The sequence below is a fragment of the Paramisgurnus dabryanus genome, chromosome 13 (assembly GCF_030506205.2).
Source record: "Paramisgurnus dabryanus chromosome 13, PD_genome_1.1, whole genome shotgun sequence".
NCBI lineage: Eukaryota > Metazoa > Chordata > Actinopteri > Cypriniformes > Cobitidae > Paramisgurnus > Paramisgurnus dabryanus.
The window spans coordinates 27970487-28241575 of NC_133349.1; the positions used below are offsets into that span (position 1 = coordinate 27970487).

Genomic DNA, 271089 nt, shown 5'->3' on the forward strand with positions numbered 1-271089 from the left:
TTTTAAAAATACAGTTTTCGGACACTTTTGTATTTGCGAATGCGGGTGTCACAGGAGTGACGATCTTTTAGGCGGAACCAAAAATTGGGAAGTTTTGGTTCCGCCCGGATGTTTCCGCCCGGATGTTTCCGCCCGGACCGGTAAGAGAAAACACCGGACATCCGGTGGCGTCGCGAACGCTGTAATCAGCCAAACTACACACAGCTGGGAGCTATTAAGAGGAGCGCCGGGTGATTGGAGGAGAACAACACCCAGGGGAGTATTTAAGGACAAGTTAAACCACAGTCTTGGCTGATGTTATCCACTGTTGTGTTGGTGTGTATCGTAGCGCCGAGTTGGGCTCGCCGGATACGCTATATTTTGGATCGTTGTATTGCTCTCTCCCTCCACGTTTGGATCATAGATCGATGTAACTGAGGATATCGAAGACCTTATAGGTGAAGTGTGAGACGGACACTGACATTGGATGAGAGAAACGGAAAGAGAGGAAAAACTTACCGTTGTGAGTATACATCTGTGAAAAAGGAGTGTTGGTGGCTGGAAAGCGCCCTGTCTAGGTACCTGGAGTTACTATTGGCATGAAGACAACCTAGGACGAAGAAAGACAGAGATTGTGAGTAACCAAATCCCTTGAAGTGGGTGTTTGTATATATTTGATTGATACATTGTTTGAGTGTTCTTAAGAGAGATCGAGTGGCCCTACCCCTGTACCAGCGTGGTGGGTGAGCCGAAGGTTTCGTGTGAAAGCAGCTACAGCGACGACAACAAACAAACGCTAGGCCGTCTGCCATCTCCCTATTCTCGCCCAGAGCGAAGTGGAAGAGGACGGGTGTCTATTGTGTGCACTGAGCGTGGTGGGGTGAGTCTTTGGAAATTTTCACTTGAAGTGGTGCTGTGTAATGCCGTGTATTGCAGTGTGAGTGCTGTGTCTTGTTTGACGTAACCCCGCTTTCAGTCACTCGTCCCGGGACGACGAAGAGGAAAGAACGGCGCTAGAGAATACCTGTACAATAATGCTGTAGTGTGTTTTCAGTTTCACAGAATTACAGAGTGGCGGCGAAGAACTGTGCGAGTGGCAGTGTGTGTGAGTATTACACCTACTATTGTTACCTTACTTGTGTCCTTTTCATCAACACAGAGTAGAGGCAAAAGAGATCCGCTGGCCCGAGGTCTCGACGAAAGGGCGCCCCGGTCCAGTTTTCGATTGACCAACGGGTCTCGAGGAAAGGGCAGCGCTCGACCCGGTGTGCCGGCGTGGCTTTCTCGCCCCTCTGTTCATCAACGAGTTCGCTGAGAGGGTCTTGGCCCCCGGCGTCCCATTACAAATCATTTCTAAATCGCCGCATTGTAGACCCAGCCAGCGTAAGCTCGCCACCCTGTAAGTTTCCATATAACCTGTTATGTCTGCTGATTGACAGGAAAGTGAGTGAGTCGTGAGAGTTGTGGAGAGAAAGAGAGCCAACGTGAACACTGAGATATTGAGCTGTGGAGAGAGCCATACCTACCTAGAAGCTGTAACCAGCGCAGAGGTGAGCGAACGTCTTGAGAACGATTCACTGTGTCCCTGTATCCCAGCAGCCGTCTGTGGAGAGAAAGAGAGCCAACGTGAACACTGAGATATTGAGCTGTGGAGAGAGCCATACCTACCTAGAAGCTGTAACCAGCGCAGAGGTGAGCGAACATCTTGAGAACGATTCACTGTGTCCCTGTATCCCAGCAGCCGTCTGTGGAGAGAAAGAGAGCCAACGTGAACACTGAGATATTGAGCTGTGGAGAGAGCCATACCTACCTAGAAGCTGTAACCAGCGCAGAGGTGAGCGAACGTCTTGAGAACGATTCACTGTGTCCCTGTATCCCAGCAGCCGTCTGTGGAGAGAAAGAGAGCCAACGTGAACACTGAGATATTGAGCTGTGGAGAGAGCCATACCTACCAAGAAGCTGTAACCAGCGCAGAGGTGAGTGAACGTCTTGAGAACGATTCACTGTGTCCCTGTATCCCAGCAGCCGTCTGTGGAGAGAAAGAGAGCCAACGTGAACACTGAGATATTGAGCTGTGGAGAGAGCCATACCTACCTAGAAGCTGTAACCAGCGCAGAGGTGAGCGAACGTCTTGAGAACGATTCACTGTGTCCCTGTATCCCAGCAGCCGTCTGTGGAGAGAAAGAGAGCCAACGTGAACACTGAGATATTGAGCTGTGGAGAGAGCCATACCTATCTAGAAGCTGTAACCAGCGCAGAGGTGAGCGAACGTCTTGAAGTCGATTCACTGTGTCCTCGTGTCCCAGTTGGAATCTGTGAAGAGAGAGAGAATAAGGAAGGCGAGTGAGTCAACGAGCAAGGATCTGTGGGAAGTAGGCGGTGCACCGCCGTGCGCTAAGTCAAGGTACACTGACAGAAAAAGACCCATACCAGCACTCATTGTGTTTTATTCTGCCTCCAGGAAGGAAGAGGAGCGCGCCACGAGTAGAGGGAACCCGAGGCAGGAGGCCGTTCCCCCACGTACGACCCCCCATCCTTAGTCATTCATTGGGCCGTGGCCCCCCCTGGAGGGCGGATCCTGAATTTAGTTTTAATTTCCCCTTTCCCAAGTTCCCCTATATTTTAACTATTTAAATAAATAAAGAACATTTTATATTTACTTGTACTCGCTGTTGTCTGGTCATTGGGTTGGTTTTGGGGACCTCCTCGAGGTGGAAGTTTAGAAGGGGCGTGGCTTAATCACTAGTAGCCAGCCCCTGGCTTGTGACACGGGTAGACTACGTAAAAACTTGCAAAGGTAAGACAAGGTAAAACTTTTTTTTCATTCTCTGTTACCTTTTTAGCCAAAAACAAATCACTACCATTTTTTGAAGATATTCTGATGGTTTGTCCCACACTTGAAGCATGTCCTCCACTGCCCAGAAGGGCTTGTGGTTTGTAGTAATACTGTAATGTGTACTCTTCACAAGGTGGCTGGACAGCAGCTATTTAAAAGAAAAGTAATAAACAACAGTGTGAATTATCACATCATCTCAATCAAATATGTCTTAACTTTCTACCACAACAGCACCGTCATACCTGAAATTCTACTGCATACTCCAGCAGTCTCAGTAGATTTGGAGGATTGAGGACTCTCTGCCATGGCTGTACCTAAAACACATACTGTAAGCATTATATATTACATACACATACTTTAAACATATTTACATGCACACAGTGATAATATATTACCCGAAATTATCTTTCCATTGCAATCAAACTGTAATTCGGTGTTCTTGTCTGCAAGTTGTCTTAATGGTTTCATAACCTTATTTTTCCATGCAACATTTTTATGAAGCACAATATTTCTTGCCAGGAAACCATGGCATGATTGCTTCATCATGTTCAGGAAGTAGTTCTTTTTCTTCATATCTGAAAAGAGTTGCTCAGCTGTCTGATTATTTATTTTTTCCTGCAAGCTCCGGGACAAGGCCAATTTTCGTTAAAGGCGCAAACGAGGATGTTTTCCGCCGACTGAGAATCCAAAGACCGTTACTGACTTTTTTAAATAAGCGCATGCGTAAGAACAGCCTCCCTCCTTCACAGCTCATTTCTAGGGAACGCCTTCCAAAACTCGTGCTCGAGTATTTGAACACGAGTGTTTGTTTACCACTGGCATATGCTGTGTCGCGTGACTCGCGTCAGTGGATTCATTATGTGAAATGATATGATAATAAACACATAAGACGTAAAGTTACTACTCCCATTTCAACTAGCATGTAGCAGACTGGTCACTGCCTTACAACTACAGTACAAGAACAACGTCGATATACCTGACTAACAGTACAACAATAATTATTCCACAAAGAAAGAATAATCACTGTTACCTGTCGAGAAGAATTTTTGCGAACTGCGCGTCTGTCTTGACACCTCTCTGTTCCTTTATTGATCTCCAGTGTTGAAATGTTTCTCCAATAACGACTCTGTTTACATTACGTTCTTCTGACAATTTTCTCCTATTCCCAGCGGCTTAAAAATCTCTTTCTTTTACGTTCTACTTCGGTTTCTTCTCTTCCGTGGTGCAAATTCGAGGAGGAAAGCAGGAGCGACAATAAAAAAACCGAAACTAAAGACGGAGTTCATGCGTTATGCGCATGCGTCACTCGTGTAAAGTTACTGGAGCGTGCACGTCTCTCACAAGGAACGTAATGGCAGTGATTGACAAGCCAGAGGGCCAATCGCTCATGCGATGATTACGTCAACGAATGGCTGATGTTTTTAAGGCCCTACCTTATGCACAGATGACATATATTATTAAATGTATCACTTTCAGTGCACCTAATAAATAGTCTTTTATCATTTAGTAAAGACAGTTTCAAGTAATATTGCAAAAATGTATTAACCAAACATCCTCTTTTCCACCTTTAAGGAATCCATAAGATCCTTACTATTGTTCTGATGGAACACATCACATAAAACAATGTTCACATGAACCAGTTACAGGGTGACCATCTTGATCAGCTGGTTCTTTTTGGTGGATAAGCCATGGTAAGCTTACTTCCAGGTCATTTTCAGATGCCTTCTTGATATACTTTTCAGATGGATGCAATAATCGACCTTCAAAAGGATGAAAGAATTTCTTTGAAAACCTTGGGTAGTCGTACAAAGTAACATTTGGTACATGTTTCCATGAAGGCAGGAGGTCAGTGTAATCGTGAGGGCTCTCTGCTCTGATGGTAAATTTCACAGAGTACACAACTCCACATGGACATGTTATAACAGCCCAGCCACCTAAAGTGAAAGACATGTCAACTCAAAATCCATGAATACTCAGTATGTTTGTATCTATACATTTTTAAAACCCCACAGCTTAAAATGAACAAAATAACTTCACCCCAATTTGAAGGGCAAATGATTATGTAAACAATAACTTGTATCAATGCTTTTATGCCACCCTAATACATAACTGTACAGTTTGACTTACTGCACCCCCCACATTTCCAAAAACCTTGTTGTAGGTGAATCAATTTGACATCCTCTCTTTTAGTCAATTAGATTATTGAATCCATCTTAGATCCTTTGTGATCTATTCCATACCCCTTACAAAGGGACCTTATTTCCTCAGTCTAGCCAAAAAGAAAAATAGCAAAAGATTTATTATACATGACAGAACAAAACATCTAAATGAACATATTAGCAAAATGAAATAAACTATACACAGAGATATACAGTAGCAGCTTACCAGCAACCCTTTCTTCTGTAAGTGGTATGTCATCATTAGTTGAGTCTTGTGAAAAATGAAGCTTAGCATACTCTGTATTGAGAACCACGTTGGATTACCTAGTAAGAATACCAATCTATGGAGCCCAAAAGCTGTAGCTTGGGTGCACAATGAAGGGGTTCTTTATCCCACCTTACAATGAAAAGGAAATAAACAAAACAGCAGGAAAGAAATAAACAAGAAAAAGTCTGAATATATCTGAAAAGTGATGCTAGACATATCCTACTTGTATAAAAACCTTGGCTTATCATCTTTACGGTTACTGCCTCCCAAAACTTTTCACTATCCACATGGCTATCATAATTTAGCATAGGGGGGGCAATTTCACTCACTACAATTAATTAATAAAATAAAAATATAAAACATGGTATTTAAAAGTAGGGTACACCAGTCCGGATGAATGGGTTCCGCTCGTCGATGTCAGCCACCTGACAACACCAGAGACAGGTAGTACAGCAAAAGTTAAGAGAAGAGTGCCATTCATTCTTTAAGTCAGACAACGACATTGGGTGCATTAAACATTTGCAATTGAGCATTTCCCATAAAAATGATGAATCAGTCAATTGCACTTACATGTCTGTACCGAAGCCTCTGTATCGTGAGATGAAAGAATACTTACATGACCTCATAGCATGAGGCTGGACTGAAAAATCCGACTCCTCATACTCTTCTCCAATCGTGTGTGTAAGAAAGAAAGATGGCAGCCTCCGTTTATGTATTGATTATCGGGACCTGAACAGAAAGACTCGCCCAGATAGACAGCCAATTCAGAGAGTGCACAGCCTTGGTGGTAATTCTTTGTTTTTGACATTAGATCAGGGGAAGGCCTACCACCAGGGGTTCATATCAAAGGGACTAAACACCTAACGACCTTTTGTGACACCTATTTGAATAGGGCTGAACAACATTCAGAGCACTCTGGATCAACTAATTGGCTGTTTGCTCTAGCCCCCTGTATAAGCTTCCCCAGACTTTTCGCAACCTTTCATACTGAAAACGGACGAGTCAGCTCAAGATTTAGGTGCAGTATAATACCAGACACAAAATAAGAAACTTTGGATTCCGTAGTACCACTCGCACTCAGGCAAGCTAGAATTTCTTGCTTTGAAGTGATCACGGAAAAATTCTGTGATTACTTGTATTATGCTCCATGCTCCAAGTTTCACCATATATAGTGAAAACAACCCCCTTACATACGTCCTGTGAACTGCCAAATTGAATGCCACAGGTTGCAGGTGGGTTGCTGAATTGTCAGACTTCCACTTCACAATCAGATATTGCCCAGTGCGTGTAAATATTGATGCTGATATACTGTCCCGATTTCCCCTTGACATAGTAATGATCATGAAAAAGTGTTCTGATTGGTAGTCATTTGATGTAGTATGTGCAACTATTCAAGCTGTAGAAGCTTAAGAAGGTCCCAGAATCCCACACTGTAAGCCCGGATAAGTTGAATATACTTAAAAAAATGAAGCAAACTTGTTGCCCTAAAAACTTTAAGTAATGATTACTTAAACATATAAACTGTTCTAACAACAATTTTAAGTTGAATAGACTTCTTCCAATATTCCTGCACTCTTAACCCAGATTAGTTGACATTACTAAAAATTTGTGAGAAAACCCCTTGCATATAACTGTAGTTTTTATCACTTTATATTGCTTTTGATGTTATAAATGGTATTATAACACAGAATTGATGACTGATTTTAAGTCAGTCATTGAATAAACGTGATTCTCCACAGAAACACACACACAAAACTGTGTTTTTGACATGCATTGTCAGTAATGTGGAGAGAAATACAATAAAGGGTTCTGAACAGGGTTCATGTACGGAAACACTGATCACCTGTACGGTGACTTTATAAAATTATTATTTACAACAAAACAACATCAATAATATAAGAGCTTAAACCTATATGACATTTTATTAACAAATATTTAAGTAGTGAAAGTTCTTATCAGTTTTTATTCTGTGAAAAAGCAGAAAATAATCAAAGTATTCAGGCGCAAAGGATTATGGGTATTCCTCACAACATAAACTAATAATTTTAAGTTCATTCTACTTGAATGTTTTAGTATAATGGATTTTATAAGCTTAAAAGTTAAATCAACTAAACTTTTTTAAGCTTTGGCTTCAAAACAGAAAATATTAAGTGATGTTTATTTGATTGTTTAAGTAAAGACAATATCAGGGTTAACAGTGCATGGTCAGTCTCAACCAACTGTTTCTATTGAAGCATGTCCAGCAGTCCCAACAAAAACTCCATTGTCAGTGAATGAGATTAGAGAAACTCAAATTAATGACCAGAATATTAGTACAGTATATAAATGCAAACTGTCTGAAACCAAACCACAAGTGAAACATCTCAAAACATTCAGTCTCAAAACAAAAATGCCTGTTTCGTGAATGGGGAAAGCTTACCATGAATAAGGATGGTATCCTCTGCCGAACCACTTCCACACACACACAGTTGGTCCTCCCCAAGAAATTTAAAGAACAGTCCTGCGAGAGCTTATGGTGAAATGGGCGATCAAGGTACAGATTGCACCCTTTCACTCATCCGTGAATGTTTCTTTTGGCAATATAAGCAGGCAGACATTAAGCATTATGTCACTAAAACATGCAAATGCATGAAGCAGAAAAACCCCTGTCATGAGACAAGAGCCTAATTGACAAACATTGTTACAATTCACCCCTTTGAATTTTTCTCAATTGACTTTCTCCACTTAAGCCCAGTCCCAAATGGTACACTCCGGACTTGTGATCCCATCATCTAGTGCAGACATTAGGGACCCTTGACGCAAGTCCACAAGGGCACACCGATGTTGTATTTTGGGACACACTCGAACGTCACCCCGGAAATAGGAAGAGAAGTTGCCCATTAGTGTGAACCATCCGTAGTCTGATTGCTCTTTCACAAGGACTTCTGGGTTGGTAAAGTGCGTGAAGCTTGCAGCAACGTGGGCTTTACCGAAGACCGCATCAAGAGGTGATGCTGATGAGCACACTTCGGAGCATAAAAATTACAGATGGGACACCCAACAGACTTGTAGACTAAGCAAGCAGGCGCAATTTAAGGCCACGAGACCGAAAGTCTACATGAAGTGCGCCATTTGGGACAGGGCCTTAGACCACTGCAAAGGAGGTTTTAAGTATATACTTGTGGTAGTAGATCATTTCACCCGATTCGCCCAAGCATACGCCACTTCCAAGTCAAGTAAAACTGTACAAGTAAAAAGTTGCAGAATGTATCTTTAATGACTTGGCCTTCAATTTGTCTTCCCTTCTCACATCCATCATAATCAAGGTAGAGAGTTTGAGAATCAATTGTTTGAACAGCTCCAAGAGCACTGTGGCATCATAGGCTTCAGAACGACCCCATACCATCAGTACGAGGATGTTGTTACAAATGTAAAGATCGCTCACCGCAAGTCTTAAATCTAAATGGAAAGACTTCTTGAATAAGCTACTGTATGCTTATAATTGTAACCACTCAGAAGTTACAGGGTTTTCTCCTTTCTACCTGTTATATGGAAGGTCTCCAAGACTGTCGGTTAACATGTTGTTTGGCTTAAATTCAGAAATACCTACCTGTAATAAAAAGAATATGTGGAGATGTGGAAACACGGAATGGAAGAGGCATATAAAATTGCCAGAGAGTGCGCTCAAAAATTTGCTTACAGAAGCAAAAAGATCTTTGACAGTAAGGTAAGGAGTACCACACTGCAGCCAGGTGATCGTGTTCTGGTAAAGAACCTAACACCACAAGGGTGCCCTGGAAAACTTTGTAATTTTTGGAAAGATAATATTGATGTAGTTGTGACACAGATGGGTGGTGAGCTCTCAGTTTATGAAACCAATCTAAAAAAGGCAAAGGGACGATCCAGAGTCCTCAATCACAATTAATTAATGCCTTGTGATTACCTACCCCTTTAAAATGCTCCATCTGCAAATATCTGACCTAAATGTGTATTGGAAATGCCTTAAATCAGCCATGTAGAATCTGATGATGAGAGCGAAGATGAATGTGATGTCCATTTTGTATTATTATTATGTATTATTATTATTATTATTATTACAACCACAAGTACCTCAACCAAACCATGTTGAACCTAAAAGTCTCAACCCACTACATACTATAGAGTCTGATAAGCAGCCAAGGGGGGTCCTGGAACAAGTTCCTGCTTCGATGTTGTCCGTGGTGAGTGACCAAAGAGGATCAAGAGCCACCTGCGGGGCTCGATAGTGCTGAACAAGAATTTAACTTACCTGCTGACGCACAAGTTTCTGCTCCCATGTCATCCCCTGAAAGGGAACAAGAGGGTCAAAGAGAGGAAACCTACCAGCCACCTAGAAGGCAAAGATACTCACCAAGATTACATTCCTATGATTAACTTGGTACACAGACTTATAATGATCTTTGCAGACACCACATCAGAACTTACCATATGTGTCTGCTCATGGAATGTCGACATGGTTTCCACCTGTTTAGCAATACTCTTACCAGTTGCCTTTTGTGTATGGAGTCCAATAAATGGGAACCATGAACAGTTAAATGCAATTTGCATTATAGACTGCTACAGTCTGGCACCTTTAACTGATGGACTGTTCTGTTTAAGGACTGTAGCCTTGAACATTTTGAACTTTTAGTTTGAAAAGTATGGACTGTTTTGTCTAAGGGATTTAGCCTCTAACCGTCTTGGGATTTCGACATTTTCAGAAAGCAATGGACTGTTTGAATAATAAACCAGTCCTGGGAGGTTGTTGAACTTCGAGGAAAATATGGACTGTTGTTTCTTACATCTTTAAAGTTTTGCACTTTAAAACACTTATGAACCGTTCTTTATGATAAACGGTTACTTGCTCCAGAAAGTGAACGGGTGAATTTGGGACAATCAGTGGCCTGTTAAAACTTTGAACCGTTAAAAGAAAGATAATGTCGAGAGGGCATTTATTTTTTAGAGGAGTGTGTGGTAGATAACAATATGTATTTAGATTGAAATATGTATTTAAATTCATAAATCTGTGAAGCATTGAAAATACATATGTTGTGAATATGTTTCCAACTGTTTATAAAATCTACCTATGTAATTTGTTTGTCATTTTAGTTTGTCTATGTTCTTTTAGTTGGGGACAATTAGTTTTCCTACATTAAGGTGTGCGATCGATTGCTTTTGCCCACTTCATTTCACTACAACTCATGAGTTTCTTCATTCCAAATACAATTTGCAGTGGGGAAACTTTTTTAGAGTGCTTATGCTTTTTCATCTCCCCCTTTTCAGAGGTATAACAGCACCAGTAGATCGATAATCATTATTGTCATTAATCTGTATCATTGATAAATTAGGTTAGCTTAAAGGAATAGTCTACTCATTTTCAATATTAAACTATGTTATTACCTTAACTAAGAATTGTTGATACATCCCTCTGTCATCTGTGTGCGTGCACGTAAGCGCTGGAGCGCGCTGCGACACTTCGATAGCATTTAGCTTAGCCCCATTCAGGGGCGTAGGCAGAAATTGAATTTTGGGTGGGCAGGGGCAAAAGTGAGTGGGCCAATAGTTTATCCTAGAAAAAAATGACTTAAATAATAATTAAACCTTAGAGTAGAAAAAAAAGAATTGACAATCTGAAAAAACACTGACATCTTTACTTTGCAATTTTCGGCGAAGGCAATAATAAAACACTGTCTAAAAATGTTCAACCAACACAGAGCTCAATAAAAGCTAGACAAACCAGGCCAGGCAGTCTTATTCAGGCTAGTCAGTAGTGCAAAAACAGTTCACCTGAAATAAAGTAGGCTAAAACTAACAGGAAATTTAAATAATGAAAACTCTCAGCAGAGCACGTCTGAAATAAATAACAACACACTGCCTAATTTATATTAAATCAACCATATACAGTGCAATCACCCTGGTGGAAATTAAGCTTTTGTGCCAAAAAATAGCAACTCGTTTAAATTAAACAATGTAAGTTAACCTATAAGGCATACATCTATACACAACACACCACTTAGTTAAATCACTTTACGAGCAAAAATTAAGGAAATGAGTTAAATAACAGGCCTACCTTTGTTGTTTTCATTCTACAAGACGCAAGCCCCTGGGTTTATTGTTGAAAACAGAAATGATCTAATTATAGTCCAAAGAGTCACAGAGTTATTTTTCAAAAAACAAAAGGCACAGGTTTTTGAGGCGGGTAGTACTCATGGATTCAAATTGGGTTGTACGTTGTTCATCAATTGCTGTTAGATCGGCGGGTCAACCTGTGTCAGGCTGACCGGGAGAGCGCACTGGAACTGCCTCCAGGGAAAGAGCGGCAACCGGCGCCACCAGCGCCTGACTAGCCGCCTTGTGGGTTGATGAGTCTGAAGAACTGAGCTGGTAGGACTCGGCAGATGGAGGCAGTGGCGTATCGTCTTCCTCAACTCTTGCTTTTTTAAATAACACATTAAAGAAACTTTAGCCATTATTGTGGCAAAGCTAAAAAAGCAGTTAGCAAAGTTAGCTAGCTGGCTGGCTGCCAGAGCCCGCCGCTCCACCCACAGAGCCTACCGGTCAGAACCCCTAGCAACCAAGCAACCAATTACGTTCCGGAGGCTTCCTACAACTTGCTTTAACAATTCAATTTTATTTAGAAAGCAAATTAAACACACGCCAGTCAACAATAAATCAGGTTTATATTAATATATTTTCTTAAATACATTTGAATAATAAAAATAAAATGTATTTTGATTAAACTTGCCTGGGCGGGCCAGGGAGTTATGTGGGCGGGCCAGTGCCGCCCTGGCCCATTACTGGCTACGCCCCTGGCCCCATTCATTCAATGGTATCAAACAGAGATAAAGTAAGAAGTGACCAAACACATCAACATTTTTCCTATTTAAGATGAGTAGTTATACGAGCAAGTTTGGTGGTACAAAATAAAACGTAGCGCTTTTCTATGCGGATTTAAAAGAAGAACTATATTGTATGACGTAATAGCACTAATGGGAGTACTTCGACTCGGCGCAGTAACACCCTCCCTCTCCCATTATGAGAGGGAGAAGGGGAGCGGACTTTTCAGGCGAGTCAAAGTACTCCCAAAAGTGCTATTACGCCATACAATATAGTTCCTCTTTTAAATCCGTTTAGAAAAGCGCTACGTTTTATTTTGTACCACCAAACTTGCTCGTATAACTACTCGTCTTAAAGTGCCCATATTATAATAGCTTTTCCACAAGTTAAATAGGTGTATGAGTTCCATAAAGCATGTTTCAAAAGTTGTTTGCTCGAAATAGCTTGTAGGAAAAGACTGTTACCCATCTCTAGTAGCCTCTGTTTCAGGGCAGTTCAGATTGTGCCGTTTTGAGCTAGTCTTACATATTTATGAGCTGCTGCTCCTTTGATCACGCCCCACTACTAACGTCATGTGCGCGTGCATAGTGATATCGTGAGCAGTACAGACCGTACTGTGTTATTATTTTATATATTATTATTATTAACGGTTTATGTTGCCAACAGACAAATCAAGCAGAAAAGTATCACTAATAAGTACACTTCAGGAGAAGAAACTCATGACACACAATGATTCCAGAGTAAATTGTGATGTAGCAGTCTCAACAATAAACGCGTTTTCCCTGGACAATACTAACATATTCCAGTTATAAAACATTTTCAAACGCATTATTTTCGCAAATTACAGAAATTAAGACCCGGCGGGGGATGTATACTGCTTGTGGACCGCGTGCTAATTGCTAGAAGCTAGCGGGAGGTCCGGACCGTTACAGTTATTAGAGGCTCGGGGGTTAGCCTCATCAGAAAAGCCAGGGCGGTAAGGGCCGGTCTCGGTGTGTCAAACTCATCATGACACACAAAGATTCCAGCGTAAATTGTGATGTAGCAGTTTCAACAATAAACTCGTTTTCCCAGGACAATGCTAACATATTCCCGTTATAAAACATTTTCAAACGCATTATTATCACAAATTACAGAAATTAAGACACGGCGGGGGATGTATACTGCTTGTGGACCGCGTGCTAATTGCTAGAAGCTAGCGGGAGGTCCGGACCGTAACAGTTATTAGATGCTCAGGGGTTAGCCTCGTCAGAAAAGCCGGGGCGGTAAGGCCCGGTCTGGGTTAGTTTGGCAAAACACTTTTAGTTTGGCAAAGCACTATTACTTAGTTCTTGTAGAATTGTAAAATAAAGCCGTTAATTTTTTTTTTTTTTACTTTCGAAACCACGCTGCAAACTATCTAGCCTGCAAAAATATCTATATAGCCTAACTTAAACAATTTTAACATCACTATACATTTAAAAGGTTGTGGAATTTGCAAGAGACAACTTCTCACTTTGAGCACACGAATGCGTGTGTCATTTATTTTCAAAGGTAAACAACAGAAGGAACTCCAAAAAGCGCTCATCAGCGTCATGCGTCATCACGCATTCTAAACATTTAAAGGGAACGCGATCCCTGAACAGTTATACAGAACTACTGTTAATAACAAAGGTGAATTATGTCTTTCACATTCACTACACACGTCCCCTCAGAATTCACCATAACAGTCAACGGGGAGGTGGGCGTATCAACCGACCACAACGACTGCGCTGTTCCGGAGGTCGAGGAGACCCCAATGCAGCCGGTGTAACGTCATTACATGGAGGAGGGGCACAGAGTGTGGGAAACTTGGTTGGGACAGGAGCACGAGGCGGGGGCAGAGCCGGAGGCCGTCCACGTTGCGGGGGCTGGGCCAGGCCAATGGGCCTGTCCACATCCAAATGGGCTGGTTTAAGGCGGTCAATGGAGAGTCGCTCTGGTTTGCCACCCCTGTCCACCATAAAATGTTTGTCCCCTGTCTCCAGAACTCGGAATGGGCCCTCGTAGGGCGGGCGTAGCGGTCCCCTGTGGGCATCGTGGCGAATGAAAACATAGTCGGCTGTTTGAAGTCCTGCGGGGACGTGCGACTGAGGAAAGCCATGACGGGAAGTAGGGACAGGTGCAAAAAGCCTCGCATTATCCAGTAGATTAGACCGCTGGAGAGTAGCAGACCAGGGAACGGTGGCACTAGGGACGAAATCCCCTGGCACTCGCAGCGGCTGTCCGTAAACAAGTTCCGCCGATGAGGAATGAAGGTCCTCCTTTGGTGCAGTCCTGATGCCCAGCAGCACCCAAGGGAGCTTGTCGACCCAGTTGCCGTCTGTGAGGCTGGCACGCAGGGCAGCCTTCATTGACCTATGAAAACGTTCACAGAGCCCGTTAGCCTGCGGGTGATATGCAGTCGTGCGGTGGAGTTTCACTCCAAGGTTCTGTGCGACAGCGTCCCAAAGCTCAGACGTGAACTACGCACCTCTGTCAGAAGAAATGTCTGAAGGGGCACCGAAACGAGCAATCCAGGTGCCAATAAAGGCCCGTGTCATCTCGACGGACGCCGCTGATGTCAGCGGCACAGCCTCAGGCCAGCGGGTGGTCCTGTCCACCATGGTTAACAGATACGTGAAACCTTGAGAGGAGGGTAAAGGACCAACCAGGTCCATGTTTACGTGGTCAAAACGCCTCTCAGGCACCGGGAACAATTCTAACGGGGCTTTAGTGTTGCGGTGTACTTTGGCCCGTTGGCACTCAACACAGGTGTTAGCCCAGTCCCTAACGTCCTTCTTGAGGCCGCGCCAAACAAATTTTGCTGCAACAAGTCTCTGTGAAGCTTTCGCACCTGGGTGGGAGAGACCATGGATGGCATCGAACACTTGTCGTCTCCAGCCCGAGGGAACGATTGGCCGAGGACTACCTGTGGAGATGTCACACAGGAGCGTTGTGCCGGCATCGCCAAAAACCATGTCCACAATCTGCAACCCAGTAGCCGAGGTTTTCAGATGTTGCACGTCTGGGTCTGTGGTCTGAGTAGTGGCCATGCGGTTGTAATCCAATCCAAGATGGACTGCCCCTGCCACGGCTCATGATAGGCAGTCTGCCACGTGGTTGCTCTTACCGGCAACGTGCTGCAAGTCTGTAGTAAACTCGGAAATGTAAGACAGGTGCCGTTGCTGGCGGGCAGACCACGGCTCGGCCACCTTAGCCATGGCAAAAGTCAGCGGCTTGTGGTCCACAAAAGCAGTGAAGTGTCGGCCTTCTAGCAAGGAACGAAAGTGTCTAATGGCGAGGTAGAGACCCAACAGCTCCCGGTCGAAAGTGCTGTACTTCCGCTCACAAGGGCGCAGGTGACGGCTGAAGAAAGCCAACGGCTGCCAGGCCCCATCCACCCACTGCTCGTAGACAGCACCGACAGCATAATCTGAGGCATCCGAGGTGATAGCAATGGGGGCTGTAGGAGAGGGATGCGCCAGCATAGTGGCGTTCGCTAGTGCTGTTTTAGTGGCATCGAAAGCCTTGACTCTGCTTTCAGTCCAGTCCACAGCGTGTTTGGGTTTACCTTTCAGGGCCTCATGTAAGGGCCCCATAATCTGAGCGGCACGAGGGATGAAACGGTGATAAAAATTCACCATGCCGAGGAACTCCTGCAGGGATTTGACAGTAAGTGGGCGCGGGAACTGTACGATTGCCTCCACCATTGATGGGAGAGGAACAGCTCCGTCCTTAGTGACTCTGTGTCCGAGGAAATCAATGGTGGAGAGACCGAACTGGCACTTGGTAGGGTTGACAATTAGTGGCTAAGTCGCTCAAAAAGGGTTTGGAGGTGTACCAGGTGCTGAGACTTGGACGTGCTCGCTACTAGGATGTCATCCAAGTACACAAAAAGGAAAGGAAGGTCCCGCAAAACAGAGTCCATGAGGCGCTGGAAAGATTGGGCAGCATTTTTAAGGCCGAACGGCATGCGCAGAAATTCAAATAGTCCAAACGGCGTAATCACTGCTGTTTTGGGAATGTCCAGTGGGTGTACCGGCACCTGATGATATCCCCGGACGAGGTCCACCTTGGAAAAGATCACCTTGCCAGCCAGGTGTGCTGAAAAATCTTGTATGTTCGGGACTGGGTATCGATCAGGTGCCGTTGCCTCGTTAAGCCGTCGGTAGTCACCACACGGGCGCCAGCCGCCACCAGGTTTGGGGACGATGTGGAGGGGTGATGCCCATGGGCTGTCAGATCTGCGTATTATGCCGAGGCGTTCCATGTTTGCAAACTCAGCCTTTGCAACAGCAAGCTTGGTCGGGTCAAGGCGCCGAGCGCGGGCATAAACGGGTGGACCTGTAGTGGCGAGATGGTGCTCCACACCATGCTTCACAGTAGATGCAGAGAAAGTAGGCCGAGTGAGGCCTGGGAAACTGGCCAGTAGACGGTGGAAATCATCGGAAACTGAGAGCATGCTAGACAGTCGCATGGGGTCTGCCTCACTGAGCGTGCATGTATAAGAACAAAACGTGGCGGCATCAATCAGACGGCGGTTCTTAACATCCACCAACAGTCCATGTGCACACAAAAAATCAGCGCCGAGGAGGGGGAAAGCAACCTTTGCGGTAACAAAGTCCCAACCAAACTGCTGTTCCCCGAAACACAATTCGACATACCTCGTTCCATATGTGCGGATGGGGCTGCCATTGGCAGCTGCCATAGGGGGACCGTGGCTGTCGGTCACCATGTCCAAACGGGATGCGGGCAGAACGCTCCTTTGTGCTCCCGTGTTCACAGAAAACGGCGTCCGGAGATGCTATCGCGGATGAAAAGCAGCCTGCCTACTCGGCCGACACTCTTGGCCAGTACTGAGCGCCGGCCCTGGCATTTCCCGAAACACTAAAACTGCATGGTGGACGGCATTTGTTGGCTTGGTTCCAAACTTTGCATGATAGAAACACAATCCTGATGGCTGCTGGGTGCCAGAAAACTGCTGCCGACGAGAAGTGGACGCAGCAATGAATGTGGAGTTGTCCCGTGTCACCGAAGAGATATGCGCGGGAAAAAACGCGGACGCACAATGTCCCTGACTCGCCAGAAAAAAATTATCAGCCTCGTCAGCTAGTTTACGACAGTCAGTGATTGTGGTGTTGGCTAAAGCAGCTCTTACTTGGGAAGGCAGCTGGCGCAGGAAAAGCTGGATGAAAAGAAAATCAGGTTTGTGTTCGCCCAAAAGATCCAGCATACGGTCCATGAGCTCGGACGGTTTGCTGTCACCCAGTCCTTGAAGTGAGAAAAGCCTGCTGGCTCTCTCAGCGTCTGACAGTTCAAACGTTTTCAACAGGTGGGTTTTAAGTGCTGTATACTTCTCATTTTCGGGAGGATTTGTAAGAAGGCTCACCACCCTGGATGCTGTTGAATTTCCGAGAGCTGACACAACTTAGTAATATTTTGTTGTATCCGCGGTGATCTCATGCAGCGCGAACTGCGCTTCAGTCTGAGCGAACCATGCCGATGCTGACGATTCCCAGAATTCGGGGAGTTTGAGGGCGACAGCGTTCGTGGTCATGATCGGGTCGTGTCTCTGGATACGTCCAGAAGACTAATATCGGGGTCACCAGTGTGGAATTTGCAAGAGACAACTTCTCACTTTGAGCACACGAATGCGTGTGTCATTTATTTTCAAAGGTAAACAACAGAAGGAACTCCAAAAAGCGCTCATCAGCGTCATGCGTCATCACGCATTCTAAACATTTAAAGGGAACGCGATCCCTGAACAGTTATACAGAACTACTGTTAATAACAAAGGTGAATTATGTCTTTCACATTCACTACAAGGTATAATTTAGGCAGTGTTCTTCAACCCTGGTCCTGGAGGACCCCCTTCCAGAATGTTTTCGATGTCTCCTTAAAAAACACACCTGTTTTAACTTATCAGCTTGTTAGGGAGACATCATGCTGATGAGTTGGTTCAGGTGTTTTAAATAAGGAGACATCTAAAACTTTCTGGAAGGGGGTCCTCCAGGACCAGGGTTGAAGAACACTGATTTACGGGATTAGCATCAATGTATGATCTCTGTTTTGAGATATAGATGCTCTAATGTTGTATTTTGTGACCGAAGATGACAACATGCAAAATATAACGTGACTTCTTACCTTTTTTTGTTGATATACAACGATCGCGAATCGAATCCAGTCTGTTTCAGATGTGTGAATGATCCATGAAAGTCCAATAAAAAACATTCAATGACCATTTTTGTCCACAAATGCGTATAATCCGTGAAATATAGATATATAGTGACCGTCTGTTATAGTCTGTGATAGTCTGTTGTTTACATCACATTTCGGTGACATACTGTATATAAGATTACTCCGGGTTCCAATAACCACGCGTTAAAACTTTGCTTTTAAAAGTAGGCGGGAGTATAATACATAATATCCAGAGCCATATCCATGGCTCTGATAATATCCAAATTGCTGTTATTTCCGTGAGACATGATAACAGCATAGAGGGTGTGACTGCTCTGTGCTCTCTAGCTACCTGGTGGGTGGAGACCTGCGAGTGGGGTGGTGGGCAGGTAAATTCAAACTGAATGTGACGAAACGGTTTGTTACGTCACAACGGAGCTGAGTTTTAACTAGCGCAATCTGAGACTCAAGGCAGAGGACATTCAGAAACCTGTATCTCACTCAAAACAGCATGGATGGATTTTTTTCCAAGTTTGTATGCGTGTGGGAGCATCAGAGACACAAATGAACACCCCCAAAACCCAGAAAAAGTGAGTTTTTCATAATATTGGCACTTTAATAGGAAAAACTTTGATGTGTTTGGTCACTTCTAACTTTATCTCTGTTTGATACCATTGAATGAATGGGGCTAAGCTAAATGCTATCGAAGTGTCGCAGCGCGCTCCAGCGCTTACGTGCACGCACACAGATGATAGAGGGATGTATCAACTCTTCTTAGTTAAGGTAATAACATAGTTTAATATTGAAAATGAGTAGACTATTCCTTTAATTCAAATGGTAAAACAATATGTATTCAGCTTTTAAAAAACAACAGGCTAACAAGCTAATAAGGAGTGTGTTTTGTAGCAGCTATGAGAAGCTTGTGACTTTGGCTGTTAACTTTGCTGCCTAATTCAAGACACCACAAGTGTTTTTATCGTTAAACAAATTAAACGTAATACACACATGCAGTACTCACGTTGTCAATCTTGTCTATGCTACTCGTGCTTCCACTGTTGGTCCAATGCAAGCCAGTGCTATTAAAACTAACAGTATAATCAGTCGGAACCAGTGGACTTTGAGCCCAAAATTACCCATAGCGTTGCACTTAAAGATGCTGCTAATTTTCTTGATCGGGTGTAAAAACTTGACACCCCGGCCTGCTTTCAAAGCCAGAATCATAAACAGGGCTGATGCAGCACAAGGAGACACGAGCAGCGTGATGGCTTTTTGCTTGCAAACTGACTACGCCCCGCAAGAAAATAAAGTTGTTGTTATCAGCAAAATATTCTCTTTATTACAGCCATTAGGTATTTGGTGATAGATGTTGCCACTCACAGTTTTTGGGCTGTAATTTTTTTTATAAACAATGCAACAAAAACACACCAAGTTTTCCCCCAGCCAACTTTATACAACATAGATGAATATTCATAAGGCAAAATTTGCATAATAAGATGGCGCTGGATACAGAGCTCTCTAATGCAATTGTTATTACCATATTTTAGGGACTATAAGTTGCTCCGGAGTACAAGTCAAAAATGCGTTTTGAAGAGAAAAAAATACATCCCTAAGTCGCACTGGACTATACGTCGTGTTTATTTAGAAAATGATTTCACAAAATCCAAGCCCAAGAACATAAATTTAATCTGGAAAGACAAGTTATTCAACTAAATAATGGCACACAGAACAGCAGGCTGAATAGGTGTCCTTACATGTTAACGTAACATTAACATTTATTTAACTAACACAATAGCATACAGAACATACCTTGGAGGCTGAATAGGCTAAATTAACACGATAAGCCAAATCAAGTTCAAAAAAGTCCCGGAGTCATTCCACATCACTGAATCCATTGAATTACATAAATACAGGAGAAGCATATAGCAACTCTCGTGGCTGTAGACGGTAATGGATTCTCTTGGTTGATATGAATTGATTTTGACATAAGTCGCACCTAACTATAAGTCGCATGACCAGCCAAACTATAAAAAAAATGTGACTTATAGTACGGAAAATACGGTACCATATTTTCCGGACTATACACGTCACACCTTTTTCATAGTTTGGTGGGTTCTGGAAGTAGCCAGAAAAATTTATAATTCCATGCAATTTCCATCCAAGCCAACTGTTCTGGCACATCTCCACACTGGATCTACTCACAGTTTGGAACATTCAATGTTTGTTTCAGTCACCAATTTGATCATTTTCTGATCAGAACAACTTAAACACCAAGTATTTAAGCAACAACTCTATAAAGCTATAACAAGACCACTGTCTGTTTTTATAGCAAAGATGGAGCCATGGTAGATGATGCAGGATTTAAAAATCTCATCAAAGTGCTTGAGTTGCGGTATAATATTCCCTCCTGCAAACACTTCAGCGCAAGGTAATTCCTGAACTGTATGAAGAGACACAACACAAAGTAATTGTCAAAGAATTGTCAGAAATAGCTCATGTAGCTTTTACTTCAATTGCATGGACCTCTAGGGCCACTGAAAGTTTCCTAACTGTGGCTGCACATTACATTACAAGGGATTGGGAGATTTTTTTTGCAGACCCACCCCTTTACATGAAAGCCACACCAGTGAGCATCTCTCTAAAGCAGTGGTTCTCAAACTTTTTCTGCGTGCAGCCCTTGTGTACGGTGCATTCCTTCGCCCCCCCCCAAAGAAAATTTATGACAAAAAACTGTTCTAAAATGTAACATTTTAATTAAACAAAAAATATTAAATTATACAAAGTAGTGCTGTTGGTTAGTAGCCTTATTTTTTTTTAGGTTTAATTACACAGAAATCATGATAAATGAATTTTATAAAATGTCATAAAACTGGGCGGGGCCACCCTGGCATCATCTCGCGGCCCCCCCTGGCTGCCCTTTTATACCTTCCAGTTCCGCAGTCACTTATGACATCATCAAGCCGAACATTTATAAGGGCTTTGTATAGTTCTACAAAGAATTCACGTCAGCGCACGCTGCTGGTTTGTTCCCATAGTCTTATTTCATGAAGCAGCGTCTCATTCCCTTTATCAGGGAACCAAGGTTACATACGTAACCGATATGTTTTCATGTGAAATCATCTTTCACATCTCACATCAGCAGAAAACACAGGCCTAAGAGAATCTTCTACATATAGATAGTGTAATGTATCAAACTGTAGACATTACAGTGTGTGACAGTTTGTGACCAAGATGACAGTTTTATAGATTTTCAAGATGATGCGTATTTGGATGATGCTCAGTTTAATGATAGAGAAGATACATTTTTAATAAACCTGGCAAAAATGCTGCTACTGGCCACCACTATACAAAATGTAAAGGTCACATATTTCAAAGCTTTTTAGAGTTTAATTTTAGGTTATGATGGCCTTCAAGAATATTTATTTGCAGTTTATGTACCAAAAACAATCTCTATATATTTTTACAGCTCCGCTTTCAGGAGCTCAGCTATGAACAGGTCGTTTTGGCCTGTAATAAGTCATATTCATGATCCTCCCTTCTGATTGGCCTGTTGTTTTATTAGTAAAATACATAGTTGAAAAAACGTTACCCATGGAAGTACATTAATGTTAGGTTAGTAAACAGAGACAGAGGGACACTTAGACTGAGATTTTAACCTTACCATGTTTAACTCAACAAACAAATAGACACTAACAGGGCCGGTGTCTGTAACTTATGAAAACAAACAACATCTGATTTCCAACAAATATTCTATCAAAACCGGTAGCTACCAAAGACTTTAACATTACAAAAAAATATGTTAGCGTTGCATAACTGTTAACAACATATATTTAAGTTTCCTCTGGCTCCATAATGTAACTTAAAAGTAGGGTTGCATGATAAATCGCATGCGATTGTCTCGCGCACCTTGTCAGTAAAGCCGTTTTGAAAGCAGGTTATGGTGCTTTTTAATCAACGAGATGCACCTGACAATCGCATGCAAGTTATCATGCAGCCCTACTTAAAATGTGTTTACTTACGGGTTGTGGTTTTGAGGTCAGATCAAACAAAGTAAGGACTACAACAACTTTGATAAGTAGATTTTTGGAGAAAACGGCATTGAACTGTACCACACTGAAGCAGTTACTTATGAAATGTTTAGAACAGACAGCTAAGGTCGAACAACTTGTTGAGAAATTTTTCTGAATAAATTAACATTTTGATATAGTTTCCTGACATCCATTGATTGAACAGAATTTTCTAACATGGTGCGATATTCCTTGGAGGTTTGTTTGGCAAAAAGGGGGTGGGGCGAGGGCGGTGGACAGTGCTCGGGGTAGAGACTGAAGACGGCGACTGTGTATTCCTGACATCACGGTTTACAGTAGTACAAACTAACAGTTTCAGTTAACAGCTACTTCAAGCAAATATCAGAGAAAGCTCTAACATATTCATGTACAAAACACTGTGCAGCATGTTTACTTACAACATAAGCAGCAGAACCTGACATAATATTAGTTTGCGTCCATTTAAACCTATAATTTCTCCAGCTGGCATTTATATGACAGCAGAGGGACCCGCCCACAGTCTCCACAGACCATCCCTCAAAGTAATCAGGACAGAAGTGGTCGAAAGTGGACAAGATATGGATTTAAATACCAGATGTAAATTGTTGGCCACGCTTCAGACCAGCCTTTCGTCAAGCGTAAATTTTTTCACCCATGTGAATGTACTGTCAGAGATATAATAGAAAGTTAGGGGAGGGGCAACAACAAGGGACAGTGGCTGCGCATGCGCATTATATTAATATAAAATACTTAAATTTCGCAGTCGTGCTAGTGCGACCTTTAATCAAAAGCAGTTGCATAGGCAGGAAAAATACACGCAAAATGTTACTATTTACTCGCAGTCTGGAGCCATGTTAAAGAGGGTAAAGATACGACTAAATCAGACCCATCAGTGTCCTAAATGTTGACTCCAAACCGTAAAAAGCTTTATTAGTTGGACTGGATACAATTGGATTTCATAACTCAATCATCAAAGTGATTCAAGCATTATATGATAATCCAATAGCAAGAGTTGGTGATCAAAATGGTGAACTTTCTAAACAGTTCACTTTAGAACATGGGGCACGTCAAGGCTTCTTTTTTTCCCGGCACAACCCAAGATAAAGTATAGTCTTTCCATTCAACTGGGCAGCACAACCATTACTGCTTCCAAAACTACCAGAAACCTTGGCGTAATCTTTGATGACCAACTGTTTTTTACTGATTACATTGCAAAGACATTGCGTGATTATGTCAATTTGCATTATACAATCAGGAACATACGCCCCTTCCATACAGAGCATGCTGCACAACTCCTGATCCAGGCCCTGGTAATCTCTAGGTCGGACTACTGCAATGTTTTCTTTGCTGGCCTTCCTGCACAGAGCATCAAACCACTTCAACTGGTTCAGCCCGAATCATCTTCCAAAAACCCAAAATGGCTCATGTAATGCCGCTCTTAATCTCTCTCCACTGGCTACAGATTGAAGCGCGTGTCAGGTATAAGTCACTACAGCTCAGAGTGGAACAAAGTGTGTCAGTGGCGTTGTCAGTATCTAATAGGTGTGGGAGAAAAAATCGATTCACCAAACTATCACAATTCTTTAAAAAACGATTTTGAGATCGATTTGTTTACCTCAGAATCAATATATATATTTAATTATTTTACTTTTCCAGAGAGGTGGTGGGAAGACGTTACCGCTTTTATTCCAACAGAGGGCGAAAGTAACGTGTTGTCTGTAGATGACGTCGTATCCGTTTTAAAGGGATAGTTCGGCCAAAAACGATATTAAACCCATGATTTACTCACCCCCAAGCTGTCCGAGTTGCATATGTCCATTGTTTTTCAGACAAACACATTTTCGGATATTTTAGAAAATATTTTAGATCTTTCTGTTGATTAAATGTAATGTTACGGGGTCCAGCAATAGTCCACGACCTTCAAGTCCAAAAAAGTGCGTCCATCCTTCACAAATTAAATCCAAACGGCTCCAGGATGATAAACAAAGGTCTTCTGTGGGTAATCCGTGCGGTGTTGTTGTAGAAATATCCATATTTAAAATGTTATTAACGTTATAAACTACCTTCCGGTAGCGCCGCCATCTTAGTCTCATCCGTATTCAGGATGAGAGCTTACGCAGCGTACAGAGTTTCTCTGCTGCTGCTCTGTGCCCCCGCCCTCCGAATTTGTCATACGTCACTAAGAAAAGTGCGTACACTACGCTAATACTCTCTCCTGAGTCTAAGATGGCGGCGCTACCGGAAGGTAGTTTATAACGTTAATAACATTTTAAATATGGATATTTCTACAACAACACCGCGCGGATTACCCTCAGAAGACCTTTGTTTATCATCCTGGATCCGTTTGGATTTAATTTGTGAAGGATGGACGCACTTTTTTTGGACTTGAAGGTCGTGGACTATTGCTGGACCCCGTAACGTTACATTTAATCAACTGAAAGATATAAAATATTTTCTAAAATATCCGAAAATGTGTTTGTCTGAAAAACGATGGACATATGCAACTCGGACAGCTTGGGGGTGAGTAAATCATGGGTTTAATATCGTTTTTGGCCGAACTATCCCTTTAAGCTGGCACGAGAAAGCAAAACCATGGCAGAGTCAGGGGAGCAAACCTCTTTGAAAATAATTTCTGCACCTTCACGTTTTAAATCACAAGTGTGGAAACACTTTGGATTTTACACACTGCCAGGAAGAGCTGCGCTGGACATGACTAAAACGGTATGCAAACTCTGCCATACAGTGATAGCATATTGTGGCAATACGACCAACTTGAGTGCCCACCTTACTCGACACCATTAAGAACTGAATTTCGGGCTGAACGCCAATCAACCTGCAGCATCTCAACGAACTCTGGATGTGACATTGAGTAAATTACCATCCACTTCGGAGAAGGCAAAACGCATCACGGAGTCGATTGCTCTTTTTATCTGCAAAGACATTCGACCATATAGCGTTGTGGAAAATGCCGGTTTTCGAAATATGATCTATACTTTGGAGCCAATGTACGTTATTCCATCGAGGAAGCTTTTCGCAGAAACAGTAGTGCCTAAAATGTACGACGAGGTTGCGTCAGAAGTAAAAAACTGTTTAAGCAAAGCTCAACGAGTCGCACTTAGCTGCGATGCCTGGACATCGCGACCTACGGAGTCTTATGTCACCGTAACAGCCCATCACATAACAGATGACTGGCATTTGTCTTCTCACGTTCTCCAAACCAGCACTGAACAAGCACTGAAGCTTCTCAATGTCGCGAAGTTACTTGGACGAGTACGACGCATCACTGGATATTTTCATAGAAGTGCTGAAGGACTTCATGTTTTGCAGGAAAAACAAAAGTTACTGGAGCTCCCTGCACACAAACTTATAACAGACGTTTCAACGAGATGGAATAGTGCATACGACATGGTTGAATGTTTTCTGGAGCAACAGGCTGCAGTGGTCCCAGAAGCTGCAGCAACAATGTTGGAGCATCAGGTAAAAATGTGTCTTAGTTCATAATAGTGTGTGAGCTTGTGTGCATGTGTGTAATATTGTATATAATTTTTTGTTTTTGTTTTTCTGCTTTATGTTAAATTATGCATTGATTTGGTACAATGTACAAATATTTAGTGTCTAAGATGGAACATATTCAACATAAAAAATTAAATGCAGTACTATTTTTTACCAACATGTTTTATTTGTTGTACTTTTTAGGGAGAAGTGGCGAGGCAGGAACTGAGTGATAATTGTGCACCAGACAAGGAAGATGATGATTAATAGCTCTCCATTGGCTAAAAGAAGAGTATCCACCTGTGCGCTGGCTGATCTCCTTGGTAACACTTTTGGGGATGCCAGGCAGCCATTAGCAAAGTCAGCCTCTGAAATTGCAACAGAGGAAGTGCAAAAGTACAGAACTGCTGATTGTCTGCCACTGTCTGAATGTCCATTGGGTTGGTGGAAACATCATCAACATGAGCATCCTCTACTTGCAAAGATAGCCAAGTAATACTTATGTGTACCAGGGACAAGTGTCTCTGCAGAACGGGTATTCTCTACCGCCGGGGATATTGTGACAGCACAGAGAAGCAGCCTCACCACCGAGCATGTTGACCAGCTCTTGTTTTTGCAGAAGAATCTTAACATTCCCAAGCATTAGTTAAGTTTTTAGCACATTTTAGTTGCAGTCTAGGGTTTAAAGTTTACATAAATCTAGTTCAATTTTAAATAAATTGTTCAGGAGCTTTTTTATTTATTGTTATTTGGACATTGTGACTGCACAGAGAAGCAGCCTCACCACAGAGCATGTTGACCAGCTCTTGTTTTTGCAGAAGAATCTTAACATAACTAATACTTGGGAAAGTTTTTAACAAATTTTATTTGCAGTCTAGGGTTTGAAGTTTACATAAATACTAGTTCAATTTTAAATAAATTGTTCAGGAGCTTTTTTTATTTATTGTTATTTATTGGAAAAGTTTAAAAGCACTTTATTTTATTTCAGAGTATTGTTTTTATTTATTTTGTTGCACATTTGAATATTATATTCAAGTCTTTGGTACTTGAAAGTTTTATGGTTCAAGGTTCTTTATGCACTATGTATGTGTATGCTCCTGAAATTTTTTTTTAGAAAGATGTGATGCATTGTTTTTGTTAATATAACTCATATACAGTCTCTTTAAAGGTGTGATCAAGCATTTTCCATTGTCTAGACTTTATTAAGAAAACAAAAATCACAATTTAAACAATGAATTGCAATAGCTACAGAATCGGGATAGTATTGAATCGGCAGATTAGTGAATCGTCCCAGCCCTAGTATCTAACAGAGAGAGTTGGCTGGGAGCGGGGAGCGTGGAAGCAATCGCAGAGGATAAGAGGATAAGACTTATATAGAGAGGTTTCTAAAGTCTAATCACCGGAACGCACCAACTGCATACCTTATTTTACCCACCAGTAAATTATTAAATAAATGTATGCAGACGGGGGAAAACTCACATTATAATATAACAATGTTTAAAAAGCATATAATAAACAACTTTACAATAAACTGAAGTTGTACATACACGGAGGTTGCAATTGGAAACCCCAACAGAACATAACACAAATCAATAAATGGTAATGCAGGGGTCTCAAACTCAAACTGGCTTGGGGCCATTTCTAAGACAGACATTTCATCGGGGGGCCACAAAGCTATTTTAACGTTAAAAAAGTACAATATTTCTGTAAATGTCATGTTTATTTTCTATTATTTAATGTATAATAATACTTGAAAATATATAAGCAGTGGTTTTATCTTTTTAAAATACATTATTTTATAAAAGTAAGTAAATCTTTTCTTAACCTTATCTTAAATAACTAAGACCTATTAAAACCTTGCACTAAACTAACAAATTGAATTCCTGTAAAATTTGTAACCTGCTAATTTTCTTGTTCTTTGTGGATTGTAAGTACAGTATTTTTTAGTGTTCAGTGTGAAAATACTAACATGCCTAACTGTGCATTCACACCAGCCGCGGAAGAGGCGGCAAGCGCGGATGATTTACATGTTAAGTCAATGCAAACACGCGATTAGGCATCCTGCAGCGCGGTACACGCGGTAGCTGCAGCGCGGATGTCGCGGAACACGCGGAAGGCGCGGGGCGTTCCGCGCGTTCCGCACAAATTGAGCGTTGCCGCGGGAAACGCACGAGTTCAAAAATCTGAACTTTGGCGGAATTCCGCGCCGCGTTAACCAATCAGGAGCTTGCTGTAGTAGTGACGTGATTACAGGAAGCGAGCGGAGTGGTGTAGTCTCCGCGGAGTCGCAGAAGCCCCTCCCATGACGCGGATTTCCGCGTGAATTTCTCGAATGACTAGAATTTCACGCGCGGCGGTCACGCGCGGATTAAGCGAGTAAACTCAAAAGGTGTGTTCGACTTCATGCGGCGCTGCGCAGACCGATCGGCGGCTGACTTGAAGCAGTGCATTCCGGTTAGTATTTCTGTCCGACTTAAGCTGGCGCTGCAGGCACGTGACTGTGTCATATGGTTTTTAAGTACCGCGAGAGCGGTTCGAGATCAGCCGCCTGAGTTAGCCAGCGCAGTTCCCGAAGAGGAGCTGCACGGGCTGTAATGACGACACAGCTGTTTCAAGATTGGTCGGATTCACCACATGACAACAATCACGTGTGTTTCGTGTGTATTTTCACGCCCTCAGTTCCACAAATGCTCACAAATCTGTATTTTTTATAACAGTTAAAGCTCTTTTCATGTAGTCGCGATGTTATATTGTGTCATCTTCATCAAAATAAAATGGATACAAAAACGTAGACCCCACTACATTGGTATTTAAATAATTTATGCTTCTGTTAAACTTTATTCTTGTAAAAACAGATGCTGTAAGCCTCTTCAGTTCCACTCATGCTCATACACGGACATTCAAAACAGTATAATTCACTTTTTATGTAGTTTACATCTTACAAATCATGTTTAATGCGATTAAGCAAGCAAACGGCACGTGATCAGCCATGCCTGACGTAAATGCAGCAAACTACGGGAACCACAGCGCGTCCGACTTCACGTCTCCGTTTTCAGCTCCTCCCCGCCTGCACGCGGCTAATCTCACCGATCGGTTACATCCAGCCACAGCCGATGTCGAACACACCTAAAATGTTCAAGCGGCAAACTGGCAGGGGCGGGTCTAGACAATTTTTCATGGGGGGGCCGGACTGGGGCACAGACTTAGAGAGGGGTGGCACATTTAAATACATTTAAACAGTGAATTAGTGTAACTTGCCCTACATTGAAGGTAATAATACTGTATATTATTAACAAAACATTATTCTTGGTAAAATTGAGTAAGTAAACAAAATAAGTAACTTGAAAACCTGTTGCAGTGTTTATTAACAGTTATATTACATTATAAATATATTACATTTCATACACAGATTTACAACATTGACAAATTCAATTGAATAACTGGTGCAGCTTTTAAAAGTCTGTCATGTGTATGTTACATTATGGATAGTTCACCCACAAATGAAAATTCTATCATAATTTACTCACTCTCATGTTGTTACAAACCTATACATTTCTTTGTTTTGAAGAACACAAAGAAAGATATTTTGAGGAATGTTTGTAACCAAACCAATTTATAAACCCCATCCACTTCCATAATATTCTTTTTCCTACTATGTAAGTGAATGGGGCTCATGATCGGTTTGGTTACAAACATTCCTCAAAATATATTTCTTCGTATTCATGAGAAAAAGGAAATTCATATAGGTTTGTAACATCATAAGAGTGAGAAAACAATGACAGAATTTTCATTTTTGGGTGAGCTATCACTTTAAAGATTAACAATACTGTACGACCAAGTAAAAAAAAAAAAACAGTATTGAAAAGCACATTGTTTAGAAATTGTATGAACCAACTTTTAAGTGACAACAGTGCCAAGAACATTTGTCAGTCAATAAGACTGGAACCACAAATTTTATATCACTCAATAGCAAGGAATTATAAGAGCTGGATACGTCTGTTACGGTGGCGGAGGGCAAAGCGTCTAACAAAATCATCCATGTTTAATGACTTTGCTCTCCGTCTCCCCTCAATGCTCAGCACTCCAATATTGCTTAACCTCTCATCACCTATTGTTGTACGCAAATGATTTTTTATACGTTTAAGAGCAGAGAAACTGCGCTCACAAGAAGCACTGCTAACAGGCAAGGCTACAGCTATTCGACATAACCTGAAAAGTTGACGAAACACTTCTTTGTAAGGTTCAAGAAAAGTGGTAAATTCCACAACACTGGACATGTTTTTCCCACATTGAGCTTTTCTCCGAACAACTTTCCTTGCCTGATGCAGCTCATGTTTGAGATCATCAAGATCACATTCATACAGGCTTGCCAAACCTAAAACCATTTCCTCTGACAAAAAGCTCTTACTCTTGGGGTTCAGTGATTGTATACCCCTCATGATATCACAGTTTTTCTTGCTGAAACGCCTCTTCATCTCTGCATTAAGGTGATCCAAAATAGGGTAAAATACACCCTTCCTAAACTTATCCTTGTCCCCTTCCTTGCACCTACGTTGTCCTATAGTGGACTCTATATGAAATCCACAGAGTCTGAAGCTCCCTCTTTGCAAACGTTTCTCAACAGCCTCAACTGCAATATTACACTGCTTTGCTATGTCCACAGAGTGTTGCCAAAGCTCATCAAAAAATGATTCCTCTCTGTATCCCTCTAAAGAGTCCTGTAGGTGCGGTTTTCCTCCACCTTTTTTTTATATGCTTTGTCCAAGACATCTTGCACCGACGAATTTCTAAGAATGTTCTTCTTATGTTCACTCCAGGCAAACATTGTATTGACATGACCTTCCGATTTCTCATGCAACCTAAACCCCCCATCCTTATACAGTGCCTTCTTCCAATTGGAGTATCCTCCTTGTGATGTGAATGCCGTTTCAGGAGCATTAGGGAAGGAGAAGTGTCTGCATGCAAAACAATATGCAGAATCTCTACTTTGTGAATATTCAAGCCATTGGTGCTGCGAATACCAACTCCCTTTGAAAGCCCTCTTTCTGTCGCCCTGTGCAGTTCTAGGAAATACCTTCATTTGCGGCTGTTTTGGCCCATCTTCCAGACAAGAGATTTAGCTTTAAAAACTACCAGTGATAAATGGTGGTTAATATATATTGATGCTCATAAAAGCACAGAAATGACAGGTAAGTTCTTTTTAAATAGCTCATGCTTTTTTGCAAACATCATCATAATTTTATCTGTGCCATAGTTTGTACTTTTTGAAAGTAAACCAGACAATGTTTACTTCATTAATTAAATAAAACACTCATTAACTTTTTAAGCAGTCTTTAAACTTATTACTGGAGGTTTGTCAGTTTGTAAATACATTTACACCACAGACAGACTCCCTGTGTTGTACCATCAGTCTCTTTTGTGACCTAAAATAATCTTTTCATTGACTTTTAATATTATTTTTATATATATTTAATATTTATTGTTTAGGGTTAGGGTTAAACAGGCTCAAACATGCCTCCAGGAAAAAAATGGGATTAAATAGGTTAAAGCAAGACTAGACCTTGTGGTTGGGATGGTGTGGGGTGTGAAGAATGTGAAGCCTCTTCTGTGTCACTGCTGCTGCAATATGGAGTTAAACATGCTGGCTCCTCTTCTTCCACATCTTCATGACCTGACTGATCACAACCAGGTGCAGTATCTGATCACACAATAGAATTTTACATCATGGAATCAAAAAGTTAGACATTAGTTTTATTATTATATATTCTTATATTATATGTATAATTTTTTGTATTGTCTATTTTAGGTATGTCCCGATCGAGAAATATCTGATCAGAGCTATATAGGCATTTTTTTTTAACTGAACAGGGATTGCAATCACCCAGATCACCTTACTCTGTTCGTTTCACACATTTTACATCATTCTAAGTATTGAAGTAGTTGATTGAAGTAGCTGCACTAAGTAAAACATATTAAGCTAAAGACATTTTTTTTTTACTTGGTTTACAAAAAAACGATTTTTGATTGATCAATAACATCAGATATACCTTTACTTGCGGAACACTGAAGTGCAAATGATGGGCCCTCATCCTCTCCAGGTGTGTCACCAAGTACATTTTCTAAGAAAACACAGTCATTCAAAATGTCTTAGTGCAGGTAAATATATAAATAAAACAGATTTCAATACATATCCTAAATAAATGACCAGGTTAATACACAATAGCCATTTCCTGATACATTCAGTACATTTAAACCTCCTGATGTGTATTTGTTTTAACCTCCCTCTGTGGTCTCTGCATGTAATACACATACCTTGGTTTGCAGAAAAGTCAGTGGACTACTGCTGCGTCTTCCTCTCATCCCTCTCCTCATGCCTTTCTGCTTCTATTTCTCCTTTTTTCTTCAAAATGAAGAAATTCTCAATTTTTTGAGACCTTTTCATTGGTCCTATCGCCTGATTCTGACTGTCTGTCTGTCCCTAAAGAAATAATAATGCATTTTTCTCAGTTACTTTGTCAAGTCATAAACTAATTTATTTCCTAAAGTTGAATGTTGTCCGCATATCATCTTAATAAAGATATTACATTTGGTTGTATTAAATGGCATATAGCACAGAGCCCCAGTGAGTTAATGTATAGAAAAAAATAATGTTTCCTATGTTGTTTTCTTTTAAATATGCTTCTGAGGCTGTGGTCTGTTGCATGAAGCTATTTGAACAACAAACTCTTAATTTTCAGAATTCAGAGTAAGTTTGGAGTCGACAAATCCAGATAAATCCAAACTGGTTTAGATCAGGATCAGATGTTGGACAATGCTTGGTTTAAACTTTGTGTTTTATCCAGAGTTCGCAAAGCCTGTGCACCTGAAAGTGAATCCTGCTTCATGCAACAGAAAATGTACTTAACAAAAGGAAAACAGTTAATAGCAATGAAAGTTTAGAGGCTGAGGAAATTGTAAACGTTTATTCATAGTCGTATGACATGTTAATGTTTTGCATGCGCCAAATCAACGCAAAGCTCTCTCCGTGTGTCGACTATTGAGGGCACTTGTCGTCTTAAATAAACCCGTGCAGGCGCGCACACACAGACGGCGCAGCTTAAACAGTCACTCCACATAAAAACGTTACGTTGTTTTTCATTGATCTATTCCATACACTATGAGACACAATAGCGCAACTCTCCCTAAAGTTTACACATCAATATTTGAGGGATATATGGAGGATTACGTCTGATTAGATCGGGACCGGACACATTCAACCTTTCTTTGCATACAGCTACTCACTTAGTGCCTTATTAGTGTTAAATTGCTTAAAATCACTTGAAGGTAGACATTTGCAAGTTTTTAAAACACGTGTAAATTATATCCCTTTAATCCGCGATAATCGCATGCGGGTCGAAACGTGGGTTGTGATCCGTATGGATAAACTGCGATCTGTCACACCACTATTTATTACAAACGCAAAGGCAAACGTGACTTTATATATTCTTTTAACGTACCGACCGTTAGGTTGTCTTCAACTTTAGTAATGAGTAGGCCTGTCGCGATAAACGATAAATCAATTAATCGCACGATAAATAAAATTAGCTCGATCATTTTTTCCGCCCGCGATAATTTACATTTGCATTCTTGTTTGTTTTCCTCGTCTCTCTTTTTACCAAAGAGACTGGATGAACACTCCTGTGCAACGAGTGACGAGGAGTGAACTCTTTTCAGTCATTTGTCAGTCGCATTGTCTGTGTGGGGAGGGGGGCTCCTGGCGTAGCCTATCACAAAGTAGGCATTCGGAGCGCGAGCGCCGGAGTGTAGCAGGAGAAAACACTAGTTGAGACGAGAGTTGGAGAAAAAGATGGATTTAGTTTCAAAACCAAACGCTACAGCTGCAGTGTGGGAGTACTTCGGATTTAAACCCAATGACCGAGGTGAACCATTAAACGTGAACGAGTCGGTATGTCGCATTTGTGGTAAAACCATAGCACTGAAAAGAGGCAACACAACAAACATGCACATGCACCTAAAACACAATCATCCGGTGCAGTTTTCCCAGCTGGGAAAAACAACTGCTAAAGTTAGAGATGGACCGTCGTCTTCATCCCGACAGTGCACAATCACTGGGGCGTTTAGTCGACAAACAAAGTACAAACAAGACAGTGCAAAATGGTGTGCACTCACAGACAGTGTAGTTCGCTTCATTGCTAAAGAGATGATGCCCTTTAATATCGTCGAAAAGCCGTCATTTCGACGAATGCTGCAAACATTTGACAGCCAGTACGAACTGCCTGGGAGAACACACGTGTCACAAACGGCAATTCCACAACTGTACAATAGCGTGAAAGACGACATACTAAATGAGATCAAAGACATCCAATTTTACTCTGCCACTACGGATATGTGGTCAAGTTCAAACATGACCCCCTATATGAGCTTGACTATACATTACATAACTGCTGACTGGACCCTGCACTCCAAGTGTTTAGAGACCAGATATGTTCCAGATAATCATACAGCTGACACCCTTGGAGAAAACCTAAACTCTGCTTTAGCAGACTGGGGACTGGATGAGCACAAACTAGTCTGCATCACTACAGACAATGGTGCTAACATTGTTGCTGCAATAAGGAATCTTGGCTGGCCATGGCTCAATTGCTTTGGCCACAACCTCCATCTCGCTGTGTCCCATGGTCTGGAAAGCAACAGAGATCAGACAGCGCGTGCCATAGGACTCTGTAAAAGTTTGGTCAATACATTTAACCTAAGCTGGCTTAAGAGGAGAGACTTGAGGAAGGCACAGAGTGAGGCTAATCTCCCCCAACACAGTCTAATATTGGTGAGTGATGTTTAATTCATTGATTAGTTTAATTTGAAAGACAAAATATTTTAAAAGTTTGGTAACACTTTATTATAACCATCATTAATAGATGGTAAATTGATAGTTAATTAATTGTCATTTAACTGTTAGCAAACAGTATTTTATATAGTAAATTATAATTAATAATGTTTACTAATTATTAGTAGTGCTGTAAATTAACAGTTATATCTGTCTGTCATATAATATATTAGGTATCAGGTAATGATTAAAAATGTTTGTCTGTAAATCTTTAAGAAACCATTTTTAACATCTTTAAAAATTACATGGATAGACAGACCAGATATTCCTAACACTTTGTTTACTACCTTGTAAGTACCAAGAGCTTTTTATTTTATAGTAGCCTGTAGACCTGTAGAATAACCTGTAGGTATCTAGTCTTTAAGTATGCACTGGCATATAAACAATGTAACATACAAATTAATAATGATAAATAATGGAAATGTAAAAAATTTAGTATTTGTTTAAGAATGTTGATATAGACTAACTAACGAACAAGAACAATATTATCATTTACAGGATGTTGTTACACGATGGGGCACTAAGCAGAAGATGGTAGAGAGGGTGCTGGAGCAACTCCCCGCCATAAGACGTGTGCTGGTTGAAGACCGAAAACATGGCCACCTCAACCCCACCTGGCAGGATGTTTCTGTGTTGGAGTCCATCAACGCAGCAATGAAACCACTGGCTGACTTCACAGACATTCTCTCAGGGGAAAGATATGTCACAGTGTCCTCAGTTAAGCCTGTGCTGGAACTTATTAAAGATGACCTTCTCTCTCCAGGCCCTGATGACACTGCACTGACAGCCAGTATTAAACAAAACATGTGCAGGGTACTGACTGAAAAATACAGCTCACCGGCAATCCAACTCCTCCTGAGAAAGGCCACAATCTTGGATCCAAGGTATCGCGGCAGCATGGGGGAGGCAGATGCATTGGATGATGTCAAACATCAGCTTGTGCAAGAGCTACTGGACTTAGGACCAGAAGGAAGTGGAGATGAAGGTACCAGTGGTGAAAGCTGCAGCAAAGCCGCTGGAGAAAACGAGTATGAACCTACTCCTGCCGTACCCACTAAGAAGAAGAGGCTGAGTGACCTTCTTCAAAACAGAAGAGCTCATCTCACAAATCAGACTGTGGCGGCTGCACTTCCAAAAAGAGTTCAGGCGGATGCAGAGCTGACAAAGTTCCTACAAGAAGATGCACTTGATGCATCTTGTGATCCCTTGATGTGGTGGCATGACAATCAAAAAAGATATCCTTTGATGGCCAAGTTGGCTCAAAAATACATGTGTATTTGTGCAACAAGCACCAGCTCAGAGAGAATGTTTAGCACAGCTGGCAACATTGCTACTCCTGAGAGATCCTGCCTTAAGCCACACAAAGTCAACATGTTGGTATTTCTTGCTCGGAATCTGCCATAAAAACTCTCTCTCTTTCTCAGTATTCTTTTTGCATATGACCTGTTGAGGCATCTGCTTCATGTGTTTTGCACTTTTTGTTTACAAAGGTCTTAACGGGAAGGTTTACCAGTTAAGGAATGTATCACTCTTTATGTTTGAGCCTAGTGTTAAATATTTTTTGATCTGTTTTATTCATTGTTTTGGTTGTGTATGGACCACAGTGCGGTTTTTAATTTCCATTTTATTTTATTTTTTTAGTATTACACATTGTTTAGAAATGAAAGTTTATTGATCTTTGAAAAGGCATCTGCTTCATGTCTTCTGCACTTTTTGTTTACAAAGGTCCTAACTGACAGGTTTACCAGTTAAGAATGTATCACTCTTTATGTCTGAGCCTAATGTTAAATATTTTTGAAGTACAATTTTGTTTACATCTGTTTTATTCATTGTTTTGGTTGTGTAAGGACCACAGTGTGGTTTTTAATTTCCATTTTATTTATTGTTTTTGATTGTGTTTGGTTTCTATTCTAGTGCAGTTTTTGTTAACAGAGACTGAAAGTCCATATTATTTATTATTTTTGGTTATTTTGTTCATTTCTTGTGGATATTTAAAATGTCTTCCAGTTCCAGTATTACATATTGTATAAAAAAATAAAAGTTTAAAGATCTTTGAAAAGGTGTACCTGAATTATTATAATGGTCCCGGAACAACAATACTATCGCCTATCGCAATAAATTCTGAGACAATTTATCGCCTAGCAAAATTTGTTATCGCGACAGGCCTAGTAATGAGCATTCTCGACAGTAACAGAGAGGAGCTAGCTCTAACTTACTAATCGTAACTTTCCACATTTACGGAAACAAATCAAAATTCAGCAGACTTACCTATGACTTTGTTGTCCTTTTTCTGCATAAAACTCCTTTCTCCGTCCTCTGTGTTTTCCTTGCTTCTTCTTGGTGCCACCACGTTCGTTACTATAAGTGTGTGCCTACTAATTGACACCGATAACAACATGTCACGGTAGAGTGGTTCCTCCCCAATCCGGACTTGCAGGGGCGGGTCTAGACAATTTTTCATAGGCGGAGCCTCCACAAAAAAATATATTTTAATATTTTAAGCTAATAAAAACATAATTAAATATAAATAAATCAAAGCCCTCTAAAATATAAAGTTTTATTTTAAGAAAAGCAAAACCACTAGTACATAATTAATACTGACGAGACTGATGGAGTGGGAGGGGGGGCACTTGGGGTGGCCAATCAAATTGTGGGGGTGGCCCGTGCCCCCCCGGCCCCCCCTGGCCCCGCCCCTGCAAACTGGACGCGGTTCACGCGTTTTTGCCGCCTCTTCCGCGGCTGGTGTGAATCCACAGTAAGACTTCTGCACAGTACTGTGTATATATTAATATTTTATTTTTAGTATTAATCTTTATTTAGAGTATAAAGTTGTGACGACAATCTAGCAGGTTTGTCTAAACAAATGTTGTCTGTAGTCAGTGTTTATCTACGGTTTAATGACTTTTATAGAATAAATAAACATGTATGTTTTTGTTTCAACAGCTTCCCCTGGAAATCACTTCTAAAATCCTCAGTGAAGTTATTTTGTCAACAGGTGACTCTGCATATTTGACACTTTCTCTGATATGCAGATGGTTTATGGATGTGGTCACTCAAGAAGTTTTTCAGAAAGCAGTGCAACACTTTGCATGGCTAGACGGTAAGGTTCCACCCCCCCCCCCACAATTGATTTTTGTAGTATGAGGCAGTTAAACGTTTTATTTATCTTTCCTGTATTTTGTCTTTTCACTTTAAGGTGTTGCCATCTGGAAGAATTTCACTCCCATCTACTGGACAGAGTTTAGATTGTGTACAGCATCAGGGAATGCTTGCAGTGCAAAGCTCTTCAAGTCATACCCATCAGGGTATAGGGGAAGAGGCCGACGGGGTGAACTTCTGGGCTTTTACTGAAATGTTTGCACAGGATTTTGCTCCCAGGACTGTTTGTTTTTTTGCTGGCGGAAACACATTGGTGTGTTGACTTCATAGAAGAGAAAGCGAGAATGAACTGAGATCAACTGGTTTTGATGTATGAATTAATAATTTAAAGTTAAAATTTGCAGTGTATAGTGTTCTAATAAAAAGCTATGGCAAACACGTGCATGAAAACAGGTTTCAGTCATTTAAATTACATCAGTCTATCCTTCTTTAAGGTTTCTTATATACACAATTTGCTCAAGCAGGCATGAAGTTCATCTAATTAATGAATTCAGTTGTGACAATTCTGTGTTATTTCACTGTTATTTTACCAATGATTTGAGAAAGAAATTGTTTAAAGGGGTTATGAAATGTATTGTTTTTAAGTTGTTTTTTATATAGAAACTGGTAACAGCATTCAGGATTAATGAGGTTTTTAGTAGTGCAGTTCAGAAAACAAATACATTCTAGTTCCTTCCTTGCAAAAAGTAATTTTTATTGGTAAGATTTACCATTTTAAAAAGTACACCGTAAAAAGATTCCATAGAAATTACAGTATTACTACCAGCTGGTTGCCAGTAACTTACTGTAGATTTAAATTTGTTAATTACCTGCAACAGTTTGATCAAAGTTAAATGAAAATTAAACATTAGCAAGTATTTCTTTACAGAATAAAACTAAAATAACAGCTTCAAGCAAATTATTAATTTATTCTGGGAAACAAAATCTGAAAGAAAAAACAGAAAAAGGTTGATGAGGATTTTTGGTTCCTAGAATGCTTTGCATGAGGCTGTTATTTCATATTTTATTCTGTAAGACAAAGACTTGTTAATGTTTAATGTTCATTTAACTTTAAACAAACTCTTTTCAGTAAATAACATACATTTAAATTTGCAGTAAGTTACTCGCATCCAGCTGCCAGTATAACAGTAATTTCTACAGAATCTTTTTACAGTGCTGTCGTAAAAATCGCATATGGATTACCATGAGTTACACGAACGCATTTTACATATATAATGTGTGTGTTTGAATATATATTAATCAAGGTATATCTACATAACCATGCTTCGCATTATATTGTCGTGTCACTTACAAAAACCAGCGTGTAGTGTGCTTTGAAGAGCACAGTAGAGTGTTTCAATAGAGTGTTGTTTTGTTTGTAGACAACAAAAGCATATTTTGCTAAATTAGCATGGATGAACAAATGAGATTTAACTTGTTTCAGGGATTCGCTCAAGATTAAATAGATTTGTCAATATTGACAATTTGATAGTGGTGAATTTAGGGACCGTCTTTAAAGTTACTCACTGATTGCACTGAATGCCACAAAATGCATCATCTAAGAATTTAAATAAAATTTTGACTGTAAATGTCATATCCATAATGCTGAAAAAAGTTAATTTCTGTGTGAATACATGTATACATACTACGAATGGGGTGCTGCTCACACAAGTCTCTGTTTGTTTACTTTTGGCAAGCAGATGACCCGAGTCTGCTTTCTTGGCTCAAATCAAATTATGAACACTGCCACTTTTGTTGATAGCATATCGATATTGTTTATGTTTTTTAACTTATGTGACTGGACAATTCTCAATATTTCTCAACAAATCCATTTTCTTACTGTGAAGCTCAGTGGTTCACCAGGTCCCTCAAGAAATTCTCCCTATTGCAGCAGAAACCATGGATCCTTGGTTTCAGGGGGAAAAAGGACTTTGAATTAGGAAAGCCTTCGTTGCAGCCCGGTGACGTCATTTGCCTTTAGCCCCTGAATTAGGAGGCACCAAGCCTATCCCAAGATGCAATGCACACCCGTGACGTCTGGGTATTTTGAAATAAACATTCAAAACTGAAGTTAAATAAAAGTGTATATTTTGCAAATTAAAGGTTTTACTATTATAAATTTTAATAGTTTTAGTGATGTGAATTAATATCATTAAAATGATGCAACTCCTCTAGACTGTCTCATTTCAGTTCACTTTGTGGCCTTTTGAGGCTGCCGCCTTTAAATATTGAGCCTTGCCTTCAAAGTCCACGTCCTTAAAATGCTGCAGCCCCTGAATTGGAATGCACCCTAGATTTGGATGTGCCTTGGAATGCTGCTTCCAAACGTAGCATTTTAGAGATTTCAGACGCATCCATATTCAGAGGGGGGGACATGTTGGGTTACAGCAGTAGTTCTCATACTTTTTCAGCATGCGGCCCCCCTTGTGTACGGCATCCCTTCATTGCACCCCAAAGAAAATGTATGACCTAAAACATTCCAAAACTTTTAATTAAACAAAACATATTCAATTATAAAATGTATTGCTGTTGATTAATAGCCTTATTTTTCTGAGATATAATTACAAAGAATATATGATAAACTAATGTATTTTATAAAATATAAAACTGGGTCCCCCCGTCACCATCTCAGGGCCCCCCAGGGGGCCATGACCACCAGTTTTAGAACCACTGGGTTGTGCATTTTATTTAAAATATGACTTTTCAATGGTAAAAAATATTTAAAGCAAAGATATCTGAAGAATTTTATGCTTTATATTTAAAGGAAAAGTATAGATATAGGATAGATGAAAATTGTTTTTTTAGTGTTCTATATACACTGTAAAAAAATTCCGTAGAAATTGCAGCTGGGTTGACGGTAATTTACCGTAGATTTACATTTATGTTATTTACTGGCAAGAGTTTGTTCAAAGTTAAATGAACAATAAACATTTACAAGTCTTTGTCTTTACAGAGTAAAACAACAAAAAAAAACAGTATCAAGCAAAACATTCTGGAAAACAAAATCTGAAGCAAAAACAGAAAAAGGTTGATGATGTTTTCTGGTTCCCAGAATGCTTTGCATGAGGCTGTTATTGTATAGTTTTATTCTGTAAAGATAAAGATTTGTTAATATTTAAAATTTATTTTACTTTGAACAAACTCTTGCTAGTAAATAACATAAACGTAAATCTACGGTAAATTTCCGGCAACCCAGCTGCAAAACATTGTAATTTCTACGGATTTTTTTTACAGTGTAGTTTTAATTTAAATGTTGTTAGTTATAGGGGCGGTTTCCCGGACTAGGCCTTATTTGTATTAGGTCATTAAAGAAGTTTTCACAAACATACCTTACAAAAAATACTACAGGTGTGCATCTTGAGATAAAACAATGTCACAGATATATGTTGAAATGAGTCAGGACATGGTGCTTTTAAATTAAAGCAGCTTAAAAAGGCATTTTAGTCTTGGACTAGGTTAAGCCCTGTCCGGGAAACCGCCTCATATAGTTTAAATTTGGTGTTAGATTAACATGCAGGACACTTTGCTTAAAATGTATTTTCAAGATATTTTTTCTTGAATTTTATACATAGTATGTCCTGGGGACAGAAATGCACCAATTCAGTGGAATGGCCTTTTATTAATTTTTGGTAATATTGGGGGAAAAAATTACCTTCACCCTTTCTGTTTCCCAGTAAGAGGTTTTATTGTTGTGAATTGATCTCACTAGTGTTTTCTATGTATTTGTTTGTCATTGCATTATCTACGTTTGATTTGGAAAGAAGATAATATTTTGACTACAATATTTGGGTTTGACCTAGAAGTTTGAGGTTTGTGCAGTATATCATGAATTGTGTCTTTGCAATCAAAAACTGAACATACAAGACTGCAGTTAAACAATGTCATCTATTGGATTTGTTTTGTATTGCATCAAATATGTAATTTTTTATCAAAAGCAAACGTAATACCAATCGTTTCTAAAACAGGAGATTTTATCATTTATAAACATATAATAACAATTATATTATTTTCTTAAGGGGTGTCTGATGTGGCTGCTGCCTCTGAAGGTCACATTTCTAGGCTGCATACATCATAAATGCGTCCTCCGGAGGCCACAGATTGAGAAACGTCTGAATGTAAAGTTTATCTTCTACAAGTAAACGTAGTAGCCTAAGGGTTTTGGGTATATGGATGTGTGGATGGAAATGAAAAGTATATTTGCTAGCAAAGAAAGTCATACACAAATAGAAATAAGGGTAGCTTTGAGAAAAGCTGAATTCAAGAGGGTGATTTCATTTGAAGTAAGTAAGAATTGGCAACATTTGTGGAACAGTGGGTCTAAAGGAAGACATGTCTTTCAGATACAGAAGTATTTTGAAAATGAGAAGAAAAGATATGGAAATAAAGAAGAATGTCATTTTCTCAAGACAAAGAATTGGACATATGCCTTAAACCTATAGTCTGTTTAAAATAGGTAAACATAAATAGGGAGAATGGGAAACAGTAATGTATTTTTTTAATGAGTGTTCTGAAAGGGAGAGATTCCAGTTAATACAAGAATTAGGATGGAGTTTACAATATTTCTTTAAAAGTACTGTTAGGAAACGAGTGTAGGCAATCAAGAATTCAAGAATTATTATTTAAACACCTAAAAACACAGGAACAATAGATAGAATTTAGGTTTTAATATTCCTTTTTTCATGAATTTATTTTCTTCCAAATCTGTTCACTCCACACTCCAGATCAGTGGGTGGCGGTAATGCACCCTTCCGTTGGTTTGCCAAACCGCCATAAAAACACAAGAAGAAAAAGAAATTTGTCTTCTCGCGCTTGCCGTTCCACGTCAAGGTTAAAGTTGAAACAATCCAGCATGGCGGTGTAAAAGCAAAACAAGCTAAACATAGAGGAACAAACAGAAGAACAGCTTGCTTATTTGCCTCAAACCTTCAAGGATTTTTCAACATTTTGTAAAAATAAACATTTGACGTCCATCCGGTAAGCACGAGCGGCTGGATAGTTTAAACAAGCAGAGTTTAAGTCAAACACGTGGAGTGTCTTGCAGATGATTTTAGACACACACTTTAAAATGCATGCGTTGTTAAACGTTGCGTTCACCTCTTATTTGCCTTTAATTGTTCAGCCCCCGTGCTCATAATATGTTTGTTTGTCATTTAAGTTAAAATCTTATAGATTGCGACATGCGCTTAACATGAATTCTCCCAACATTCAAAAACCACAGTTGCTGATTTGCCTCAATCCTTCAAGGATTTGTCAACATTTTGTAAAAATAAACATTTGACATCCCTCCGGTAAGCACCAGCGGCTGGATATTTTAAACAAACGGAGTTTAAGTCAAACACGTGGAGTCTCGTGCTGATGATTTCACACACACTTTAAATGCATGCGTTGTGAAACGTTGCGTTTACCTCTTATTTGGGTTAAATTGTTCAGCCCCAGTGATCATATGATGTTTGTTTGTCTTTTAAGTTAAAATATTTTAAAAAATGGCGGCATGCGCTTAACTCCCCCAGCACTCAAAAACCGAGACAGTGAAATGACAGCTAACTATAACGTTAGACCCAATAAAACGTTATACCGTAGACCCTAAATAACCTTGAAGTTGGTTACAAGCCGTTTTTGATAAAAAAAAACTTTTACGATATTTCATCATGTATCCAAAGTCAACAGGTGTTCAGTGTGTTTGCTTTCATTTCTTTTACATGTTCTAAAAATATAAACATCCTCTATTATTGGACCTCAAATAAAGTTAGACGTCTATCAGACTTTTACTGGTAGCCCAAATTTTGCTTCGTTTTAGCCAAAATTCCCAGCTGAGGTTACTACTTGAATTGTAAACTGTCATACACAAACCATCACATCATGAATGCCTCACTGAGAGATCACTTAAAATGATATTAGTGTAAGAGGTTCTTACAGTGTTTTCTTTTTGCATGTCTTTGCAGTAGATCATGCCGTCTGCTTGTGAGTCTCTTGTTGATGATATTGAGGACATGGTCACCTCAAACGATCCCACTCCTCACGAGCGCCAGTTTGCCAGAAGGAGCATTGTACCACGTGCACGAAAACTCAAGCAACAAGCTGCAGGTGAAGAGCTACAGGCAGACAGGTGAGACATGTATTCATCATAAATGTATCATGCATATATCGTCATTTTAAGTCTGAAATAATAAACCTACAAAACATACATTTTCCATCATTGTTTTAATGTTTAGTATTAGTTTACTCTGCTATATGTATGTACACAACCCTATGGAGATTTCTTCATTGATTTAATATCTGTCTGCCTCTGATTGACAGCGTTATTCCAGGCACACAGAAGGTCTGGGTGAGGACGTGGGGCTGCTCTCACAACAACTCAGATGGAGAATACATGGCGGGACAGCTAGCTGCCAGTGGCTATAAGATAACAGGTACCTGTGTGCCTGAAATGTTTAAACGCTTACTGATTCATATCAGCAGCAGCAATCATATTATAAATGCTTGTCAGTGAACTATTGCTTTGTGTAGTAAATGCCGCTCCATCTGAAAGCAGCTGATTGCGATTTACTTGTAATCAAGAACCGGCTTTACTGACGGTAGCCTTTGTGTTGTGTAACCATCGTGTTCTTCTTCGTGAGGCGTCTTCAAATGCTACATTGTTACTTGTTTTAAAGTTGCTAATACTTTTGCCACCCATCGCAATTGCAGCATGGCATATGAGACATGTTGCCGTTTTATAAGTCTGAAATACTGACAAACAGCGGACATATGGCTAGCGTGTTTTAATTTATTTTTAGCTTCTCTAAAAAGTGATTGGTTGTAGCAACTTCTTGTGTTTGCATTCAGAGCAGCGAAGAAGAAATTAGATTTGCGATTTGCAGCATTAGCTTTAGTGTGAGATATGGCGGGCAGAACTAGGTCTTGTTTAAAAAAATTATATCAGATTGGTACATGGGTTTAAGTGCTTGAATTAACTTACTGGAAAAATAAGAGTAATCTCTTACTTTACCTTTTTTGAATGGTTTTCTATGGGCAGTGAGCGTTATGTGCACTGTTTATGAATGCGTCACGCCTCACATTTTTGCTGCCTGTCACATGTTTTTGAAAGAGTGCTCAAGGAGTGCTTAATATAGTATCTATCTATCTATCTATCTATCTATCTATCTATCTATCTATCTATCTATCTATCTATCTATCTATCTATCTATCTATCTATCTATCTATCTATAATAGGGTGGTCCTTATAATTTTTTAAATGTTCAACTCTCACCCTCTAAATGTTTTAGGATATCAATAAAAACACATTGTGCAAAAGTTTTAAATGTTCCTACAATATCTAGAGGTTGCTCAAAGCCTTATATTTATATCCGAAATCATATATTTTTGCAAAAACTGTACCATTTAAAAACGCACAACACATAAAACTTGCTTCTTGGAGGGTAACTTTGTTCCAGTTATTTCAGTCTCTCCTGATCCGAGTAGCCATATAGCGGATTTGCTTCGTGTTGCTTTAGCTTTTTTCTGAGTGTATATTGTCTTTTATGTACTTCCTTTCTTTGAAAGACATATCACAACTAAAACAGTTTTTTTATTGCATGGAGCATGGTCAAATAAGTCCATTGCTGCCATAAGTATATATATTATTAAACAATTATTACACGGCTCTCTGGAATGCTTGATTCTGATTGGTCAGTTGAGACATTTGCAGGTTCGTTCTTTTCTAATAATAACCGCTCCAAAATAATAACGCATAGCCGGTACTACTTTTACGAGTAAGATCGCTCCGCGCCAATAAAGATCAATAAAGATTACTGTTTGTTTGGCGCCATCTTGTGACAAACACTGGACAACCACGACAAGACACAGAGAGCTTACTGAGACTGAACTTGACAAAATAGAGCATGACAGCTACGAAGCCAACACACAAAAAAATACAGAATGGGCATTAAAACTTCTCAAAGACTGGCTAAAAGAGAAAAAATGGAGACAGACAAGTATGAAGCAGAGGATCTTAATAAGGTATTACGATCATTTTATGCATCTGTGCAAAGTTCGCGGAAGGATAAAAATGTTAATTTAAAACAAATATGCCAATAAAATGTTTCAAATTCATATTCATGTCCAGTTGTTTTTCTTATGTGACAAGTAGCCGTGTAATAAGCGGGATAATGTAGAGGCAGCCGGTAGTTATCGGGAAATAAGCCCCTTCAGTGTGATACAAGACCCTCCGCTTCGCGTCGGGTCCTGATCACACTGTCGGGGCTTATTTCCCAATAACTACCGGCTGCCTCTACATTATCCCTTACTTATACATGCTAGCACAAAGTATCACATAATGTGTTAAACTTCAAAGGTCTTGAGCAACCTCTTAATATTAATTAATATTGCATTTTTCTAAAATTATTTATTCAAAGATATTGGTGAGGTGAGAGCATGAACTTTTAAAAGTTGAAAAATAAGGACCACCCTAATATATATAAATATACATTCACTGCTTTTTTCTGAAGTCAGTGAAATAAAGGCAGCGCGGTTCGCCTCACGTTTGTGACCATTAAAACTCGTTCTGTCTGATCGGCCCCTAAAGTTAAAAAGAATATTATTGTTATAATCTAAATCTGATTATGACCGGATGAAGGAAGTCATATAGACCCTTACAGCCCATGTGATCAAATAGCCTGCGTGCGTATTTTGGCAACAGAAGTGGTGTTATTCCCCAGTGGTTCTGACATGTTGCAACTCAGAAAGTTTACCAAAATGGTTTCCCAGCATCAAAATGTCTGGTTGTTGCGATTGGTAGCACTAATATAATATACTAATATACGTATATTTGTATCTGGCAAATTTTTGGCCATCTGCTAACTTCTTCTATCCACTCCACTATAGGGCACGAATCTGGTAGCTGTGTTGAAAAAGTTTATAAAGTCAACTTTTTAAAATAACTTTCTCTGTCTGTGTTGCTCACTGCTGATTTGTGCCATACTTCCGTTGGCTAAACAGGGCTCCAGACTGCCCCCAAATGGTGGCATTTTGCCCCTAAAATTTGAGAGTGTGCCACTGAATTTTACATCCAGTCGCACATGTGCAACCAGAAAATTTGACCTTTTTTTCCAAAAGTGCAAAATAAAATGTGACACTGAATTTGACACATTGTACTTTCTGCATCTATCATTAAAGTATTTATTAGTAATACAGTGGAAATTAGTAGAAATGTGAATATTTGGTTAGCATGTTGATTTACGGTGTGTGCCCCTAAATTTTCTGGTTGCGCCCCTAAAATTTTCAGTTGGGGGCCACTGTGCTCCTAGTGAAAAAAGTTAGTCTGGAGCCCTGCTAAATGGACACACATACGCTGCCACGTCATCATTGTGTACAAACAGTAAAAGAGTCTATATGTGTCTTGAGGGTGAGTACAATATGGCCACCTTAGCTTTAATGTGCATGTTCATCATGTGAGTTTATTCCCTTATTTGGGCGATACGGTGGCTTAGTGGGTAGCACTGCTGCCTCACGGCAAGAAGGTCCCAGATTTGAGCCCTGGGCTTTCTGTGTAGAGTTTGCATGAGTAACACAGCCATGATTTCAAATTGTAAAACATTATGGCCTGGTTTCACAGACAAGGCTTAGCTGAAGCCAAGACTGGGCTTTTATCTAATTTCAAATGAATCATAGATTTTGAATTTGTCAGCAATATCAGAATTTGAATATTTAGGTAAGTTAATTTTAGTTTTATGAACCACCACAAGATGGCACCCAAGCCAAACTGAACTGAATCTGAGGGGGAACCATAATAAAAACAGATTCTGCTACTTATGAAATGTAAACTTTTATGTGTATCTACTTTAATATTTTCCATACCTACTTTGCATCTAATAAGTGTGTTTGTATTTACTAACGTTATCTCGTAGACATTAGATGATCAGTCAGGTGACACTTGCTGATGTTTTGAAGAGATCTGCAGGCATTTTCATACGCAGAAATCATTATGGTACTTTCTATAGCACTGAAGCCGTGTTATCAGAAGGGCCAGTCTGTATATTTTTGCCTGTTCCTGTCCTCTGATAAAGAAACAAGGACTCTCTTGTGTTGCCGAGTGCTCTCCCTGGCCGCTCAGCATGGCCATCTGGTAGTTATCATAGCATGCCTGTCTGAAATGAATCCCATCGCTGAAGAGATGTTGGAACCGTAGGGTCATTTAGTGGAGAGTTGAACATTCTGAACTTTAAGGCTGAGGATATATTTATCATACATGCTGTTCATTTCAATAACTATTTTCTTGAGTAATTGAAGTAGATTTGGCTTTATGAGAAATGGTGGAAGATATTCGTAACAAATCACATGCTTATGTATTCCAAATGAAATGCAGCAGGGTTTTCCTCACATAACTCCTGTATTGCGCTATCGGTCGAGGCTCTAGTGAGCTTTTCCAGACATCAGTAATTAACTTAAGATATTTAAAGTTGAGTAAGGCAAGAGTTCACAGCTGCCATGAATTATACAGGACCTGCACAAATGAAAGGGGCTTACAGACCACAGTCTATCTCTCTTTAGCTGTAGGAGTTTCCACATGGCATTTATTTGAAGTTCTCACATAATTGAAAGCAATTTGACCTCAGAAAGCTGTAAAATAACATATTCTTGGACGTTTAGCTCAGTAGTGTGGAAGCTCGGTGATTAAAACCTGAAGCAGGTTGAAGTCTGTTTGATCCATTTGCAAGCAGAAAATCTGCATGTGCAAGTTTTTTTTAAAAAAGCTCTCAAAGTGCTCCATTGTTTTGGATATCGTCATTAGGGGTGAGAAAAAAATATTGATTTTCTGATCAATCTTCAATGTCACTAAACAATCCCTGAATCGATTATTTATGTGCATTCTTTATTTCAAAGGTTGTGAATGTTATCTGTACTTAATTTGTTGTCTTGAAGATGGCACCATTTTTTGAGTTGCTTACTTTAAAGGTGCAATGTGTAACTTTAAGGAGGATCTATTGGCAGAAATGCTATTTAATATACATAACTACCTTACATAATGAACTGAGCCAATTTACCTACATACACGAGGGTCTCCTTACATGGAAGTTGCCATTTTCGTGCCGCCATTTTTCTACAGTAACCCTAAACGGACAATGTTCTAGACAGCGCGTTTCGTCACTACGTTGTCTTAGACGATGACATGTTTGTCCTGTGGTGGGTACCGTAGCATCTCTGTGTTTCGAAAGGCAGAGTAGAGTAGTGGACAGAGCCGTCGGTGGCAATTCTCAATCTTGCCACAAAAATCTACACGCAGCACCTTTAAACTGGCTAGGAACCACTGACAGGTCCCTCCATCATTGCCAGTATATTGTCGCTGTCCGATGAAAACCACGTATGTCCATTTTGCCGATTTGCCGATTGAATGTCCAGGTTCATTTCCATATATAATATTTTTCACATATCCAAATGGCCAATGAAAAGTTGTGAAATCATGTCATCTGATTTTCACGTAAATCCATTTGGTGTCAAAGCTGTCAATCACGCCGCGTATCTCCCGCCCTGTTGAAGCATCTCGCCGGTCTCATGAAGTTTCATCGAAGCTCAGCACTGGATAGCCGAATAAACATAGCCTGGTGAGACAATGACTTTCCTTCATCGAGGTAAACGTTTCCCCCCTGACGCCAGACGTACGTCTAGGAGTGATAAAATTACGGTAGGACTGTGCAAACAAAGTATCTGTCTAGCATTACCATGTCAGTGTATTGATTTATTGTCCCTTCATAGTTTGCAAGAGACATTTAATAAATGTATAATTAATATAAAATAAACTAAGACTTAGGCTATTTAATAAACTGAGCGTATTCATCTGTCAATATGAAATGCGACTTGGCCATTCTAATTAATAATCGGAAGAAAGCGTATCGACCATCGTTACTGTAAATATGCACGTATGTCCATTTAAACTCAATATTTGTTGAATGTGGATTATATCATTACACTGGCAAGAATATGGTTATATGTAAAGATACTGTACAAAGTATGACAACGCTACATTCAACTGCTTTTGAAATATGGTGTTTTTTTCACTTCCTGAAAAGTAACAGTTTTGGACATATGTGAGTTTCATCGTGCAGCGACGATATGTTTGTTTTATTATTTTACAAATTATGGTTTAACTTTTTTGAAGGCACTCAAAAAAGTACTTAATGCCTGATCTGGCTCTGTTTGGTTTTATTTGCAGTATTTAGTGTTTGGCACATAAGCGGGCATCACTATGCTGCCCACGATCCTCATCTTATGAATGCAGTTTAGCCGCCTTGGTGAGAGTGCTGCACTGTAATTGGCACCAGCTTGTCTTAACCGTGTATTCGACAATCGGGCACTACAAATCATGTGAAACCCCAAACCCTTCTGCTGAGAGTCCATTAAAAGCACCAGGCATCTGAAATGCTAATGGAGAAGCTTTCACCTCGCCTGAAGCCCTGATAGTGAGCGGACGGCTCCACTGACTGGCATCTGGCAGGCCAAATCGATTCCTGCCTCTGTTTTGCATGTGATTTTTTTGATGTTGGCCAGACTGTGGAGATGTGCTGCTTACTGAGAAGAAATCTGGCCAGGTGAGAGGAATGATATCCCACCAGTCCTGGTTCGTTCGCTCTGTTTTTGAGAAAACACTGTGCGTATTTTTTAAGTTGGTCCGTGGTCCTCCTCAGGCGAGTTTTTCCTCTTCAACTGCTGTGGGACATTTATCAGAAGTTTCTAAATCAATGTGAAAATTAACTGTAAACCCTTCCACCCTATGCCCAACATAGTACATAAGCTTGTTTTGCATATGCCTTCATTCACAACAAAGTATTTTTTGTTTGTAATTTTCAAATGGGAACAGATGCAAACATTGGCACCTTGTTTCACTGCCGTCTGTATCTCTGATTTCTTTATCATTTTTTTCTCGCTCTCTTTTTCTCAGCATGGTGTTTGCATGTGTTTGTTGTCACACAGGATGTGAGCTGTTTGTTGACTAATTGTGGCACTTTTGTTTGTGTCCTCTCAATTGTAAGAAAATTACTTTAATCGTACCTCGGAAATTCAGTTTGATGTAAACTTCAGATGTGGTTAGTTTTGTTATTTTGACTCTTTATTTCTATTGCACCGGGTGAAAGGTTTTGACTGGATTGAAAGGGTCTGGTTGATGTAGCCAAAAATACACTTTATTTGTTTCAAATTATGTAGTTTTGATTATTTATTTACTAGATGGAGGAATCATAATTTCAAATAATCAGCATCATGACATGGAGCAGTTTTCCAGACAGGGTTTAAATTAATCCAGGATTAGGCCTTAGTTATATTAGGACATTTAGGTAGTTATGACAAACAAACCTTTTAAAATTCAATACTGGTGTGAATCAGTGCCCTTCATAAGTATTGAAACAGAGGGAAATTTGTGTTATTTTAGCTGTTTACCAAGATTTATTCCAGTTATATAATGAATATTGGCTTGGGTTTTTTTTTATTATGGAGAGGATAATGCGATCATCCACTATTGTTATCTTATGTGGACATCCAGGATTTTTTTGTTGCTGAGCTCACCAGGGCGTTTTTTTTATCTGGCATCTACTAATATTCCTCCTGTCTGACTGATGGATTTGTTGTGTTTTTAAAACCTAAATATGGTCTGTATCACTTGCATATGGTCTGTATCACTCCGTTAACCACGTGATGTGGGTTTAGGGCCACAGCTTCCAAATGCAAATGTCACACTTAAAAACATCTCCAGACCTTTAACATCCTTTATTTATGAAGAAAATTATTTAACAAATAGGTTGTTTCTCAATATGCGTTCTGTACTTGTGTTCTTGTGGACTTCTTAAATGTCATCAGTCACGGCCCAAGTACTGTTCCAAATCAAAGTTCGCATCAAGCCAAGTTCATATAACATCCCCGGATGTGTTCTCGATCTGCCCATTTTATCAAGGATGCATCAGGATGTGACTTCTTGGCAATAAAGCTTAAGCTTGCACAATGCGTCTCAGACTTTATACGAGTTCCCAAACGAATATTGTTGGAAACCCAAACAAAAAAGCACTCGCAGTAAAAGACGGAACATAATGTAGCACTGTAAAAGATTCAAACGGAAAGCTGCATCCTCCGGAGGTCACATATGCAGGCTGCATATGTCATCAAACCTGGTTCATTTCAGTTAACTGGGCATTGCATTTGCAAGTCATAAGCATATAACAACAATTTGCCCAACTAAATATAACTAGTAAACTTTATAATTGTTAATATTCTCTCTTTATGACGTATGCAGTCTACATATGCGACCTCTGAAGGATGCAGTCTTTTATTTGAGTAACGGCCAGCATTTCAACCTCCACGAGAATTTTTGTGACAATCTCGTGATACACATTTAATCTTGCGAAATCTCGTCGCACGAGATGTCGACACACCCCAATAAAATGTCATAAAATATCAGCTAGCTCTCTGTGAAATACGGCTATGTGTAGTAAATGGGGCTCCATCTGAAAGCAGGTGATGACGTTTTACTACTAATCAAGGAACCAACATTACTGATAAAACACACATGAGAATCGCAGGTGATTATATATCATAATAACATCTAAGTCAGTGTTTAAGTTGGGTAAGCTCACCACCTTGTGGATAATAGCGAAAATATGGATTTGAGGTAAAAACTTCTCAAGGAAGCATGTTCTCTTAATTGAAAAGATAACGCAACAATATTTATTGACATTTATCTGGATATCGCCATTAATTGTGCAATTGGAGAATAATTAAAAATATAATTAAATGCTGTGGTGTTTATTTTCATAAATCGTATGCATCAGTGGCGCAGTTATATTTAAGCTATGTAATGTGGTCTAAACCGTAGGTTACCGGGGTATTTTATCACAGCTTAGAACGCGTTTCAACCAATCAGAATGAAGGACAAGAACTGGCCGTTTTATTAATATCATTATATGATTGTACTCGTAATAAATTTGGGTAAACATAACACATAAACGTAACACAAAATGTCCCTCTGTTATTGTTAATGCTTGTATGTTATGTCAGTACAAGGTGTTTTTAAATTAAGGCTGCTCAAACATGCATTTTTAGTCTGGGACTAGGATAAGCCATGTCTGAGAAACCACTCACAAAACAAGAATGACATTAAAATATTATGTTTTTGTATTTTTCACACTTTGTGTCTGTAGTGTATTTAGTGTGTGATTCAACAGATCTTTTACCAGCATGCCAGATTTCATTAACAAGAAAAAAGTTGCACCACAAAACAAGCACTAAGTAACACATTCTTTTTTCGTTCTGTCATACTAAAAATATCACGGCAGCTTGTCTTCTGAAACTTGTAAAGTTTTAAAGTTAGACACTGGCAGCAGGTTTAACCAGAGATCAGGGTGTGAAAATGGGTAGTTTGGCCGTCATGCAAGACAAACTCTAACTCCAACATTATAATTAGTGAAATAATGTTTAGCATTAGTTTTGCATAAGTGTATATGATTATCTTTCTATGGATGCCTGTTATATAACGACAGCTTATGGTTGCCAGAGATGAGGGACTCTTTTTCTTGTGCAGTGTAGTGAGCGGACGCCGCCTGACAGCTGCCGAAACCTTGTGGCTTCTGAGCCTGGCAGAAGTTTTTATCATTGGTGCTGGATATCACCTGACACCTGCACACACACCTGCTCTCATTATGTACAAGATATCAGACCTAGACCTGAAATGACTCACTTCACCCATTTGTAGTGATGTCCGAAATGATAGCGGACATTAAAGAGTTCAATCCCATAATGCACCTGAAAAATAAGTGTACAACTGAGGTACACTTAACGGCTAGCTGCTACCCTTTCACTGTGGTGTGCTTGCCAAATAAACTTCTGTTGCTTAGTGTCTGAATTTACTCACTTGTTCATATTCACTCATTCAAGTCGACTATATTTGCAAACTAATGTAAAATTGGACACAGCCCTGTTGTGTGTGTTTGGCTTTTTATATGCATCTTTTGTCCTTGAACCCTGAGTAATATACGTATTTCTTATTGTCATATTGATATACCATTGAGTTGACATCACTTTAGGGTATTTTAAAGAATAACATTGTATTACAAAATAGAATCTAAATCCCATACAGTTGTATGCTTGCTTTAGCATAGTAATGCTATGGTACTCTTTGGTAACGCTATAGACATTTTTTGTCCCGGACACAACTGTCCAATAAGCTGCGACATTGTGGCATCTGTGCCATCCCTCATGTCCGCACTCACTCTAACATCTTAGACATCACAGGACCGCAGGAAACCACAAGACATGTTGTGGCTCCAGATTTCCCCCCGTGATGGACACTCTTATTGAAGCGACTCTATAGATTGGCCACAAGCAGGAGGCCGTCATGGCCGAATAACTGGAATTTTCTGGAACTGGATTTTTTGTGTACGGCACACTGCTGATATGAGCTTTCAGTCTGCACATTTCTCAAGCCAGGAATTCTGCGAAAACCTTTATAATAGGCGCCCAGAACCCAGCAGGTATGTCGGCGAGCGTTGTTGAAGTTTGGGTTGTGTATTCACAGACTTGTCAGAAGCTCCAGCTGGGTGTCTTCATGTGATTTCTTTTTTTTAACTTGCACACAGAATATTACGCTTCATTCCACACAGTGAGTTTTTGGAAAGGAAGCTTTATGGAGTACTTCTGATGGCCTGTAGGTGTCAGTATTCACCCACAGAACTGAGACACAACTGTTTTTTTGTAAAAAAAAAGAACTTAGATTGAATTTAGAGCTCACAGAAAGCATGATGTCAGGCTTTGGCTTGTGAAAGCACATGTTGTTAAACTGAACGTAATTTTTTTAAAATTTATGTAGATCATCTTTAATGCATTTGTTCTGTATGTTTAAACACTGAACATATGAACGTCTGTGGATGGCGTTGTACAGAACAAAGCAACTGTTGTGTTGTCACAAGGTCAGTGCATACAAGCACTGCGACAGATTGTTTTGAGTAGTGTTGTCACGATACCAAAATTTTTGGTTCGATACCGATACTATGTCAATGGTTTCGATTCCGATACTTTTCGATACTTTTTCTGAAAAGGGAGAAACACTCTCAAATCTCATTGCTGTGCTTTATATTAAAAACGGGACAACATTCTAATCATATAACACACTAATAAATGAACATATGAACAGCAGATATATTTAAACATTTAAGCAAAATATAAAATATATCAAAATTTAAAAAATAAATTAGAGCAATGGCATTCAAGGTAAAAAAAGAAGAATTTTAGCAGCATTATCTAAGTTTTTCTCTAGTGAGCATTAGCATAGTAAAAAAAGATAAACAAGTACTTAAACAAGTGCATTGCTTTTTGTTTATATGATAAACAGATTATAGTGTAAATGTGAAAATATACCTCACTGAACGACATGAGGGTTAATAAATGACGTGTTTTTGTGAACTTAAAGCACAACAGTATCTGGGTTCATTTACTTTTAGCCACAGTAAAAGTATTTTCTTGTCAGCTGTCTAATTTCCTAAGTCTGATAACTGTGAGGCGATTGTATTAACTTGGATCATAACCGCCAAAACGTGACAACACGCATATCAACAACAATTTGGTAAGTCTAGAATTAATACTTTGGGATGATTATCAATCTCTCGTCCGCGTGTCGGTCCTTCAGTGCTTTGCTAGCGCCGTTAGCACGCGGCTCTGTAGCAACGCATATTTGGCTTACTTCACTTGTGTCCTTCGGGTTCGCATGTTTATTTGACTCGCATCCGAAAAAACCTCCACACAGCAATGCTGCTTGGCTTTCTTGTACTGTTAAACCAGAGCGAACGAGATGAGGAGAGGAGGCGGAGCACTGCATTCACGTGCACAGTGTGTGCGGCGCAGTTTAAAAGAAAAAGAGAGAGAGCAAGAATGCGCAACTGGTGTTTGCAGAGATAAATAAAAAACAACTCGCAGCTCGTCTCGGAGTATCGATTCCGCGGGACACGAGTATTGGAATCGTTTTAAAATTTCAGTATCGATATGTATCGAAATATCGATAATTTTGACAACACTAGTTTTGAGCGCTCTGTAAAAGCACGTTTGAGACGTGATTGTCAAAATGCTGATGTAGCAGAAAATTGTGACCGAAGTAATGTTTGTTTTGGAAATAAGGCACATGAGGTTAGTTAAACGGATAGTTTACCCAAAAATTTCATCATTTACTGGGCCTGAAGTAATTTTTTTTTGTTCTGCTGAACACAAATGAAGATATTTTGAGCGATGTTTGTACTCAAACAGTTTTGAAGCGCCATTGACCTCCATAGTATTTTTTTTCCTTCTGAAAGTCAATGGTGCTTTAGTTTCCTGCTTCATTACAAATATCTACTTATGTTTTCAGCAGAACAGAAATGTATACATGTTTGTAACAAATTGATGTTGAGCCATTTTTGCATGACCTATCTCTATAAAGTGCAATAATGTTACTATTTAGTCTTTAATCCTCAAATGTCTTTTTTTACTAAATTGTTTAACCTGTAAACATATATATATATTTTGTGTTTTGATAAACACAAAGAAAGATGTTTTCAGAAATGTTTGTAACCAAACCGATCTGAAGCCCCATTGACTTCCATAGTAGGAAAAAGAAACCATGGAAGTCAATGGGGCTTCTGATTAGTTTGGTTACAAACATTCCTCAAAATGTCTTGCTTTGCGTTCATCAGTACAAATACATTTCAGGGCTCAACATAAAGGACTGCCTGGTTGCCCGGGGCAAGCCTGAGAGATGTTCGGGCCAGTAGAAAGTATTGTCACTTGCCCGATCGGGCCAGTGTTTCACCCCCAGTAACTAAAATATATTTTCATCAATGCATATTATTTAACATCTTGGAAGCAGACGTTTACTTGGGTAAAACACGACGAAAGAAACGATGCAATATTTTAGACAAGTTGCTGTCAGTTTACAGTTTACATGTCTGTTGTATATGTATACAATTATATTTGACTTTGAATTATTATTTTTAAATATGTGACACTGACATTTTTTTATTGGGGCCAGTAAAATTTTGGCAGGGCAAGTGAAGACATGAACTTCGGGCCAGTATAAAAAATTTTTTGCGTTGAGCCCTGCATTTTTAACTGGTTTGTAAAAACTCGAGAGTGAGTAAATGTTTGACAGACTTTCCATTTTTGGGTGAGCTGTCCCTTTAAATCAATGTTTGCCTGTAGGTGGTGCTGTTGACCAAAGATGCGAGCTACAACGTACTCCCTTAATTTCCATCTTTTGCTGTTTAGACATTGGCTTCACAGACAGTCAACAGGATACCTCAGTGATTTCCATAAAAACAGACAATGCTGGCAGTAAACATTAACCGTGGACATTAAATATTACAGCTTCCTTGTTCCACAGGATTGTCAAACTTTATTTTGCTTAAAGCTGAAGCTTATTCAAATATCTTCTCCCCCACAGAAACCTTTCATTAAAGTGCAGTGGAAAAATAAAACTTGCATTTTTGGTGTAGTTAGGTAAAATATTGTGTAAAATGTATGGTATTTAATAAGTGTTTGGATTTACATTATCTTTGCACTTAGTGTTTTTAATGCACACTCCTTACGCCTGTCACTGTTCATTCATAAAGTACCCTCACTCGTGTCACCGTGATTGGCTGTACGGGATCTACGCAGTGTTGCGTGTCTCTCAGAGTCGGCCAATGAGAGCGCTCTGTTGTTTCTGATGTTCCTGCCTCCTTCGCTCGCCGGGTACAGAGCAGCTCGGTGCTTGTATGTGCAGCTACCACCGTTTCTCCAACTCTTCAACACTGGAGCAGTTTACTGTAGTACGACGAGGCTTCTCTCCTACCCCCACCACTATATCTAAATCTATGGAGAGGTGGATGCGGAGAGCTCTGAAACTGGCGAATGGAGGTGCCGGTAACATCCGAAGCAGCTCTCGATCAGACGCGAGCTGTGCTGCTTCACTCACTGCTAACAAATCTGCAAACCCAAGCCCAGGATTTACTGGAGGAAGAGATGGAAAGATTTTTAGCCCTTATATTGGACTGTTGCTTTAGAGAACGTTAGGAGACCGCTTTTGGTTCGTCTGCTTTTTAGGAAAATTTAGGAGTTGTTTGAATCGTGTAATAGTCACACTTATTGTTTATTCGTGAAGGACTCGTGATTTTCATCCGGTAGGGTTTTCTGCCGCGAGATGGAAGATGAAGCACTAAGAAACCTCAAAACTGTACTTGTAGTTCACTTTTGCTTTATTATTTAGCAAAATATTTATTATTAAACTTCCAAAATGGCTCATCTACAGGAGTTGTAGTGCACCCTGACCCAATGTCCCCCCTCACATAGATTCTGTTATGCTTACATTTGCTTATTGTTTGCTTTTCTACTATGAATTTAGATGTCATGAGTGATGCAAATATACCATGTTTACACTGACATGTTTACACAGGGATCGCAATCACTGGATCCTAGTATCAAATCGCTTTTTTCTTGATCTGTGTAAACTGAGGATGCTTGTGATTGACATGACATGCAGGACTGGAGCCTTTGCCAGTTCAACCATCTGTCCTGTAATGTGAAGACTCGAATGGTTTCCTGCTTTGTCCAGTATTTAAATATTTACTGAGTTGTTCAAAAATGTAATTACACCCACTAGACTTTCTTTAATCACCTATGAAATTCTTTTATAAAAAATGTTTCATTGACAAATTATACTATAAAAATATATAAAGTAAAATGATCAAGCATGATGTCATCACTTATCTCTGAGCCTCGTGCTTCATAGTGAGACCTCCATGATTTAGAGTAGGCACTGTTCACAAGACATAAATACTTGGACTAGATTTGACTCTACAGCTAGACTTGCTCGATGACACGAGTCTCGGGACGCACTCGTATCATACCTAACCCACCCGAAACGTGCCTGAGTGCGATTCCCCCCTCCCTACTCCCCCCAAAACATTAGGATGTGATTTGTTTTAAGAGAAAACAGGAAGTAAAGCTCTCTCTTAACACTGAATCGATCGTAATGTTAATTTTTTATTTAGTTGTTTGGGGCGCAATGTCACACAGCCCTCTTACATCACATTGCGTAGTTGATCTGTTTCGTGTGCAGCTCAGACATTCACGTAACCCTGCTGCGTGCATTATACGTTTTTTATGAAGGCAGATGAAGGTGAGTGGTTGTACAATTGACTTCTCTTATTGGACTGAGTTGCGATCACACCCAAGTGAACCATGCCCGAGCAGGCCATGATCAACCAAACCTCGTCTGGGCACGGCACAGAGCGATCACACTATTCAAATGAATTTTGGGGGTCAAACGCTCTCGGGTGTGGTTTGGTTGGGATAATGTAAGCACACCCTCAGATTTCAGGTTTGGTGTGGCTGTTCACATTTATATCCCTTGTAGTGATCTTCCAATCTAGGACTTAGGACTTTTATTTTTCAGGACAGTGGGTTTCTAGGACCACCTTTGGAAACTACACCAGTAAAACATCAACTATGCTAAATAGACCGCAGTCTAATCCTGTGGGTTCCTTAATGGTCTATTCTGATCCCTGTATTAAATAATTGTCTTGAGTTCAGGTCATGTTTTTATTTATAAATACTGTATTTTCCGGACTATAAGTCGCATCAATCAAAAATGCGTCATGAAGACGGAAAAACATATATAAGCCGCAGTGGACTATACGTCGCGTTTATTTAGAAAATGAATTCACATCACTGAATTCATTGAATTACATAAATACAGGAGCTGTATATGGTGGACTCTCTCGGCTGTAGACGGTAATGTTGTCTCTTGGTTCATATAAGTCAAAATGAATTCATACTGACTTACAAGTCCCACCTGACTATAAGTCGCAGGACCAGCCAAACTATGAAAAAAGTGCGACTTAACGTCCGGAAAATACGGAATTGAATCTGGTTTCATTTCAGTATGTTCTTGTTTATTGCTGTGCTTATATGCCCCATAAATTGCTCTTTTAGCAATTTTTTTCTTATAATTTTTTAGTGATCGTTTTAAACCGCTGTTAAAGTGTGAAAGTAGAGTTTGACTTGCATCAAACATCTGCAGTGGCGATTTCTCTTTGGAATTCAGTCTCGGGCCTCTTATGTCAAATGCACAGCCGTTCGAAAGACTTTCAACTCATGCGCAAAACGCATACTACAAAACACAAAACATATCCTGGGCCACATACTACCTTTCCCCTTACATATATGCATGATTTACACGTACAAATTACGTGCGGTTACAAAAATCCAGGGGTCCTTGTACAGTATGCGGACCCTCGCACTGTACACGGACACACTCACTTTACACAGAAACGCGCATTTAACGCGGACACTCGCATGTGTGTTAAAAATGTAACTATACTTCTATTTTTTATATGATTGTGGATCAAACCCACCAAAAAATCTTACCTGATCTGGCCTGGTGTCCTTACATATTCAAGGTTGTGTTTGGGGGGTTATAAGGGGCGTTTATTTTCATCACTTGAGCTCTGGCGTCTCTAGCGATTACTTATGCGAGGTTCTGACCGCGACACTCTGAAGTAGCTGTCGGTCAGATGGATTTCTATTGCCTCAATCTACAACTCTCAGTCTTCTGGGCATTGTGTCATTGTGACCCAATGATGTTTTCATCCGTCGAGCTCCATTCCTCTTTCCCCTCCACCCAGAATCCCTTAAACACAGCCCAGGCCGAGCTCATATCAGAGTCCTCCCCCACCACCATCAGTCACAGCGGGATGAAATTATCTCTGCGCCTCTTACATCAAGAGAAATAGAAAATTCTAGATTGATACAAAATGGTAGATGGTGGTACCGGTTGCTGGTAGCAATCAGCTCATGGCCGTGTTCAGCCAATTGCAAACTTGCAGGGCATGCGGCTGTTTGGCAGTCGGACCTTTCACCTCCACGTAATAACTCCCGGATCCCCGGTTTGGAGCGGGGGCCAGTGGCTCGGATCAATTTATTTCCACATGTTATGTGTGAGTGAGGTTATGGGGGAGTGAGGACCTGCCCAAGTTTACCATTACCTGCATTGATGTATGAGAAGATACAGTAGGGTTTTATCCATTTTTCCCTTTCCTTGGGTCGGTCATTGTCATGTATACCGAACATTTCATGTCACGAATACACAATACGGTTATACTGGCCTTCCGCTTGTCATGCATCTGTGAAGGTTTGTCATTGGAACATTCAAAAAGGCACCTTTTGTCTTTTTTTCCTCAAAGACCTTGATAAAACTATAATTGTGAATGAGAACCTTGCTTATTAAACTTCTTTAGGAAGAAGGGAAGCAGTCAGGGACTGTCACGACATTGTTGTTGCAGGCCAGCGCTACTTGCTGTCAGAGCTTCACATAGGTGTCCTTCAGAACAAATCAACAGCAAAATGTTTTCTCCCATGTGAATGGATATGAAGAGAAAAAAAATCCTTAACTCCATCAACAGAAGCATAAGTAATTAAAATGACAGTTGCGTGAGGCAGAAAGCGATGGCGAGCTTGTTTCGAATTGCATTCGAGAATGACAGCCAAGAATGAGGGTTTTCAAAGCTACTTAGTCTGCCATATTTTTCTCTTTTATGCTTCTTTTATTCACCAGTAACGTAACCCACTTTATGGTTTTTTTCTTGGCCATCAATTTTAATGAATGCATTACCCTGACCACCTGCTGAAGGAGAGCTGACCTGAGAGGACAGGAGTTGTTATGGATTAATTCTGCATGTCTGGATCCTCTGCTTTCCGTTGCAGCCACGCCGGATAAATACAAATGAAAGAGCAAAATGTTTTTAAAGCCTCCAGTGACTCACAGACGCAATAGCAATTTGCCTACAGCGTAGACTGTTTGATGCGGCAAAGCGAAAGGTCCAACTCGAAGCAAATGAGAAGGCACTGACCTTCCCGTGTTGTCGAAATGGTGAATAATTGCTTGAACATGAGCTGCATAGGCAAATCGGGAGAAATCGGTCTTAAATGCAGATTGCTCGAGTTTGGAAAGTAGATATCCTGAAGTTAATTTTCTTTTTATTCCTCATAAATAAGACGTTTTCCCCTTTCCCCCAATTTAGGAACAATAATGTTGATGTGCCATATGGATTTCTGTACTCTGGAAAAGTTAATTAAGTAAATTATCGTATTTTGATTTTGAGGAAATCCATAGTCCTGCATTGATTGAGCATTAACCGCCTTGGCATGTTTTCGATCCCGAGCGGTTGTTTTCCAGAGTGTCCTTGAGGGTGGGACTATTTATAACGGTTCCCAGTGACTGCATTAATATCCCATGCAGTTTATATCGGTGGGATCTGGGTTTACCGCATGACAGTAGGCCAATCCCTTGTCAATGATGCTCTGGGATAGAGGGCCATCGCCTGTCTCGCTCTGATAAACTGTCAGGGCCAATCGACGGGAAACGCATTCCTCCTCGCGCTCTCCGGCTACCGTGCAACCGATTGTCTTTTCTGTGTCGTGTCCAAATGAGGCCCAGACCTCGGAAGCACCCAGAGGAACGTCTGGTCAATTTAGTTAATTGGAGGTTGATTGGATGTGTCTGTAAACTGGATGTTGTCTTGGCTTAATTGTTTCGATGAATTTCTCCTTGTGTGTGTGAGCACACAGAGGGCCACTGGGAAAGTAAATATGCTGACGGTCGCCAGCACATCCATCACCGTCAGAATCATCCCAGCAGCGTGGCCGTCCGAGTGACAGTTGCGGCATCCCGGCCGTTTCTGCACCGTCACTCCACATTCCTCACGCTTCTCATCCGAGGCACGAGTTAATAATAGTACACAAGAAATTTGGGGGAAAAGTAGCGGATCCATCTCTGAAATGCTTTTCTGCTCACTTTCTTTGTAAAGCACCCCCACTGATCGTGTTACACCGGACTATCACGCTCCATCAAACGCAGCATTTTTCCTAAATCTGCTTTTTTGTTATATTTGGTATGAGCAACTTCACACAAGAGTGAGGTTTACAATCAACTCTAAGGCTGCTCAATTATGAGAAAAAAAATTATTATTACGCAATTACTCAATGACTTTAACCTTTTTTAGATAGTTATTAAATGTGGAATTTTAAAGGGGACATTTCAAAAGGCACATATATGCATTAGTTTATTAGCATTAGTCATATATTTAATTGAGAGAGAGAGAAAAAGAGATGTTCCGCTGATGATGTGCTGGATTTATAACACAATACGAAACGACAGAAATTGAATGCGGTACAAGAATTGCCTTACCTCGATTATCTTGTTTTTTTGTAATAGTTTCAATCAAAAATCGAAGATAAAAAACAATTACTGTAATTGCACAACCCTACAGAATACTTGAATGACCCTAACCTCTGAGGTTTTGTTGTGTTTACAGCTGTGCCAGTATGAGTTTATTTTAAAGGTTTATATTGATTGAAGTTTTTTTTTGATGATATTTGTGACAATAAAATCTTGGCTATGGTTTATAGAGACAGGCAAACACATTTTCCTTCATTGCTTTTGTACACAGACCAATTCATTCAGCTTTCTTTCCAGAATGGTTTTTCAGTTCAATCAAGTATTACTATCTAAAGGCATGGAGAAATGTCCTATTTTTTGAGTGTGGTATCAAAATATTTATCCTTGGTCGGTGAGCAAATATTGGTGGCTTGTGAGTACCACAATCATGTGGCCTTTTGAACCCAATTTTTAACTTCTGAAAGAGTGGATGTGTTGATCTGTTTGATAAATGGTAAACACTCAGTAACCATGTTATTAACTGGAGTACGACAGCTCAGTAAATTGTGTGGTTTCTTATTTAGTCCCAAAAAGTTTTCACCTATTCTGGAGGTCTCGGTCCGCTTGTTTGGTCCGCTTTTGGTGCGCACCAGAGTTTGATTGCTGCATTCTCACCTGCCCAAACGAATCGCACCAAGTGAGCAATCGAACTCTGGTACGATTCAACTGAACTAAATGAGGCAGGTGTGAAAGCACCCTTATTTTACACCTCATGTGCAATGTCACAATCATCTTTTTTAAAACATGGCTATCCTATCCGTTGGCCAACATGCAAATTGCTTGGAAAACTTAGATTCTTTATGAAAAGATGATTTAATGCAAACAATCACATACGCACACACACACTATACATATATATATTTTATTATCCATATATATTTTATAGCCCAAGCTTTAACTTCTTTCTAAACATGAATACAATATCATGTGAAAGTACAGATTGCCTTGAGAGGGAGAAACAACATAAATTTTTAATAATGAGCTCTATTCATTTGAATTAATGATGAGCAGTTTTTTAAATAGGATAAATTGCTGGTCTGTGTCGCTGTGGCATACATTTTACAACTCCTTGTCAGCAGAATACCCAAGACTTTCTCTGCGCAGCTATGTGTGAAATTCATCCACAATGTGATTATGAAGCTAAATGTGTTTTTCCTGTCCTGCCATGTGTGGGGAGCCCAGAGTCAGGACCACTGACCTCATAGTATTTGGCCGTCTGTCATGCGATGTAATCGCAGCTGTCCCCACTAACCTGAGGTAACCCCACCTTCAAGTGTCAGCACTGCGTTGGTCTCGCAAGTTTTCGGCCAGACCCTTTCAGCCGAATGTGCAAAGGCTTTCTTCTTTCTGTGGGTGAGAGTGATGTCACTCCTTTGCCATCTGTTATAGAGAAGGAACTGTGAGGGTGATGGGTGAAGTACAAGAAGTGATGGAAATTATAGGATGAGGTCACTGATAGCCGTCTGTTGGCTCATGTGTGTTATGGGGTGAGTGTGCAGTAAGTCTGTGATCAGGTTGGAGTGTCATCACCAGGAATTGAGGGCACAAAGACATCCTGCTAGGTATCGCTGGTCAATCTGCTTTTGGGCCTGCAACAATCAAGATTTCCATTACCAAACTGGCACGACACAAGATGTGAAGACATTTGCATTGCCAGCACTGTAAAAAATTTGCTGGAACATAACAGTAAATTACTGGGAGCTAAGTTCTACTGTTAAAAAACAGTTCCACTATATTTAACGGTATGTTACCGTATTAATACCCTGGCACCTAACTCATTTAATTTGGGAAACCATTTGCCTTGAACTTCTTACATTTAGGGTGCAAGAATGTACATTTCTACAATATTTTACTGTTTTGTTAAAAACAGCATTTTCCTGTAGAATCTGGCCGTTTTTTACAGCTTTTTTTTACCCTAAACATTGAAATCTGATTTAAATGTTCGTTTACATGTACATTGAATAGAATCTGAACCGAACGTCTGCGCAAGCGTTCAGCCAGGGTGGCCAGATTCGTTTTGAGTACCATCCAAAATGGAAATTCAAAACTAGCCAAAAAGCATCCAATTGACTATTCACAGCCCAAATACCAATAACTAAGCAACAAAATCCTTTTATATTTAACACACAGAAAAAAACAACTGGTTAAAACAGTTCAAACAGTAGCCTAAATCTAATCTCGAAAAAAGGCAGAGGACTTGGCAACGCTATGCTGCAGACACCATCTCTCGTGGAGTTTTTACGCTTTATCTCTGGATTAAAGTCAAACCTGGGTTGGAGAAAAGTTGTTCTTAAAGGAACAGTATTTAAGAAATGTATATCAATGAATCATAAAATGGCCCTGATATGTCACTGGACATTAAGAAATCATTTTCATTTCAAATACTTATATCACTGACAACAGTGGTCCGGACAGGATATTGTCATTTAAAAAGTGGAGTTGCAGCCCTCAACTGATGTTTATGTTGTCATTTTGTGTATTGTCCACCAGTTGTGTGATTGCAGTACCAGTTTTAGCCACAAGTTTTGTGATTGCAATATCAGTTTTGGCCACAATCCTACATACTGTTCCTTTAAGGAGTTTTCAGATATAGGTAATGGAAACACAATTTTCAAAAGGCCCAACACTAATTATTACTTAAAGTAGCTTAAAGCTCCACTGTGTAAGATCTACTCCCATCTAGTGGTGAAATTCTATATGACAACCAACTGAATATTACTTTCTAGCCCCCCCCCATTCGGAACGCGTTTTAACTCGTACGGTGGCCGTGTCATGCCAAGGTTAACATGGCTTCCAGTAGCCACAAAGCAAAAGCAATGAAGAAAATGAAAAATTTGCAATGTCATTTTCCTGTGATCCATCAAAGCACACAGATTTATGTTAAAAATGGAAAAAGTCTGATTGTCATGATATGTCCGCTTAAAATCACATACAAAAAGCAACCATAAACGTAGCTTAGACACTCCTTTTTCATCGACGCGAGGAAAAATATCCCAGGGGCTTTTTACACTTGGTATTAAGATGTGTTTTCGTCGATCGGATCACAAGTGGACGAGAGAGACCCATTACGTTTACACTTCGTGTTTAAATCCGTCTCTTTTTGTCCATTTTCGACCGCTTCTCTCCAGATTACTGAAGGGATGGACCCCGCCCCTTTGATTGCCCCACCCCCAGTTAATCGAGTACTTGTTTTTCAGACCTATAGATTAATCAAAATAAAAAATGACATGCATGCACATCCCTAGCATGTATGTATTCATCAATTTCATAAACATTTTGATGAAAATACTGATTTTGTGTAAACGCTTTAAAAATATGATATTCTTTATTTGTGTGTAAGAATGCATGCTGTACAGTTAAATTTTACTTAAATTTACAGATGCCAGCGTATCAAATGGATAAACACGAGCAATACAAACACCTCTTTTATACCTTAACCTCTGTTTGTCGGACTATTTTCTCTGTGATTTTGATTTTGCTGGAATTAGTACACACAGCAGGAGATTGTGGACCGGCCATCTGAGCGTCTGAAGTGTATCGATCATTGGTGGATTTCACATTACGCTCCCCCTTAATCTGCCCTCCAGACCATTCGTACATTTTATTATGCAGTTAACCCAGTAGATTTAGTTACAAACAAACCAGACAAACAGCTTTTAAATAGCAAGACGTTAATACATTTTCGGATGTCGGTCTATTTTTATTTGGAACGCAGTGTTCTATAAATGACCATTAGGAACTTCCTCACTTGATTAGATTTATATTGTACACAAATGTACACATAACAAATAGTGGTGAACATATAACTCCTATGTTTGGTCTTCTTTAACAGCCGTACCATGAAAGCGGCTTTGGCTAACATTAGGGCTCTCCTGGGTTTGGCATTTGAAGAGCAAATCTCAGGTGCCCTCATCGTCTGGGCAGATGAGGATATTAGGGATGCTTGTCTCTGATGCTGCTTATCATGATATAGAGTTGTTTTATCAGGCTGTTTTCTGCCTCTCTTCAGCACAATCTTCAGTTTGTTGCTCTAATAAGAAGTGATTGCCCTGACACAATTTAGATTTTCATTTTTGATATTTGGTGTGAAAACACTGATGCACTATTTGCATATAAAGAGGCAGCCTGAGGTTCCAGAGAGCATCGGCTGTTGTGTAAACATGTAGCAGATATACTGTCAATAAAGAGGTTTGTGTGTTTGATTATATTTACCACATGAAAGCTTGATGACTCCAGTGACTATGAAGACTATGGTTTTCTTAGCAGTGTACTTCATCGTAAATTATATTTGCTGTAAATTAAATGTCCTCAATTTCCTTTGTGGGCTCAATAAATAGTCTGTCTGTCTGTCTATCTATCTAGTGACATTCCAACCTGTCGGAGATGCCAAGTTGTCCTTACCCAACTTAACCAGTTCTCACCATGAATATAGCCATAGATGCTGGAATGGCATTGAGAAATAAATTTGTCATAATGAACTTTAAATACTGCCCCACATACCAGTCATACTTAATTTTAATATTCATTTATTCCTTACCTTTTCTCTTACGGCTCTACTTTATCTTAAGAGGGGGAATAAATGACTAAAGCTTAGTAAGCGTTTTGATATGCACTTCAGAAATGCCATTTGCTACCTTTGAAGTGTCTTTCATTTCTTTGATAGCAGACAGACAGGAAACTGATGCCAGAGACGCATCACTCTCAGGTCTGAAACGCTCAGATTGAGACCGCTCGCATGCACAAGACTTGACCGGGATCTTAAGAGCATTAGCGTTTGTTTCTCATATAGGTGTTAAAGCGCACCGGGATTATCAGTCTGTTTGGGAAGCATGTAATGTGGAGAGGCAGACTAGCTGTGTAAGGTGGGCCGTATGCCTGTCAGGAGTTCAGAGGAATTGGATGTGTGCTTCAGGTTAATATTCAGACTTTATTTCTATCAGCTATATTTTATTTATATCTTAGAAGTTCATATCCAAACTTTGTATAAAAATAAACAGCGTGATTGAACGTAGAACCATATAAACAATATCTTGTAGTATATAGGGGGCTCATATTAAAGGGCCGCCAACCTAGGTGTTTTCAGCTATATAAAAATAGTCTCTGGTATCCCCAGAATTTGTCTGTAAAGTTTCAGCTTAAAATACACAACTGTTCTTAAATTATATGATGTTAAACATGGCCATTTGTGGCTGCAATGAAAAATGCGCTGTTTTTGTGTGTGTCTCTTTAAATGCATATGGGGAGGAGATCAGAAGCGTTCTTTGGTTGCACTAGGCACTTATAAGGCGGAGTATGCGATCAGTTATGGCTGGGGCGTAATCAATGTGACATCACATTGATAGGGAATCCCCAACAGCCTGTTTTGTGTGAGTGTTTTGGTTTAAAGGAGATTACACAAAGAAGAAAAGATGGATTTGTAAAATAACAGGATGTTTCTGCACACACACTGGTGACTCATTTTCTGCTAGAAACACATTTTAAAGTGCAATTTCTAGGTTAGGGGAGCTTTAAAGATCGTTATTACAATGTTGTCACTGCAATGTAACTAAAATTTTCATACAAATTTTTTAATTTGTTGTTCATTTGAATATTCACAAATGCAAAATTGAGGCAGTGATTAAATGAAATAGGATGCTTTGAGAATTAGTTTGCTTAACAACTTGTGACCTCAGTAAACCTACTTTGTTTAGCATTTGCATAAGTTTATTACGTAAGGAATAATTGACGACGGGCCAATAAATTATATGAAAATAATGCCCACCCAAGGTGACGACGCAAAGCGGAGTGCCGTTACACGCGGGTGTGCATTATTTTCAAATAATTTAAAGGAGCGGAGTCAATTATTCATCTTATACCACAGTTACCACAAATATTGCTCTGGTGCCTATTTTTAAGACATTTGAGAAGTTAGGTTTGCGGTTATCAGATATATTTATGCATACCCACAGAATATTTCTCAGCCAGTCAGAAAACAGCATTCAACAGACCCGTGGTATAATAAATGTTAAATGTCAACCAATAAATTCTTCTCAAGGCAATTGCATTACAAACGGCACTTTATATTGCGTACTGGAAAATCGAGTGTCACCATGTAGTACTGCAGAAGTCCTTTTAAATTAGTAATTCACATAAGATCCCTTTAAAGATATAATTCACAGCTTTAAAGGGCTCTAGTCTAAACTATCCGAACTGAGGCATAAGGGTTTTATCTAGCGAAACGATTGTCATTTTCGCCAAAAGAAAAGGCCACCTTATGTATTACATAATCATGTGTTCATTTTGGGACCTACTATGTACACAAAGTGATATTTTGATTTATATAGAAGTAAAAATGTATACAAATGGAATAACATGAATGCAAATTTACATTTTTTAGAGAACTCTCTATAAATTAGACCAAGGGCAAAATAAGCACCACGGGATACGTTGCTTGTAAGCAACATGTGGGGTGTAGTCAGAGCTGATTTAAATGGGAGTGAAAGCAATTAGCAGACCAAAATCTTCAGGGAAAGGAATATGCAATGGGGGAGAAACATGGGAACAGAAGGATGGGCAGATTCTGTCTTAAAACTTGGATATGCCTCATACTACTGACCCACTTATAGTCAAATCACTACTAATTTTTAATTCAGAAATTTAATATCACCATGAAATTGCTGATCGAAATTAAACTTTGATGCTCAAAATCTCATAATTAGATTGAGACTTTTGCCTTTTAATTTCACACGCAAAGCCACATATTTGCACACTGGCCTCATTTGGATTAATGATGCATATATATGCATCTTATGAGCTTTCACATTTTGAGTCCTATAAACTATATTCTGTGTTAAGTGACATCTGTTTACTTTCAGTCAGTGTAGGTTTTGCAGTGTCTCTTTATGGTTCAGATGTGAAGTGCTGAAACCACAAGCCTGCCCTGGCAGGTTTTAAACGTTACTGTGTCTCGGTTAAAACCTAGTTATCTGAAGTACACACTTTCCATGGGTAAAAACTGTCTTATATAAGGCACCAACACCTTGCATTGCTAAAGAAACAGGATGTTTGATACTAACAGTTATCTGTAATTGCTGAGAGATTATTGTGAAAGTTCGCATCTGTCCTAGACTTGTGGATTGTTGCAATATCCATTTTGCATGTTGTAGATAGTAGTCTATGTATTAAAGTGGAGTCTTAAGATGTAAAATAAGTCTTCAGTGTCTCTAGAGTGTGTATGTGAAGTTTTAGCTCAATATATCCCAAAGATAATTTACTATAGCATGTTAAAATTGCAAAAAGGTCTCTTTAAATGCAGATGAGCCTATGATAGGCAAACGTTGATGGGCATTAGTAATGGTAGTTTGTTGAAATTGAAACTCAGTTGTGCTGTTAATTAATTTCTCTCTCTTTCTCTGCACTAAATGGCAGTGTCGTGGTTGGATAGTGCAGATTAACTCTTTCCCCGCCATTGACGAGATATCTCGTCAATTAAGAGAAAACGCTTCCCCGCCAATGACGAGATTTTCCGTCTTTCCGCAAAACCGCAACTTTTTAAAACCGGAAGTATTGCCCTATGGCAAGCTGCTGCATGTCCGTGTCTGTTTTAAAGATCGCTCTGAATGGGATCTCTATGAAAAGTCTGTCACAAATATGGAATTATTTTTGCTCAAAATATGGTGTTTTTGCAAAAACCTACCCATATTCAAAAGCTGATTGCAAAAGAACTACTACAGGTAGGATGAAACGTTTTTTTTTTTTTGAAAGCAGAGGGTCTGTTCTTTCATTTGGTATATTGTATGTTTATTTATTTAAAGAAGAACATTGTCTGGAAGGCATTAAACTTTGGTGAAAATCATGAAAAACGCTGGCGCTGGCTGGCAACTTTTTTTAAAAACGCTGGCGGTGAAAGAGTTAAGGGGTGGTATTGTTAGAATAAGATCCCCTTCTGACATCACAAGGGGAGCCATATTTCAATGACCTATTTTTTTCACATGCTTGCAAATAATGGTTTACCAAAACTAAGTTACTGGGTTGATATTTTTCACATTTTCTAGGTTGATAGAAGCACTGGAGACCCATTTATAGCACTTAAACATGGAACGAGTCTGATTTTCACGATATGTCCCCTTTAAGAAAAGCAAGTGTGTAACTTCAATGGCTGTTTCTCAATGTCAAGGAAGGATCCTCGGAAGCCAGATTTTCGAGGATGCTATGTCATCGACATCCGTCGGAGGACTGTTCCAATGTCGAGGATCCTCGAAATTGCAACCAAGGACTGAGTCCTTCGTTCGAAAAATATCCCATATATACAGGAAAGGATGCATATGTGTATCCTTCGCGCTCTCAAATCACCCACAATTCTATTCGCGCAGCACCAAAAGCACAGCTTTTTACTGGCGTAATGACGCAATGACGTGGACCTGCTAGCCTGTTCCATTTACGAGTTCTCCGAATGCTACAGAGGAGCCTCGCCTAGCCTCTGAAGGAAATGACTTGTAAGGACTAGTCCTGCCAAGGAAGTATATCCTTGACATTGAGAAACGGCCAATGTGTGTAATTCAGAGAGAAAATGGAAGCTGTTTTACAAAGATGGATGGCGTTTTGAAAATTGCCAATAGTAATTTGGGTTGTGAAAACAATTTGAAATAAGTACGTCCCTTATGGACCTAGTTACTATTTTGAAAAATTAAACGTGGCACCTAACCTAAGGTCCATATATGGGGAGCATCCATCTTTAACATTACTGTAGTCCCCTAGATCTCCTGTTTACTCTGCTGTTGGCTCTCTTATGCTTTTAATTGTAGGTTGATATGAAAGGAACATCCTGTGCTGCAGATTGTGTTTTGGCCTGAAGCTTGCTAGAAAAGTCCATATATTATTTGTTGTAATGTGATTCATGTGATCTTTCCAGTTCAGACGAGCCATCACACCAGACACCGTGTTTGAAATGCAGGTCTGCTAGAAAATCAGCCAAGACCTTAAACAGTCAGACAGAGGACATATATATGTTTCTTATTTAGCTTTTCCTGTCTAAATCCAAGGTGTGTCTTGCTATTACACACTTTTGTTCAACCCCCCGCCCTTTGGTTTTTAGGTTTTATTTTAGCAGGACTAAAGGACATCTGCTTGCCAAAAGGTCTGCTAGAAGTCAAACTTAAGTTTCGACTGTAGACAATGTAATTGTTTAGAGCCTGTAATCCGACCCCAATTTACCTTTTAAAATGACTTGCGTCTGCTTTTCTTTTCTCATTTCTTTATCTTTTGTTCATCAACTGTATAGCTTTATCCTTTCATAACATTGCTTTTCTTCTTACAGTTCTATAGAAATAGCACTCATATTCATGTTAGCATTGGTTTTCTTTTCGTCTTCGGGGTTCCCTTTATCTAGAAATAAATGCAGTGCTTGTATTTGCATACGATTTGCATAAAGCCCCTGCAGGCTGTTTGGAATGCCAAGAGGCTAAATTCGGTATTTATTACCCAGACCATAACTAGTTTTTAGTTATTTGCCATTTGCATCTCATTTGCATGGGCTCGGCTTAACTGGGAATTGGGGGTTAGATGACCTAATTTGTTTTAATTCTCGAAAACTGGAAAAGCAACCTCTGGATTATTAATTGAATTAGGCCACTTTAACGCAGCCGTAAATATACTTAAGGATTTGGAATGAACAGATGGGTTCACTATGAAAACTAGTTTGTATTTTGTGTGTTTTTTCTATAGTCTAGTTTAAGTTTAAGGCCGCATTGTGATGATAGAGGTTATTAATCTCCCATAAGTGCTGTGGTTCGAAACTGTCACGTCTGTGAGAAAGATTAACCTTCTTTACATGCGATTTATTTGATTTATTGGGCGTTCCATTATCCCTTGTTTAAGTCGTGAAATATGAATATGGATCTGATGGGTCGTAGCCAAAACTGCCAAAAAGCCCTCTGGACACTACAGAGTTTCAATCCCATGCCAAAGAATGCACTTGGCACAACTATAACAGTGTGCACTAGAACAATAGGACTATAAAAATCCTCTATGACTTGCCAGACTCGCATTGACAGCGGCACAGGGGCTGGTTAAGGACCTTTGGCCCGTTCTGCCAAGAAGCTTTGTCTGGTGGTATCTTTGTTTTTTTAGTGCACACAGACACCATAGCTGAACCTCCACACTTTTGTCTCTATGTGGCTAAAAGACGCTGTCAATAAAACTGGCAACACTTCAGAAGAGTGTTTTTTTGCCAGCATGCCCCCGTGCTCACCCCCGTATAAGATGGGACACTCTACGGTTGTATCCAAGAGTGATTCGCTCTTGACAGTCTAGGAGCGTGCCTTTCCTTCTGTTTTTCTTTTCATACCATCTCTCATTCTCGTCCTTTAGAGAATTCCATCTTTCATACTGGTGGGCGACTTCAAAGAAGGTCCGCCCATCCCGTCTTTTGTACCTGCTGCAGGTGAGTGCACCGAGCAGGTGGTTGGAGAAAGGGTCGGCTAAAGGTCTTCACTGTGGGAGTGGTGTAAGTTTAAACCACAGTCGCTGCTAAAAGACCGCCTTGATGTCACACACGACGGGTGAGACAGAGCAGAGTCCCCGTCACCTGCCACAGCCCAGGGGGACGTGAGGAGAAAGACGACTCAAATATTTACCTTTCATCGGCAGCAGCCAGGCTTCACCCTGTGCGGTTTGAGGATGAAAGGTTGCTCTCAAAGAAGATGCCTTCTAGCACATGAACTCTGAAGTCTACACCCTTTATGTGCTGCTTTTTGTTGATGTTATGATGCACACGTTTCCAACCCCTTGACAACCGACAAGAACGGTCTTGAAAGGCTTATCTGTCAAAGCATGACAGTGGTACGGCAGAAAATAACACAGTTGTGTTATCCACAGTCATTTATTTCCAAATTTTTCGTTTGTGAGAGCAGTGTAAAAAAAAATAAAAGTTTACCTTAACCCACTTTTTGAAAAAGTGCACCATAGGCACCTGTCTGGCTACAACCGTATTCCTCCTAACCTGCTGTATAATGCAACACTTGCTATCAGATGAGCAGTTTGTCCTCACATTACGAAAGATGAACCCATCTAGCACCTGTTGGTAATATTATTACCCACAGCCTACAATGTCCCTTCTACTTTGGCAAAATCTGAGGTGGACATCAGAGAACATGCTGAGAACAGACTTGTTTTGGGGAGGATCTTCTCGGTTGGATCTAATGCTGAGAGCAGATAACATAAGTCATCTTTCCATCTGTGCTATGCTGCCCCTTCTCTCCAATGAACGATGTCAGAGAAGCACAACTTTTCTCCAAAGCCATCTACAATCTGCCAATCAATCCCATGCAACAATAGATCCTCATTTAGCGAAGCAGGATGAAATTATTGGGGCAGTTACCGAACCAAAAGATGAATGGGTTTCCCGTTTATGTTCATACACAAGTATGGACCGTATCCAAAATTGAAAGGTTAACTCTAATAATTGAAGTCATTTGAACAAATGACTTTGATGGCACTATTGAGAAGAAAAGTCAATGGGGATGGTGTGCAAATCCGGTGAGTCCTGACATATGCTAATGGACCTGTGCTGTCCTACCTCTGGCAGTCCGGGCGTCGGTTAAATTGGACAACAGCTGGCGTCTTTATTTAATGCTCGCTCTGTTTACCCAGCAAACTGACAGGTGTACTTTTTATTCAAATCTCTCCCTGTGTCTGAATACAAGCTGTCAGCGCTTCGCAAACGAAAACATAATCATATACGTAATGGCTTTGAAATTGCATGTAAATATTTGCCGTGCCTGTTATTGTTGCCTGCCTTCAACGGCAGTCTTGCCACAATATCAAAGTCATGACAGAGCTCTTGCAGTCACTTCGAGATAAACTGAAGTGTTGCATGAGTGCTTTTGATCATTGCACAAAATCATAAATAACAGCGTGTTGTCCTATGGCAAAAATACTACATGCTTATATATTTTTTGCATACAAGTACATGTAATATTACTTTGTATGGGTGAATAATAATAATAATAATATGGACTATAATTAATAAAATAATAGGATAAATGCCATCAGATGCTTCTCGGCCTGTAGTTCCCCTCTCTCCATTATTCTCGAACCATCGTCTTCATCACTTATGAGATTAAGTTTGGGACGCACTGTCCATGGCCCAGTGGGCTCTGTAATAGCTATTCAGGGGATGGGCATAATGATGGCATGCTATCACAGAGTCATTATTCATTTTCAAGTTAAACTGACAGTATTTATGGTATTTTTTTATTACACATTACACTATTCAGGCATTTAGGGCAAATAACGTACCCATTTATTTATTATATGATATAAACACAGCATACAAAACAGTCACAACTTTTTAAAAATGTACTTAAAATATACCAAGTGTACCGAGGTCAAACGATCAATATATTTGAAGATCACGTGTTCAAAAACTGCCGCGATGCTACGTCATCTATGATTGTGAAAATGCATTGGCTCTCGTGTGTCTCGTGACCGATCGCATCATTAAAGGATTAGTTTATTTTCTTAAAAGAAAAATCCAGATAATTTACTCACCACCATGTCATCCAAAATGTTGATGTCTTTCTTTGTTCAGTCGAGAAGAAATTGTTTTTTGAGGAAAACATTGCAGGATTTTTCCCATTTTAAAGCTCCACTGTGTAAGATCTACTCCCATCTAGCGGTGAAAGTCTATATGACAAGCAACTGAATAATACTTTCTAGCCCCCCCCATTCGGAACGCGTTTTAACTCGTACGGTGGCCCGGCCGTGTCATGCCAAGGTTAACATGGCTTCCAGTAGCTACAAAGCAAAAGCAATGAGAAAAAATGTCCCTTGCCTGTGATCCATCAAAGCACACCGATTTATGTTTAACATGAAAAAAGTCTGATTGTCATGATATGTCCGCTTAAAATCACATACAAAAAGCAACCATGACGGGTTTAAATGGACGCGAATTAATATTATGTCAAAGTACAATGCTTATGTTTTAAGTAAACGTTACATATCCGTGTATATGTAAGAGCTTTCTCTCATATTGGTGAAAAAAGATCACGCAACTTTCACACGCTTGTAAAATGAAACGAAAGACGCGCAGATCAGACGCTTTTATCAGAGTATTATGTCAGACATTATGTCAGAGTACAATGCTTATGTTTTAAGTAAACGTTACATGTCCGTGTATATGTAAGAGCTTTCTCTCATATTGGTGAAAAAAGATCGCGCAACTTTCACACGCTTGTAAAATGAAACGAAAGACGCGCAGATCAGACGCTTTTATCAATGAAAGGCTAAAAATAGCGCTGTCACCGTGTGTTTGTGCTAGAGGTCAGAAAAGATGAAAAACATTGATCTCAGTACCTCAGATTACATAAATGGGCGGAGAGACGGCGTGTGTCTGTTTGAACACATTAAACCACATGCATGTTTACACTAACAAGTGTTATGCATAATCATGCTAAAGTTAGCCAAGGAACTATAAAACTTCAAGTTTACAACATGGACTGTATAGATGTAAACGAATATGCTGAATTACCTGTGGAGAATATAGAAAGTGCAACTTCAGTGTCCCTTGAGCCCCCTCTTGGAAAACTAACTCCAATAGTGACTTTGGTCTTGATGTTTTTCCTGTCGCGTTGTCGTTTAAATCCCCGTTTCGCTTCCTTGGCGATTTGTTTTAATGTCCTCGAGAATATGTCTTCAACAGGCTTTCAAATCAAAGCATTAGATCGCAGGTTCATCACAGTGTGCGGTTGTTGTAAAATCCGAAGGATTCAGCTACGCAGGTCACAGGCTGGATACGATACGTCATCAAGCCTGGTTTATTTAAATTAACTGAGCATTACATTCGCAAGTCATACGCATATTACATCAATTTACAATTAACTAAAAATAATTGTCAGCCTTATTATTGTTAATATTCTGAAATAAGACTGTCTTGATGACGTATACCGCCTACACATGCAACCTCCGGAGGGTTCAGCTATCGGCCAGCATGAGTGTAGAGTGAAAGCGCGAAAGGCGGAGCTTGAATTTCAGGAATGTCCCTTGTCGGCGAATGTATTTCAAAGATGGAGGCACAACATGGATTCAGCCAGAGAGCGCTTCGACGGTATGCATTTTAAATAGCAGATTCTACACTTACGAGAATACTTTCATTAGTGGGTGGGAAGTAATTACACATGAATGAGCACATACTTTTGAAAGAAAACATGGGTTTTTGTTAAGAATTAACTCAATAAAGTACACAGTAGAGCTTTAATGGACTTTAATAGAGCCCAACATTTAATACTTAACTCAACACTTAACGTTTTTTTCAACGGAGTTTCAAAGGACTCTAAACGATCCTAAACGAGGCATAAGGGTCTTATCTAGCAAAACGATTGTCATTTTTGACAATAAAAATAACAAATATACACTTTTAAACCACAACTTCTCGTCATCTATATCCGGTCGTGATGCGCCAGCTGACCCCACGCAATACGTCATGACGTCAAGAGGTCACAGAGGACGAACGCGAAACTCCGCCCCAGGACCGTCACTACGCATTTACGTTAGGTCACGCTGGACCGGACCTAGACGAAAAGTTGTGGTTTAAAAGAGCATATTTTTTATTTTTCTTGTCAAAATTGACAATCGTATTGGTAGATAAGACCCTTATGCCTCGTTTGAGATCGTTTATAGACCTTTGAAACTCCGTTGAAAAAAACTGTTAAGTGTTAAGTATTAAATGTTGGGCTCTATTAAAGTCCATTAAAATGAGAAAAATCCTGCAATGTTTTCCTCAAAAAACATAATTTCTGCACAAAGAAAGACATCAACATTTTGGATGACATAGTGGTGAGTAAATTATCTGGATTTTTCTTTTAAGAAAATGGAATATTCCTTTATGTCAGCTAAGAATGTGAAGCGCTATTGAATCTTGTGACCGACTACGTGATGCTGGTTTATGTTTGAATGAGATCTGACTGTGCGTTCTTCATATAAAGTAATAGTATGGTTTCAGTTCGCAAGGTTTGCAACGCGAAATGGTTTGTAATGCTTTTATACTGTTTTATGCAATAAATACCGGACTGCATTTTTATTGCGTGTTTATATGGTTGAGAAGTGGTTGGGTTTAGGGTGAGGGTGGGGTTAGATGCTCCAAAATATCTTTAAAACCATAAATGTTTATGAAACCGTTTCTACATTTACAAATTCATAAAATGAAATGTCTAATCTGATCTGTAAGGCAAAAAACTTAAAATGTAACAACAGGTTGTATTTATAAGCTTCTGCTGCTAGAGGTCACTAATCCCTTAATACGTCACTTTACATCGTAATAAGGTGCTTGCCCAAATTACTTATGAGGTCGTTATTTTTTGGAGGACAATCTCTTAAAATCTGCATAATATATTAGCCGTTTAGGGTGTGGGAATGTTCAGTACTATACTGTGTGCAATATCATGCTAAATTTTAGGTCCTGACATAACAAATATCACACCCCTTTAAAAAAATAAGCTCCTGTGGATTTGATTGTGAGTCTTGCTGACCTGTGTATTTTGTTCCTCCTGTTTCTTTATTATACTCATCAGTCTCGTGCTGTTTGTGACTTGGTCTAACGTGCAAAAGTGCTGCACGTGAGCCACACCCACATATTTACATACCACGGTATTCACTGAATAGACAAATCTGTTGCGGGCTACGTTTTATTTAATCTCTACTCTATATACTGCATCTTTACCTGTTGGGTGTTTGCTTTGACAGCTACTACAGATTTTATTAACATGGTACGAAGTTATTTTTAATTCTATAGTGATTCTAATTTTTACCCTCATTTTTGTAATGTTGTCCTAAAACCCCTATGCTTTTATTTTATTCACCAAAAAGAGCATAGTACACTCAGCATATTTAAGCAGTTTACCATGTTTATTGCATTTAATCCATTTTGCTGAATCAGGGAGCATTTTCTGACAATATTTGTGCATGCTTCTGTCTGGCCCGAAAGCACTTTGCAAACCACACTGATCCTCTGGAGTTGTTTTCTTTGATTTAACTTTGGTTCAGGCCTGTGCAACATCAGTGTCACATGGCTCTGTTCAGTTCAGCATCTGGTGCCTGGCAATGCTTCTGCTTCTTTTACTTTTACAATTATGATAGTTGCCATTGAAACCACTGTTAGTCTCTCAGGGCAGAGTCAAGTTCAAAAAACCGTTTTAGTCGTGCCAGATTTATCACAGGGCTCTTTGTAAAGCCTTAACGTCTTTATCTGCAATTGCTTGAGCATTGGTAAATTTAGATGTATGCCTTTAATAGATAGTTGTAGAGCAACTACTACTTTTTTATTTAGTCTACTCAAAACTTTTTTGTTTACTTGATTTTATTTTACTTATTGGTATGTTTCATAAACTGTAAAAAAGATGGACGATGCCCGTTCGCTTTCTTCCATTGGTGAAAAGTGAAGCCGCCAGTGTCCTGATACGGCGCTGACATTTTGGATCTTGAGTCTGCGCAGTAGCGATTTCGGGACCAGTCCTGCACAGTAGTGAGCAGGAAGTTAAGCTGCGAAATCAAGGCCCCGCCCTCGCTGTCGCAGAATGCGCATATCACAGCTGTCAATCATGACGTGACACCACCATTTTTATATAATTAAATAACTAACTAAAAACAAACTTATTTTAAAAACAAACACTTGAATTTACATCAGCGTAATGAAAACTACAGTAAATGACAGAAACCAGCTTCGGGAAAAAGATAATTGAAGTGTAATTAAATTGTTTAGTTGGTCTCAAGTCCCATTGGATAACATGGGGAGGCGGGGTTTATGACCTATACTGGGACCAGTCACTGGGGGGCGATCGAGTTGTTTTGGCTTCACTTTTCAGGGCTTGTGCGGCACCCTTGGTATGTTTTGTCATTGTTAAATATTAAAATTGGGGCTATTAATAGAGTGTGCTTTGGCGGGCACAGTTTTAGGGACCACTGTTGTACAGACCATAATTGAGGTAATAAATCTGGATAGTAAAGTCTCACAAATTTTACTTTGACTTACTTCAATCAAAATAATAATAATAATAATAATAAAGAGCACAAAAATTATTTTAAAATTCACACGTATGGTATGTCTTTTCCCGGGATCGAACCTAAAACCTTTTGCACAGCTAACAATGCTTTACTACTACTACGTCTACTGCTACTACTACTACTACTACTACTACTACTAAAAAAATATATAATAATAATAATAGTGTTTTTTTATTGTAAGTTATACTATGTTATCAAGTGGCAGTTTTATTTGTACCATGCATTTCAGTCCTTGGTTACATCATTTAATGGTACAGGGTGAAAAGGGATTACATTAGACAATTTTTACATTTTATCAGAACTTCTTTTCCCCTTAAAATAACATCTCATGCAAAAAATAGTTCCAGGGACATTGACATTTCATGTTTAAATATTTATAATAGTTTGTGTGGCTATGTGAAGGTGATTTATCCCTCACACCTTATAGTTGGCACACATGTGTGCTATAGCAGCCCCATGGTGACTGACAGCTGTTGCTGTGGTGTGGGCAGATGTTAGGAGGGGTGATGGCTGGATGTTAATGGGGTGGATGGAGGTTTAGTTATGGTGCGTTTCAGTGAGGCGTGAAGCTATCAGAGGTGAGCTCGTCTCCTGCTACATCAGTGGCCCGGTCTAGCCCCGTGAGCTCAGGCCTGCAGCTGTCACTGCCTGTTCCTGTAAGTGGGTCAACAGTTCAGCCAGGGGTACAAATACAATCAAGAGTCATTAGAGAGATCTGTGTACCTTACTTTCACTGTCAGCAGACACAGCTTTACAACTCACTATTTACATATTCATTATACGTTCTTAAAGTTTGTATTATATGAGTAAATTCTGAGATGAACATGAACATGCAGTAAAAGTATTGTTTATTGTTAGTTCCTGTTATCTAATGCAATAACTAATTTTTAACAAATACAACCTTATTGTAAAGTGTTACCAAAGCAAAGATATCAGTGTCATGTGTAATGTATTATGCGGCGTCAAGTATAACTTGCAATGATGATGTAACCATAGGGTCCTATGATTTCTGCAATGCAGAAAACACAGACGGAATCACGAAATTTTGTTTAAAATATATTTTTTTAAATCTATCATACCTTATTTACAAATTCATTAATTTATTCTGAACATAGAAAACCATGGCGAATAGACCATCTGAGAGCATAAAGTCTTGAAAAAAAATAGACATTCAACTTTACAGTAAATGCCAAGTTTAAAGCAGATCAGTATCCAAATGACTTTTAGGAATCAGGACAGCAACTGTTTTGTCGTTTTTGTCAGATGAGGAAAAGATTGAATGTAGGATTTTACTATAAAATTCTGCAAGCATTACCCAAATATTAAAGTACTACAAAAATTTAAGTTTGAATAAAACCATTAATAAACTGTTGTTTTAAATTGAATAATACGTTTCATGATTACTTTCGTTTAATTTATTAATTTACAGAATCCAGAAAAATGAAAACGAAAGAACAATTCAGAAAAATTTTATGGAAAAAATGAATTTGAGAAAAAATTAAGCAAACTTTGGGAAAAAATGAAAATTGAAATTGAGAATAAATAAAAAAAAATTGGTAAAAAATTAAACCGATTTCAGAGGACCCTACATAAGTTATATACTAAAGTGGGTTAGCCATTTTATTTGTATTATATTTTATTATATTTTTTTTATTATTTTTTAATCTTTTTTAATCTTTTTATGCACTAATATTTCCTTCAGATAATCATATCTTTTAAAGCGTAACTAAACCCCTGGTCAGAGCCTGACTCCACCCACTGGCAATATTTAAAAAAATGCAAGAAAAGTGGGCAGATCCCAACGGAGATAGAGGGGACGAACTAAGCTCGTATCAAGTGTGTGGTGAGATCCTAACAAGGGCGTGGTGATCTTGAACCTGCTTACATCATAAGTCATTTTTTGGACCCACCATCCAATAGGAAAATTCAACTGCAGTAGCCACCGTTCAACCGCAAGAGGGCAGCAATCAGACGTTTTTACACCATATATTATAGTATTGAAACACTTTATATCCAAATTTCTAAAAACTTACTAAAATCAATGAACAGCACTAATAAAGCCCCATTCTTACAGATCATTAACTAAAAAAAAGTTGGTTTAGGGTTTAGTTACTCTTTAAAGGCACCATGGAATTTTTTGGCCACTAGGGGTGCTAGACATGTATTTTTCACGTCTAGCGCCCCTAGAGGCCACAAGTGCCGCAGCACTGTCGCAAAGGAAAAGAAGACAACTCTTTAGGTCACAAAGTGTGCCTTCCAGCATGTCATGTGTCATATAATATAATTTCATGGGTTTTATTTTCAACAAACGCCAAAAGATTGTGTAGCTCACGTTTACAAGCCATTTGTGTAATGGTGGTCACCTGGTTAAAGTTTAGATAAAAAAAATATTGCCTTAAAGGGGAATCGAACTCGGCTCGCCCGTGTCCTAGGTCCATGACGCCACCACGGCGCCACAATGTCACGTGTTATAAGTCTCTCTCTTAACTCTCCAAGTAGTCTCTAGTAAAATTTAGGTAAAGAAAAATAGTGTTCGGGCGCCAGACAGGACTTATATATGCAAGCAATATAACATTACTTACTAGTACAAAATCATGAGAGCCAAGTCAGCATCGGTCAGAAACCCCTCCTCCTCCTCCCTTAGTTCACGCCACCGAGCGAACGCTGGCCCAATATAATCGATCCTCGTCCTTCTTTTTATTCTGTCACTCTCCCCTTTTCTCTTTCTGGTCTCCTCAGTTAAAACCTTGGGTTTCTTTTTCTTAGTTGCTGCTTCGGCCATGACAAAAACATCAGGAAAATTGTTCCGCTCTCACGTCCCAATTTGAGGAAGTGGAGAAGGGACGTATGCCGTAAAGCAGATTTTTGTAGTTTTTTGTTTTGTGCTCGGGTTACTACCCGAAACCCCAAGTTTGAAAGTATAGGTAAAAGTGATACAGACTCCATCAGGCTATGGTAGACATGTCATTCAACCTATTTTAAGTCGATGTACCATCACAAGGGTCTTGAAAAAATATATTATGAAGGTTGAAAAACTACAGTGTGTCACAAGTGCGTTATTCTTTTTAAACTAACTTAAAAAGAAGTTAAAGCAAGATTGCAAGCACCCACTGGCTGTTAGAGACATGAAACAGTCATGATTAATAATTGCATATGAACTGTGTGTGAAAGCAGTGCAGTGTTGCACATTTAGTAATATTAAAAGAAGTCCATGTGTAAATTGTAAGAGACTTAATTAACAGATAGCAAGATCAGAGTACCAGACTGAATAATTGCACAGCTCGTAGCTATGAGAAGTGTACGATAAAATACCATAAATGGAGTATCAAGGCATTGGACGAATGGAAGGAGATACTGTCAAGAGTCAACATTTATTGGTTTAATGACTTAAAACTCTTTAATGATCTAGTTTTAGGCATCATTGAGCTGTTTAAAAATGGTAATTACAGCTTATTACTGTTTATGGGCTGGAGCTCTTCTGACTATCTGACCCAGCGGTTTTTCGGCACTTAATCCCATATGCCCTGGCATGGGGCTTAAATAAAGAAAAAAGCCTGATTAGTTTTAATGCGCTGGAAGTATCAAGCGTTATGGGCCGGGACATCCTCGAGCTCTTTCTAGATGGTGGAGTAAGTGCAGTGGAGTGTGTCGAAAACACACACCACTCCCCCCTTCCCCTCCTCTGCCTTTCCCAAGGTCATGGATGATTCGGGAAACTAGATGAGAGATGATGTGGGAAGAACAGGGAGCTGGGGCAGGGGAAAAGTGGGTCATGAACTCTCTGATGTATTCGAGACCTGCAGAAGCAACCTGACCCTTATCTCTGCTGAATGTTTGGACAGCAACACTTTGTTCAGGCCGGTTGAAAAATGAAGACGTGGCAGAAGTAGAGTTTGGGGACAGTGCATCTCCAAAAGGGACCTGAAGGTGGGCCACTGCCTTTTCACAGGTGGTACTTAGTGACCCTTTCATATGGTGGATCTCTTTACTTAGCTGTCTATATTTAGCCTACAGTAGTGCAATAAAAAGTATGGGCACAACATAAAGAAGGTCTGTATTGACCCAAGCTAAGTTTATGTACACTAAGTGTTTAGGTTCACTTATTTAAGAAGAAGAATAAACGCATTAAATTCAACTATGGAACTATGGAAATAGCCACAATTGTCTCATCAGGTGGCATCCCCATCGTTGCGCCAAGTGCTACAATGATGTCAGGAGACGGGGGAATCCCAAGCTTGCCAGCATAAATCGGGCACGCCGTGTAACGGGAGGTGGATCTGCCTCAGGACCTGACGCCAGCAGAGGACATCGCTGCGTCCACCCTCACCACTGAAAGGGTTTGGGGGCTTTGAAATTGGACCCAAGAAACGCAAGCAAGGTCCAACCCCAAAGTACTCTTACAAATCAAGTTCATATACATTAAGGTATCTTATGAAAACATTTTAATTATTATTTACATAAAATAAACGTAATACAGCCACACAACAAACTTATGAAAATATTTTAATCGTTATTTGCATGAATTTTTAACGCAGCCACACAATAAATAAAAACTATCACCACAATGCTCACCACTATGATTCCCCTTATCTCGTGTATTAATATTTTTAAGTGTAACAATTTATGATTTGCAAAAATAACTCTTGCATCTGTGTAGATTAGATGCAAAGTGTGTGCGCGTTGTGCACGCTATACATTATAGTCAAGCATGCGCCCTTAAAATAGCATAATGAACCACGCGCAACGCGCCACTGACTTTAGACTAGTTTTTTTTGGTCAGTGGCGCAATTGTTGTTTGAAACTGCAAAATAGAATCAGGGATGGTTTGCGCTGGAACACGCCTCTTTTTTTGCGCTGAACCGCCCAGGGAGCGCAAGTTCATTCCCTAGTTTGCCGACGTGCGTCTGTGGAGGGAAAAACCCGCTGTGCGCCGGTGCAAAATACGTATGATACATGCGTCACTGACAAAGTCAATTGCGCTGGGTGCAAGATAGGGCCCTGTGTCTTATGTAACTATGGGAATTATTTTGTGTTAAAAATAAATCATAAAATGCATTTTATTCAGTTGTCCCTAAATCTTTGAATTGTAGCGTGACGTGATAAGCAGCAGTCAAGTAACTTGCAGGGACCATCAAAGAAATATGTATGAAAGGTTTAAGTGTTGCAGAAATAACACATCATCTGCACTGCCTTCATAACAAGGAATGTCGACAGCATTAAGGAACGGAAATTGTTTTTCACCTCGCCATATCTGAGACTTCCTTGTAAACTGTTCTTTAATTAAAACATTTACAGGCTTTCCACTGATGCTTCTTGATCTTTGAAGCGGTGATGTGTAATTGCAACTTGTTTTGTGAATGATTGAGGAAGTGTTGAATCCTGGAGACAGTTTGTATGTAAGGGTGTTATCCAAAGTGGCAGTGGTTTATGCCACTTCAGAGGGATTTGTAATGCTTATCACGATATCACAGACTGGTTTACAGTCCAAATATTGTTTCTAGGTAGTTACTGCACATCTTTCATCCTTTTGTTTTATCGTCGACTTAGATTGTTGGCTCTGAATTCAGCGTGCATGCATGTTACTAAATTTTCCCTTAGCAATAGATATTAATACAATTTCCTTAAAATCCTTCCCCAGATCTGTCATCCATAGTTATTTATTTATTTATTTTTTTCTTAATGTTGCAAGTGGTTTTCATCTACATGGCGGATAACTCTGGCCGAAACACCTTTTAGGTTGGCTACGGTGTCACTGCTCACTATACTATAAAAATGGCTGGGTTATTTTCAACCTACAATGGGTAAATATTGGACAGAACACATGTGTTGGTTTACAAATTAACCCATGCTGGCCCAATGTTGGGTTGTTGTTATGCAACCATAGGTTATCATACCCATATTTTAACCCAGTGGTGTGTTCTGTCTAGGGCTGCACAATGATTAACCCTCATATTATGTTCCGGGTCAAATTGACCCGTTTTGATTTTTAAACCAGTTAACCTGTGATTTTATTCTTGAAATTTGTGACTTTCTCATTTATGGCCATGAACATGCATGCAAAGTTTGGACATGCTGATATGTTTTGAAGTGTACCAAAATAATTTTTTAACGATTTTGAGGTTTTGTTCCAAAGCAACTGTATAGACCTAAATTAAATATTTATTTTTAGTGTTTGTTGATATATTGGTGTTATACTATCTTGAAATGGGGGTAAAAATGCTTCTCCTGACTCTTTTGAGTACTGAAAAAGACTTTTACAGACACAGATGGTAAAAGTGAGCTATCATTTCTATTTACCGTGTATATGAAATACTACTTAAGTTTCAGTTTTCTTCCAGACATTTTGTGACTTTTTCTCATTTAGGGCCATGAACATGCATGCAAAGTTAGGATACACTGATGTGTTACCACAAATAATGATTTTTGTTACGACTTTGATGTTCGCGGGTCAATTTGACCCATATTTGTTTGTTCCAAGGCAACTGTACAGACACAAATTAAATAAATTCATTGCATGTTGGTGTTTTACTACCCTGGAAAGGGAAAAGTGAGCTTTTCCTCACTATTTTCAGTACTGATAAAGACTTCCTCACTATTTTCAGTACTGATAAAGACTTCCTCAGACACAGAAAAGTAAACGTGAACTATCATTTCTATTTTCAGTGTATATGAAATACCATGTAAAGCAGATTAATTCAGACCCACAGAAAATTCAGAGGTGAATACAGGTGATGCCAGTTGTGCCCCGCAAAACATGACACCAAAATAAGCACCATTTGTGTAAAATGCAAGAAGTCAGAAAGCACATGCTCGATGTGTGCACATCATCTAAACAGTGATTTCTTGAATTTGTACAATGAGCCTCAAGATCAAAAGATGAGCCTGTTTAGAAAAACTTGTACAACGCCAGAGTAAAGAAACGGGCAGGTTACATCATCACAGACCCCACTCACCCCGGACATAACCTTTTTGCACTACTGCCCTCAGGCATACGTTATAGATCTTTTTGCACTAAAACATGTAGGCATAAGAACAATTTTTTCCCCAACGCTATCTCCAGCTTAAACTGTTAAACATAGCAATTACCCCTGTTTAGTGTTCACTTTTACTGCTGAGAGTAAATTCTGTGTGTGTGTATATGTGTATATATATATATATATATATATATATAATCTATTCATCCTGTTGTGTAAACAATACAAATCTCTGTCTTCTGATCCAAATGTATACCACATTGGTATTATTATTTATTTTATTTTACTTACTTATTTGTTATTACTTACTTTCTTAGTTTTACTTTTAAAATGTTCCTTCTGTTCTCACTTGATATGTATGTATGAATGTACCAAGAGCTCCTGAAAACCACAACAAATGCCTTGTGTGCTTGTGCACACCTGGCAAATAAAACTCATTCTGATTCTGAAAAAGAAAAGCTTCATTTCATTTCACAGCAATATTAAATTTGTTTATTTAGGATATTTTAAAATATGTTAAAAAAAACATGTTGAATTAAAATTTTAAATGTTAAATGTTGCAACAGTTTTTCTGCAACATTTGTTAAAACAAACATGTTAAAAATGATGGTAAAATTGATTTTTTAAAATCATACTTTTTAATTTTAAGTGTTTGTAATGTGTAACGAATACTGATACTAAAATGGTCCCGTTCATACCTAATTCCTTCTTGTTTTTCATAATATGATATTAAAGGAATTGCATTGAATCCAATGCGGGTCAATTCGACCAGCTCCATCAAAATCGTCACAAAATCGAACATAATACAAGGCTTAATCACGACTAATCGTTTGCAGAATAAAGGATTTTGTGTATATCATATATGTGTAATGTTTCTTATTGTGTGTGTGTGTGTATATATAAATACACACGCATGTATATATTTAAGAAATCATATGTTTGTATACATTTTTATATTTATATATAATCTATATTATACATAAGTATAAATGGTTAATAAATATATATTTTTAATAAACTTATGCATGTGTGTGTATTTATATATACACAATTATTATACACAGTACACACACATAAATGATCTAAACAAAACTTTTATTTGGCAAACGATTAATCGTGATTAATCATTATGCAGCCCTAGTTCTATCCAATATTTACCCAACATGGCTTAAAATAACCCAGCCATTTTACTGTAGGTGGGCCTCAGGATATTTTAACATTACCCAGGTGTCAAATACAGAGTTTGCTACAGGCTTGTTAACCAGCCCTGGGAAAAAGTGCTTCTAAATATCTTGTATTTCTGGACTTAACCCTTGCCATCAGAATATCTTAAGATATATCATGTCAGTGAGGTCATGTTCCTGTATGGAAAACACTGCTATATGAGGGTGTATTGTGTTATTAGTTATCACTTTAGTAGTGTTATACAGCTCAGATAGTTCTGTGGTTTATACGTTGCATTGTTGATTTATGATGCAATAGATAAAACAACATGCTTGTGACCATGCTATTTGGTTCAAATATTAAGATTGATTTTACACAAAAAACAGCCATCAACTTTCTGTTCAGAGTGTTGAATTATTCTGCCAAGTTGAGCCAGAAAGCTCTGTGCATAGCAAATTCAGCAGAAGGTAATATCATGGTCGAGATGAAATTTTCCCCAGCCAATCCTTTTCATCAGGCTTTCGCCTGTCCACCTTCGCTCAATATATTAAGAAGAGCAGAGATATAGGTTTATAGGCAAAGCCATCTGGGATCAACACCTTATATGTATACATCCCACCCTACTTGACTGATTTACGCAAGAGGTCTTTCAGGACACACACACAGTGGTATATCACATAAACAAATTGAAATTGTGTACCAATTGAGTCAAGCCCAGGCATGGCAAAGAGACACCAGGGGAGCAATAGCGACGGAGGACTTGCAAATCAAACGGGGGACAAAGAGCATTCATAAAGTAGAACTTTAATCCGTTTTTATGATTTGCTGTAAATTTATGGCCGATGGCTGCCGTTGCCCACTTCTGGAATTCATGAATTTTAAAAAGGTAGACTGGTGTCATTTTTGCAGAGACACGCTCTTATCCTGGCTTTGTTTCTCCCCTGGGTGACCTCAGGATTCTGAAGTGTCTGGGTAGCACGAAAAGACTTTATTTTTCATGGCCACCTATGCTTCTTTCTTCCCGAAAGGATTTTTTAGAGCTCCCTTGGAGTTACCGTTTATACAGACCACACTTTCCCTTGGATGATCTGAAATTGCATAGATTTTGGTTATTTTCTTGCATGCTCTCTAGCACCTGCACAGTCAGATTTCTGTGCTGTTTGCCATACCTGCTTACTGCCGAATAGTCTCAGCATTTCTCCCAGGCCGTAATGGTCCATGTCCGAGTTCTTGAAGGGCACCTATTGTGTTCCTTCAATGAGGCATTAAACATTACCATGTGTTTCTGCACCTGTAGCAATAACATGCTGGGAGCTGTTCTTGTTCAGCTTGGAAAACTCTAAACTTTTGCATTTGACTCTAGTTAAATGTAGTGCTTGGCGGATTGTGGAGACGAGGGCACGGGAGGTCACTTGAGTCCACACTGTTACGGTGTCAACCACAGCAGTACCGCTCACTTTTCAACAACGATACGTTTCAGCTTCGTTTCACAATTTATGGTCTTTGGCTGCTGCATATTGCGCCTACATCCTCATGTCTTTCGCCTGCTGTTATTTTTTTGCCCTGTTACTTGTTGCTTGGCATTGTAGACAGTCAGGGTTGTGGGTAAGAGGTGCAGCTGTTGCATAGTTTTCAAGTCAAGCGTGAGCTTTCCCTTTGTGTCTATGTAAATTTTTTTAACATGGAATCGCATCTGGTGCTAGTGCCACATTTCTTGTGTTAAATTAGTACCTCATGTTTAATCGTAGTTGACTAAATAACACATTTCACACAGATTCTAAATGTTGTTCACCCTGGTGCGATCCTTTCTCGTTCAGAAGGGGGTATACGTGCACAAATGTGGACTTCGTTTTTACATTGTAAGGTGCATAAACAATTCTGGGAATCTAGTAACATCTGTATTCAATAATGCTGCTGTAGGCCATCTTGTTTACAGGCCTGGCCCCATTTTCATTTTTTGCAGAATAGTGTGATTGTAAACCCCTTTCGCCTGGGGCTGCTGGGTTCTACATTGCTTTATCTGCTTAAAACATTCCCTGACTCAAAGCAGGTCTAACACTAGATGGCACACCGGGGGTTAAGCTCTTCCCAAGGCTCTTTTTGCGTTTGCCTCCTTAACAAGTACCATCCATAAAGTCATTTGCACAGGGAAACCAGGGGCCAGTGCACCAAATTAAGGCAGCTCCTCTTTCACATGGCTAACACTGCGCTCGGTCCCAGTTGGCCAGTGTTTATCTCCATGTGCCCACATGTAGCAGCTGCTTCTGTTACTGTGTAACCGTGTTCAGCATGCATATGTGGGAGATAGACTGTCATAGTTACTTACGGATGGGGGTGATTTAAACGGCATCCATCTTTTTCAGCGTCCCTGGGCGCTGAAGTTAGGGGTAGAGTAAGCCCATCAAAGTCTGATATGCGCATATACACCTGTGCACAGGCTTATGCGTGCTTAATGAATAGACACACTGCTCACACACCAATAAAATATGCATTGGAGTATCAGTCCTACTTACGTCAGTCTTCCTCTTGTCTTAGGATATGGCACCGTGGTTTCCTTACACTTGCACCTTTTAGATCCACAAAAAGAAAACAAGTTAATTATCAGGCAAAGAGCTATGCTCTCTGTAAAGACCGTGGTGCTCTTCTGAAAAGGTTTGGGTCATATGAAAGCCATGGGTTCTCTCCAGAGACATTAGACAAAGGAATTCAGTGATTTGGTATGCGGCTCACTGCCCATAATTAACCTTCCTGAATATGAGTGTGCCTGGTTTATGTCTTTCCTTGGAGTGTGTAATGGTACAAGCCCTCGCTCAGCCTCCTGACTCTCACTTTAAGCTGTGGCAGAATGCCGCCACGGGATTCCTAGAAGCAGAATGGGCCATAAAAGCAAACCGTGTCTTTCCACCACCGGCCCACGGTCCTCTCAATGGGTGGGGAAGGATTTTTATTAATATCCATGGCACATTCACTGTCTCTTTCATTCGTTCTGGATAGGGGTGATGTTCTGTCTTTCTAACCTTGTTTTGTTCTCCCTCTCGCAATCTCCTGCTTTTCTATGTCTCTGCTTGGGATATACGGATAACTCCATTACAGGTCTAGTTTGTCCTTGTGAAAGTCACAATCTTCCATCGGGCTGCCTTACGGGAGTGATTGATGGGTATGACCTCTGAAAGAAAGCTTGGCCTCAGGATCTTACTTCATGAGAAACGGTTACCGCTCCTCTTAGGAGCTTCAAAATAAGGTCTGGTGCGATCAGTGGTTCTCTTAGGGTTCAATGCACTTGTGACCTGTTTCAGGTAGGCTCTTGGATAGACTCAGGCCTTGGTGTAATGAGGTGAAATGTAATTCTCCAAATATACAGATCTGCCCAACTTGGGCGTCCAAAGTTCTTCCGGTTGAGTTTCTCTCCAAACGGAAGTGATTGGATGTACAAAGAATTGCCGCAGGCGAGGTTCCCCTTTACCCCTGTGTTTGATTGTCTGAATGCTTATTTTACAGTGAAGTGAGCCGAGAGATAAAAATGCATGCTCCGTCCTCTCGGCTGCCCACAGACAAGCTCCTCATCCCCCGGCAGATGAATTTAAATGGGTACAATTACCTCAGTCTCCGCTGTCTAGAGCCAGGTCCATTTGAACACTGTAGGAGATGAGAGCGACATCCAGCAGGAGGGCACCATCGGTGTGTGACCCGTGGCCGATTGTATTTTCACTCATAGATTTCTTCTCCTCGGGCTATGGTGGTAATTAGGCTTTGGGTTCAGTAGTAGTGTCTTGGCAGTGAGCCCTGGCACTGCTGAGGGCATACAGGGGCGCTAATGGAACTGCTCGTACTGAAGTGTAAAATTCCTCTGTGCCCATATGCCAATAATGGTCAGGTAAAGGGTAATGACGGAATTGAGTATGGGATGCTTCTCCCTCTGCCATCGAAGCTGGCATGCTCTCATCATTTCCACTGACAGGTGCCTGGTCTCAACCTGAATATTTTTGTCACTTCTTCATGCTTTTTCAATCACAAATCTGAAGGAGACGATTCACAGATATTTAAGAATTAATATCTGTCTTGTTCGCAACACTTTATCTTTTGATTTTGTCTAAAAGCCTAAAGGTGTTGCATTGCTAAAGATGTCCATTTTTATCCATTCTTGTCTATAGGATGGGTAAACTGGCGATGTCTCACAAACTTGTGAATTGGGAAACTCATCAAAATTCATTTGCATGCTTTATGTCGATAGTGCTTTCATTAAAAGCCTTGAAATAAAATGTAAAAGCTCATCTGCGGTTTTTGTGCGCTAATAGTTTTAAAGCGAAAATAAGGGCCTTGAAACGTGTAATGTGCCTTTTTAAGTGGCTTTAGCAGCAATGTGTGATTATTTTATTTTCTACTCCACATTTTTACCAGTGACGGGAAATGAAAAACATGGGAAATAATCATATTGTTTGCGCAAAGCTTCCATTACACAGATAAGCTCTCCACCGAACGTGCATTTACTCATTAAGGTCTATTAGGATTTTTTGCAAATAGTGCCTCTGCACGCTTTGCTGTTTCAGCCACAATTGCTCGAGATTTTCCATTCTGGCGGTAATAACAATAGCTGTCATTGCTTATAAGACCACTTCATTTAGATGACCTTGATGGTTTAATGTCTGCTCAAAGGCAAGGGGAGCAAACATATTGCATCGGTTAAGGAACACAGTTGTGTATTCTATGAAAGACATCAAAGAAGGCCTCTGCATGCTTTGTTCTGGTCTATACACTGTTTGACTTGGAGTGTTTTATTTTTGCTGTTCAGTCTTGGGAATGTACCATTAAAATATTTTTGCCTTAAACAGCATCTGAAAAGGTCCTTGAAAAAAGGTTTTAAATGGTACAAATATGCTTTTTAGGTGGCTTTTAGTCCACTGCTGTTATGAGATGGTTCTGTGTCGTCCTTCAATTTGTAGAACAATTTTTCTTCTTATAGTCGCTGTCATGTGCTTGTTATTAGCGTTACATGCTGCAGCTGTGACAACAGACTTACTGTTTTATCCATCAGTCATGCCCTCTCATACTGTACATGACCCTTATTTTGTCTCGTATTTTGAATGCGTAGCATTATAATATGTTGACAGCGTAAACAGATATCATCACATGATCGTGGCTTTCTAAAGACGTTCATTGATCGCTCGACTCTGTTGGCAGTTCTCTGCCCATTAAAATCCACTTGTTGCATTGCATTTACGTAATCGTCACACTTTTGCTGTGATATTTAAGGCCTAATCTTAAACACAACCCTCTTTTGTCCATGCATGTGAAAGGAAAAGAAAGAGCCGTGTGTTTTTTAGTCCAAGAACCTCCTGAGGGAGTAGTGTGCTCTGACAGCTGATATGATATGTTTAGGGTCAACGCAGCCAGACGGTACGGGGAGCGCATACTTGCCCCCAGGCCAAACGGCCCTGAATTAGCACTAATTCAGCTGTCTGTGCTAAAAAACCGCCATGTGCGCCGCCTGCTCCATCCAGGCATCCGCTGCATGGGCGGGCTTGTGCGCTCAGCCGTACTGCTGGGCCAGCCTGGTGAACTTGGCCCCTACTGCTCTCCAATCCTGAACTGGATTTTCTCCTAGAGCTTTCACAGTGCTGAAAAGTGCATGCGATTGGCTAGAGACCAAAGCGGAGGAGAAAACAGCAAATGCACTCCCCAACCCTGAGAAAACACACACCGTGATTTTGCTTGCAAAAGTGTTTCTTTCTGTTGGTGGTGTATCAGTCAGTAAAGCCGAATTTTTTTTCAAGAATTTTGAGCCAACAAATGCTGGGAAGTTGGGACTGTTCACCCAAAAATCATCACTTGCTCACCCTTATTCTGTTGAACGCAAAAGAAGATATTTTGATAAATGATGGTAACCAACCATTTCATATTCCATAGTAGAAAAACAAAAACTATGGAAGTCAATGGGTACTGTCAACTGTGGGCTTAGTATTATTTATCGAAAAATCTTCTTTTGGTTTGACGTAATAAAGAAACTCGTACAGGTTAAGAACAACATGAGGGTGGTTGGTTAAACTTAGCCAAAATATACATTTGCCACTTTACATTTGAAGAGCTTGGATGCAAAACCCTCTAAGTGCATCTGACTTGCACAGACAGGAACGTTGAAACGTTTTACATATGCAGCACTGCTAATAATGGCAGTAAGCAGTATGACCATTTAAAGATAAAAAAACCTTTGCTATTAGTGGGCCACAGAAAACAGTACAAAATAATACGTTATTGACCCCTTTAAAGGGCATGCCTAAAAGCTACTACTAGGGCCCAATAATTTCCGCGATCACGGAATCGCGGAATTGGCTAATTAACACGGAATCTAGTGTTAACACGGAATTTCGCGGAATTTTTACATATTTTGAATAAAATTCTGTTTTTGTGTGGGAGTAGAACGTATGTCTGGGGGAAATGCAGACCGGGGGAAGTAAATCTGGCCGACACACCCCCTCCCGTTGTTTCAGACGCCCTCCAAAACACTGAAACCATGGCGAAGCGGCCCTCCACGACTCTGCTTTCGTCAGCGAAAAAAATAAGAAATTCGACACTTAGCACTTAGTTCAGAGCAGTTCCCACATGACTTTTATGTGACCGGAGTGGACTGTTATTTTGTAAGTTTTGTCAAAATTCCGTTCACTATGAGCGCAAAGATACATGAACTCTCTCATCCATGTCTGTCTTACTGCACCTCTCTCATGTGCACGTACTCTCGCATCTGTACGAAGTCCGAACACAAATCCTCATGTATTTGTTCAGTTTTATGCGTTTCAGGCGAGCTGATGCAAACTAACTATCCCTAGCATTTAAAATATAATCATCTGCATCATGGCGCCGCTCTCTGTCTCTCTTTCGCTCGGACGTGAAAAGAGCTGCGCGCTAATGCTGTCCGAAGTCAGATCAATAATCCTGTGAATGTTTGTAAAGTTATAAGCATTTCAAGCGATTGTGTTTAAAACTTGCATCGCGTTCCGCTGGACTGATGTGTTTAAGGCACTTCTGAAGGCACCACTGCTTTTACACGTGCAGCCTTCTGCAATAACACTATGCATTGAAAAATGTATGCATTGAATTGAAGTGTGTGTTTGCGTGTGTGTGTTTGCACGTGTGCGTGTGTAAATGCATGTTTTACAGTCATTAAGTAATTGTGTTATCCCGTTTTTCCCCAAATCATTTACATCTTAATCATTAACATTAAAGGCACACTCTTTTTATGACTAAAATAACAGTAAAGGGTAAAAAAAATAATTGCCAAAAATTAAAACGGATTAAAAGGAATTTGGGAAAAAAATAATCTGATTTTGGGAAAAAATAAAACGGATTTTAAAGGGCCCTATACTACTTGTTTAGGTAGCCTGGTTTTCAATATATACTCATACTCATTTTATATACCTACTTATTTTGCCTTGCATGTTTAACTAGATATAACGCCTTTTCTTTCTTTTTATAATGCACATTCACACAGTGAATTAGGCTCTTTAAGTATTCAGTTCTCTTTATAGGCTGTGAAATAATGTCAGGTGCTTGTAGTTGGCATTATCAAAAAGTAAAATCACACTGGAGCCATTTTTTTCTCTCTTTTATTTAAATGCATTTGTCTTTTAGCTTAAAGAAAAAGCAATTATAAATATGTGGCCTTCACAAACAAGCATTTGCTTCCAATTCAGGTCGTCTGTCGCTTCTTGTCACAAATAATAGCAGGCGATGCCATCACCACTGACCCGATTTCAGCCCAGATCTGTTCGCAGAGAGGCTGTGTTTTAAGCCTTATGCTCTATGTAATCCGCCATCTCTCTGATAAACATCCTATCGTGTCACCATAGTCAACAAAGCGCCTCACCCAAATAGGTCAACATAGCTTAGGAGCTATGACAACTCTGGCCCAGTATGTCTTTATGAATCTTTTATTGTTCTGACTGTAATGAATCTACAGTTGAGAGTCGCTGCAAATTTAGTCATGGCCGTTGTTTTGAGTTTTCCCTTCAGTGGAGGTCATGTGATTTGTCAGGGGATGTGTCGTGCTATTGCCATTGGCTGTTTTGAAGAAATCAACTGGACCAGAAAGCAATCATTTAGAGTCGGATGGCACCTTGTTTGCTCCGCATAGGGGCGTCCACAGGTGCGACACGGCTTCAGCTTAATGCACAGAATCACACTTTGGTAGATAGCCAGAGGGCAGCTCCAGGGACACCTGGCCGCAGATAAAATGGCTTTAGCTAATCTCTGAGGCTTTATGTTGTTGTTCGCCAACTTATTTGTATCTGTGTGTTTATGTTTGTCTCATGCGAGTCTCTTATTTTCAGGCCGCTGGCTCTCGTGTCAAACAGCCTGTTTCTGAACAAATCATTCGTGACACCATCACGCTCTCCAACGTAATTTTGAACGACGTTTGGGAAAGTTCCTTATTTTGGTAGATGAATTATTGACGACAGTCTGGTTTTGGAGGTCCCAGTGGATATTTACTGATTTAGTGACGGACATGCTGAAGTTTTTCCCTATGATTGGAATTATGATTGGAATTAGACTCTCATTGCTGGGGTTTTGTTTTTTACTTACATTTGATCCAGTTTTCTTGTCTATGTAATAATAATGTACAGCGATATTAATATTAGTTTATCACGACTTTGAGGTTGGATTGGGGTTAGAGATGGGGTCAATTGTAACTACAAACATGTACTTAATGGGAACCTCCACTTTTTTGAAAACAGGCTCATTTTTCAGCTCTTTAAAGTTAAACATTTGATTTCTACCGTTTTGGAATTCATTCGGCTTATCTGCATGTCTGGCGGTAGCACTTTTAGCATACAGTAGCTTAGCATAATCCATTGAATTTGATTAGACCATTAGCATTGTGCTCAAAAATAACCAAAGAGTTATAGCGCAGCATCCAAAAATAGTCCCCTTGGTTACTTTCAATAGCAGGGGACTATTTTCGGGCACTGCGTAATATCATTGCGCCTGCTGCAGCCATGGTACGGCAGCAGAGTCCTTGATTATTACGCCAGAATGAGAGTATAGTTCCTAGCCATATCTGCCTAGAAAATCACAACTTAAAATTTTACATCAGTCTTAGTACACAATGTAATCACAGAGTTATTAGTCAAGTTTTAAATATGAAAAATGTTGAAACTCTTTGGTCCTTTTTTAGCGCAAAGCTAAGGGTCTAATCAGATTCAATGGATTATGCTAAGCTATGCTAAAAGTGGTAGCGCCAGACCCAGAGATTGGCTGAATGGATTCCAAAACTGTAAAAATCAAATGTTTAACTCTAGGGGAGCTGGAAAATGAGTATTTAAAAAAAGTGAAGTGTCCCTTTAAAGGGAGTGTTCACGCCAAAATTAAAACGCTGTTATCATTTGCTCACCCTTATGTTGTTTAAAACTTGTATAAGACACAAAAGAAGATATTTTGATGAATGATGGTAGGCACCCACACAGTTGACAGTACACATTAGTAGGAGAAGCAAATACTATGGAAGTCAATGGGTATCATCAACTGTGTGCTTAACAATATTTATCAAAATAAATTATTTTCTGTCTCATAAACATTTTAAACAACAAAAGGGTGAGCAAATTTAAATTTTGGGGTGAACTATCCATTTAAAATGTAAGTGCAATGTAACACATGCATGTTTTTTTCTCATGTAAGCATGTGAGTAGTTAAAGACACCTAATATATGGTTGTTTATATGTGTATAAAGCTGACACAGCGTTCTGTTTGGTGAGGGTGTTTTGGCCGTTGGTGGTGGAACATCTTTTGTGAATCTGATAAGGACGGTTGCAATGAGGTTTTACTCAAAACAGTCTTTGCAATTGTCTGAACTCTGCCCCACAGTCAAATTCATGCAAATGACTTCTCTGGATTTACCAATGAACAGCTGTTTGTGTCTTCGTGATTGTGCCTGTGTTGAAAACTGACTGATCCTACCTTAGGCACACACACTATTTCACGGCAAACCCATTACAGGCCCGAAAATTATGCAATGCTTGGTGTGTCAGGTATGCGAGCATTTGCTGCTGGGAAATTACTTTGAACCGTGTCACTTTTTAAACCTGGTTAATCATGAATCTTCCAAACACTTTAAGTTTTACTATGCAAATATCTTTTAGGAGACCGTTGAGGCTAGATCTGCCCCCTTTTAGATTATGTAACGAAATCATTTCGTTTTCTGAGAAAACAGGCCTGCGTTTCTCTGTGTTTATAAAGCACTGATTTATCCCTGAGGTCAAGCTGTTAAAATAACTTTGAGAATAAAGACAGATGACAGGAACACCAAGAAACAGCCCTCTAGGTCTTATTTACCTTTTTCTGCTTAGTGGAAGGATTTTTATGCCGCCTTGCCAGGGATTTAGAGAGGGTTGTTCATCTTTCTGAAATATTGTGCTTTTAAGCATGGCCTTACTGTTGGCAGTGCTTTATAATACCTTTTTGGAAAGCCTTAAGCCGAGAGGTTTGTTCTGTTTCTCCTCAGCTTCACTGGACATCCTGTTTATCCAGAGGTTGCTGAAGTTATCCTTAGCTTGGGCAGGATTGTTTTGAGCCTATGTGTAATTCTGTCCCAGGTCTTTTAGATGCCTTTTTCAAAGCCCTGGGCTGCCTTTTTATGTCTGGTATTTATTTTTTGCATGTTCTTTGTTCTTTATTTGTCCGTCTTTTGGGCCAGGCTCCATTTCCTTCATTCAACAATCAGGGAACCTGTAGATTAAACTGCATGTGTTTATGTTGTGTTTAACTTGACGGATTCATCTGAAATCTTGATTTACGGGAATAGTTCACTCCAAAAATCTTTTATGTTTGGTTACAATCCTTTGGATCTTCTTCTTTTTCCAAAAAGCTTGCGTTCACTGCAGCGAATGAGTCAAATATGTTATCAATGAAATGTGGCATTTGTGAAATTTAGGCATTTCAATTACTAACTAATAATCTTTTCATTGCCATTAAAGTGAAATTACTTTGCTTGACATCTTATTTATTTTGGCGCAAGCAAGATGTGCTTGTGTTTGCTACATCAGTACAGCGGATGCTTTCGCCGATAAGTCAGGGGCTGTTTACACTTGGTATTAAGATGTGTTTTCATCGATCAGATCACAAGTGGACGAGAGAGACACATTCGTTTACACCTGGTATTTAAATCCGTCTCTTTTGTCCACTTTCGACCACTTCTGTCCTGAATACTGTGAGGGGGTGGTCTGTGAGACGGTGGGCGAGTCTCTCTGCTGTCATTCAAACGCGAGCGGGAGTAATGATGAGTTTATATGGACGCAAACTTATATTATGTTCGGATGCACAGTGTTTTTTACGTGTGTATGTAAGAGCTTGCTCTGAATTTTCAGCGCAATTGATGAAATAGGATCGCGCAACTTTCACACGCTTTCAAAATGAAACTACGGAGATCAGCCACTTTAGTTTTATCAATGGAAGGCTAAAAATAGCACTGTTCACCGTATGTTCACGCCAGAAGTCAAAAAAAGACATAAAACTTGTGTTTAATATCTCAGATTAGATAAATGGGCGGAGAGAAGGCGGTCGCGTGTGGCTATTCGAACACATTCAACCACATGTGCGTTCCGCAGCTCCAAAGCGATTCGATTGAAAGTGGTTTCGACTACCTCTGGATGTGGTTGAAAGTGGTCGAAAGTGGACGAGCTCAAAACGTTTTGAACGCTGTTTACACCTGGCATTAACGTCGTCCACTTGTGATCCGATCGACGAAAACGCATGTTAATGCCAAGTGTAAACAGCCTCTAAGACAGAATCTTATCCTTGCAAAAGTGTTTTTAGTGGGGAAACATTGGCTCAAGTGTTCTAGTGGGCGTCAAGATTAAGCAGGCATGTAGATTTCTTTACCCGATGGAGGTTCACACCGCCGGCGAGAGCGTCAAAAAACGCTCTGGCTGCCCTGCCAACTACGCTATAGACAAAGTGTAGTGGACGCTTTGACGCTCATGCATTCTCTGGAATCCTCTCAAGCAGGGAAAATCGTTCAGCTTTATCCCTGTGGTGTAGTGTCATTTAAATAAACAAATATTTAAATATTTGTTTTTTTTTTTATGAGCTCAAATGTTTTCAAATATTAGTGAACAATTATTATAGAGCATTAATCTAATAAAATATCCTTAAATAGATTTTTTGATGCAGTCTAAAACTCATTTAAACATCTTGGTAAAAGTGATGGTGTAATTTAGACCAGACCTCTATTACAAGTCTCTCATTGCCTGGTCTCAGTTCAGTCTTAAGCCAGAGACCAAGTTCACCTCTCTGAACCGTGTGGTGATTACTCAAGGTACATCTGAGCCTTGTGGGATTACTTTGGAAGATAAACCAGCACAGCAAACCGTTGCAATCCAGGAGCTGGACTCCTCATGTTTTTACAAGCAGAAAACTGCCTCTACCCCAACCCTTGTGGTTATCAGTCGGCCCGAGAGAGGAGTCATCCAGATTTTTTCGCTCTCCCTCTTATTTTTCTTCTCGAAAAAGTGTTAATGGCAACTTCAGTGCTGGGAAAAGAAACGTGATCACGTGTAACATGATGGTAACAGCGGTGCCTTGGTCGAATTTCATGTTTATTGGCTGTTTTCATTTACTGGTAGTGGATAATGTGTCGAGACATGTGGTGTAACCACTAACCACAAACGGATCTGGCACCTCTTAACAAGGTTCCCACAATCATTGATGTGCATAAACAATCAATCTCCTTACCTTGCCATGATTCACAACAATAAGTTTATAATAACGATTTTTAAGCTGATCTGTCGGTCGGAAGCTTTTTAAGTTGAATACATAAATTATCCTGTAATTTTGTGCTTCAAACAGAGGTGGCGATAGAGAGGCAAAGGTTACGAATTGCAGTTTTAAATGATGAAGTCATATAAATGTATTCATTTGTGTTTTGAGGAACTGTTTTTCCATGCTGTAATGTCTTTAACCAAAATCATAGCACTTATCCACCAGGGATAAGATGGTGAAATGAGTTTTGGGATATGAATTTAACAAGGCTAATTTGAATTTAATACTTTTGACTTACCCATAATGCATCAGAATTTAAAGACGAAAGGCCCGTCATTCATCTCAATGTTTATGTTTTAAGTTTTTAACCACATTTTTTTTGTCATATAGTTTGATTGCAGGAAAGAGTTAATATATCTATGATTCTAGAGACTCTGGATGACATATCGAGCAGTTAAAGAGGAAAATTAAAGCACTGAATTTGGTTTGACTTGGGCTCGGCGTCGAGGTCTCCAGCAACCACAGAGGAACACACTGTGTTCCCTTTAATTATCAGCTGGAGACGCTCAAATGCTGACTAACGGCAATAAGCAAAACCATTTCAGACACAAATGAAATGTGGCGCTGATGCATGAAGTGGGCAGCTGGAGAGGTCATTTAGTGGAAATGCATGCTTGTGCCATGAAGGGAGGAGAAGAGTTTTATGTGTCCTATTTGGGTTGTTTTGTCTCTTTTGCAATATTCATTCCCCCTGCTGTTCTTCATAATGACTCAGAGAATCTGACTTTGCTTTATTAGAATCACTTGCTTATTTTGCCTAAATGTGTGTTTATGAGCCTGCTAAGGGATTACGTGCTCTTCCGGTTTCTGGACTCTTCCCCCTTTTTGTTAACTGATTCCGGCTTGTTGCTGTTTTGATTCAATATCCCCAGGCCATCATTATGGGGTAATATATTATATTGCATTTGGCAAAAACAGGAGTGTGTAAAAGAGGCATAATAATAGTGAGTCCTGATTAATTTATTACTGTAATATATAATAGGGCTTTTTCCCTTGGTGTTTACCAAAGCAAGCATTACTGTCACTGTTGCTCATACCTTGGTATTTTTCCAGAAATCCTTAACCCTAAGTATTACATTTTTGGGGTGTAACTCCTGCACCGTTTATGCTATGTCCATCTGGTTTAGACTGTTCTTTGAAGTTGTCTAAAACTTGGTTGTTGTTAATTGCTTTACAAGCAAGAGTTGAGTTCCCGGACAGGGATTATCTTAAAACAGGAACTAGGCCTTAGTTTAATTAGGAAATATGACTAGTTTAACAAACATGCCTTATTAAAACATTACTTGTGTGCATTTTGAGGCTAAAAAAGGGCACTGGTGTATTTTAAGTTATGGCCTTGCAAGTTGTTTTTACTTTTTATAGCTCTTACATTTATCTTAGTCTAGGACTAGTCTAATCCCTAACTAGTCTAAACTAGTCTGGGAAAATATCTCAAAGTTTAGTTGAAGTATGTCAACCTCATTTTATAAATTGTAGCAAATCATCTCTAGTCAAGTAAAAAAATAGTAAGTTGAAATGACTTGTAAATCTAAGTTGATTAAGCAAAATATTTTTTTACAGTGTAGGATTTATGGGTTTATTTTTTTACTTGTACCAGACTACCAGTAAGCATGCATCTACATTACACTAGCATCCATCTAGAAATGCCCCAGCAATCATTTAGCATTCTTTCATCAGAAAATAATGTTTTAAAGAGCACCTATCCTCCGATTTACAATTGAACTTTTCCTTTGGTGTGTGTGTATTAGTTAGGGCTGGGTATCGATTCAGATGTTCCAGATCGATTCGATTTCGATTCACAAGCTGTCGGTTCGATTTTTATTCTTGGGCCAGTTTTCGATTACGATTATCGACTTGTTTTTTATACTCGATTCTCGATTCAACTCAATGAATTTAGATTATATAGAAGGTGAGTTAAGGGCCGGTGTAGCAGCCGATCTTGTTCCCCTCAGAATGTCTGTTCCCCCTCCAGTTGATAAAGTGTTTCTGCTGACAGCACATGGATCGTAGATAAGCTGGGCGTTTTTATTTCTTTATTTATTTTCTCGCCTCTCGCTCCTTGGTAACATCGCACAAGACAAAAAAAGGTTGACATCTAGTGGAGAAGATTAGTAATTAGATTAACATTAATCTTACGTTCAATGTTTGCGGAAATAAAATTGTAAAAATCAATTTGTGGCCTGTGAGAATCGATTTTGAATCAACCGCGAAAAAAAAAAAAACGATTAATCGAAAAATCGATGCCCAGCCCTAGTATTAGTACATGTTAACAACATGCAAAAGGTACAAATTCCAAAGTAAGGGATGACGCAAATTATCGTTTCCAACTCCAATCTCTTTTCTTGGACTGCAATAAACACAAGCACGGTTGAAGTTGACACGACGGTCATTATCATAATCCCGCCCTCTTCTGAGTAGTACTAGTAGTAGAATTTACTACTGACTAAATAATGATTCAAATGCAAGTTTTGAGCAGTGCAGAGGTATTCAGGCCAATCACATCCTACTTGTAAGCTGGCCAATCGGAGGACACTGCGCTATTTATTATTATTTAGAATTAATATTTTCTTAATGAATATTTACTACTGTAATACTTCTGGTATTTTTTAATGGTATATAAAACACATCTGTCTATTTAGCATGAGATCTCAGTTTTCTGAAATAATGTAGTCTTGTGTGATGGTCACATAACATGCAGATTAAAGAAATAAAAGGAATTTTTGAAGAGTTTGGTTCCAAAACGCAATAAACGCCATTTTTGAAAAAAATGAGTTACTGCCAAAATCAGTATTATATCAGGTCAGTATTTAAAAGTAAATTCTTAATTTTACGCAAAATCCAATATCCGCCGTGTTATTCTGTCATCTTTTCTCCCTTTTTTCCCAAAACGCAATAAACCCACTCCTCCTTTTTTACAGCATGCAATAAATCCGCTCCAAAACATTAAAGCGCACCATTCCACGCAATGTAAACAAACAATGGTGGCGCGCTGAGTACACAGAGTCCTAGTTTTCCTCATCTACTTTGTACTTCGTGATCAACAAACAAACAAAAACAAAATATTACTTTAATAGCATTGATAAACCTGTGGTTTTCTGTGACGGGAAAGAAACGTAAGCCATCAACATCTAATAATTTACGCGAGAGGCACTCGGGAGACGATCGCTTGTTCTCGCAACAGCATCTAGCTTCTCTCGTGCTAACATATTGACCCAAGGGTATCTTAAGAAAAACTTTTTCATAATTTTACTCAGTCAACGAGAATCACAGCTGATCGCTGTGAAAAACTTTAAGCGACGACGTCAAGTATAATCGCGCAGCAATGACAGTGTTCAAAGTAAGTGTTTTGATTAATGCCATTAATGTTTATTTTTTTAATCAGTGTGTACAACTGTTCAACTAAATGAACATAAAATGGCAAAAATGAATGCACATCTTTACATTGATTGAATAGATTCATAGAATTTTGAAAAAAAAAAACTTGTCATGGATTTATTGCATTTTGTGGAAAAAATCATTCGTTTTTATAATAAATCTTTGAAAATCAAGTTATGGATTTGATTTTTTTATATTTATATAACATAAAGATGCTATGTGAAAGTTTGTAACAGAAAATAGTGGTTTTCATCTGGTCACATTCTTGGTATAGAAAACACGTTTTTAACAAAATTTGTCAAAATGGATTTATTGGGTTTTGGAACCAAACTCTTCATTTATAGTTAGTATTTTAGATTTTTGTGTTTAGATTTTATTGGAAAAAAACACTTTCACTTTATGATGTAATTGTTTGATTGTTTTTCATCACATCACAAACCCCCTGCAATTCCCCCACCATCCACCAGTGGTTTATGAGCCCCATTTTGGGAATCCCTTAAAGTACAGTGTAAAATAAAAGGGTATATTTTTAAGTATGTCTCTAATCCCGCAGTACTTGTTTGCCTCATATCTTTGGGCTTACGGCCTCTCACTGCCTAAGCATCACTTATAGCTCATATGTGTGGAAGAGGGTCTCTATTGAGTTTCTACAGGTCTCTGAAAGTTTGACTGAAGCTGTGCTACTAAGTGAAAAGTATCAACTGTAGCTCCACTCTCTTGAAAAGAATAGACATCTACTTCATGATCAGTGTGTAGCCTGTGCAGCCCTTACTAAATATATAAACTCAACTCTGCTCTAAGATGCTGTGCATTCAACAGCATCAGACTGAGCTTCCCCGGACCGCTCGTATCTCAATTTAGGGTGTTAAACCTTCAGGGCAATCAAGTTGTTGCTATTACCTTAACACAGCATTGCTTGTTGTGCGGTTAGTTTGAAAGATCATAGTAGTAGAAGTACTAGTAGATATAGGTTTCTCACCATCTCTTTTTCTGCAGAGAATCCATCTGATGCCGATCTGTGGTTGCTGAACAGTTGCACAGTAAAGAACCCTGCAGAAGATCACTTCAGGAACTCCATCAAGTAAGTTAATCTGAGGCCTGCATCATACTGAAATATATTTCAGTAACATAACATTTGTGTAAATAGCCATTTAGCAGCTTTTATCCAGAGTGACTAGTGGCTGCCCTTATCATAGGGTCAGTCCACTTAAAGCAACACACTTGGCACTAAATGCTTCACAAAACGCTTCCACTACGCAAGAAAAGCTGTAGTGGCACAGCGATCTTGCTGCGTACCATGTGAAACAGCCATTATTCATGTTAGTTCATGGTGCATTAATTAATGTTATGACATTTGATTTAATAAATGCATTAGTAAATGCTGAAATTAACATGAGCTAAGATTAATAAATGTTGTAGAAGTATGACGGGGAAATGGGTTCACAAAACGCACTCTCAAAGTTTTATTTCTTTGTTTAATGTCATTTGAGTTTGTCGTTGGACTGGTTCCAAAAACGTTTTAACCCGCTGTCGTCGCTCCCTAAGCAACAAGTATGTCGTCTTTGTTTTTTTGCCTCTTTGCTGGCTTACTTGCGGGTGGCGTGCTTATGTTTGGGAGGAGTTAAAGCGCTGACATATGTGGTTCATCAACCAGGTGTATTTACACTTGTCCAGTTTCCTCTGAAATGGATTTAAATTTAAATTTGGAATTAAACTTGTGTCTTGAAAACGTTTTGGAGGGCATTAACATCTGGTATTTTTACGATCGGATAGCAATCCGATCAGAAAAAAAACGCATGACTTGACCAGGTGTGAACGACCCTCACACATGTATGAGAGATGTACTACAAAATATCATATTTTCAAGGTCCTTAAAAAAATAAGTCCTAAAAAAGTTTAACGTTTATTCTACTTTTATAAAACAGTTAGCGCCAGTCCTTCATTTTGATTCTGGTCAATAGCTTTGTTTTTTATCAATATATGGCACAAAAGGTTACTACTCAATACACAAAAGTTATTAATGCAACTATCTTTTTGCTGGGAATCGTCGTCCGATTGACCAAATGTGAGCAGCAACATTTCATATAAAAAAACACAGCCATCAGTTACAAAGACTGGAACTTACCATTTAATAAAAACAGAGAACATTACAAAGCTTAAGTTTACAAAGTGTTAATAGCCAGACAAAAGAAGAAGAGTGGTTTTTGTGTTTTATATTCTCTGGTTTATATCATAGTGTTGTCAGTCTATGTTAAAATAATATTACACACAGCTTAACATAAAGCAGTACTGCATCCTACAGAAACTCTTGTGAACATCCCGGTCTTGCCAGTGTGATCTTACATTACCCAGAGCCCGAAGTGTTAACATCAACATTAGCCTGTTTGTCATTAGGACAAGGAGCTCTGTGCTTGCCTCTCTGTCTCTTTACTGAGTTCTTTATGGGCTGCCGTAATGTGCCGTTTGGCATGTTGAACTTATTGTTTAGACAGACGATAAGGGAGCCGGGGACAGGGAGACGGCACGACGGGGGTCAATATAAATTGCGACAGCAGACATCTCGTGCACAATCACACGCAGTCTGGCAGCACTTTTGTTTAAAGAAAGTATCAGTGGTTGTTAATTTATCATTCATTATTGCAGGGAACATTTGCCCTTGCGAATGTCCCGTAAATGTAATTACTCCTCATGACGCGCTGGTGGTCTGCAGGCCTATAGTTTATTCTGCTTTAAGACAGAGGAAGTGCTGGGTAGTCACGTACTGTAGCTGTTTATAAATTAGCTTTACCTCTGAGAAAATAAGGATCTTACAGGCATAAACACCTTATAACAGGTTTTTAATGAAGGTTGTTAAAGAAGAGAGTATGTGTTTTTGAGATGAGGAAGTTGAGGGAATTGTAGTCTTGTCTGAGATGAATTTGTAGAAGGATTTTATTGATATTTGTGAGATATAATAGGAATAAATGAAAGTAACTCCAGGACTTTTCTTTATTTTTGTAACAACGCATGCATATCATCTCTCTTATTGTTTTGTTAATAATGAATAATGTTAATACTCATCAAGGTCTAAAGTTGAAGATCAAAATGAGTTCATTAATCCATGGCAAAATTTCCTCACCAGCATTTCCATAAACATTTACAAGAAGTCAAAATGTTTTGTTTAGTAAAAAATCGAATTGAATAGATGTTTAGCTTTTTATCCAATTAGTCGATTAATCGAAAAGTAATCGTCTGATTAATCGATTATAAATTAAATAGTTGCTGCCCTAATGTAAATGTACACTAAACTTACTGTGAATAGCACTGTTTTGTATCTATGCAGGGCTAACACTTCGAATCTAACACTTTATTGGTTAGGATACATTAAAGGCTACAGTAGCTATCTGTGTAAGCTGTAGACTCTGAGACAGCTCACTGGGTTTTAAAGCAGACCTTTAGTATCTGTGATGAGAAAGATGTGTGTGCATGTGTGAGATAAAGTCCTTGACTTCATCAGTTCAACACGGACACACATGAAGCCGCGTCTCCGCACGTCCACGTCCGATGACAGCTGTCTTCAATCTCCATCACATCTTTAATACACACCAGGGTTATTTGATTAAACTTCTTTCGTCTCACCTCTCTGCACTCCACCGTTTCCTGTTTAAATTCAGGAGAAAGTGTTTGGTTGGCAGCGCCTGCCCCTGAGAGACGCAGACCTTTTGAACGTCTGTTAATTTACATAAAAACTGTCAGATTATAGCAGAGTGATGTACGCATTCTGATGAGTTTCCGCCCCGTGGGTATTCATTGGTTTAAGGGCAATTGAGCAAAGGGCGGGAGAGCCAATGATGATGGTGCGGTAGGGAGTTCTGGGATTGAGGAGTGGACTGCTAATCCCGCTGTGCTTCTAACAAGATCTTTAACCTCATGTTAGAGTCTACACCAGTGGTTCCCAACCTTTTTCACTTTAAGGCCCCCTAGTTGCCCACAACAATTTTGAATGCCCCCCACTCACTCAATTTTTTCCACATAAAATTAAAAAGAACTTTGAGTGACTACAGATGTATATTTGCTACTAAAACGGCAAAAAAAAAAAAGAAACATCTTGATTATTGCTTGTTTTGCTTATTTTAATGCTTATTTTGTTCAGTCATCTTGAGGCCCCGTTGGAAATCTGCTGAGGCCCCCTGGTTGGGAAACACTGGTCTACACCATTTACCTTACATTGTACTAGAAGTCTCACAAAGTCATTCAGCAACACGTGATCGTATTTTTGCCCAAACTCTTCTTAAGTTTGAAATGTGAGCAGGGCATGCTTTTGTGAGATTTAACATTTATCCTAAATCATTTCTTTAGTTTCCTTTCTAAATGGTGAGGTTGGTGTCATGTTAGGTTGTGGATTGAGCTTGTCAGAATGTGGTACTATTTATTTCTTGGCTAACCAAAATTGTCTGCACGGACTTCATCATGCGATATTTGTATTGTTACAGCTGTTAGCCGCTTCGATCCAAACCAGCAGAAGCGGATAAGCCACATGAAACCAAATCTGCTGGCATCATTGTGCTGGTGTCTCTGTCACGGTTTTATACAGCTTCCAGTTTTCCTCTGTGATCCCCATCTGATATTTTGTCACGTCACATAATGTCTGATTGATTCATTGAATCTGATGAATCTGACGTTGATTTTTTTCTAACCTTTACTATTCAAATGTATAAAACCGACTGCAAGTGTCCACATGGTCTCCTGGGATGCAGCTGAAAGCCCTTCAAAATAAAAAGACAAAATTTTGCCCATTATAGAGGAGAGATAATCAGGAAGCAGCTATCAGAATCCGAAACTAAACATTTTCTCATTTGCGGGGTTCATTTTTGGGGAAGGCGCAGCAGTTATCGTCATTTTCACGTAATTTCATTCATTGTCTGTGCCGTCTCTCGAGTAATACAAATTAACTTAAAAACCGAAGCCTTGCAGTCGTCTTAATCGTAATGAATATGCAAATATTATTGAAATTAGCCTGAGAATAATGAGGTCTTTTCAAAATCGCGCAGTTCTGTAGCAAGAATCGGAAAGAGGATTTCCACGAGAGAGAGAGAGAGATTTAAAGAGCCATTGCTGTAATGCAAATGCAATTACAGCTCCATTCAGTTGCACGGCTGACTGCGGCGCTGGGCTTCCTTGCGTCTGCTATTGTGGCTCCGAGCGCAGCAGTTGCTGGGTTGTTACATTTGATTTACATATTGAATTAGTGCAGCGCCTCGCCAGTACACAAGCTTCACACACGCGCACGCTTGCAGTTCATCGCAGCATCTGCGGGCTCGGAGGCAAATGCGGGCGTAATCTGCAGGGCAAACATGAATCGTTTACAGAGACCAAACAAGAAAAACCCCAGCGAATGCTCTGAAAGAAATGGACCGACCCATCACATGTAAACATGCACACAAAATAACAGACGTGCATGTATGCGCATGTATTCTTTCATACCCACCCACGCATGCATTGAATTGGTTAATAAATGCATTATATGGCACTATTGTCAGCAAAGACACACATCACTTTTATGCTTAGGTTGATTATGCAGGGTGGGTGAGGAAGTTAAACAAATTCAGTACCTTAAGTACACCGGCAGAAAAATGGTCCCTGGGTGTCACTAGGCGGGCGGTACTCTTTAAAAAGGTCTTAAATATGTACCATTCAGGTGCAGATGTGTATACATATGTGTACCTCCTGATGTACTAAAGTGAACTCTTTAGGTGCAAAGGTGTACTTTTTGGAAGGGTAACGCCTGGGTGACAGCTTGGGGCCCACTTTTTGAAAAAAATATATAATAAATAAAAAATAATTAAAATAAAAAATTATATAAAAATATATATATATAATTTTTTTTTTAATTATTATATTATAATTGATTATATATTTTTTTAAAGTGGTGTGTTTTTGTGTGTGTATATATATATATATATATATATAGGACTTCCTTTTACTGTATCTACCAAAATTTAAATCTATAATAGTGTTTTAGACAGTCAGGTTGAATGCATAAATACTCACGGCTTACGTGTCACGTGACTGTGGTTGGTGGGTGGCGGCATCACGTTGGTGTGACAGCCCTCACAAAGGTTTCCTGGAGGACGCACCGCCTGGCACACGGCTGGTGCACACCCAGCGACCCCTCCTCGTGCTGGGTCACACGCTAGCTGCGTGCCCCCTTAACTCCTGGTACAGCTCAGCAGAGCCCTACCATTGTGTGCACGAGCCAAAGAGAGAAACAAAGAGGTTAAAAGATGAGGGACAGAGATGAAAAGACATCAAGGCAGCTGTTGAGGTGAAAGAGAGATGGAGGCTTTAAGAGAGGCACAAAAGAGGGTTTGTTCAGACCCAGAGCACCTTTACAGCTCATTAGATTTATAACCATGATCGGCATATGCTCACTTTACTGGAAAAGAAAAAGATTTGTTGTGATTATATTTAATTTAACCCATTTGTATTAGTTTATGACTAATAAACTTTTACTTTTAATGAAATGCCTGTTTGCTTCAAAGTAGAGGTGTCCCCCCACTCCCCACATAGGAGGGGCATGAAACATATACAACACCAGCATGAATGCCATCTTAAATCACTTAGCTTTATTATTTTTATTGTGTGTTATACTTTTCATAGCAATCAGACTGATTTTCTTTTGGCAATGAGACTTTCGTTTAAAGGGGGACCTGAGAAGAGTAGTTGCCCAAAGTGATGCCCGAGGGCATATTTGTACAATATTTGCTTTTACATTTATGCATTTGGCAGACACTTTAAATATGTGCTTTTTAATATACAAAAAGCATTGAAAAACAAAAAAAATCCGATGAGACGTTGTGTTTTTTAACATCTATTAAATAACGTAATAAAAAAAAAAAACATAGACCCCCTGTTGAAACAGTGCCATGAGGCTTTATTTGCTGTATTAGCGTGTTGCCAGATAATTATAAGGCTGTGTCTGCTCATTGTCATGGGCCCAACAGCATGACATGACTTTAAAATACTGATTTAAGAGCCACTTTCCCCATAAAAACCATTCCCAGATAAACAGACTTATTAACACAAACCCGATGCACCGGATTAAGAGGCAAAATATCATGAAGAGTTGTTTTCGCTGACTCGTAAGGTTTAATAAAAGTGTAACTTCCTTTAACCTGTGGTTGTGTTTTGCGTCAGTGGTTTTAATTAGCAGTTTTTGGGAAATTAAATCAAAGCAGCTCCTGTGCCTCATAACATCCTGAGCAGTGTAAAAGAGTCTATGTGCTGATCTGGCCTTTAGGGGGCAGTGTCCTCTCATTGACAGTCCTTTACGTCTCATTGGATAATAAACCTCTTCTGAGTTCAGTGTGTCAGACAGCTGATAAACATCACGAATACAGCTTTACACAGCAGCTCTCTTCACAATCCTAATTAAAACTTATTATTAACCAATTAAATGTCAGCATTCAGATTTGAATGTTTCAGCCACGGGCTGGGAAAATATGAGGGGATTATAAGCCGTTGATTATAGATATTAGATATTGAGTTAATTGAGAGGTGTGTGTGGGGGGGGGGGGAGTTAGGGGGGCCGATAAACTCTTAAACACTCATCATCACTCTTTTGAGAAATTAACAAATTAAATAAACTAGTGATAACGCTGTGCACTTTATATACATGCATTACTAATCTTGCATTAACAATGATGTTGGTATTGATGATTTTCTCAGACCAATCAGTGTTCTGCAGTGTTTTCATGTCACGTTTTAGTACCCGCTAAGCCAGTGAAAAAGCCCCCAAAAGGAAGCTGACTCGACCCAACCCCTGGGGTACTATGCAATGTAAAAGGGCCATAAAAAACAAAAGCGAACCGAACTCAGACCTTTGCTTTTGGCTTCTTTTGTGGTTTGTTTTCTTTTTGACATGTGAAAGCAATGAGGACCCGCTCCACTTCGCGGGAACACGCGTGCATCCGATGAAACGTCAACTGTTTTTGTCTCAAAAGTGCATATTGGTACCTCAAAGGTACGCCAAAATGGTACATATAAGGTCAGCTTTTGAACCTTTATACTGAAATATACCATTGAAATCTTACATTTTAAAGGTGCAGTGTGTAATTTTCAGAGAGATCTCTTGACAGAAATGCAAAATAATATACCAAATTATTCTATCAGGGGTGTATAATGACCTTTTATTATGCATTGTTATGTGTTTATTACCTTAGAATGAGACGTTTTTATCTACATAAACCAAGGGTCCCCTTACATTGAAGTTGTCATTTTGGGCGGCCATGTTTCCACAGAAGCCCTTAATGGACAAACTTTTTTTACTAAGATGTCTCCGACAATGACATGCTTGTCTGGTGGCGGCTACCATAGCTTCTCTATGCGTTTCAAAAGTGAGGGGTGAGCAGTGGACTGAGCAGTTGGTTGCAATTCACAACCTCACCACTAGATGCTGCTAAAATTTACACACTGCACCTTCAACTGAGATAGATTTAAATCATTTTGATATCAAACTTTAATGCTCTTAATCTCATCATTAGATTGAGACTAGCCTGGATTGCACAGACAGGGACACAAATACTTTCATGCTTTTTTTATTAAAACAGAAAAAGGTGTTCATGTGTATGTCCTTACTTTAGAAGTAGCATCGCTGAAGCATTTTCATCTCTGTGTGAGGAGGAGATTTCATTTGAATGTTAATATTGACTCAACTTTTGTAACCTGGAGGCCATCAAATATGTACACAAAATGTCTTCTTCAGGCATCAGTCAGTATTTTGTGTGACCTCTCTTGACACTAAACACATGTTGAGCTTTTTTGAGTAGACTGAAGTCATTCGATTAGAATTAGAAATTAAGATTTAATTTCCTTTAGGTTTAAGAGATCGTGCAGTTGCCTGCTATTGCTTAAGTGGAAGGGGAGTTTACCCTAAAAACTTGACACTTCAGCTTATACTTTTATACTGTTTTTAATACTACATACACATTTCCTATATTTTATAGTTGTATTCTAATAAAGAATAAATCTTATTATGGCATGGTGGCCAAAGACTTTTGCACAGTACTGTGTATTAGGGTTTCTCTTCTCATACTTTCACAGATGAGTTCTGCTTTTCCTGTTAAGGTTTTTACCTGTGGTTGATATCGGTTTAAACGGTTTTGGCTGCTCTTAGTATATGAGGTAAGAAATATTTGTCTCCATGTGTCTGAGTGTGAAATAAAGTTAAGAATCACACAACCACATGTCAATACTTTATATTATGTGTCAGACTGGAGTGTTTGGCCCATTGTGTTGCAGTGGGACTCTAAGATAGCAATAACCTGGCTCACAGTTGACCATCGCCACAAAATAAATGAGTTCAGGGGTTTTAAAAAGTACAGTGGGGTTTATGTGTTTTTATCACCGGTGTTTAAAAAAAAGAGAAGAAAGTGTTTATTGCTTTTGGAGAATGGCAGCCCTGAGGCGTCAACCATACAGAGAGAGCAAGAGAGCGAGAGACATAGAGAGACTGTAATAAGGTGTTGCTTAATTTCAGGTGTGAGCAGGCAATGGTACTGTAGGAGCTTCCTGCAGATTTTATGAGGATGTCGATGGATAGCTGTTATTTCATTTGCTGGTTATGAAAGCTCGTAATGAAGCTCACAGCTAATAATGAGAAAGATTGTTTAGCTGTTTTGTTTTCTTGTCTTATTTTCACTTCATTTATCCTGGTTTGCTTCCTTAAGTCCTGACACCGTTTTAAATGTTCTTCTGATGCCCACTATTTTATATAGATGCTTCTCAACCAATCAGAATAAAGCATTCAACAGTCCTGTGGTATAAAAGTTTTAATATTCCAGTTATTTATTATAATTGTTCCTGACATAAGATAGTTACAGTTGGAAGCCGCTGTAATTGATGTCACAGTTTCCATTCCCAATTGTGTATACTGTAGTTTATCTTGCGTCTCTTTGGTTTCCAGTAGTGCAGATGGCAGGCTTGTGATATTTTCTCCTGAATCAGCATGTCAAGGCCGGCCACCTGTGACCAGGTCACTGATACGGCCAATGGAAACGCCTCCTGCTTTTAGATTGAGAGATGAATCGAAGAGAGATGATATGAGATATCAGGAATTTGTGGGACTGTGATATATTTCATTGTCTGAGGTGGAGATTAAAAATGGGCGTGTTATCGGTGTTATGTCCCGGTGTAGCTCTGACAGCAGTAGATGTCTGCGTTTAATCATGTGATCATCACTCTCCGTCTGTTAGGAGGTAAATATGCCTCGCCCTCTAATTATTTTTCTGTTGCCTTCCTACCTTAAACCGTAGCTTTTTCGCTTCTTCAACATGACCTGCTGTTTGTCTCTTGTCTGATCTGTACAGAAGATTGATTGTAGCCGAGGCCTGCAAGTTCACCCGCCTCTGGAAGTCAACAGTTGTTAATGAGTTGTGCCCTTAGAGCAAACGATTTTTTGTCCCATTTTCTAACCAGCACTAGTTAACTTTTACACTTAAGCATGGCAGGACGGGACAAATGCCAGCGTTACGGTTGGTGGACAATGGAGGAAAAACATGTCTCTGCTTGTTAAAGGGCCTATGATTGTCATTGAACTGCATTCAGAGAATTTTTTTTGGATATAATGGTTCAGACACCCATGTCTATTAGTAAAATCTTTGGCTGCATATATGAAAACTGATAATAGGGCACACACAAAATGCATTGTATGTAAAATATAAACATTTTTGTGTTCCCTGTAAATCAAACCAATGATCTCGATCAGCTGAACTACAGGAACAAAATCATAACTTATAACTTGTACAACCAAGGGTTGTATTTACTTGACCAGAGTTTTTGTTGCAGCTTGTCTTGACAGGTCTGGTGTATTCTAGTTTTGGAAGATCTTTGGCATGGGAGAGACTGTTGTTTCTCTGTGGATCCATACATAGAAACAAATAAAGTAAAATGGATAAAGTGAGTTTTCAAATCTGCCATCCCATACCTATTCTTAAGTGCCTGCTGTCAATCACTACAGTGCCTTCATAACAACTTGATCTTTATGTTCTGCACATTCCACTTGGATGAAGACAAGCTATACTTGCTTCATGCAGCAGCTGTAGGTGTCCTTGCCTGGAAGAGGCTTCAGGGCTGTTGTTTATGAATGCGAGCGTGTGTGTGTGTTTTTTGTGAAGTTGTCCGGAGGTCTCAAGTCTATAGGCTGAGTGAATTGAGATTGTAGATCATTCCCTTAGATTACACCAGAAACCCTGGTCAGAAGTCAATACAACACTTGGTTGTATAAGTTATTAGTTATGATTTTGTTCCTTAGTTGATAGTTTTAAACATCTTTTCTAGTCTTACTTTATACAATTAGTTCTTATTCTTGAATATAACCTTAGAAGCTGACATGGCGTTTAAGAGAAAAGAAAGAAAGTTCAGTCGATAGAGGTCATGGGTTCGATACCCAGGGAACACACCTTAATAAAAAAATTTACATTTTACATACATTGCATTGGCATTTTGTTGCAATCACAGACTGCACTTGAGAATGCAATTGAAATTAAACAGACCGTCACCAGCCGTCATCTTTTTCTGAACCCATCAGTGTTAAAATATGGCAACGGTATAAACAGACCAACCCAAATTGCACAACTTTTCCACCCAAGTTTCTCATCTCCAGTGAATGAGCACTAATTGAAATGTGCAATCATAGAAGTTTGTCTGTAAGCTAATATGTCATCGCATGTGCCATGACCGCTAACATGGTTAAATCTGGAGACCGTCCAAGAAGTCTCCTCGTGCAGAGCTGCTTTATTCTCTTTTGAGCAAAAATAGAGGGCGAATGCAAATCCACATTGGCTCGGGGCCTTGTAGACGTCTTTTAAGGCCCCAGTGGTTCATATGGCTTTGGTTCTGCAGCAGACCGTGATGACAGCATGCTCGAATCTATTTGCATGTAATGGTATACATACAGGATGTGCAAAGCTTTGGAAATATGCACGTAATTAAAAAAAGTCTGATTGAAGACATCAGTCTTCCGTTGCATTGCAATTAAAATTTAAATGATCTGGGGAATGCGTGTTTAACAATAATAACCAGCCTGAGTTTGCTACTTACGTCTGGATATTTGATATCGCAACGCATGTAAATCCGACTGCGGCATTATTACGTTAGTATTCATAAGTCTGTCTGATTATATTGAAGTTAATTGATAACACGCACTTATATAATTGTAACGCTGGAATGGCTTCAATCACGTCTGATTGTATTATAAATCTAAATACAGAGAAAAGTTAGTAAAATTGGGTTTTAATAGGCATAGTCACGCACTTCAGCTTTCAAAGTCTTCTCCTAAAGGATCGTTTATTTGATATAGATTATTTCGAACTTTTGCACTGCAAGTATCCAGCTAGCTTCCACGGAAAATGGCATTGTTTACTAAGGTCAAAAATGTTTGTTTTTTGTTCAGGTTGGTAAAAACATTCAATGTGACCTTTGGACAGATGCTGCCCGTGTTGTTTTCCATCACGGATTGACTTCATTTTAGTTGTTTTGCAGATTGGCACTTTGTCTTTAAGCCATTGAAGGCATTCGGGTTTTTTTGGCTTGTAAAGTCACCCACATGCGAGTCCATCTGCCAATAAACCCCTCTCTCACCTTTCTTTGCCCCGAGTTATTGGTAAGATGTGTACCTAAAGCCGGGCCAAATCCTAATCATCTCTAATTCTTCTTTGGCTCGCTCGGCCTGACTCTCTATAAACAGCGTGTTTCACATTCAGCCTCCAGATCGAATCCAACTGAAAGTCTTGGCATGGTTTTGGAACGTCTCGGACTTTCAGTTAAATGTGGTGTCGGTTCTCATCTGTTCGTTTATGGTCCAGATCCCCTTGAAATATCGATTCACACACAATCAATATGCAAGATGCAATCAATATCCAAAATAAATGTAGTTATAGTGTAACAAATTGTAACTTCCAAGTTCCCATTTGATGTTGGATGACCTAACTCGGATACAAATAAACTGCTGTTCTCTGCAAGCCAACACGGCCTTTGGCGGTGCTCGATGTATGGACTTTTCTTCACGTGTTAAACATCATTCAGTTCTTAACAGTTTCCTGAAATTTGGCCCTGGCTGCTATGCTTTCTATCGCCTCCATTTATTTATTCATTTGGCATTGGGTTTTGAAAAGGCAGCTTTCTCATTCTTTGCTCTTCATTAAATCAAAAATTAACAGCCCTCATTTAATCAGATCTCTTGTTCTGGAAATATGTAAAGAGGCTGGGTGCTTTGTTTGGTTTCTCTTTAATTGCAAAACCAAATGCACGTATTTAGGACTTGCCAAAGAGACCCTTATGGCCATTCATGTTGCTTTCAGAGGCCTGCAGCATCCCTTTATTTCATATTACTTGATTGAATTTGTCATGGTTTGTGTGTCCATGGAGTCTCTCTCTCTCTCTCGTTCAGCTTTTGAAACCCGAAAACTATTTTGGTAAGCAGAGCAGGATACAATAGCGTGAATACAAACACACGCGCCACAGCGGTCCCGCAGGCACAAAGATTATCCAGAAGACAGAGCTGGAATTTCATGTGGGGCTGTAATGTCTCTTTGAATGCATTTTTCTTGAGACTGAAAAACAGATTCTGTTAATGGGTTCTCAAGGTCGCTCTTTCTTTTACCCGCTGCTGTAGCGTGACCTCACATACGTGGATGAGGAGATTGCTGAGTGTCACCAAGGATAAAAGATGGATAAATCATTGTGCCTTCTCTTTTAGTGGCTTCTCTTGCTGGATACATTCCCAAATGCTTTCATTCCCAACAATCACTGCCTGGGACAACAAATCAATGTCAGGAACAGTGGTGGAAAAACAAACGTATGGGGAATCAACAAGTTTTATGATGCTTTGATTAAGGTTAAATATTTTGTATATACTGTAGTAATTGGAGATGTTTGGGCTCAACTTGAACGCTTGTTCGGGACAAGTAGATGTTTCGGATGGGCACGTGAGAGAGTAACTGCCACAAATACATTACCTCTCTCTCTCTCTCGCTCGCTCGCTCGCTCTTTCTCTCTCTCCCTCTCTCTCTCTCTCTCTCTCTCTCTCTCTCGCTCGCTCGCTCGCTCTTTCTCTCTCTCTCTCTCTCACTCTCTCTCTCTCTCTCTCGTGCACTAAATTTTTGTAACTTGCGCATGGCTCCACACCCTTCCTGATAATAACTATGCATATTTACCAATTATTTACCCATTCCCCCAACCGGGTGATTCTCACGAAATCCAGATTTAATATTTTTAGAGGATTTAAAAATTTCTTTTTTTTAAATTTTTTAGATTATCATTATCAAAAATTATCATTACCGCAAAATGATTTTACATTAAATATATGCATTTACAAACTCATGTTTCGGTAATGAGAACTAAAAAGTTGTCTAGGTACTATGACAAACAAAATTTCAACTTTTATCTGGAGAGAAAAAATAAGAACGGTTAGCCATCTTGAGTGTCACAGTCAATTATGTCCCTTCAAACATTTTTTTTTTTTAATGTTAGTTCCTTGAGGGCTTAAACAATGATTGAAAATTGTTGCGGAGGATGAGAAAATTGGTCTTGGACACATTTATATTCCTTATTATTGTCTCTACATTTACCAATGATCACCAAATACCACATGTTTCTTTACAGTAAATGTTTATAGTATAACATGCACTGAAGGTTTTTATTTTTTAGATTTTTTTATTATAAATATTTCCATGTCAAAGAACCCAAATCCAGTCATGGACACGTTGCGGTAATGAAAATTTTTCGCTTAAATGTGGAAAAAACTACAAAATTGGTTTGTATGATGTCATTTGAAATCATGTGCAAAACATGAAGAGATGTTTGCTTATTTTGATAGCATTTACTTTTTTATCAAAATGTTTCATGACACCTCATAAATCTAATTTCGCGAGAATCACCCAACCCCACTAAACCCTAATCTGTGGGAAAAACTAAAATGTCAAAGCAAAAAAACAAATAAATACAATTTATTTGTGATATAGTCTTTTTTCTGGTGTAAACAAATCGACATGGCTGAAACATCTAATTTTATTTTTTATCTTCGGGCAAGTATCTTTTTTACTTTGACAAGTGAATGACAAATTTACTTGTTCAAAGGTCAATTACATGGCAATGCATAATGTCAAGTCCTGTGTTAGTCTAAAAATGTGTGTTCCTATTACGGAAGCAGACGAGAGACCACGAAAATGTGCTTTTCTTCTGTAGTTTGTGGAGACCAGACTGGAGCTCCATGATCATGTATGGCCCGGTTGACTTTTATGTCCACAGCGACCCCATTCCTTTTCCCTGCCTGTCCGTCTGCACTTTTCAAATACCCTGCGCGCTCTCTACAAATGCAAATGTTTGTATGTAGATCTCCCTCAGCATGGATTGATGATGTGACAGATGGCATTGAGGGTTAATCGCTGTGAACTCGTGCTGTTTACCTGCAGATGTGTCAGAGCTGCTGGCCAGATGCCTTTTTATTTGCTTTAGGCTGCTGTTTCTTTTTTCTCCCTTTGTGCGTGCTGAACTTCTGTTCTCCACACGGGCTGTCACGATAAGGTGGTTAAAACATGCTGGAGTGCGCTCGCTCTCCCCGGGGTCTTAATCTTGGCTCTGTTTGTTTTTGGGGTGGGATTAGGTCTTGAGTTTTGTGTGCTTTGTAGCTGAAGTTACACGGATCTATACTCACTGAAATCTTGCAGACTTAACGTTTCAAGTGGAGTGCTATTGGTCGAGAAGTAGAAGTGTTTAGTTCCTGTGTTGAATGCCGTGTGGCATTCTTGGCATGACTGCATGAGACTTCAGGAAGTGTTTTGACGTTAATTGCACATTGAGGTGAATTAAATTGTTGCTGTATTACTATGAGTCATTGCGGTTGTTAAAGGTGTAGTTCAGCCAAATAGAATTTTTGTTCTTTACTTCTTTTGAACACCAAAGGGAAATGGTAGACTAATGTTTTGGTCATTCTTGTTCATATAATGGAAGTAAATGAAGGCTATAACCTAATATCTTTACATATTTAACTGACTAAATATTTATCTGTCTTCAAAAGAGGGTTATTTATTTATACACTCATCATTAGCACCCTGAATGAATGAAAATGTGTAGATGGACTTACCGTCAAGGAATGAGGAAGCAGTGAGTGTCAAAATAAAGGTATTTCATATTGATATTTTATGCGTGGCATTAATGCATCGTATCAATAGAAATTTAATAGATGCATCTATCCATATTGATGTATTGTTCCACCCCTAATATCAACCGCCTATAAGACCCTAGCATCCTCAAATTGATGCAAAACAACCTGTTTAGACTCAGTAACCTTATACTATACAATGCAATACCCTGGCAGCCACCCAGTTTTTTTGCCATTGCTTTAAACATTGGTGACTTCTATCATAATCCTGTTCATGTCATTTCATAATGGCAATAACAGCTATAAGCCACACGGTTACACAAGCCCACTTCTCTGTGTCTAACAACACCCTTGTGCCGCTTATTACTTTCATTTGTTTCTGTCTGCGGCTTGTTTTTTTAGGTCTTGAGTCACACCTCTCGCTGTTTCACCATCTATCTGTCTTTATCAGTTGTTTGTTGCTCCCCAGAGCTTCTCTTAAGTTTATATAACATCATGCAGGTTGTCAGAGAAGATGGAGAAGTGTGTGGATGCTTGAAGATGAGCTAACTACATGAGGAAGGTCCCGCGCCCCCCGCTTGCCTTCGCTCGACATTGAGCACAGGCGCTCTATAGCATGAAGTGTGATACAATGCGTGACAGGCGGAGATGCGTAGCCTTATTTTTTCAGAGCACCTGGGGGACAGTTTCACTCTTACGCTCTACCTGCACTAAGGTACAAGCGTGCCATCAGACAGTTCAATGGGTTTTCAAGCAGGCTTGTTACCAAATGAGGGCAAGTGTAGAAGAACTGACCCTTGTTTCTTTATGGGTTGGCTTGTTTGAGACTCTAAATGCCCCTCAGCTCTGGCCGACGGCTTGCGTCACTTTTTACTACACTGTTCTAGCAAAACCACCAGCCCCTTTATCTGCTTTTATAACACGTTAGTGTCACATAATAAACATCTTCTAGTCATGCGTATATAAAAAGTCATGGCATAGGCCTCAGGGTCCTGTTTACTTATGAGGGACATGTATAGATTTGTGTTGTAAATAGGTTAGTTTGACTGAACTGATCTGATGTGTGAGTTGTTTTAAAGGAATATATTTATGGTTTTGCCTGCTGGCCTTTGGACATGCACCAGTTTTACACTGGGCATGTTGGGAAATGACATCTCTTATATATATATTTTCAAATATTAAAGTAATCCTCTTTAAGATCATTGTAAAAAAGACATGAATGAGAAAGTGAGTTGTGGTGTTTGTTGCGTGGGCAAATGATGCCTAAATTTGGTTACTGATGTTGTGGTGCAACTGCCTTTATAAATGGGTGACAAAATCTCCTTTGTTTCTGCAATAAAGGCCCAGATTTAGTTTTGCAATAAATATTAAAATGTATAATTTTTTTCATCTGAAAGGCGGGCCTGTGATTTTGGTGTGTTTGGACAATCATTTTTATTTCTTTTGAAATTAAATATTATTGTTAAGGCTCTGCATTAGTGATCTTAAGAGCTGTCTATCTATTTATATCTGTCTGTCTTTTTAGCTGTCTGTCTGTCTGTCTTTGTCCATCCTCTCGTCTGTCTGTCTATCTCTGTCCATGCATTCATCAATTTATCTTTCCATCTATCTCTCTATCTATGTCTGTCTGTATGACTGTCTGTCTATCTCTGTATGTTTATCTATCTGTCTCTCTGTCTGTCCATGTATGTATGTCTGTCTGTCTTTGTCCATCCATCCCTCTATCTATCCATCTATCTCTGTCTGTCTTTGTCCATCCTCTCGTCTGTCTGTCTATCTCTGTCCATCCATCCCTCTATCCATCTATATCTGTCCCTATTTGTCTGTCTGTCTGTCTGTCTGTCTGTCTGTCTCTATCTATCTATCTATCTATCTATCTATCTATCTATCTATTTATCTATCTATCTATCTATCTATCTATCTATCTATCTATCTATCTATCTATCTCTGTCCATCCATTCATCAATCTATCACTGTATGTTTATCTATCTGTCTCTCTGTCTATATATCTCTCTCTCTCCATCCATACCTCCATCTATCTCTGTCTATCCATCTGTCTGTAGTTGTCCATCCTCTCGTCTGTCTGTCTGTCTGTCTATCATCCATCTCTGTCCATCCATTCATGTCTGTCTCTGTCTGTCTGTTTGTCTGTCTCTCTATCTCTGTATGTCTGTCTCTGTCCATTCATTCATTCATCCATTCATCCATCCATCCATCCATCCATCCATCCATCCATCCACCCACCTCTATCTTTATGTCTCCATCCATCCCTCTGTCTCTCTATGTCCAACCATCCATCCTGTCTACCTGCCTGCCTGCCTGTCTGTCTGTCTATACAGTCATGTATCTATCTTTCTATCTATCTCTTTTTACCTGTAGTTCCCACTTGATTACATTAAAAGGTGTTGAATTTGAAATTCCCAGTATTCCAAGTCCATTGTGGTGGATGAGCAATTGAGACAGAATCCCATGACGGAGGTGAATAAACGCACATAGTGGCATTCCTCGCTCAAATGTCCCTCTGAGACTGACTTTACCCCCATGAGACATACATGGGTAATTGCATCAGTTTTGTTTCCCTCTGTCTGGCTGTGATTCAGTATATCAGGGTCCTTCATTGGACTACACTATCTTTCTTGTTATTATGAATGGTTAATTAAGTTGCCTTTGATGCGGCTCAAATGACCAAATGGATAAACTGAGCTGCCGTAATAATGTATTTCCATATATAATGCATAATAAATCAGCTTCGTCAGTAAATGTGAACAATCTTGATAGTTTAGAGTTGCTACCAGGTTTAAATGACTCGATGGGTGGTGAATTCATTTCAATAATTGAATTTCTCATTTAAAGACTTCCACACTTCTCCAGTTGTTATGGGCTCTATGCTTTCATTCAAAATCTGATTATTAACAGAATGAGAGTCGTGGGTCTTTTAATTGTCTCTTGTTTTCATACGCTTTCGCTGATCGTACACTGTTGAACTCTCATTATTGTCGTGTGCACTGAAAAGTAAAAAGATGCAGCAGTTAAGTTTACAATTCTCATTTATCCGCTTCCCCCGTGAACGTCATTGTTAGATATTCAGCGGGATTTGAAATTGCTTTGATTGCATGAAAGTCTTCAGAAAGGCTCCCCGGGAAAATGGAAGTCTACTTAATTACGGAAAATGTTTTTAATGCACTGCTAAAGAAATGAATAAACTACCAATTAAGGCTTTAATTGGTCTTTATCTCTTTAAAAATGCAGACAATAATAAATTGCGGACCGAAAGCGGAATCTCATTTTGGTGCTTTTTTATAATTGAAGACCGTAGATTTAATATTGGATACGTGCTGATGTTGCAGTTTTCCTCTAATCATGAAGTGCATAAGACTCAATGCAGGCCTGTGTTAAATCATCACATGTATGGTTTTTATTTGATTTTTGTTCATTTAAGGTTGTTTTAATGCCTTTCATTACACATCGCTGCACAGCTTGCCCACCAGACTACGGCTACAGAAGTTTTGGATATGCTCTGAATGCCTTGATCAAAACCTGGCCCTAATTGGTCTGGCAATTAGACCATCGTTCTTTTGCTTGGAGTCCCCAGCCAACACCACACCGTTTTCCCTGTGTCCTAATGTCGGATATAATGAAGTGTAAATGTATTTTACAGAAGTCAGATTGATCTACTTTACTCCATTTGCATGCATGCATAGTGCACCCAATAGGTACAGAAGTCTGTAACCTTTTTTTTTTTTTGTGATACCGGCATTTATTCTTTCTGTTGTTTTTATTGTTTATTAGGTTGCATTTAACAATTTAGACAAATGCAGCAGCAGGGGTTCACAACCTGCAATGGATGCCAGTGGTCTCTCTCTCTCTCTCTCTCTCTCTCTCTCTCTCTCTCTCTGTGTGTGTGTTTAATAACTAATGTTTGACCTTGCAGCTGATAGGTCAGTTTTAGAAAACCACACAATGCAGACAAATTCAGCCTGATATCAAACCAAGCGACAGGTAATGAAGAATTTCCAGCGTGACGGCGCCCATTTGACTGCTCTAATTCACACCTCAGCGACCGTTAGCGGCTCTGTGTGTATCAAACGCACGGTCGGTTGGGTGTCAGTGTCACGTCGAGCTTATCCTGTTTGGATTTGAATACAGCTGTTCTGTGGCACCTCCACTGAAGTGTGACACGGGCGCATTTGCGCTTGCTCTGACACAAAACAGCTTTTAGGTCTTTTGGTAATGACACACAGTATGATTTCATTTCCTCTTTTTTTTGTTTGTTACAGCAAAAACGTATTTACATTACACACCACAGTGCCATCACGTTCTCACGCTCAGACAGGAAGTGCAGTACAGCGATGCCCGGATCGTAAGCCAAGTAAGACAGTCTGAAAACACGGCAATCACCGCTGACGTGCCATCATTCTCCTGGCGATGTTAGACGTGACAGTAGTCATAGCACAGGAATGACTGGAAAGTCACAACCTATTCAGTAATATGCCGGCATTCCCAGTCACCTGACATATTTTCTCATCCTTGCGGTGTACAGGTGCCATTGCTCCGATGCTTGTGATGCTTGTATACCTTTATGTTTTGCTTAATTTCCCAATTTTCCCCAATCGCCTTTGCCACGTCTGTGCTCTCCTGCTTGACTTTGGAGATATTTCTTATATTTTCCACACTTGAGTTTTTGAATTCCAGAATATTTAGTTTCTGTTGTTTATATTGCATTGACCTGAGTTTCTCAGTTTTTCAGGGACACGTCTCAGAAGAGGTGGTTTGAGTATAGGGGCTCATTATGAGTCTAAAGCTCTCGAGCGATGTTTTTAGAATAGGAGGCCGAGTTCTCCAGTGTTGCTCGGAGGAGGAAAGCATCTCTGTGCTTTTGCATGTCTCGCAGGAGGAGGAGCAGTGTAAAAAGGCTCAGGTGGTCTGTATCTGCATCTCATTTGTACCTCAGTGGGTGATCAAAGGCCCATACAAGGTCAGGTTAATTCCGTCTTTTAAAAACAAGGAGTATTTTTGTGGGTGCGGTGAAAAGCCCCCTCCCAGGCTCAATTAAAACCGGGGTTTATATCAGCAAGTACTGCAGCAGGGCCCTAATGCGAAGTAGCTCGAAGCGTTTATGTAGGGATGAGAAACCCGTACGCAGAAGGAATTGGAAATTTTCCTCGGCTAATGAAGGGGGCAGGATAACTGGCAGAGCAGTCGACTTCGAGGAAGCTGGAATGGGCCACCTCTGGAATCAATTAAGCCCGCGGGTGGGGTTCGCTCATTCAGCCCTGTCGGTATTAGCGTCTGTAAGGAGTCCTGCGTGGCTTACAGCTGCCTGTTGCATGCCCGCAGGGGACGTATGAGGAAAACTCCCTTGGAAATAAATGGCACCAAATTAAGCTTTTAAAGTCATTGATTGCAAACTGTGTTTTTGATGTCTTTGCTCCTGAAGAAATTGTTGTTGTTTTTTATTTTGTAGTTTAATCTCTGTGTTGCAAATTACTGTATCCATGCTGTTTTTATTTCTTTTGTGCCTTTATTTTTTACTAAAGGAATAATCATGTTCATATATTGATTTATTTGTTAAGTAGCCATAACATGTAGTACTATACGGTTAGACACTCATTATCGAAATTAAGGCGTGTGGATTTGGTGGGAACATTGGGCGGTTGAAGTGTACTGTACATATCATAGACTTTTAAAAAAAAGATGGACGACGTGACATCGCTTCCTTCCATTGTAATGAATTGAAGCCAAAAATGTCCGATCACGGGGTGCTGCCGTGTTAGGTAAAAGCATCGGTTTGGGGCCGCGCTATCAAACTTCCGCCCAAACGCTTATGCGCCCAATTTGACCTCACCAGTCGTAGCCCCCTTTCTATAGTATCAAATTACTAGCCTAAAATAAAACTTATCACAAAAATTAAATGTACATCAGTGTGATAACAACTACCTTAAAGGACCAAAACCGTATTTCGAATAATTTTATTGGAAATCTAAATAATTTTTTTATTTAGAGCCGATTACATTTCGTTTGCATGGAGAGGGTGGGGTTTATGACTTGTACTGCAGCCAGCCACCAGGGGGCGATCAAAGAGCAAGCGGCTTCACTTTTCAAGATGTATGAGGCACACCCAGTACATATAGTACACATTTTTTCATAATTATAAACATTTTGGCGGGTTGTAATTGCATTTTTTGATTATTGAGGGGTTAACTTCCTAAGCTACATCCCTGATACAGTGTAATGCCAGGCTATATTTTGTTAATTGGGTAATAATGACCACCTGACTGTATTTTGTACCTTAGTTTATTCAAATTGTACTTAAGATATTAAAAACAATAATTTCACTGTAAAAAATAAATTGGTTCACCATAAAGATATAAGTTACCTGCCTTAAAGTCTTTGTTAATTAAAGTCATCTAATATTTTTTAAGTTGAATGACTCACATTGTAAAGCAACCAGGTAACTTACTTGTTTGTGTTGAACCAACAAATCTTTCTTAACAGCGTTTCTGTGATGTGTTTTATATTCCCTGCCACAGTAATACACAAAATCTAGATCTAATTTAGTTTAGATTGTCTTTGCTATTGACTGGGAAAGTGTTTGTACTGCGATTGGTATGAGTCACATCCCATCAACCCCTGCTGCACGCCCCCGCACCCATGAAATCCTTTGCTGTGGATTGTGGCCATTGAATTATATGGGTAATATGTCCTCTCACTCGTGCCGAAGTGCAGAATTGACTTTGGCTGACCTCTGACCCTCATCCACTCCTATTGTAATTCACTGTGTTATAGGCATGCCATCGAGAAGTGCTCTGTAGATTTGAGTAAAATATTTGCCCACCTTCACACGTGTCTGCATTTTTACCATATAAATACATTCTATAATAAGATTTTGACTATGGATGCTTTTGCGTTTGTTGGGTTCTTGACTTAAGATTTAAGAAACTTTACCAAAATGTAGAAAAAATATAGAAGAATTTTTTTTTTCCTGTAGAAGTGTCTCTTTACTGACTTCCAGTTCAGTTGAGGTTAAAGTTATCCTATTTTTTTTAAGTATCCACATGTTTTAGCCAATTTTACATATCTGATCTCATCTTTCTCTTCCAGACTCCTTAAACGCTTGAATCATGAGTCATGTATTAGCTTGCTTTGGTCTGTTTGAATTCTAATCATGATACCGTGTTGTGGCCACAATTTTTTTTTACTGTAGTTTGCTGTTTCACATTAGAAGGCCTCTCACTATTGATGTTTATGATATTATCTTCAGACATACTGTATCATTTTATTAAACCCTACAGCAGTTAGTGCTGCAGCACTGTCCTTGTTTTACCTGTGTGCGCCAATGGTTCCTCTTTGTGTTCTTTAAAGTAGTAAGTCTTAAAAAATAAATGGTAATTTCCGTCGCTGTCTGACTTCTAAAGAGCACAGATGATTTTTTAAAGAATTTTTTGGCCGCCTTTCCAATATTCAAAGATCACATATTATGTCCATTTTTACGAGCTGTAATATAAGTCTCCGCTGTGCCTAGAATATGTCTGTGAGGTTTCTGCTCAAAATACCTCACAGATCATTTGTTACAGCATGTCCAAAACGCCCCTATTTGAATGGTAGAGAAAAGCACTCTTTCATGTGTGTATTTTTAAATGCAAATGAGCAACAGCTCCTCACTCCCTTACCAACAGACAGTGACAGCTTTTGGTTGAAAGAGATCTGATTCCTGTGAATATAGTCTGGGACAAAAGTATATTTAGCGCATTAGTCCTACAATGTGCTAACAAACACATTGTCACCTCTGAGCATGACCTCTCGTCATGTCTGAGCATTTCCCAGGTATCCCCTGAAACGTCACTATCTCTCCAAATATGGTCTATAAACAACGTGTAAGAGTAGACGTCACAGTTACATCACTGCAAGCTGCGTGCGCAATGCTGCACACGCAATGCGGTTGCAGAAAAACAGTGGAAATGAATTAGACACGAGTGAAACGAGCAAGATAACTCACTAGAAAATATCCTGTTGTGCTGTTAAGTGTCAGGTTTTCAGTTGGAAAAGAGGGCAGACAACCCTGTACCAAATGTCTATATCTTTAAAACCATTCAAGGTGTATGATCTCATCTTTCCATTGATACCAAAATCTCTATTTTGAAATTTGGGTCACTGTGACTCATTTTGCTGGATCAGGTCACGTATTATGTTTAGTATACCTGCAGGTACAAAACGGAACAAAAAATTTACAGTTTTATACCTTTATTTTTGACAGTGTAGATTGTTCTTGTTGCGTCCTATATTAACTCTTTCACCGCCATTGACGAGATATCTCGTCAATTAAGATAAAACGCTTTCCCGCCAATGACGAGATTTTCCGTCTTTCCGCAATACCGCTATTATCCACAGGTGGCGCCCTTCCGCAACTTTTTAAACCCGGAAGTATTGCCCAATGGCAAGCTGCTGCATGTCCATGTCTGTTTTAAAGATCGCTCTGAATGGGATCTCTATGAAAAGTCCGTCACAAAAATGTAATTATCTCTGCTTTTTGCTCAAAATGTGGTGTTTTTGCAGAAACCTACCCATATTCAAAAGCTGATTGCAAAAGAACCACTGAAGGTAGGATGGAACTTTTTTTTTGTTTGTAAGCAGAGGGTCTGTTCTTTCATTTGGTCTATTGTATGTTTATATATTTAAAGAAGAACATTTTCTGGATGGCATTAAACTTTGGTGAAAATCATGAAAAACGCTGGCGCTGGCTGGCAACTTTTTTTAAAAACGCTGGCGGTGAAAGAGTTAAAGAGGAGTGTTGAAGGAATAAAGATGCGCATTAAACAAGTGCTTGAGTCACTCGCCTTCACACTGTTTGGTGTTATGGTCGGGTCGCCCAACATTATAACTTGAATATTTCATGAACAAAATCATCAAGGTTCAAACGGTACTGAGTTGCGCTACAGATGTGCATATCAAAAGCAGAGGGAATGTTGTCATCCCACTGGAGAAATAGGCATTGCTCCTTACAAGTGTTGCTTCTTGAATCCATCTTTATTAAAATCATCTCGCCCTTTCCCCCCTCTCTCACGCGACGCTTTTCTGACTCCTTTTTAATGTAATGAACCTTGCCTTGAACCTGATTTTAATTGCCTGCTCCCCACATTTGGTGGGGAAAAATACAGTTTTTCATTCCGTAAATTAATTTTCAGGGAGAGCGACTGAATAGCAATTTAATTAGGCAGCTGGCATTGTGCAGCCTTTCCGGCATTTTTTTCTGAAAAGAATGCTGTTTAGAATAAATAATGATACACAAAATGAGAGGCTTTTAAAGCACATCAATACACGCGCTTGCCACGATAAGCCATGCCACATTATGCTAAAATAGCAGCCGGGGAAATTAAGTTGGAAAATAGCTCTTATTTTTTGCCCCTAATGAGTCAGTCTCTCTCTCTCTCTCTCTCTCGCTCTCTCTCTCTCTCCCTCTCTCTCTCTCTCTCTGGCTTTTTGTTGTTTTTTGTTAATTCATTTATTTTGTCATTAACTGTTTCGTGCCTTATCTCCTTTAGTTGTATTTGTCCTAAAATATGGTCTTTGTTTGAGCCCTGGAGCTGGAGATAATACGCTGCCGTGTAAGCAACCCTGTTCTTGTCTTTCCACTACACAAAATACTGGCTTGATGATCAGTTATTCTCTGTTTGATGAGTCTGCAACAAGTCAAACCCTATTTTGCTTTTGGCAATTCCTGCCAGCAAAATCTGCCTGATAAACGTATGTGTGTGTCATGAGGCCCCATTCCCACACCTGCTGTAAACAAGTTCGTTTTGTTCCCATCATGCATTGTGCGGATCATCCTTTTGCTAACTTAAGTATTTAAACTGTAAGCTTTGCATCCTGATGAATCATCATATCTGATTCAGATCCTGTGTGGGTAGACTGTTCTATAAGGTTTCTTTAAACAATTGTTTGTAGTCAAACAGCCATTGCTATTGATGCACATGGTTTGGCAATTGTTAGTGTCTTACTAGATGGTAAGTAAGTTGTGATCTAAAACTGATCAAAACACTTAGCAGATAAATCTCCTCTTAAAGAAAAAAACATGTGATCGCATGTGAAATGTGTGTTTTTGGAACATTTTTGTGTGAATACCAAGTGATAACACTGTAGTGTTTAGTTTTATTCGCATTTTGAACAAGTTGCCTATTAGCATGGATATTACTAGCATAAAAATTTAAACATTGAGAAAACCGCCTTTTAATAGTCCGAATAAAGTCCTTAGCAAAGTCCTAATGATAAATAAATGTTTGATATTTACAGTAGGAAATGTACAAAATATCTTCAAGGAACATGGTCTTTACTTAATATCCTAATGAGTTTTTTTGCATACAAAACATAGTTTTAATCTATTCAATGTATTTGTGGGTATTACTCCAAAAATACCTGCGCAACTTAAGACTTTTTGTTGTTTTGTGGTCCACAGTCACATTTTCTGTATCCCTTATTATTACACCGCTCTTTAAAATCCTATATTCTGATTGGTTGCAGAATTCCAAGGTATTCTTTCAGATAATAGCTGCTCAAAACTAATTGTCTTGTCTTATCCTAAAAATCGAAAGTATGTGTTTTTCTCGTGGAAGCAGGGCTCCAGACTGCTACCAAATGGTTGCATTTTGACACCAAAATTTGAGAGTGTGCCACTGAATTTTACATCGTCGCACATGTGCGACCAGTAAATTTGACCTTTTTTTGTGATGTGACACTGAATTTAAAGTAGCACATTGTACTTTCTGCATCTATCATCAAAGTATTTATTAGTAATACAGCGTATTACTTCGTAGAAAGGTGAATATTTGGTTAGCATGTTGATTTACGGTGTGTGCCCCTAAATTTTCTCGTTGCGCCCCTAAAATTTTCAGTTAGGGGCCACTGTGCTCCTAGTGAAAAAAGTTAGTCTGGAGCCCTGGGAAGGGTTTGTATTCGGTAAAAATTAGCAAATAAAATATTTCACATCAATATTTAATGCTCCTTACCTTAATTGTTAGGGACGTACCCATGTAATAAGCAGGATAATGTACAGATTGCAGGTTGTTATCACGAAAAGCCTCTTCAGTGTGATTACACTGTCGGGGCATATTTTTGGATAACAACCTGCTTGCCAATACATTATCCCTTACATCCTACCCCATACCTGCATTTAAATGCTACAAACAAGTACCTTACTAGGTATTAATAAGCAGCAAATCATTTTATTTGTAGTTGATAGTTATTTTTTTATGTACACATGCTAGCATCATGCTACATGTGCAATCTCTTTGACACAGTTTAAGATTTGTCAAACATGACATTTTCATATGTACATTGCTTGTCTTCAGTGATGGCCAATATTTGAAAAATTATTTGGTATTTTTTTTAGCAATGAGAAAGAAGCAGTGCCACCTCTGGCATCTTACTTCTTTAGACAGGCCTCTTATTTTGCAAAACCTTCACTTCAACTACCTACAATATAAAAAGGCACTTTTCATGATTCAGTCAGTTCCAAAAATCCTGGCCTTCATTCGTTTAGTTTTTTTCTTCATGCATATCCCATTGCATTCAGAAATGGGTACTTGTGCCAGGTGGGTATGGCTCACAGTGTAGTTTTAAAACCAGGGCTGTCAAAATTAAAACCCAAATTCGTTTTAATGCAACAAATTTTTTATAAACGAGTGATTAATGGAAGACCCTTGGTCTAGCCTGTAGTTTGATAAATTCAGATGCAGTATTAGATCGTAAATGTGACCCATGCTGTGTAAATGAGTCAGAGGTTTTCAAAAATATAAGATCAATAAGCTCTCGTGCAGCAATCCCAATGCTCTAAATGGTCATTGGACATCTAAAATGATCTTTATTTGTACGTTTTCTAAGAGGTGTACCGTCCTAACTGCTTAACTAATACACAAAGGATGCGTGTCCATCCACTTGCGCGTCTGACATTTTGGTTTCGGTTTTAAAACATACAGGAATTACAAAATAAAGTGTATGACTTGCTTGATGTTAAAATAATTATTAAGAGAGATAAAGTTCAGCCACCTGACTGATGTTTAATGAGTTATTAGGAGCGATCTTCCTCGCGCAGACTGAAACATCTGAAATGCGCACACAAAGACGATATATACAAAAGATTAATCGCGATTAATTGCATACAAAATAAAAGTCTGTGTTTGCATAATATATTTGTTTGTGTGTAATTATTACACACAAACGTGTATAATTTAAGTTATTTATGTGTATTTTTAAAAATGTATATTAAATATATAAAAATCTAAATAAATACATATATTCATGAAATGTCTCTTAAATACATATGTGCTTGTGTTTGTATTTATATATACAAAATAATTACACACAGTTCACACACATATATTATGCAAAAACAAACTTGTATTTTGTATGCGATTAATCGTGATTAATCTTTTGACGCCCTGATAGAAATCTACACAGAATTACAGTTTTAAAAATATCTGTTTTGACAAGAATTCACACAGATAAAATCTCTTATGTCTTAAGTGAATGTTTGATTAACTTTTGAGGAAAAAATCTGATGTGTAACATTATATTAGATCCTTGCATTACAGTAGATCTTAATGCTGTCTGTCTCGATGTCAATCAAACAATTAATGAAAGAAAAAAAAGTTTAATGATGCAGCAGCAAACAGAAATGGAGAAAGAAAATGGTCTTCTAAAAGGGAAAATTCATATACAAAACAATGGGTTATGGTTCTGTCGAAAATGTAAACAGGCTGGTGTAAACAAACATGCATAAAGCATCTATATTTGTCCACATCCATGTTGATTGAAAAGTGTTAAATTAAGGTAAATTTAGAACAGATAAAAATGTGCGATTAATTTGCGATTAATCACGATTTAACTCATGACAATCATGTGATTAATCTAGATTAAATATTTTAATCGATTGACAGCCATATTTAAAACATAATTTTTATTTTTACTGAAGATTATACTGTATTACACTATTCATTGTTAGGCTTCATAGGAACAGTATGTATTAGAAAAAACACAAAATGCATTCATATTATACATTAGAGTAAAACTCTCAGTACTCTCAGTACAGTACTGTAAAACGCTAATTATGATCTAAAAATCAGTTTTTGTCTAAACACAACAATGCTGATTTCATCTTAGGGCAGCTCTTGTATCATTTTGTATTTTTAATACTAGAATGAGTTTTTGTCTTCCATTTCCTTATGAATACGATTAGACACACAACATGGATTATAGATCACCCTTTTCCCTGTGATAGGAGCGTTCGGGCACTGAACGTTTTCGGTCTTTTCTCAGTCAGTGCACACAGAACTGCTTCTGTACAGTTCAGATCATCAATCACATGCGGCGACACACACTCCCTGCTTTCTCCACGGATGCCGCGCTGCTGCCAGAGGTGGCGACCCTAATCTCGGTGAGCCAATGTAAACAGTACGAGCTGTGTCTGTAACGCACATATACATGCGCACCTCGGTACTGCGTCTAACTGCGACCGCTTCGGCGACTCAGATGAGAAATGCAGCCTGCCTGTCATACGACTGTGGGCTATAGTGATGTATGTGTGACCAAGTGTAGCACGACCCTTCCTACGGCGCTGACGGTAGATTTACATAAAGACTCCTGATGCAGGAGGTGTCCTGTGGATTTGGGAGCAACAGCTGCAGAGGAATTCTCTCTCACAAATCTCCTTCAGCTTCTGTCATTGTATCTTTTATAATTTAGTGTCCAAATGCTAATGTAATACTGATGTAGAGTGTAATATATGCAGTGTAATATGTAAGGGATAATGTGCAGTCAACCAGTCACACTAAGAAGCCCGCAGGGTGACCGGGTTACATGGTCTTGTATTATCCTAAAGCGATTTATTTTCTGATAATGACCAGCTGACTGCACATTATACTGCTTATTACATGGCTGCTTGCCAAACAAATAAATTAAATGGAGGTAAAATATGAATCTGAATTATTTTATATTTGCAAGATGCAAAAGATCTGTAGGAAGTGCTCTGTTTCTATTTATTATGAACATTTTATGTATTTTACAATTCAGTGACATTACAATTTGGGAAATCGCAACTCGGGTAAGTGTTATCTGCAACAATACATTCAAAACTCCTTAAAGGGATAGATCACCCAAAAACGAAAACTTTATTTTTTACTCACTCATAACGTTTGATCCCCAAAACTTTTTTTTTGATCTTCAAAACCAGATGCAGTTGTGTTTTGACTCTTCTGGTTACTATGGAAGTGGATGGTGACTGCCTCTTCAAATGTTATAAGGACCCAAAATTGTTAAAGGGACACTCCACTTTAAAAAAAAAAATATCCTCATTTTCCAACACCTCCTGGAGTTAAAACATTTTATTTTTACCGTTTCGGAATCCATTCAGCTGATCTTCGGGTCTGGCGCTACCACTTTTAGCATGGCTTAGCATAATCCATTGAATCTGATTAGATCATTAGCATCGCGCAAAAAAATAAACCATGTGTTTCGATATTTTTTTACTATTTAAAACTTGACTCTTCTGTTGTTACATTGTGTACTTAGACAGAAAATTAAAAGTTGTGATTTTCTAGGCAGATATGGCTAGTAACTATACTCTCATTCTGGGTAATAATCAAGGACTTTGCTGCCGTAACATGGCTGCAGCAGGCGCAATGATATTACGCAGCACCCGAAAACAGTCCCCCTGGTAACTTTCAATAGCAGGAGACTATTATCGGTCAATGCGTAATATCATTGTGCAGACCCAAAGATCGGCTGAATGGATTCCAAAATGGTAAAAATCTAATGTTTAACTCTAGGAGAGCTGGAAAATGAGCCCGGGGCCGGGACTTTAACGCGTTAATTAAGATTAATTAATTACACAAAAAATAACGCGTTAAACATTTTTAACGCATTATAATCGCACTTATTTTTGCACTGCGGAACATTTCTGATTGGCTGAGTTTCGGCGGACCGATTATACTGGAGCACCAACTAGCGTTCATGACTTCAGACAACAACAAACCACAGTGAACATGAACGAAGAAGCTGATGAGATCGCTTTGGTTGGCCGCGTGGATGGGAAATTATTTTATAAAAAACGAACGGATGGAAGCGTCGATAAGAGCATGGTTGTGTGTAAGCTATGCAACAAGGAATTCACATATCACCGCAGCACATCGAGCCTCAAGTATCATCTCAATGCAAAACATATAGCAGCTAGCGTGGACATTAGCCCGACTCCGGGTACAACGACTTGGTTGAAGAAAAATAAACAATATTTTGTTGCTTAAGCTTATGTATTCATGGTATACTAAAAATCCATGTGAAAAAAATAACTTCTCAATGTTCTCAGGTCATATATTTATATGTGATTAAAATGTGATTAATTTCGATTAATTAATTACAAAGCCTCTAATTAATTAGATAATTTTTTTTAATCGAGTCCCGAACCTAGTGTAAATATTCTGTATATTTACACACACACACACACACACACACACACACACACACACACACACACACACACACACACACACACACACACACACACACACACACACACACACACACACACACACACACACACACACACACACACACAAACGGAAATGTTTCTTAAATACATACATTAATGTGTGTGTATTTATCTATACATAATAATTACAGACAGCACAAAGTCCAATGTTATGCAAAAAATAACTTTTATTTTGTATGAGATTAATCTAGATTAATCTATGCCCAGCTCTAGTTAAAAGTTAAAGGGATACTTCACCGATTTAGCATTCAGCTTTGTATCTGTAGAAACCCGGCAGTATTACTGAATGACCATGTTTCCCTCCCTCATTTCCCCCTGAGAGGAGAGATATCTGCATTTTGGTTCTGCAAAAAAAGTCCTCCGATGATGTAATATGACGATTTTTGCATCATCGGAGGACTTTTTTGCAGAACCAAAATGCAGATATCTCTCCTCTCAGGGGGAAATGATGGAGGGAAACATGGTCATTCAGTAATACTGCCGGGTTTCTACAGATACAAAGCTGAATGCTAAATCGGTGAAGTATCCCTTTAAGCTAATGTCAGCTAATTGAGCATTCACATGCTTGCATTGCACTAGTCTCTTGTAAGGAAGAGTTATCTTGGTTTAGACAGACCTGTAGTTGGTCAAAAATGCTGTTATTGGTAGTAGTTGCCATTTCAATGGTAGTTTTTTCTTGCCATTTGTGTTACATGAGGTATTGTGTGATGAGCCACAATGTGTTGGGTCTTATGTAACATGATATATATCATATCACACAGTTCATGCCAGGATTCTTGAATTGAGTCCATGTCTAAGTCATGATGTATGTGGAAGCAAGACTACAAATCCTGTAGCTGCCTCAGGCATTGATAGATAGCGAATAGAAAATCCTGCCGAATGCCGAATTCACCGTGGCTAAAAGTTTGATGTATTGTTTGGGATGAGTGCAAACCTGTTAAAAAGGGAACATGATCAATTAAATTTTTATTACTAGTAATTTTCACAGTGTTTATTGGCCATTGAAATGCTTAAGATAAGATTTAGTTTATTAATAATACAAACAATAGTGCAAACACAAGATTGCAAGTATTTATATATGTAATATTTCAAAATATGCAAAAAGCTTTGAGCCAGAAGCATTAAGAAACTTGAAGTAAAAGGCATTAAACATTAGGTAAGCAACTCCTGTTTAAACTTGTTGGAAAACATTCATTTTTTCTGACCAGCTGTTCATGGACAACTATAATCTTCACACATCAACCATAAACATCTCCAAACAAGAGGAATTCGAACTTTTGAGGCCTTTAGTATTCACACAGATTCACTCTTAACCCCCAGTGATCCGTCAGTAAGGTAGATGAAATCAGCGCATCCCATCTTGAGTGCAGATACTGGATCATGAGCCCCAGCCCCCTGGGCTTCACTGATAGCTAACAGCACAAGGTCGAATGCCTCATATCAGAGCGGATATCTCTAACCCAATCAGCGGCTAAACCGAGCCCAAGCTGTAACATCCCATCCGAACAGCCGGGCCGGGACTGGCAGGCGTCTCTGGCTCTCAGAGTGATGAAGGGCTGTTTGTGCTGGCAGTAATGCGTCGTGGGATGCAATCTGCCTCGCTGTGCGACCGGAGCAGGGCAGGGTTGCGCGCACTGGCCCCCATCTACCGGCTCCCTGCGTAACGCCGAATGTTAATGCTGTTTACTGAAGCTTAAGAAATGTGGTGAACTCAGAACTGATAACCCTCATGCTGCTCACAGAGATTTTAATAGCGCTCGCTGAATCCCATTTGCTTACTATGTGCCTTTCACAGAATGCCCAATTAAAGTGAGTGCATCTCCAATCATAGTTCAATTTTTCAATTCAATTCAATTTTATTTATATAGCGCTTTTCACAAAAGTCAATTGTTTCAAAGCAGCTTTACATAAATAGAAGCAGTGAAAAGCACAGAAAACGACAGATAGCACAACAGAATACATGATAGCATGAGCAGTTAAATTTGCTGCGGCTATGACTCAATATTATAATTGCACGTATTACTAAAGCAACGTATTGAAGAGGAAGCTAGGTAAAGCCCAAAAAGGCTGCCTCCCCGGGGTGAAAAACCCCCTAGGAGAAAAAAAAACCCCGGGCTTTTATCCGAGGAAAAATAAGTCCTAGGAGGGAAAAACCCTTGGGAGAACGGAAATGAAGATTTAGCGGAGATTAAGCGGTTCTACCGGTGATCGTTGGTCAGGTATCAGCTGGGCATAACGTTGAAGGACGGCCAGTAGATCAGAGGTGTGCCGACTTTCACATCTACCGGGACTGGGTCTGTTTGTCTCGTCCCCGGGTCGAGGACGAGACAGGGAGAGAAAAACAAAATCGTATTAGCGTAGCAGCCGTTCATATGTATTGAAGTGTCACACAGTGATGTGGTTTAACTCAGCTTAGTTCCAGACAGACTAAATATTGCGGCATAATTATGTTATCCACAGTTGAGGATTTAGCAAATTGGGGGCCCAATGCGAGGGTATATATGGTAAATAAGGGTCACCTTCCGATCTTTAAGAGAAAATGAAACCTGACGACCCGTTTGACTAAGGCCTAAAGCCCCACTGTCGTCGTTAATGCAGGTTCAGTGGCAAACGGGTCTATATTGTATACCATTTACAGGACCAGGAGAAGACGCCAAAAAAAAAACATCGCAACCCGACCATACGTGTTAACCCGTTTGACTAAGGCCAGAAGCCCCACTGTCGTCGTTAATGCAGGTTCAGTGGCAAACGGGTCTGTATGGCATACTATTCATAAGACTTACGATAGCGCCAAAATCGCAACCCGACCATACGTGCCAACCCGTTTGACTAAGGCTGGAGGCCCCACTGTCGTCGTTAATGCAGGTTCAGTGGCAAACGGGTCTGTATGGCATACTATTCACAAGACACACGAAAGCGCGAAAAACGCAACCCGACCATACATACCAACCCGTTTGACTAAGGCTGGAGGCCCCACTGTCGTCGTTAATGCAGGTTCAGTGGCAAACGGGTCTGTATGGCATACTATTCATAAGACTTACGATAGCGCCAAAATCGCAACCCGACCATACGTGCCAACCCGTTTGACTAAGGCTGGAGGCCCCACTGTCGTCGTTAATGCAGGTTCAGTGGCAAACGGGTATGTATGGCATACTATTCACAAGACACACGAAAGCGCGAAAAACGCAACCCGACCATACATACCAACCCGTTTGACTAAGGCTGGAGGCCCCACTGTCGTCGTTAATGCAGGTTCAGTGGCAAACGGGTCTGTATGGCATACTATTCACAAGACACACGAAAGCACCAAAATCGCAACCCGACCATACGTGCCAAACCGTTTGACTAAGGCCGAAAGCCCCACTGTCGTCGTTAATGCAGGTTCAGTGGCAAACGGTGGCAAACTATTTAATGCAATTCATTTTAAGTGTTCATGTAGAAAGGGTTTTTATTTATTTATTTGGTTGGTCTGTGTTATGACCGTGAGTGCTTTGTTCCGTGAAAATAACTATTGCGAGTTAAGAACCTTTACTAGACAAATTATGCGAATGCTTTGTTGAAGAGAAAAGTTTTAAGTCTAGATTTAAAATGATCGACTGTGTCTGATTCTCGGACATCGGTTGGTAAATCATTCCAGAGCTTAGGGGCTAAGTAGGAAAAGGATCTTCCACTTTTAGACACTTTTGATAGTCTAGGGATAATCAATAGGCCAGAATTTTGCGACCGTAGTGTGCGTGATGGATTGTATTCTGATAGTAATTCTCTAAGATATGAGGGTGCTAAGCCATTTAAAGCTTTGTAGGTGATTAATGATATTTTAAATTGGATGCGATATTTAACTGGTAGCCAGTGTAAAGATGCCAGAATTGGGCTTATGTGGTCATACTTCTTAGATCGAGTAAGTACCCTTGCAGAAGCGTTTTGAACTAGCTGAAGCTTGTTGACCTGATTTGAATGGCATCCCCCGAGTAGCGAGTTACAATAGTCTATTCTAGAGGTCATAAAAGCATGAATAAGCTTCTCTGCGTCAGATGTAGACAGTATATGGCGTATTTTTGAGATATTTCTAAGATGGAAGAATGCTGTGCGGCAGACGTTGGCGATATGACTATCAAAGGATAAGTTGCTGTCGAACATCACACCTAAGTTCCTAACCGTGGAAGATGGCACCACAGTACAGCCATCTATGTGCAATTTGTAATCTGACATATTATGTTTGTAGCGATTTGGTTCAATAATAAGTATCTCTGTCTTATTGGAGTTTAGCATAAGAAAGTTATGTGCCATCCAGTCACTAACATCGCTAATGCAGTCTTTTAGCTTAGAAAACGTGTGTGTTTCGCTGGGATGCGAGGAGATGTAAAGCTGGGTATCATCCGCATAGCAGTGAAAACTTATGTTGTGTTTCCTGATAATGTCTCCTAGGGGTAACATGTATAACGAGAACAGGATAGGACCTAAAACTGATCCCTGCGGTACACCGTATTTAACCAGGGAGTGATATGACTCTTCCTCATTTACATAAACAAAGTGATAGCGATTGGTTAGATATGACCTAAACCAGGCTAGCGCCTGACCACTGATACCAACATAGTTTTCTAGTCTATTGAGTAGGATTCTGTGGTCTATTGTGTCAAATGCTGCACTAAGGTCTAGTAATATAAGAATTGAGATTTCACCACGATCGGATGTTAATAGGAGGTCATTTGTAACTCTAAGCAACGCTGTCTCTGTGCTATGGTGGGGCCTGAATCCTGATTGGAACTTTTCATATGTACTATTATTTGTCAAGAATGTGCGTAACTGGCTTGCCACTACCTTTTCTAATATTTTTGAAAGAAAAGGGAGATTTGAGATTGGTCTAAAGTTATTAAGTTCTCCTTGGTCAAGCTGTGGTTTTTTAATCAGCGGTTTAATAACTGCTAGTTTGAAAGCTGTTGGAACGTATCCTATTTCTAGCGATGAGTTAAAGATATTTAGAACCGGGGTTGACACTACAGGGAATACTTCTTTAAGTAGTTTTGTGGGAACGGGGTCTAATATACAGGACGATGATTTGGATGATGTGACTAGTTTAGAGAGCTCATCTATTGTAGTAGGTTTAAATGAATCAAGATGTTCGTATGGTAGTCTAGTGTTAAGTGAACTAATGGGTAGAGTGGTGGCTGCCTGGGTAGCTACGATGTTTTCCCTAATAGCCGAAATTTTGTTAGAAAAGAAGTTCATGAAGTCGTTACTATTGTGTTGAAGTTTACTATTGGTTTCTGTTTGTTCTTTGTTTCTAGTCAGTTTCGCAACTGTGCTAAAGAGGAAACGAGGGTTATTATGATTCTCATTTATAAGCTTGCTAAGATATGTAGATCTGGCGGTTTTAATAGCCTGTCTGTAGTGTTTAACACTCTGTTTCCATGCTGCGCGCCATACTTCTAACTTTGTGCTTCTATAATTTCTTTCCATTTTTCTAGCTGCCTTTTTAAGGGCTGCTGTGTGATGGTCATACCATGGGGCTGGCGGTTTTTCTTTGAATCTCTTTTTTCGAATGGGAGCAACGGCATCCAATGTGTTAGAACAGACATTGTTTAGGTTTTCTATTTCAATATCTAGATCGTCACAGTTATCTGCTACATGTTTCATTTGGGACAGGTCTGGAAGAGTGCTAATAAAGCTATCTTTAGTGGTGGAAATTATTGTTCTGGCTAGTCGGTAGCATGTTGTAGATTGAGTGATCCTATCTAGAAGTACAGTGTATGACACAAGGTAATGGTCAGAAACTGCATCACTCTGAGGTGATATTTCGACGTCATTAATATTGAGTCCGAGTGACAGAATTAAGTCAATTGTGTGATTACGAGTATGCGTTGGCCCTGTCACGTTTTGTCTAATATTGAGAGAATTTAGAACATCTATAAACGCACGTCCTAATGCGTCTTTTGGGTTGTCCACATGGACATTAAAATCACCAACAATAAGAGCTTTATCTACAGTGACTACAAGCTCAGATAGGAAATCTGCTATTTCATTAAGGAAATCTGCATGGTGGCCCGGTGGTCTATAGATTGTCGCTAAAGCAAAAGAAAGCTGTTTGTGGTTACGATCAGTTATTTCCATATTTAACAACATTACTTCAAATGATTTAAATTTTAGCTCAGATTTTTGGTTTACTTTAAACATTGTGTTGTATATTGTAGCTACACCACCCCCTCTCCCCTTTAATCGAGGTTCGTGTTTATAATAATAGTCTTGTGGGGTGGATTCATTTAAACTAATGTAGTCGTCTGCTTTAAGCCAGGTTTCTGTTAAACAGAGTACATCTAAGTTTTGGTCTGTAATTATTTCATTGACAATAGGTTCTTTATTGGTAAGCGATCTAATGTTAAGAAGGCCGAATTTTAAGATTCGAGATTCATCTGTTAATGTATTGTTTTCTAATTTTATTTGAATCAGATTTGTACCAGATGTAACAAGCGGTGCCCTGTATTTATTTGTTCGGGGAACAGATACAGTTGAAATGTGCTGATATTTCGGTAAGATTGACTCGAAGTGCTGGGATATAAGTGGTCTTGACATATCACGGCAGCTAACAGATGGACGGTTAAGCCGATCCGTCTGTTTCCTGACCTGGGCCCTGGATAGTCATACTATATCAGAATTAAGACTATTGATCAGATTTTTAGTGATTATAGCACTTCCTTCCGATGACGGATGAAGGCCATCTCGGGTTAGGAGAAATGGTCTTCCCCAGAAATGCTTCCAATTGTCTATAAACCCTACATTATGCTGAGGGCACCACTTTAACATCCATCCATTGAGAGACACTAATCTACTATGTGTTTCATCTCCCCGGTAGGCGGGGAGGGGACCAGAGCATATTACATTGTCTGACATTGTTTTTGCAATTTCACACATCTCCTTAATATTATCTTTGGTGATTTCCGACTGGCGGAGCCTAGTGTCATTCGTGCCGGCGTGAATAACAATCTTAGAAAACTTCCGCTTAGCATTAGCCAGCACTTTAAGTTTGGATCTAATGTCAGACGTTCTGGCTCCCGGTATACAGTCGACTATGGTGTTTGGAGCCTCAATGTTAGTGTTCCTGAGTATAGAATCTCCAATGACCAGGGCACTTTTAAAAGGTGTTTCAGCTGGTATACTCCTTAAGGGATCGAATCTGTTAGAAATTGTCGTTACGTTATGGGTCTTAGAAGGACGCCTTATATGACTATGCCGCCTAACAGTCACCCAGTTTGACCGCCGACTTGACTCTGATGACGGAACCGAGCCATGTGTATTTTGATAAACACTATGCGCGCTCGATACAGTATTTGTAATATTTATATTAGCATCTGATGTCGGAACCGAGCCATTAGTCTTTTCGCTCGATAGATTATTTGCGACAGTAACATTAGCGGTTTTGCTATCCTCAACTAGCGTTCGGATGCGCGATTCTAGTTCAGCAACCTTCTCAGTTAACCTTAATACTTCAATACACTTAGTGCATGTAAACACCTCTATGCTAACAGCAGAAGCTAAACTATACATGTGGCAAGTAGTACATGTTACAATAACAAGCGGAGTCTTACCGCTTTCATGCTGGGCGATGGCGTCTTCGTTTACCCGAACGCGGTCCCCGGAGCTGCATCGCGTGGGGTGTTCGGTTGTGACACCCCTCGGTCGCCTGCGAACGTCTGGGGCTAGGGTGATGTTTGGCTTGCCGAATCTGCGAAGGCCGGGCAGCGGTTCCTTCACAGCTTCCCGATCGCTTTCATGTCGTTCACGGTCCGTGAAGCTGCATCGCGTGGAATGCATGTTTGTTGCTCGCTTGTGGACGTCGGAAGGCAGGGTGAAGTGGGCGCTGTACCTCGCCTTGGATCTGCTAAAACCGGGAAACAACTCCTCCACAGCTTCCCGCTCAGGTGAGGATAGGTCAGAAAAGCATATATCAGATGAATCCGCCATTAGATCGGAAAATGCTAGCTTCAGCCTCCACCGTGTGGATGCTAGCGGGCTATATGCTAACAACACTGGGTGTTTATTAGTGATAAATAGTTTCACGTGGTAGTACTGCTCAATAATCGTCACGGTAAAGTATTCCTATGTAAAACTAATAAGTTATATTATATAAATAGGAATAAGATGGTAAAAAAAAAAAAAAAAAAAAAGCTTTTAGATGATGAACTCGACGGAGCTACGATGCACGATCTGTTCAGCGTGACGTCACAAACCGGAAACCGGCCCCAAGGGGTAGTATGCTGACAAGAATGCTATATAATTTCCAGTGGATTTTGGACTCTCGTGTTTCGCGGGAGGGTTTTTTATGACTGTCCTCTGATGCGTTATCAATGGTGAACAGGTGGTGCAGAGGCGTATTTTGTCCCAGTACTTTCCCCACTATACTTAAATATACATGCTTAATCGCTGTTAGTTACATTGAAGTGTGCGGATTGGGGTTTTTATTCATTTTCAGAGCGCCATTTTACATTTATTTTTGGAGATTTATCTTGGGTTTATTGTTTTTTAAGTGGCATTAATTTCGCACTGGGGCTTACGCCACAAGTGATTGCCTGCATAGTTAGCAGTTTGAATGTTCGCTTTACTCCAACAGGAAATATTAAGCCCCAATTTCACAATAATCCAGCCACTAGAGTAGTCGAGCCTTGTTATTTTCTTCCCATCAGCCTTATTTTCCAAAGGAAATTCAGACCCCTGATGTTGCACACTGGAGCTTGAGAAAGCATTGTGATTGTTAATTGCAAGCGCTTCGCTCGTGATCCGCCTCCTTTAGGGCTGGAGATGTCATTAGACACCTGTTTCTATTGGATGTGCATACTACAACACATCACTAGTTCTCATCCAGGCAAAAGAAGTGCCAAGTGTGATCCATATGCGTATGCTTCTGAAAGTCATGATTGGTGTCATAATAGACACATTTTGTTGTTTGTATTAAGATAATACGAATACATATATTAACTCTTTCACCGCCAGCGTTTTAAAAAAAGTTGCCAGCCAGCGGCAGCATTTTTCATGATTTTCACCAAAGTTTAATGCCTTCCAGAAAATGTTCTTCTTTAAATATATAAACATACAATATACCAAATGAAAGAACAGACCCTCTGCTTTCAAACAAAAAAAACCTGTTTCATCCTACCTTCAGTGGTTCTTTTGCAATCAGCTTTTGAATATGGGTAGGTTTCTGCAAAAACACCACATTTTGAGCAAAAAGCAGAGATAATTCCATTTTTGTGACGGACTTTTCATAGAGATCCCATTCAGAGCGATCTTTAAAGCAGACACGGACATGCAGCAGCTTACCATAGAGTAATACTTCCGGGTTTAAAAAGTTGCGGAAGGTGGATAATAGCGGTATTGCGGAAAGACGGAAACTCTTGTCATTGGCGGGGAAGCGTTTTCTCTTAATTGACGAGATATCTCGTCAATGGCGGCGAAAGAGTTAAGTGATGCATGGTTGATTTCCCCTCCATTTCAACAGAAATGATAAACTTTTGGTGAACCATTCACATTGACGGATTGAATTTATAGTGGAAACTAGGGATGTCAAAATATGCAATTTCTCATATTCGATGATCATTTAAATTAACGATCAATCAATCGAATAATCGTTAACAGTAATAGTGCACTAAGCCTTTACAGCACAAAAGTTTGCGCAAAAATGGCAGCTTCCTCACGCGAATTAAAAGATTTTATTTTGTCTAAATAACATGCTAGTAAAATGAGTCAATGTAGTTGGTGTTTTGATAAAAATGATCAATTTAATCTCGTAATAAAATATAATGACTAATAGACACAGTAAACTCCGCCTCATAATGGGCACTCGGCACAGTCGCATGTAAGTCAGTGCGTCCATGACAAAATAAAAGTTTCATTATCATCAAGTGTTATTTTTCTTGAAGATCGATTAATTGTTAACATCTCCAATTAAGAGAATGCAAATACGTATATGAAGTTGCGCATGCTTGATTTCCCCTCCACTTCAAAGGTATGATAAACTTTTGGTGAACCATTCACATTGACTGATTTGATTTATAGAGGAAACCTGCAATGTTGTTGATTTTGGACAGTGTTGGGTGTAATGCTTTAGGGAGTAATTTATTACAGTAATTAAATTACTTTACCCCCAAAACATTAAAGTAAAGGTACTAATGATGCAACAATACACTTAGTTATATGGGCGTAATACACTCAAAAATATGGGCGTAGTGTCCGTAACATCACCCACAGGTTTGTGAAAAGCTTTTTTAGAGCCAGTAGTTGGCGGGACCTGCCGTCACTATTTTGGCATCACGTTACCGTGTGAACAGAAATATATAAAATATGCAGTTGGATGGGATGTTTGGAACAGCAGGTGTTCCAGTTCTTCTCAAATATGTGGCGTATTTTTATAGAGCGATTTTTATGGCTTTATTCGTGACCCAGCAATTGATTATGAACTGTCAGCTGTAACTTTCTGACACAGCTTGGAAAAGGCCGATAATTCAAAGGCTTCACTCTCCCTCTTATGTGTTAAAATGACTGCAGCGATTTTTAAGTAGTTCTTGGTTGTGCTCATCTTAATGGGGCTTAACTACTATTTGGCAGTTCAGTCACTTCAAAACCACGAAGTTTGTTTCTGTATGTGTTTGTAGTGACTCACTATCTAAAACCCTCATTGAGTTGGGTTAAATATGAAGAGCTGGTTTTCAAAGCCGTTGACGTTGCCAGTTGTCAGCGGGAGACATTGCTTTTATTAGGATTAGAGCCTTTTAGAGATTTTTTTTAGGGGAATTAATGTAGCCATGCGTGACTACTCTGCAATTCCGTTGATAAAATTTATGACACTTACTTTATTGTACGTATGGCAGCCTTAACCTCAGATGAATGTTGTTTGAAGAAAAGCCAGTAACCTGCTTCTGTATACTAAATTTATATTGGGATTGTCAACATGACCAAAATAGTAGAACAGGGTCATGCTGTTGAGTTTTAAAGGGGAAATGGCAAAAGACTTTTTAAAGTTGTCAAATAAAACTTTGGTGTGCCCAGAGTACATATGTGAAGTTTTAGCTAAAATACCATATAAATAATTTATTATAGCATGTTCAAATTGCCACTTTGTAGGTGTGCGCAAAATGTGCCATTTTGGGTGTGTCCTTTAAAATGCAAATGAGCTGATGAAATGCAAACACTGATCACAATGATGGTGGGTTGTTGCAATTAAAACTTAATTGTGCTTTTCTCTGCACTAAATGGCAGCCCTGTGGTTGGATAGTACAGATTAAGGGGTGGTATTATTATAAAAAGAGCTCCTTATGACATCATAAGGAGAGCCAATTTTTTTCATGTGCTTGTAGAGAATGGTTTACCAAAACTAAGTAACTGGGTTGATCTCTTTCACATTTTCTAGGTTGATAGAAGCACTGGGGACCCAATCATAGCACTTAAACATGGAAAAAGTCTGATTTTCATGCCATGGCCCCTTTAAGCTGAACCTTTTATGTGTGTTTTCATTGCAATAAACATTTACATTCATATATTTGCAGACAGTTTTTGTCCAAAGCAAGTTATATGTATTTTATCAGTATGTGTGTGTTCCCTGGGATTGAACCCATGACATTTTCATTAATCTACAGAAAAAAGTGAACTATAAAAAGTGACAGTTTGATTTTTACAAACTCAAGGCATCTCTTTTTACATATTTTTTTGCATTTGACATTGAATACAGTGCAAGTAGAGGCTGCACGTAGTGTTTGTACTCCTATAAACTCGACCTGAAGTTGTATGGAAATACATTTGCTTGAAGCTTAGATATTTATGCTTGGCAGAGTCAAGGCTATTGTATTACCAGTCTTCTTGGTATGCATCCTTACTCCGATATCATGTAATATTGTGTTCCAGTTGGCCGGAGAAGGTTTGATGGTTTAAGCATCTTGACATTGTAATGCAGAAGGCCTGAAGGCAAACAGCAGAATCTGCAATAACATCATGTAAAATAAGATCCAACATTACATCTCTGGTTAGATTATGTGTTCACCCTGCTGAATATATGAAATTGAGTATGCCCCCATTATTATTTACTCCCATTTCCTTTTCCAAGTCTGGCGATCCAGTTGTGCATTGTTGCATTTCACTACACAAAACAAAAACCTGATGGTATTTGAAAGGCAAAAGACCATGCTGCCTTGATGAATTGTTCTAGGCCAGGGGTTCTCAAAGTCCGGACTCCGGTCCGGATCCGGACCCGACGGGAACTTGATCCGGACCCGCGTCCACTTCATAGTACAAGTGCATTAATTTCTATGTGATTGATTAAATGTGTGCATTTGCTACTTTACAAATGCATATTAAACTTGTAAACCATTCGTTTAGTTTTCTTTTCTTTTTAGATTTAAGAGTATTCCTGGGCCGAAAATAAAACGAGTTATTAAAAAATGTCCTGTGTCACGCTGTAGCCATCACACCCAGATATTAGGGACTTTAAGCAACCGCCTCTGGTGGAACGGCAACGGCATTCTGGCGTTGTATTGCGCATGCGCGAATTTAACTGCTACTTTGCGACGTTCTACTGTAACGGTCTACTACGGGAGAACAGCTGATTTGCCGTAGTCGCTACAACGTGAGAGATTATGTACATGAATATTATGTTTTATGGCATATGACATTGTAATTGCATCAGTTTATGATTTTACCAGTATTTTATATAATATGTGTTCGAATGTTTTAAATTTAAGCTTATTTTAATGATTTTTAAGTATTCAACATTTTCAGTATTGCTTAAATCTAGGTTTTTAGACTTATTTACATCATACAATAGTAAAAACTCTTGTTCTGACAAAATATTGTCATTTAATGCCAGCAATCCTTCTTCTCTTGCTTTTTTAAATGACATATTTTTGCATCTTAATAAATGAATTAATACCGCGTTGCGCTGTCCTGTTTACGTTTGCTTAGTGATTTTTACGTTCTTGGCTACGGTGGTCTGACAGCTTACTTCCGGTCGCCGTAGCCGTTCCATTCCCAGCTGTTGCTTAAAGTCCCTATTATGCACAGCTACTTCATGTACTACGGCTTTTGATCATTAAGTCCTTATCAATCTGAAATCACTGTTGGTTTGAGTCGTTTAAAACATGCATTTGAAAAATCAACACACGTCAAACATAATCTTTATACATATTCTTTATTATCATGAAAATACCTGAAAAGGTTTGAAGAACAGCAATATAAATATATCCTTAAGACATTTCCTTGAGCTGCGTAGGTCTAGTTCTTCGTCTGCAGCGCATATTAAGTTTCTGCCCGAGAGCGCCCCCTGGCTTTTGGATGTAGCGGTATTTCACTTTAATTCATTGAGAAGCATAGGAAGCATCATCAGCCAATTTATAGGTGCACCCCTTATTTTGGTCAGTGTCTCTGCCTACCAACCACACTTTTTTGCCATGGTTTATGCATCTGATGGAAAACAAACACTGCCATTTCTCTCATTAGGTTGCTCTGTATCTTGCACCTGGTTACTTTTGGCATATTTCTTGTGTTTATGTTTAAAAAATGTTTTTACTTTAAATGCAAAATACACTTGTTATTTTTTTCCCAAACCATTTGTGTTGATTTGTTATATAAACAAATGATTTACATAAAGTTATTACTATGCTTGACAATTTTTGTAATAACCATTTTTTCCGGACCTATGAAAATGATGAGAATTCAGATTTGGACCTTTGAATGTAAACTTTGAGAACCCCTGTTCTAGGCAAACCGTGCCAAGTCTGCCGAGCTTCATCTCTCATAGATTGAAACAGCATCGTAAATCTCCCCGGCTAAAGGATTTGGCCAGTGAAGAACACAATGAACTGGTAAGTAATGGAAGTCAGCAGTAGAGATTTGATTTCTACTTGGAGCGAGCCACTCAGTTCCCACAGGCGGTGTCGACAAGACAATGAGTGGTATCTGCCCGAGACGCCGCAGAAAAAACCATTAGTACGTGATGGGAATAGCCTCTCTTCAAACACGCTATCTGATCCTAGCTTCTGTGAAGCAATCCGGCAGGAAAAAAGTGCAAACTTTTCTCCTTTGCAGTAGTTTTCCTTTTTGATCTGCTCAGAAATATGAGCCTTTTGGATGTGTGCAGATTTACTTCTGAAGCTCCAGTCGTCTCACCCACACAGGTCTTCAATCGGTTCGTCTTTTCTTTAGACCTGGAGATGAAAATATGCCTCAGACTCTCGTCTAATCTCAACACCTCTTCTCCTGGCAGATGTTCTTGTGGCAGCTTATTGTGGCCTCGCAGCCATGAAGGCTCAAAGCCTGAGATTTGTCATGCTCCTGAGACAGCTGCGCCTGTCCGGTTGATGTTTTACAAGGCTGCCTGGTGCTCAGGTTTTCCTTATTACTGTGGTCGCTTGCAGAATAAAGCTGCCGTTTGTGGGGTGACTTGGGTTTTAACAAGCCTCTGGATTATTGGTTAGCTCTGCCTTTGCAGCCTTTTCTTTCATGAAGGTGGACTTTCACTTCAGAGGAAATCGATGGCTGTACTGTTTGTTGATCTGAACTACGTGGCCTCATGGGAGAATGAACTGCAACTCTTCAAAGATTTAAAAACTGTTTTTAAGAAATCAAATCGAGATGATTGAAAGATCAGCTCGCCAACTACAAAATTGACTTTTCCCTGGCTTTACAATTTGATTGCATTGCAAGGACCAAAATCTGGTCTGTCTGTACAAAATACAGTTATGGTGTGTGTAAAGAAGCATACTGCAGGTCTGTAGTGGGAGGACACGATTTAGAAATAAAAATGTGATATGCAATATAGAGCTAAGTAATAGGATATGCAATGTGATTTAGGATATGCAATGTGATAATGCTTTAAGTTTGTAAAATCTGTTTATTTTACAATAAAATAATTTAAAAACTGACAGTTATATAACCAATATACATCACTTTCTTAGTCTCACCAGACTCTCTGCCATCTTCATCAACCCAAAAGTTTGACTATACACCCAAAACCTTGAACCTATAAAAACCTTTTGAAATATTAAAGTCATTCACTTATTACAAGCCATTGCAACATGCACATTTGCAATTGTTCAATAATTTCAATAAGTCCTGCTGTCCTAGTCTTTAAGTCTTGACTTCCAACCTCGATAGGTAACCCTTTCAAATTAAACTTTGGCTTGCTTTAGTACAGGGGTGTCAAACATGCGGCCCGCAAAGGTGTCCAATCCGGCCCGCATGATGATTTATACAGTTTTATTAAATATTAAATACATATTTTAAAAACCCTTTTAGGCGGGTGTTTAGTTCGTTTTTAATATGAGAGACTTGCGGAAAGCAGCAAAACGCGGAACATAGAGTAAACACGGTGCCCAAAAATCTTGCCGTTTTATTGTTACCACTCCGCTAAAGATCCATCGATTCTGGTAATCCACTTCGTGTTTTCTCGCCCGCTCCGCAGCATCTCTGTGTCCACTCTCTGCCTGGAGAGCGAAGACGACAGTTTCCGAAGTTCGTTGCATTAACAGGTAGATTCATTACATTAAATCAGTTGTTAAACCGCAGAATTAGTAACTTGTAAGTATGTTTATGTATTTCTTCCGGTAATGATTTGCTGTCAGTGTTCTAAAAGTGCTAACAACTTAGCAAGCAAACAACCACAAATATCCACATTCTTATTAACGTTACAATGCTTGTCTAATCGATTTAATGTTCCCGATCAGATCTAAGTTAATATAAACACTAAATTTGCTGTTGTTGGCACACTTTGTAGACAAAAAATACAAAGAACACCAATGCCTTCACAAAATAACGACAGAGAACGGAAAGAGAGGCTTTTAGCAGCAGTTCAACATTGCAAACATGGATTCAAAGCTCCATCAAGCCAGCAGGTAAATCATATTGAATATCTTATTATATTTCCCATTATAATCACTTGTCTAAGTTGATGCTAGTAATATAACACATAATATTTATAATACTTAATACTTAAAACCATAATAATAGTACCACCACCCATAGTGCCATTTTTGGTTTGGGCCACTGCCCCATCTAGCATTTTCATTTTCTAAATGACTGTTCTCATTACAAATATATTCCAAAGAAAAGTGAATGGTTTATAAATAATTTTGGCATTAAGGCAAAATAAGTTAAATTAAAGCTTTTCAACCTATAAGGCCAGTGGGTTTTGTTCAGATGTAAATTTATGTGTATAATATACAGTATGAGTGTGACCTTATGAAATGTAGTTTTCACAGAGCTGTGTGTTTCTTTGGTTTTCTTGCTAAACAAACTAATTACTTGGTTTGTTAAGTTAATTTTAACACAATTATCAGCACACTAACGTTTAAAAAAATTATCCGGCCCGCACTTCATGGCGTTATTTACCATCCGGCCCTCAGCCTAAAATGAGTTTGACACCCCTGCTTTAGTACTTTCTATCCAGAACTTACATTCTTCAAAATATCAACATATCAACTGGCTTATAGCGAGTATTGTCTGTTAACCCTTTAGAATCTAAGGTAAAATTAGGCTGTTTGCACAAACTTTTTTTGATTGTAAACTTTTAACATAACGTGCTATCATCAAGTGCAAGTACTTTTTTCAGACAACAACTGACTTTCAATAACTTGCATACTTTAGATAAAAAAAAAGAGAAGTACATTTTAACTTTTTCCCCGCCAGCTTTTTTTTTTTAAAGTTGCCAGCCAGTGGCAGCATTTTTTTTATTTTTACAAAGGTTTAATGCCTTCCAGAAAATTATCTTCTTTAAATATATAAACATTAGGGATGTAACACTATAAAAAATTTACGGTACGGTAGTATTTCGGTATGATGCCCAGGAGGAAAAAACTAATGAAGACTTGGAAAAACTTCCATAAGTGTTTATTAAACAAGACTGAACATTACAAGGTACAAAGTGTAGTGTAGCGATTACAATTTTCATAAAAAGGACAAAAATAATTAGACCATGTAATAAAATAAAAAATAAAGTTTCAGTTTAATTTGTCAACTTTAAACAACTCCCAATCAGTCAGGTTTTAAGAATTGACTCACTCCCTCATTTGACCTGTTTTTATTATTATTATTAATGCTAATGCTTGGTACTCCTATGAAAGCAACAGTTGTGAATGAAGAATCAAGAAAAGATGATGGGTTTTAAGATGGGTCAATTCCTGAAAAACGAAAACTACCAAGTAAAAATGAAAATAGCAGCTTACTTATTGCAGCTGGACCACGAGTTGAGTTATGTCAGATCACTCAATCATACAGGGGTGCATTTCCCAAAACCATAGTTGCTAACTAAATTAGCAACTTTGTTGGTTGCAATGCAATTTCCCAATGACAACTAACTAAGTTGCTAACCGGTTAGCAATGATGCTTTTGGGAAACGCACTCCAGCACGTTTCTCAGTCGGAAGGCTGCAGCCTCCATAGGTCGCATTTGTAGGCTGCATACGTCATGAAGACCATCTTATTTCAGAATATTAACGTTTTTCAAGTTGACAATTATTCTTATTTAATCGTATATTGTTGTAACATGGTTATGACTTGCGATTGTAATACTCAGTTAACTTAAATACACCAGGCATGTAATGACGGATGCATCCTGCATATGCGACCTAAGGAGGCTGCAGCCTTCCAAGTGAGAAACGTCATACACACTCTCCTCATTCACAGATTTACTCACACTCGTTTTTGTATGTCTATCACATTTTGTCCTTTCTTGTTTCTTGTCACAGCAAACACGAAATTTTTCCACACATCAGATTTAAAATTCACGTGCCGTATCCGCCATTGTCGCTCCACTTGTAGAGAGGCATCAGAGTGGCACGCATGGGATTATGGGAATTGTTGTTCCCGCGTCCCTCCGCTCGCTCCACTTGGCCGAAAAAAAAACTACACGTGTTGCCCAGAAGACCTAAAGTTTTATCGAATCATGAGACCACGGTTGTACTGGGAAAATTTGATACGGCAATACCACGGAATGTATAATACCGTTACATCCCTAATAAACATACAATATATCAAATGAAATAACAGACCCTCAGCTTAAAAAAACATTTAATCCTATGTTCATTTTTTTCAAATATGTGTAGGTTTCTTCAAAAACACATTATTTTGATCAAAAGCTAAGATAATTGCATTTTTGTAAATGACTTTTATTAGAGATCAGATTCAGAGTGATAATCAAAACATACACTTTTGAAACCATAGATGCTTTAGTGTTTTATAAGTTGTGTAAGATCAATAATAGCGGAAATATGGATTGCCGTAAAACTTGTCATTGACAGGGAAACCTTTTCTCTTAAAGGGGACATTTCACAAGACAGTTTTAAGATGTAAAATAAATCTTTGGTGTCCCCAGAGTACGCATGTGAAGTTTTAGCTCAAAATGCCATATAGATCAATTATTATAGCATGTTAAAATTGCCACTTTGTAGGTTCACGTCAAAAATGTGCCTTTTTTGGGTGTGTCCTTTAAAATGCAAATGAGCTGATGAAATGCCAGCAACAGTGATCGCCATGATGGTGATTTTGTTGAAATTAAAACTCAATTTTGCAGTCATTTACTTTTACTTTTTCTCTTTCTCTCTGGACTAAATGCCAGTGCCGTGGTTTGATAGTGCAGATTAAAGGGTGGTGTTGTTATAATAGATCCCCTTTTTGACATCACAAGGGGAGCCACATTTTAATGATCTATTTTTATACATGCTTTCAGAGAATAGTTTACCAAAACTAAGTCACTGGGTTGATCTTTTTCACATTTTCTATGTTGATAGAAGTACAGGGCATTTTCAGGCTATGTCCCCTTTGATCGATGAGATAACTTGTTAATGGCAGGGAAAGAGTTAATGTTTTTAATTATAAATAATAAAAAAGTGATTGAAAGAATGTAACACTTTAGACATGAAATGTATACTGTAATACATACATTCAAGTCATTTTAGTATTACTGATGTACACAGTTTTTATCTAGGGGGATTTTTAGCCCCTGTCCTTCAGGCATTTTCTGTTTTAGCAACGACACATTCGGTCTAATAGGGTTAAGCCCGACAAACAACCGTCAGGCTGATATGAGCCTATGCATGATCAATAAGAGCCCATTTGCTATAATTTTGTGTTTTCCCCACAGTAGGAACTTCATTTTCTGTTTACACACAATACAGGAACCCAGAAATGGCTTTTACACGCTGACAATGATCATCTTACTGTTGACATGTGTTGTTATTGTCTGGGCAAAGATCTGGTTGATAAGATTCCAAGCTGTGTTTATGACAGATAATGCTGACAGACTTGAGTTTTTCAGTTTGTGCTTGTTAAAAACTGAAGTGACATAGTTCCTGTGGGCATGAAGTGGTTTTGCCAGTAGCATTCTGTCTGTCTATTTAAGCAGACTGTCTCTGGCCTGCAATAATATTTGCGTTTCAAAAGGGACCGTAAGTCAGCATCTCATACTTGCTTTTTCTGTGTAATTGTAAACTGACAGCACAGACTATGTTTGACGATACTTAAGCAACTTTGTCAGAGACTTGCGTCGTCTGTGAATTTTGCATTGTCTGTGTTTGTGTCTTATCTTCGAGAGAAATTAAAGAGCTGTTTTTTATCCCCTACCTGTCTTGCATAATTCATTTGCATTACAATGTGCTATTCTGATCTTTTATCATCCAAGCACAGCAGTGTCTCCACAGACAGCTACTCTTTAATAATTTCACCTAAACACACACACACACACAGCCTTGCAAAGTATACTTCATTTAATATTTAATCGTACACAGGTAGCAAATAGGCTTTATGCCTAGCTGCACTACTTCCTGAACTTCAGCCAGCTCCTTGTTTCCTGTCTGCCATTATTGGACAAACTGATTAATCCAGGTGTGTCTGATTATTGTTGTTGTGACTACTGAGGTCAGGCACACCTGGATTAATCAGTTTGTCCAATAATGGAAGACAGGAAACAAGGAGCTGGCTAAAGTTCAGGAAGTAGTGCAGCTGGGCATAAAGCCTATTGCAATACCTCTGCTTTCCTATATATTAGATACTCCTGCATGTACATGCATTGGGGGGTGCGATATTAGCCAGAAACATTTGGATAATACCTCTAATTTTGCCGATTACGATAATTATCAAACGGTATATACTATTGTTGAGTATACCCAGAACTTTACAGCGCATTACAATATATACATTTTATGTTCTCTGAACGAACCCACAGCCTCTTGCAGAGATTACACAATTTTGTAACATTAAATTTGTAATATTTTCTCAAATTCGTTAGTGCATGTTATTCCAAAGAAAGATCTTTTATTAAAGTACTTACCTGGTGCTTTTTGTAAAGCACAAGGTAAGTAAAAAAATAGGATGTCGGTAATGTAATACTGCAAACTCTGGTGTTGACTGTCACTTTTCACCATCCAATCAACTCCCAATGGACACAATTATGTCCGGCCTACTATTTCCCTCTTATTGAATATGCTTTTTCAATCAAATGTCACATAATGTAAATAAAATGCAATAAAAAATTAATACTTTGTACAGTAATCCTATGTGAAAAAGCAGATAGAGAATGGCGAGATTCTGTGAATTTCAGTTTTACATTAGCCTGACTGTTTTGTCTGTCCATACTCTTCTGCTTTGTCTCAAGCCATTAGTCATTAAAGCAAAAATTTTAACAATCTATGTAATTTATTTCTCAATGTAATTACTCGCCATTGAGGGGCCTGGAGTACAGATACATTTTTGTATTAAACAGCAGATCCTCTTAAAGGGCACCTATTATGCAAAATCCACTTTTACATGGTATTTGACTTAAATGTATGTTGGCAGTGTGTGAACACAACCACCCTACAATAAAAAAAATCAACCCACTTCTTTTTTAATCCCCATTAAACCAAAGCAGTCTCATTACATATGCAGTTTTGATTATGTTGTTAATGTGATGTCATACTGATAAAGCCCCACCCATGGCCACTGACTGACATTACTGCATTACCATAGTTTCCACCCTAAGCGAGTTGTTGTAGTATCTCAATAGTGAGATACTATTTTCTCAGACAGAGTTCACAGGAATCAGATCTATTTTAACTTCAAGCGCCCACTGTTTCTCTTGGCAATGGAGTAAGTAGCTCATTTGCATTTAAAGGTACACACACGAAACAACATATTTTGCTCCCACAAAAAATGCTATAACAAATGATCTGTGGGGTATTTTGAGCTCAAACTTAACAGACACATTTTAGGCACACCTGGAACTGGGTATTACATCTTATAAAAATGGGCACAATAGGTGCCCTTTAAGTAGGTGAAGTCCCTACATGGTCACAACTGACACCTCTGTCATTAAAGCACACCCTCTCTTTCTCAATTGCAAGACTAGCCTTGTCTCCTTGAGACCACCAAGATCTAATATGCTTTGGCTTTGGTCATTGTGACATGCTGGACACCTTAGGCGACGAGGCCTGTCGTGGCATGCCTGGCGTTTGCTGTATATTTACTATGAGTAAACTCCAGTGACCCAGACTGGAGCAGATGTCCACAGAGATCAGGTGGAGATCCCTTGAACCTCATTCAGTTCTGCGGGGCTCTTGCGCTCGGCATATCACGTAGATCTGCTTGTGAGAGAATCTGACACGTATGCGTGCCGCGGCCTTCGACACGCCCATGCACATGAGCTTTTGTCGTCCATATCGCATAATCTTACAAACATGCGCTAACAGCCCGGGGACGCTGCTCTCCGTTTGGGTTAATCGCAGTGGCCGTGGCCATTTTGTTGTGAGGGTATGGAGGTGATGTATGTGGTCGTGTCTGGCCTTGGCACGAGTGCATGTGGGCAACTCACTGTTTTAGAAATCTCTCATCCAGACAATTTGTCTTCATGAATAAGGCAAAGCTCACAGTTATGGCCAGGAGAGGGTTCTCCTATACATCTTGTGACATTTCCATACATCCTTGAGAGAATTCATGTTTTTTAATCAGATCTACTGTAGGCTGAAGTTGTCTGGCAGACATTGGCATTCCAATGTACTGTAGTTTGTTTATATACTACGTAAATAAATATATTTTTAATAAACATAGCTTGGGATTGGTAAATGAGTGTATAGTGATGCTAGAATGAATACAGTGACTCACAAAATGCACAACCGAATTGGACAGATAAAGAGCAGGGCTTGCGTGTTGTAACCAGCTGTGGTTGTCTCATTTGCATAGTAATCAGGATTAGTACTTTAGGCTGTTGACCTGTGTGTGACATCTCTCAAAGGTTGAGGTCAATGGGCATTAGCTCTTCTTCAATTCAAACACAGACACACTACAGAAGTCAGCCAGCAGGCATTATTGAAATGAATGAACTTGGCCGGTGCAGGTTCACCTCATGTAAATGAGAGGTTATGTTTGTGAAAGGATGGTTCACTTCACAGTCACCAGCTCTTTCCGTTTACTGCTCTTCTGTCATATTAAATAAGGTCAGGACAGAGATTTGTCTCAATGTTTGGAGTGCCCTATGAGTGGATGAATGCTGTTTCAATTCAACATGAAATTGAAATCCACACTATTTACTTTAATGCACGTTTCTGGTCTTTTTATAAATGGTCTGTGATTAATGCATGCTGCAACAGCAAGCACAGTATGTAATGTGTTAAACACTTAAAAGGAAAATTCACCAAAAACTACTGTTGTTCTAAATCTTTGAGTTTTTTATAAACATAAAGAAGATATGAAAATAAAAAGTAAAAAAAATATTTTAAAAAGTTACAGCCCAAATCTTTTTTGTATCCGGTCAGTATTAAAAAGAAAATTCTAAATTTTACGCAAAATCCGATATCTGTTTTGTTATTATGTCATCTTTTCTCCCTTTTTTACAAATTGGAATAAACGCCACTTCTCCCCATACGCAGAATGCAATAAATCCGCTTAACCAATCACAGCGCACCATTCCACACATTGTTAACAATAATACCTTCACTTTGAATACACACATAATCCTAGTTTTCCTCATCTACTTTGTGTTCAACAAACAAACAAAAACAAAAAAGTAATTTTGATGGCATTAATAAACCTGTGGTGGTTTTCTGTGACGGGGAAGAAACGTAAGATATCAAAATCAAATAATTTAGGCGAAGGAAAAATGCCGGCTGTTGCTTGTTCCTACACGACAGCATGAAGCTTCTGTCATGCTAACACATTGACCCCAGGGGATCTTATGAAAAACTTTCCATTATTTTACTCAGTCAACGAAAATCGACCATGACTAAAAATTTTTACTGCTGAACGCTGTCAAAAAACTTCAAGGACGACGTCCCAATGATGACAGCAGCAATTACAGTGTTCTTAAAGGAATAGTCCATTTTCTTAACAGAAAAATCCAGATAATTTACTCACCACCATGTCATCCAAAATGTTGATGTTTTTCTTTGTTCAGTCGAGAAGAAATTATGTTTTTTGAGGAAAACATTGCAGGATTTTTCTTATTTTAATGGACTTTAATAGACACCAACACTTAACACTTAAATCAACACGTAACAGTTTTTTTCAACAGAGTTTCAAAGGACTCTAAACGATCTCAAACGAGGCATAAGGGTCTTATCTAGCAAAACGATTGTCATTTTTGACAAGAAAAATAAAAAATATGCACTTTAAACAACAACTTCTCGTCTAGATCCGGTCGTGATGCGCCAGCGTGACCCCACGCAATACGTCATGACGTCAAGAGGTCACAGAGGACTAACACGAAACTCCGCCCCAGTGTTTTCAAGCGTCTTGAAAGAGGACCGTTCCTACGTTGTTGTATGTCAACTGATACTAATTAATGTCTTTGTGTCAGTTTATTGTTTACAATGGTCCGCAAATGTGCGTTTTATATATGTAACACGTGACCTCCCTACGTCACTACGCATTTACGTTAGGTCGCGCTGGACCGGACCTAGACGAGAAGTTGTGCTTTAAAAGTGCATTTTTTTTTTCTTGTCAAAAATGACAATCGTTTCGCTAGATAAGACCCTTATGCCTTGTTTGGGATCATTTAGAGTCCTTTGAAACTCGAAACCTGCAATGTTTTCCTCAAAAAACATAATTTTTTCTCGACTGAACAAAGAAAGACATCAACATTTTGGATGACATGGTGGTGAGTAAATTATCTGGATTTTTCTTTTAAGAAAATTGAATATTCCTTTAATATGACAAAGTAAGTGTTTTGATTAATGCCATTAATGTTTATCATACAGGTTTAGAACAACATGAGGATGAGAAAATGATCACAGCATCGTCTTTTTTGTATGAACTATCCCTTTCCATACTAGCCTGGTTTAAGCAACATTAGTGTGTGGAAACAAGCAAAAGGAAAATAAATAGACTAATCAAGAACAAGGGTTGCATAAAATGCATCAACAAAGATAAAAACATATTTTGGTCCTTAGTGTTGTGCTTAGTCAGTTTTCTGTGAAGCAAGTCATGAATAACTCAAAGCACAACAATGCACACTTTGGTTTTATTTTTGTTTTTATGAGACTTTTGCCTCAAGCATTTACTCGTCTCTTCAGTGTGGAAAAGGAGTCTCTCTCTCTCTCTCTCTCTCTCTCTCTCTCTTGCTCGCACGCTCCAGCTGAGCTTCCTGTCAGACTCATGGCAGTCCTTGAGGCATATCATCGATGTCACTTCCCATGAGCTCACTGGTGTTTTTTACTCCGGTCTGCTGTCTTAGGTTTGATGGATGTACAGTACAGCTAGCTGTCATAGATAAATTCACTGTAGGCATCACACTGTTACGTGTTGTCTTTACTGTTAGGGATTATGTTTTGTTTTTGGTGGGAAATGTGTTGTGTACAAAAGTTTTTGACTGTGTTTGTTTTGTGATGGAGTTAATGTGTGATTCAAGTCGACCCTTAAGGATAAGAGCTCACGCTGGTTTATCTAAATACAGAAAGGCATTGAGAATAAATCAGTGATTTTTAGAAGCCAGTGAGGGTCTACTAAAGGTTTATATTCCCTTATTTATATTATTGTGTATTTCTGTGGATAGATGGATGGACTAAAAAGCTAATAAATCATTCAAAATGAGATTATAACATTTGACATTTATATTACATTTACAAAATATCTTCATGGGACATGATCTTAATATCCTAATGATTTTAAGCATGATAAAATAGATAATTTTGACCCATACAATGTATTTTTGGCTATTGCTACAAATATATTCATGTTACTTATGACCAGACATTTGATCCAGGGTCACATTTTATTTTAACACTGATGTGATATTTAAAATATGCAGAAAAATCACTTCTGTTCATCAGGAGGCAAGCAAGTTTACAGTATACCAATGATGTCAAACTGGCTGAATATCAATCGATTCAGCCTGGTTAATAATGTATTACTCATTTACTCTACACCGCTGTATAGATTTCTTAACAGTCATTACAGCACTACTAATGTCTGTTGTTATTTTTTCTGTTTCTCTTAGAAAAGCACAAGAGCAAGATAAGAAGGTGGTTGTAGCGGGATGTGTACCACAGGCACAGCCCAGGATGGATTACCTCAAAAATCTGAGCATCATCGGGGTAAGAAGAGTCATCATGTTGTTCTCACAGTCAAAATATGTGTAAAAGTACAGCTTATTAGCTTTTTATTACCTCAAAGATACATATTGGGGTGATTCTCACAAAATCCAGATTTAGAAGGTGTCCAACATCAGAATTTTTATAAAGTCCTTGAAGCCATTTTGTTTTTTTGCACATATAAGATTAAGGTCTAAATTTACTATAGCCATTATTTTTTAGAGGATTTAAAAAATATTTCCTATAAAATTATTTACCTTTTTTTAGATTATCATTATCAAAAATGATCATTACCGCAACATGATATTACATTAAATATAAGCATTTACAAACTCATGTTTCAGTAATGAGAACTAAAAAGTTGTCTAGGTACTATGACGACACAATATTTCAACTTTTATCTGGAGAGAAAAAATAAGAACTGCTTACCTGGTAGCCATCTTGAGTGTCACAGTCAATTATGTCCCTTACAACAATATTTTTTTAAAATGTTAGTTCATTGAGGGCTTAAACAATGATTGAAAATTGTTGCGGAGGATGAGAAAATTGGTCTTGGACACATTTATATTCCTTATTATTGTCTCTACATTTACCAATGATCACCAAATACCACATGTGTCTTTACTGTAAATGTTTATAGTATAACATGCACTGAAGCTTTTTATTTTTTAGATTTTTTAATTATAAATATTTCCATGTCAAAGAACCCAAATCCAGTCATGGACACGTTGTGCTAATGAAAATGTTCCCTTTAAATGTGGAAAAAACAACAAAATTGGTTTGTATGATGTCATTTGAAATCATGTGCAAAATAGTACATGAAGAGATGTTTGCTTATTTTGATAGCATTTACTTTTTTATCAAAATGTTTCATGACACCTCATAAGTCTAATTTCATGAGAATCACCCATAGGAATCTCAAAGGTATAGAAACTGGTACCATATCTGTACCTAAATGCATATTAGGATCTTTTTAAAGGTCCCATTGACAGCAGGGGGTATACTGTATATGAGTGCATATGACGTGCATTCTTGTAAATGAGCATTTTTTTTTATGAGAATGCCAACAAAGCTGTATTTCTAAATGACCTGTGGCTAGGATTAAGTGGATTTAAAGCAAAAAATATTTGATGAACATATAATACGTGGAAAAAAATGTCATTGTATATGCTCAACTGCAAGTGCTTATCTCATTTACATTATGTGAAATGAGGAAAGTAGGTAAACAGCTTAAATATAGCAGTCCTTTTCACATACAAGGCTTTAGACGACCTATAAGAAATTTATCTATAGAGATAGAAGTCATATGGACACGTTTATGTTGTTATTTTAAAGCTTAGTAAGATGTGGTCAGAAACTGTTGTTGTGTAGAAACATCTGAACGTATGTTGAATAAATAAATAAATAAAATGTTTTGCAATGACGTGAAGGTTGATTAAAGGGAATTTTTGAGTAAGCTGTTTCTTTAAATTGTAAAAGTGAGATGTTAAATTTAAGGGATCATTTTCTTTGCATGAGTTATCTATAGCTATCTCCGCTCATTTGCATTACTTAACAAGGAATGAGGCAAGAGGTCAAAGTTACTGAATAAGTGAACGTGTGGGTGAGGATTGTTTGGTTTTGGTTACGCCCCTTTTACCGTTGGCAGAATCACCTCATGCAAATTGACTAGCAAGTTTTGCATATTCTGCCTAGGCAGGTGAATCTCAGAGGATTTTAAGCAGGATATATATGTATGGATTCAGTGTGTTATATAATCTAGAGAATAGAGCTCTTGAGCTTTTGGCCGTTAACTCACCAGCTGTTAACTCTAAGCCTCTGGCTTACACAAACAGGCATGTTTATTGAATTTAATTACATTATTTATGGTGTGCTGTTCAGCATAGCGTCTGGGATTACTATGAGATTCATGTTTATTAAGGAGACGAGTGCAATAATGAATGGCCTGAGCCGATCCGATCATGTTTAAATAACTGCTGTTTTTAATAAAAATAAATGATAAATAAACTCCGTATTTATGGTAATAAAATATTTTCATGTATAAATTAAATTGATATTACATATTATGCATATATGTATGTAAACACGACAATGTTTTAATGACTACATCTATTTCATTCGACAATATTAACTTAAAGGTCCCGTTTTTTTCTGTGTTTTTAAAGCTTTGATTGTGTTTACATTGCGCAACACTGCATGAAAAGAGGTGTATCCGTACTAGGAAACTCCTGTAAACACCACTGATTTTCGGAGGTATCTACTAGTTCCACTGAGGGTAAACTTCTAATTCCACCAAGTTAGGAAACTCCCGTAATGATACCAATTCGGATGTATCTTGCTGATGGGATATTCCTGTGGTATATGCAGCCATTTGTTGCCATGGCAAATAATCCCATTGAAGATTTTGTCAGGGGACATTTTCACACCTGCAGAGGTACTGGGATTTCACACCTTTGCACAATTCTAGTGTCCCCATTGGTGTTTAATCTCAACACTGATTGGTTGCTTTTAAAACCCCCTCCCAAAACTCTTGACAACTATTGGGACACAACTTTGAAACTTTCCAGTTGAGATTATTTGATTGGTTACACTTTCTATTAAGCCCAACCCAAGCCCTCATAGCTTAGTGACTTGATTGGTTATTTGCCTGCTATGCAGATAGACTACAATCCCCCCCACTATATATATATATATATATATATATATTCATATTCATCCCAAAACCCTTAAAAAAAAAAAAAAAAAACTTGAATTGAGTTTGAAATGTTTATTTAATAAAAAAACTGAACAATTCACAATTGTCACAATCACAAAATAATATTATACACAAATATTAAAAGTTGCATACATAAACAATACTATTTAAACTCATAAATATACAGACAGAGAAAGCAATATTAGAGTAAAATAAAACAAAATAAAAGCGACAATGAAAACTACATTCAAAGCAGTACAATGTAAAGTAGCAGTGGCGGCTCGTGACTGCTCATTCGAGGGGTGCAAATTCAAAATAAGTGTTCGGAGTGTCATGTGTGTTGCTTGTGTTTTTAAAATGTGTTTGTTGCTTCATGTAAACCATGTGCATCACGTGTTTAGTCAAAACACGTGATGCACATACACGCAGAACACATATTTTGAAATTGGGAACCACACAAATGACTGGCTATATACATGTTGTGACAGACTTTGCATCGAGTGCTCACAAAAAAAAGAAGTCACCAGCTGCCACTGTAATGTAGTAAATACCTAAATAAAATGAACAACAACTATATTGATCTTGCTTTAAGAAATCAGTCCTACACTGCAAAAAAATGACTTTCTTACATAGTATTTTTGTCTCGTTTTCAGTAGAAATATTATTTAAATAAAATGCTTTTTCTTGATGAACAAAATGACCTAAGAAAATAAGTCTAGTTTTAGACAAAATAAATAAATGCACACAATTTAAGTGAATTTGTGCTTAAAACAAGCAAAAATATCTGCCAATGGTGTGAGAAAAAATCTTACGTTTTCTTTTTTCTTAAAAACTTAATTCAAGCACAATTTTCTCACCCCATTGTTAAATATTTTTGCTTGTTCACGCACAAATTTACTTAAATTGTATATTTTTGTCTAAAAACTAGACATTTTCTTAGGTAATTTTGCTCATCAAGAAAATACATCTTGATTTAAGAATTTTTAGTTTTTCTACTAAAAACAAGATAAAAATCCTAAGTTAGAAACGGATTTTTTGCAGTGTTGATTCAATTGCAGAGCTCTGTCTTGGAATTATTCAAGAATTTCTCACTGTAAAACCTAAAAGTTAACTAAACTCAAACCATTTAAGAAAACCGGTTGCATTAAACCATTTAAGTTCTAAAACACATGGATTTGAGTACTGTGAACTTAAATATAAGTGCATAACTGCATGTGACTCAATTTGTTTAAGTTCACACTAACTAAATATAAGTGCATAATTGCACAAGACTTAAGTTCACAGTACTCAAATGTATGTTTTTTAAAACTTAATGGGTTAAGGCAACCGATTTCCTTAAATGGTTTGAGTTAAGTTAACTGTTAGGTTTTACATTGTAAAGCATATACTTGTCAGCAAACGTAACATTGATGCACCCTCATCTGGACAGACATCTCTTTGGAGCCCTTTGGAAATATAAAAGTACATATAAGTATTTGGCATAATACTAATACACATACATATACACACACACGACAAATCAAATGACATAGAATTAAAGTTGTACATTTTAGAAAGTTTACATTAAACCAGTGGTTCTTAACGTTATTCCTGGAGGCCCACTGCCCTGCATGTTTTGTATATCTCTTTTATCTGACAGACGTAGTTCAGTTCATGGAGATCCCTTCTAATGAGCTGATGATTTGAATCAGGTGTGTTAAATAAGGGAGACATACAAAATGTGCAGAGCAGTGGGCCTCCAGGAATAACGTTAAGAACCACTGCATTAAACTGTACAAAGATACAACAATATATGATGAAAGAACTTCATAATATACATCTTCTTACTTCATTTTCTGTGTTGATGTCCTCAGAGTCTCTGTGTTGTTCTGCAGCTTCATTACAGTAGGCTACTTCAATATAGTTGTCTATCAAACACAGAATAAAAAAATAGAATCACATACATCATAACACATCTATTAACTATTTAACCTCTTTAATTTAATAACTTAATTATTAAACTTACATCATTTTGGCCAGATTGCAGTGACATCAATTTCTTCAGTGTCTGGATCAGTCTGATGTTTTAGCTTTCACTGTTACTTCATTATATTTCTCTGGCAAACACAGAATTAAAAATTAAAATCACATATCACAATACATCCGTTTACTATTTAACATGTTTGATTTTAATTTAATGTAATCATTGAATGATTAAACATATATCATCTTTACTCAGAAACCTCTTCATCGTCCACAAAGTTGACCACAGTGTACATGACCTCTGTAAACACAAACATGAATAGACTTCATATTTAAAAAGATGAAGAACAGCAAACATATAACGTTTAAATATATTATGACTCCAAGCTTCTTTACAATTAGCATCTAGGTTCTCTTAAAGTGAAGCTGGCTTTGTTACAAATCAATATAAAGCTATTAAAACAGTCTTGAAAAATAAGCAGCATCTACCAGAACTGAATGAGCTTTTAAAACAACAAAAGATCGTCTGTATCATTTAAAATAGCAGAGAGACACTTGCTAGCTGCTAACATTTCAAACAAACGAGTTACTGTTGTTTTGTTTGTTTTAAGCAAATAACGTCTCATCTTGGCTTCTTTAAAGTTTTGTTTTTAAAAATTTAAACATCGAATTGATTCTTTTAACAGCCCGGTTTGAATGTAACTTCGCGTATTTTTAACCTCATGTTTACCGCTGTGTACCACGTATAACCTTAATGTTTTACTGTTTGTGCTTTAAATTCAAACAGTTCTAATATAAAGACAAAAACGAATCATAGTAAATAACATAATATGAACAAATAGGCAACCGATCAGCGCGATGCAGACAAATGAATTAAATCAAACTTACCTTACTGTTAATGAGCAAACAAACAAGAGACGGAGTAGTCCAGGCAGTAACGGTTCGCGATTTGAATTTTCCGTCAAGCCCATAGGTTGAGCAGTCGCACCTGAAGGGTGGGGGCAGTCAGATGAGTGGGTGCAGGTGCATTCTGGGAAATGTAGTCCTTTTCTTTAATATACTTTTTTATAATCCGCATTTTCACACTATGCATTGTTCTTTATACTTGATTATTAATACAAAATAAAAAATATTTTTATAAAGTTTATTACGTTTACAAAACATGTTTAGTTGACAAACATGTTAACAGTTTTTTGGAATGATGCTCAGATTTTCTTAAATTTAAAATCTTTGTGAATCAGCACCTTCTTGATGAAATACAAAACTCTTTAAACATGCCTCAGGAATTATCTCTGGGTTTAGTGGATTAACTGCTCATAATTGGAAACATTGAATGTATACCTAAATGAATTCTTACTTAAATATAAGTAAATATAAACTAATGCTGAGTTAAGACATGTAACTTACTGAACTTACTTAACTACAACATGAACTCAAATTAATTTATTGTAAATGACTGCATTAACTAACAATGAAAAACATGTCATGTTGTAGTTAATGATGACTCTTCAATATATGATATGCTGTAACTCAGCATTAGTTCATGTTAAAGTAAAAATACATGTATGTCTTTTTTCACTGTGATATATTGACCCTTATTATATTATAAAGTCCCCATCTTTTTTATTTAAATTGATTGATTGAAGACAAACATTATAATATGTGGTCTGACTTTGTGCAAGCATGCATTATCAAATGCTAAAAGTTACCTCCTCAGATAGACTAGAACATTCATTGGTGCCCGAACATTTTCCTTACAAGGGCCAAACCTGACTGAGGGCTGTGGGCCAAAAGTAAATGTTGTTGTGTTATATTAAAATTAAAGTTGCCCTGATAACCCCTAATTTATAATTGTATAATATTTTAAAAATAAATAAGCAAACATTACTCTATTTATGCATAACTAATGCAGTTTTATTTTCCAAGGCTTTTTGTAGAAAAAAGAAATCGTTTTGCCAATCAATTTTAAATATCCTTTTCTCTGTGTGCCACTGCCGCAACCTCTTCATTTTTAGCCTATAGTACCCGAGTTCATTAGGTTTCGTGATGCATTTTATACACCTTCAAGTATGTATGAAACATAAAAAAATTAAAGGTCTTTTGTGGGCCAACTTTGGGCACCTCTGGACTAGAAGTACAGTAGCTGACAGGTATCTGCAGATATGTTTACCCGAGTTTGTCAGTCTGTTTCACCCAACATGTTTTGCATCCACATGTGAAAGACTGTCTTTTAGATTATGGACCTGTCTATTGATATTTTTGTTTCTATTTTAAAAGATTTAATGAAATGTTGGGGTAGAATTATAATAACAATAGAAACAATGAACTTCAAATCATGAGACATCAGCAAAAATAAGCAGCTTTACATTTCACTGACTAATTTATCAACATCCTAGCTAGCAAAAATGAGTTACATGATGTCATTTGAACGGCTTCTTTTAAACGATGTATGCAGCATTGAGACATACGTGCACAATATTCTGACCTAGGGCAGTTGGAGACATGTTTTCAAAGTGTTGGAAATATATATTCTGAAATAACATTTGTTGCATTTCTCTTGAGTCAGAGACATAATTTTCACACATTAAAATGGTAATTGTGTCCATTGAATTTTAGTTATTTTGAATGATGCTTAGTTTCTTAAATAGACTAATTAAATTATATTAATAATAAATATATTTAGAAAACACAGTTTTTATGTACCACAATACTGTATGTGCTGTCTTAAAGAGACATGGTTAACCCCCCACCCCACTCAGCTCTGAAAACAAAGAAGACACCTCTACCTGTGGGTCATTAACATATAAAAAGCCGTTTACACCTCACACCCACCGCTCCTCACAACCAGCCGTAAGGATTCCTGGAAACTTCCACCAGTTCCTTTAAACATCCACAAACGTAAGGTTTCTGGATGTTTCACAAGTTTACTTTGGTGTATTACCTTTCCAAGCACTCTGCCTCAAAAATCTGGCAAACCTAAAGTTTAGCAGGGATTTCCCATTCCGTATTTGTCCGTATACAGCTCTTTTCATGCAGTGCAATATAAAATGTGTTCATGTTTCACATGTAAAAAAACACAGTATTTTTTACACAATTTACTTATCTGTATAGTGCTGTTTTCCTTATTCTGTGAAATCCCTCCTTCAGAAATACTTATTGAGTTCTGATTGTGTAGTTTGTTTAGTGTGTTGTGATTAGATAGCAGCTTAGCTTGTCGTTAGCTTAGCTGGCGACTGACGTATTCCTGTGGGCGGAGTTTATTCAAAAAACTGTTCTACTGATGTCATTAAAGCAGGAAATAGAGGGCTGTAGTCCAAACCGGCTGTTCGCTGTACAGTAGGCTTTGAAAGGGGAATTCTGTTAAAGAAAATATATCGCCTGGCAGTGAACTTTGAGCTTTATCATTTTACATGTATTATTTATGCTATTATAGCAACATTACACACTAACTAGGGTTTAAAAAATGGGATCAGAAAGAATGTGACCTTTAACAAGGTTTTCCTGGTTCAGAAATGGTCTTCGGCGGTGGCAGTAAAAAGAGTACTCACACTCATGTTAAAGACACGCAAAGTGCTTCGAACTACTAAATATGACAAAATGCCGCTATTTTAACAGTAAAGTATTGTTAGAAAAAAACATTAACATACCCCATTGTGAGATTGTCCAAAGTGAAATGCAGAGCTGTGTGCGTTCAGGTCCCTCCAAGAGTCCACCCGTGTTACAAACTCTTTTGCGCACCATGCTAGGAACAGCACGCGATGTGCATGTTAAACTATGATGATAAAAATAATAATTTACAACTATAATGGGCAAACATACCAGCTATCATCATAAAGACCTGATATCGTCCATATGTCTGACATTAGTGCTGTGACGGACCGCAGATGATCCATGATCCGTATGGATCATGACCCACTGTTCGGCTCGCATGCGATTCGCGGATTAATATGGAAATATAAATAGGGAAAGTTTATCATTTGCACGTGTTTCTAAGGCTTGCAAATTTTAACATTCAAGTGATTTAAAACAATTTAACTGCAAAAGGGCGCTAAAGTGAGCAGCTCCAGTCAGACGTAATTCCTTTCAAAGATCAGAACTCCTCGTGTTACACGACTCCATTTTTGTTTTGTTTTTGCTGATCCGAGAAATGATCCGATCTGTGCCTCAAAAACCGTAATGTGATCTGAACCGTGAGTTTTGTGATCCGTCACAGCCCTATCTGACACATGTTAGCACAACCTTAACTCTTTCCCTGCCAATGACGAGTATTTCCAGCTTTCCGCAATACCACTTTTACTGTATCCACCAGGTGCAACTTATAAAACCCAGAAGTATCGCCGGAAGTATTAAATGTTTCGCGAGATTAGTTATGTCACAAGATTTCTCGTGGAGGTAAAATGCTGGCCATTTCACAAACAAATGACTGCATCCTCCACAGGTCACATTTGTAGACTGTGTATGTCATGAAGACTTAAGGGCGATTTATAGTCGTGCGTAGGTCCTACGGCGTAGCAGCGACGGCGTAGGTTCCGCGTCGGTTTTCATTTATACTTGTGCGTCGCCGTCCGCGTCGACGTGCAAACACACGCGAAACCGCTGGTTGGCAGTAATCACGCGTGTAACCACAATAGCAGCAGAAGTCGTCACAGAAGAAGAAGCTAAGCAAGTTAACCCACAAACGAAGAAGAAATAGCAACTTGTTGTGTATAATTTGAGAAGACCAGCAATGATGGAAGTAAATAAACAGGGACTTTTGTTGCAGTTTGAGTTAAATCACTCCTCAACTTGGCTCATCTTTGTTTTCACCGTCTCAAACGGAAGGTGAGGACCTACGCACGACTATAAATCGCCCTTTAAAGTCTTATTACCAAATATTTAAGTTTACTATTAGATTTAGTTAATCATAAATTGTTGTAATATGCTTATAACTTGCAAATCTAAGTACATCCACATCCTCACCTTGGAAACATCATGCAGGCAGACTAAATCAGGCCTCCAAAACTGCTTTATTTCTACAGTATGTGACTGCCAGGGACCCATACCTCCTTGTCATGACATGGTTTGTGATCAAGTCAGATAATTTCAGAGTTTGTCATATCAGTGTGAATCACTCTTAATATAATTTATTGCTTCCACTTTATAGTGAAAAACCATCCATCATTCATTATATTTTAACACGGCTCACTGCAGCAGTCAGCTGACTGTACACTATACCTAAACCTTGCCTCGCCCTCCATTTTAATAACTCCAAGCCCCCCAGGGGTCCCGTCCCCCTGTTTGAAAACCACTGATTTAGAGACAGGGGTGAGAAATGCATATACTGCATTTCAAATTCGTGTGCAGCTGGGTAGATAAGTTTCATCGACATGAGATATTTATTGTGGTAAGCTATAGTAAGCTTTGAATGGTGTAGTAAACCAGTCAGTGAAGGATGAGTGTCAGCTCTGTATTCAAGTGTCCATCTCTCTGTTGTTACTCTCAAACGTGAGGTCTGGGTAATGCACACGTTAAGCTCTGCCGGTCTCGCTGTTTACCAACCACGGCCGAAATGATGAGACTCAGATTGCTGTCCCACAGAGACGCTTTTCCAACTGCATTGACCGCCTGATGCTTTCACGGATCTGTTTATATCTGTAGTGAATGCCCAACGCTTCCGGGGGCTTCAATCAGACTTCTGTCAAGATAAATGGAAAAGATGAAAATAAATAAAAAATGTATTGAACTTTTTTTCTCGACACACCTGCCATAAGCCACAGGCGTCATACCCATTTAAACTGAGGGATGACCTTGTCTGATTTTAGCCATATGCATCCATAAAAAGAAGCATGTACAACATTTACAATGATGCATTTCGCATTACAAACCAAGGTATACATTTTTTCAGTATGTGTTTAAACCCATGACCTTTCGAACTGAGCTATACAGGAGCACATTTTATAGCTATTAAAAAAAAGAGGAAAGTGTTTGTCTGAAATTATGTGGCAAAATAATTATTTGGGTGTAAATTTGGCCTTAAATACCTTAAAAACTTTCATTTTAAGTTTAGTCTATATAAAAACTTTTATTCTTATTATTTGCAATATCATCTTCTTGCCCTTAGAAAACACCCCTCTCCTCACTTACCCAACATGCGCTCCCAAAAATATTACAGTGCCAAGTTAATGCGCACCGTTGTTAATTCGAGTTGAAATGTCAGAATGCTGGTGGAGTGCTGTAGCTTGTGGCTTGTTTGGTCTCCATACAGAAGCCTTCACCCTCAGCAGGCATCCCGTACTTGCTTTTTCACTGCAGTTAAAAAGGAGATCTGCACAGGGGAAAGTAGAAATACAGTCTGAAAGGCTGTATTGATCGGGATGGAGGAATGATAGAGACGGCTCAGCCTGTTCATCTTCTGGCCCAGTGGGGTGGCCACAGGAGAACAGGAGAGTCCAAATGGCAGGAGGCGCCACGCTGGCACCCACCCCGCTGGCACAGAACCGGACCCGCTAACACTTTGCTATGATGGGCAGAGACATTCGGACCCCTATGCTGCTTTTGTTACAGGAGACGTACCTGAATCGAAAAGCTACGTTGTTGGGTAGCCAATGGTACTGTAAATTAAAAATGATGTTTTATACTTCAGCCCAGATTTGTCTGGAGGTCTCAAAGCATTTGATAAAGTTTCTTCAGCACATCTTTGTTTAGTCTAGACAACAGACTTTTACGTTGAAAGCGTTCCCTAGTTGCTTTCAAGTAGTTTGCTTTAAAAACAATAGCTGTTGGGAAACACAAATATCATTTTGAAGTACACTGACCGGCGCCGAGTTTAAAGCGCAAGACTGCAGCCGAGGGAGCCGTTGGCCCGGGAACACGTCAGTAATGCTAAACAGCCCGACTTCCAGCTGTTCTCCTCGGCTCATGAAAGAATTCACTCAATAATAATACCTTTATTCTCTCTCTTTGACATGGTCCTTGAGATCGAGCTCTTTTCAGAGCCCAAACCATCTCGCTGTTTCTCGGAGACCTCACAGCGGTGCTCCGGGGCCTAAAGTGCATTCGTCCAGTGGAAGCTGCTCAGAGTGGGCCTCAGATTGTACTCCCATTAGGGCAAAATTGATTTCTGTTTCGCCGTTTTTCATGCATGTAACCGTAGCCGGTGGAGGTCCGGGGTCTGCGGTCCGTCTCTCGGCCCGTGGTACCATCGAATTAATAGCCCCAGCGGCTGGAGAAAGGTGCGGAGCAGCCTCTGGCCAGCCATTTAACCGCAGGGTGCGGCGCACAATGGATACAAATTCACTTTAATAGATCGACTTCTACAATCTTGCAACCTCCATGCAGAAATGACCCAAACGGAGGGAGGGTAGAGTAGAAAAACTGCGAAAGATTACCGACCACCGGCAGTTTCACACTTTTTCACGCCCGTACAGTACGTTCGCTGTTGTAGGGTTTTGCATCAGCTTTATTTCCTTAGTTTTGTACGATTTTTTTTCATCTAGAAAGGATTTTCTATTTTCCAGCATTTAAATATTTAACATGGTTTGAAAAGTCGTCTGATAGAAGAACCTGTTTTTTCATTGATGTGCTGTGTGAATCAGATGCGCCAATGTCTGGTCAATTTAATTATTTCTATTTTTGCAATAGAAACAAGTCAAAACTTTATACTTATGCCTACACTTAACTAGACGTAAGGTTTAGACGCAGACGTGCGCTATGCCTAGATGGTGCAACAGCTGTATTACGTCCAGACTAGTCTTACAACCAGGTGTATACCAAACTTTTGCAACTGTCCCCTGGTGAAAATTTCAAGTACAGATCATCACTCTTAATCCACAACTCATTGCAAGAGGGGAGGAGTTTAGTGACATTGACGAATCACTGAAATAATGCATTACCCGTTTACAATGGAGTACTAGTAAACATTACATTATGCGTTAGTATGTCACATAACTTGCACCCTATTTTGCTATGCACTTTAATGTATATACATTCCTATAACAACAACAGTTCATACTATTAGGGCATACAGTAGGCCAATTTGGGATGCAGAACTGGACAGTTTTTCCTGTATATGACGCTTTCATCAGTCATGTCGCTGTCAGTCTGTCAAATATTTGTCACGCTTCTTTCCTGGAAAAAGCCAATTACACGTCTAATGGCTCTCGCCTTGTCGCAGAGGTGCTTAATTCCCTCTTAATCCTCATTGCGAGGGGAGTGAATATGATTTAAAGCGCTGACTAATTTCCCATTGTTTATTAATATGTGACATTCAGATATTAAAGATTACAAGTTCATCACGCTGAGGGATTTGATTCAGATCAGCTGTCAGTCAGAATTAACATGAGGATTGAGGTCTCGCAAGCTACTCTGGTCTTTTAACTTAATACGCAAATGGACAGCTGTAATACAAATGTGTGTTTAGATTAACATTAACAACCAGATATGGCAAAATGCTGATAATGTTGATATGTCAGTACAGAAATTCTGTACTTATTATTATATTATAATAGACTTTCTCAATGGCCAGAACTCATTGCGTATTTCTGAAAGAGGGACTTTATAGAACAATGAAGACACTTCTGTTTACATTTCTGGCCCTTGAAAGCATAATTGTAAGAAAAATATACATTTTCAATAATACAAATAATATATCATTTATTTTGTTTACTTCTCATCTATACAATAAAGCTGTGTTTTGTACTTTTGTACCCGTTTACCACTCAATTCCTCAACTACACCATTGGCTTGCCTGAAAAAAGATTTTTTTTTAATGAAAATTCACATAAATTATGATCTAAATTTGATTTAAATTGTTTTTAGATATTGATCTAGATGTTATGTATTGAATTCAGCCATCATTTTTTAGAAAACACACATAAAACAATTACTGTTTAGGAATTAAATCATTTCGACCAGCAGATGCCCATAGAGACCCATTCATTTTACTGGATATGGACAACTGCTCAACATCACTACTCTAGTGATACATTTTGTGAATTTATGTTTATATAAACATTAATATTTCAAATAGTAATTTTTATAGTTTTTGATGCATTTTGAAATGTCTGTTTTTACAAAATGCCACAGAAATTTGACTGAGTGTAAGTGTGTGTGTCTGTGCGCATGTGTGTGTGTGTGTGTGTGTGTGTGTGTGTGTGTGTGTGTGTGTGTGTGTGTGTGTGACCCCAAGGGACAGATTAATAAAACTTTTTTTTATATACCTTTAGAATGACCGAATCAAGCCCTGTATGTAAAGATAGATTATTTAGGAGAAGTCACAAAGTTTTATATCTCTTAGATGAAGGGAACCTTTTTTTAACCAATGAAATGTCGTTTGGGGTCATATAGACCACAAGGACCGTTTGAGGGTTAACTATTGTGAAAAATTGGTACTGCATATATTTAGAAATGTAACATGTTTATAACCTATGTTGCTCATATAAATAAATCATCCATATAAATAAATGGCCCGTCTCTGAATGGAGATCACATTGCTAAAGTTATCATGTCTCAGCCTTTGAGGGACAAACCAGTGTTTGCAATGGCTGCTGTTCTCATGGTCTCTCTCTCTCTATCTCTCTATCTTTTGTAGGTCCAACAGATTGACAGAGTGGTTGAGGTTGTGGATGAGGCTATAAAAGGTAAGTCATACACGTGTTGTTTTTGTCTTTCTATCTTGTGATCCATTTGTGTCACCTTTACTTGCCATATTTTCACTTTTAGTGATAACACAACTGTACTGTTGACACTGTACCAAAGTCCCTTTTAGGGAAGTCACACCACTAGGCGACCATGTTTGCAACTCCTCCGCACATTTATTTCAGTCATGCAAGACTAAAGTCCTATCTACTTGAATGGTGAAAGAAAGATATATCTGAAATCGCTTGCTAAAAATAAATTTAAATCATAATGAAATTTAAATAAATAAATAAAAAACTGTCATTTGTTTTGTAATATTGTGGTATTTTTTTTTACAAATTACTTATCTGTGAGCTTCATTATATATATATTTTTAATTAATGTGCCCTCACACTCTTAAATCAAAAGCGCAAATCTCCTCATTTCCTTGAAATGATTTCTCTTAACTTCTGGTCATACAGTACGGTAGGTGAGAGGGTTCGGGAAAAGATCGCCACAATTAGCAAATAGCAACATGACCCTATTTTAAACGTTCCATTCATTTCTCGATAGACGAATTTAAGTCCAGCCCTACCTTTTTTCATTACAGAAGCCATTTCACTCGGATATACGTCACCACGGGGAACATAAAACAATCTCTGCTTTCGTTTTATGGTGACTTTAAACAACATATTTCTGACAAACAATTAAAATGTATATCAGCTGTACTATAACTTTTGTTATTTAAGCTCAAATTGTGCTAAAAACACTTTTTTCCGAAGTCGTTTTAACTCTTACGCATGCACACAGTTTGCAACGCCTCTTCTGCACAGAAGAATCACCAGTCCTTATCGATTGATAGTATAGTTAGTTTTTTTTTATGGGAGGCGGGACGTCCGTCACCGTCCAGACATGTTGAGCATTGCATTGTCCCCCAAAGCAGTACTCAATGTTGTTAAATCCAATATTTTTGACTTTACTGAGTAAATTTCAAATAATGCACTTAAATTGAAACTGTTTGTGGTGAGACCATTTATCAGGATAAATTTGAAAAATGTTTATCATGTCACATCTACAGTATGCTCATTAGCTTTTTGATCCATTTTAAGATCAGTTATAGCTAAAAATACAAGGAATTCATACAATTAAAACTTTGAATCTTGCAAATAATTTTAAACTCTCTGTGGTGCGTAATTCATAGCACAATTTTTGCTTCTGCCAACTATATTCTCTGGTAATTGACAGCATGCCGTAGATTGCTGCCTTTTTATACCAACTGTGCCTAACTGCACCCCTAATCTCATAAAATCATACAGTCATTCATGGCTTATTGCTTAACATAATGTTTAAATTCAGAGGCTCACACATTCACATCTCTTACTGTATACACCCGTCCTACAGAAACCTGTCGACAGTCATAGAGTTCAGACTGAAAGCAGGTGCAGACACTGCTAGAAGTCTAATAATTGTTTGTTTGAACCTTTCTGGCTGCCTGGCAGACATTCATCACCGCTCGATGTATCTCATTCTTTTGTCATCTCTCTAGTGGTTTGTGGCTTACAGGTCCGAAACAAAAAATAAAAAGGCAGAAATCATAATTGCTGTGCTTTCTGTCTGGCTACAGCTCTTATCTTTGTACTGCCCTCAGGCTCTCAGTCTCTGAAGATTATTTCATTTCTCTTTCTACTTTACCCTTTGCAGGTAGAAAGCTGTGTATTACTCTTATTCTGAAACTGCACAAAGCATTGATTTTTCATCCACACAAAAATAATGCGCTGCCACTGAGATGTACACTATAGTACTGGAATTCATATACCACGGTACTTTGAGATAATGAACGGTACAGTTGCGATCAAAAGTTTACATACAAGTTAAGCAAGACAAGCAGAACTAATGTTATGAAAATGGTTTATTGCATGGTGCATAACATCACAGATATTTCCATTATAACAGATTTGACTCAGTCCATCACACAGAACCATCAATGTAATGCTATCACTTTTTTTCATCATCAAATTTTACACTAATCCAGTAATTCTTTACTGAGATGAAATAGTTCACTTCACAAACATTAAACAAAAGGGGTTACTCCACTTTCATAAAAAATCCAGATAATTTACTCACCCCCATGTCATCCAAGATGTTTGTCTGTCTTTATTTACTCGAGTCAAGGCCTAGTCCACATGGACACGGGTATTTTTTTTAAATCCCCTCCACACATGCTCGGTTTAAAAGAAATCTCCGCCTTCATGAACACGCAAAAACACGTGATCACATGCTGTCAAGAGCATGCCACACCAGCAGACGGTGATATAACCCTAATCATAAAGCCACATTGGCCAATCAGAAGCAAAAACCCTGGATTTACTGTCTACAAGACAACACTGCAACAAGCATTTCTGAGAATCCTCACCCTAGCAGTGGTTTTCAAAAATGTTCGGTTTTAGTGATGTGATACTGCTTTTCCAAACGGCCGAACCACGTAAAAAAGTAATGGTTATAAAAAACCCATGTCCGTGTGGACAAGGCCTACGTTTTTTGAAGAAAACATTCCAGGATTTTTCTCCATATAGTGGACCTCAACAGTTTACAGTTTCAATGCAGTTTCAAAGGCCTGTAAACAATCCCAACTAATGCATAAGGGTCTTATCTAGCAAAATGATTGTCATTTTCGCAAAAACATTTAAATATATATTTTTAAACTACAACAACTTGTCTTGCACTAGTCGTGTGGCGTACCCATGCGACCTTATGTATTACGTAATCATGTCGTAAGGTCACACATGATGTGTGCAAAACTACCGCTCAAGTGTTTAAAAGTGAGGAGAAAGAGGACCGATCCGACATTGTCGAATGTGAAGTGATACTAATTAATGTCTTTGTGTCAATTTATTGTTTAAAATGGTCCGCAAGTGTGCGTTTCACGTGTAACCCATGATGTGATTACGTAATACGTAAGGTTGCAAGGCTAGTGCAGGACATGAAGTTGTGGTTGAAAAGTACATATTTTTTTTGTTTTGCCGAAAATGACGATCGTCTTACTGGATAGCACCCTTATTCCTTAGATTGGGATTGTTTAGAGCCTTTGAAGCTACATTGAAACAGTAAACTGTTGAGGTCCACTAAAGTCCACTATATGGAGAAAAATCTTGAAATGTTTTCCTCAAAAAACTTAATTTCTTCTCGACTGAACAAAGAAATACATAAACAACTTGGATGACATTGGAGTAAGTAAATTATAGGGATATTTTTTTATGAAAGTGGAGGAATCCTTTAACATCATAGACAGCAGATGACTCTGGTTCGATTTTGCCAGAGGTCAGCAGCTCCGGTGTGGATCTGGCGCAGATCCGGCATGAAGACTTAAGCACGAGTTTGCGTGTTTGTAAACAGGCATGCAGTTGTTGAAGCCATAGAGGTCACTTATGGCTCCTGCACACAGGCCGACACTATAACCAATAGCCATAGATCTGTGGATCACACATCCAGATGATACCAGAGCCAACGGCATAGGGGCCGAAGGGTTAAAAGACGAAATCTGCCAGACCGTCACCACAAGACCCGAAGCTTTTCAGCAGCGCAGCCAAGAGTCATCTGAGTGTTTGTGTAACAGCGCTGACCTTGAACATTCACTCCAAGAAAGACTCGGGGAACTGTAGGAAGAAAATGTCAGGAGTCGGCCTGTGCGTTTTGTTAGCGAGCACAATTTTGGTTCCTCAGACTTATTTCTCAGCATATATCAGAAGATGATTTTTAACGGAAAATGAATCTGCATGTTAACTGTACAGAATAGCGGCTTGTGCTGCCCAGTTATGATTTATATTGGTTGCTTAACTGCATGTGCAGGTTGTTGCAGGTTATTGCATCTTGACCGTGGTGTTTCATCCGTATTACAGCATGACTACACCTCTGCCACACAGGCAGACGGTCATTTTTCTTTAACTAATTCCAAAATCCAACTACATTGAAAGTAAAACAAAAGACTTCATCACCTTCTACCAAAAAGTTTCACTCTTTTATCTGGGTCCCTTTTATCTAGTTATAGTCGTGAAGGTGAACCCTTCTCTACCTCCTGCTGTGTGCATTAGGATTAAAAGCAGACAGAGAGATGCTCTTCTGGCCGGAGGCTGACCGGTACCTCAGCTCGTCCGCTTGATCAAACTACAGCACCATGGAAAAAGAAAAAAAATAGACCAAACCCCCCCATGGTGAAAGGCTGTGGTCGCTGGATTGAACAATACAGACAGTGAGTGTAAAAATGAGGAAGAGGTGTTTTAAAGAGAGAACAGATTCACATCAGGACCCTTCAGCAGTCAAATGAGCTGCAGAGGGAATCTGAGTGTTGTTTTGGTCTCGGATCATTCACCGCACATGTCTGCTTTTGAAGTAAAGGTGCATGTCGCCTTGAGCGCTTGTCAAAAAAGTAGTGGTAGTTGTAATGGTAGACTTGTCTCAAAGTACTTTTAACATGTAGTTGCTCACATCCTTAAGGCCTGCTTACACTTCACTTTTTATGCATATCCATTGCATGTGTTTTATGTCTAGGTTAGGGTTAGCATGCATCGGATGACCCTGTATACGCATAAATCAAATAATGTATAAGTTGCTGTGTATTATAAAAATAAAGCTTTGTCCCTAAATTTCATAACATGATCTTGAAATTCAAAGAGTCAAATATTATTGTGCTGTTCGTTGAAGATTTACGTTCTTTAATTATAGAGAAACATGTTTAGTTAGCCTTAAATTTACGTGCACATGGGTCAAATGGCTTTTTTATTGATTTAAACGTGACAGTGTGAGAACGGTAGCGTGAGAACAGACGCACTGCTATAGACAAGATTGACGGATGTTGATATGAAAGGAAGAGAAATGGATGTGTTTAGGGAGGGCGGGATATAAATCACAGAGGCGCAGACAGCATCAGTGTCACACTGACTGGATGACTGACAGCTGCTGAGCGAGACTGATAGAGAGACATTAGAGAATGAACTGTGAGTCTTTTAAAGAATGCATTGAAAATCTGTAAAATTGTTCTTTGATATTTACATAGAAGGTATGTAAAGTGCAAAAATGATCCAGAAATGTTTTCACATGTCCATTTACAACCCTAGGATTTGTCTTTTGAATGAAATGGTCTATTGTTACCTTATTTGTGAGGGTGATGAATAGGGCTGTCACTTTTGTTACAAGTCAAATTCGAACGGATATCGAATATCATGCAATGTATTCGAATATATTCGAATATCAAGGTGCCCCCCGCGCACATAAAAAAAACCTTAAAGGGATAGTTCGGCCAAAAATGATATTAAACCCATGTATTACTCACCCCCAAGCTGTCCGAGTCGCATATGTCCATCGTTTTTCAGACAAACACATTTTCGGATATTTTATAAAATGTTTTAGATCTTTCAGTTGATTAAATGTAATGTTACGGGGTCCACCCATAGTCCACGACCTTCAAGTCCCAAAAAAGTGCACCCATCCTTTATAAATTAAATCCAAACGGCTCCAGGATGATAAACAAAGGTCTTCTGAGGGTAATCTGCGCGGTGTTGTTGTAGAAATATCCATATTTAAAACTTTATTAACGAAAATAACTACCTTCCGGTAGCGCCGCCATCTTAGTCGCGTCCGCATTCAGGATGAGAGCTTACGCAGCCTACGGAGGCTACTCTGCTGCTGCTCTGTGCCCCCGCCCTCCGAATTTGTCATACGTCACTAAGAAAAGTGCATACACTTCGCTAATACTCTCTCCTGAATGCGGACGCGACTAAGATGGCGGCGCTACCGGAAGATATTTATTTTCGTTAATAAAGTTTTAAATATGGATATTTCTACAACAACACGGCGCGAATTTCCCTCAGAAGACCTTTGTTTATCATCCAGGAGCCGTTTGGATTTAATTTTTGTCTGAACGATCCCTTTAATGGAGATTCAATCACAAATTTATAAACAGTGACAGTCATAAACAGGACTGTCTGGATTACTTTTTTTTTACTTAATGTTTGAAAGGTTATAAACTTATTATATGAAAAAAAAAAGATTCAGAACCGGCACAAACAATAACGTGACAACTAACAGCAGCAGGCGTAAGGCATATAGCCAGGCCCAAACCGAATCCGTTTAAAATCCTTTTACAAAACAAATGCTGTTGTTGTTTAATATAAAGTTTACATTGTGTTGTAAAAATTATGAAATTTTCTTAACATGCTAATTTCATAATGCAAACGTATTAACAAGTATTAAGCTTTTTATTCTGCTATAATATTTAACACTATAAACAATAATATATGTCATTTTATATACAAACTACAATTCTATCTTGACATGCCCATTAGGTTCATGTTGGTCCAATTTGATTCCAAGGACTTTTGAGTATTAATTTTCATTGTAAGAAAATAATTATTTTAGATGCAATTTTGTAATATTTACAGCTTAAATTTTCTAATTTCTAATTTTCTAATTAATCCACAGAATTTTCCAAACAATTTCCACAGAAAAAGCAAAAAAGTCTGCAGAAGCCGGAGCCACATCTTCCCTCTCTACCACACAGTTGCCGTCGGTCTCACTCTCAGCCTCCTTCCTATTACGAGGTGTTACTGTAAAAAATGCGCTACACGTAGCATTTAAACAAACTGTTGGTTTATTTATAGTTCAAATACGGATATTTCAAGTCATGTTCGAATGCATATTCGAATATTGAATAAAAAGTGACAGCCCTAGTCATGAATAATAATGTTGAGCTCTGATACGTACATCTCGACTGTAACGTCACAGTCGGTGTTATGTTGAGATTGGTCTGTTTTCCAGTAGTCTTTTGCATTCTTTATAAAAATGAGGAAACAAATGTGTTTGAGGCTCATGATATGTCATTATAACTATGTTCACAACTCATATTATTCATCTATGCCTAAATAAATACACTTTTAACCCTTAAATGCATACCTCGTGTTCAGAGACCTTGGGCATCATTCACTTCTCTTCCCAATTTATTATTTTGAAAGTTAGACCTCAAGCTTCCTAGTATTCCTCAATCTATATCTATATAGTCTTATTAGTAATTTAACTAGAGAAAAAAACACACATGTAAAATAATATCTGTTTTATAACTAATCAACACTCTTAGAACAGATGTGTTAAAAACAAGACAGTCAGTGTTAGTTTTGGGACAACACACTTGAATCCACACATCTCTTTTTGGTATTATTGGAACAACACATGTTGTGTTACTTTTAACACCACTTATTTTATCACAATATCAACACAAAATGACACATGTGTTAAAAAGACACATAATATAATGTGTTAAAAAATGAAATGAAATGAACACATCCTTTTTTAAAGTGAAGGTAAAAGTGTATGTAATAGTCTTAAGATTAAACAAAAAGATTGGTTTTTATGCTTTTTTCGTTTGGTATGGTGACTAAACTGATGGGCAAACAGTGGTTCAGTGGTTAGCACTGTTGTCTCAATGCAAGAGGGTTTGTTGGTTTTGGCTGGCTAGCCTTTCTATTCGCTTGTTACTGTAAGTCTGACATCATGCATCGCTTCCGGTTCCAAACAATCTCAAATACCATAACAAAAAATCATGCTAATATACACTCGTATAATAATGCAAAACTATCAGAAACACCAGATCCTAATTTTTATGTCCATAACAAAATCCGAGATGATCAGACATGGGCATGGAGTTTTAACGAATGATTAATATATTGCTGTTAGTGACTCTTTAGTTCATACACATTTTTGCTTAAATGTGTTATATAAATGTGTAGTGCTCTTAAAAGGCTCTTTAAATAATATTTATTATTAAAACGAGTGGAGGCTAAGACCCAGAAACAGTATTCCTTACATCATGACTTAACAAGTGAATAGACGGTTTCGTCGGACGCACATGCGTTTTCGCGGTTAAGTGCCCAAACTGAAGTGAATTTTGGTCCGTATTTATTTATTGGTCTTTCTAGTGGCTAAGCTGATTCTTAAAACCAATACCTTGTCGAAAATATGAAATACCTTGTTATTAGAAATAAACTACTGTAAAAGCACTCTGTTATTATTGATTTATATGTGGAAGTCTACTGGAAGTTGCGTTTAATCCTCAAAAGCCGTTTGTTTATGTTGTTGCTGCTGAAACCGTCTATATGCTGTTTGCATTTTGTCTCGTTGTTAGCATGAGTGTCTTTCTGGTATGTCAGTTTCCCCCACAGTCTAAAAACATGCAAAGCAGGCAGTTTAGAGATCCAATCGTGTTAGATAAGCATCTCAGGTCACTAAAGACCTTAATATGTAATAATGATTGGGGAAACACTCATGCGTTTAAAGGTTAAATCAGCTGTATCCAACAAGCAAACCGTTTCAACTGCTATTTCACATTATTAGCTATTAATGCCAGTTAGGAGTTTGAGACAAAAAAATTCACTTATAAGGTAGTTATATTATACATGGGTAAGTACTGTGTTCAAAAATCTTAGGCCACCACCAGACTTGTTGTTTTAAAAGTTTTAATATCCATCCATATTTATTTTTCACTCTTTTTATTAAGATACAAACAGGAAATACATGTACAAAAAAATGGAAAATAATAAATAATAATAATGTCTCCTTTAGGCATCGTTGGTGTTTAGTGTGACCTCTCTTGAGCAGAATGAAGTAAAAAGACAAATTTCTTTAATATTGGAAATTAGGATTTAATTTGATTTAGGATTAAGAGATTCTGCAGTTTCCTGCTATTGCTCAAGTGGTAGGGGAGTTTACCCTAAAAACTTGACACATTAGTTTACATTTTTATACAGTTTTTAAACTATATACACATTTCCTGGTTGTATTCTATTAAAGTGACTGAGAAACAATTAAATATTATCACTATACCATTGCAAAAACAACAAATCTAATTCTGGCATGGTGGCCTAAGACTTTTGCACAGTACTTTAAATAGATTAGACTAGACGGTAAGTCAGCTGACCAAAAGATGGTTACACTGCCCAGACTGTTCCCTTTCTCAGAGTAATTTTATATAAAGATTTTTTGTGGTTGTCAGTAAATGGTAGTGATGTCCCACGCTGGTAAAATGACTCTCATTGTGAGCATTTGTTGTTTTGATTTTGACTGAATGTTTATTTCAGAATTCATTTTGTGAGGATATGTCATTTTTTTTTTTTTTTTTTTGCAGTCATCCCATTCAGTTTCCCAAAGGACTCGAGCACAAAAGCTTTCCATCTATGACTTTCCACAGAGCCATTGAATCAGAAAATGACTTGTTATACCTTTGGCTTAAGTCTTTTTTTTTTCTTTTACAAGCAATTATTTGCATGTAGACGGTGGCATTAATTATTTAGTGAATTTGATTACTCGACACTCACGTGTCTGGATGGAAGTGATGTAATTAAATCCAGGCCCGTGATGTGTGCGAGCGAATCGGATTGCCGTGTCAACCTTTGACACGACGAGAGGCATTAGCTGCCTTATCGCATTCATCTCCTCTGCTTTTTTATTAAAAAGCCACGCTGCAAAAGTCCATTTATTGGAGATCTCTAAAGGTCTCTCCGTCATGTGTTATCTCTCTGTTCTTTCTTCACTTTTCCTGATTTTTTTCAGGGTCTAATGTTGTGTAGTTCTAATAGGCTGTTATGGATTAAATTGGTTTACGTCTTGTTAAATTTATAAGGCTAAAAGAGGGCAGACTGCAGTGCTATCAGTCTCTGTCTCTGAACAGTAATAAAAATGATATTGGGTCAGTTCTAGTAAACATGTTTATGGAGAACCGCAGTGGCTCGCTCATTCTGAGAAACCAATACAAATTTGGCACTTTCCTGGAACGTAAAATGTTATGATGGGTGTATATACTTCTCTCAAAAATATTCGAATTAATTTATTAAGGGTCCTGAACTTTGCTTGAGATCATTGATACCAATTAGGGTTGTAGTGGTACACATATTAATTCCTAAACAACTGTTTCAGAACAGAACTCCCGGTTTGGTGCATGTGTAGTTTATTTTATTTAAACCAAGCAGGTGTTTTATTAAAAAATGTTTTAAATAGTTAAACTCTTGATGTTTACAAATGTTGATAACAAACGACACATTTTTTTATTCAAAACCTAGAGGTACGTACTGAACGTGAATTTTGTGTACCGTTAACTTACACCCCTAATACCAATGAAATATTTCATTACAGTCTCATGGCAATGCACGTTTTACAAATCGGCTAATTTTTGTGAATTTGTATGATCTCATTTATGTGTTTTTGTACGATCAGCTGTGACCCTTGTGACGTTTGGTTTGGGGGTGGGGTTTCATTCTACTTGTTTCTAACAACTACACATTTTTATATGATTGACTTTATTCAAATTCATGTCAATTAGCCACTTTGTAAAATATTTAAAAAGTTATCAGAGATCAGGCTGAATGCTTTCATTTGAATAACAATCTAAATATTTGTTAAATGAAGCAGTGAGTAAATTGTAAGTAATTTCTTCATTTTAACTCTAAACATTAGTATTAAAGATCTTGTCATTAAAGCATCATGCTCTTCATTAGTGACTAGCAACAGCAGAGCAATGCGATATCATTCAATTCAATAAAAGTTTGGCGACACAAGTGACAGTGACTGTAGGTAACCGGATGTGGGCTTTGTCTAGGTATGCAACAAAGTTTAGAGTAATTTAACATCATGCAAATGACGGATGACATTCGGGAACAACTACCAATAGAAATGAAGCAGTAGGGTTCACGTCATTCGTCTTTCTTCAAAGGAAGTCATTCGTCTTTTACTCAAAGGATATGTTTGTAACAATAGCCAAAAATACATTGTATGAGTCAAAACTATAGATTTTTTTGACAAAAATCATTGGGATATTATGTAAAGATTATGTTACATTTCCTACTGTAATTATATATATATAAAAAAATGAAACCGGCAGGTCTGGTCCTTTATTCTGTTGAAATATGTTCTAAGCTTTGATAAAATACCCGGGTAACCCCACGGTTTAGACCGCATTACATAGCTTAAAGATCACTGCGCCACTGTTGCTACGTACTGATTAATGAAAATAAACACCACAGTTTTAATCATATTTTTATTGTGTCTTTGCTGCGTCTGTGTTGCTTGGGAACTGCGCTTTGTTGCAGCCACACTTGATTCTGAGGAACTAATTTGGTTGGCGGATGAGTTATATTTGTACTAATATAATTACAACTTATTTGTTGTGTTTTATTTTATGTATATGAAGTAACCGTTTTATAAAAGCAATAAGCCCCGAGAAGCAGTGGTGTTACAGTGCATTTCATAACAGCCCTTCTTGGGGCTTATTGCTTTTTTTGTAAATGGATGCATTTGCTAAGGACTTAATTTGGACAACTTTAAAGTTGATTTTCTCAATATTTACATTTTTTTGCACTCTCACATTCCAGATTTTCATATCTCAAACCAAACATCAATGGAAAGCTTATTTATTCAACTTTCAGTTGGTGTATACAGTAAATCTCAATTAAAAATTTGACCCTAATGAGTGGTTTTGTGATCAAAGTTCAAATTTGGTTATAATTGTTACTAGGACAACCAGAATTAGCAATGAATACTACAGACAGGCAACACACAGTAACAAAGTTGCTGGTGGTGTGAACACCATGATCTATAAAAATGACTGGATTGCGCATAGACTGCTTAACGTAACAGCGAGAAGTAAAGCCATCAGAAGTGTAGCGGCCATATTGGTATTCTTAACCAGCAGAGGGTGTCATTGACTTGCATTCAAATCATGATCTAAATTCACCCGATTTAAAGCATATCAGTCACACAAGATTAATTTTTAGTATATGTAAATTAATTCTTACTTCTGATGTTATTTGCAATGTTTGTTTTAATCAGGCAGGGTAAGGGATTTATAGAAAACGTTAAGGTGAGTGTGTCTGCTGCATTCTGTTGTAATGACACGGGTGTAAATAAAGTTTTACTACATTAAGAGTAAACAAAGTCAGAATATTTTCTCAGAATATAATTCTTCTTTACTTTACAACTTATTCACTTGTTTTTTATTAGGGGTGCATCAAACAGAATCAAATACTTGTCAAACATAATCATTATACATATTCTTTATTATGATGAAAATACCTGAAAAGATTCGAAGAACAGCAATATAAATATATCCTCAAGCTATTTCCTGGCGCTGCGTGTCATAGCTGCGTGTGTATGGTTTTTTATCTACAGTGCATATTGAGGTTCTGCACGAGAGCGCCCTCTGGCTTTTGGATGTAGCTGCATTTGACAGTTACTCATTGAGAAGCATATCAAGCATCATCGGCCGATATATCGGCACATCCCTAGTTTTTATACGTATAGAGGCATCAAAATTGGGGCTGAATTAAATGTTAGTTTAACCACGGTTTACAACATTATCTTAACTGATTCAAAATACATGCCATTAGCCTTAAAAAAACCTTTTTACTGTATGAACAAAAGCAATCTTGTATAACATAACACAATTGCAAAACCAGCAAATCCTTGCATGCTCATACGGTACTTAAAGCATGATTATTTATTTAGATTTCAGCATGAGCATGTTTGTCATTAATAATGCATATGCTGCGGTCTGTCCAATGATCTGAAACTTAAATAAAGATGAATGTATTGTTCTCACTGTTTAAAAAGTAAAATGCACAACTTTAAATAACTTAAAGTTATTTAAATCTTAAATGAATGTTGGGCATACCAATATGGTGGCGCAGTGACTTCACAATTGCGATGTGATGCACAATCCCGTCATTTATATAGATCAGTGATGATCCCGGCCTTATTTTGTGAAATTATTCAGAGCAGGATTTTCATGCTTTCCACATACTCTTTATAAAGACTTTTGACAGTTTGAGTGTTTCCCCTTTACTTTTCAATATTTAACCAAAAACACACTTGAGAGGTCCGGTCCAATATTTCTTTCGTTAAGTCTTTTTTTTTTTAGAAACACTGTTTACCGCTAATCAATATTTTCCCCACAATACCTGTGCACAGTGAATTCTCCGTAGGCTTAATATTTTGAACATGCCAGAGATCGTATTATTCCTTTAATATCAGATCTAATAATGACTCATAAACCTCATAAACAAAAGTGCATTGTTGTGTGAATAATGAGTTTTGACTCTTATTTGATACGATAATGCTGCCATGTGTGCTGGTGGTTGTGTTTTGGATGTTGTTTCTGGGAGAATGTGAGGTCCTGCGAGTTTTCATTATCACACTGTGTTTCTTTCTCATTGTTGCTTCCGCCACCTGAGACGTCTCGAGGAACCTCCGAGGTTATTTGGGGTGGAATTGTGTTGAATTTTTAAATCTAGGTCTGTATGCATCACGGACATCTGGAGGGTTCAGGTCAGGGTTTCTCATGGTTTGCATCTAAAATACGAATGAATCTAGTTGCATTCACAGCCGCATCTCAATATCTGCTCAGTCCGTTCTCTTTTCTCCATCCATATGCTGTCGACCCAATCAGCATGCAGCAAACGCCACTCAAGCTCACAGCTGAATGGCGATGCTCGGCATTCTGGGAAATGACACCACATGGGCAATCTCCTGTGGCCCGAAGCTAACGTGTGATTATGTTGGAGCGGAACAAAATCCTTTATTGTGTCTTCTTTTTGGCACCAATATTTATTCATCCATTCTGCCGTCCATTTGAAGCGCTTGCAGTGTAATAATTCTGCGCGGCTCCTCGGGCATCTGTGCCGCTCTGCTGTGTGAAGTGTAATGACAGGTGTGTTTGTGTTTGCTTTAAAGGTCATTCTGTCCGTCTGCTGGGTCAGAAGAAGGAGAAAGGCAAGCGTCTGGGAGGGGCACGCTTGGATTTGCCAAAGATTAGGAAGAACCCACTGATTGAAATCATTTCCATCAATACTGGGTAAGCTGATTGCAATACAAACACACTCATAAAATATTCATCAGAGTCACAAGAGAATTGAGTTTCTGGCTGACCGCTCCTATTGACAGCGTGATGGGGCTGCCATCACAAATCTCCCTTAAATAATCCAAATCCCTAAATGATGGGCTTTTATGTATATTTTATGACTGGTATTTAAAAAGTATTTGTGTAAAATTGGTATTTATGGTATAGGGCCCCATGACCTACTACCCATGATAATGTAGAAAGAAGACAAGTAGTAGTGTATCACGACTAGACGCTACATTACGCTGTTCCTCCACCGCAATGCCTTTTATCAGTGCATTGACTGAGCGCAGCAGCATCTTCTTATCTTCTTAGATCACAAACTTAAATTGTATATTACCACCATCTATTGTGGAGATCGTTTGATAATAAGGCTACGTGCAGGGGTAAAATAGACATCATATTTAAAGCAACACTATGTAGTTTTTTTACCTTTAAATAATGTCTCTAAAATTATTTCAGTGATAGAACAACTTTTAACTGGACAAATTGTACTGTTGCTGCAACCTGAGCAGCCTCCTAGCTTCTACAAGCACACTCTGAAAGTGGCGGTGGAGGGTAGGAAACATAGCCACGCCCCTCCCCCTGCCTGCACAAGAGTGTCTGATACTAGGCACTGTTGCGCTTTTCAACCACATGGGGGAGCTGTAAGTCATTTTTACATGGAAACTACATAGTGTTGCTTTAATGTCCATGATGGAGCATGATGGCACTATTTGACAATGTATATATTAATCACCCATGGCCATATTTGTCCAAGTTCAGGTCTCTTAAAGAAACAAATTTTAAAGCTTACAGGTTCGTATGTAATCTGTGCAAACCAAAGTTTTGTCTGTGTGCGTCGAAAACTTAAATATAAATATTTGAGCAGCCTATTGTGTAGTTCACACACTAAAACAATACAGAAACCATAATTGTATTAGATTACATTGTTTTAAACCACAAATCCTTTTCTTAAAACATTTTACATTAAAAATTATATTCAGTTATTTGTAATAATGTCATTGTAAAAAAGTTTTAATGTTACTAGCTACTTTTAAAGGATTAGTCCATTTTCTTAAAACAAAATCCAGATAATTTACTCACCACCATGTCATCCAAAATGTTGATGTCTTTCTTTGTTCAGTCGTGAAGAAATAGTTTTTTGAGGAAAACATTCCAGGATTTTTCTCATTTTAATGGACTTTAATGGACCCCAACACTTAACAGTTTTAATGCAGTTTAAAATTGCAGTTTCAAAGGACTATAAACGATCCCAAACGAGGCATAAGGGTCTTATCTAGTGAAACAATTATAATATTTGGCAAGAAAAATAAAAAATATGCACTTTTAAACCACAACTTCTCTTCTTCCTCCGGCTGTGTGACGAGCCAGCGCGACCTCACGTAATTGCGTAGTGACGTAGAAAGGTCACATGTAACGTATATGAAACGCACATTTGCACATTTAAACAATAAACACAAAGAATGGTCCTTTCTCCACACTTGTAAACACTGGGGTTTAGTTTTGCATACATCATCCGTGACCTCTTGACGTGATGACGTATTGCGTGAGGTCGCGCTGACGCATCACAGGACCGGAGGAAGACGAGAAGTTGTGCTTTAAAAGTGCATATTTTTTATTTTTTTGTTTCAAAAATGACAACCGTTTCGCTAGATAAGACCCTTATGCCTCGTTTGGGATCGTTTAGAGTCCTTTGAAACTCCGTTGATTAAAACTGTTAAGTGTTGAGTTAAGTGTTACGTGTTGGGGTCCATTAAAGTCCATTAAAATGAGAAAAATCCTGGCATGTTTTCCTCAAAAAACATAATTTCCTCTCGACGGAACAAGTAAAATACATCAACATTTTGGATGACATGGTGGCGAGTAAATAATCTGGATTTTTTTAAGAAAATGGACTAATCCTTTAATAGTAACTTGTAGTGTAGCTTACTACTTTTTCAGCCTCTACAGCTTGGTTGTAGTTTAACTACATTTACTGATAAGTAGCAGCTTATCTAGCTACAGTTTCAAAGTAGCCCTCAACACTGACTGGAAGGGTGCGCTCATATTATCCAAACCAAACCATGCCCCAGTGCGATTGCCCCCCTCCCTACTCCCCCAGAAGCACACACTGTACTTTTATGGATCCGAGCCCAGGCGCGCTTTCGTCAATAAGATGCGATTGTTTTGAAGAAAGCAAGAAGTAAAGCGCTCTCTTAACACTGGAACCCATCGTAATGTTAAGTCTGTGTTAATAAGTCTGAGGTGTTTGGTGCACGATGACACACAGCCCTCTTACATGTCATCATATTGCTTAGTTGATCTGTCACATGTGCAGCTCGGACATTCACGTAACCCGCTGCGAGCATCAAAAGGTTTTTACCGAGGCGAATAAAGGTGAGTGGTCGGGCAATTGACGTCTCCTCGCTCAGGCGCTATTGTGCTCACACCATAGCCCTCCACGCTGGAGCCCAAGTAACCGCACTCCAGCCCACTTCTGCAACCCAGCCGGGGCGCGATTAACCAAACCGCCAGCCCGGGCGCAGTACAGAGCAATCACGCTAGTCAAACAAACCAGGCTTTGGGGGTCAAACGTGCCCAAGTGCGGTTTGGTCTGGATAGTGTAAGTACGCCCTAAGTCACTTTGGATAAAAGCGTCTGCCAAATGCATGAATGTATTTGTCATGTTGAGAAAGGCATAGATGGTGAATAAGCATGCAATAATAATAAGGTATTTTATCATCAGTGTACAGTAGCATAGATGGATTATCCTCTCTCTTACGGTGAACATACGAGTTGACTTCCACCGCTGTGCATTAAACAGTAATTCACAGTTACTATAATTGACCATATACATTGTATTGTAGCAGTGACATCTCAATAAATTGACCTCCCTCTTGGGCTGTGGGTGACCGAGGGACTCATTTTTAGAATATACTGATGCCATATAAAGATCCACAGAACATGCCAATACATAAAGGCTCTGGAAATGCACATTAGCCTACTTAATCTTGAAATGAAGATTGGGACGCTTCCCAGAGGGCAAAAGCTCGGCCAGGGAGATATGACCTTGTACCCCAACGGCTCCTCTAACAGAGATTCAGAGTCGCTGTATATAGATGGGAGAACTGGCCTGAAGGACAAACATCTCAACAGCAATCCATCAATAAGATCTCTGTGGTAGAAGGCCAATCAAAAGTCATTTCTAAAAGGGAAATGGCAGTCTGGTTTAAGTTCACCAAATGGCAAAAGGCTCTTGAAGCAGGAGACAAGATACTAAAAAAAAGTAAATTTTCTGAACCCCTCAATGACAAATTTGAGTAAATGTACAGTAGGTTTGGGAAAGTGGGGTGTGCCACTTTTTTACTGGTTCTCTAAAATGAAGACACAGTTAAACAAATAAAAATTTTGGGGATGTCAATTGAAATTTCAAAAAGTGTCAACTTTAGGGAGATAAATATGACTTGTCGGAGTGCATAATTTTATCCATACCCATTTTGAAAACACATTCACCTCACTGGTCCGGAGTGTGTTATGCCTTCAGTTTATGAGTGTGTGTTTAATCCGTGTATTTGGTAAGAGCCTGTGAACACAGCGGGACAGGATCCTAAAGTGCTATTGGGAGTGTAAAGTGGTCATTGAGCTATGGCACCCAATTTATCACTCTGCTGCTCAGAGATTGGCCTCTGATAGGACCGGAGGGGTGACGTCTCTGGGGTTCACCCAGAACAGACCCTGGTGCACACCATAGCCCCCATCCATTTTTCATCAATATCTGGATTGACAAGGAGGTTGATTTCATTAAAACATATGTGCAGTTTTTCTGGTTGTGTTTACGTGGATTCTTTTATTTAATACCATGTTTGCTGTTATAATAGTGCATGTTTTTGTGATGTCATGACATCATAGGCTTTATGCCCAGCTGCACTACTTCCTGAACTTCAGCCAGCTCCTTGTTTCCTGTCTGCCATTATTGGACAAACTGATTAATCCAGGTGTGCCTGATTATTGTTGTGGTGACTACTAAGGTCAGGCACACCTGGATTAATCAGTTTGTCCAATAATGGCAGACAGGAAACAAGGAGCTGGCTGAAGTTCAGGAAGTAGTGCAGCTGGGCATAAAGCCTATTGTGTCCACCCATGAGTAAAGATGGTAGAAACAAGGTGTGCAAATCCTTTGCCAAGCCTTCGAGATGAATGAAAATCCTAACATATTAAAAGACGTCATTTAAATATTTGTATGCATCCTTGGCACACACATCTACCTCACTCGCGCCCACAGCGCAAGTCAGCCTCACTTCAAATGCACCAATGTGTTACCTGAAGCAGGTTGACAGTCTCTCCTCTTCTGTGTACGACAGTTTGTAGGGTCTCAAAGGGACCCAGACGGACCCGAGGCCGTGCTATCTCTCGCTTTCATCTGCCGCCTCTAATCTGAGCGTTTGTTTGACAAATTCCCAGGCATACCGGCGGCTTAATTAGAAAGCCGTCTCTTAGTGCCACTTAGAAACAAATGAGATGCAAATGGAAACACCTTGAGACTCGAAGGGAGCACTTTCCAGGGATGTGAACATGCTGTTTGGGGACTTTGTTAATTTCCTCGTTATTTTCCCAGAAATCCCTTCCTGCCCGGTGAAGTTTGCGTATCAGATAGCTCTCTAGAGGACTTTTCTAGGCAAATGTTTGTGCAATGTGTCGCTTGTTAGTTGTGCATATTTGTAAGGTTGTTTATCGAAAGAGGAGTCATTTTCTGTGTGCTATGTCTGTCGTAAAGCACTCTACAAGGTTTGTGTGAATGGGTCAAGGTTGTGGTCTTCCTCCATTAGCCTGATGATAATTCAGAATGGATCTAATGTGAGGACTCCTAAAACGTCTTAAACGATTCTCACAGACTCTTAATGCCTTTTTAGAGGATTATAACCTTTTTAAAGCACATTATGAGTTTATGCTAAGAGCTAATTGATGTTATATAAGGAATAAATCCAATCTGGCACAATGGATGAGCAATGTTCTTGGCTTCAGAAGACTTGCAAAGTTGTATGGATATTGTTATGATCACTTTTTTATAGTTTATTAGGTTACATTTTGCTTAAAATCCACCTTTGGCCTTGACAAAAGAAATCAGGTCATACATGTTTGGCTCAATGCACACTTGTGTCGGATGTATACCATCAAGAGCACTTGTTTAGCTGCTTTTTTAATCCCTAGTGACGACTGTTGTTTTCGTTAGGATGTGAAAGTAATAGCCGGGGCTAGCGTGTTTATGTGGTTTGCAAAGCCATTGTCAACAGGTCTGAGTCTCATTTCCTTACAGCTGTTGATCAGTGATTCTATAAGTTTGGCATTCATATGTTATGCATTTACCTGCTGGAACAAGAAACATCTTAATCTTTTTCGGGTATAAGTTGATTGTTCATGCATGCAATTTTTTTTGAATTGGGATGGTCTGTCTGGTTTTGAAATGAGTCATGTTGTTGTGCAAACTAGCGTGTTGATTTTGTTAAGCTCTGTGAGAACATCCTGATTCAGGTAGATTTGGTGCGGTCTGATTTTTTACATTTCCTGTGATCTCTGCTTGACCTCTTTCTAAACACAGTGTTTTTCTCTAAACTTAAATAAGAGGATGACAAAAAGGGGAAGAAAATGTATTATGTTGTGGTGTACGTGGTCCTCAAATGCAAGATTGTTTACCAACAAAACATTAACAAAATTCTCTGTAATGAGTGATGGAGGACTGTGGTCAAATTTTATTTGGACACCATATCATCTATTGGGCATGTCTTCATGCGATACAAATTCACAGGTCACCACACTTGGACTTTGGAACGCACCAAAATGCTTTTTTTTCACATGACTTTGCGTTACCAGTCTGCTGCATTCGATATGTATGTGAATTAAGGCCAATGTAAGGTATTGTCTAGTTCAGGGGTCTCTAACCTTTTAGTGAGCAAGGGCTACCACAAAGCTACATATGTAATAAATAAATATTAAAATTAAGGCTATTAATAGAATGCGCTTTGGTGGGCAACTCACAGACTCCGTGTGGGCAACCTGGTGCCCTCATGCACCATGTTGGAGGCCACTTGTCTAGTGTGTCCACGGCTACAGTATCCAATCAGAACTCATTAGATAAAGTTTTTCAGCAGCTGTTGATAGATGTTTTTCAGGTCAAAAGCATGTTTTTTTCTTGACAGCAATTGAAAGACGACATGCATTCTGACCAGTTGTTTGCATTTACACTACAGGACTGAAAAGCGATAATAATAACAGACATAAATATCGATAAATATCAATATGTGAATAGAATAATTGCCCTAAAATTTAATAAAATAAATGGAGCTTTCATGTTTTCCAGGTTGGTCTGTAGTGTTACAGAAATTTAATTATAAAACGGGCAGTTCTGGTTCTTCATTCTGATTGGTTGAAACGCGTTCTTAGCCGTGATAAAATACCCCGGTATCCTCACGGTTCAGACCACATTACATAAGTATCACTGTGCCACTGTTGCTGCGTACTGATTTATGAAAATAAACAACAGTGTCTTTAATCATATTTTTAATTTGTCTACAATTGCACAATTAATGGCGATATCCAGATAAATGTCAATAAATATTGTTGAGTAATCTCGTCAATAAATAGAAAACGTTGTCTGAGGAGTTTATAACTCAATTTCATACGTCCGCTTTTATCCACTGGGTGGCGATCTTACCCAACTTAAACTCTGACGCATTCACTCAACACTGAAAACAGCGTATTTTCATCAGGCTCTGAATCTTATCTCTTACAAAAGTCATTCACAAAAATAGAATTATCTCCGCTTTTAGCTAAAAAATTGAGAGGTGATAAGACAACAAATGAAGGTAGGATGAAACATTTTTTTGTTTGTTTTTGTTTGAAAGCGGATGGTCTGTTCTTTCATTTGATATTTTATGTTTATTTAAAGAAGATCATTTTTCTGTAAGGCATTAAACTAAAACTGGGTGGCAACTTAAAAAAAAAACGCTGACAGGGAAAGAGTTCAGCATGCTTCCAAGCATATTTGATCATCACTTCAACAGTTGCACAATATCAATGTAAATGTATAAATTAGATGAATGTTGATTTATAAAATAAACACCACAGTCTTAAATCATATTTTCATTGTGTCTTTGCTGCATCTCTGTTGGTTGTGAACTGCGCTCTGTTTCAGTCACACTTGATGCTGAGGTTTGGCGGAAGAGTAATATTTGTACTAATATAATTACAACTTATTTGTGTTTTATTTTATAAAATCCCACTAACGTTATGCATATGAAGTAAACGTTTTATAAACGCAATAAACCCCTCGAAGCATTGGGTTACCAGTGCATTTTATAACAGCTAAGGGGGTTTTCGTGTCGTGCCTAACAACGCCCTTAGCTGTTATAAAATGCACTGGTAACCCACTGCTTCTTGGGGTTTATTGCTTTATTAATCAAATGTAAAAAAGGAATACTGCTTTGTCTAAATATAGATTTATCCTATAAAGTTACAAAAGTCAAAACAAATGAATGTTTACATAGTTAGTTAATTAACATTAGAAACAGCAGCATCAGATTTACAGCAGGGTAAAATAAGTATTCAACACCGCACCATTTTTCTCAGTTAACATATTTCTAAAGGTGCTTTTGACATGAGTTGTTGGCAAAAACCCATGCAATGAACACATTCAAAGAAATCAAACAACAGATGTCCCGAAATTAAGTTATGTGTAATAATGTTAAATGTCACAGACCCCTGAAGAAAAGGAGCTGCAAAAGCCAAAGACTGATAGATCCAATATACTGCAAGCATTTTATTCCTCCACTGCATACATTTACTTAAACAGGGTGTGTTTTGCAAGAAAAATTACATTATTTAAGAAAATTTTACGTAAATGTCTTTTCAAGCTCAATAAAAACATGAACTCTGGTAGCATGTGTGCAGTCTCAGATGCAGTGTTCTGCGCATGCGCTTTAGATGTGTGCACACAAAACATTTTTAACAGCATGTAAGTACTGCATTAATGTGTTTTGCTGCTTCTTGTGCTTTAATATGTAAATTGGCTGTGAAATGCTCGCACAATTGGGTGCGTTAGATGCATAAAAAACTGTATTGCATTTTTTTCCCCATAATTAATCCATCTAATTAATGTGATATATTAACAGCCCTAATTTAAACATTTACATGTATGCGTTTTGCAGATGCTTTTATCCAAACCAACTTAAAGTGCATTTATGCTTTATTGCCTGGTTTCACAGACAAGGCTTAGCTGAAGTCAGGACTAGGCCTTTGTTAAATTTAGATGTTTAAGTATAGCCTGGTTAGCCAGACCTACATCAAGATGTAAGGTCTGGCAACTCTTCACACAAACGGCTCAATGCAAGGGGCGGGATATAAGGTTGTCCCTCAAAATGCCTCTGCACGCAATAGGATAGCGCTATGACCAATCAGAGCAACGAAGAAGGTGACGTAGTTACCGTAACCAGTCGGCAAAACTCCAAACACATCTTTCTTGCTTAAAAAGGACTTCAGTAGGGTTATTTGCTCTTCTCTCAAAGAAAAACATAAGTCTAAGTCCTCCAGAGTCGCGGCCAAAGCCGCTTCAAAAGAAAGCTGTTCGCCAGCAGCAGCAGCCATTCTTTGTTTTCAAGTAGGAACCGTTGCAGCTCTGTCGTCATCATGTTAAGCCCGCCCCACAGACGCTACACACGATGTGATTGGCCTGACCAAATTTTGGTTTTTGGAGCTGTTAAGTGTATTGTGAGTGCCTAGACTAAACCCTGGCAGCAAATATATTTTGCGGCCGCTAGGGTGCGTCTAGATTTCTAGGCTAGTTTAAGTATGCTTTTTAACCATGTCTTTGAAAAAGACCTCAATAAGTCAATGGCATTGGCATATTTTAAGATCTGTCAGTGCAAGGTTTTTTTTTTCAATTGAGAAAGCTCAACTTGTTTTAGTCTAGGACTAACCTTAAGCCCTATCTGGGGGTATATTTATCAGTAGGTGTTTATCAGTATTGAGATCATGCCAAACAAGACATGTTCCTGTATTCAACATCCTTATTGGTGCTGGAACAGTGTTCCTCTTAAAAAATCTGATTATACTGCATGTACAGTTGATCAACAAAATCCATGTAAAAAAAAAGTTCACCAAGAACAAAAGTTCACACTATACTATTACGCCAAAACTCCAAAACTTACACACCCATTCAAGCACGTATTGATTTTAAAATACTGATTTTAACATACAAAGCCATACATGGTACTGCACCAGCCTACCTTCACAGGTAGATATATTAAAATATAACACAAGTTTTGTTAAAAGTAATACGTTGTTTCAATAATAACACAGAGATGGGGGGGATTCTGGGACTAGACATTTCGTGTGTTGTCCCAGAATCAACACTAATGTGTTGTTTTTAACACATTCGTTCTAAGAGTGTATTGTCGCGCTTTGGGTTTTAGAAAAGCACGTTATAAATTTTATTATTATTAATGTTATAATTTTTAAAATAAAAGCTTCAGGCTTCTGCTTTGACTTAAACTACTCGCAATTCATTCAACTGATGTTAGATGAAGCTAAATGGGCCGATTGCTGCCTTACATACGGAAGAGCAGGGTGAACACGGCTTCCCTCTGAGTGGCCTTGTTTGCGGAGTTCAGATGTTGCCTTCATTTGCATCCAAATCGAGCCTGACCATTATCAGCTCAAACAAGACAAGACCTCATGCCCGAAACCTCCGTCAGTCCATCTTTGAAGCGCATCCACTCCGGCTTTTAATTTGCTTTTGAGGTACTTCTGACATCAGGCCTGACATTTGAAGGCTGTGGAGATAGAGAGCTCTTTGTCTGCCAGTGGAACTCTCACTGAGGTTTCTCTCTCTGCCGGCTCACCATCCGTCATTGGCCTTCACTTATCAGCGTCTCAGACCTCAGATCTCTCTGCCCCTATTTACTTGTCGAGTTATGAAGGCGTTCCGCAGCTCTTCTCCCCCACACGACCATCATTGATGGTTGATGTGCATGACGTATGTTCATTCTTGGCACGGACAACGTGTTGGCTTGATGGACTGTGGGTTGCAAAGGTTTGTGGCGTGTTGACCTAACGTTTTAGTCTTATTTTGAAACCTTTCCTTGCAGCTGTATAATTTTTAGGTTTAGTCTTTAGTTCATTCCAACCACCATATTCTTAATTTTTTTCTTCATTGGGCATGTTATTCCCAGATCACAGATTACACGCCTGTTTAATTTTACGACAGTTGTGAGAAATTGCCGACAGGTTGTTTACTACTAGCTTAAATTCTTTTTTTTTGGAGAACATCGCTATTGCTATAAAAGCAAAGGTCAAGCCAGCACATGAACTTGTTTCTTCCAAAAAATGTGAAGGTTTCATGACCGCATGATCTTTGTGCCCTTCAGTTTTTAAACAATGCCTATTAATGGAGACTGTTTACACAGACAGACCTGACAAGTTCTTTGCACTAGATTTGTCCCATATGCAGGCCATTAAAAAGAAAGCAAGCTGGAGTTGAAATTATTCTTCTTTTGACATTGTTTGGACATTGTAAACATCTTTTAAGTTTGAATATTAGAGAGGCGTGAAACCACATGGCTGATTTATCCGAGCAATTGAAATGACTAAATTGCACATCCCTAGTGTATATGTGCTCTTGACAAATGCTCTTTATATTATTACAGCGGGTGGGGTTAAGGGTCATAAGCAACCATGTAAAGAGCATTGGGCAGATGCTAAAATGTAGCGGTTTCTGTCGAGTCCTGGCCCAATCCTGCACCATAATCACAGAGATGTGTGATGTGAAAAACATTCGCTTACGGCTTTGGCGAGTTTCGCGAGTTCCCATTGGCCGCAGTCCAGTCCGGAGCCAGCTGTGTAGTCAGTAAATCCTGGTCTCTTGCTACACCGACTGCGATTACAGTTTTTGGAAGGGTGAAAGAACGAGACGCCAGTCTTTTTTCCACATCAAACTGTTTTTGGACACAAGACACATCCACGGACGTTCCTTTGGCAAACAAAACAGTACAATTGTGTGTAAAAAATGATTGCTGTTGATAACATAAAGACCTAAATTCCTCAGCGTTTAATGTAATATCTCCCTGAATCAGTTTGGTTTGTCAGTCTCTAGAGAAGCTTAGAGGAAATCTATTAAAATGTAAATAGTTCATGGAGTATTTTCTACAAGTTTTTACCCAGATGTACCCATGCAGTAATTCTCATTACAAGTATCCATAAATAATGCATACAGTATTTACCCATGGTACAGTATGCAAATGGCTGCACATTGTGTAGAAATGCAGAGATAAAGATGGTTTAGTTTACCCGAACCAAATATTTTGCCATTTTGGTCTAAAAGTACATTTCATTTTAACTAAATATAAAATTAATTCAATCGAAATATTAATTCTGTCCAGAACTTTAATACTGGGAACTTGAGTCAAGGTAACTTTCAGTAGCTGGGGACTTTTTTCGGCCACTGCGTAATATCATTGCGCCTGCTGCAGCCATGTTACGGCAGCAAGGTCCTTGATTATTACGCCAGAATGAGAGTGTTGTTCCTAGCCATATCGGCCTAGAATATTGCAACTTTTAATTTTCTGTCGGTTTTAGTTCACGATGAACTACAGAAGAGTCAAGTTTTAAAAAGGAAAAATAACAAAACTCTTTGGTCAGTCATTTTTTAACACAATGCTAATGGTCTAATCCGGTTCAATGGATTATGCTAAGCTATGCTAAAAGTGGTACCGCCAGACGCAGAGATCGACTGAATGGATTTCAAAATGGTAAAAATCAAATGGAACTCTAGGGGAGATGGAAAATGAGCCAATTTTCAAAAAAATTGGAGTGTCCCTTTAACTACCACTGGTATGCATCCTGTCTTAATATCTTTAATAACTATTGAAACGTCTTACAGCGCATTCACACTTTTAATGGGTGACGTCATGCGTTGCCGAACTAAATTGTGAATCCGTCGGTGCCGCGTCAGTGCGTTGCTCGCGGCAGAAGTTGACCATGTCAGCCAATCATAACGCCTTATGCAAAAAACCTAGGCAGAGCCAGCCAATTATGTTAATGGAAGACCGGAGCTTGTGTTGCGGCCACTATGATTGGCCGTTGGCTACACTTCAGATAATTCTTACGCCCCATTCTAAACGCTTACGCCCCATGTGAATGTACCGTTACAGTATGTCCCTGTGTAAGTAATTTAATACCATATAAGCATTGAATACATTATCGGTAAAATCGTGGGTTAAATGACTCTTGTGTTTGGGTCAACCTGAATTCTAAATGATGAGCAACAAAATGTAAGAATGTTAATGAGAGCACGTCGTCTGTCAGTACTAAAAAATAGTTTCACCAGGCCTACAAATGCAATTCATTATCAAGCAAACAGGTTTTTAATCACCGTTAATGTGCTTTTTAAGGATTCACACTTGGCATTCTATTAGCATGTTTTGCATCCTGATGTTCGTAGGGTTTTAGTTCCATTCCATCATTATTGATTGTCCGTTGTTCATTCTCAAAGAAGAATTGGGGGGGTCATTAAGTGTCTACCCCCTCATCCTAAAAAGAAAAAAAATCTGGGCCTTTTCTAACACCTGACTATTGATGGTACGTCTGGTCTACTGAGTGCATAGTATGGTACTTTTTGTGAAGGTGGAAGGGAGGGGGTTGATGTAGAGGTCTGTCAGGACATAGGCGGAGGATGACCCCTCTAATGGTGACCCCTGTAGCCATCTCTTCATCTGGATGTACACCTGCGAGGACCACTAACCTAGTTTAGCTATCAGAGGCATTGCAGCCCAGTTTGTTGTCTGTCCTATCACGAAGGGGAGGTTTGGACACATCTATTTGTCTCTGCAGTGTGGGGACACATGGATATGGGACAGCTGGTTGTTTGCTATGCCCATATAACAAATGATTGAAGTGCACTGGGTGGCCATTACTCCAAATGGGATGAATTAGTTTGTATGGTAGTCTGAAATCCCCATCATAGGCCTAAGTTTGACTGAAACATGAGGATGTTGCTAAAGCTTGGCAGAATTGCTAGCGCAGAACCAGTCTCTTTACGCTGATGATGCTTCAATCTCATGCCCTAATAGACGTCCATAGCAGCAGATTGGCCGGCCACGTCGGTGATCATCCTAACTCGGTTAAGCTTTCAATTCAAGTTAATAACGTTGAACTAATTACATGTTCCCTCTTTTATAATAAGTTTTTCTCAGCATCCTCTGGTTCTCTGAAGGTCAGCCATTAAAGAGGTCGCCCCATGCAGCAACGCCTGGGGCGAAGTAGGGCGAAAAGTCCCACGTTTTCTTGAAAACACTCTTTGTGTTTTCAAATGTGGTTCTCATTATAGCAGCGTCACATGTGTCGGTTTCGTCTCGGCTTCTTTTTCAGCCTGTCGATGTAAAACGCCTATTGTGAAGTGAGGCAATGCGCCCTCACATCTGTAAACAAACCCAAACTCCATTTACAGTTATTTTACTGACTCGGTCATTAGTGTCATGGCCCGTGAAAAGGAGGGCTGATCGTTGGCCTCTTAGAGGAATTACGAAGGATTTGTTTGTGTCTGTTATAGTTGCATTCTTTCACTTCAGGGTTATTGGAGGGTATGAGGGTGTAAATATTGCACACGGAGGAATTTATAAGTGTTTTGCAAGGTTGACTGGCCAATGAATATCTAATGGGGCTCAAACAATCATTATTGCTTCTCAAACCAGATAAGGCAAATCGACGGCATTGAGGTTAAATACGCACAACGATTTGCTAAGTGAAAGCTCCACAAACAAACATGTATTTGTCGAACAACAGTGGTTGATGTGAATATGATTAATCTAACTCAAATATTTCTTTTAAAGGATTGAGCCGAAACCAAAACGTGTTTGGTTGTGCACCACTCTGCCCTACATGACTTTCTTTCTTCAGCTGTATGCAAACGTTCTTGCGTGTCGCATGATGAAACGCGCATATGGAAATTTGTCATATGAGGTGACGTCCCACCATATTTAAGTTATTGCATTGATCTGTATGTTTTCATAGTTGGGCGATGTATCGGTCGCTAAGTAAGCTTTCAAAATACGCATGGCTTTCTTTTACAAATGTATCAGTTTGCTTCAGAAGACATTAACCTAAATAATTATTTGATCACCACGTTGACACCAATGGGCAACCTTTCGATCTTTGTTGTGAAGCCAACACGGAAGTGACTTAATCTGCAATTTATCGAACTGGCCGGTAGCGAGTCCCCATAGACCCCCATGTTAAAATGCCTAAACTTTACAACATAAATATGTTTACAGTTTGGCACAAAACCTTTTTATTATCTATATAGCTCATTTTGCCCTTTATGACAACTGTGAGGGGGGTGATTTTTTTTTATTCATTCGCTTTAAATTTCTGCATAATTGAGGGTGTGGCCACTTGAGTGACAGTAGAGCTGCCACTGCTGTTTCTATTGTTGAGCTAGGTGGGCGTGGTTTTAGCAACCAGCCACAAGGCTCTGCCAGCCACTTTGGCTTCACACACGTCCCGCCTCTTTACCCATTTTCGGTTATCCGCAATTGATGCGCGGTGACACGATGCCAAGATGGCGACGGCAGGCCACGCCAAATCTTGGCTTCAAAAAGCTCTTCATAAACCTATCACGGATATTACATCAATAGCTTTCACATCCGTATATATTCATGACGGCATTTTAATATAAAATTTTTCAGTTGAAGACAGGAAGTATTATACATCTGGGATAGCATGAGGTTGAGTTGTTTTTGTGTTTGGGTGAATTTTCTTTCAAAAAAACACTTCTTCCTTCCTTTTGAGAAATGTACATCTGTTTGTAAAAAAACAAGTTAGTCCGCAATTTACTATAGACAAAATACTTGTATGTTATGTTGCCGCTTGAATGATAATGCACATCAGCCATAGAGGATGTTTTGGTAAACAAACAGCCTATACGTAGTACCACCCAGTTAAGACATCTGCTCTGCCAGATCTGCTGGTAATTCGTTCTAATCTGATCAAGCACTATACATGATTGCAATGTTTATTTCGGATGTTCTGCATTGTAAGATTTATTATGTTAACTGGTCTTCACTGTGTTGCTGGGGGGCAAAATGAATCCCATGTCGTCTCCCATTCATCACCTTCTTTATTTTTTAGGGATTATCTACCAAATACTTCTTACTGGATTATTTATATGCGTTGTTACCAAGGCCAAACAGTTTACCTCATATTGTTTGGATCTGGTTTCCCTTGCGCTTAAGATGACCCTAGGCCACTACTTCCTCTATTTTGTTTAGCCTAGTGTAGATTAGAAATGCTGTTTGGGTGGTGGAATGGAAGCTGTTTGTTTTCAGCCTGTGCTGCAAACATTATAGCATGCTTGTCCTCGTCTTTCTCCTCCCGTGCCCCTGCTGACTCGGCCGTCAAGCCCCAGGAGGACCGCCGGCTTCCTGAATGATTTGGCTGTCCGACAGGTCCATTCCCAGAGGTAACGCTGGACGACAACAAACAATGGCTCTTATCAGACTCACAGCTGACCCTAAAATATGAGCCTGTTATTCTCGAGTCTCTTTCCTCCTCACATGGAAAGAGGAGTCAGGGTCAGGAGGTTCAGCATTCTGCCTCTCTTTATGAATGTTGTAGGCTTTATTGGGTTGTGTTGTGCTGGCTCTTAAAGATTGGGTCATGAGCTCAGCAAAGGCAGTCGTGGATGAAAGATTTGGCAGTCACTTTTTGACGATGGCCACTGCCTCATCCTACCCAGCTGCGGAGCCATAAACCTAGAGCGGGATTATCTACCGAGGACGGTCGACTTGCTGTTTATTAGTGCTGGAGAATTGCTCCATTAGCTAGAAGGCACAAGATATGGAAGGCCATTTAGATGATCTCTGGTTATACGTTTGGTCAGCACAAGCATTTTAACAGTGTGATCCATAATCTCTCAATGCTGTATTCGATATAGCCTTGTCTATATAGTGAGAAATAGACAATTTTATGAGGTGCTTACCGGAAATGCCTTTGGGAGGCCTTGTGGAAGCAAATTTCTGACATTTTTCATACATTCGTCAAAACAAAATTGTAAAAAAATATGTATTTCTGTCATATTTTTCTTAATTTCATCAACCCCAAATTGTAAAAATGTGTAGCATGCCTGTTGTTCTGTTTAAAACAGTAGCTTACCAGTGTAACAGTTTTCATTACCCTTCAAATTGCCCAATTTGAAAGTGTCCCCAATAGAAAATGGCAGTTTTGCATGAACTTCCATATATCGCAAAAAGTTTTAAACTCTGTTGTGGTGTTTTTTTTTTGTTGGCAATTCTGTAAAAGAATATATTCCAAAACATCAATTAACTTTTTCTGCATTTACTTGTCACAGGCGTAAAAATCAAATTATTTTTTAAATATGTCGTGGTGTGTTTGATTGTAGGACAAGGAAAGGGTGTGTTCGATTTTTGTCGTCACAAGAACCGACAAGCGCATCACAGTATAATACCGCAAGAACGATTCGGTTGTCAACTACCCTCTATGTTTTCGAGTCGCGTTCGCTGTATTTTGATGTCATCAGCATGTTGATCTGTGTGTCGGCGTACAAAGTTGAACAGACCGGTTGCTATGGTTTTTAGATTTCGAGACCACAAAATTGTGTTTTAGTCGTTTAACATCGGTTAATGGAAATGCCGTCATTTCGCAAGTTGTGAAATAACGGTTAAGTTGTGCAGAAATCTTTAATGGAAAGGCAGCTACTGTAAAAATATAGTATCAAAGAATCATCAAAAAATTTATTGATTTTCAAAATGCATTAAATAGTGATCTATCTAAATTAGGGCTGACTTCTTATAGTCGAGGATTCTACGAGGATACGCATTGTTTTTATAACATTTCCCCACATGTAATGACGGGGAATGAAGCCGTCCAATCATAGCAGTGGGTGTTTACGTCCAGGTCTTCAATGCGGCCCGCCCCTTCAAACAAAGTTTTTCTCCAGAGAGCCACTAATCCATGTTACAAAATAGCCTATTACTTATTGTTTTTGATGTTTTTGAATGTAAATACCACGCGATCATCATAAGTAGACCTCAGACAACAGTATAAAACAATAAAATCGATAACTTCACTGCCCCTTTAAAAAGCCTTCTTGTAAAGAAATTGTTCTTTAATTTATTTTTGTTTAAAAAAAAAGATATATTTAGCTGTAGTATAGCTTGTTAATCTTTTTCTCATAAGGGGAAAGACATGTAGCCAATTCCTTCACCGGGACAGCCCTAGCTGCTATCTAAAAAAAAAAAACAAGGTTCGACTATCAGTCGAATACGGCAAAATCTAACGAATCAGATTCGACTATGAAAATCCTTAGTCGAAAACAGCCCTAATCTAAATAGCTATCTATCCTATCCATCCCATCCATCCATATATGCAGAATTTCGAAAAACATCTTACATTTGGGGTTGTTCTAAACTATTACTATAGCGCTAAATCTGATCCTTTGCCTTCAAGTGTGCAATAATATTAGGTCAAATAAAAAGTTGCATTTGTGTTTGTAGGTTGGCAAAGAAAAAAAACATTTATGATACTACTGTCAGATTTTATTTTTGATTTAACACATGCTCTTAAAATCTATTCTTGGCATTTTTGGAGATTTATATGTTTTCCCATTTAAGTCTATTGGAGTTGTACAGTACTTGGATCTTGGAGGCATTATCGAGATGTCCCCAGTGAACAGACTTTCCTTGAAGGAACTTTGCTCAGAAGTTACTGAACTAGAAGCTGCTGCTTAATGTGATTTCAAGAGCAAACATTGTTATATTTTTGTCTGGAGAGGATCTCAGCTGAGTGCTGATGAATATTCTTGGCTTGTCTCATTGTGTTTTGCTTACTTTTTAACACCGTCAATGTGTAAGAAGTTTTGCAGCTGTTCATAATCGTTTTTTGTGCTTCCAGACTGCAAGACACACAAAAAGTGTTTTATTTTAGATTTATTTAAAACTTCACCTCTCTTCGCACTTCTGTTGTGGCACATTTTGAGTTATGCAAAGCTCAGCTGTATAATACATCGATGGCATTATGAGTGATGATATCTAACAGTAAAGGGTCCGGGGAGGGGTCCTGAAAGCTTTGGTGTCAGTTAAAGGCCAAAACAGCCTTAGTGGTGTGGAGAGTCCAGGGTGAAATGTTATCTGGAGTCGCTCTCACATCATTAAGAGAAAATAACACTGTGTGTGTGTGTACACATCCACTTATTAGTGTGGAAGAAAGTTTGATGCACTTTAAGTGACTTTAAATGTATGAATAGTTACAGTGGGAATGAATGTTTGGCCTTTTTAAGTCTCCATCAGTCTAAACCACAAATCACAGACACTGTCTGTTTTCTGAAAGTCTAGTGCATCAAATCCTGGATCGATATTCAAGCATTTTGTCTCAGGCACTTAGCAGAAAGTTTACAGAGTAGTCAGTTATTACAGTACAAATCACTTGCGTCTGGTGGGCCATATGGTTACACTTACTTAAATACTAAACATGTACAAACAGTTTTGCTCTGAACCAGTAATGTCACACAATGGAAAATGTTTTCTTGCGTCAGACCGCTTGAACATCGTTTACATTTTCAGATCTTTCATGACCCGTTTAACAGGGCAATATTATGACTCTTCAGTATGTAAGCAAGATGTCATCATTCATCACCTACTATAGTTATAATCACATATTTACTATTTAAAGATGCACTGAAGTGCCTTGCAATTTCAGGGCTCGAAATTGTGACTATTTTGGTCGCATATGCGACCGAAATTTAATCTGTGCGACCTTAAAATATATTTGGGAGCATTTTTGCGGCTGCCCATTTTGTTGTGGTGCGACTTGATTTAGATTGTGATGCTGCGTGCTGCTGTCCCAGGTTCAGTGTTCTCTCCAACGTTACATAACCAATCAAATAACATAACATACATAACCATTAAGTTCTTACGTTTAATGAAGACCGCAGATTGGCTAATATGAGCGTCAGTCATTCCTTGTTGCTGTGCTACGTTGGTACGTGAAGCGCGAAAATAAGACGAACCGCGAGCATGACGAGAACAAGTCGACTACAGCCAATGTTACTACTGTAATTAATGACGACGATCCGGATTCAAATACGACTCCACCACCGGAAGATAATACTTGACGTTAAACCTTTCAGAGAGAGTGGCTTAAAGATTTCGAGGGTCTCCGCTATGAAAATGGCTCGATGTAACTTACTGTGCTTACTGTAAATCCTGTAAAATGGCGTTGGTGGCGGAATCAAAACATTTTAAGCGCCAGACCTTGCTTAAACATGGCGAAAGTGCCAAAAACACTAGTAGTGTCATGACAAATGTGTTCATTATTGATGGAGACACCGACCTGTCTGTCAAAGAGTGTTTGATAGTGTATGTGCGCATGCGCTGGTGAATGGACATCCGACAAACATCCTTGTGGTCCATGTTGATGTGGAACACGACAATGCAGTTATCAATACCTATATATATATATATATATATATATATATATATATATATATATATATATATATATATATATATATATATATATATATATATATATATTAGCCTTCTATATTAAGGTCACTTTTGTAATGTCCCAGTTAATCAGTGTTTTACGTGTTTGCTAGATTTTCTATTGTAATCATTTTACCTGTAATTGTTAAATACCAAAATTTTAAATGCTGGCCATAGGATATGTAAAGCCCAGTGGTGGCATTTTATTTTAATAAAATAAATCTATTAACATATACATTGTAGTTGTGGTGCTTTTTAATTTTTGGATGGATGCGCCTAAATTTTTGCTGATGCTCCTAACTCTTTAAAGTTGGGAGCACCAGTGCTAGCAAATAAAAAAGTTAATTTTGAGCCCTGAATGTGCATAATTTTTTGATGTGTTAACGTCAGTTTGACTGAAACAAAAGTTTCATTGTTTCATTTGACACAATTCAGCAAAGACGCACTGTAACAAAATGTACAGGGTGGGACGTTTCAGCATCTAAAGAGCATTTGATTAAACAGGAAATTTGATGAAAAGATGTAGGGTGATGTCATACGAATTCTAGACTAAACCTATAGTACCAAATTGTAAGTTTTGAATGCTTATATCTTCTGTATGAAAATTTTGTCAGTGTTTTGGACCATACCAGTTCATATTTATTCTTAAACCTAATAAACCTTTAATTTCAAGGGTGCTTTAAGTGCAAGTGCCACTGTGGGAAACATCAGAGTTTTATTGTTGATTATATGTCTGTGTGGTGGTTTTATGGTTTTAAGTTAAGCCATGTGCAAATTCATCATTCAACACCATTGCTGAATATTTTCTCCATATAATTGGAGACAGTCTCATTCCAGTGGTTTAAAATTGTCTTGGTTTCCAATGTTACAAACATCGAGGTAACCAATTGGATCCAACGTATGGATCAGTAATGCTATTATGATGCTCAAAGATGAGATTTAACTGATACAATTCTTGACTATAGGGAGACTTTAAGCACACTGCCCATGGGTCATAAATCACAGCTTTGTGGCATTTCATCAATGACACAGACATTGCTGCATCCCCTTCACTGTATCTTACTACATGAAAAGTATGAAACATCCTCCTCTGGGACATGGACATTGTAAAACCTTAATTTCATCAGAAGCGGGCTTATCACGAATAAATCGTAGCATGAAACCTAATCAAATGTTCTTGCTTTTCTTGGCTGGCAGTGGGATAAATTTATTTTGATATCAGTCGTCCAGCCTGACGCTTTTGCCAGAGGCCTTGACATTATTCGTAATAACGGTGGAGCCCAACATGTTATTATTATTATAGTAAAAATAGCCAGAAAAGTTGCTGCATTTGAAAGTTTTATAGAAAAAGGAAATAAATCATTAGTCACAAGCAAATTTGAATAGGCCTGTGTGCGCTTCGTCATTTTGATTTTCCCTGCAATTATAGCAGGGGATAGTCTTGGCCCACTTGCGTGTGTACCGCATGTTGGAGCACTGCCCACTAGACCATCGGCTTTGACCGACTTGAATACTTTCTAATATAATGCCCAGGACGTGAAAATAATTCGGAAGTGCTGCGTTTTACTGAAAAGTGAAACTGGTGGTTCTATCAGATAGTAAAAGAGCTTATTGAGATGAGTTTCCTCCACAGTCCTCTCTCCGGGTCACCTGGTGTTTCACGCAAGATTGTATTCGTTTTGAGTCTCACGCATGGGGCTCAAACCGTAGTCGCTAGATCAATATAATGGTGTACAATTCAGCAGAGATCTTACCCAATCCTGCTGTGTTTATCAAACTAATGTATGGAGTGGTTTTCAGCTCCACTGGTCCGTGTAGATTATTCAATCTCGCACATTCACGGACTCGTTCGCTCACACACTGCCTCTTTCTCTTGACTTTTTGTGTGTGGCAGTGATGTCTTTTCAGAAACATGCGCCATTTATCGCTATGATGATCAGAAACGATGGCATGGCTCAGTACTCTTCAGCGCTGTCATCATTAGCATGGCGGATGTGTTGTACCTTGGATCACTCGGCTGTGTTTTAGCCAACAGTGTCTTCATTTTTAACTTCAGAAAGTCTTTACTGCAGGGGTGATATAGGAGCACTCATGAGGTTTGGCAACCTCCACCAACATTTTACTGGCGTTTAGATAACCTCCAATAACAGCCAGCTTCAAAAACATTTCAAGTCTTGGCGTTCGCATACAAAGACTGGAGGATGTGCATGAGTTGGCGGCTTTTGTAAGCGAACTGTTGTGGATCACAGCCCGATTCAGATTTGCTTTTAGTTTTAAAGCCTGCTTACTGTTTTTCCTGGCCGGTTTTGGCAAGCGGAAGCCAGATTGCCGGCAGATTAAACTTGAATTACGAGATTACGGTGAGAAAGTGGCACTAAACTGTTCAGTAAAAAGAGGAGGAGGGCCGAGTTATGGTAAACGGGATATTGTGGCAAACAGTGTTGGGATTCACCTGAGATCATTGGCACATATGCACGCCTGGCTGGCAAACAACGAACCAAGACAAAGCTGTCAGCAAATGAAGCTTCAAAGCAAAGCGTGATGTTCCCGTTCTGTGACGAGAGGCGATTTAATGCGCCCGATTATTGTTTGATGTGGCATTGGGGAATCGGCGGATGAGTGGTTCTCAGTAGAGACGAAAACCATCATAATACAGTAAGCATCTGAAACAAAGTAAGAGAGCAGCAGGTCTTAATGGTTCTGTATCAGATTTGTGATTCCAGCTGCAGTTGATCCACCATCTCAGATCATGTTTCTATCCAACAGCCTGCCAATAGCAAAATCATTCTGTACATATGTTTGATGTGGTGGTTCAGACGCAATAGGAAAAAGGTTTCTGAAGCTTCCCAGATTCAGACATGCTGTTTTATTTTACAACTTTACACCTTGCGTTTGAGTCTACAAGGCCAGGTGGGTTACATCCAGAGGGTCCGATGGAAAATTGGTCATCTGTTTACGTTTAGACGACTTCTCAGATCTGTTTCTGAATAACGGCTATCTAAAGCAAACACACTTCTGTAACTTTGTCTTAACCTCCTAAGACCCAAGCTTTGGTTTGTCTTTTTTCAGATTTCTTCCAGCTATTTGTGTTAGGAAGAACTAATAAATGTAATAACCAATTTTATTGTATTATTTTGAACATAAAGCAGTGTAACTGTCCACTTTGGAAAAAACAGGTCTTAGGAGATTTAGGAGAACTTTGGTTTTTCACATCTTCTCTGAATAATAAGCCAATGAATAGTGTTGTAGTTCTTGAGACCAGTCTCAAGACCACTTTTTAAAAGTCTTGGTCTCGTCTTGGAATCGACCGCATTTTTACTCGGTCTCGTCTCGGTCTCGGACAAAGAGGACTCGGAATTTTATTTCAAGACCGGTCAAGACCACAGCTAATGCACACTGCAAAAAAAATATTTTCAAGAAAAAAATTCTTAGTATTTTTGTCTTGTTTTCAGTAAAAATATCTAAAAATTCTAAAATAAAGATGTTTTTTCTTGATGAAAAAAATGACATGTCTAGTTTTTAGAGCAAACATATCAAATTTAAGTGATTTTGTGAAAAAAACAAGCAAAAACATCTGCCAATGGGGTAAGCGATTTTTTTTCTTACCCCATTGGCAGATTTTTTTTGCTTGTTTTATTCACAAAATCACTTAAATTTGATTTTTTGCTCTAAAAACTAGACACATTTTCTTGGGTAGTTTTGCTCATCAAGAAAAAGCATCTAAATTTAAGATTTTTAGATATTTTTACTGAAAACAAGACAAAAATACTAATAATTTTTTTGCAGTGCACATCACAAATTTATTTTTATCATTAATTTATTCAGATAATGATGTTGGCATTGTTTAAGCATTGTTTAAGTTTCTCCCAATGACAATTTTTCAAATTTTATTACTAAAAACACCTGCAAGTGGATGGCAAGCAATGGAAAGACAGTTCAGTTCAGATTAAATGGTTAAGTGGATTTCAGCTCTTTTGTGTTTGTTCACTTTTATTTGCTTATAGACAAAAGATAAATTCCCACATATCTGCAATGCCTTTGATTATTTGATCAACTTCTCTGATGGTGCACGCACGCACGCATGCACACATGCACGCACGCACACACACAGACAAGAAGTGCCTAATCATATGCATATTCCACATTTTATCATAAGTGTTTTAATGCAGTGCCTTGCACTGGTCTTGGTCTTGACTTGGTCTCGGCCTGTCTTGGTCTTGACTCGGTCTCGACCCTTTAAACACTTGGTCTTGTCTCGGTCTCGGCCTGTCTTGGTCTTGGTCATGACTTGGTCTCGGTTTAGGTGGTCTTGACTACAAAACTACCAATGAAACATGCACACCAATACATTTCTTTGAATGCATTGATAATGATAATGCACTTGTGTTGTGAATTAAACCCTGACGGGGTGATCCAAAAGTCAACTAAAAGCTTTGTATTGCTTTTTTACAAGCTACTAAATAAATAAGTTGGCATGAAATATTGATTTACATTTAATGTATGTGCAGGAGCATGGAGGGCAATGAATACAAGACTATATGCACTATACTGTATAGGTTACCTGGGATGACCTGGGATGGTTTAATAGCATTATTAAAAATGACAACGTAAACCTGTGTAATGATTTTGACCTTTTTGAATGCATTACAGTGAATACATTTTCTTTTCACATTTTAAATTTATATTTTTAATTTTATTAGAATTTTTATTATTTTATATTTTTTATTTTATCATCAATTTTAATTTAATTAGTCAATTACACGAGTGTTGTGTAATTAAAGTTTATATAAATATTTTATTATTTTAAAATATATAAAAATGTTATTTATTATTTTTATACACCTTTTATACACCTATATTTATATTATATTATTTTATACACCTTAATAATAAACGTATATGTTGTTTAGTTGACGTTTCATGTTATCAAAGTGTTACTTGTTTTACTGCATTCTCTTTTCTGAACCCATAAACATTTTAATGATTTCACATAGCACAAAGGTTAAGAAATAACACTTTTTCTCAAGTTCACTACAAATTGGACAATGCAAGGACAGTGCTTCAGTTTATCTGAGGCTGATATCACCGCTGATGGCAATACTGAATGAATTCTTTCAGATATTGATTATGTTTATGTCCAGATGGTTTTAGATAGAGACTATGGCTCTACTGCGCTTCCATAATCTCCTCTGGCCTGTCTGTGAGCTCATAGTGCAGGGCACAGCTCATGTTCTCCATGTTTTAGTATTGAGTCATAGCCTCTCTGACCCACTAAACTCTGTTTCTGTTTCGTCTGACTGTCCCAGTGAGGCAGTCAGGAGGCCTCGGCTGCTGAAATGTCTTGTTTTGGCTGTGGATGTTGGTTTGGGGTACATGGACACGTCTCTATTCACATTACGTTTGGTGCTTTTTTACGGCCTGTTATTTATTTTAGGGAAGCACATAGCTGGTTTTCTGTTATGGGTGTATTATGTTTCCTTGCTCACTTTTGTTGCAAAAAGAGAAGTCGAGATAAATTGCAGTAGATTAGATGGTTTATGTTCTTGTTTATTTTCTGTTACTGCACACTTGGAAAAAGCATGTTTGTATCCAAAGAGCATGACAAGCTGAAATGCTAGCAATTTTTAGTTCAGTTCACATTTATATAGTGCTTTTTACAATGCATATCATTTCAAAACTACTTTATATCAGAAAATAAAGCTGTGATTTTCTGCACAGCTCAGTTTTGTCTTCGACCTTAAACAGTCTATCACAGCATTTTTTATTGGAGATGTTTGTAAAGCTCCTCATTGGTGTTTCATGTTCTCTAAACCGCAGGCATCTTCCCACTGACCTTCAAATGCAAACACAATGACAGTCTGCTGGATGATCCGCACAACTCGTGCAAAGTTTAAACTTTTGTTTTAATTACTGTACTTTCTTCAAAACCCCAAACACACCTACCGACTTAACGCACAATTAACGCCTCCTCACAAGTTTAGGCGCTTATCGGGAGCTTAGCACTTCCTTCCCCTTTCCATATGGAGAACCTTGTGTTTGAATTGGCCCTCTTGGGCGCCCCCTCTGCTTACAGGGGGTCGGCGTAATTTAGCTCCGGCTCGCTCACTTGGGCTCAAATTAATAAATTGAGGGACCATCGAGTGTCCAGGGAGCTTTCAACATTGTCTTCCTGTCACAGTACTGTTGAATAGGTAACAAAGAATAAGCGGGTTAGGTCTCACCAGGGTCCCTTTAGCCTTGAAGCCGTGATGAAGTATATTGTCCATATGTATCTCTGTGTAATTAATGGGAGGCAGACGCTGGCACAGCGAGTGGCTTTTGGCAAAAAGTAATTAAGAAATTATTTACTGCAGGTGTCTAATCAGGCCCGGATATTTTGGGATATACGTGCAGATAACAATGGAGAACGCAATAACCCGAATGGTGACACTCTTTATTAACATGCATTGGGGGTCACAGGTCTGTTTTGGGTGGCAGGGGAAAAAAAACAATGCTGCATGCATATGCAACTAAAATAAAGTCATCCATTGTTGGGATAGTAAAAATGGCAGTCTGGCTTAACAGCTTTTTAAACTGAGTACAAACTGCTTCAAATATTTCTTTCTTAATGATGCAGGGGTGTAGTTTCTAGACGGATGGGGGAGGTAACCACCCAATAATCAAAACCAGCAGTTACAACCCCCTCCCCCCAATATTTATAAAATGATTAATGGAAACGAAAGAACAGTTTGAACCCCCAATGTTCAAACCAAATCCTACACCCTTGACTACATGTCTAATTAAGCGTTACAGTATTTTGCACAAATAAACCTGCCACATTGAATACCGGTGTAATTAAACCAACCTGGTCTCAAAGGAAAACATAAAGGCTTTACGAGGTGGCAATTTTGTATGAATTTGTACACTGTAAAAAAAATGTATATCAACGAAGTTTTTAATTTTTTATTTTTTAAGTTCAATAATTGAATCTTGTTTGAGTTGTGCCAACCAAATACTAGTCAATAACTTAAAAAAGTAGGTTCAATTGACTTGCATAACCAATTTGATTAAACTTGCATGCAGCACTGCAGCATTTTTTTTACAGTGTATGATGTGAATCATACAAAAACATACGATTATTCGGTAAAAACGAGAATGATACTCTAATCCCAATGTCAATAGGTTGAAAGCAGATCGTACAAAAGCATACACTGTAAAAAGATTTGTTGGTTCAACTTAAAGTAAGTAACTTAGTTGCTTTACAATTGAGTTCATAAAAAAAAAATGTTGCATAAACTAATAAGTAGTTTATGTAGTTTTTAATATATCGTCGCTGTTCGATGAAAACCACGTATGTCCATTTTGCTGATTTTGAGATTTTTCGACAGATTGAATGTCCAGGTTCTTTTCCGTATACAGTATGCTTCACATATCTAAATGGCCAATGAACAGTTGTGAAGTCATGTCATCTGATTTTCATGTATATCCATTTGGTGTCAAAGCTGTCAATCACGCCGCGTATCTCGCCGGTCTCGTGAAGTTTCAACGAACTCAGCACTGGATGGCCGAATAAACATAACCTGGTGAGACAATGACTTTCCTTCATCGAGGTAAACGTTTCCCCCCTGACGCCAGACGTACGTCTAGGAGTGACAAAATTACGGTAGGACTGTGCAAACAAAGTATCAACTAGTGTCTAGCATTACCATGTCAGTGTATTGATTCACTGTCCCTTCATAGTTTGCAAGAGACTATTAATAAATGTATAACTAATATTAAATAAACTAAGTGTATTTAATAAGCTAAGACATAGGCTATTTAATAAACGTTCATCTGTCAATATGAAACGTGACTTGGCCATGCTAATTAATGATCGGAAGAATGCGTATCGACCACCGTTACTGTAAAATAGACACGTATGTCCATTTAAACTCAATTTTGGTCAAAAGTGGATTATATCATTACACTGGCAAGAATATAGTTACATGTAAAGATGACGTACCAAGTATGACAACGCTACATTCAACTGCTTTTGAAATAGTGTTTTTTTTTCACTTCCTGAAAAGTTACCGTTATGGACATACGTGAGTTTCATCAGGCAGCGACGATATAGTAATTCACATATGTAACGCGTGACCTTTTAACGTGATTGCGTCATGGGTAAGGTCGTGCTGGCTTGTCACATGGCTAGTGCAAGACGAGAAGTTCGGTGAAACGATCTTCATGTTCACCAAGAAAAAAAAAATGTTTAAACCCTAAGAACCTTATGCTACATACAAACCAAACGCGGGGCATCGCATTACTCGCTCTAGATTCCTCGCGGGATTTAACTTTGTATATATGCAAATTTTTCGCTAAGTTTGAGGCGAATAGCATGTGTTTGTTTTCGAGGCAAACGCGCCGCCCATATTGTGTCATTCGCATCACCCCACGCAAGGACGTGTCTGATCGTGTATTTGCATTGACTTTGTATGTAATCTAATCATGCAAATTGTGGAACTCGCATCTGGTGTGAACCCACAGTTATGCTTCAGTTGGGATTGTTTAGAGCCCTTTGAAGCTACATTGAAAATTGATTGAAACTGTAAACTGTTGAGGTCCATTGAAGTCCACTATATTGAGAAAAATCCTGTTATATAACTTTAATTTGAACTAACGTTTTTACAATAAGAGTGTACGAATTCATACGAAACGGACATTTCATAAAAAATTGTTGTGAATCACCATAAAATCGTGTTGAATTTAACTTTCCTGATGTCAAATCTGGGTCCTAAAGAAAACCACCTAAAAAACAAACCACCACTAGAGACTGTGAGGAGTATTTAGATGTTCATTTAAAGTTAAAGGAGCTGGCTAGCTTTCTAAAACACAAAATATGTGTCGTGAGAGACAAGCCACTTGACGTGAACAGCTGAAAAACTGCAGGCGATGACCCACCTCTAAAAGTGCTCCATTTCTGACCACACGTCTGCATCCATCAATAATGAAATCGCATAGCAAGCTGCATCAATAAGCAATGAGACTTCTTGAATGTTTCAGATGCCTTCAAATGTTTTGATGGATGTGACAGTGCTCAGCTCAGATGCATATGTGTGGATGAAAGCACCGCACGCTGGCATATTTAATGTTGTGAGAGCTCCACTGATTCAAATTTAACAGACCTTCTTTGATTTCTCACAGTACAGAGATGAGCTGTCTTTAATACTTCTCAAAACCTTTCAGCGTCCTGTTTGTCTTGTGTCAGGCAAGTTCTGCTGTATTTCTCTCGCGCTCGCTTGTTTCTAAGGCAACATTTTTCTTGGAATCGTCTTTAAGTAAATAGATTACCCAAAATGTAGCCTGGCCTACATTAATGTCAGCCCTCGCCGTGAGGGACCGCAATCTAAATTCTATAAATAGCCAGCTGTGACCTGACCTCCTGTCAGGGACCATATAGAGCAGAGCAGAGGTAGACATGGATTGGTTTGATGTAAAAACATTGCATGGGGACTTCATGCCCGTTGGGATTACAGTGAGTTTGATCCATTTTGCAGGGCAATATCACATTAAAGCCAAGCCCAGTCTATAGGCCTTCAAAAGGACCCTGAACGCTCTCCCATGTGTCTATATGCATTGGACCTTGGTGGACCCATCTGTGTTTACTTGGAGGTCTAGTCATGTGACCCATCCTTCTACTTTAATGGCTGGTTTAATTTGGCAAAGTGCTGGGAGATAGATGTTGCCTGCTAAAGATCATATAATGTCAAAGTGAGACACGCGTAGCATTAGAAGCGTCTCTTTATTTAGTTGTTCATTTTTTTATTTAACATTTTAAAAGGGAACTGACAACTGTAAGCAACGGTTGTTTGTGTTAATGCATTGCTAGGAGAAATGTATTGAGTGCTTAATCTGAAATCCTAAATCTGGATCTTTTTGATTTTGTTTATTTTCTATAACATTTATATACATTTATTCTTTTGTTTGCCTCTAGCTCAAAATTACACTGTGCACATTCTGACTTATTTTGCCAGCATGGGTCACAAATAATATTTTACGTTTATACACTTATGTTCAAAAATAAAGTATAAATGATGCTGGATACAATTGAGTTTAGCAACACGCTAAAGTCACAGTGTATTGAACTTAATTGTTGGTTGAGTATCCCATATTATTAGTATGACAAATACTATCATGCTTGCATAGCCATTACACATTGTTTTAGTTATTTCACGTCTTGAACTTGTGGTTACGTTGTGAAACTTGTTTTTGGCGGCAGACTCCAGCTTTCACCACAGTAATTCGATTCTGTACTTTGAAAGGTGGCTTGAGGCCACTGTAGGTGAACTCCACAAATCTTGTTCCTACTGTAGCTCAGCACTTTTTCTCGGGATTGTAGCTGGAGGGGAGGCGATGCTGGATGCTGTGCTTTCTTGAGGCTAATGATACTCCAGGATTTTCAACACACAATCTCTCTCTCTTTGTCTTTCGCTCTCTCTGAGCTCTTGGATGCCGTCTTGACACACTGTCAGAGATTTGGCCCGCGGCAGAGCCGGTGTCTCAGTTGCTGTTTGAGCCCTGGACGGGGCTTCATTGACAGTAGTGATGAAAGACTGGTCAGACTAGACCCATCCTGTTCGGCTCTCAACGGAGCTAATTCAGCAAAGCTTACGCACAAACAAACCGAGCAAAAACAAATTCTGCACGGCCTGCCAGCCTGTTACTGAACATCTTACATCTTTAAAAATAATTGGGGAATAAATACATTGTCTTACTAATGCACCAAACACATGCAAACAGACTGAACAATATGTCCCTGGAGTGACTTTATACGCACTTGTTTCTTTTTTTTTTACTGTCTTGCATCTTGTAATGCAAACACCTTACATTTTCAAGAGTTTTCAATCACTGATCCTTAAATTGTTTGAACTTTTTCAGTTTTTGGGTGAAATAAAACCTACACATTTTTTGACATTTGTAACTGACTTAGCTTATAGCTTTCGAAAAATACTGATGTATACTTTTTCTAATTACATCTACTTTGGTAAACTGTAGTAAAATTCTAAGATACTAGTAGTTTTAAACATTACCATAGTAAATGTCAACATATTCTAGAAGTATGTACTACAATTTATCAATCCACTACAAATAATACTACTACAGAATACCATGAGACATTAACAAAGTGTAGTAATTACTACAACTTATTACAGTGTGCTACAATTTACTGCCGTAACTACTCAAGTAAACTACATTGTATTTTAAGGAAGATTATATTATGCATTTTTAGGGTGGGTTGCACCAACAAGGATTAAATTAAGCAGAGTTTAGAGCTAATCTAGGGTTTGTTGATCTCAGTTTAATTTTAATTCGAGTTGTGTTGCACCACTTAAATTTAAACACAGATTAACAAATCTTAGATTAAAACTTTAAACTGTATTAAACCCTTCATCTGCGATTTATTATGTTGAATTTTTCGGTGTAATTAAACAGCAACAATGTTGACGTTGTCCTTCAAAAAGGAAATAAACCGTTTATGCAAGCAAATGTAATGTGATTTTTGTATTATAAATCACCTACATACACCGGTAGGCTAATCTAAAGGTCTGATTCAAATAAAAACATTTGACAATCTTTTAAAACAATTGTATTGATAAACATATCAGGAAATATTGTGACAGGAAATATCGCAAAGCTCAGATATTGTGATATAATGAACAAGATGTGTCAACGCATTTGTCATTAAGCGCCACCATGTGTCCGTTCATTCACTGTCTTTCGTCTGACTGGAGCGCGCGTGACAGAGGAGAAGCACATATGAGCCTCGGTAACTTTTTGAGCCGCCAAACTCACTTTGTTGAGACGTTATAATAAACGCATCTTTGAATAGCGCCACCACGCTCGCGATATGTGTTTCTAATCATTTAGCCAGACATTTAATTATAAAAAAACATATTTAAACCTCCTCATATGCATGTTTAAAGTTAATCCCTCATTTAGATTTAAAACAGAGTTTAAAGTAATGGAGCAACAGGATTAAAGATAAGGTAAGATTTAAACCTGGATCAAAATGACAGTTTAAATTTAAACCTGTTTATTTTTAAACAGGTTTAAACTTTGGTGCAACGGAATTATTAAATAAGCTTTGATTTAAACCAGATTTTGGCCTAATCCTTGTTGGTGCAACCCACCCTTAGTGTTTTAGTTTTGTGTACCTAATGCCCTCAAAAATATTTGCTATATTTATTATCTAGTGTTGATAATGTCTACTCTCTTTCTCTCCACAGTTGTTTAAATGCCTGCACATACTGCAAGACCAAGCACGCCAGAGGCGATCTGGCCAGTTACTCTATAGAGGAGCTTGTTGAGAGAGCCAGACAGTCCTTCCAGGGTGAGTCTTGATCCAGAGCCTGAGCAGACTACTTCCATCATTTTACTGGACTTATTTTCTTTTCCTTATGTTGAACCCTTTCAATTCACCATTTCTGGATCACAGCCATTCATGTGATGGGTAGTGATGTAGAGTCATTGTATATCATAATCATAAGCTTGTCATATGTGACCAGTCACGGAAAGTAGGGACACAAGTCGGATCTGGAGCATTTTGAGTTATTCATAGATTCTGAAAGTGCAGTTTCTAAGCTTTCTAACGATGTGTAACACATGGAAATCTGATAAGATTTGGAGAAGTTGTGGCCATTTGAATGTAACACATTCAAGAAGGAGAATGCTGAGAAATTTGTGAAAGAAAAAGTTAACACTTTCCCTTTTCCCTGGCTGGAGAGACAATAGGGCTCATTTACATCTCATTTAGCTAAGCCATACCCCCTGTAAAGCCATTTTGAGATGGGCTACAGATGTTCTAGCATCATATGTAGTATTTTATTACAGAAGTCCGAATGAACAACATGCAAAAATAAACAGGACTTTTACCTTTGTGGGGATCATAAGTCGAATCAGTCTGTTTCAGATGTGTGAATCATCCAATGATTTTTGTCCACAAATGCGTATAATCCGTGAAATATAGATATATAGGATATTGTTTACATCAGATTTCGCATGAACTTCTGTTAATACAATATAATCAATTCAATTCAATTTTATTTATATAGCGCTTTTCACAATTTGGTAATTGTATCAAAGCAGCTTCACATAATAGATGTAGTGAAAAGCACAGAAAATCGACAGATAGCATAACATAATACACGATAGCACAAGCAGCTAAATTTGCTGCGGCTATAAATCAACATTATAAGCAAACATATTACTAATGTAACGTATAGAAGTTAAGCCCAAAAAGGCTGCCTCCCCGGGTTGAAAAACCCCCTAGGAGAAAAAAACCCCGGAATTTTTTCCGGGGAAGTAAAAAAAAGTCCTAGGAGGAAAAAACCCTTGGGAGATATATATATATATACGCATTGAAACGGAAGGAGATTAAGCGGAGATTAAGCGGGTTCTGCCGGTGGTCTTTGGTCAGGCATCAGCTGGACATCACGTTGAAGAACAGCCAGTAGATCAGTGGTGTGCCGACTTTCACATTTACCGGAACTGGATCTGTTTGTCTTATTGTCCTCGTGATCGAGGACGAGACAGGGAGAGAGAAACAAAATCTTATTAGCGTAGGGGCCGTTCACATAAAAAGCAAGTGTCACACAGTAATGTGGATTTTAGTCAGCTCGGTTCCGGGCAGGCTAACTATTGCTGGTTAAGTGTATTACATATAGTTGATGATTTTAGAAACAGAGCTCGTTTGACTAAGGCCAGAGGCCCCACTGCCGTCGTTAATACTAACGTACAGTGGCAAGCGGTTCTGTATACTATTTTAAGGCCAGGGGAAAAGGCCAAAAATTGCAAACCGACCATATTTGGCAATTAAGACTCAATCGACAACCAATGCAAAGTTTCAGCATATTACTAAAGAGTATTAATGACATTTACCATGTTTTGGAATGTTGACGAAAAAAAGGTTTTAATTTATTCATTAATTTATTAGGTTGTACAAGCTAGCTATTGGGAGATAAGTACTATTGCTAAAACAAACTATGCAAATGCCTTGTTAAAGAGAAAAGTTTTAAGTCTAGATTTAAAGTTATCTACTGTCTCTGATTTTCGGACGTCGGTTGGTAAATCATTCCATAGCTTAGGGGCTAAGTAGGAAAAGGATCTGCCACCTTTAGACACTTTTGATATTTTAGGGATTATTAAGAGGCCAGAATTTTGTGACCGCAATGCACGTGATGGATTGTATTCTGATAATAATTCTCTAAGATATGAGGGTGCTAGGCCATTTAAGGCTTTGTAGGTGATTAGTAATATTTTAAATTGTATACGATATTTAATTGGTAGCCAGTTTAAAGATGCCAGAATTGGGCTTATGCGGTCATACTTCTTAGATCGAGTAAGAACTCTCGCAGAAGCGTTTTGAACTAGCTGAAGCTTGTTTACCTGATTTGCATGGCATCCTCCGAGTAACGAGTTACGATAATCTATTCTAGAGGTCATAAAAGCGTGGATAAGCTTCTCTGCATCTGATGCAGACAACATATGGCGTATTTTTGAGATATTTCTAAGGTGGAAGAATGCTGTGCGGCAGACATTGGAGATATGGCTGTAGAAGGATAAATTTCTGTCGAACATCACACCTAAATTCTTAACCGTGGAGGTTGGCACCACAGTGCAGCCATCTATGGGCAACTTGTAGTCTGTCATATTATATTTGTAGCGATTCGGTTCGATAACAAGTATCTCTGTCTTATTGGAGTTTAGCATAAGAAAGTTATGTGCCATCCAGTCACTTATATCGCTGATGCAGTCTGATAGCTTAGAAAAATTGTATGTTTCGCTAGGATGTGAGGAGATGTAAAGCTGTGTGTCATCTGCGTAGCAGTGAAACTGTATGTTATGATTCCTGATGATATCTCCCAGAGGTAACATATATAACGAGAACAGGATAGGACCTAAAACTGATCCCTGCGGTACGCCGTATTTAACCAGGGAGTGATGTGACTCCTCCTCATTTACATAAACAAAGTGATAGCGATTGGTTAGATACGATCTGAACCAGGCTAGCGCTTGACCACTGATGCCAACATAGTTTTCTAGCCTATTAAGTAAGATTGTGTGATCTATTGTGTCAAAGGCTGCACTAAGGTCTAATAATATAAGGAGTGATATTTCGCCACGATCGGATGTTAGGAGAAGGTCATTTGTAACTCTAAGCAGCGCTGTCTCTGTGCTATGGTGGGGCCTGAATCCTGATTGGAACTTTTCATATGTACTATTATTTGCTAAGAATGTGCGTAGCTGGCTTGCCACTACTTTTTCTAATATTTTGGAAAGAAAAGGGAGATTTGAGATTGGTCTAAAGTTATTTAGATCTCCCTGGTCAAGGTTTGGTTTTTTAATGAGCGGTCTAATAACTGCTAATTTGAAAGCTGTTGGAACGTATCCTAATTCAAGTGATGAGTTAAATACATTTAGTACTGGGTTAGACACTACAGGGAATACCTCTTTGAGTAATTTTGTGGGAACAGGGTCCAATATACAGGATGATGATTTGGATGACGCTACTAATTTAGATAGCTCTTCTATTGTAGTAGGTTTAAATGACTCAAGATGTTCGTATGGTAAGCTAGCGTTAAATATATTACTGGGTAGAGTGGTGGCTGCTTGGGTACCTACAATGTTTTCCCTAATAATCATAATTTTCTTAGTAAAGAAGTTCATGAAGTCGTTACTATTGTGTGGGAGTTTATTAGTGGGTTCTGTTTGTTCTTTATTTCTAGTCAGTTTCGCAACTGTGCTAAAGAGGAAGCGAGGGTTATTATGATTTTCTTTAATAAGATTGCTGAGATACGTAGATCTGGCAATTTTTATAGCCTGTCTGTAGTGTTTAACACTCTCTTTCCATGCTGCACGCCATACCTCTAACTTTGTGCTTCTATAGTTTCTTTCCATTTTTCTAGCAGCCTTTTTAAGGGATGCGGTATGATGGTCGTACCATGGAGCTGGCGTTTTTTCTTTGATTCTCTTTTTTCGAATTGGAGCTACGGCATCCAATGTGTTAGAACAAATACTGTTCAGGTTTTCTATTACAATATCTAGATCTTCAGGATTATCTGCTACATGTTTCATTTGGGACAGGTCTGGAAGAGTGCTAATAAAGTTATCTTTAGTGGTTGAAATTATTGTTCTGGCTAGTCGGTAGCATATTGTGGATCGAGTGATCCTATCTAGAAGTACCGTGTATGAGACAAGGCAATGGTCTGAAACTGCATCGCTCTGAGGTGATATCTCGATATCATTAATATTGAGCCCGAGTGACAGAATTAAGTCTACGGGTATGCGTGGGCCCTGTCACGTTTTGTCTAATATCGAGAGAATTTAGAATATCTATAAACGCTAATCCTAATGTATCTGTTGGGTTATCAACGTGTATATTAAAGTCACCAACGATAAGAGCTTTATCTACAGTGACTACGAGGTCAGACAGGAAATTGGATATTTCTTTAATATACAATCTGAGGACTATTTACATCGTAACATGTAAGGGTATATCAGACTACAGTCCGGTATTTGCGTTCCGTTAAACACATGAACCCGCCTTCAAATTTTGTATTTAAAATAGGGTCTCTGTGTAACTTATGAGTTTGACTTCATGCTGCGCTGCAAGACGTCAAAGTACCGCGAGAGCGAGACGAAATTAAACTACTCCGTAAGATTTCTTGAAGAGCTCTCGCGGTACTTTGACGTCATCCGACTGCGGCGCCCCATAAAGTCAGTGACACGGCTGACGTACGATGCGGCTGACTGTTATTTGTTCCGCCCCAGCTTCTTTTATCTTTCTTTTGTTTTGTGCGCCCGAGCTTCATTTACAGTCTGGGGAGACGCACACTATAAGTTTGAAGAAAATTAAAAAAAAACTAAGCAAAAGTAAAAATGCACTGTACACAAGGGGGGCCGCACACTGAAAAAGTTTGGGAACCACTGCATTAGACCATGCGCGTATGTTCATGTAAAAAACTGAATATTAGGGAAGCTCTGATCAGAATTTTTGCAGCCAATACCAATTACCGATTTGTTATCTTTGTTATCGGCCAATACCGATTTCACCAGATAATACCACAGGCCAATAACACAGATGTTGCCTTTTTTATATTACTTGCAGTAATTAGGTATATTACTGTTTTAATAGATAATTAAATAAATAAGCACTAGGGCTGTAGTCAACTAAAGAAATGCTTAGTCGACCAAAGTCCTGTCCTGCGCATCGATTAGTCGACTAAAAATAAAAAAAGACGCAATGTTTAGCATTTTGATTGAACATTTATTAAACAATTGTCATAGAGAATTTATAAAACAACAACGAAAAAACATCAAAAATAATACATAAAACTATAATAATAACACAATTCTTTGAAAATTAAGGGATTTTTTTAACTGCAAAGTGAGGAGCTCTGTACTAGGTCTATAGTGACAGTCGCAATCGCCCACCTGACCACACCCGCAAGCTCCAAAAAATATAACTGCTAAAACTGCCAAATAATGAAAACTCATACAAGCTTTCGTTTATACAGGCTGTATATTCTTCTTTAATTTGAAGCTATGGGTTGACTTTTGTCCAGCCGATCTAGGCGTTTTTAAAACAAACACACACACAAACACACACAAAAATAGCCTAAAACAATCCTAATAATAATAGGCTGTATAGCAGGATGGACTATAGGTTTATTTTCGTTTTGTTACATTATTTAGGCTATTTTCGCGTCAACTGTACAAATAAAAACAAAAACATAAGTCCAGCAAACGCCGAATCGGAGGAGAAATGGTTCCTTAGTTTCGAAATGGTTTGGGTACGAGGTGATCGTGTTGAAAATAAAGGCATTTGTCTAGCGTTAGAAGCTCATTTGAAACATTGCCGCAGCTCATTTAAGAAAATGACTGCTGCGAAGAGACTCCGCTTTAGTTTGAGGTAGTGCTACAATAAAGAAAGAAGATGGTCACCATATCTGTTACCACTGAAATGTAGATGTAATATATTTCCAAATCTAAGCCCGTTGTATGCGGAATGTTGCCGAATAGACTGCAACCCGCTAAAACTAATGGATACAATAGGCACCTTAAGAATGCGTAAAAAGACGCACCGTCCAAGGCGGGTCTAACTCACTGTGTGTGAGAAAGCTCTTGTCATCTTCTAGAACGAATGCAGCAAAGATATTTAATGCTTATGTATGAGGCATATAGGCATACGCGGAGTTTTATTCATTTATAATGAGGTGCGTTCTGTTAACAATGCAATGCAATGCAAGTGAACTAGCCATGCTGGCGCCTTCATGAGCGGTTATTATATTGTCTGTTATATTTGTTTTTTATTTATTATATACATGCAGTTGGTTGATGAAACATTTATTAAAATAAAGAAACAATTTATACAAAACGAAATTCACTTTAAAGAAATGCTTTCTAAAAAGCAAAACTTAATTAAGTGGTAAAAATAATGTCTAAGGATTTACAAAAACAAAACTTAATCTGCAATTTACTTATAGCCTAAAATACGTAAATGTTAATAATTTGGAACTAAATCAGGAGAGTCTTTCATTTTAATTATTTTATTGCTGTATTTTATTTACTATTCGAATGAAAGAATTTACAAAAAAATTGACTGTACCATTTACTTTACGCAAACCTTGTGAGCAGGCGAACTCAAACTCCTTGACCTTTTTTTGTAAAATGCAGCCAGACAGAATATTTAGATTTCTTGGACATTTTGCTGACTAAAGCCAAAACAGGTAGTGTTTGAACTGAATGAATACAGCAGAACTACCTATATTCCTTTCTGAGCGAAGTAGCAGTGCAGCCAGCCACAGGTGCGCTTCCAGAGTGTTCTACGTGGTGCGCTAAACTGTGGCGCTGTTACAAAATAGCCTAAATTAAAGCATTTAAAGTTGGGGATAAAACATGGGCTAATTATATTTAGAATACAGTAATATTTAATTTCTTATAAAGGAATAAATATCAAGGAGAAAATCAATGAAAATGTCTTTATTCGGAAAAAATAAATTATGCAACTGGTCGACCAATGAAAATGTCAGTCGACCAAGACCGCATCAACCGATTAGTCGACTAAACGACTAAAGTTGACAGCCCTAATAAGCACAAATATTTCTTATGCAAAGAGAACTTTAATATATTTTTAAAAAGTCTCATGTCTGTTAAAGGAGTGAACACTTCACAGTCTTTACTGTATGAATTAAATATACACGCATTTATATGAAGTACAACAAATCTTAAGTCAAGAGCAGAGAGTGATTTTATTGAGCGATGAATTAGGTTATTGTAGCTTTAACGCGTGAGAGAGACTGCTCTGTTTACGTGCACTGATAACAGGCAGCTGTGTGCGCATGCATCTGGTGTACAAGGAAAATGTTGTTTAAACTGTCAAAACTTTAAAACACATGAAAATAATAAACTTTCTGTATGAGGATGCAATTTTCTGCGATAGATATGTAAAGACGCGTCGCGCTGTTGACCGGAGCGTATCCTCGTAGAAAACGCACATATCTGTAAAGGCAAAGAGAGAAATCCAAATCTGCACGTCGCACATGAGCAACGGGTTATAAAAATGCTCGCACTACGTAATTTTTTTCTCAAATTGCAAACGCATTCAAGATCTCTATGATGACAAAATTAAACAGACAGATCGTTTCATGAGATCGGCAAGTTTAGCGAGTACCGATCGTGTCATTTAATGCCATTATCGACCAATACCGATCGGTGGCCGATCGATCGGAGCATCCCTACTGACCATAGACGTTTTCATGGGACGCACGCACATTGTCGCACGTGTCTGGACAGAACTCCGGTCTCTGTTTGTTTAATCGTTTGACTAGTGGCTAAACTGAACTCGGGAACAAATACCTCGTCGAAAATAAAAAATGTTTTGGTTTCCTAAAGACGAGGGGAGGCGGTGATCATGAATCACACCGCTATGTGAAGGTAGGTTTGGCAGCAGAACTGTAGTTAACATTGTATAGATGAAGTTTACACTGTTACGTTAGTTCATTGTAGTTTTTGATACGCTTTAGCAATGATTTGAATTTTGCTTGTTATTAGAAATATACTACTCTGTTGTTATTGATTTTTTGCATAAGGGTTAATAATTTAGGGTTAGTTGCATGTAAAATGCATATTTTACTGTTAAAATAAGGATAGTTTAGAGTTCAAGTATTCTGTTTCAGTAGTACTTTCTTAAAAATAAAATTAATAATTAATATTAACGTAAGCTATCTCAGAGAGTCATATACTAACCGAAAACAATAATTCTCACAGCATCAGTAGCCAAGCAGAAGTTGTTTAAAATTGGTTTTGTTGTTCACAAGCGCTCAACTTGAAAACCCTATTTGCCAATCAAAAGAGGCCATTTTTTGCATTTTTTTGCTGTGTTGGTGTTCGGAAAAAGAATTATCTTTAGACACATAAGTGACTTTTAAACTATCATTGTTCATCACTCACATGTTGTATTAGCTACTGTGTATCAACTGATACAAATGCGGGCAGCTTTATTTTTCTCAGATGCATGCTTTTGTTTTTGGTCTTTGAGATAATGCCCGTCAACAGATGTGCCAATGCATCTGCTTCGGGCTCCCAGCCATGTTTACACACATATGGCAGTCCCGGTCCTTTCTCTCCTGGATAAGATTTAAATGGTTGTTGGATTGTCTGCCTCTTTGTGCAACTTTGCTTCATCCGAGTGTTTATTATAGACATGCATTCGGACAAGATTATCAGTCCACATACTGTTTGATCTCTGCGAAAATCACACTTTACACAAACTGTGTTTGATGCTTTGAGGCGTGTTTGAAAGTGTGACCTAAAATGTGATTGGGCGTGTGTTTCAATGTGTGTGTGTGACTCGTGGCTCATCAGCAGTTAGAGATGTGGAAGTGTGGGGCAACAGGCCGTTGGTGGTCGTCCGTAGCGAGAGAATAGCAGCTCATGAAAAGAGGAAGTTTGGGTTGGTTGATTGTCAGAAAGTCACGTTTGAACTGCATTGTGCAACATGTGCGTGTGTTTTGTGGACACTTTACGGGTGGTTTTGCGATATTCTAATGTTTATCTGTGCTTTTCTGTTCCTGTTTGAGGGCTTGTTGTGTATGTGCGTCTTTAACATGAGAAAACAAATGCGGTCCACACTTTACTATTAAAGACCTGCATGTCACTGGGTGTGATCTAAATTAAACATACTGTAGTATATGAGTAACACAAAGCATACTATGCAAATGTTAGCAAAATCCCAAATCTCGCAATGCAATACAATCAGCTTTTCATTGCTTTTAATTAAAAAGATGATCAGTTAAGAGAGAGATAAGAAACAGGACTTAAACTTGGATTGTCAACATGAGCGCAAAGTTGCAACATATCTGAACATGCCCAGTAGCTACCTGGCTGTTGTAAATGCATCACACTACTATGATTGAACATCATCTCTTAACTTTTGGCTGTCCTAAGATTTGGATTATGTGACTTAAGCTTGGACTTCACATTAGGGGTCCACTTAGATACGAAAACCTGAGGTCCAACCTGGTTGGGGTCTAAAAGTTTTACATGTGCCTCGGACACGGGTCGGGTGTAATAATGGTGACATCCACTCTCGGGGTAATTTAAAATCGTTGTTTTTGACGAACGGCCTGGAGACGAAACTATCGCATGTGTTTGCGACACATTTGACACATTTATTCTTGCACAGTTGTTTATGTGTGAAGCAGATTTCAATTCTGAATACAGCCAGATATTATATCGGTAACAAGGAAACCTATTAATTAACATTATGCATCTGGTAAATGCTCTCATCCAAACCAACCTAAGGCACATTATGAGCATTCAAAGTATGGATTTTATTGGTATGTGTGTCACCATTTGGTGTACAAGAGGAAAATTTGGGCAATTAAAAGAAACCACCAGCTGTTCCCAACACCTGTAAGAGCAAACCGCCTCGCATTATAAAGCACCCATTAGCTGTCTCCACAACATACACGCAAGCACCTTTAACACAGTATGTACAAGGTCAACATACATTAAACACCTGCACAACCATCTCGGTTCTCTACAAGCTCATTGAAATATAAATGTGGAAATAAAGAGCAACAGCTGTATACATTAGGTCTTTACACAGCCTCACTGTATGCCACTAACGTGAGCTGATGGAGGTTAAGGGATGCCCTTAAAACACCAAACAAATCTGAAATGCCAGCTGCAGGCCTCGCGGTTCATCACCGCAGCGTTACCGACAAAATAAACAAGGCTTTTCATAAATAATGTTGTGAATAATGGATCTGTTGCCTTAAAGGCGAAAACAGATTACACGAATGCCTCTCCTGTTCTTAAGAGGACTTGAGCTACCTGCTGCAATATTCTCTCAACCTCGCTTTCCCCTGAACCGCCGATGAATCCTAATTCACCGGGTGTAACCAAAGCGAGGATTTATTTCATTTGTGCTGAACTGAGAGAAGATTACCTGTGGATTTATTCAAATTTGATTTGAGGTAAATAGCAGAGAGCGCCTGCCGTTTAAATGGGTAGATTTGAATGATATAAATGGCAGCAGGGAATGACTCCAGATGCTCTCTCTCTCTCTCTCTCTTCCTCATCTCTTTTGCATGCATGCCATCTTTTCAAACTTAGACACCATACATGAAAGCAAAAAGTAAAATGGGAGGCGTAAGTTGCTTGGGTGCATTATGGAGATAACGCCAAATTTGTATATATATATAATTTCTATTGACCATATATAGACATAAATGCTCTGAATGTTTCTAATTCGTTCTTTGCTTTTCTGTCCACCTTTTATGTTGGCAGCTTTTTGCACTGCTTGTGTCACATTGTGTTGGACATTTCAAACGCTGCACACACATAAACAAGCACCAGATATTTTGCTTTCAGACACTGCGGTGCAGTCTTTGTAATTACCAATGGCCTTCAGCTTCTTCATTAAGAGTTTCATCATCAGCAATGGATCCATCGATCCTTCTGTGCTCATGTTATTGAGGAAAAGCAAGACTTCACACACTCCATCACTGACACTATTCAGGGTCATTGGATACATTCAGTGTAGCAGTACGAGTACGCTTTTTCATCCTTTAAAGAGCTGATCTAAGGAATGAAAGTGAGTTTGAGTTGTGCCGAATGCGAATGTGCCATGGATCATTAAAGTATAGATTCGGAGTTCAGAAAGTAAGTGTTTAATGAATTAAATGGCAGAAATGAGTTCTAGGCCAATGTGTTACAACATTCAGTGTTTGTATTCAGGGGACCATGAATTGCTTAAACAAATTAAAATCATTTCAAATTTAATTAAATAGGAATAATGTTTTCTATATTCTTTAATAAAAAAAGTTATTGTGAAGGTCAGAGATTTCTATCGTGGCCGGTAGTAGGCACCCAAGTAAACAGAACAGTTTTTAAAGCTTTAAGGGATAGTTCACCCAAAAATGAAAGTTCTGTCATTTACTCATTCTCATGTTGTTTCAAACCTGTATACATTTCTTTGTCCTGATGACCACAAAGTAAGATATTTTGAGGAATGCTTGTAACCAAACCTACTATGGAAGTGAATGGGGCACATGAACAGTTTGGTATCAAATGGCACTTTTGCATTGCATAGTACCCCACGGTTTGGTTTGGTTTGGGTCAGGTCGGGTCAGTTCACCTCACTTTGGCTTGGTTAGCTTATCCATTGAGTTTAGTAACACTTTGCAGTGGGAGGGATTATAGGCGTGTCGTTATATTTGCGCTGCCTACTGCTGTGACATTTTACAAGTGAGAGAGTTGTTGGAATGCTATACATTCCCATACATTAATTTATTTCTCAGTCCGCCAAAAAATTAAAATTGACCACTACAAATAGATGTTTGCACATCGTGTTTATCACTACCTTTGTCTAACATGACAAACACTGTGGCGTCAGTCGACACGCTCCGCTGAGCCTCTTTTAAGTTGCATTTAAGCATATGTGACCAGTCACGGAAAGTAGGGACACAAGTCGGATCTGGGGCATTTTGAGTTATTCATAGATTCTGAATGTGCAGTTTCTAAGCTTTCTAACGATGTGTAACACATGGAAATCTGATAAGATTTGGAGAAGTTGTGGCCATTTGAATGTAACACATTCAAGAAGGAGAATGCTGAGAAATTTGAGAAAGAAAAAAGTTAACACTTTCCCTTTTCCCTGGCAGGAGAGACAATAGGGCTCATTTACATCTCATTTAGCTAAGCCATACCCCCTGTAAAGCCGTTTTGAGATAGGCTACAGATGTTCGCATGAACTTCTGTTAATACAATATAATATACAATCTGAGGACTATTTACATCGTAACATGTAAGGGTATATCAGATTACACTCCGGTATTTGCGTTCCGTTAAACACATGAACCCGCCTTCAAATTTTGTATTTAAAATAGGGTCTCTGTGTAACTTATGAGTTTGACTTCATGCTGCGCTGCAAGACGTCAAAGTACCGCGAGAGCGAGACGAAATTAAACTACTATTTCTTGAAGAGCTCTCGCGGTACTTTGACGTCATCGGACTGCGGCGCCCCATAAAGTCAGTGACGCGGCTGACGTACGATGCGGCTGACTGTTATTTGTTCCGCCCCAGCTTCTTTTATCTTTCTTTTGTTTTGTGCGCCCGAGCTTCATTTACAGTCTGGGGAGACGCACGCTATAAGTGTGAAAAAAATAAATAAAACTAAGCAAACATGTCTGAGGAACAGGGCAGTGCGTCACTACAAGTCACGTGACTTCACGCTCGAGCCGGAAGAGAAGACAATGCTGAATAAAGTCGTAATTCTGCTATTTTTGGACCAAACTGTATTGTCGATGCTTCACCACAATCTCACTGACCCACTGATGTCACATGGACTACTTTGATTATGTTTTTATTACCTTTCTGGACATGGAAACCGTACATAGATTTTCAATGGAGGAAACAGAAAGCTCTCGGACTAAATCTAAAGTTAAAACATCTTAAACTGTGTTCCGAAGATGAACGGAGGTCTTCCGAGTTTAGGACGACATATGGGTAAGTCATTAATGACATTATTTTCAGTTTTGGGCGAACTATCCTTATTCAGTAGTCACGCTGTTCCCTGTGGGGGCGGAGGCAAAAACACAAGCTTATACAGTATGTAAATATACACACAGACAATGACGCCCCCCGCTGCACGCTAGAATCTCCAGAAAAACAAGCCTATTTCAACCGCAAAATGTACGCTTTTAAATATACATAAACTGCTATCTCAAACATGGAGAGGTTTCTTCGTGATCTCAACTAACAGATTCTGCAATAAAACGAAAATCACAAAGTTTGAAAAAAAAAAAACTTTGATTCTCATTTTCTCGAAACTTGTGCTGCCGACTTGTGCCCCTGGTTTCCGTGACGGGTCACATATATGCAGATGTGCGCATCGCGAATGTGCCGCCACAAACTGCAAGTCTGGAAAAAAACTGGTATGGTGTTCCTGATTCTCAACCTGTGGATGTTTTTCATCGCTAAAAAGGAATTTGGAGACTTACAGCAAAGCACAGATGACAACAGTTTTAGTGAGTAAATGAATACAGATTTTTCATATTTGGATGAACTATCACTTTAATATTTACTATGTACTGCACTGCTATATACCGTTTAATGATAATAAAACATCTCTTGACTTGACACCAATGCCCATCATACCCACTATGTACTACACTTTTAATAAAAAGGTACAGAAGTTGTCACTGGGACGGTAGCTTTTAAAAAGGTATGTACCTCTAAGGTACCAATGTGTACCTTTGCTGTACCAATATGCACCTTTTGGGTACAAAAGTATACTTTTTGAAACTTGTTTACCTTCTTGTACGTTTTTTCTGAGAGTGTATGAACTCCTTGAAAAATATCATCACTAAGAAACTCGATCATTACATAAAAATATCAAACCTGTGTAGGTGCAGTCCTAAACTTCTCTTCATGGTCCAGAGAAAACGCATCACGCATACCATCAGATTCAAATTGTCTCCCGACGTGAATCTCACAACAGGTCAGCAGAACCATGCAACAAATTACCTCCTTTATTTCTAAATGAACCCTGCTATTGAAATTGGCATACAGTGTAGTTTCTTAATTTGTGGAAAATTATTATAAATCATGTATGCTTGTGCCTTGACATGTTATGTAAACTTATGTAAACTGAATCCAGGAGATACCCGTCAAAGTCCAGGTGCTGCATTTGCACCTCCCGTTCTTCACGATCATTAGCCGATTGGCTACAGAATGATTAAATACTTGTTCTGATCCAGTCCGATTTGTGTCTTACCCCTCGCTGTCTTTGGCCATCTGTTTAGCTGTGAAATGGAAATAAAGGTTCACATTAATTATCCAGCAGTAGGGGGGTACAGTACTGTACCGTATCAAGAGGTGTCCATATGTACAGCACCCCTTACATGCTGTTTTCATCACTGTGCACTCTAGACAGACACCTTTTTTTCTTTCTTCATCACTCTTCTTGAGCTTTTTAACAGCAATCCTTTGTACAAACCCTTTGAAAGATGTGGAAAGTGTTTTTGCGATCCTAGCACCCCATTGTAAAAAGGAAGTTATCTGGTTGCCTTAATTTTAAGTTAATTCATCTTAAAAAATGTACAACTTTTTTACGCGATTTAAGGCTACGTTTACACGTGGGCGGCTATTTTCATAAGCAGACATTTCAACCTCTCCGGTTTCAAAGATAATATCGTGCACACATGTCAGTTTTCAGAAAGTGTTCATTTACACGTACCTGTGCATATCTGCCCTCAAGAGCCCACTTAAGCCAATCACCGGCGGCGCTGGTGTTGACGCGGACTGGTTCTTCGTGTTGGAGGGAGGAGTTGTTGCAGTAGGTGTTCGATGACGTCAAAGTACTGCGAGAGCGATTTGAAATTAGACCTCTACTTTTGATTTCTAAACTCGCTCTTGCGGTATGTTGACATCATCCGCCTGTCGGTTCTTGCAGCGCCGCATGAAGTCGAACACGCGTAAAATTGCTAACCTCCGAGCACTCGTCTCTGCTCCTCGACATAATGGATCAGCTGTGTAACACACAAAACGTGTTTGCACGAACATAAATTTGATCACGGAAGCGTTCAGGGTGGCAGTCACATGTAAATATAGGTCGCACTTTAGACGTAGGTGCAAGCTCTGGCGCATAGTGTGAGGTTGGCCGCCTAAACATCCGTTTGTCTCAGTTTACATGCAAGCGTGCAAACAAAGGTTTTCTGAATATACACTTTGGCCGGAGTTTTTAGAAAGAATCGGTTTCAGAGGCAAAATCTACGGTAACGTGTAAACAAAGGGCGCAAACGAAGGTAAATGTCTCCGTTTTTATAAAATAACCATGTATGTGTAAACGTAGCCTAAGTTAACTAATAAGGGCTTTTCATCAAAGCTTTTAAATGCCTCCGAAACAGCAGGCGGACGCCGACTAGCCTCTTTTTCGTAAAAGATTTGGTGTGCACGCCCCTTAACTGTATAAAAATTATGTTTTTTACTAATATTTTTATTAAGTTGAACCAAAAAAAAAATTCTATGCATTTTATCTAAGCGTACTCCAGCAAATCTTCAATATAGATTGATGCAAAACATGTCAGTTACATGGTGGATTGGTAAACATTAAGAATAGGTTTAGCTTTACGTCTCAGTCTTGATGATATTTTCACTTCTGCTGGTCCTCACTTTCAAGGTCGTATTCTTTGAAAGTGCATCGATCAGCGCGGTAAGCACAGACAAAGACGAACGTATTGACGACATTTGAAATGAGCTTGTCTACTTATGGCACTTCAGGAACATATTTATTCTACTCATACGCTACTCATTTATTCATGTTTTGCCATCCGGTCGGACACCAAGAAGCTCTTATTAGGAAATGATTTGATCTTTTATCGTGTGTGTGATGCTTTTGAATCAGCTCTCAAATCACTTTCATCGGGCAAATTGTAAGCGAGATTTCTGAAGTGTTCAGTCAGACTGAACTGCTTTAACACAAAAGTGGATCTGCTCGGTTCTTCATAAGCGATGACTGTTTACTGTTTTCCAAGAGCAAATCAAGTGAATGTGTCCACCACAAAACCTTACATTTACCTTACATTTTGTCCATTAAAAGGGCATTCTAGGTAACATACTTCAGTTTAACTATACAGTTCTCCCCAGTGTTTGATAGTTTGTGATTTTTACACAAAGCTATGTGAGCACATGCACACAACGTGCTCCAAACCGCACCATTAGTGCTGTTGGGTTCTATAAGAGCTTTGACTTATTGAGTCTATAGGTTCACCATATGCTCCATTGAAAGTAAGTGGACAAGCGGTAAAGTGCTGTCATAATGCTTAAGGGGCTGTCTGCGGACGCGAGACTAACGAGATGTGCCGTGAGCCGACTCCTGTGTGAACGGAGTTCGCTGGGACTCTAGTCTGGGTCCAATCCAGGAGCTCCACTTCCACGTGAACCCGATCGTGAGTCCATGTAGGTTCAGACAGGGTAAAACTGCAGTTTCTATCTCCTGTCAACTGTTTTCTCATCTCATGCATTGCCGGCTGGTCCGGGTGCTTAGCCGTAAATGAAACACACATGGGAAATGATAGGCCATAGTCTGCCATTCCAAGAACCTGTTTGTACAGTCTGCAAACACCTCCAGATGTGTTGCTCCTCTTTAACACTCAACATAAGAGGAAAGGCATTTACAGACTATAAAAAAAACATAAGACTGAAGTTGAACTTTTGATGAGGGGAACAAATGGTTTTTGTATTTCTATGAAGAGCCCTTTATATAATACCTTTATGTTAAAGAGTGTATGTATCCCTCTTTCTGTTTTTGTCTTCCTCTGATATGTGTTTTTTCTTCAGTCCTCTGTATTTTGTTAATGTACGACTGTTCCCTACTGTTCTGTGTTACAGTAGATCTGTTAAGCGTTTTAATGACAGCGTGTTGAAAGAGTCTGCATTTAGTAGCTTGTTAATATACACAAAACCCTCTCATGTTGGGTTGGGAGAGCTCATAAGTCATTGTTACAGTCTACATGCAATTGCAAATTGCTTATTCAAACCTGGCATGCAGTTTCAGAGCACAGTCGACAAACTTTCTCAAGCTCGTGAAGTTTGCGTGTGTCTGTGAGAAAGACCGATGTGGTGTTTTTTTTATTATTAGTACTGTTTGTGTGGTTTGTGAGTTGCAGCTCTTTTAATAGTTCACCAGCTTAATAACAGCTACACGAGTCTCTTATACTGCAGGATGTTGTGTGAAACCAAAGCCTTGTGCTTGCATGTGCAAAATTCACAGCCACAGTGGAAAGGTTAGGTGCCCCCCCAATGTCTGTTATGTTCTGGTCACGATCACATCAAAATGTAGTGTTGGATTAAGTACATGACAAAATATACGTCTGGGTCAGACTGGTAATACTGGTGTAGGCCCGTAGGTCAGTATCACAGACAGAACAGCAGTACTATATGTACTACAAAGTGCCCTATAGGAGCAGTTTGTGTTAATGTTAATGCAGAAACCGACAGAGCACCTGTGTTTGTTTAAGGGTCTATCCATGTGCTATTTAGAATTTGAAAGAAACTACCTGTAAATGTGCATGCATGTGTGTCTTGCGTTCAGACAAGGTTAAACAATCTAAGGCTGACGTTCACGAGCAGTTAAGCTGCATTCATGAGGGCAAGCGTTAATGAATTCTCCTCTCAAATATTTACTGAGTCCCTCGCCTTCGGCCCACCTTTGCAGTCAGCTGTGCTTCACCTCCTCCTGCACACATAAAGTTGATATATGGCCCTGCCTTTCTATAGCAGCACTGACAGGCCACTAAATGAGAAGGGAGGGTAAAACATTTTCAATACTGCTATTTATGTGTTTTTAGAGCACCTGCCCGATAGAGTATATGCTGTGTTAGATGCTGTATTGGTTTCGATAGGGATGTTGCATTGCAAAAAATTCAAGGAAAAAACACAAGGGTTCAGCTGTCACTGGGGTGCACCCTTTTGTGAAGTACACCTTTATACCTAACAACTTCATATTAGTACATATCAGTACCTCAATGGTACATGCTCTATTAGTACCAAAAAGTGCATTTTAGTGTCTCAGAAGTACAGTGATGTGGAAAAGGTTGGCCCCTTCCTGATTTTTTTATTTTTGTGACAATTTAATGTTTCAGATCATCAAACCAATTTTTAATATTAATCAAAGATAACACCAGTAAACACAACGTGCAGTTTTTAGATGAAGGTTTTTATTATGAAGGGAAAACAAAATCCAAACACACATGGACCTGTGCATCGTTGAAACATAACTTAGCTGTGGTTTATTACACCTAAGTTCAGTTTCTCTAGTCGTACCCAGGCCTGATTACTGCCACACCTGTTCGCAATCAAGAAATCACTTAAGTAGACCATGTTGAGATCCATGTTTGGGACTCCAGCGAACCACAGTGAAAGCCATTATCCAGAAATGTCAAAAACATGGGAACAGTGGTGACCCTGCTCATGAGTGGCCGGCCAACCAAAATTACCCCAAGAGCGCAGCAGTGACTCATCCAAGAGGTCACAAAAGATCTCACAACAACATCCAAAGAACTGCAGGCCTATCTTGCCTCAGTTAAAGTCAGTGTTCATGACTCCAGCATAAGAAAGAGGCTGTTTACACTTGGCATTAACATGCGTTTTCGTCAATCGGATCACAAATGGACAACGTTAATGCCAGGTGTAAACGGTGTTCAAAACGTTTTGAACGCGTCCACTTTCGACTACTTTCAACCACATCCAGAGGTAGTCGAAACCACTTTCGATCGGATCGCTTTTGAGTTGCGGAACGCATATGTGGTTGAATGTGTTCGAACAGCCACACGCGAACGCCTTCTCTCCGCCCATTTATCTAATCTGAGGTATTAAACACAAGTTTTATGTCTTTTTTTACGTCAGGCGTGAACATACGGCGAACAGCGCTACTTTTAGCCTTTCATTGATAAAACTACTGCGGGTGTTCTCCGTAGTTTCGTTTTGAAAGCGTGAAAGTTGTGCGATCCTATTTCATCAATTGAGCTAAAAATTCAGAGAAAGCTCTTACATATACATGTACAAAACACTGTGCAGCATGTTTACTTGCTAAACAAGCAGCGGACTCCGACATAATATTAGTTTGCGTCCATATAAACTCATAATTACTCCCGCTTGCGTTTGAATGACAGCAGATAGACTCGCCCACCGTCTCACAGACCACCCCCTCACAGTATTCAGGACAGAAGCGGTCGAAAGTGGACAAAAGAGACAGATCTAAATACCAGGTGAAAACGTGATGTGTCTCTCTCGTCCACTTGTGATCCGATCGATGAAAACACATCTTAATACCAAGTGTAAACAGCCCCAAAGAGACTGGGAAAATGGCCTGCATGGCAGAGTTCGGAGACGAAAACCAATGTTGAGCAAATAGAATGCAAAGGCTCATCTTGATGATCCCCAAGAATTTTGGGGAAATACTCTGTGGACTGACGAGACAAAATTTGAACTTTTTGGAAGGTGTGTCCCAGCATTTCAGAAAAAGAACATCATACCAACATTAAATATGGGCGTGGTAGTGTGATGGTCTGTGGCTGCTTTGCTGCTTCAGGACCTGGAAGATTTGCAATAAAATGTGTAATAAATGGAACCATAAATTCTGCTGTCTACCAAAAAATCCTGAAGGACAATGTACGGCCATCTGTTCAGGACCTCAGGCTAAAGCGAATTTGGGTTCTGCAGCCGGACAATGATCCAAAACACACCAGCAAGTCCACCTCTGAATGGCTGAAGAAAATAGTGGCCAAATCAAAGTCTTGACCTCAATCATATTAAGATTGACCTTAAAAAGGCTGTGGACCTGAGTGGACCTACAAAGTCCTCCAAAGCGCTATTACAGACTTATTACAAGTTATCACAACGGCTTGAATGCAGTTGTTGCAGCTAAGGGTGGCCCAACCAGTTATTATGTTAAGGGGCAAGCACTTTTTCACACAGGGCCATGTGTGTTTGGATTTTCCCTTCATAATAAAAACCTTCATTTAACCTTCATAAGTACCGCAAAGGTACATAGTATTGCAAAGGTACATATTTACTACCTAAATGGTAGATACAGAATCGGGGCTTTTAAAGGATTACTGCCCCAGTGACAGCTTGGGACAATTTTTTTGACAGCATTTGTTTTCCTAACAGTGTAGCTCTAGTTTTTTTTTTTTAAGTTTATGTTAGCAACACAAAGGTTGTGGGTTTTGAAACTATAAATGTGATGCTTTGCCATGTGAAAAAATTGTAAATAAAAGATGATAGATAAAAAACTCCTCTCCCAAGTAACATGCATAAACAACCTTAATCCAATCGTAGATGGATTTCTCCCAAAAATGTAAACAGAGTCAAAGCATAGTTATATTTGTTTAAGCAACCTGATCGATGAGAACTACAGACAGATGTGTACAGATATACTTTCAGTAATCAAATGTGCTGTATAGCTGCTTGGTTTATTTGGTTTCCAAGCTTACCTCACTCTTGCCACAGCCTATAAAAACATCCTGTTACTTTCTCTCTTCTCTTTAAGTTTCTATAGTATGTATGTATGTATGTATGTATGTAAGCACCTTTAAGCTGTAATGTATCTGTGAAATCTTTATCAGTGTTCTGCACTATTTATGCGGTTAGGGCAGGTGTTGCCGTTTTGTTTTAAGGGACATATCCCAGGCTGCAGATTTGCTGTCCCATGACAGTTGAACCTGCCAGATGGACCTTTACCCTTATAGCACGGGACAAAGCATGGGTGAAAAAGCAGACCTCCAATTTCAATTACACGCCAACATAGTGACCATAGAGTAGCACACGCTTTCATCAATACTCAAAGGCACTCTGTCCGGGCGCAGACGTTCCCATGGCGCTGCGCTAGTCAGTGGCACAGAAAATATGCTGACAAGCAATCACACACTTCACATTACCTTTCCGTGCCGTGGATCTGGAGCGGTTCTGTTTGGATGAGCGCGCTGGCCAGTGGGTCTCCAGCAGGCTACACAATCATCGGCTTGAACATTAGCAGTTGAGGAAGACAAACAGATCAGTTTCTTCACAGGGATGTTTTTGGAAGTATACTGGTCCAGCAGCGTTGGAGATATTTTTACTGTCGTGTCGCAGTACTTGTTGGTTAAGGGAAATGGCTTGAACGAACTCCAGTGCATCTGTTCATGCAGTTAGTCAGATTTCTGGAGTCTTAACTGAACAGCTGAATGAAACGAGTCTTGGTTTTGTAACATCTATCTGTTCAGGGTGTGGTAAATAACCTGCATAATTCACAGATATTGCTGGAAGTGGATCAGTCTGCAGTATCCTTACTCTAGTGTCTGATAGATGATGGACTTTCAGAGTCAGTCGGTCTTTCCTAATCGGTAGAGATCAATCGAGTCTTAGACTCATGGTGCTGTATTGAATTAACGGTTAGGCTTGGGTGTCCTGCTCATGTAGATAAATAACACAAGCTTGAGAGATCTTTCTTGGTGAAGCAACACGGCCCAGACTGTCTAATGATGAAGTGATAAAGGACCAAGAAAAACTACAATCATTTCACTCCTTGTTTCAGGATGCATTTATCTTCCTTATCACCTGTATTTGTTGTGGTAACAAAGCATGCTTGGAATGTGAAATCAATCATTTAGGTTTATAAATGCATGAAATGTCTTGTACATTGCACAAGAAAGTCGCAAGAAAAAGTTTAAATGTTTCTTTTTTTTCTCTACCTCTACTTATTTTTAGTTTATGAGTTTTTGGTGCGCAATCTTTCAGTTTTTCTCTTCAGCATCCATCAAAATTTTTGTTTGTTGGAAACCATCCGTTTTTAATTATTAAATGGTAAATTGTGCATGTGGCAGCTCACTGTAGTGATACATAAGAATAATATGTGGAAACTGGCACTTTTCTGGTTTATTGGTACTAATATATCCGAGACTTTATACAATAGCCCAGTTATCAACAATCTTTTTAAAGGCATAGTAGGGTTGTTCCAAAAGACCACCTGAGCTTGTAGAGAGGTTGTAATGTGCGCATGGTGTTTAAACCATTGATAAAATTGTTCCCATTACCTGGAACGCAAGTAATTTAGAGCGCACCCAGGCATTAATGACGCTCTTGGATTAATGGCTTCATGTTTAAGAAGGTTGCAGTCGTGACAGTGAGTGTGTTTACATGCACAGTCTTACGCCAATTATGCTCAATAAACTGATAACGTGTGGGGTCATGTAAACGGGTAAAACGGTTTTCCTTTATCGGGGAAAGCCCATAAACGGCGTAAGCAAAAACCGATCGGCACAGATAGTTTTTTGCTCATTACGCCGATTTCGCGTGGCATGTAAACACCTTAACCCGCTTTCTCACGGTTTTGTCCATGTGCGCATGTCCCCGCGTATGAAAGATGAACGTCACACGCGGAAGTTGGCGCAAAGTAACGCATAAAAGTCTCCTCTGGACTTAAGCAGTTGGCAGAGAAACTGTGAGAATAGAAGCTCATGTTACATTTATAGTTTCTGAAGACCTGAGAAGAGATACAACAGTACAGCTTAAGACAGATATGCCGTTGGCTTTTTGATCGACTACTATGTACTATAGGCGGTGACGTCACTGCCTGCGAGAAAACTGATAATTCTCCAAGTCCCATGTAAACGCAGTTGTCTGCATAGCCGGTTTATTGATTTGCATGTAAACGCATGAAAACAGTTTTCTATAATAAGCAGATTTTTGATAGTTATCCGCTTATTCTGTGCATGTAAACGCACTCAGTGTTGCTACCTGCCCTTAAAGGATTACTCCACTTTCAAATAAAACAAATTTGGATAATTTACTCCTCCCCATGTCATCCCATAATTTTTCTCCATTTAGTGGACAGTTTACAGTTGTAATATAGTTTAAAATTGCAGTTTCAATGCAGCTTCAAAGGGATCTTATCAATCCCAACCGAGGCATAGGGGTCAAAAACATGAAAAGTACTTTTTAACCACAACTTCAAGCCTTGTGATTTGCCCGCGTGACCTTGTGTATTACATAATCATATCGAAAGGTCATGTATGATGTTTAAAAGTACATATTTTTTAGGGGGTGTGCGCACACCAAATCTTTTACACCTGGGCCGGTGCATATTTTCAATTGTTTCCAAAAAAGCCAGCAGCTAGCGTTTTTTTTTTTCGTGCTGAAAACCGGGCTCTGCGGTCTTTTCCGCGCTTGGCGCTGAGCGTCGAGAGTTACAAGAGATTCAACTTTGAGTGAAAAGCTACGCTCGTCAATGTCAGTTCTCACGTGGCTATCCAATCACAGTGGAGGAGGGGTGGGACAAGTATTACAATAACTAACCAGCTTACAGCTCATGTACCAAAGTGCTCAGCTGAAGAAAGCTAGCGCTCATCTGAAAAACAGTTGACAATCGGTGTCATCCAGGCGTTTTCAGCCACGTTTAAAAGTTTTTGTGTGCACAACGCCTTAGGGTCGTTTAGAGCCCCTTAAAGCTGCATTGAAACTGAAATTTAAAACTGCATTGAAACTGTAAACTGATGAGTCCACTAAAGTCCACTATATGGAGAAAAATCCTGGATTGATTTCCCGAAAAAAAAATTCTTGACTGAATAAAGTAAATAACAGGATTTTTTTATGAAAGTTGAATAAAATAAATAAGTTACCTGGTGGCCTTGAAATTTGATGTTGCAACAACATTTAGCGACCTTTTGAAGAAAGTTGAAATGTTTTTTTGTTTGTTTGTTTAACTGCAAATTCTCTGAAATCAAATGTTGTTAACATTTGGGACAATGCAAGTAAAATGTGAAGAACATATATTACACTGTGCTAGTAGTTTTGGGGTATTTTTAAAGCCAATATCTTCAACCTCCACCTTGATGAAAGCCAAGATCTGCCTGTTGAATTGATAGTTTATATATTTTTGGGTTGAACTTCTCTTCCAGTTATTTTTTGTCAGGTTTTTGAAATGTTCTTGCATTAGACATTATAACTCACTGTCTGTAAACCGACTCCTCAGATTATGCGTCTTATTTGGTTGGTTTACTTTATTTTCCATTCTCTGTCCATTTCCCCCTTGAGGAGTGTCAAAGTACTTTTGGGCCTGCATTGAAAGCGAGTTATTGTGCTGTGCAGAGCAGATTTATCAAACACACACACAAACAGACAGACAAGCTCCTCCTCTATGCACGGCTACACAGACTGCACCTGCACTTCGTCTTGTCCCAGACCCCCCCTGCATGAGTTCATCCCATTGGCAAGTCCGCTGATGATGTCGACGCCCCTCATATCCAATGAGCACATGAATACATGAGGAGCGTGTCTGCCTTCTGCCTCTTTCAAAAGCAAACAATTAGAGAGAGACTTTTTTTCCATTCTACTCTTGGTTTCATGTTGAATGGGACTCTTGGCACACAGTAGTGCGGAGGATAGGAGGATTATAGCAGTCATGTTGTGGTAATTCCAGCTCAGCCAGGTGGCCCCTGAGGGTCCGCTAGAGATCCCCGCAGGTGAGGGCCAAAGACACAGGCGATGCCCGCGTGCCACCTGCTCTGCCCTCTTTATAGCCTCTCTAAACACATTTGATCTTTCTTTGCTGCCATCTGTATGTTCACTTCTTGCCTTTGAATCACTTATTCTCTCATGTTCACTTTCTAGTTGCCCAGTTTCTCATTCCTACCAAATTATTAAAACCAAAGAGCATACTCCTTCAAAACCCCTGCGTGGAGTCATTCAACAAATGCAGTTCTTTGTCTCTTCCCTGAACAGTTTTTAACCCATTTTTTTTGAAAGGTCAACCTGTAAGGCCAACCTGTCAGTCAATGTATAGCTTTGTTTTTTTTTTAGTATTTCTTAGGCATAGATACTGGACAGAGCATATGAAATGATGGGTAGAGGGGGGCACCGATAACAGGGAGTGGTGCCAGCCAGATTTAAACTTACATTATCTGCATGAGCACCACTGCTCAATATACCGTATTGGAGCTAACTGCTTGACCACCGTTTACAGTAAAAAAAATGCTAATTTTCTCATTAAATAACTCCGCGGCAGTTGTCTTGCTCAATGTGAGTTGCACAAATCGGCTCACAAGTGACCCCTTGTTGAATACAAACCAACAACTGTACTGTTTTAAGTCCAGATGTTTAACCACTGTGTTACACTAACACAGTCTCAATGAATTATTTTTATTTGTAGAGACAGCAGTTTGAATGCAAACTACCAGTTTCTTCACCAGGCCTGACTCCAACAAGAGATCAGTCCATCATCACCAAATGCATGTGACTAAGTAATCATCTCCTCTTGTCATAATTGGTTATATCACGCTGCCTCCTCTCCATTAATAAGATGGTGTGCGGTGGGCATACTGGCACAATATGGCTGCCGTCGCATCATCCAGGTGGATGCTGCACATTGGTGGTGGTTAAGATGAATCCCTCTTTCATATGTAAAGCGCTTTAAGTGCTGCAGATGTGCTATATAAATGTAATAAATTAAACCAGTTAGTTTTTTCTCTTCAGACGGAGTGATGTGAGCATTCAGGGTCTCATAGAGGCCATGGTGTCAGGTTAGGTCTACGGGCTCTTGTGTGGTCAGATTTCCTGCTTGTCTGCAGTGTTGAAGGTTTAATTACGTGTCTGCAGGATCACAGGTCAACTTGTGATTGTAGACGAGTTACCTCAGGGGCTTTTACAGTTTGAAAGGGTCCAATTGTTGATGTAAGAGGTGTATACCAGTTTGCCCTGTAACAAACTTGAGAGCGGTCAGAATGAAACCGGGATTTAGTTCCCTTGCTTAAATGTTCAACTTTATTTATGTCAGGATATAAACAGAGACAAACTTTGCAGACACATCCTGTCAAAAATGATGCTCATACTTTGTTTCATTCCTAAAAAGATAAACAAGTTAGAAGCAGGTCTTTAACATATCCAGTCGATTATTTTTAAAGAGCGAGGGAGCGTGCGTGCAGTGAGTAATTACTGTTTTTCTGCTTCTCAGCATAGATACAGCAGACTGGGAATGTTTTGGGGGATGGGAAAACCGATTCTCGCATCACCAGTAGGGGGCAGCAGTGCTTTAGATTGATCCCAGTACATTCAGATTCTCTCTCTCTCTCTCTCTCTCTCTCTCTCGTTGGGTTATTCAGGGATTTTAGACTCTTCTGGCACACTTTTCACTCTGCACATTGTCAAATCTCGGGGTTTGGAGCAGAGCTTGACCTCACCAGTAACCTTAAGTATGATTCGACACGCGACAACGTCACGCTTCAGCTCATGTGACAGCATTACAGTACAGTTCATCTACTGTATGCGTCTTCCCTTCTTTCTTTCTTCCTCAATATGTGTGTCATGACATTACATTTATTTTTCTGCATTACCTCCTGTAGTACATTTTGTTAGATATGCTTTGCAATAAAGTTATTAAATGGATGCAGAACATATGTTAGGGAAAACATTTAAATGGATGAAAAAAATAATTCACCACAAAATATATTTCCTTATAAAAAAGGCAAAAACTGTGAATATTGCAATGGTAGGGCTCTCATAAGAGGTTTAATGGTTATACTTAATACTCAGTATTCCCGTGGTCATACACAAGCAGGAAATATCTCAAAGCAGACCTGATGACAATTATTATTGACTGATTTTAAAATGAATGAAGCTTAAAAATTATAAAAAAAAACATCCTTAAAATAATCATTTTAATAATCAATGTAAAAAACAAGAATGATTTTTTTATTAAACCGTTCTTGTTAAAAAAAGGCATCAAACAAAGAAATCAGATTTGTTGACATTTTTTTTGTCTTTTGTTTATTGAGATGTGTGTGCGTTAATATTATGTAATTGTTTGTGGAGATAATACGGCAAGCATGTGTGCAAAATTCATCAATGGAATCTCATTCACTCAGCGCATTTGTTTACACAACAACTGTTTGTTTACATTTGGGCTGTTTGTGCGCGTGTCTCTCTCTGTGTGTGTGTGTGTCTCTCTCTCTCTCTCTCTCTCTCTCTCTCTCTCTCTCTCTCTCTCTCTCTCTCTCTCTCTCTCAACTCTATACTGTACGAGAAAGCGTCCCCGCTTCACGCCGCCTGTTGATTGGAAGGGGATGATGTCAGCGTGAGATTAAACTCCACCCATTGTAAATGTGTGAAATGAATCTTCAGTGAGGGGTGGGCGCACACACACACACACACACACACACACACACAAAAACACACACACTGACTGAATGAAGGCAAGTCAGTGTGATCAGCGTCTCTGTGCATATATTATATTACATTTATTCTTTTTGCTGATAATTTAAGTTACAGGGCATTTGTGTCATGCATTTTTATTTGGGTAGTTTGTATGGTCCCTTGTGGTTACATGGTTACATCAATATGATTCAGTAAATTGTAATGCATTTTATCATTTTTTTGTTCTTGCATGTGTGTATAGATAAAGGTTATGTTCCGAGAGACGAGTTTGTCCTGCCACACAAACTTACTGCTCAGGTAAACAAGGTGGAGACTTTACAAGCAAACGTGATTTTTATGTGACATTACCCATGATGCATTTTGCCAGCTGTCACCCATCAGCTCAAGTTTAAAGTCAAAACACAACCTGAGAAGGCTGACAGGGAACATCTGCTTTGATTGACAGCTCTGCCTTTCCCAATGAAAGACTGACAGAGACCTGTTTGGCGATCACTGTAAAGTGTTTATTGAGGAGATTTGCACGCGCTCAGTCCAATAACAGAGAGAGAATTGTTTGAGCTGCCAATCCAATCAGTCATTTAATTTTAAGGATCTGCTGATACCGAGTCACAATCCCATACTTGGATTTTAATGTACGCTTGATATAAATATTAAAGATATCAAGGTTAGATTTTTACAAAATGTTCTTTACATTTATGTTGGATGAGATTATGTACCTGGGTTTTTCACATTTGTTAACACCAGATCTCATCATTTATATCTCAGGGCTTCTTATCAGTGATTAGCATTTTGGGAGATCTGTTAATGGATTCGCTTGTTAAGTTGGAGCTTTTTGTCACTTTATAAAATGGTGATGGAGTGGCTCGTGCCTACGTGACACAGGTTTATATGAGCTCTGTGTTTTGTTCGAATGAAAATGAAACGTACTGTACGCACACACACCGACACATTTCCAATGCAAATGCGTGTTAATGAGATCCACAGTTAATGAAATGTTGACGGGGCAGCGGTTCAGAGCCACCCGTCGGCTTTGAAGCGCGAGTCTGGCACGTGCAGGAAAAAGAGCTTTGTGATCAGCGCGCACGCACATTTCCCGTGTAATATTTCACACAGCTTCAGCTGGGAATGTATCATTTGAGATTATTTGCCCAATATTTGTTTAGCTGAAGGGGAACGTTTATTAATAAGTTTGTGGTTTATGCCAAATTTGCGATTAGCAGCAGACTGTTTACGCCGACAGCTCCTAATAGAGCAGAGTATGAGCCTGATTCATGTCATTCACACATTGACGGGATGAGATGAGTTTAGTTCGTGTGCCGTCTGTGACGTTTGCGTTCAGAGTTCTTATTGGACGAGCATGTTTGGTGACTTGGGTAAGCCCATTTTTTATCCAAAGTGAGAGACAGGTAGACAGACTGAATGGGTGTGAAAGGAGAACAGTTACAGGAGTGAAGACCACTGCCTACACGTAGTGTTTTGAATAGAGAGAAACATTTGTTCCTGTTTGAAGTGCATTGCAGATGGTTGCTCTCCCCAGACAGTTTACTTTAATCTTACAGTCCAGAGTGTTTATTTCCTCCAGGGGTCTCAAAGGAACCGAGCCGGACCCCTGTAGATAAAAAGGACAGCTTGTACAGTAACATACATGCACATACTTTACCTCTACTGTAGTTGTTTTGCTGCTTGATATACAGACAGACAGGCAGGTAGGTGTGCATTTAGTCAGCTGTATCATGTGTGTGATAAAGTAGGAATATATCATTAAAATTCAAAACGATGACTGATTTTATCTTAAGGTATCATTTTAGCTGGATTGCATGCTGGTTTAACACACATTTGATCTTTAAGCACCTGCTGTTGCATGAAAACTGCACGTGTGTACAAGTAAACATCATTTTGCATGTGGTGGAAATAAAGATACATGTAGATGTGTGTGAGAAAGTGTTGTAGGTCAGTAAAGATCAAAGCAGAGCTCTGTGTTTGATAACGGAAAGGTGACGGTGTGTTTCCATATTTTGATTTTCCACATCCTGCCTCTCTCTTGTACTAGGTCTCTCTCTCTCTCTCTCTCTCTCTCTCGCTCTCTCTCATAACAGGCCTCATCTGTCTAAAATAGTGTAACTGAGGTTTTTATTAAAATTACAACATGAAATATTAAAGGATAATTTATAGTTTCATTAGTTTCCAACCCACAATGCAATCCTAAAGTTACAAAAAATAATAAACTCACTCAAGTTCAACAGGGCCCAACCCAACTGTTGGATTTTGGACTGGGTTTGTGTCAGTTTTTCCATATTTCAGATATAAAAATAACAGTTTTGCTTGAGGTTGTAAAAGAGATACAGATGTAGAAAGGAATTGCATAACACTTACACTGCAAAAATAAATGTCTGTCTTAGTATTTTTGTCTTGTTTTCTGATATAAATATCTAAAAAATCTTAAATTGAGATACATTTTCTTGGTAAGAAAGTGGCTTAAGATATTAAGTCTTGTTTATTGAAGTGAATAATGATATTCAAGATGTTTTTTTTTATTTAAAACATCAAAATATCTGCCAGTGCAGCAAGAAAAATTAATTTAAATTAAGTTTATTGAATTAAATGTCACATTCTTTCTGATCCCATTTTTTAAACCCTAGTTAGTGTGTGATGTTGTTAAAATAGCATAAATAATACCTGTAAAATGAAGAATTTTCCGATATTTATATTAGAAAACAAGACACATTTTTTTTTTTTTTTTGCAGTGTATAATTAAAATGAATATTTAGCACAAGTTAGTTTTCTAAAAGTGGCCTGAAATGCACAGGATGACATAAAAACTTCAACAACATGCCAAAATTGTCATTTAAAATGAATCAGATGGCTCTTTTCTCTAACTGTTATCTGTCAGGTTATTTGTATAGATTGTAGTTTCTGAGCAGATGGCTGGTGAATATTTAGCAGTTATGACCCCCCCCCCCCCCCACACACACACACACACACGCACCTTAATGTACTTATACAGTACCCACAATACACACAAAGCCCTGCTATTCAGATAACATTGTTTCATTGTAAACAAGCTTTTCCTTTCACAGTAATTAATCCTAAGCCGATGCTGAATCAGCAAATGATTCATCAATGACTCGAATCTGAAACAATTGTTTTTCACTAAAAGTCAATTTGCAACTGAATGCTCTATTGAGACTTGCAGATGCATTTGTATTAACCACCAAACAAAGGTGTGTTTATGAGATGATTGGCGTTAGGCAATGATGCAGTTAAGTTTGTCCTTTAGCTGAATGTCACGTTTGATCAAAACTAACATTGTTGAAAACACGCATGCATGCATGGATAGATGCCCTCACACTGCCATAAACCCTCACTATCTCAATACACAAACAAACTCATGTCATATCCAGAGATGTGTGTTTGTGATCAGGGGCTTTGATTTGTCCCTGAATTTGTCGACCCATTGAATGTGAGAGGACTTCAGGCTGTGTTAAAACTACGTTCAGGGCAAAGTTTACCACAGCCGCACATGGGGCTTGTGTAAGCTTGCCTGAAGACCCAATGCCTGAAAGTGTTTTGCTTTTTATGAAAGCTCAGTTCATGAAAACTCCTGTAACCAGTTCCTCTTCCTGTCAATGCTGTGGGTTATAAACGGCATTGAATTTCAACAGCCTTGTTTAGGGCTAAACAACAAATTGCATCCGATAGTCATGCGCAACTTGTCAGTAAAGTCGGTTTCTTGATTAGTAGTAAATCGCCATCACCTGCTTTCACATGTAGCTGCATTTACTACACACATCCATTGTTCACTTATAATTGAGCCATATCGCATACATTTTCACAGGCGATACATCCACGACAAAGAATGCAAAATTGACCTGATTATCAGTAAACAGGTTTCCACGGGTCCTTGAAATCTTTGAAAGTTTGTGAATCTGGGGGGGGGGAATTCAAGGCACTGGGAAGTTTTTGAAAATACATACATAGATACAAGTCATTGAAAGTGCTTGAATCTATTTTATGCAAGAAGATTTTTGAAAAAAATCCATATTATTCCCTGTGCAGTGTAGGATAATATCATAAAAATTCTACCTTTTTAAGCACACTCGTTAAACTGTTCGCTTTTAATGCTTATATCTTCTGTATGTGAATGTTAATTCATACCAAAATGCTTTTTGGCATACTTGTGTTTGACACATGAAAACGTGTCTGGTTACGTATGTAACTGTTGTTCCCTGATTAGGGAATGAGGCGCTGCGTCTCCCTTTCCATACATCCTTTATTCCTGTAACGCTGTATTCTTTTGCAATATTTCAGATAGCGATATACTTCCTGGCTCCCCGCGTCACCCTGTGTTTGTTGTTAAGCCTCACCATTGTTTGAATTTGATATACACGTTCAGACGCACTTACCCCTGGAGGCGTCCCCAAAGTGTCACTGCAGTGATGCAGCGCGAGTTCCCTCGAAAGGGAACTGTAACAATGTATCTTAAAAGGTAACACAATGTAACCTTGCTCTCACTTTAAATGTGTCCCCACATTTAGTCCTGGTTTTAAGGGTATTAGACCTGGAAAGTCCTTGAAAGGTCCTTTAATTTGAAGTTAAGTGTGGGAACCCTGAATAAACCATGAGCAGTGCGAGGATGGCTTATATTCAATTCAATTCAATTTTATTTATGTAGCGCTTTTCACAAAAGTCAATTGTTTCAAAGCAGCTTTACATAAATAGAAGCAGTGAAAAGCACAGAAAACGACAGATAGCCCAACAAAATACATGATAGCATGAGCAGTTAAATTTGCTGCGGCTATGACTCAATATTATAATTGCACGTATTACTAAAGCAACGTATAGAAGAGGAAGCTAGGTAAAGCCCAAAAAGGCTGCCTCCCCGGGGTGAAAAACCACCTAGGAGAAAAAAAAAACCCCGGGCTTTTATCCAAGGAAAAATAAGTCCTAGGAGGGAAAAACCCTTGGGAGAACGGAAATGGAGATTTAGCGGAGATTAAGCGGTTCTGCCGGTGATCGTTGGTCAGGTATCAGCTGGGCATAACGTTGAAGGACAGCCAGTAGATCAGAGGTGTGCCAACTTTCACATCTACCGGGACTGGGTCTGTTTGTCTCGAGGACGAGACAGGGAGAGAAAAACAAAATCGTATTAGCGTAGCGGCCGTTCATATGTATTGAAGTGTCACACAGTGATGTGGTTTAACTCAGCTTAGTTCCAGACAGACTAAATATTGCGGCATAATTATGTTATCCACAGTTGAGGATTTAGCAAATTGGGGGCCCAATGCGAGGGTATATATGGTAAATAAGGGTCACCTTCCGATCTTTAAGAGAAAATGAAACCATATGCATGTCTTGAAGCGGTGTGAAACTATATTTTTGCAATGTGCGCATTTCAAATGATCAAATGTAAACGTAGCTACTTTTTAGATTTATCGCACTCGCAAACTTTTGCTCAAAATTAATAGAGGTTTTGTGCAACAAACATTTCTGGATTAGGTTTTTTGCAGATAGTCAAATGTAAAATGGTATCTTCTCATCTTAGTTTCAAAATGCTTTTGAGAGCCTCAGTAGATAGTTAGATAGTAGATAGATAGATGAGCAGTTTATTAGAGCAGTGGTTCTCAAACTTTTTCTGCGTGCGGCCCCCCTTGTGTAAGCTGCATTCCTTTGCGGCCTCCCCAAAGAAAATTTATGACAAAAAAACGGTTCTAAAATTTAACATTTTAATTAAACAAAACATATTAAGTTATACAAAGTAGTGCTGTTGGTTAGTAGCCTTACTTTTTTAGGTTTAATTACACAGAATTCATGATAAATTAATGTATTTTATAAAATGTCATAAATCTTGGCCCACCCTGGCACCATCTCGCGGGCCCCCAGTTTGAGAACCACTGTATTAGAGAGTCCCAGTAGTTTTGGACAGTGTTTGTGGTTTTGAGTCAATTTTATTATTCCTTATACATAAAGTTTGCTATCTGAACAAACACTTAACCCTGTGTAATAAACTTAGTTGCCATTCATGTCCATAACTGTGAACATGAGTGATGCTTCAAATTGTGTAGCTTGTTGAAAAAAGATGTGCTATAGCTTTGATCAAACATGTTTTTATTGGTGGATGATTTTTTACCTTTACTACTTTCGGGGACAATTCAGCTTTTAATTAAGCAAAGCGAAAGACTCAACAGCCTGTACACAATGCATACTTTGGCACAAAGAGTTTGCTTTTTAAATGGCTTTCTTTCACTATTGAAATAAAGTCGTTTGACCTTGTTTTTAAATTCTTGCTGTGGTAAGAAAAGACGTGTTAGAGGATTGTGTGTATTTTCTTTAGGCCTTCTGACTGTAAGTGAATAGTGCTGAATGTCATGTAAAAGCATTGGGATACGTTGCATTCAACTTTTTTCTGGCAAAGGTAAATCTCAACTTTCCGTGTTACCATTTGGAGGTCTTAAGGCAAAACTGTCAAATTTCAGCATACATCTTACTGGCAATAGTTTGAGACCAGTAAAATATATTAAGCGTTTTCTTTCAGCAGTTTGTCCGCTTTTGCCATGACAATGACGGACATGGAGAAAACGAGAAAGAGCGAAATAATGGAAGGGGGACATAAAGAGAGAGAGAGAGCGCAATCTGTATCTCACTCCCATCTGATCAGCCGGTCAAGAGAAGGAGGGGTGGATCGCGAGGTGTTGATGGGGGAAATCTAATTTGTCAAGCTGCTTTATAACCCAAGAGATGTTTTCCTGCCTCCTGGACTCGACCCTCCTAACAGCTTGGAACGTTGCACATGAGCCTACTAGAGATGCGAAGCACACATGAATTGAAAAGGAGAAAGAGAAGCTCCCTTAAAACACACTTAAAGAGAAGCCAATCTGCTACAAGAACAGCATTTAGAAACATTTAAGCGGATTTACTAATAAAAGTCATACAGGTCTATGGTAAATGACAAGGTGAACCTGGCCTTGGGTTTGACAAAAGAACTGGCAAGCAGCAGATCACAGAGTCTGTGTTTACACAGCCCGACAGTTGGTTAATGCAGCCAGACAAAAGCACGGGTCACTCAAAGATGCCTCGCTGAATCTCTCTGATGGAAATGCCAAGCAAATCAGTGTTTGGGTTAGGATCCATTAAGTGGAAACGAATCAATGTTCTCAGTCCTCCAGACAGAAATATCACCGTCCATTTCAGTCCAGCCTGTATGAATTTCTTTTTCTGATGAACACAAAGATTTTTTGATAAATGATGGTAAGCACACAGCTGATTGGAAACATTGACTTCCGTAGTAGGAAGTCATTTAGGATCATTCAACATAAGCTTTATTTTCCGTGAGAAGTAACTGAGGAACTGAATTATTGAATGCATTACTTTCAAAAATAACTTTCCCCAACACCACCCACAGTGTTTTTCGCAAAGAAAATACACGTAAAATGCATCCGGGATTTGTCTGGGATCATTTGATTTCAGATTTTCTGGAATCTGTGCTTGCATTCACACACGTACCGTAAAGATCCGGTAAAGACACGTGACGTATTTAAAGTCCTACACTTGTTTCGTTTGTTTTCCAAAACATCTGAAGTTTGCTAAATATTGGTGATTTTTCTCTTGAGAAACTACGCACTTGGATTTTTCTTTATGACAAGATCATAAGGAGCGTGTGATGCGTTGTTTTGTTATGCTGTTGAATGTTGATCTGCTTGTTGCGATGACAGTTGCATCCTCACTACAGCTCTCCCCCAATGGCATTGTTTCTGCCTCTTGTTCAAACAGAATGCTTTCCCTGAATGTTACTAGGTCCACTTTATGGGAGCAATCCTGAAACATTTGCGGACGTGTTTGTAAGCTTCTCTGCCAATTTTACGGAAATTTTCCTGGACCAAAGTGCTGTGTGAAAGATGTTTATGACAAGCAAAAATCGTAAATGACTAATCCTAATCCAAGAGACACAGATGACGGTCCAATGCTAAGAGCACAGTGTTGAGGCGCTTTAGACGCTACAAAAGTGATATGGTTTCTGAAACTGTCCTGAGAGCCAGGACAAGACATGTCCTCATTGGCCAGGCGCTGCCATGGTGTCTTCAGGGAATGTTGGGGCTGGTAACTACATGGAGTGGAGAAAGAGCCGTCTGACATTTCATCTTCTCTCCAGCTGCGCTAAATGTCACTTCAAGTCTAAGGAAAGATGTTCGCTTGACTGGGTCCCCTCTCAACACATATGTCAGGTTGCTGAGACCGCCCGGCTTTTGATTTGAAGAAGAGGTCGTGCTCGGGCGCTGGCCTCCTGCACTGCTGCCCGTTCTGTTAATGTGGCCTGAAACGTTGGAGGCAACTGTCCTTTGGTGTCTATTCGTGACACAGTAATATGCTTGTGATATGTGTCTCACTCTTTCTGCATCTCCGCTGTGCACACAGGCCTTTTCTGTGGTTGTGGTTGTCATTGCAGTGCATGCATTAGCAAGCCCAGTTAGCAGGACGTAAGTCTTGATTCCAGAAGGCTCATTGAACGAAAGTGAGAGTGATGCATGGTGAGATGTTGAAAGATTTTGCTTTGCTCCAGATGGCATAGGTTAACCGTGAGCTTTCGTTTCCAGTCTGCTGCACAGGTATACCGCAGGTATACCTTGAATGGCGTTGTTTGGCCTGAGGTGGCCGCTGTTTTGAATTCAATGCCGACGTTAATAATCTACGACATGTGCCGCATTGCTCCCTTCATGGTGTGGATTTTAAAGAAATGCTTATAGGATAGTCTTGAGCTGAATTGTTGGTGTATGTTTGTTATGTATGCTCACCCCATAGGCCTGTCCATTACAGGCATCATGTTCTTGAATACTGAATGTGTGTGCATGCATGCATGCGTTTGTACAATTTCATGATCATTTTTTCATCTGTGCCTTTTGTACCGCAAACCAGTTGTTAATTCTTCCGTTGACTGACAGGTACCTGAAGTCAGATCTGCCAAAAAGCCCACAGCGCTCTCGACCAGACTTATTCCCCCATTAATCCATTTGCCAACTTTAATTTTACCGGCTATTCATCCAGTTTAAACACCCCCTTTCCAGCATGCAATATTTATGGCGTACGGAATGGAGGGATAGGAAAAGAGAGAAATGAAATGAGAAAACGAGACAGCCATGGATAGTTAATATTGACAGGTAGAGGAGCGCCCAGACATTGCGGGCTGATTGACGCTGCGGGGGTCCTGGAAGCCGGCTAGAGGCTTTTAGTGGCTGTTGCAAGGGCACCGCAGCCACGGGGAGGCTCTGACTTTAGCCAATCTTTCCTCGGCAAGGTTTCACAGACCTGTCTGCAGTCTTCATGGTCCAACACCTTCCATTTAAGCCTATTTGCGAGTACACTGAAGAGAAAACATCTCCAATGTGCGTGCACGAAGAGAGGTCACATGCGAGCACCCCAATCAATAATTTAGCAGAGCGACATATTTTTCACATTTTGAAGTGTTCCCCTGGTGTTTTAATGGCTCTTAGAACAGTTGAATAGGCAAAGTTTAGACTCTGATGGTGTCCATTGAGATCAAAGTAACGTTGGTCGTGATATGGATGCGACTTCATATGTATTGTTTGTGTAAAAGAAAGTTACGAAATGCACTAATGCTTACACATTCTCTCTCCGGGCCGACCCATAATGTAGTCGACAAGCATATTAACCAAACACATGAAGTCAAAGTGCATAAATGTCAAAGTACTGTATATAAAGTTTAAGCTTTTTACTTTGATAACCAACTTACAAAGTGAACAAAACAAACCTTCTGCTGGGAAACCTTACTTTAAAAAGACTGTACTCTAGATGGTAAAAAGCAACAAAGGATTGGATATCCACCGAACGAAATTGCAGAAATTAGGTCAGCACTGTTAAAAACAACCCTCTCTCATTAGAAGATGGGCAATTCAGTGTGGAGGATTCTGGGTAAGGGAGCGGAGAGCAGACGAGGTCTGCGAGTTCTTTGACGGCTGATATTAAACATTAACACATCAATGATTTTAATCACATCTCATTTGCATATGCACTCTCGTCTAATCGTCAAATGATCCATGCATACTACCAAACGTCCGTCGCTCGGAAATGAACAGACATACTTATGGAAGACAAACTCCCACCTCGGCCTCCATAATTGGTTTGTATTGGATGCTTGAAGGTACTACAGAAAAGCTGGATGGAGAAATACTTTCTTGCGTCCATCTCAGTTTCTGTTAAACTCTTCCTGCTCAAGGCCTGAGCTCATAAATCATGCTAATGAACGATTAGATTAAAGAATTAAGACGAGGTCTAAGGAATCTCAGCCGGCGGCTTAATTGCATCTCCTGCTCCTCTGGAGACACTGATTTTTTTGAATTGATGTAAATAATGCAAGCGGGGATGCAAATGGCCTCCGGAATGGTTAAAGATTTTTAGATCTATGTTTTCGACCAAAAAAAAAAGGTTTGTTTACAAGAAACGCATGGTAGGGATTCACACGGACTCAAATACACAAAGCTTTGTTTTTTGACAGCGTCATTGCGGAAAATAGAACCAATGGATCGTTATTTAATGAAGAACCAAAGTAATTCGTTTCAAGGGATTCCTGGTGCTTGCAGGTTTTCCTCAGCACAACAGTTGTTGTTCAGATTCAATGTTTTTAATTACAGCAAATTAACCCAGAGTGGTTATTAGTATGACATCTTTTACAGCTGTGAAGTTGAGATTAGTTTACCTCCTAAAAAATCTGTTCCCTCAAGTGAATGCAACTTTGTTTGCAATCATGTTGCCGTGTTTGTTTTATTTGGGAAGCATGTATAATGCATGTCAAGTGCGAGGGAGAAAGGTTTTCCCAGTCAAGAGACGTCAGCCAAACTTCGGTCATCATCTCTAAGCCCAGGGCTTTAATATATCGACATGCAGAGATAAAAGGCAGGAAAAAAGTGACAGGTAATTAAATTTGCTGGAAACGGAGACTAATCGGCGGGCTCTAATCAAGGCACACTTTTCATTAATCACAGAGGTCTCAGACAAACCAAACAATTAGCTTGCATAAATGTTTGCCAAACGTTTACGAAATGACTTAAAGCTTAAAACAATGGCAATGCCAGTCACATGGATATCACGTAAGATTTATTAAATCACATCAGTCCACATATGAAGCAAAAAGAGGCTTCGACTTATAAAAATGTTTTGCTTAGGATAAACCTATACAAATTAATCTTTCATGTTAGCATCAGGGTTGGGTATCGTTTTAATTTTAGAGACTCATTCCTGGTTCCGATTTATTTATTTTTTTGTGAGAGAAAAAAGAGCAAATACTTTTCAGAATATTTATTTTTATTTTATTCTTGTCATATTAAGTCTATAACATATTGGCTGTAACAAATCATCTAAAAATGAAATAAATACTATTAAGCAGATAAAACCCTCCATGGCTACAGTGAACGGATTCTCAAATAAAAATATTGAATACTTTAGTACACTAGGTAGCAACAATGACTGTTTAAAAATCATTAATTTAGAGCCGTTTAAAGCCATGGCTTGTCCATTAACTAAAGTTTTTTTATGAATAAAGCAGTACATTTTTAAAAAGTGCCAGAATGAATGATACAAATTGATATCATTTTAAATAAACTATATTGTCCTGTAGCTGCCTAATGTTTTTTTATCATGATTGCTATTAAAAAAAAAAAAAACTTAAAGTATGTGGCTTTAATTTGAAGGTGAATCTGTGTGTTTTACCGGAATCTGTGTGAGATGCTGCTAATATTACTGTAGCTGTATCTGGTGCGTTGCGGGGGACTCGTGGCTGAGAGGTTTAAACATGGTACATTCCTTCAGATTAACGCTGTGTTGAAGCAGATGTTTCATCATATTAGATGTATTTCCTCCCTTACATGAAATATTCTTACCACATGTATTGCATTTGGCAGTACTACAGCATTTTTTTTATTTTAACCAAACTTTTAAACGTTTGCTGCGGTCAGTCATAGTGCCGAGTGTAATGAACTGCGAATGTCCGTAATGAGAGAAGGTTCTTGTGGCAGGTCCTGACAGATGGATACAACTGTAAAACGCTCACTGCTGTTCACCGTGTGAGAATGACTGAAAAAGTCAGTAATCGATGAGCAGAATGCAGAATCTAAATGCTCGCGGCCTATCGATTTCCCGTTTATATATATATATATATATATATATATATATATATATGAAGAGTTTGGTTCCAAAACGCAATTAATCCATTTTGACAAATTTCGGTAAAAACGTTTCTTCTATACCAAGAGAGTGACAAGATGAAAACCACTATTTTCTGTTACAAACTGACACATAGCATCTTTAGGTTATAAAAACATAAAAAAATTCAAATCCATAACTTGATTTTCCAAGATTTATTTATAAAACAAATTATTTTTTCCACAAAATGCAATAAATCCATGACAGTAACTGTTTCAAAATGCTAGAAATCTATTAATTCAATGTACAAATGTGCATTCATCTTTGCTATTTTATATTCATTTAGTTGAACAGTTGTACACACTGACTATAGAAATAAACATTAATGGCATTAATAACAACACTTACTTTGTCATGTTAGGATCATTGTCATTGCTGAGGTTATACTTAACGTCGTCGCTTAGCATTTTTCACAGTGATCAGCTGTAAAATGTTTTGGTCCTGCTCGATTTTCGTTGACTTTGAGTAAAATAATGTAAAGTTTTTCATAAGATCCCCTGGGGTCAATGTGTTAGCATGACAGAAGCTTGATGCTGTCGGGAGATAAGCACCAGTCTCCCGTGTGCGTCGCGAAAATTATTCGATGTTGATGGCTTACGTTTCTTTCCCGTCACAGAAAACCATCACAGGTTTATCAATGCAATTAAAGTATTATTTTGTTTTGTTTGTTGATCACAAAGTACAAAGTAGATGAGGAAAACTAGGACTCCGTGTACTCAACGCGCCGCCATTATTTGTTAATATTGCGTGAATGGTGATAATTGAAAAAAAAGAAAACAGGCTATACCCAATATTCAGATGTTGAAATTGATCAATGCATTGGTGTGTCTCTAGTATTTGTCACTTGCCCTCCCATTTAAAATTTTGCCATTAAAATAGATCACCGTTTTGATAATTTAATACTTTTATTTACACATACAGGCTATAGCCAATATTTAGATGAAAATAGACCAGTAAAGATCGGTGACCAACATCTTGATCTCTGGTATTGTTAGAACTTGCTGGTAGATATCATAACTAACATTAACTATTAATTGCCATTCAAATTGTTTGCAAATATTTATTTAAATAGCAGTATGTTTTGATGCCGTACAGATATAATTTTTTTTTTTTTTATTTATCTCTTATTTGAACTTTTGTGGTTAAAATAAACATGCTATAGCCTATATTCATGCCTAAATTTAACATTAAATATCGGTGACCGCTACATCTGTTGATCTCTGGTATTGTTAGAACTTACAGGTAAATATCATGATTAACATTTTTGTATTAATTGCCATTCAAAAAGCTTGCAAAGTTTTGACGCCAAATAGGTACCAATATTTTTCACTTGTTTGAACTTTTGTCATTAAAGTAGATCACTATTTTGATCCTTTATTATGTATAAAAACACACAGGCAACAGCAGATATTCAGATTTTGAAAATGACCGATAAATATCGGTGACCGATACATCGGTGGATCTTTAGTGTTATTAGAACTTGCTGGTAGATATTATAAATAATATATTTTTACTTGCTCTCTTATTTGAACTTTTGTCATTAAAATATAGATACTATAGCCAATATTCATGCCTAAATTTAACATTAAATATCGGTGACCGATACATCTGTTGATCTCTGCTAATGTTAGAACTTGCTGGTAGATATCATAACTAAAAAAAATTATTAGGTGCCATACAAAAGGTTTGCAAATATTTCTCTGAATAACAGTATGTTTTAATGCCAATTGCTCATTTTTGGGATGGATCCAAATTTTCATAATTTCACTGCAAGTCCTGGGATTCTTTGAACACAATTTATGCCTACAGACCTCCATGGATTATATGAAAAGCAGAATTTTTTACGATGAACAAAATTTACTGAAAAACAAGCTAGAGTAGATTGTGGTGTTCTCATTCGGAATTACCATTAATTGTCTGGAAGAAATGTCTCTAAGTAATTGGAATGATGGGAGATACTCTTGAGTGAGAATGGCATGTCCTTAAGCACAACACAGCAGGGCTCCTTCACTGAGAGCTTTTCTCCCAGTCCATGTTCAGGATAATCACGCCAAATGCTTCATTCTCTCTGTTTATTCATCTCGCCCATTGCTGTCCCTTGAAACCCCCTTCACTTTTCTTTTTCTCCTATCCGAGCATCTCTCCACTGGTGCTGTTGACATTTGCCCTCAAACGTTTCCTTTCTCCATCCATGGGCTGAAAAACAAGAGTGAGAGAAAAGGGGGCCGGGGGGATGAGAGTCCCTCAGAAGGTCAGACGTACCCTGAGCATCCTAGCCAGAAGTCTGAATAATTATGAATGTTTTATTTTTCTCTGATACAAATATCCTTTAGAGATCTTGTCTAATTTGTTTTTATTGGTTAGATATGCATGTCTCAAAATCACACAGACGGGGCAGTGTTGATGAAGGGGTCACGGTGACTCTACATTGCACTCTGATTGTAGGAGCATTGTGCTAATGTGTTCTTAATGAAGACCTTTAAATTACCGACCTGCACACTTCCACCTGGAGATTGTTCATAGCCATTGCATTTTTCATTTTTATAATGATAAATGAATCCTGGGATTTTCACACATTGCTGTAGTTTTTGTATTTTTTTAGCACACATAGCAGCTGGTGATGATCAGAATCATTTGTGTTAATGTCAATGTACATTCTCTAAGATGAGCATTACTTTTACTGTCACTTATGTGCTCGGCATGTTGTACCACACATTATGGGCATGTATGGTCCCTCAAATTGTGTAATGGAATTTGTGGTGCACAATAAAATATTACACAAAAAATACACAAATATACAACCTATGGAGTTGCATTGAAGGAGAATATCTTATCTAAGCACCAAAATGGCATAGAAACTTGCAAATGTGCTTTTGTGACAGTAAGCACCTAACTACCATGCAAGCAGCACTATCAGAAAAAAGGTACCTGTACTGTACCTTTTCTGTCATTGGGTTGGTACCCTAGGGCAGGGGTTTTCAAACTCTTTGTGTGTGTGGACCACTATTTGTAATCAAGAATTTTCGCGGACCACCTCATAATACCCATAATAAAATATGTCTACACAAAGTCCTGAATTAATCTGCACATCTAAATAGTCTTACTAGCACTAAAACTATAACTGGTCATCACATCATTTTTCTTAAAAAAATATATTATTTTATATATTTTTTGCCTTTACACGGACCACCTGCAGTACCCTCACGGACCACTAGTGGTCCACGGACCTCAGTTTGGGAATGGCCACCCTAGGGATCCATTTTGTACCTTTACAGGTATACTAAACATAATACAATGTTGTACCTTTTTGGGTACATTACAGTACCTTAACTCATTCCCCACCAGCCATTTTTTTAAATATTGCCCGCCAGCATTTTTTTTTATTTTCACAAAAGTTTCACAAAGTGCTTTTCAGAAAAAAAATTCTAAAAATATATAAACATACAAATATATTAACTGAGGTAACAGACCCTCTGCTCTCAAACAAAATGGGAAAAAACTGTTTCATCCCATCTATATTTTTTCTCTGCTTGTAAACTCTCAAATATGGGCATTTTTCTTTAAAATTAATGAATTATAAAAAAACAATTAGCAAAAAGCTGAAATAATTCCGTTTTTGTAAAAGAATTTTGTTAGAGATCAGATTCAGAACTGCTATCAAAATATACACAGTTCAAATTTTGTAAATCATTTTTTGCTTCAGTTTTTTTTTTAATTGGGTAAGTGCGCCCAATCTAGTGGATAATCGCGGGATTACAGATGAACATAAAAACTCATCAGAATTTTTTTTTTATGCAAATGTTTTCTTTAAATTGACAAGATATCTCGTCAACGGCAGGGAAAGAGTTAAGGACCTATTGAGGGACAGAAAAGGTACAGTTTTGTTGACAGCGTAGGGATTAAAGATGTTTTGAAATTTGTGAATTATTGCAAAGTGAATATTGTAATATGCATTTAGCAATGGTTTGAAATAACTGAATGATTTTAATAATCCAAAAATGTATGTGTAGTCAATGTTTCAGGTCAATACAGATAGCATAGACTTGTGAGACAGAAAGGGGTAAAGATTTTTCAAGAAAGAATGTAAAACATGTATGTTATGTTATATATTATATCATTTTCAATGTTTAAATGCATTGCATTTTGTTTACATTGATTTTACAAACTAAAGCATTATTGTATCATTATTATTTATTGCGTATAAGTTATCACACATCACTTTTTTATTGTTCAGCCTTACTAACAACCACTTAGCATGATACTAAAACACTTATTGTAGCAAAAAGAAATCCATCATAGATAAAAAAAACTATTTGTTTCTTGTTTTTTCCCTTAGATTTTACTTCTCTAAATATTTTCCAGTGTTTTCTTCATTTTGACTGTCTTTATATTAGCATGGAAAGGTTTGGTTACAAACAGCTTTGCGGTTGCGGTAGTGGAAATTTCAGCTCTAGGACTTGTTTCCAGATCTCACAGCATTGACAGCCCCCCACACACCCCTCTTTGCCAAACCTTTTTTCTTTCGCTAGCCTGCAGAAGGTTTCTAGGAGGGGGCACATCTCCCCCATTTAAAGCCCACTAATAGGTCCCATTGTCCAGCTCAGCACTCGGCAGCTGCTGCTTTGTGCCTTCATCCTCTGCGCTGCTTAGTGTCGACTAAAGAACTTGCTCCAGGTAGTGAATAGTCAAGGGTACGGCTAATTTACCCTCGATCTCTCCCTCAGCCGCTGCGCTCGCTCCATCATAACGCACAGGGGGAAGGAAAGCCAGCTTCCCACAATGCTTTGCATGCAGACACTGAAGAGGGAAGCTCGGTTATTATCTCTCTTTTCACTCCTCATCCCCCATCTTTCTGTCAAAGCTGAAGAGAAATCCTATTAGTTGTTTTTTTTTTCTTCTCACCTCTGTTGAGGAGAAAAAAAGACAAAACAGACAGGCTGGGATTTTGTGACTCCATTTTGTGAACCTCATGAAAGTGAATTTTTAGCACTGTTAGGCTGCACCAAGGATAAAATGCACCATAAAATATCATAAAAATGTATCCTCTTAGGTCTTCGGATGCTACAGTATGTAGTAACTTTGTGTGAGAAACTCCCTGAGATTCGTCCTTGCTTTGCCTTCATTGGATTCAAACTACATCAATAGTACAATTTTGCCATTCTGCGAACACCTCGTGTTTTTTATATTTTTGGATCAAGTATTTCATTAAACATTAAAGGTTTGATATTGTGATAAGCTGATGCTTTAACGGGGACAATTTACAAGACTTTTTAAGATGTCAAATAAATCTTTGGTGTCCCCAGAGTATGTATGTGAAGGTTTAGCTCACAATGTCATATAGTTCATTTATTATAACATGTTAAAAATGCCACTTTGTAGGTATGAGCAAAATGTGCCGTTTTGGGAGTGTCCTTCAAAATGCAAATGAGCTGATCTCTGCACTAAATGGCAGTGCCATGGTTGGATAGTGCAGATTAAGGGGCGGTATTATCCCCTTCTGACATCACAAGGGAGGCTAAATTTCAATGACCTATTTGTTCACATGCTTGCAGAGAATGGTTTACCAAAACTAAGTTATGGGTCTTTCCTCATTTTTTAGGTTAATAGAAGCACTGGCGACCCAATTATAGCACTTATTAGGAAAAAAAGTCAGATTTTCATGATATGTCCCCTTTAACATTCATTTAACCTTTGAAGGCTCATAGGCAGTCTGTGGTCTTTATGTTCACCGCTATTGTTAAAGTCACCACTGACTGTTTTTCACAGTACGTATCTCTATGAAAGTGCTTCACTTTTAAAAGGTGTCTTATATGATCAGAGGAGTTTGTGATCTGTATAATGCTAGTCATGTCTGCATGTATGTAAGATTCGTGCATTGACTCCTGATGTACACTTCCCTATGATAAAAGGAAAGCAGGATAGCTGCTCGATTTATGCACTTGAATTCAGGTTTAAATCCATGTTAATACAAATCTGCTATGTTTATCTGTATTTATATACTGTATGATGCATGCATACATGTAGAGTAGCTTTGAATTTCTGTTATAGCCCAGTAAAATTATTAATATACCAGATCCTAATTTTATCTTCATAACAAAATCCGAGACGACCAGAGATGGACTCGTTGATGTGGATTTTTTTTATACAAATTATTAATATATTGCTGTCGGTGAGCCTGAAGGCTGCAATGTACACTGAGTGTTTATAAAAATTTTGCTTAAATGTGTAATGCGAATAAATAACGGCTGTGTGCTCATAACTGGCTGTTTAAATAATATCTTCTATTAAAATGAGTGAAGGCTTGGACCAGGAAACAGTATTCCTTACACCATAATTTAAAGCAACACCAAGGAGTTTTTTTTTTACTTAAAATAACGTTTCCAAAAAAGTTTCAGTCGTTGATCCACTCGAAACAGGGTGAACGGCACTTTCACATTCACTTTGCAGCCCTCTATCGGCCAAAACCGCACTAAAGAAGTTTCCAACCGTCGGGTCACTATCCTGTAGTTCGTGTGAAAACTACAAAAACTTGCTTTACGGCAGACCTACAATCCAATCAGAGCCAGCTTTGCTGCAGTAGGCTAAATTATTTACGACAGTGGTAATGGACAATTCCACTTCCAACCTGTAGGGGGAGCAAAGAGCAAAAACTTGTTAGTGTTGCTTTAACAAGCGGATACACAATCAAACTAAATTTTGTCAGTTTTTGCAATAATTTACGTTTTGTTTTAGTGTTTAAAGGAACAATATGTAAGATTTTTCTTATCCAAAAATATATTTCAGGGAGTTGTGTACTTATTTTCCTCAAAAGTTCCCAAGGATTTGTAAATCCATATACATTCAAATTTTAAGTAATGACTTGTCCTTTGTTCAGTCACTTATTACAGATCCAATATCTGCGCTATCCTCTGTTTCCACTTGTAAAATCCATACATCTCTGTATAGTGAAAACAACATCTTCTTCATAAAGCTTTCCCTTCATTATCATTTTAAAAACGTGATCTCTGTTGGTGAAAAGTTGCATATTGCTCTTTTAAACTGAGCCAAACGTCCATCCATTTGACTTTGCTGTTTTGTACAATCTGTGTAATGTCTATATTTTTATTTCTGTCAAATCTAAAATCTTTGCATTTTCGTTCAGTTGTCCTCCCACTTTGCTTTAGACAGGGTTGACAAATGAAACGCAGGCTATTGCCAGAGTGATTTGCAATTCAATTTCCTGCACTACCGTGTGATCGCAAATTACAGATGTGGCCTTTAAAAATGCGCGTTTCTGAGAGCAGAATGCCGCGGAGACTTCCGAAATTCTGCGAGATCCCGCAGAAGGGGAGTTCGGTGGGGGACGCAGGAAATATAAAAACCTGTAGAGGGCAGGGGTGTTTCATGTAGGCCATACTGACGACAATGTGTGTGCTCGACTTCATGCTTAGCGTATACTGTATGATATTGAAGTAACATGACACGGATTATCAATGTTTAGGCGATAGACTTTGATGTCATACAAATGCATGCTTTTTGGCAAACATTTTGTTGGCGAAGTTTTCTTTTGCCAGTTACATAAACAGTCACATATTCTTCATAAAAATCCGACTCTAACGCGCATCATTTGTCTTATTTTTTCCGTGTACTTACAGTAGAAGAGACGTGATGTATGATAGTCGAGTCTTATAACAAAATAATTCGCGAAGACCTTTGAAGAGACCGAGCGCATTTACGCAATATCATTAACTAGTTTATCTAATTTTACATTTAGTTCATTTTTGCATCTGAACGTTTTAATAGCTTTAACATGGTTGTGTTGCACTTTTCTGCATTACTGAACAGTAGGCTACTTTTTATATTATCATGTTTCCATTTACATGGTATGAAACACGATAAAAAAGTATGCAATGGTGTTTAATACATTTCACTGAGAATTTGTATAATATGTTATACTTTTGTACTAAGGAAATAAAATCATATTGTGAGTGTAAATATTCATAAATTGGAGGAGTTTCTGAGGTGTTTGTCATCGGCAAAATGTGCAGTTTCTTTGTTGCTGATTAAAAACCGTTGGCTATGTGATTGTTTAAAATTGACATTTTTTCTACTTATTATTAATTTATTTTTTGCCTACATTTACTCAAATAATATCAATGTGAAAATATAAGTAATTCATACTTCAAGTTAGGCGTAAAACTTACACATTTTTGATGTCAAATAGAAATAATAATAATTTGAAATATGCAATTATTACAGTTTAAAAAACTTAAATATATTACTCTGACCTTTTTAAATATATTGACTAAAATAATCTGTAAATGTAATACTTATATTATTAAGGCGTATACATCAAATAATATATGTACATTTTACACAAAATATCTGTTCTATTTTAAGTAATTTATTTTCCAACTAAAAAAAAAAATCGCATAACTGCATTAAGAGATTTTATTAAGTTACTTTAATCATTTATTTTAGAGATATTTACAAAGCCACTGAATCATTTTTAACAGTGTGTACATTATGACCTTACGGTAGACTATTATTAAATGCATATAAATAAAAATATGTAAAACTAAATAAAAAATATATCATACACGGACTGTATGTAAGCATACGTTTTCTTGTTCGGTGCACGTGGGTTTAAATGCCGTTTTTCTAAAGAAGAATTTTAAAACTTTATTGGTGGTAGTTGAGAAGAATTCCTTTTTCCATTTCTAAATCATTTTGAGCGCAATATAAATATATCATATTTTTATTCTTATTATATAAGAATACGCAATTTTTACAACATTTTTAACATATGGAAAATATACGTTAAGCATGTTGTGTGAATTTCCTAATTACAAGCTTTTGATGAAATTGCACCAAAACTAAACGTGCATAAAAACATAAAAAAGTAATTTAAATAAGCGAAAAATCTTTTTTATGAGCTCAAAATGTTGAATATAATGTGCTATTGCTGAAAATTGCCCATCTCTAAAGGAGAATATTCATCTTTAAAGTTGAAGAAACAAAAAAGTACTGACAAGCATTCTCAAATATAGCCTATATATTCTGCATGCACTCAGTTGAGAAGAATTCCTTTTTCCATTTCTAAATCATTTTGAGCGCAATATAAATGTATCATATTGTTATTCTTATTATATAAGAATACGCAATTTTTACAACATTTTTAACATATAGAAAATATACGTTAAGCGTGTTGTGTGTATTTCCTAATTATAAGCTTTTGATGAAATTGCACCAAAACTAAACGTGCATAAAAACATAAAAAAATCATTTAAATAAGCGAAAAATCTTTTTTATGAGCTCAAAATGTTGAATATAATGTGCTATTGCTGAAAATTGCCCATCTCTAAAGAAGAATATTCATCTTTAAAGCTAAAGAAACAAAAAAGTACTGATAAGCATTCTCAAATATGTATTTTCTGCAAGCACTCATTTATCCATAATGATGTAATTTATTTTTTAATAACATATTGTCGCTGTCGGGCAAAGATACTCTCTGGACACCAAGACCATGTCTATGGGTTCAAGAATAACAAAATATTGGCCATTTGAAACTCGAAAGTCATCACTTTATTTTGTCCCATTGTTTTCCATTTTGCGGGTGATGAAACTCCTGTGCACGTCGTTCAAATTCATTGAAATTTTGTTCACTTGTAGTTTAGCAAGTATGTATAATACAATTTCAATAATGTTTTTACACTGCACATCGTCTGAGGAAATCCGAAGTTGCGTCGAGGGGAACCAAGCTGACAGCCGCGACAGCAGAGATTGTCACGTAGTACCTACAAAAGGGTACCTGCAGCGATATCATTCTGGCTTGGTGGGATGTCAGCCAGCGAGAGTCCTCTGATTCTGGCCTTGTTCTTTTACTCCTCAGAGTCTAAAACCAGGAGGGCATATTAAGTATTCATTGTATTTTCATTTTAACAGAGAAGCTATGGTTGCGCGTTTCACACACCTCTCCAAACCACGTTGTTAACACTATGCTTGTTCGACTTCATGCGGCGCCACAAGAACCGACAGCCGGATGACGTCAGAGTACCGCGAGAATGATTCAAGAAATCATATTTCGCCTCGCTCTCGCGATACTGTGACGTCTTCCGGCTGTCGATTCTCGGGGCGCCGCATGAAGTCGAACAAGCCTATTGACAGCAGCAAAAGCTACGCATGCGCTTTTAACTTGTAAAACTCAAAGGTGTATGGGTAATGTAGTCTCTGCTCTCGGTGGGACGAATTAGGTAGCTTGCATTGTGAAGGGCGCTTTGAAAAGCGGCAGCGCAGCCAAAGGATTAAATTAAGCCTCTGATTTAAACAGATGTGCAAATGAGCGTTCTGGTACGCTAGAAGTAGCCTACGTTCTGGGCGCAGGGAGAGG

At 38.7% G+C, this 271089-nt stretch overlaps 2 protein-coding genes and 1 long non-coding RNA gene across 4 annotated transcripts; 2 read left to right on the forward strand and 1 right to left on the reverse strand.

Annotated features, from left to right (window-relative positions):
• The first annotated feature begins 33634 nt into the window (after positions 1–33634).
• On the forward strand, positions 33635–36076 carry LOC141279935 (E3 SUMO-protein ligase ZBED1-like). The gene is made up of 2 exons (XM_073811499.1): positions 33635–34612; positions 35171–36076. The coding sequence occupies exons 1-2, from the start codon at positions 33635–33637 to the stop codon at positions 36074–36076; spliced, it is 1884 nt and encodes a 627-aa protein (XP_073667600.1).
• A 6543-nt stretch (positions 36077–42619) lies between these two features.
• Positions 42620–221660, forward strand: LOC135728177 (threonylcarbamoyladenosine tRNA methylthiotransferase). The gene is made up of 8 exons (XM_073811500.1): positions 42620–42784; positions 43756–43916; positions 44108–44220; positions 105392–105476; positions 161500–161596; positions 175819–175867; positions 189609–189729; positions 221546–221660. Exons 2-8 carry the CDS (start codon positions 43759–43761, stop codon positions 221658–221660), a joined length of 738 nt encoding a protein of 245 aa, XP_073667601.1. The 5' UTR covers positions 42620–42784; positions 43756–43758.
• LOC135748768 (uncharacterized) lies at positions 165522–167211 on the reverse strand. Of its 2 annotated transcripts, none has more exons than XR_010532196.2 (5): positions 167139–167211; positions 166503–166551; positions 166294–166384; positions 166116–166195; positions 165522–165733 (listed from the first exon to the last, which is right to left on the reverse strand). It is a non-coding gene; the product is annotated as an uncharacterized lncRNA (long non-coding RNA). The 2 variants fall into 2 exon arrangements; XR_012334835.1 differs by having other exon boundaries at positions 166511–166551; positions 167139–167182.
• Positions 221661–271089: the final 49429 nt, after the last annotated feature.

Bases quoted from the DNA above. Each gene is read 5' to 3' on its own strand.
- LOC141279935 (XM_073811499.1), top strand. From the start codon at position 33,635: ATGGATTTAGTTTCAAAACCAAACGCTACAGCTGCAGTGTGGGAGTAC. The intron at 34,613-35,170 runs GTGAGTGATGTT...TATCATTTACAG, and splicing joins CCCAACACAGTCTAATATTG to GATGTTGTTACACGATGGGG.
- LOC135728177 (XM_073811500.1), top strand. From the start codon at position 43,759: ATGCCGTCTGCTTGTGAGTCTCTTGTTGATGATATTGAGGACATGGTC. The intron at 161,597-175,818 runs GTAAGAAGAGTC...TATCTTTTGTAG, and splicing joins AAAATCTGAGCATCATCGGG to GTCCAACAGATTGACAGAGT. The intron at 189,730-221,545 runs GTAAGCTGATTG...TTCTCTCCACAG, and splicing joins ATCATTTCCATCAATACTGG to TTGTTTAAATGCCTGCACAT.